The sequence below is a fragment of the Engystomops pustulosus genome, chromosome 5 (genome assembly GCF_040894005.1).
Source record: "Engystomops pustulosus chromosome 5, aEngPut4.maternal, whole genome shotgun sequence".
Lineage (NCBI taxonomy): Eukaryota > Metazoa > Chordata > Amphibia > Anura > Leptodactylidae > Engystomops > Engystomops pustulosus.
This window is the reverse complement of record NC_092415.1, coordinates 33,078,487-33,366,844: the sequence shown is the minus strand read 5'-3', so window position 1 is coordinate 33,366,844 and position 288,358 is coordinate 33,078,487. Positions and strand designations below refer to the sequence as shown.

Genomic DNA, 288,358 nt, shown 5'->3' with positions numbered 1-288,358 from the left:
CATTATCTATTGTCAGTAGTGATGTAATGATGGGTCAGTGTTATCTATATAGAGGTCATTGTACAGGGAGGAGGAGGAGATAAGCTGTGACATCATCTATTGTCAGTAGTGATGTAATGATGGGTCAGTGTTATCTATATAGAGGTCATTGTACAGGGAGGAGGAGGGGATAAGCTGTGACATCATCTATTGTCATTAGTGATGTAATGATGGGTCAGTGTTATCTATATAGAGGTCATTGTACAGGAGGAGAGGAGATAAGCTGTGACATCATCTATTGTCAGTAGTGATGTAATGATGGGTCAGTGTTATCTATATAGAGGTCATTGTACAGGGAGGGGGAGGAGATAAGCTGTGACATCATCTATTGTCAGCAGTGATGTAATGATGGGCCAGTGTTATCTATGTAGAGGTCATTGTACATGGAGGGGGAGGAGATAAGCTGTGACATCATATATTGTCAGCAGTGATGTAATGATGGGCCAGTGTTATCTATATAGATAAGCAAAAATATATATATAGGCAAAACCACTCGGTCCATGGATTAAACAAGATATGTTTCTTCATCAGTGTAGCTACAGCATTCTCAAGGTATGTTTGGTTCACAAAGCATATAAACAAATGGTAGATTTCCTTTAAATAAAAGATTAGGGCAGATCTACTTCTGATGTTAGATTCCTCCTGGTAGGTTTTCTTTAACTTTAAACCCTTGGCATTTGGTGATAGAGTACTAGTCCTTGGTAGTTGAAGGTGATTCCAAGTCATGGACCCTCACTAGTTATTTTTGTCATGTAAAGGATAGCAATAGGCATAAGCTAAGTCTATGATAGAAAAAAACCCTTATGTCCTAGTTGGATTAATTTTCTTTTTTTAAAAACCAGGCATGTTCCATTACGAGGAAGACCCTAATACACTGTATGCATGACCCCAGCGGTCAACACTTTGGTGTGTTCTTTAGCGTCCCGAATTATTTTACCACATATCCTAGAGACATCTTTTCTGCTCTTATCCTAGATAGTCTTGACTAGATCCATAGTTTATGACATAAATCATGGTCCGGCTCAGCCTTACACTGCAGCACATAATTCTATTTAAATGAAATGACACAACATTTTTCTCGTCCTGTCTGAACCTCGATAAATAGATGGAAATTGATGGCGGCGTTACATTTTTTATGCTAATAAAAAAAAAAGTTTTGGGGCTGAAAAAGTCCTTTCTGAAGTAGATCATCAAGTGCGGATTCATCATGTTGTATATCATCTGCAAACTATCATCGTGATGATGTATAATGCTGGGTGTCAAGGCTTAGATGACAGATTACTCATTGCACCATTACCTGGCTGATATGTTCCTGTCTGGGAAAGTCGGCTTGTAAAATACCTTATTAGGATAAGTTGCCTTATATGATTAATTATGAGAGCAATGGTGCATCGGGCTACAAATCACCAGAATAAGGAACAATTTCATCCAATACTATATAACCTCGTACTGTTGGATATTAATTCATATCTGAAAGTGTGCATCCCTAAAGAGTAGAAAGCGCTCATACTTGCCTTTAAGGAGGTAGCCATACAATACAAAGAAAATAGAAATGTTAAAGTGGTCTATAAATCTCTTGTAGTGAAGTGTTTAGTAAAAGGGAGAAGGATTTGATATAGAGCAGTCACTTCCATTAGGTCATTTCTAATGAAATCGTTCAAGCATCCTATAGGAGAGCGTCATATGATTCGTCCTTTGAGAATGACTTTAGCTATTGAAACTTGTCAAGGAACCATAAACCTCCATGTCGCATGGGATCAGGCACTTACAAAATCACCTTGTCTCTGTTCCTCCCATCTCGCTACAATAATGATCCTTATTCACCCCCCCCCCCCCAATCTTTAACACTAAATCTCTAAACCCAAGCACTTACATGCGTCACTAAAGAGATGGTGAACTCTGTCGGACCTGAGCGGGGAAGCGACACATGCAGGATATTGCGCGCATGATCTTAGTGAATCGCGGCACTGTGCATTTTCGTCACACAATGTTACTTTCGGTGAACTCCAGCGGGTGGCTAAGTAAATGTGGCCCAATGTGTCACACCCAATTTAAAACACACAATACATAAAATACACAATACATAAAAACACACAGTATACATAGATTTAAAACATGCATATATATAACATATAGCACATGCAAAAATTGTCTTCCTCACTAAGATTCTGAAATGGATCTTCATCAAATGGAGATTGATTGGCACAAAAGATTTTTTTGTAGCTATCAGTGCCACATTACATCTCAATGAAATGATCACTAAAGCTACGTCTCCTGGATTGTAATAGACTATAGAGTGGATTTGATGGGTTTGTCAACATCCGATTGAATTTCTTACCTATTACCTTTTCTTATCCTATTGTCCATGGTTATGTGCTGTCACACAGGTGCCCCGCTCATTAGAATCACAAAGAGTAATCAGATGTCAAGGTAGAGAACAGGGTGCACTCTAGACTCACCCACAGCACCTGCCATCTATCTAAAAAGCCTTGCAACCCTATTGGTTAGGAACTTCTGATCAACAATCCCTACACTAAGTGCACAGAAATGGTGATCAAACAAAGAAGGACAGACAACAGATAACAGACAGACATGCAGAGTCAGACAAAACCAAGATGGCTGCGAAAGCATAGTGAGAGGTCGATTAAATGTAGAAGAGGCCGGATACACAGAGTAGCAAGTAATAACACAAGATTACAGGTGAGAGGTATGAGGATATTAGTAGATCCAGTAAGAAGTAAAACGACTGGGCATATAAATAAAATAGTTCCTGGACATCACCCACAGCAGGAGACTGGATCTGCCATCTATCACTCCAGTATCAAATGCAAAAAACACAGAAGAGAATAAATACTTTTTGCGGATAGGAGACAATGCTGGCATGGATGCACCTGTGTGATATCACATGACCAGGGACCAATTCTTATCCACAGGAAGTAAACAATTAAACTTCCTGTTGATCGTCAGCAAGCATGGATCTTGAAAACTGTGAGGCATTGATACAGAAAAGTAAATTGGAAAATGTTTATATGTTATTACACAAACCATATAAATTTTTTGCTGAAAGTGGTAAAACGTTAAATGTTACCATCATTTCTAATAAGTTCTTCTATATAGGAGGCAAATATAAAAAATGGACCTGGTTATATTTTATCAAAGAATTTTTATGAAAAAGAGGCTTAGAAGTTTCTCCTTAACAACATTCTTACTGAGGGTTGCTATGGAAGATCAGGTAGTGCCACATCTATAACCACTCACCAGTCAGTTCCCTACACGACAATGGTTTCCAAACAGTGGTGTGTAGAGTTTTTGGAAAAAAATTATTAGTTTGGGTATTAACCCATGTTGCTAAGCTAACTGAAAACCCAGCATTAATTTTCTGAAAGCTGGCATAGTTCCCATCCTAGAATATTTTCTTGCATATTCCTTGATAAGCAAGGTCTGAATTCTGTCTACACATAGTGTGCTATGGGGGTAGGAAAATATACTATTAACCGCAAAAGCAATCACTGTAAGCTTCCTCTGCACTCCCAACATAACTCATTAACACATTATTTGTAAATTTCTTCCCTTGTCCCAGATAATAGCACTTTTCTCTTCCCAACCCTGACCATCAGCTGTGTACTACAGTATCTAATAAGGAACATAAAGGGAACCTGTCATCAGCAATTGGTCTAATAAACCACTACCAGTATATTGTCAAGCAATGTGACACCTTCTAGTTTTTATTTCTTTCATAGACCATGGTAGTGACATCATCCAGAAAATCAGCTTTGAAGTGAGATGTAAATTGGTTGTATAAAGTCAAGGAGGAGGAGAGTTTAACACTGAAGTCAAGGTGGGGAGCTCCGAATGCCTCCTCCACTGTGATTGACATCATGCATCAGAGTTCAGGAGATCTGGTTAGTGATGTCTTTGAATGCAGGACCACTAATTATAATAAAGGGAGCTGTCTGAGGCAGGGAGAGCTTGACTTCAGCATGAAAATCTCTGACTCCTTGACTTTACAACACTAATTTACATCTATCTTCAAAGTTGGTTTTCTGGATCGTGCCACCACACTGGAAGGTGTTAATCCGCTTCACATTATACTGGTTTATTAGGTCAATTTCTGCTGACAAATTCCATTTAAGGCTCTGTTTTTAACCCCTTAAGGACGGAGGGTTTTTCGGCTAATTTCTCGCTCTCCAACTTCAAAAATCCATAACTTTTTCATTTTTATGTGTACAGACCTGTGTGAGGGCTTATTTTGTGCGTAACAAATTTTACTTTCCCGTAATGTTATTTATTTTAACATGCCGTGTACTGCGAAGCTGAAAAAAAATTCCAAATGTGGAAAAATAAAAAAAAAACGCACGTGCTTTACGTTCTTGTGGGCTCAGTTTTTACGACTTTCACTCTTCGCTCCAAATAACACGCCTACTTTATTCTTTGGTTCGGTGCGATCGCGGTGATACCAAATTTATACAGGTTTTATTGTGTTTTAATACATTTTCAAAAATTAAATGAATGTGTACAAAAAAGAAAAAAAAATTTTTGCCATCTTCTGACGCTAATAACTTTTTCATACTTTGGCGCACAGAAATGTGTGAGGGGTCATTTTTTGCAAAATGAGGCGACGTTTTCATTGCTACCATTTTGAGGTCTGTTCGACATTTTGATCGTTATTTATTTCATTTTTTATGTTATGTAAAAAGGTGTAAAAGTCGCATTTCGGACATTTGGGCGCCATTTCCCGCCTCGGAGGTCACCGCCGGCCGTAACCGTTTTTATATTTTGATAGATCGGGCATTTTGGGACGCGGCGATACCTAATATGTCTGTGATTTTTACTGTTTGTTATGTTTTATATCCGTTCTAGGGAAAGGGGGGTGATTTGAACTTTTAATATTTTATTAATTTTTTTTATTTTTTAAACTTTTTTTTTTCTTTTTTTTTTCACTATTTTTTAGAACATCTAGGGTACATTAACCCTAGATGGTCAGATCGCTCCTACCATATACTGCAATACTACAGTATTGCAATATATGGCATTTTTGCAGGTCATACATTGCAATGAGCCACTGGCTCATTGTAACGAACCTGCATAAACCATGTAGCCTCGTGTCAAAAGAAGACCCGAGGCTACCATGGTAACCGATCGCCGCCCCCCGATGACGTTCGGGGGCGTGGCGATCGAAAAAAAGATGGCGGCGCCCGTGTAGAGGGTTAATAGCCGCGATCGGTGCAAGCACCGACCGCGGTTATTAGCGGTGGGGGTTTTGTGCAAAATGCAAAAACCCCCACCTCTGTATGAAGAGGACTCAGCCCGTGAGCCCTCTTCATACATCCCTTATACCTCTGCGCCGTAGAGCTACGGCGCAGAGCGTTAAGGGGTTAATAAAGGGAAAATAATTAATTTATAAAATGTATTAAAAATCACCCAATTAATACCTAAATAAATTATTTGAAGCAACATTTACAATTTAATGCATCAAATATTGGTTGTTGAAATTCTTTCCGCAATATCTCCTACAGGAAAAAAATATATGGATAATGTAAATTGTAATTCACTATTGCCCGCTTATTCTTTTTATAATTTTTTTGACTTTTATAAAAATTAAGCTGTATTATGCTTCAATATAATTGTTTGCTTCCTCATCCTTTGTCCTAGCCCTAATCACTATGTTTTTCTATTACTAAAAGCCATTATGGTCGGAGATTATGCATTTGTTTATTTCCCAATTTTATGTCACAATTCCAAACAGCCATTAAGCATCAATTATTCATTTGTGCCTGAAATCAAAATTAGTCTTGTTTTACAATAAAGCATAAAAAGATAAATCCATCAGATCAAATTAGATAAAATAAAATCTCTTTAAAACTAAATAAATTCAAAATGGCAGCAAATCTCCATCCTTTAAAACTTAACTGATAAGTAACTTTTCAACAAACTTTTACAAATATGTAAATGATACAAGTAAAGGGAGATATGTATCCCGATATATCTCATCAGCAAAGTGCTTCCTTCTCCACTTAATTTTGCTTTCATCATCGTCATCCTCCTCCTTAATAATTTACTTTTCACTCCAGAATCTCGGCTGAATTCGGTCTTGCTAGAAAAATGGACAGAAGCTCCCTAAATTGTTAGATTGCATAGAAGATCTATGCAGGTAGAAGGAAGCCATAGCAACTTTAGAACCTATACTCTCTGCTGCCTGAGGCAAGCTATAGAATGGCGCCCCCACAACCCAATCCACTAGTTATATATTAAGTAATTCAAGTAGTAATATATCAGGTTAAGTGGGTTCTTCATGCCATGTCTGACACCCATGCTGACATTAGGTGTTGGGAGACACTACCTCCGACTCTAATGCTGCCCTCAATCTTATAAATAAAGGAATTATTATTGCCAAAGTGATGCTGCCTGAGGCAAGAGGCTCACCTCACCTCATGGCTGGTGCCTAGTCACCTTTGAGACAACTGTTAAGAGACACTACTCTGTGTCAGGTCCTTAATTGAAGTAAGTGACTGCACCTCTAATGCTGTCCCCCATCTTATCAAAAGTGGTGCTGCCTGAGGCAGGAGGCTCACCTCGCCTCATGGCTGGTGTACCCCAGGTTACAACTAGTCAGCTGTGAGACAGCTGAAAAGGTTAGAGTTGTGTCAGGATCTGAGGTAGTGGATCCTCTTGTACCAACACAAGCAATGATGTAAGCCGACACCTGAGAGCTGAATATAAGTGGCACCTGGTTTTTACCAGAGCCCGCCACAAAGCGGGATGGACTTGCTGTGGCAGGGTACCACCAGGTAGCTCCCAAGGCGTGACTTTGCGGTGGTGGCCAAGGCGTGGTACAAAGTTGTGAGGCAGAATCGTGGTCGGGGACAAAGCAGGAGGTCAGGACAGGCAGCACAGGATCAATGTCAGGGACAGAACCGGGGTTATTTGTTACAAATCTTGAAATACTGATAGCATATTGACAGGATCTAACACACAACACGAAAAATATGAATACCAGTAGGCAATGAAATTTTATTAAAAATCTGTATGTCCCAACTTGTACAAAAACATTGTATATGAAGCTCCGTCCCCTCTAATATAAATGTACAGTTTGTTGTGAAAGAAAAAACAATAAAGATGCAAAAAAAACCTTCTATCTTTGAAAGATTAAGTAGGTGATATATAATCTATTACACATCGCACTTGTAACAATGAAATATGTCAAAAGGGTACACATCCCCCAGAGGGTTTCCAGCCAGTGAGAAATAAAGAATCATTAAATTAGTGACATTTCCGAGCAGTACAATGTGCGCTCAGCATCCTGTCAACATGAATTACCAATCATTTCTCTCTTTTCCAAGAAAGCAACAGACACAAATGAGTTGGGAACAGTGAAACATATTCCCCCCCCAGTTTTGTTTCGACAGTGACCTATGGCCTATGGTTAATAAAGAACATGACACAAATTGGTGTCCCTTAGTCCCAGCTTTGTTCTTCTATAGCCCATCATATCTTTTTGTTTTGCACTGATTATACATCAATTTCGTATAAAATTGCCAGGAGGAAAAAAAATACAGTATGTAGCATGTAATTTTTTACTATAAATACCCAACCACAAATAGTCACATATATGTATCAAAAATCGTGTTGAAGTCAGGAATACATGTCCATACAGTAGCAGCCATCAGGCAGCTGCAACATGTTGTAAGGTAATAAGGGCCCCAAAGCAAAATTGAGAAGGTGGCGCCTTAGGTGGGATACTGGTCATGGGCGGCTTGGTGGCTCACTGGTTAGCACTTCTACCTTGCAGTGCTGGGGTCCTGGGTTCGAATCATACCCAGGTCAACATCTGCAAAGAGTTTGTATGTTCTCTACTTGTTTGTGTGGGTGTCCTCCGGTTACCTCCCATACTTCAAACCATACTGGTAGGTTGTTTAGATGGTGAGCCCCATGGGGACAGGGACCAATTTGACAGGCTTTGTACAGCGCTGCGTTATCTGTGTGCACTATATAAATAAAGAATTATTATTATAGGCATCTCAGCCATTCAATGCATTCTCCGGCAACCCAATGGTAGAGTACATCTACAAAAGCAGTCCTAATCAAGGGAGGGCCCATATTCTGCCCTATAATTGATATGTTACTCATCCTGTACTCATCCTAAACTTGAATACCTTGGCATCACCATATGTAGCACCCCAAACAAGTTTAGGTAATTCAGAGTTGAGTCAAAACTAGTATGCAACCTGATCAGCATGATCATTGTAAATGTTCAACATTGGGAGCCCCCACACACTGGTACTAATTATACCCCATGGACCTTGTATAACCACTGCATTTACAGGGTTAAAACACCCAAGATTGGACCATTTCTGATTGTGGGTGTTAGTGCAGGTGATAACACAACAGAGCAGTGGGTCCAGTGTCCTTCCATCTTCTTCTGAAGTGCCGTAAAAGTACCCATAAAAACCCAATTCTGCAGTCATTTAAAGTATTACATTTTGGTAAATTTCAATACTTCTAAAAATTTGCCTTAAGCAACAATGGAATCTTTTTTACTTTATCATGATCTAGTTAAAAGGGGTTATTGTCAACGTTTTTTGGAAATAGAAGTGCTCCATTGGATCTCGGTAGATGCCCCGAATCCTAATGTACTTAAGAAGATTTGGAGTGCTTTATTGATCTTGATTAGACAGCCCTGCCACATACAATCTCTTACAATAAATCTCATCCTATTACCAAAATTGATGGTGTCAGGTTTATCTTACTGCTGCTTAGCCGGACAATGTTTCTCATTCAGAGGAAAACAATGTTGAACACTTTTCCGAAAAATATATACCATGTATACTCGAGTATAAGCCAACACGAGTATAAGCTGAGGCACCTAGTATTTAGTAAGTAGCTCCCTGCCCCCAGTATACAGCCATCAGCCCATGCCCCCCAGTATATAGCCAGCAGCCTCCTAGTTTATAGCCAGCCGCCTGCACCCTAATATATAGCCAGCAGACCCTAGTATATAGCCAGCCCCCTCACCCCTAGTATTTAGCCAGCCCCATGCCCCCTTGTATATAGCCAGTAGCCCCCTAGTATATAACCAGAAGCCCCCTTGTATATAGCCAGTGCCTGCCCCCTTGTATATTGCCAGCAGCCCCCTTGTATGTAGCCAGACCCTGACCCCTTGTTTATAGCCAGCAGCCCCCTGCACCACAGTATATAGCCATCAGCCCCCTTATATAGCCAGTGCCTGCCCCATTGTGTATAATCAGTGCCTGCCCCTTGTGTATAGCAATTGTCTGTCCCCCAGTATATAGCCAGTGCCCCCCCAGCATATAGCCAGTGCAGAAGAAGCTGTAACATAGAGGTTTAAGGGACATCACTTCCTTTAATTGAATGCAACCTCAAAAATGTTTGTACCATTTTTTGTGACACATTGGGCTAGTTAGAAATTAAAGTTAAAAAGAAATTAAGTTAATAAGAAATTAGGTTAAAAAAAATTGTAGAAATATTGTTAAAAAGAGGTCTGTGCGTTCTCTCTAAACTATGCACTTTCGCACCTCTTCACTCAACCGAGCTCTGGAGCATGCGCAGAAGCTCCATAGAAAGCCAGATGCGCGGCTGGTGCTTGTGTACAGCCGACAGCATGAAGACAATGCGCTTGGAGGTGGGACTGCAAAGGATACTGGAGCGTGACATTTTACTTCAGAGTTTTAAGTTTTTAAAACATTGGGTTAGGATTATAAAAATAAAGATTATGGCAGAGGCAAGCAGGAGAAATCTACTTCTGATGGTAGATTCTTCATGGTAGGTTTCCTTCAAAGGTTTTTTATTCCTCATTTTTAGTTTAATTTGTAATTAAAGTTACAAAAACTGGGAAAAAAATCAATTTTATGCAATGTATAGAACATTTTTTTCAAATATGCTTAAATTGACCAATTAATATATTCCCTATTGTGTGACAGTCGTTTTAATATATAATGGGGCTTATTTACTAAGGGTCGCGTTTCAAACTTTCGTCGGATTGTTCACGGTTTTCAGGTTTTGCGCGTCTTTGACAGGTATTTAACAGATGTCAGTGCTGGGATTGTGTCACATGAGATCGGATTGTGGCGCAGCTGCGCTGGTTTACATGTGACAGAAACCGGGAGGTGGGCCATCGGATGATCCAACTCATTTGGACTGAACGCGGGATTTAAGGTTCAAATTGTGTAACAAGACAATGCACTTACATGCACCAGGCAGAAGAAGGTGAACTCCGGTGGACCTGAGCGGGGAACGACAAATGCAGGATATCGAGCGCACAATCTCAGTGAATCACGGCAGATGTCCATGATGACAATGCACTTTCGTGAAATCCGCGGACCGGGTAAGTAAATGTGCTAGAATATGTATAGCCTTGAGTGCACAAGACGACTGTGACAACGATTTTGTACTAGTTTATCAGAAAATATGAAGGTGTATTATTACATATTTTTGTGTATAAGTGTATTTTTTTGTTTATATGTTCCCCAAATTCATTCATGCATTATTCATTTATTTTGATCTTTAAAGGGAACCTGTCACCAGGAGACCCATTTTTAGCACTCCCCCAGACCCCACAGAGCATGGTACATACGCTGCCAAAGTGTTTTTGTATAAAAAATTGGTTTTACAGAAAAAAAGATATGTTATATTGCACCTTTCATAAGCATCGGCTGTGTTGCCCAATAGGACGGTCTGGAAAGGAGCAGTTCCCCCCCCCACCCTTGGGAAACATGTGACCTTTTCAAATATATGAATAACTCCCCACACTCAGGATTGGCTGTAGAGGAGCAGGGGGCGTCGCTAAGCCAAGTGATGGGTGTTTTTATATATTTGAAAAGGTCACATGGAGAAGCTGTTCCCCAAGGGTGGGGGGGGACTGCTCCTTTCCAGCTCCTCCCAAAAGGCAACTGCCTAGTCACACAGCAGATGCAGGAGCCCCAATTACAGAGGGAAACGATTGCTCTAAGGGGGCAGATGTCTTGAGCAGAGCTGTACTGGGTCTGGTCATACAACCAGCACTACTTCATTCACTGATTTTTTTTTCTTAAAGTAGTAGACAAAAAATGTATATAATCATTTTAACCAAAACTATATAAATTTGGTATCTAGAATGTAAAACAAAGAAGCTGCCAAAGGACAAAACATCAGTTTACAACCTACACTCTATTTTTTTTTAATTTACACAAAAAGTTTTTTCTTTGTCTTTTTTATACACTGCCATTGACCTGATTGGATTATGAGCATATTTAAAAAAAAAAGTAAAGTTATTTTACCATAAAAAGAATTCCACTTTTGCTAGTTTCGATACTATTATAATTGAAATTTTATATCCCCACAGCTGGAGTTTTTATATTATCTTAATATTTGTGATTTGCAGTAAAACCGTTCATGTTTTGGAAAATTATACTCCCATTTTATCAGAGCAATCAGCGAAACTGCTGCACAGATATGAATACACAACTATACAACAAAATATAAAAATGACGCTTTTCATAGGTTTATTTCTGCTTTACGCTGATTGTAATATAATAAATATTTTATGTAGAATGATTATTTTGATGAACTTAAAATTAGACTTCATTTGGATTAAGAAGGGTATATAAAACCCCCACAATGTGTTTGTATATGGGAGGATTTATTTCAGGGACTCTGCCAACATTTTATTGACCATTGCCTCGATCCGGTCCTATGATAGTGTTCTGGTCAGTGAGACATAACAGATTTATTTTTAATTTACTGCTGGAGAGGACGGAGAATTATACCTAGAAATGCTTTGTGCAGCATCTATCTAATTGGATTGGAAGTACTGAAAACAGTGTGAAATTAAATGACTTTTACAGACCAATACCCAGTAGCAGCTGTATTGTCATTTTTCTCATTTATGGCTTTATGATTTTTTTTTTTTTGGTGCATAACTGAAGGAATAGGAGTTTTCAGGTCTCCAAAAACAACAGTTGTTATTGAGGAAATCGGGTGGTAATTATTAAAATAGCAAAATATTATTCTTCTCTTCTGCCCCTCCCAAATTCTTCTCTCTAGTATAGTCATTATAAAATATGTGGATGACATTTACAGATATTTTTGAGGATGTTTAACAGCTGATAGACCCCTTATAAAGTATAAACACCAGTGTGTTATAAGCTTTTCTTTTGTTTTTTTCTCCAACTAATTCTAATATTTTATTCATGAAAATTGGTTTCTAAGAGCCCTTGGCTTGTGGTCATGCCTAATGGTGCACCTATTTTCTGCTTCAAAAGGGTGCATTTATCCCTCCAGCCCTTCATATTCCTGTGACTCCTATGGCACAAGATATAACCAGAGGTTTCGACCACTTAATATATCTGGTGGATGGACAATTTTACACCAGGTCCTAACTGACGTTGAATTATGCTATTACCTTTGCCAGTTCCCAGAGCAAGTTATACGTAGCGAGTACGTAGGCACGGGGCAAGAGCATCCGATGATGGCCATCTCTACGACTTAAGGTTCCTCTATTCATGTCCCTCCCTTCCCTCCACTCCCACTTGGTGTGCAGTTTATTTAAGGGGAGAAATAGTTGCAATTCCTGAACCAGCATGAGGAATTATGACTATTTCAAGATTTTATATGTTTTGTATCACTACAAAGCATTCCCCCTTTGCATATTGATAGTGATCTTCCATTAAAAAAAAGGGTGTACAAAAAACAGCAGACACAGCCACAATAACAAAAATCTTATAGTTGGTCCTAACCTTATCTCCAGCATAACGCCTCCCTTTACAGTTTGTATACAGAAGTTCCGCGGTGATGTCAAGACAGCAGCAGACACATGGTACAGCCTATGTTGAATGAGCACTGTTGGCATGTCACCTCAGTGGGCTGATGGTGATGAGAATCACCACACTGGACCCGAGGTAAGGACCGAGGTAAAAATAAGTTGGATGTTATTATTACACCACTTAGGGCCCTAATACATTAATTAATAACATTAAATATCTGATTTCTGACTACCGCATATACTCGAGTATAAGCCGACTCGAGTATAAGCCGAGGCCCCTAATTTTACCACAAAAAAACTGGGAAAACCTATTGACTGGAGTATAAGCCGAGGGTGGGAAATGCATTGGTCACAGCCTCTCCAGTATGTAGCCAGCCCCTGCCCCAGTGTATGTAGCCAGCCAGCCCCTGCCCCAGTGTATATAGCCTGCCAGCCCCTGCCCCTGTGTATATAGCCTGACAGCCCCTGCCCCAGTGTATATAGCCTGCCAACCCCTGCCCCAGTGTATATAGCCTGCCAGACCCTGCCCCAGTGTATATAGCCTGCCAGACCCTGCCCCAGTGTATATAGCCTGCCAGACCCTGCCCCAGTGTATATAGCCTGCCAGACCCTGCCCCAGTGTATATAGCCTGCCAGCCCCTGCCCCAGTGTATATAGCCTGCCAGCCCCTGCCCCAGTGTATATAGCCTGCCAGCCCCTGCCCCAGTGTATATAGCCTGCTGCCACTGCCTCAGTGTATATAGCTTGCCAGCCCCTGCCACAGTGTATATAGTCTGACAGCTCCTGCCCCAGTGTATATAGCCTGCCAGCCCCTGCCCCAGTGTATATAGCCCCCCCCTTCCCCGTCGTGCAGCACAATAATACCGGTAATACCGGATGGATCGCACAGAAGATCTATGGGTGCCGCCAGAAAGGCAAGTTTTGATTTATTTATTTTTTTTACTCGAGTATAAGCCAAGTTTGGGTTTTTCAGCACATTTTTTGTGCTGAAAAACTAGGCTTATACTCGAGTATATAAGGTACCCTTTGGTCCTGAAGTATCTAAATTAAGGCCCAATGTGGATGCCTCATATAGCCAAAAAATCATATACTAAACTTTACTTCAAAGAATACAAACAATAAACACAAAATGTGCACAAATCTTAAAACATCTAAAAACTTACAAAAGTAGTGTCCATGGATTGGGTACAATACAACCCAACCCCAGATGCTCCTCATCTTCCTTAGCATCAAAACATCCAATAATAATATAAACACATATGAACCAATGTGCAAAGATCCATCGCCATGGCAGCCTCGGGTCTTCGAGCTTCGAGTTAACCTCATTAATTACAAGTATAGGATAGGATTAAAGTACCCTAGAGAGTCTGAAAAATAGTAAAAACTAAAAAAATAAAAAGTTAAAAAAAAATTATGATAAAAAACCTAAAAACTCAAATCACCCCCCTTTCCGTTTATTGAAACGTCTGAAAATGCCCCTTTTATCAAAATATAATAACGTTTTTTTGCTTGTTTAACCCCGTGATGGAAAATCACGCCTGAAATCGAAAATGGAACAGTCCTAAAAGTGATAACATTGTAAATGTTATCAAAAGCCACAAAAAAGAACACCTCCCAAAGCTCCATACACCAAAGTATAAAAAAGTTATTAGTGCCAGAAGACGGCAAAATACCCAGAAAAAATTTTGTACAGGAAGTTTTAATTTTTGTAAATGTATGAAAACATTATAAAACCTATACAAACCAAGCCCACAAAAATACCGCACAAATGCGTTTTTTTTTACCAATTTCACTGCATTTGGAATTAACTACAAAGCTACTGAGGAAGAAGCATTGCGCTTCGAAACGCGTCTAGCTACTAGCTACTAGACTCTTACAGAATCGGAACACTCCCATAAAACTGGACTTACCAACACCATCCTCCATACAATACAGGAAGATACTCACTTGCAGGACATCAGCAAGCCGGGGTCCACTATCCAGAATATTAGCGGACACAGCTCTACATGCCAACGAGTACAACATCATCCGCGATACATGGCGATCGCAGGGTCCGTGCTGTGAAAGGGAGAGACCACGTGGAGAAGTAGAGAACGCACGAATCTACACCTCTCGATAGTGTTCCTGGAGGACACACACAGACGCCGCCACACGTGGAAGACACCATCACACGTGGAAAACGGCCAACAAAGAATTTTTATATTATTTGGCGTTTGATCATTCCTGCACAATAAACGCAGCAACACGACTATAAAGACAGCCATATGCGATCAACTAACTGTGAGTGTCCAAACTTTCATATTTTCAAGCATTATTGAAAATGATCTGTAAGAGTCCACACAGGTGTAGGGCCCTACACCTTGTGCAACAATAAAACCTCCTGGATACTAATTTACCCTCTAAATTTTATCTTCTCAACGTATTTTTGATACAGAATTTTACCCTCTATTATTATTTTTTATTTTTCATTTTTATGCATGCAATTTTTCACTTTTTTCATTTTTATTTTTAGCATGTACCCAACAGAGGAACTAAACAATAAGGACTAATCCAGCATCCTTCTGCCTAAAAATTAGATTTGGAACATTATAACGTATAGGTTTCATATAAGTGTACACAGTATATGGTTCCATAAAGAAGGGTACTACATACACATAATAGGATCAACCAAGTCCTTGTACTTTATGATCAAAACACTAAGATATATACAACATCTGTCTGGGGATATTGCTGCATTGTGTGTTATAATTTTATATTAATTGTCTGTTACATTTAAAAGAACTAATTTTCTGTCAGTAGGGCATTCCACATACAGAAAAGGACTGACCAAGTCTCTGTACCCGCACTGGGGTGTATATAATATTCGTATGTGGATGTATCTACGCTGTTTGTTGTAATTGTGTATTTACTGTTTGTCATATTTTAAAAGAACTAACGCTCCATCAGAAATTAAAAATTATATTTTTTTCACTTCTGAAACCGTTTTTTGAGCGTGCCCACACCCACACAAAAAATTGTTTTTTATATAACCATTTGTGAACCATAATGGCCCTGATAGGTGATAGGTCTATGGGTGAAATACTTTTTGGAAGAGAAAGACTAAAGTGGGTCAAGTAGGAAGCAAGATAGCTAAAGGTGTATATACAGTACATACCACTAGATAAGGTAATTATGCAGACATTAAAGGAAATCTATCATCTGATTGATACTTACATATTTTTATACAGTTGAAAAAGACACATGTCCATCAAGTTCAGCCAAGGAGGGAGGGATTGGATGAGGAAGGGAATTAGGGAAAAATTCTATATAATATAGAAGTTGATGTTATTTAGATGTAAAAAGGCATCTAGGTCTTTCTTGAAGCTCTCTGCTGTCCCTGCTGTGACCAGCGCCTGAGGCAGGCTATTCCACAGATTGACAGTTCTCATAGTAAAAAAGCCCTGTCGCCTCAACCTGGAACAACTTACCTCCATATTTTTTATGGACCATTCATATATTTATATAAATTAATCATGTCCCCTCTTAGTCGTCTCTTTTCCAGGCTAAATAAATCTAGTTGTTTTAATGGTTCCTCATAAATGAGACTCTCCATACCCCTTATCATTTTTGGCTCTTCGCTGTGCCCTCATCAGCTCTAGGGCCTCCTTTTTATGGACTGGTGTCCAGAAATGGACAGCATATTCCAGGTGAGGCTGAACCAATGCCTAGTACAGTGGTAATATTACATCCCTATCACAAGAGTCCATGACAAGATCTTGCTGGCTTTAGAGGCAGCTGATTGACATTGCATGCTGTTATTTAATCTATGATCTACTAGTACCCACAGGTCCTTCTCAACGTGGGACTCTCCTATATTTGCTCCCCAAGGACATATGTTGCATGTGGATTATTAGCCCCCATATGCATAACCTAACATTTATCCACATTGAACCTCAACTTTATATAATAGCATCATATTCTACTTTGCACCCTGATACAGGATCTGGTATTGTAGTAGTTTTTTATGGTCTCCCTTTCCTACAAATAATGTTTTAAAAATATGCCGCTGTGCTGCGTAACCCTCCAGGTTGTGGCTTCACAGGACATAACACGCCCACTGGAGCAAAGGAAGGCTACAAGATTTCAGCTCTGAAGCCAGTAAACCCAGGACAAAGTAGGGAAAGTGGTATAATACATTTACAACAGAGCTAATTTTTTTTTTTTTTTTGTAGATAAATTCTATATTACAACTGGAAAATGGTGTTCAAAGGTAATCATGCACCTGAAACGTCTCGTTAAAATACGTTAGCATAAAAATCACTTTTTAGATTTTTTTTTCATTACTTCAAAGCTAAGCATTTTTGTAGGTGAACGCATGTAGAGGACAAGAAATAGTGACCAAACCAAGCTGAGGGCAATGGAAAAAGGGATTAAAGGAAAGGCGTTGAAGTGCGTCTCTCTAAAAAGAACAGTTATCTGAGGCCGGAACAGATGAAAGAAAAGAGATAAATGACTGACTGCTTCTCCTGATAGAAGATGACAGATCCTCACGTTGTTACAATTCACTATCTGTACAATATTTCAATACACGATAAAAGAAGGACCTGTCTATGATAGAGCGGAGGGAGATTTGACTAAGGAGTAGAAAAGATTTCTCACTTCTGTATGACAAGTACAGTCACATATGAGATGTTCCAACTATACAATGAATTTCAGCCATCATTTTACTAAATGTTGCCTTATTTTGCTTGACTGGGGTTACTATAAGGCCACCAGAGATGGTACTAGGGGCAGCAGCAAAAGCAAGTAAAATAACTTACCAGTGATGAGCGGACTCAGTTGTGTTCCGGTTTAGCGGTAACCCAAACTGTAACCCTAACACACCTCTAACAACTGTGAGCAGTGGTACCGATTGCAGGTGTTAACCCTTGAAATCTACCTGCATCTAAATGGGTTTTACTCTCTCTTCAACTGCCTGAGAAACTGGCAGTGTGAGTGGTTATTAACTTTTTAAAAGCCACCGCCTCTGCCAGCATTTAAAGGGTTTGTGGCACAGTTCGTGGATGTCAGCAATGGATATGAAAAGCTGATTGATGGTCCGCTCCGCATCGAATCAATTAGCTTTTCCATGTTGCGTGAAAGCCAAACCCAAAATTTCTGGCTGAAGTCTGAGTACAGGGAACCAAGCTTGTAATTTCGTCAAGGTCCCGAACATTTTGGCTGAGGTTGAGTCATCATCATTATAACCCCCGTGTGCCGCCACATCACCTATTAATTAACATTGCTTCATGAAAACTACTTTAAAGGCTAATAATCGGTAATGCTCAGAATGGGGCATCCAAAATTGGTGGTAGTCTGGTTCTCATCTGTCCCAGAGCAATGGTGTGGGATGAGGCAATACCATGGTGTACCATCACTGCCTATCAAACAGCCAAGGTTAACATGAAAGAGGTCCCCGCACTTTGGATTAGGGCTGCAGTCCCTTCAAAATGCAAACATTTCCAATCTGTTTGCGAAAAGGGGTTCAAAGGTGAGGAGGCATCATAATTGGGTTTATTGTCTCCTTGGTTGTGTTTTGGCTGACCATAATCCCTTATTGCATGTTCATACCTGGGATACCCTTTGAAGTTCTCACTATGCATTAAAACTAAGATGTTATGTTTAGTCATCTAAGGTTTGGCTCTTCCATCCAGAAGCCCCATCATACGTAAAGACTGTCTCTAAAGTGTGCGAGCCCCTGAAAATCTGTCTGGAGATAAATTCCCCATTACGTTTTCTCTGTAAAACGTTGCTGAAACAATTACTGTCGAGCCTGGAATGAACTTATTGTGTTAAGTAGAACTAATGGTATCTCATTATAATCACGGGAAGAGTTATAAGCCTTAGTGACTGGCCAGGTGTTGTGATGTGTCGTTCTCCTGTCAGAATGAATAAATAGAAATTTAGTCACTCGTGAGAACGAAACCTTGATATTTTCCATTAAAGGACATGTGCTCGCAGGTTGAAAGACGTTCTTTCTAATCAAATCCTGGTTTTTAATGTAAGAAAGTAGCAAAAATTTTCTCATGAGAAATCCGATGCAACAATTTACAACAAAATGAAATGTGATAAAATACATTTATTTAGATGAACGTTTCCTACTTGGAATGGTGCCAAAAACAGATGGACTTCATCAAAACAGCACAAGGTAACCAGGGAACTTAGACATAGGTACATCAAAAATAACAGGTCTTATTTATTCTAAACATTCTTTTAAAAAAGTTTTTGGAAGAGTTTTTTATATGACTACCCCTGCGCCAATAATGGGTTATAAAATAGGCAATTTGGGCCGTGGACTGTGGCCTAGACACTCAACAAATTGTATACTGAGAAGGGCCTTCACCCATGAAATCCCAGAACATTTGTTTATGCTCTTATGCATGTACACAAGAGCCATTTCGGGACCCTTGAAGGTTCTCTAAAGGTCATGAAACCGCAGATTGAAAGCAGACAGCAGGGGCGCATCCTCCATTCCCCAAGAAGCTGATTCTAGTATCATATGTAGGAAGTGAGTTCCAGACTTCCAGGGGTTATAATAGTCATACAACCCAGGGCTTAAACCGCCCCTGCCATGTGCACATTCACACTAGCCACTAGAGAGCAGAATAGACTGATATTTGTAACTTTCTACACCTCACCTTTTAGCCTTGCAATTTCGATAAATATGTGTTGGAATCTGACAACTACAGCACCTGCCATGGCATATTATTGCAACATATTTATCATCCATCCATCACTAAGACACCCTGCATCACTAAGACACCTTGCATCACTAAGTCACCTTGCTGATCCTTCAAAAGGGATTTGGGGCTTGGTAAAGGGGTGTGGCTTATGAAGCGCCAAATTCAAACAATTCAGTTTTGATAGAACTACCCCCTTGTGTTCCTCAATCAAGACTGTGTTCTATTCTTGAATGCCTCTGCTTGCATAGGTAGATGCCAGGACTTTGCGTCAGCAAGAGATTTTCTGTAACCAAAAGGCAAGTTTTCTCAAGAAAGCTGTTTCATAAGCACAGGAATGTCATTTTTAGTTGGAGACAGGACCAATAGCCTATGCTATGCTGATTTCAAAAATGCCTTTGTCACCATTCAGAATCATTTCAGTTAAACATAATGGTTTATTCACATTACCTGGCTCCCTGCCAGCAGCATGTGGTGAGTCCCGTTGGAGGGGTTGCTGAAGCCTGTTTGTGCCTGTGTCTCCTTAAGCATTCTTCCTATCCTTTACAACATCCCCCTCCCTCTGCTTCCTGCTCAAAACACATGACAGGGGGGCGTGGTTTGGCCGCGAGTAGTGATGGCCGCGTGAGCGCCGGGCTCCGTCTACCCGACACCTCACGAGCGACACAACGAGCAGCTCCACCGGCGAAAATGCCAAGCAAGGCATCAGGAGGGATGGCGGCACCTCCAGGAAGAAAACGAGGTGCGAAAGACCCCAGTAACAGGCCGATAGGCCAATTTTTCAGCGGCGGCTCGGTCCGCAACAAAGATGGCGCTGGCAGCGTGTCAGGCGCTGCGGCCCTAACAAAGCAGCGGAAGGAGCAGCGCACACCGCCGGGCACCAGAGCTGCAGGACCCCGCAAATCACCCCCTGCATTTGAGGTGCCAAGCAGGTGGAGTACTAACTCCCAGGTATCCTTTACCCCATATGAATCTTCCCCAGCACGTATGGAAGATGATTGCAGCATGCCTCCACTGTGTCTGCAGCAAGGCAGCAGCTCAGAAGCCTCCTCATCACCAACTCCACATATGCCAGGAGACTCCAGCACACCATCAGGCAGCCCAGCCAAACAGAGGCAGAAAAGGCAGGAAGACTTTGCTGAGGTGAGAGCATTTACAGAAAATGGTGACTCACAATCTGCTGAAGCGGACATGTTTGCTTCATACCAGGCATCAGATAAATACGTCTCAGAATGTATGTTAAAATCAATGCTTGAAGCGTTTCGAACCTCCTTGCAAAAGGACTTATCATCTCTGATTAAACCATTACAATCCTCCCTAGATGAGGTGGGGGAAAGAGTCTCTCATGTAGAGAACAAAATGGCGGAATTTGCTAATACATTCAACGAGCTTGCTGACTCCCATAATGCGCTCGAAGATACAGTGTCCCTAATACAAGCGAAGCAAGTCGATTCAGAAGACAGGGATAGGCGAAACAATGTAAAGATAAGAGGAGTTCCAGAAACAGTACCAAACTCTCAACTGAGAGCCTATGTCCAACAAATGACGAAAGCCCTAATCCCAGATCTCGCAGATTACGAACTAAGCATCGACCGGGCTCACCGAGTCCCCAAGCCATCAAACCTGCCAGAGACGGTACCCCGCGACGTATTGGCGAGATTCCCTTTTTTTAACACGAAAGAACAACTGCTAACTTTCTCAAGGAAAACCCACAATCTACCATCCCCATATGAATCTATCAAGTTATTTGTGGATCTATCAGCGGCAACATTACAAGCCAGGAGAAATTTCACGTCCATCACTTCACTTCTGCGAGACAACGACATCCCATACAGATGGGGATTCCCAACTAAAGTATTGGTGAAACGCCAGAACGCCGTCACCGCAATTAAAACAATCGAAGAAGGATTTGAACTACTAGCAACTTGGGGCATCTCTAAAGGAGCTATTGAGAGAGTGAAGAACAAGTCAGCCAGACCATCTAGAATTGATCCAGAATGGCACTCTAGAGGAGCCACTTGAACTTTCAAGCCAAAAGTCCATAACGTGAGGACGGGTAAGAACGCAGCTGGAAAGCTCACGTTTCCACATGTTTTGTTATACCATTATTCCCCCACACTGAGTACCTGTATTCAAAGAATCTGTACCGAACTGTTACGTTAATGTGTTATCCTAAAACGTTTAACACTTTTGTTATGTTAGACCTGACATATGCTCGTGTAGTCACTCTATTATCACAGAAAGGGCCCAGAATACCATGTTACCACTCTCTTGAACCGTTAGTGCCTAAACCCCCCTTAGATATTAAAAATGAGTATCAAACTGATGTCACTTAATGTGAAGGGGCTTAACAGCCCCTTCAAGAGGTCGCTGTTCTGGAGGGAAGCACTTGCTAGTAAGCAGATTTGGTATGCATCCAGGAGACACATGTCTGTCAAAAGAATCCCCCTACTCTATCACACCCGAAATTTCAACAGGTAATTATGTCTTCATACAACCAAAAGAAAAGAGGGGTTCTTATAGCCTTCAAAGACACACTAGCAGTGTCTATCCATCAATGCCATATTGACCCACAAAGTCGTTACATGATAGTACTTTGCACTATAAACAATTTGGAATACACACTTGTAAATCTATATGCCCCGAACAGAAGGCAGAAAGCCTTTCTTAGTAAACTTTTTAGGAAAGTAAAGGAAATTAAAAGGGGGTCTCTACTTATATGTGGAGACTTTAATACTGTAGGCCATAATTCATTTGATACCACATCTCAATCACGCCATAGAAATTTCACACTGAACCCGTTATTATGGGAAAATGACCTCTATGATGTGTGGCGAGTCCAACATACATCAGAGAAGGATTACACCTATTTTTCGGCCAGGCATGGAACGTACTCACGCATAGACATGATTCTTACAGATAGATATACACTGGAAAAGGCAACACAAACTTCCATAGGAAACATTCAGTGGTCAGACCACGCTCCTATTACATTATCGTTCTCAGATACATACTCAAGCAACACAGATTTTATCTGGCGAGCAAATATGACTACTATAGCTTCCAAAAAACACAGCTCTACGATAGAGAACAAACTAAAAGAATATCTCTCTAACAATAATACAACAGACGTCAGCCCATTCTCTCTATGGCTCACACATAAAATGTTTGTGAAAGAGGAATTAACAATCCTTAATAGTAGATTACGTAGAGAAAGGGAAAGAGAAATTACTTCCATACTAATGCACATTCAATTTCTGGAAAGGGAAAATAAAAGGGCATTCTCTCAATCTCTCGTTAAGACTCTTAACGAATTAAGAGACCGGCTTCATACCCTTTTGCTATATAAATACTCCTCAGCTCTACAAAAATTGAAGATTAAATACTATTCGCAGGACCAGAAAGCAGGGTCCCTACTAGCAAGGCGCCTGAAACAGCGCAGCCAGAAATCTAAAATACCATTTTTATATCACCGTACCTCCGGGGTAAAGCTAATGACACCCAGAGAAATAGCCAACGCATTTATGGACTATTACTCCAATTTATACAACCTAACGAAGGATAATGGAGTCTCTTCCCCTTCTGCGGGGATTATAGACTCATTCTTAAAAAGCCTATATCTCCCCAGAGTAACTGATAATCAACTACAAACATTAAATGCCCCATTGACGATAGCCGAAATAGAAGATACAATAAAGTCACTCCCCTCAAATAAATCCCCGGGCCCAGATGGCCTCCCAGGCCTATATTATAAAAAGTTTTCATCAACCCTTTCACCCTACTTATTGAAAGTATACTCCCTGGCAGCTGCCAATGGAGAATTCCCTAAGGAGATGCTAGAGGCAATAATTATCACCCTCCCCAAACCAGAGAAAACTACCGATAGGGCTGCAAACTTTCGCCCAATATCTCTCCTCAATGAGGACGTAAAATTATATGCCAAGATCTTGGCCAATAGACTAAAGACAGTTCTCCCAAACCTGGTAACCCCAGACCAAGCTGGTTTTACACCTGGCAGACAAGCCTCGGACAATACAAGGCGTATCATTAATTTATTACAATTCTGCGAACTGAATAAGATAGAAGCATCCTTTGTCACCGTCGACGCCGAAAAGGCGTTCGACAGAGTTAATTGGGAGTATGCCTTTGCTACTATTAGGGCATTTGGCATAGAAGGACATATGCTTATGGCCATTAAGGCTCTCTACTCCCACCCCTCAGCTACTGTTTTCATAAATGGAGTGCGCTCTCGGGAGTTTCGTTTAACAAATGGGACCAGACAAGGGTGCCCCCTCTCCCCTATAATTTTTGTATTAACTATAGAACCTTTGGCAATTGCCATCAGATCCCACCCAAACATTACAGGAATTAAAGCGGGTGGACGCGACCATCGTATTGCACTATTTGCAGACGACATCATTTTGATGTCCACTAACATTGATACCTCGCTAACTCATATCTTTGATATAATGTCAAAATACAGTGAAGCTTCATTCTATAAAATAAACAACACAAAATCACAGGTGCTTCCTGTGAATATCAATAAGCAACAATTAAACTATCTCAAAGGGAGGTACAAGCTGGATTGGAAAGAGAAATCAGTAGACTATCTAGGCATCAGCATCACATATCCTGTAACTAACCTATTTAAAGCTAACCACGTACCCCTGATAACAAAAATAGATTCCGAGTTAGAAATGTATTCAAAAAGTACTCTAACGTGGTTCGGTAGAATCGCAACATACAAGATGATGACATTACCCAAATACTTCTACCTGTTCCGTACCATGGTCATCCCTCTCCCCAAATCATTCTTTACCAAAATTAAAGCCCAACTTAACAAATTTCTCTGGCAGGGCAAAAAACCGAGAATTTCCTCTAAAATCTTAACTAAACACAGATCGATAGGGGGAGTAGGGGTCCCAGATCTACAAGATTACTACACGGCGGCTATACTAGACCAGTCACAGAATTGGTGGCTTAACTCACCTAATCAAGTATGGAGCTCAATTGAGGAGAGTTATCAGACCAAAGGAACTCTGAGATCTAGAATATTAACCCTCGCAGGGAATATAACACCACCCCAGTCCAAATGTCTCACCATCCGTGCTACTGATGAAGCTTGGCGCAAGCTAAGACTAAGCTATAAGGCCACTACAGCTATACCCCTACAGCAGATTCCACTAGAACTGCTGGAACTAAACATACCGGATTTAAACATCTCCTCCTGGCGATATTTGGGTATCCATTCCTTGGCGGATTTATGGTCCGGGGATGCAATAGCACCATTTCATTTACTTATGAAAAAATACTTTATTCCAGTAAAGGAATTCTACACTTACACACGTGTTCGCCATTTCTTGCAGGAATTGCCTTTTAAGGGTCCCATCTACAATGCCCAAATAGCTAAAATAATACAACAAACCTCAAGCTTTAAAAAGGGGATCTCCCTCTTCTACACCATGTTAGGGGAAAAGAAAACCTTTGCTAAACTCCCCCACATGATACGCTGGGAACAAAATATGAATGCAGTATTCACAGATGACCAGTGGAAGGGGGCACTGCACATAGCGAACACACATCTGAGATGTACATCTCATTTAGAAGCCATCACCAAGACCCATATACGTTGGTATTTTACCCCTTATAGACTTAACAAAATTTTTCCCTCCACATCTAACCTATGCTGGAGAGGGTGCGGACATACAGGTACGCTCCTTCACATCCTTTGGACATGCCCAAACATCCGTAGGCTATGGGAGGCAACAGAGAGAATCATATGTAGAATAACACGGTCTAGTACCATTTTATCCCCAGCCACGGCCTTGCTTTTAATAGATGTTAACAAATTTCCATCATCTAGCAGGAATGTTATCACACATCTATTGATGGCCACTAAGCTCACCATCACTAGACACTGGAAAGAGACAAACGGTCCTAAGATAGAAGAAGTTATCTCCTTGGTCAATACTAGTTGCAGGTATGAAAGAGCCATCTCATTCCAAAATCACACTCATCCAAAATACCTAAAGATCTGGAACGTCTGGATAGGCAGCCCTCACTATACTGAATAAGAGGATAGACTCGAGTGTAGAACAGGTCGTGTTTTTGTTTTTTAAGAATTTGTATGGTTTTTAGAATTTGTACTGTTACACATGTTGTTATGGTTGGAATCCACTCACAAATCCCGACTAAGGATCCTGGGAAAACAGGACAATTTTTGTTCATTTCACATCTAGTTCTACATACTCGGGAATACTACTAGTCGTCAAGACAGCGCCGACTACCTCCGGCAAGAAACACAACTCTGGAGGTTCGCAAAGACCTTACGTAACATCGAGATATGCGATAGAATTATCCATGTTAACATATGTATCATTGTGATCTTGGAATATTGATGTATTTTCCTTGTATGTTTGTTTTTGGAAAATTTAATAAAAATAAAATATAAAAAAAAAAAAAAAAAAAAAACACATGACAGGAGGGAGTAGGATGAGTGTAGAGGAGAGAAGACCGGCACAGGCTGCATCTGACCCCCCATCCATGGGACTCACCACACACTGCTGGCAGGGATCCATGTAATGTAGAATAATCGATTATGAAGTACCAAAATGGCTACAATAGTGGTACTCGCATAGATAAATAATTATTGCCTTAAACATAACCTTATTATGACCATATTTACTTAGACATTGTATTATAAAGTACTGAAATGATTCGAAATGCTGACAAAGGCATTAAAAAACAGCATAGGATAGGCTACTGGAACTTGTCAGCAGCTAAAAATTACTTTTCTGGTGACAGGTTCACTTCAAGTTTGAGTAGGGTTGGGTTCATACCATGTTTCTGCCTTATGAAGGAGGGCAAGATGCGTCCCACTGTATGCTCATACATTGGGTTCCTCCCTCTTACCCCTTGAAAGCAGAAGAAAGCGTGAAAATCATTAACATCTAACGATTAGCTGCTGCGGATATTCAGGGTGTTTTCCAAGTGATGTCATCGTCCTTATGGACAGTGACATGTCTGGGGACCTCCCAGAGTATACGCTCAGCGGGGGGCAGGGAGGGGAATCAATGCTACATGCCACCCATTGAATCAAAGATCCAGGTAAGGACTAACCCCCTTACTAGCAGTATACAAAAGGAAATATGTTATACAGTATGGCTTCCTAAAGTGCAATTTTCAATAAATGTGGTACTTTCCAACTGCTCTATAACACAAAATAAATTGCTATCAAAATGCTATAAACCATATAAAGTTCTAACCTAAACATCCTGTCATTGATGATTTAGTGTTCAGAAACTTTTCTTCCGAGACCTTATAAATCAGCTGTAATACAGAAATGATCACGCTGAGCGGACTATAGGCACAATACACAGCACCTTCAATGTGTTTACACCTCTGATATCTGAAGGGTAAAACAGATTATGTATCTGGCAAAGTGACTTTCTGAAAAAGAATAAATCCATAAGAAACAAAAAAACAGCATTAAATCATGTCAGAACGCTTTACTGTTAATCCTTGTGTTTAGGGGGAAAAAAGCTTTCATCAAGAAACTGTGATGTGATTTAAAGGGTATAAATGGTTAAATATAAAATATCAATTTACCACCTAATATCAATATATCAAAATACCATCTAATATACCATAATTTCTAAATTCAATAGTAAAGAACAGTAATTACCCTAGTGGATGTTCCAGATCTTTGCATCATTTGATTCATTCTTGTGTGGTTGGAATTTGTCTAATTTGCCTACATAGCACCAAAGATCTAAAATAGCATATTAGGCAGTGACACTAAGGGGACTGATTCCTCAGTATTAGGAAGTGACAACTATTAAAGGAAATCTACCATCAAAGTCCATCATGATAAACCAGCGACGCTTACTCATAGATCCAGGCACTGTGATTGTGGTAATCTTCTTATATTTGTTATCCATGGCCTCCTCCACCGAAAATCAACTTTGAAAATTATGCAAAAGAGCCAGAAGGGCTATGGGTGGAGTTACCAGAACCCCTAAGTGCTTTAGCTTCACACTTAGCTCGAGCAGGTCTCACCCTCCCTCTGCTCCTTCAGCACTTCTCCCTCCCTCTGCCTGCAGCAGAGGTGTTACAGCAAGTGCTCCTGCACAGTGTAACAACCTGTGAAGACAGAGCAGCTATGGTAATGCCCCCCATATGACTTCTGATTCATTAGCAAAATTTTAAAAGTTGATCTTAGAAGGAAAGAGGCCATAGACAAATATATAAAATGATTACCACAGTCACAGTGCTTGGATCTATGAGTAAGTGTCTCTGGTTTAACATAGTTGATTTTCATGGTAGATTTACTTTAAATCATGCAGAGTTAGTGTAAGTGTAAAAGCTAGTGCAAGTGTTAGAGTTAGTGTAAGTGTAAGAGTTATAGTAAGTGTAAGAGTTAGAATTAGTGTAAGAGTTAGAGTTCATGAAAGTATAAGAGTTAGAGTTAGTGTAAAAGTTAGTGTAAGAGTTAGTGTAAGTGTTAGAGTTGGTGTAAGAGTTAGACTAAGTGTAAGTATAAGAGTGAGTTAGTGTAAGAGTTAGTGTAAGTGTAAGAGTTAGAACAAGTGTAAGAGTGAGAGTTCGTGAAAGTATAAGAGTTAGTGTAAGTGTAAAAGTTAGTGTAAGTATTAGAGTTGGTGTAAGAGTTAGTGTAAATGTTAGAGTTGGTGTAAGAGTTAGAGTTAGTGTAAGTGTAAGAGTTAGAACAAGTGTAAGAGTTAGAGGTTGTGAAAGTATAAGAGTTTGTGTTAGTATAAGAGTTAGTATAAGTGAGTTGATGTAAGAGTAAGAGTAAGTGTAAGAGTTAGCGTTTGTGATAGTATAAGAGTTTGATTTGGTGTAAGTATAGGAGTTAGTGTAAGAGTTAGAGTAAGTGTAAGAGTTAGAGTTGGTGTAAGAGTCAGTGTAAGTGTAAGAGTTAGAGTTGGTGTAAGAGTCAGAGATAGTGTAAGAGTTAGTGTAAGTGTAAGAGTCAGAGTTAGTGTAAGAGTTAGTGTAAGTCTAAGAGTTAGTGTAAGAGTTAGTGTAAGTGTAAGAGTTGGTGTAAGTGTAAGAGTTTGTGTAAGTATAAGAGTTAGAGTTGGTGTAAGAGTCAGAGTTAGTGTAAGTGTAAAAGTCAGAGTAGTGTAAGACTTAGTGTGAGTGTGAGAGTTAGTGTAAGTATAAGACTTAGTGTAAGAGTTAGTGTAAGTGTGAGTGTTAGAGTTAGTGTAAGTTGTAAAAGGTCCTCTTTAACAGATGTAAAGGATTCTAGTTGCACATTAGATAACTTACACTTTCAGGCCATTCTAAAAGAAATATTAAATAAAAGAACAAGAATGGAATAATAATGTGATGTAAATGGAAAATGATTAATATTTTTTTAAGAGCTGCATCATTTTTCAAAGTCTCTTTTCCTGCAATGGTGAAAGTTGAACAATAACAGTTTTTTTTGCAAAGAATGTAACAAAAAACTGGGAATAATGAAATTGTAATTATCTGCATGGTAATTAAAAATAAGCAGGAAATGTCAGCAGAAAAGGCGTCAAAATAAATAGCTTACACGGTATTTAGAATCCATATTAAGAGTCTAAACTCCTTGCTAAGAGTGGAATTATCTATTTCTTGGAGTTAACCCATTCAGAATTGAAGCTTTCATGTTTTTGCACATCCATTTGCACATCGCATTTGAAAAGCTCTACGTTTTTTCATTTTTTCATTTGCAGAGTCGCATGAAGGCCTGTTATCTGCAGGACACACTGGGGCTTATTTACTAAGGGTCTGCAGATCGCATTTCCGTCGGACTGTTCATGGTATTCGGTATTTGCACCACTGGGACAGGTATTTAGTATGGGATTGTGTGGCACAATTTTAGCACAGCGGCACCGACTTTCGTACGACAGAAATCGGGGGGCGGGCCATCGGTTGATCTGACTGATTCGGAATGAGTGCAAGATTTAAGATTAAAATTGTGAGAAAGGAAAGGATGAGATGGCACTCACCGGTGGTGAAAAAGTCTTCTTTATTGGTGCAGGATAAAATACAGGGAGGCACGCAGTGCCGCTAAGCCGACGGGCCGTTTCGCGCCGCTCGGCGCTTTCTCCAGGCTATGTCAGCGCATGCGCGCCTCTCGCCGGAAATAGGGAGAAGGCGGAAGCCCGCATGCGCTGTCATGGAAACAGCAAAACAATCTGATGATACTGTACACTCCGTATTCGTTCGCAAAAAAGGGAGGACATAAGTACCTCCATCATAATAATTAACAACGATAGGTTGAAAAAATATATATGGGCGAAGAAAACCGCAAGATATAATTAGTAATAAGATCTTAGAGCGGACCAGCGGAATGTACAGTAAACAGTGTGAAATTAAAAATTGCAAAAAGCAATACCAACAGTTTAAAAACACACATTGAGGGACACTCACATGTCATAAAGAGATAAATCAAGCATAGGATATGACTAACTACAGAAAGACCTTCATTTCATTACGATCGTTGAGGCCCAGGGCACCCATAGCTTCAAATTTCATGATGCACCTACTTTCTCGACGTAATAAGTTTAGGGCACGGTCTCCTCCGTCCGGGGTACTTTCTACTCTCTCTATACCAGCGAACCTAAGGACATCTGCATTCCCATTATGTTGTAATCTTACATGTTCAATCAGGCGTGGGCAGCCTACACCAGTAGTAATAGACCTTTTGTGCTCTCTGAAACGGGTGAACATGCTTCTAACCGTTTTGCCGATATAATATCTCTGGCACGGACAAAATACCACGTAGACGACGAAATTCGTCCTACATGTGATGAAGGCCTTAACTTCTTGGGTGACTCCTCCAAAAGAAATATTTTTAACTTGGCTATTAAAGTCACAATATCGACATGTTCCGCATTTAAAGTTCCCCCTAGGGGCACACTGTGAAAGCCAAGTGCTCCGGGGGGAAGAGTATCTACTGCGGACTAACTTGTCACGTAGAGTCGTACACCTTCTAAAGGCTATCATGGGTCTCTGTGTGGTCAGTTGATCCAACTGGGGATCCTGCTTAAGAATATGCCAATGTTTATTTATGGCTGTTTTTATGGCAGTTTCACATGGGCCGTAATCGAAGGTAAACACAAAGCGTCTATTTTTCCCTGCCTCTCTGTTCTTTTGGGCACCTCTATTCCCCCTTAACAAGCTATCTCGTGGTACCTTTTCTACTTTACGTAGTGCCCTATCTATCAATGGTTTGGGGTACCCGCGTTCTGCCAGTCGTGACTTTAACTGCTCCGCCTGCATGTAAAAACCACTATCCTCACTGTTCAATCTCCTGAGCCGCAAAAACTGGCTATATGGTAAGCCTTCCTTGGTATGTTGTGGGTGGTAACTTGTGTAGTGGAGGAGTGAATTTGTGGCTGTAGGTTTTCTGTAAGCTGTGGTAGATAGATAGCCATTTTGAACAGAAACCTTTACATCCAAAAATTCGAGTTCTAAACCGCCGAAAGCTGCCGTAAACCTCATGTTCATCTGATTTATTTGGTTAAGATAGGTTACGAAGTCCAAAAAGGACTGTCTATCACCCTCCCATACGATGAAAACATCGTCCACATATCTGTGGAAAGCCTTTATCTTCGTGGCGTATGGGTTGTCCAAAGTGAATACATAGCGGCCTTCAAAACAGGCCAAAAATATATTGGCGAGGGTACAAGCAACAGGGGTACCCATAGCCGTTCCCGTATTCTGGACAAACCACTTGCCATCGAAGGTAAAGGCGTTGTGTGACAATATTAGGCGGAGTCCCTCACATACAAATTCTATATAAGTATCCTTCTGCCCGGCATTAATCAAAACGTCCCGTACACTCTCCACTCCCAAAAACTGTGGGATGCGGGTGTATAGACTTTCGACATCGATTGATGCCAGTTGATAACCATCTTGCCAGTGTATGTTGCTAACGACTTCTAAGAAGGCGTTGGTATCCTTAAGATAGGAAGGAATGTCAGGAAGGAGAGGGCGTAACAGCCAATCCAAAAATTGGGATAGGGGCTCAAAAAGTGAGCCGATGCCCGCAACTATTGGACGGCCGGGGGGGTTGCTAAGGGTTTTGTGTACCTTCGGGATAAAGTACCAACACGGGTACTTGGGATAAGCAGGAAATAGTTTTTCGGCGGTGGATTCTGACAAAATGTTGTTACTAACACTCCACCTTAAAAAGTTACGCAGTCGTGTTTGGAATCTGAGAGTAGGATTGTGATCGAGAGGGGTATAGGTAGACTTGTCCCCTAACTGCCGCATGGCCTCCCCCACATAATAATCTCTGGTCATCAAGACCACGTTGCCCCCCTTGTCTGCCGGCTTCACTAATATGTCAGTACGAGTTTTTAGCCAGTTAAGGGCGTGCAACTCGCCCTTGGTTATATTTTTGGGAGCCTCAGGATAAACCAGGGATTTTACATCTTTAGTGACCATCTGGCAAAAAGTATCAATCGAAGAACCGGCCGGCAAGGGGGGACTAAACGTGGAATTGATGCCGCCTCTGAAGGCTGTGACCTCTAAAGTAGAATCTACCTCCTCAGAGTGTCGGGACACTCCTTCCTCTAGGTCCAGATCTAACAATAGCTGGACATCTGCGCCTCGTACAGGGGCTGCTGCATTCGGGGGGATAAAGCCTAAGGGGCCCACAGTACAGGGAACCTCCCCTTCACACTGCTTCTGAATAGTAACGGGTTTATCAGAGAAAAATTTATGTAGGCAGAGTTTGCGAACAGCTTTAAACATATCAATTTCGAATTCTACAGGATCAAAAGAATCACTTATGGAAAAACCAAGACCCTTAGACAGCAGGGACAGACAGTCCTTGGTTAGTACCACGCCTGTAAGATTAATCACGTTAGTAGCTGCAACCCCAGTGTCACCGGTGACATTCCAATCACCTGTGTCACTGGTGATGACAGTCTGAACACAGTCCAGGTTAGTGGAGTTAGTAGGATTAGTGTCCAAATGGGCTGGGTATAATGGGAGAGAGGGAGGGTAAGGGCAGGAGGACTGGGGGAAGGAAGGGGGATAGGGTAAGGGCACACTTGTACCTCCTAACGCCAAGACACCTGCTTCCTCTTGTAGCTGGCTGTACGACCTCCTCTTCTTCCTCTGCCCCCCTCTCCCTCTCCTGATCTTACGTCTAAAGGGACAGGTTGCAATGGTGCTGGTGGGGCCGCCCCTTGTGGTGCTCGAGGTTGATCTTGAATGGGATCTTGAGCCTTGCCACCTTGGTCGTCCGATGCACTTGAATCGGACTCTGTGGTCCAAAAGTCCGTTGACTTGACTTTGTTCCTCGCTCCCTGAGGTCTCCTTCGGTTCGGCCTCCTGGTGGATATGGTGTTCCAATCAAAGACGGATCCCGAATCGAAGTCCGCTTTGTCCCTCAAGAACTTATCACGCTTTTTCTCCTTAACTTCTATTTGTGTAAGGGATAAACGCTTCTCTAGTTTCTTGAAGAAGGCTTGACTCTGACTTTCTGTGAGTCTTGTTCTTAACTCTGTTTTAGCTTTACAGAGTTCCATCGTTATTCTAGTATACTCTTCTTCGTTTTGTTTGAGAACTAGACGCATCAGGTTTAAAGAATGCTGGAGATGTAATTCTTTCCACTCCTGCATAAAAGTGGGTACATCTTTATACTGCGCTGGGTTCTTAAATATTCGTAATCCCCGTGGTACGCGATTACTCGCGTTATACGACCTCAGCGAATGGTTGGTCCAAAATAGTCTGACCTCTTTTTCTGCAAGAGACACTATTTTATATTTCAGTGTCTTGGTACTCAACATGTGGATATTGTCCCCCAGGTTGCATTGCTCGAAGAACGCGGTTGCGTTGTCTCTCCCCGTATATAAGGAAAAGTCCTCACCTTCGCCTTCTACCCCCGCTTCTGTGTCCATATTCATCTCTTTTCAATGTGCTGCTGTTATTTTGGTAGTGGTGTACGTTGGCGTGCTCCGCGTTGAAAAGGACAGAAATAGAACGCTAACAACAGCAGAAGGAAGCGCGGGCACCGCACAGACACCTAGTCCAGATAGCACAACGCAGTGGAGTGGACAGGGGGTATATATGCAGGCGGTTGACTATGCCGTGGTGGTGCTCAGTCTCAAAGGCAGCAGTAGTCCAATAATGAGAAAGGAAAGGATGAGATGGCACTCACCGGTGGTGAAAAAGTCTTCTTTATTGGTGCAGGATAAAATACAGGGAGGCACGCAGTGCCGCTAAGCCGACGGGCCGTTTCGCGCCGCTCGGCGCTTTCTCCAGGCTATGTCAGCGCATGCGCGCCTCTCGCCGGAAATAGGGAGAAGGCGGAAGCCCGCATGCGCTGTCATGGAAACAGCAAAACAATCTGATGATACTGTACACTCCGTATTCGTTCGCAAAAAAGGGAGGACATAAGTACCTCCATCATAATAATTAACAACGATAGGTTGAAAAAATATATATGGGCGAAGAAAACCGCAAGATATTAAGATTAAAATTGTGTTGCAACCAATGCACTTACATGCACCGGGAAGAAGATGGTGAACTACGGCATTGTGCAAGTGACACATGCACAATGCACTTTCTGGAACTCCTCCTGACGGGTAAGTAAATGTGCCCTACTGTGCTTCCAAGTGACACCATTTAATATTCTGTGCCATATACTTGGAAGCTGGAAAAAAAAAATCATCATATATTGGCATTGGCAAAAAAACCAACCTTTTGATCACTTATTAAAATTTTTAAGGGTGGCAAATTTACACAGCAGCAATTGGATTTTTCCTGGAATTCACCATACAGGATAATTATTCAATGTTAAAAAAGGATAATTTTTTTATAATTTGATAGATCAGGATTCCTAATATGAACTGGATTTAATTAGTTTAGAAATTAATTCTAGGCAAAGGGTTGTGATAAAACTGTTTTAACGCTTCTTTTTTTAACATATTTTTAGGCCCCCAAGGGTGTCTGAACCCTAAAGGGTCTGATTCATTTTAGAATATATTGTGATAGGCTGATATTGCCAATAATAAAGCTGTAAGCTGCCTTTTATGGAAAAGGCTCAACCTATGATTCTGCTCCATTTTTGTGTACTCTTTTTCAAGGACACTGGAACAATGAAGTGATATAAGACTCATATCACCAAAAAAACTAAATTTAAAAAAACATGCATAACCTCACAAGAAAACTAAATATACTGTAATAAGAAAAATACAATTTCACATTTTTTATGACACCAGAATAAACTTAAGAGAAAAGTGTTGATGACCAGTACACATATGGTAAGCAATCTTCCTTGTTTTTCTCTTCCTTTCTAAGGTCACAGAGCACTTTCTGAAATGCCAAAAACAAATTGAAATATCAAGCCATATACAATATAAATATGTTTTTAATTTACAAATTCAGTACTGATTTCTATACCAAGTTGTCTTATGGAGATAGAGAGGAGCATACCCGTTTGTGTCAAAAATGCCCCCGTGATGTCAACATAGGTCAGAACTTATAATTTTTTTTGTCGACCTCTGTGCTGCATAGTTTTTTTCATACTGCCAGAACTTACTGTGGATGGATTTATTAAAGGGACAGAGGGAACCAAAAAGAAAAGAAAAAGGAATACTTGTTGTATGCTGCTCTCGATTCTAGCATCATGGTGGTCTTCAGGTCAAGCTGTCAGTGTGAGGGGTTATAAGACATGTTTTAGCTTGCTTCCAACACTGGAAGTGGCTTGTGATACAAGGGAAAACAACTTCTTCTGGTCAGAAGAGGCAACTGATTGGTCAACACGGGTCCCATAAGTCTTGCACTACTGGCTGGTGCATCAGCACCGAAAATTAGAAGACCATCTTGGAGCTGGAAACAGTAGGGCAAAAAAGGTACCAATATCCATGGATTTTCTTTACATTATAGCAAGTTAATGTATGTATAGCAATCCAAAAAGTGACGTGTTTCAGTTTGGAAAGGTCCTTCATCAGTAATGAGGGAAAAGAAATTGTCAATAACCCCTAGCAAGGATGTGGAGTAAGTGGTAGGACTGTGTGCACCAGTGCGTTCCTCCCCAACAGTGCACACCACCCTACCTCTCACTCAACATTAGTTATGACTACTTTCTTTGCTCATTCCTTTTGCAATTCATATCTGATGAAGGTCTTCTCCCGACTGAAACATTGCACTTTATGAATTGCCATAACTACAGTATCTATAGCTGTTATAGTAAACAATAATAATTTGCATCAATAAGGAGTGCCAAGTTTTTCGTTATCATTGAAAGAGTTTGTACTCTTTTTGTTCCCAATGGAGTGACGCGTAGGCTGATTCTTCTACATTTCTTGCAGGCTTTACACAGGATTACACTACTAATAAACAAACATTTTGAATTGCTTTTTAAATGTTTTACACCTGTAATAGAAAAAGTTCCCAGAAGACTTCCTTTGAATGGTACAGTAAAATGATTGTATTATAAAAAAAAAACAATATCAATCCTGCAGATTTCTTCTAAGCTCGTCTCAATTTTGTATTCAAATACGTTCTTGATGAGACCTTGACAATAATACTTTACAAGTGTTTTCTGTGATTATTATACAGTAATTCCACTGATTAGTGTTATGTATTCTGCATATGTGCAAATATCTCGATGATAAACCACCTGGAATGTAGAATTAATCAAGTATTTAGAAAATTAATTACATTTTGTGAAATCCTGGATGACTTCCTTTAATACACAATAGCTAGATCTGCATAGAGCACATTAAGATAAATGCTTTTCAGTCATAATATAGTTTTAGATCTTAGTTTTTTTACATATTTTTTTGAAGAAAAATTAGAATGAACTCTAAAAAGAGGAAGGTTTTGGAACCTCATTGTCACATAATGGGTTTGGCTTTGGGCTTCTCCTTCAGGGGATTTATCCAAGTAACCCAATTGTTTTGACCTATAAAGCATTTTACATGGTTTGTGACTACTTTCAAACAAAGGTCGCCTCCTCTGTATAGGTGGCAGATGATTTTGGAGGGTAAAGAGAAACTGGTGCAATGAACTAATGAGTCAGACAGAAAATAGTCAGGAACAAGCCAAATTGCAGGCAGTTCTTCTGGAGTCAAGATATGGGTCAAAGGAAAAGGTAGGAAGCACAGATTCAAGGTCAGGTTAGGTTGGGGTCATCACCAAGGGTATACAACAATGTCTTAAAGAACAAGTGATAGTACTATTTGCAGTTCCAGTGTCATATAGCAATATCTTAAAAGACCAGTTTTACTACTATTTGCATTTTCAGCATGACACAGTGTTAAGTTAAACTACCAGTCTTAGAACTATTTGCATCAATGTTACCATACATTACCAGTTTTAGAAGCATTTGCATCAGTGTTACCTTACACTACTGAACTTAATAGTATTTGTTTCACTGTTACCTAACACTACCAGTGTATGAACTATTTGTATAAGTGTTACCTAACACTACCAGTTTTAGAAGTATTTGCATCAGTGTTACCATAAATTAACAGTTTTACAAGTATTTGTGTCAGTGTTACCTTACACTACCAGTCTCAGAACTGCTTGCATTAATGTTAACCTACATTACCAATTTTTGGAGTATTTGCTTCAGTGTTACCTGATGCTAACAATCTTAGAAGTTTTTTGTGTCAATGTTACCTTACACTAGAAGTCTTAGAACTGTTTGCATCAGTGTTAGCTTACAATACCAGTTTTAGAAGTATATTCATCAGTGTTAACTTACACTACCAATCTTATCCGTAGGTATATTGAGTCAGTGTTACGTTACACTACTAGTCTTTGAAATATTAGCATTAGTGTTACCTTACACTGACATTTTTAGATCTATTTGCATCCATGTTACCTTACACTGCCATTCTTAGAACTATTTGCAATAATGTTACCTCACAATACCAGTTTTTGCATCAGGTTTACCTTACACTGCTAATCTTAAAAGGATTTGTGTCAATGTTTCCTTAGACAATCAGTCTTAGAACTATTTGCATCAGTGTTACCTCACAATGAGCAGTTTTAGAAGTATTTGAATCAGTTGTACCTTACGCTACCGATCTTAGGATTTGTGTCAATGTTACTTTACACGATGATTTGTAAAGCGCTACAGAATTTGATGGTGCTATATAAAGGATTATTATTATATTATTACACTACCAGTATTAGAACAATTTGCTTCAGTGTTACTTTACTTTTCCAGTCTTTGTACAATTTTCATCATACAGTACTACAATGTTAGCCATATCACTAATTTCATTTATATCCTCATACCGTACAACATGGTAGTGCCGTTGTTATTACTTATTTCATCTATATCCTCAAACGGTAGTGCAGTTTAGTTTTTTTAAAAATGAAGAAAACAGGAATTAAGATATGTGGCCATGATGCAGAGCAAGAAAGGAGTAGGATGACTCATTTGCATTTATTTCTAGAATCTTGTTACAACTTAGAGTCATTAGCATAATTTCTCTGCCTCTACCACTTACTACCTCTATGTTAAAGCCACCTTTGGGTATCAAAATTCAGATCCCCATTGACTTGAATTGGTTTCATGTTCTGTTTCAGGTCTGTTTCCTGAATTGAATATTTTCATGATGTTCAGATAAACTTGACAAACCCGAATTTCAACCAACCCACTCATCACTAATCCAGAATCAACTGTTTGCCAGTTGTTTCCCAACCAACCTTTTATTAGTTCATCAATATCATTGGGCTGAAAGTTGACTTTTGGGATCACCAGGTAACAAAAGAGCGAAGGTTTACCTTATATATGACATATGATAAGACAGACTTTATAGTTGTCATCTATTCCTGCCTGTCCTGAGTTATAGCTGTTAATTGTTTTCAGTTCAAGAGCCACAGGTTGGAAGCTACAAGTGAAATCAGTTATTCGTAGCAACATTTTAGCGCCATCTAATGGGCAATAACCACAGGAACTTAGCAATGCTTCATTGTAGCAAAAGTAGGTTGCAAAACTGATGGAATTTTAATTTCCTTTCTATAGCTCAGGCAAATGCTAATAATTAATTATACATTTTCTATTATTTTGTGTCTTCAGGCGGATGCAGAAGCAGCAGGATTAGAACTCACAATGGGGTTTACGTCTTGGTATCCAGTCAGTCAGTAACGCAGATGCTGAGCAGATGTGGTCTCATCTGCCTTGTAAATTCCAACACCATCGCAATAACCTTTTATGATTATAAGCTCTACAGATTTTAATTGCCTGTTAGAGATCAATTTTTGCACAGTTGGTGTTTTTTTTCCTGTAGAAATAAGTATTTCCGGGCATATTTATAAAACACGTCCCGTGTCATCAGCTCCTCTTCCATTATAGGTTTATTTTATCTTATATTTTTGTAAAGGCTTTTAGTAGAGTGTAGATGTGCAGAGCCGCTCACATTCACGCATGGCTTCATCCAATTCAACATTCCCATAGTCATCACAATGCAATTAACTGGCAAATAATGGGATCAACATACATTAGAACAACAAGGAGGAGAGGTAATCCCTATTTTCTAGTTTTCCCTGTGCCTTATGAAACATTTTCATGCACATTGCTTTTAATAGAGTCGTTTGCCAAGTTTGCCCTTGTAGATATCAAGTTGAACCTATAGACCATTTGCTTTATGGTCGGAATCAATTTAATCTTTAAATTTTCCAGTCCACTAACTGCACTTGTCAAATGTTCTTGGAATGTATTTAAAGCTGAAGGATCAATTGACTCGCCGCGGATGGGGATTTTGGTTCCACTAGGAATTAGATGTTTTGCAAAACAATTTACCATATCTTGATTATGGGGTAATAATTTTCTCTCCTTATCCCTGGAGTAGGTCAACAAAAAAAGTGGTGCACTCTGTCGGAGCTGTGCAGGGAGCGCCAAATTCATGAAGAACGTGCACCGGAAATAATGTATGTGGCACAACCTGCACACTACACAGGCAACTGCACATAGTATACACTGCCATTAGTAAATGTACCCCATTGTGTGATAGACCTCGGAGCCTCAAAGAGGCTCTTAGTTGTTATGAAAACTGGTTAGACTGCAACATCTAATATGATAAGTTATGCCATTGGTTCCAGCACCAATCCAGTGTGCTTTCAAATACAAAACATGACAGATTTCCCCTGGCCGTGGATTACCGCTGTTGAACTGACCCTGAGATGTCTTTAGCTCTGTGGAGCACATCTCCACATTGCACCTCAAATTCCTGTTATATCTGCCTAAACGTCGCACTATCCGCAGTTGTTGGAATAGATGGCGTTTATTTGTGTGTGATCTGTGGCTTGCTGCTTGCGTTTGGATTAACTGAGCCACACCCTGCTCCTTGCATTTCAGCCCTGCCCAGCAAGGGTTACTAGCCTGATGGACAATTCCCCCAGTGTGCTGCCGGAGGCGTGTCCGGGATCGACCTTATATACCTGCCCATTTCTATCTTACCTTGCTGGTTATTCATCAAGTCTTACCTGTGTATATACACTTCATCTGAACCTGATCTGTATATACCCGTTTGATCTTGACCTGTCTAAGCTTGTCTATCTGTATCTTGACCTGACCTGTATATAACTCATTTGATCTTGACCTGACCTGTGTATAACCCGCCTGAAGTCCTGTATCTGTTGTTTGTCCCTCAGTATAGTTTACCTCCTAGTCTTATCCCGCTTTCCCTGTCTCAGTCCTGTGTTAGTATTCTGTGCACCAGTGTGAACACTGGTCTATATCTGTATTCCGGTTACCTGTCCGCTCCACCATCCAGCAGCTGCCAGACAAAGTAGGTTTTCCTGTCATCTTGTAGGGTCGCTCAGTTAGGTTCCTGATAGTGGGTTCACCCTTATCAGGACGGTTTATCTACTTTAGGCAGGGCCTTAGCCCGCAGGACGTCACAGGGTGAGTTTGCCACCACTTACCTAGTCTGACAGCTAGCGCCAAGCCTGGTTGTGGTTGCGCATTTGCTGGACAGGTGCTGACAATCTGTGTCTTCCTCAGTTGAGCTAATAGGCTGATAAGGCACTGACTTTTCCTGTGGTTACTTTTGTATGGTAGTGTGAACTATGCTCTAGTGGATTGCTGTGAATTTAATTCACCTCACCTGTCTCTCTGCAGCCACGCTCTGGACCAACAAGAGTTAAAGGACATCTACCACTGGGATGAAGGACTGTATGTACATGAGCCCCTCTGTATACAGTATTTCATCCTGGTGGTACATGTGCTTTACCACCAAGTGACTATAAGTGCTTGCTCCTACCACCTGGGGTAGAGATCCTCCTCATTATAAATACCCTGCACTCAGCTCATTCCCCACTGGTCAAAATCATTTGCTAGTTGTATATCTTCGCTGCTATGGTTCGCTATTCCTGTTTTCTTGGCTATTCGATTCTTGACTTGTCTCTGTGACTATCTTTGGTGTTTGCAATTCTGTTCCTATATGCGGTCACAGTTGTGACCCTGATTATTTGCTATGCCTTATTGTGTTTTTCTGTTTTTTATTGTCCTGATTCATGTTTGCACTGTGATTCAGGGAAGATCTGACCTTTGTGGTTGTCCCATATCATATAGGATACGCAGAGGCACGCAGGGACGACTGTTGGTGGTTGTGAGCTCAGTGTTCACTTCTCCTGTCTGTTGACCCTGATTACAGTATTCCAATTACAGTACAGCAGTCCCTTGCCTTGTAATATTCCCTGGATAACAACTATGTCCATCACTGTGCTTCTAAACATATACATAAACATGACTGACCAAAGCATTTCCCACTCTTGGCTTATACTCGAGTCAATAGGTTTTTCCAGTTTTTGGTGGTAAAATTAGGGGTAAAAATATTGTTATGTGCATGTAGTCTCACTGGTATTGCAGTGTAATATACTGGTGTGCGTTTCCCCATTTAATATAGCATATTTGTCATTGACACATCTGCTGCGACTTTCATATGGAGCTAACTCAATGGGGGTCATTTACTAAGGGCCCGAATCGCGTTTTGCCATCGGGTTATGCAAATCTTTCCATTTTGCGCCGATTTTCCCTTTATTGCCCAGGGATTTTGGCACACATGATCGGATTGTGGCGGAATCGGCGCCGGCAGGCACGCGACGGAAATCGGGGGCGTGGCCAAATGAAAACCCGACGGATTCGGAGAAACCGGCGCATTTTAAAAAAAAATGTGTCGCGGAACACGCGCTTACCTTCACCAAGTATAGGATCGTGAACTCCAGCGGGCCTCGGCGGACTTCAGCGCAGCAGCGACACCTGGTGGACGTCGGAGGAACTGCCTTAGTGAATCGCTGGAAGACCCGAATTCACCGCAGAGAACGCGCCGCTGGATCGTGAATGGACCGGGTAAGTAAATCTGCCCCGTTATGTATAATACAAATTTGCTCAGTATGTGTTTTAATAGAAACTATTACCCCCACCTCAAGTCAGCCCACTCCTCAGTTTTACTTTGATTTTACTTTGCTCTTGACATTGCTCCATTCCAGAATACTCAACCATCTCTCTGAAATCTCTGCTGAATTCTATTTGAGGTGGCCATCATTGACGACCAGTAATGATGCCCTTCCAGTTGTCACGGGTGTAGAAGCATTCAACAACTTCATCGATGTTTTCCAAGCCATTGATCACAATGGAGGGCTGACCCTGTCCACCAATCAATCATCATCAGTGATATGGATGTCCTCTGTAGTTGATGAGAAAAATCCACTGTTTGGAAAACACTTATTCTTAGGTCTTAACATCAGCAAGCGCTCTTCACCCAGCTCAGTACATTGATAGCTTTAGCTAACATGTGCACTGACGTGACTTGAAGGCGCAGATCACACATTGATCCATTGCAGGAATGAACATAGGTTTGGACCTGTGATAGATTTTCTTTACGGTGGAAGTCGTCGTTATTGTCTACAAGAAACATTTTCTTTCTTCAAGCCAAATTATTGGCTTATGAAAATCAAAAAGGCTTATTAAAAATTTGGTAGATCTATATAAGTCGTGGAGAAGAGAATTTTTGCATATAAAAAAGATCAATTTGTTCAATATGTACAATTAAACAATTCATATAATGCTAATGTAATGTAAACAAACAGCTACAATTGACAATGCAATACAATAATCATTAGAGGGTCAAAGCTGCATTTACAATAAGTAAACATCTATTCTAAGACCAACAGGCAGTCAAGTTATAAAACAGAGTAAATGAACAACATAGGCCTCCAAACCTAGTAGATGAGATTCAGGAACAGTAGTCCCAAAAAATTAAACACCGCCAAACTTCAAAAAGTCAGCAGGTGTTCCAAATATATGTTCTTGTTGTAGGTTAAAGGGGTTGTCCACTTTTTTTTACATAAGTTGCACACCTGCCCTTACTGCCTTAATAAAAACCTTTGAATGTTCATCAAGTGATTCAGCTTTCCTGCTACTTGGTCTGATGAATGGGAGGAGCTGCAGCAGGAGATTATGGGGCAGATTTACTTAACCAGCCAATTCGCGATCCAGCGGCACGTTCTCTGCGCTGGATTCGGGTCCGGCCGGGATTTATGATGGTAGTTCCTCCGCCGTCCATCAGGTGGCGCTGCTGCGCTGAAATGCATCTGATCGCGCCGGAATACACCGAGCTGGACCAGGTGAAGGTAAGCGCGTCCCAAGCGACACATTTTCGGTTTTTACATGCAGCGGTTTTTACGAATACGTCGGGTTTTCGTTCGGCCACGCCCCCCGATTTCCATCACGCGCATGTCGGCGCTGATGCGCCACAATCCGATCGCGTGCGCCAAAATCCCGGGGCAATTCAGGTACAATCGGCGCAAATCGGAAATATTCGGGTAACACGTCGGGAAAACGTGAATCGGGCCCTTAGTAAATGACCCCCTATGACTCAACTTGCTCTCTCCCCTTTCCTTGTGACTGTCAGTGAGAACAAACTGTGAGTGATGCCACCATGGCGGACTGAAGGAATAAGAAACTGATAGTTGTGTATTTATGCAGAGGGCAGCATTGTGAGAACAGGGAAAGGCTGAAACTCCCAAAGGAGACAAAGACACAGGTACATGCCCTCACTGCCTTAATAATAACCTCTGAATGTTCATCAAGTGATTCAGCTCTCCTTCTACTTGCTCTGATGAATAGGAGGAGCTGCAGCAGGAGATTATGACTCAACTTGCTCTCTCCCCTCTCCTTGTGACATGTCTAATGGAACTGATTTATACTGGCCAAGCCCTTTAAAAGATCTGGTCATGATAGTGAAGCCGCTTGTTTCCAATGGATAGCCACAAAACATTTGGCCACTGTTACAACATGCAGGAGCAGCTTGACACCAAAAGTCCCTATAGAACACGTTTTGAGGCAAGGTCCCTGTCCCCATGGGGCTCACAATCTAATCAGCCTACCAGTATGCATTGGAGTGTGGGAGGAAGCTGGAGGACCCAGGGGAAACCCACGCAAACACGGGGAGAACATACAAACTCTTTGCAGATGTTGACCTTGGGACTTGAACCAAGGTCCCCAGTGCTGCAAGTGCTAACCACTGAGCCACCGTGCTGCCCCTTTCATTAATGAGTCAATATTTAATGAAACAACCTGATTGACATTCACAAATATTTGAATACTAATATATCTGAAACTATCATTTCCTCTTATCGTAGTTACTTTATCTTCAAAGCTATTAAAGTTTATTCCACTAGGTAGAGGATGGCGCTGAAACCCGAACATGAACAGATATTACACAAAATAATAGAATTTCTTATAGATGGTATATAAATATTTTTTATAAGGAGAGAAAGTTCCTTTGTTTGCCAGAATAAAGAAAAGTATCTTCAGCATATTGAATTTTTGAAGCTTTAACCAGGTCACTTCCAATCTGTTTTTTACCATTTTAAATATGAATGGACGTGGTGTGAAATATTTTTCGAATTTGCAAGCGCTACAGCGAAAGCAAAAAATATCTATTTAGCTTCCATACCAGGAGAAATGCTATTGTTCTGCAAAATATACTTTTATCTCTTCAAAAGAAAATTCTGCAGATTTTAAGGTCAAATACAATATAAAGGGTATTATTATTTGATTTCACATATTTTAATAATGCCTTTCAGAGAGTCATCGGATGTGATCGCTCCCAGACACTGACTGTATTACTAAATAGACAACAGTGGCACTAAATAGGCACAGAGTAAATATAATGCTGTTAAATCAAAATGTAAATGAGAAAATCCTGAAAATAATGTTTATTTTAATGAGATTTTCAACTTTTCACCCGTCTTTATTGTAGAGAATAACACATGTGAATTTTATGAGATAAATTGACTTGTTGTATTTTTCGCAAAGGAGTTTTAAACACTTTTGAATCCCTTGGATTTTCTATAATATCACACAAACTGTTTATTAAATTCAACTATAAACTACTTAAAAGTCAACTAACATATCCGCGGGTAATGGAACTTAACACCTTTATAGAAAGCATCAGTGAAGTATAGCATTGCAATTTTCATTTCAAAAGCTGCAAGATGGTGTACAAAAATGTGTTAAAATTGCCTGAAGGTTGTAAAATAGTTTTTGATTCCTCGGAAAGACAAAAGTACACAAAAACCAAGGAGGAGAAATATTGGAATTACTAAAAGTGACTTTCAAAACCCTATTTCGGTCTAATCTATATGCAAACCATCCTTTGGCTATGGCATGGTCATACATAGATGTATAACCTCCTGAAGAAGACTTCACTTTGAAGTTAAAACACGTTGGGGCTAATTTACTCCGGCGGACCTGATTTGGGTAGCAACACATTCAGGAAATCGCGGCACAATGCATGATTGTCGGACATTCTGGATCGGGGATCGCGACATGGACGGGTAAGTAAATGTGCCCCGTTGTGTTATTTTTCCAATAAAACCTAATTATACAATAGGAAGGTTTTTTTGTTGGTAGGTATTTTTGTGCCTCATGTATGGTCTTTTTTCATGTGTTACATGTTTAGTTTTTCCTGTCATGGCAGGTGCGACTTATTTTTTTTTTAGACTTTTGGGGCGCATTTACTATGGGCCGTGCACCAGTTTTCTGTTGGACATTGAACGTTCTTTTATGAGCAAACTGCTTGCACATGTAGTTAGGAAGTTATTTAAGAAGTGTCCCAAATGCAATATACTTCATGTGACACAAATTTTGTCATTGAAATGGGTGTTCCAATATTTTGGACCAAGTCGAAAAACTTGGTGCACTCTTTGGGATCAGTGCAGGATGCGTAAGATTCATGTAGAACGGGCAACACAATTCCTGAATCTGGCGCCCGCTGCACAGTACACAGGAAAACTGCACATAGTACAGACTGCCCTTTGTGTTGCAAATGTCTGGAATCCACATGGACACGTGTCATGTGAGGGGGGGGGGGGCTTATATACAGGGGTGGACATTACTGTAAATTATTTGACATATGCATTTGAGGCTGTGGTCTACATTTTTAAGAACTCTAGCCACACCCCAGGGAAATGGTGACAAATGAGGGTGCGGTCACACATGTTCTTTTTCTTTTAAACACATTTTACCCTGCAGCTCCTTACACTTCCAGCAATGAAGAAAAACACTTTCTAACCAGCCAATTATCTAATTTACATAAAGAAATGTACTTTGGCCACAAAACAGATAATTTATACGAGCTAAATTCAGTATTCTTCTGTCTAATGTGTACGGTCACCTCAAGGGTGGAATTTTCACAAGGTATAAGACACATAGTAAAACAAAAGAAGTATTGATGTAGGTCTAAATCTTGTTCATTGGTGGAAAGTTAGTTCATGCACTTTCTTTTCCCAATTTTATGAGAATTTAATGTCGCTTTTGGGATAACCTTTACTATGATTTCCTAATGGTTTTAATGCTATTTCCAACTTGGTAAACCTGCCGCAATCAGTATAGAACACACCATGTGAACCTCAGATGTACCAGCTCCAGTTTGCGTTGATCATTACTAGAGATGAGCGAACATACTCGTCCGAGCTTGATGCTCGATCGAGCATTAGCGTACTCGTAACTGCTCGTTGCTCGGACGAGTATTTCGCCCGCTCGAGAAAATGGCAGCTCCCGCCGTTTTGCTTTTTGGCGGCCAGAAACAGAGCCAATCACAAGCCAGGAGACTCTGCACTCCACCCAGCATGACGTGGTACCCTTACACGTAGATAGCAGTGGTTGGCTGGCCAGATCAGGTGACCCTGGGATAGACTAGCCGCTGCCCGCGCTGCTCGGATCATTCTCTGTCTGGATGCCGCTAGGGAGAGAGCTGCTGCTGGTCAGGGAAAGCGTTAGGGTGTTCTATTAGCTTACTGTTAGGCAGGAGTGATTCTAAAAGAACCCAACAGCCCTTCTTAGGGCTACAATAACGTTATAATTTTTTTTTTTTTTTATTTGCAGCTAGTACCATATTGTGAGGAATTTGCAGGGGGACTTGCTACCGTTGTGTTTAGCTCTTAGTGACACACATATCCACCTCAAACACCAAAGTGGGAAAATTTATTAGGGGTTTGAGTAGAATTAGGCACAGTCTGCCAGTTTCTTTTTATTTTACGTTTATTGTTTTAATAACTCAGCGTCATCTCATCTGGCATAGTAGTGTGCTGTAATACTTGGCTAGAAAATAGCCATAGGAGAATACAAACGGCTTAATTACGCCTACAGTAGCGTTATATATATTTGATTTCTGGTTGATCTGCTGGTGGCTGTAGTTGTTGCAGTGCATCTACTAGTAAATTGTGAGCAATTTGGAGTCAGACTTGCGACCACTGTGTTTTAGTGACGCACATATCCATCGCAAAGACCGAAGTGGGAAAATTTATTAGGGCCCGGGGTTGTATTTCAATTAGGCACAGTCTGCCATTTCCTTTTTTATTTTACGTTTATTTTTTTCATAACTCAGCGTCATCTCATCTGGCATAGCAGTGTGCTGTAATACTTGGCTAGAAAATAGCCATAGGAGAATACAAACGGCTTAATTACGCCTACAGTAGCGTTATATATATTTGATTTCTGGTTGATCTGCTGGTGGCTGTAGTTGTTGCAGTGCATCTACTAGCAAATTGTGAGCAATTTGGAGTCAGACTTGCGACCACTGTGTTTTGCGCTTAGTGACGCACATATCCATCGCAAAGACCGAAGTGGGAAAATTTATTAGGGCCCGGGGTTGTATTTCAATTAGGCACAGTCTGCCATTTCCTTTTTTATTTTACGTTTATTTTTTTCATAACTCAGCGTCATCTCATCTGGCATAGTAGTGTGCTGTAATACTTGGCTAGAAAATAGCCATAGGAGAATACAAACGGCTTAATTACGCCTACAGTAGCGTTATATATATTTGATTTCTGGTTGATCTGCTGGTGGCTGTAGTTGTTGCAGTGCATCTACTAGCAAATTGTGAGCAATTTGGAGTCAGACTTGCGACCACTGTGTTTTGCGCTTAGTGACGCACATATCCATCGCAAAGACCGAAGTGGGAAAATTTATTAGGGCCCGGGGTTGTATTTCAATTAGGCACAGTCTGCCATTTCCTTTTTTATTTTACGTTTATTTTTTTCATAACTCAGCGTCATCTCATCTGGCATAGCAGTGTGCTTTCATACTTGGCTATAAAATAGCCATAGCAATAGGATAGCATCGTTTGGTTTTAAAAACTAAAAAACACAAAAAAAAAAAAAAAAAAAAGTTAAAAAAAAAATTCAAGTTATAACTCTCATTTTCAAAATGTTTAACCCGAGGGCTAGGGGTAGAGGACGAGGGCGGGGACGTGGGCGTCCAACTACTGCAGGGGTCAGAGGCCGTGGTCCTGGGCGGGGTGAGACACCACCTGCTTATGAGGGAGCAGGGGAACGCCGCAGAGCTACACTCCCTAGGTTCATGTCTGAAATTACTGGGACTCGTGGTAGAGCACTGTTGAGGCCAGAACAGCGCGAACAGGTGATGTCGTGGATTGCCGACAATGCTTCGAGCAATTTGTCCACCAGTCAGTCTTCCACGCAGTCCACCCATGTCACCGAAATCGGCACTCCTCCAGCTCCTGCACCTCAGCCTCCTCCCCCCCAGTCTGCCCCCTCCCAGCAAAATTTGCCATTTGAACCGGCATACTCTGAGGAACTGTTTTCTGGACCCTTCCCACAGTCACAAACCACTTGTCCGGTTGCTGATGAGCAATTTTCCGATGCCCAGGTTTTCCACCAGTCGCAGTCTGTGGGTGATGATGACCTTGTTGACGTACTGGAAGAAGTATGTAAAGAGGTGTCCGACGATGAGGAGACACGGTTGTCAGACAGTGGGGAAGTTGTTGTCAGGGCAGGAAGTCCGAGGGGGGAGCAGACTGAGGGATCGGAGGATGATGAGGTGACAGACCCAAGCTGGGTTGAGAGGCCGGGTGAACACAGTGCTTCTGAGACGGAGGAGAGTCCTCGACCAGAACAGGTTGGAAGAGGCAGTGGTGGGGCCAGACGGAGAGGCAGGGCCAGAGCAGGTGCATCAGCGCCAAATGTGTCACGTAGTGAAGCTCCCGTGGCGAGGGCTCCTGCGGCGAGGGCTAGATTTTCAGAAGTCTGGAGGTTCTTTAAGGAAACACCGGATGACCGACGGACTGTGGTGTGCCACATTTGCCAAACCAGGATCAGCAGGGGTTCCACCACTAATAGCTTAACTACCACCAGTATGCGCAGGCATATGAATGCTAAACACCCCACTCAGTGGCAACAAGCGCGTTCACCTCCGGCCGTGCACACCACTGCTCCTTCCCCTGTGTCAGCTGATAGTCAGCCCCCTGCCCAGGACCCTGCCACAAAAACCCCATCGTCGCCTCCACGATCCTCCACAGCATCCACCAGCGTTCAGCTCTCCATACCCCAGACGCTGGAGCGGAAACGCAAATATAGTGCAACCCACCCGCACGCCCAAGCCCTTAATGTGCACATCTCCAGATTGCTAAGCCTGGAGATGCTGCCCTATAGGCTAGTAGAGACCGAGGCCTTTCACAGCCTCATGGCGGCGGCCGCCCCTCGGTATTCGGTCCCCAGCCGCCACTACTTTTCCCGATGTGCCGTCCCAGCCCTGCACCAGCACGTGTCAGACAACATAATCCGTGCCCTGACCAACGCCGTTTCTGACAAGGTCCACCTGACCACGGACACGTGGACGAGTGCTGCCGGGCAGGGCCACTATATATCTCTGACGGCACATTGGGTTAACTTGGTGGAGGCTGGGACCGAGTGTGACCCTGCGGCCGGTCATATACTGCCGACGCCGAGGATTGCGGGGCCTACCTCGGTCCAGGTCTTTCAGGCCTACTATGCCTCCTCCTCCTCCCACCCCTCCTCCACCTCCTCCTCCGAACGACCATCCGTGGGCATGGCGCCATCAGTCGGTAGCTCTAGGCACAGCAGCAGTGCCGTCGCTAAGCGACAGCAGGCGGTGCTCAAACTGCTGAGCCTAGGCGATAAAAGGCACACCGCCCAAGAACTATTACAGGGCATCACGGCGCAGACTGATCTGTGGCTGGCACCGCTGAACCTGAAGCCAGGCATGGTTGTGTGTGACAATGGCCGTAACCTGGTGGCGGCTCTGCAACTCGGCAGACTGAGACATGTGCCATGCCTGGCCCATGTGTTAAATCTGATAGTTCAGCGTTTCCTCAAGACATACCCCAATCTGTCTGATTTGCTCACGAAGGTGCGCCGCATCTGTGCGCATTTCAGGAAGTCCAGCACAGATGCTGCCACTCTCAGGGCAGCGCAGCGCCGCCTCCAACTGCCCGCTCACCGACTGTTGTGCGACGTGCCCACGAGGTGGAATTAAACACTGACCATGTTATCCAGAGTTTACCAGCAGCGCCGAGCGATTGTAGACTGCCAGATGTCAACTTCCACCAGAACTGGTAGTCAGGTCAGTCAGCTTCCTCAAGTCTACAATGAGGAGTGGACGTGGATGTCTGATATCTGTCAGGTGCTGAGTAACTTTGAGGAGTCAACACAGATGGTCAGTGGCGATGCCGCCATCATCAGCCTCACCATCCCGCTGCTTGGCCTGTTGAAAAACTCTCTGGTCAGCATGAAGTCGGAAGCTTTGCGCTCCTCACAAGAGACGGGGGAAGAAGATTCCCTTGTTGATAGCCAAAGCACCCTTAGGTCTGTTTCTCAGCGCATATCGGAGGGGGTGGAGGTGGAGGAGGATGAGGAGGAAGAGGAGGAGAATGTTGGCGAGACACAAGAGGGGACCATTGTTGAGTCCTTCACTGTTGAGCGTGTATGGGCAGAAGAAGAGGAATTGGAGGAGTTGGAGGAGGAGGAAATGGACAGTCAGGCCAGTGAGGGGAGCGAATTCTTACGCGTTGGTACTCTGGCGCATATGGCAGATTTCATGCTAGGCTGCCTATCCCGTGACCCTCGCGTTCAAAGAATTTATTCCAGCACCGATTACTGGGTGTTCACTCTCCTGGACCCACGGTACAAGCAAAATATTTCCACTCTCATCCCTGGAGAGGAAAGGAGTGTGAGAATGCATGAATACCAGCAGGCCCTGGTGCACAAGCTGAAACAGTATTTCCCTTCTGACAGCGCTAGCGGCAGAGTGCGTAGTTCTGCGGGACAAGTAGCGAGGGAGAGTAGGCGAGCAGGCAGCTTGTCCAGCACTGGCAAGGGTACGCTTTACAAGGCTTTTGCCAGCTTTATGTCACCCCAGCAAGACACTGTCACCTGTCCCCAGTCTCGGCAGAGTAGGGCTGATCTTTACAGAAAGATGGTGAGGGAGTACGTAGCTGACCATACCATCGTCCTAAATGATCACACAGCTCCCTACAACTACTGGGTTTCAAAGCTGGACATGTGGCACGAACTGGCGCTGTACGCCTTGGAGGTTCTTGCCTGCCCTGCCGCTAGCGTGTTGTCCGAGCGGGTTTTCAGTGCAGATGGTGGCATCATCACCGATAAGCGTACACGCCTGTCGACTGACAGCGCTGACAGGCCGACGCTTATCAAGATGAATAAAGCATGGATTTCTCCTAATTTCCAATCTCCAGCAGGTGAAGGAAGCTCAACCTGAATAATTTATCCACTCCTCCTCCTCCTCCTCATTTTCCTCCTTCTCCTGCTCTTTGTACAGTAAAGCAGAGGAAACTGGCTATTTTTTGACAGGGCCCACTGGCTCTACCTATAGTACTTTATGCATTTAATTTTTCTGGAGGGCCACCGACCCGGTCCTCTGTTTTAAACAATTTTTGGGAGTGCCACATACAGGCACTCAATCTATTCAATTTTTCTGGAGCTCCACCTACCTGCTCCTCTGGTTTGAAAAATTTTTTGGACTGCCACATACAGGCACTCAATCTATTCCATTTTTCTGGAGGGCCACCTACCTGCTCCTCTGGTTTAAAAACTTTTTTGGACTGCCACATACAGGCACTCAATCTATTCCATTTTTCTGGAGGGCCACCTACCTGCTCCTCTGGTTTAAAAACTTTTTTGGACTGCCACATACAGGCACTCAATCTATTCCATTTTTCTGGAGGGCCACCTACCTGCTCCTCTGGTTTAAAAACTTTTTTGGACTGCCACATACAGGCACTCAATCTATTCCATTTTTCTGGAGGGCCACCTACCTGCTCCTCTGGTTTGAAAAATTTTTTGGACTGCCACATACAGGCACTATCCAAATTGAATTGTCTCCATAGCAGCCTCCACACGTTGTCTCCATTGCTACCTCCAAAAGTCGTCCATATAGCTGCCTCCATACATCGTCCCTTTATCAAACGAGGTTTGTCAGGCCGAAATTTGGGTTGTTTTCATGGATTCCACATCAAAGTTGTTAACTTTGTCGCCACCCTGCTGTGTTATCCACAAAATACACTGGCAAACTTTTACCATTTACGGATATTATTTCAGCGCTTCTTGCGCATCTGTTTACATTCCCCTCACCCGCCATATCCCAAACTTATAAGAACGCTACTACACTTGATCTTATACAAAAGGTTCTTAGAAGTGCTGTTTGGGGAGTAGCCTAGAGACAGGGGCTTGGATTGGCGAAAGCTCGCCTGGCAGCGGAGCGCCAGCTCCATGCGCATCATGCGCTTCTTGCGCATCTGTTTACATTCCCCTCACCCGCCATATCCCAAACTTATAAGAACGCTACTACACTTGATCTTATACAAAAGGTTCTTAGAAGTGCTGTTTGGGGAGTAGCCTAGAGACAGGGGCTTGGATTGGCGAAAGCTCGCCTGGCAGCGGAGCGCCAGCTCCATGCCAAGAACCAACTAACATAGTTTTAACTGCAGCACCTTTAATCTACTACTAGTTCACTGCCTCCATACATGCCCGCCTTATCAAACGTGCTGTGTCAGGCAGAATTTTGGGTTGTTTTCATGGCTTCCACAACAAACTTGTTAACTTTGTCGCCACCCTGCTGTGTAATCCACAAAATATACTGGCAAACTTTTACCATTTACGGATATTATTTCAGCGCTTCTTGCGCATCTGTTTACATTCCCCTCACCCGCCATATCCTAAACTTATAAGAACGCTACTACACTTGATCTTATACAAAAGGTTCTTAGAAGTGCTGTTTGGGGAGTAGCCTAGAGACAGGGGCTTGGATTGGCGAAAGCTCGCCTGGCAGCGGAGCGCCAGCTCCATGCCAAGAAACAACTAACATAGTTTTAACTGCAGCACCTTTAATCTACTACTAGTTCAGTGCCTCCATACATGGTCCCCTTATCAAACGAGCTGTGTCAGGCAGAATTTTGGATTGTTTTCATGGCTTCCATGTTAACTTTGTCGCCACCCTGCTGTGTAATCCACAAAATATACTGGCAAACTTTTATCATGTACCGATATTATTTGAGCGCTTCTTGCTCACCTCCTTTGGTTCCTCTCTGCTACCCATTGGTTTGAAGCCTGAGTCCATTTAGGGTATGTCGCCATGCCACTCTCTAGCCTTCCGCTGCTGCCGCTGCCTCTGCATGCCGTCCCCTATAGTGTCAGGGTCAATTATTGGATGTTTTAGATGCTATCTAGCTTCATTCTGTCACTCTGTCATGGCCATGCTGTTGCCCATAATTTTGGCATAATGGTGCATTTAAGCAGCCTCAGAGGCATCCATGCATGCTGCCCCTGCTGTTTCCTGTCCATTTCCGTGGTGTTTCCATCCTTTTCTGAGGTTCCCAGGTGTTTGGCCAAGCTTCCCTGTGCAGAGCCTTGGTCCCCTTGAAAAATGCTCGAGTCTCCCATTGACTTCAATGGGGCTCGTTACTCGAAACGAGCACTCGAGCATCGGGAAAAGTTCGTCTCGAATAACGAGTACCCGAGCTCATCTCTAATCATTACCCATTGTCGGAGCAGAAAATAAATAATTCTTTGTAAAAAAAATATATCTAGAAAGTTGTTTTCCAGAAATGTTACACCTTGCCATGGTGATTATTACTGTTGTTATTATTATTTGATTTTGGCATCTGGCATCTTTCATGCATCATGACATTTTTACTTGATAATATCTTTGGCTGGAGGAGAGAGTTCCAGATGGCAGTAATGTTGAACATGCAAATTTACATTTGTGACTGTAGCTTGACAAACAAATGATGCTTAGTAGTTTCCAAACTGCAGAGTTTTATATTGCAAACTGTAATGGACCATAAAGTAAATTTTATGGTACTTTATGATACTTTAGTATATCTAAGTATGGTATGTGTAGTCATTTGAAATATGTATTTTTTACATTAGGAAAAAGAAGCAAAAGTACTATTCTGATATGTATCAGTCAATATTGCAACGGCTTTTATCAGCTAGAATGGGTGTTACTATCGTAAAGAGGTCACTGGGAGAACCAGACTACGGTACCCCATCTATATTTGACAAATCATGCGGGTCTAAATTGAAACAAGAGTCGGAGCAAGTGCTGTTGCCTACCTTTAAATTGAAGGATCTCGGTGCTAACAAAGGAAATTATTTTGTGGGTCTAACCTTTACAAGGTTTTGGCGGTGTCCACCTCCAGAATTATGGAGGTGGACCAAAAATAATTGTTTGAATCTTTTATTTATTTAATAATCTTTTTCCTTAAATTAAAAAATCAAGTCCCATCAAGGTCAACATCTGCAAAGAGTTTGTATGCTCTCTCCGTGTTTGCGTGGGATTCCTCCGGTTTCCTCCCACACTCCAAAACATACTGGTTGGTTGACTGGTGGATGAGCACCGGCGTATGATAAATAACCCCCATGAAGTCTAACAAAATAAGCTAAGAATATCCATTTTGAAATTGAACAGGGTTCTTAATGAGTTCAGTTGTATCAATGATTGCGTATTTTGGGCTTATTTTTTTGGATTTTATCATTTTTTAAATAAAAAATTCACAGATTATTTATGGCCCCCCTACATTGTTGCTACTTGTCGAGCATTTTTGAATTTTTTAAGAAATACGCTACAAATTGTACTGAAGACTGCCGCTACCCAAGATGGGAGCACTCCCCAATACTAGCCAAAAATGCTTCATGCGTTGTGTAAATCACAACCACATCAGGTAAGCTTCCAACCTATCATGTGACACATTTAAGTATCCTAGAGGATACTATACTATCTGTGCTGTTTGTCTTCTCTTTCACCCTAGTTTTTCTCTTATGATTTCTAAAGAGCTTCAGAATTTGATGGCGCTATGTAAATAAAGATTATTATTATTATTATTATTATTATTATTATTAAGGTTCGAGCAGCTGATCAATTCCCCAGGGGACCCTTTACCTGAAGTATGGAGTAATATCAATATAGCTATTCTATTCAGGGCTTGGTTTTTGCTGGCTTGGAGAAATTATTGAAGGTCTGGCTATATGCATGAAGACTGCTCCATTTCAAGTTATGCAAAGTTTTCCAGGATGGGATAGGGAAAACCCCGCCTCATTTTGCTACCTTGTAAGGGAGCTCCCTTAACATCAAGCATGACCTTTAGGAAGCCTCATGACATGATGCAGGATTAAAACAAAACCAGTATATATATTCCAGAAGGAACAGACTGTTTCAAACAGCGCTGTTTTAACCTTGTTGGGAAAACTTTGCATATTTTCCCAGAATACCCTAGTGTAGCATCTATGGCTATAAGATTCCACTCGGCCTTAATTTGCACTCTCTTAAGGAGAACTCTTACTTCCCGGCCTATTCCAAATTACTCCATCCAGTGCCCTAATAAATTTATCATCACCTACAACTTCATATTTGGCCGGACTGACCATGTTTACAATGGCGGCAGAGAACATCCCCAAATTTCATCCCGTGTTAATGGCTGGAAGGAAAGGAGTAGCCCCAACAGTTTAAAGTGTTTAGATGGCCCTAGCATCTACCACTGGTGTCCCGTCTCCTGATTATGTAGCCCAATATTAGTTTGACTCAGCATGCCGCTAGAAGGGGGTTCATTTTGGGGATGAGGTAAATTGTTCTTACCCCAGCCATGTTTCATATTAGCATCCAATCACTACATGTGAGAAAAATAATCTACGACACATCTCATTAACACTAATGCCTGCTTTATTCCAATTTTCATTAACCAGTGTAGTATCGCTGTCATCTTCGTTGCTTTGGAGCTTGTATGATATCACCGCAGTCATTTAACATGTAACAGCATTGTCTCTGACATCTGTAATTATGTCGGTCAATGCATGAGAAGTTCTTAGTGGAAATTACTGATAAGTCAGGTGTTTTTATTTATTACCTACATGAATAATGCAGGAGTCAGCGGATTGTTCTGTCTCTGTAATCATATAATCTATCAATGTAGCAACCGCTCAAGCTTTTCTACGTCTACTCGAAAACTCAGGCAATGAGTGAACGTCTTAATGAAAAATACTGTCCACTTCAGTAGGAATCAGCGGGAGGAAGTTCTGCTTTACACTCAGAAACTAATAGGACGCAATATGAATTCATTATATGTGGGATAATCACCTTTTCCGATGTAATAAATAAATATGGAAATCCTTAAAGAGAACCCATCACGTCTACCAACTTGTAATCTATATTGTGCCGTTGCTCTCTTATTCTCCTGTTATATTTATGAATACATTGACCAACGTGTATTACTATTCCCTCTATCAATCAATAGGGTGTATCCAATCACAATGTGACATTGGCAGTTATGATTGAACAGTGTTAGAAAGAGTCACGTGGTGCCTTGAAATAAGAGTAATGGTGGTCGTGCGTAATTGGATTGAATGAGCTGATAAATGTCCTGGAGGGTTGCAGCGTACCCTGTGACCGGTACAATGTGAGGGTAAATGTGAAGGTTTAGGTGAAAATGCAGGTTTGTGTGCACGCTGTCCCTATGGCTAAAATAGAAGGGTGGGCTCCAAAGTAAATTTTAAAGTCTTTATTTTCAATAGTGGATGACGCGTTTCAAGGATGTATTATCCTCTTCATCAGGTCCATTAACAGTATACACTAAAAACCATTAGTTAGGACAGAGGAGTGGTGTGAACAGTGTCACGGCCTGTAAGGGATGCCTGGAACTCAAAGGGGCACATGTATCATACGTCTGTCTTTGTCCATCCATATTTTTGCGACTTTTCTTGGCTTTTCTGATGGTCAGATGTATGGTGAAAGTGTTTCCTTATTGATACATGTGGCATCTGGCTTTGATGAAATTTGTGACAGTTTAAAACAAAAGTCGCAAAAAGTCTCTAAAAGTCGCAATCAGTTCCCCAGCTAATTTTTCAAGCCAAAAGTTTGATATATATCCCCCAAAGTGTGAAAACCAAGGGGTTGTTCAGTTTCACCAAATAATTGATATTGTGTAATGAAAAGTTATACAATTTTCTGATTTACTTTCTGTATCAATTCCTCATTGTTTTCTAGATCTCTTCTTGCTTTCCTTCTATAAAAAACTTCTATGTATACTTTCAGTTGATCGAAATCTGTCCATGTTCACGAGCCCTTATCACAGAGCATACTCACAGCCGTGTGACACTAATGGCTTGTGCACTTGTGTGTCCATCATGTGACCTAAGACAGATTTTGGAAGAAGTATTGGAAGTAAACACAGAAACTTTCTAAATTGAATTGAAACAAAAAATATATTGTAAATTGTATAACTTTTCCTTACAAAAACTACATCAATTATTTGATGAAATTGGACAACCCCTTTAAATTTGGTCTTTGATACTGACGATCTATATACAGAATAACAAAGAAAATCTACCACTGCAAAAACATAAAAAAGTAGAAACTTTGCTCCTCTTCATCTTGATCCCGTCGCTGTCCAACGCTAGTCTTGACATTCCGGGATCAACTTGAACACAAGGCGGCACATTTACTTACCCGGTCCAGACGCTATCCAGCGGCAGATTCTCCAACGCTGATTCGGGTCGGGATTAACTAAGGTAGTGCGCCTGATGTCCACTAGGTGTCGCTGCTGCGCTGAAGTCCCCTGGAGTTCGCCGGAGTTCACGATCCTATCTTGGGTGCAGGTAAGCGCGTGTCAAGCGACACACCTTCTTTTTTCACATTCCGCAGTTTTTCCGAATCCGTCGGGTTTTCCGATGGCCACGCCCCGATTTCCGTCGCAGGCATGCCGGCGCCACTGCGCCATAATCCGATCGCATGCACCAAAAATCCGGGTGACCCCTAAGATGTATGGCGCTCTGGGCTGCTAATTATGCATGCCCCCCGTACCTCCCTCTCCCAACATGAATTCACGTCTCTCGTGTGATGTAACCTTGCTCCCGCATGCTCCCAGCATGGGAGAAGGACGTGCGGGGATGTACATAATTAGCAGACCAGAGCGCTGGACATCTTGACCCTGAGCTCCGTGTCAATTTTATGCTGTGAATTCCTATGCTGTCCAAAGCCGAAACTGCAAGAATAACGGAGATTTGGGGATCTTAGTTGAATAATAAGCGCCCATGTGCTGGGACCCTATAATTAACATATGGAGGACGTATATACGGCCGATATACGTCCTCCATAGACGTCAATGGGCGCACGGCGCCCTACGGGAGCGGTACGGTGCTGCACACGTGCGGCACCGTACCGATCCGTACCTGGAAAAAGATAGGACCTGTCCTCTCTTTTACCGTAATACGGCGCCGTGCGCCATTACTTCCTATGGAGAGGGGCGGGGGTGAGCTGCGCTCACCTCCTCCTCCTCTCCCCGTACACTGCCGTTGCCCGCTACGGTACGGTACGGGCGGCAACGGCCGTGTGAATATAGCCTTATACTTGTGGTGCTCTTTGTTTACTACAACATATTTCCAAATTACCAGGTTTCTATTTTTACATGCCTATAGCTTCTTTAATAATGTTGTTTCATATGCGAGTCGAGAGGTTTTCAGAATGAAACCATCTGCTATGTAGCCATCTGTCTTTAACTGTGTCGGCTCATAAAGGATCAGAATCACTAAAGGTTTTTATTTTTATTATGTTGCTGGATTTTTCATTTATTTTATTATGATATTAATCATAGTCAGACATTCCAAATTAATTTCTATCTTCAATCAAGTTGACCCCTCACTTCTCTTGACATTTCTGCTGAATTAAATACTTTTTGATTCACTTATTTCAACTCCTGATGAGTTTTTCTTATAACCCTCTGTTTTTCTGTTAATCCTGGAGATTTATGAATAAACAGATAATTAGTTGTTTACTGGGGGTATGTCCGTACACAGTGTTGACAATACTGTCTTATAATAATAATCTTTATATAATGCGATCATATTCCATAGCCCGCTACAAATCACAGGGGACATAGGTTTAAGTGACCTACACCAATTTTCTGGTATAAGTCTAAGGCCCCTTTCACACTTGCGTTTTTCACGCGCGTTTTCTGCGCATGCTTTTGACGCGCAGAACTTGCATTGCACTCTGATCCATTGTAACCAATGGGTCTTTTCAGACTTGCATTTTTTTTCACGCACACACGCACGTTTTTTTTAACGAGCGTTTAAATCTCAGCATGCTCTACTTTTGCAAGTCACGCGCGTGAAAAATGCACCATACAAGTCTATGGAGATGCATCAAAAACGCATTGCACTCTGAGACACTTGCAAGTGCAATGCAAGTGCAATGCGTTTTTTAACGCATCAATTGCCATAGAAAAGATAGAGCTCAGTCCTGAGTCCTTTTTTCTGCGTGAAAAACTGAGACACTGAACAAACTCTGACTGAAAACTGATTGCACTCTGATGCAAAATGTGCGTTTTTCACTGACCAAACCCTGATCGCACCCTGATCAGACTCTGACGTTATCTGCAACGCAAGTGTGGAAGGGGCCTAAGAGTCCTGGAAAGGGCATTCTTGAAAATTGGTGCAGGTCGGGAGATGTGCGTGAGAGGTTTGAATTAAGGTAGAGATTAATCTGACATCACTGGCAGATGCAAGAGCACAGTTGGACAATAGAGGAGAAAAGAGAGATAGGGAGGTGCAGCATTATGCATCTTTGTGGATTATTATTATTTTAACCTATATTCGTAAGGAGACGGGCAATCAGTGCAGTAACTGCAGCACAAATTGGAGGCATCCGTGTGGTGTTTGGTCTGAAAGACAAGTCGAGAGTGAATCTGAGCAACAATTAGCATTTTAGAGGTTTCAATTGGAAGAAATGGTTGGATTCTGGAGATGTTTTTGAGATGCTTGCGGCAAGAGTGAGCAGGAGATTAAATATATCTAGTGCCAAGGAGAGGTTGGAGTGTGGTGAGAAGTGACTGCTGGGGACAGAGACTGTACTAGATGTGAGGGGATAAGGTCACTGATGCTGGTAGTGGGTCGAGCAGAGGTAAGGAGTTGGAAACTTCTTCCTCTGTGACTGGCTCAAAGAAAGAGAGTGAACATGGTGAGGTACCAGAGGGAAGAGTATTACTGGATTTCCAGGCAAATGCAATCAATTTTATATTTAAAGAGGACCAGTTACTAGGCACTAGGAGCTGCTTACTAAGGGTTCTCTGTGAAGCGGCCTCTGGGAAGGTCGGAGGAGACTCTGGAGCAGCCTCTGGGAATCCCAGAGGAGACTCTGGAGCGGCCTCTGGGAAGCCCAGAGGAGACTCTGGAGCAGCCTCTGGGAAGGCTGGAGGAGTCTCTGGGAATACCGGGGACAAACCGGGCAGGCATGGAAGCCAGACTTGAGGTTGTTCAAAGCTGGACCGGATTTATTCCCTAAACGTACTATAGGCCATGTCTGGATCACCACTATCCCACAAAGGGGTAGCCCAGGCAAGGGCCTCTCCAGAGAGCAAAGAGAAAACAAATGCCAGCTTAGTGCGTTCGGTGGTGAACTGGGAGGACATCAGTTTAATGTGCAGAGAGCACTGGGCAACCAAGCTCCTGCAAAAATTGGGATTGCCATCAAATTTGTTAGGCATAAAAAATTGCGGTCCAGACTCTACTGCCTAGCGGCGGGAGTGCAAGGCCTCGGCAAGCAGCAGGAGCGCGGCCTACAGAGGAAGCCGTTGTGGGACCTGGACAGGACCACCGCGGAATTCGGAGTCAGGAGTGATGAGTATGGGCCCAGGGGGGATAGCGCCACATTGGAGGGGGCATCCGTGACATCTGCTGTGGAGATTTCAATAAAGGGGTGCCAGTAAGGGCTGCGGTGGTGTCGTCTGGCGGAGACGACATAAGGTCTCGAGCATAAGGTTGGTTTGGATGATGGGGGACCCTAGTTATGTGAGCTGCCCAGGTCCATGGGACATTTAATTCACCACTGTTGCTTGGAGAACATCTCTAGGGAGCACCGAACACAAGGCCACTGCATTGAAAGTCTTCGTCCAATGTGGTTCAAGGAGCATCAAAAACTTTTTGTAATGTGGTAAAGAAATTCCATTGGGGCCAAGGGGTTTGCTTGACTGCATCTCCTTAATTGCCAAGTGGAAGTCTAAGTTAGCTTCCAGTGCCTCTGTTTCCTGCTCAGTAAGCGTGAGATGGTCAGATTAGGGGAGATAAAATCTAATCCTGTCTCTCAGACCTGCATGAGCTGACTGTGAAGATGGTCTAACAAGGTTGTACAAGGTCAGATATTAGTTGAAAAACAATGCAGCTGTGACAAAGTTTAAATGTCGGGCGGCACCTGATGGAGTCATCATTTTTGGGATATAAGTTGGAGTTGTAGTGGTCTAGCTAGTGACCTGCCACATTTGTCGCTACCCAGGCAGTTAAAGATGGACCGCTCTGCCCACTGTGATCTCTGGTGAAGCTCTTTGGATGTTACTATAGTCCCAGGCTGCAATGATCAGATGTATGATGTCTGAAATGAAGCTTTATTGATAATCCTTGGTCCCATTACAGCAAAAAATTTAAATACAATTGAATTCAATCAAATCCAATTGTCACTAGGGCAAAAAAAAGTTTATAAAAAAATTATAAAATATACAAAGTAGTCCAAAGAGAAAAAGGTCTGTGGCACATCCGATAAAATTCATAGACTTTTATTCTTCTACATTAAAAAAATACAATGGGGCACATTTACTAAGGGTCCGCAGCCGCGAATCCGTCGGGTTTTTCCCGAATATTTCCGCTTTGCACTGTATTTCACGGGATTGTGGCGCACGCGATCGATTTTTGCCGCAATTGCGCCGACTTTCGCGCGACAGAAATCGGGGGGCGTGGCCACCAGATAACCCGAAGGATTCGGAAAAACCGCAGAATTTAAAAAGCCATTTGTGTCGCAAGATCAAGCACTCACATACACCAGAAAAAAGCTGGTGAACTTCGGCGGACCTCGGCGCAGCAGCGACACCTGGTGAATATCGGCGCACGGACCTTAGTGAATCCCGGCAGAACCCGAATCAGCGCCGGAGAACCCGCCGCTGGATCGCGACTGGACCGGGTAAGTAAATGTGCCCCAATGTGTCATGTAGGTAAGTCACCTACGCGTTTCAGCTTGCAAGGGTATGTGAGACATTTCTTTTTTCTCTATTCTTATATAAAATATACAGTTTAAATTTAACATTAGAACAAACCTTAAAAATCTATAGAGTATGTAACCCTGGATGTCTATGACACTTAACTAAGACCCCTTTGGCCTTGCAGATACACAACGTTTTAAGATATTTAAAGGGGTATTCTCGTTTGGGCATTCAGATTCATTAATCTGCCATATATAAACATTTCTTCAATTAGATTTCGCATAAATGTAGTCATACGGTCCCTTAGAAATAAAACTATGTGCCTGGATACGGCCACCTCTGCTGGAGTGATCGCACAAAGAGACAAAAAGTTTTTGTATAAGAAATGTCTTTGAGTTACTGCAGGTCCCGCAGCCGTCCTGTGGTAATGATTGCTGAAGCCAGGAGGTCAGACAGGACCCAATAGCGCATGTCTGGCTACCGCTGCCAAAATGTCAGATGGTCGTATCCAAGGAAGCTATCTTGTTTCTAAGGAACAACATGGCTACATTTATGAGAAATTATCTTCACACAAGAACATTTTTTTATAACATCCAATTGAAGAAATGTTTACATATGGCAAATGAATTCAATTAAATTGAAATGCCCAGATGGGAATACCCCTTTAAGTGTCTCAGCCAGAGAAATTCAAAGGTTATCTGAGGGGAATGCTTAAGGGATATCTTATGGGGTTGTCCAACGGCACTCCCCCCCAATTTCTGTCGCACGCAAGCTGGCACAGATGCACCACAATCCAATCACGTGCGCCAAAAACCTGGGACAATTTGGCTCAAAAGGAAATATTCGGGAAACCAGACGGAATCGCTGTCCGCGGACCTTAGTAAATGAGCCCTATTATGGTTATGGCCTTCCTATGCAACACACGAACCAACGCCCTCTGATGAGGTCCTAGCAAAATGACTCTGCAGGGATTGCCTAATGAATCTGTGGGGTCAGGTGAATTAATTGTAACAGAAACTAAGAATGATCCGAGGAAGTTATACTGTCATTCATAGCTGTCTGGAGGAGAATCAAGTCCCAATGTCGCAAAAAGAGATAGTTCAATCTTGAATATACATAGTTGCTCATGAAAACCAATCAGAGCACAGCTTTAATTTTATAAACACCTGTGGGAAAATGAAAGCTGAGCTCTGTTTGGTTGCCATGGACAACAAGGACAGTTCTGCTCTAAGATACCTGTGATAAATCACTCCCCATGTGTCTGTCAGTTAGTGCTCTTGAAGCAGTTCCCTCACCCTGCGCAACCTACCCTGTGAGAAGGCTGAGGAGCGGGAAGAGTCTAGAATTGGATCCAGCGCAACATTGAGATTTCCCCCCAAAATTCGGACTCTTTCACAAAACTTGTCAATAAGACCTAAAAAGGTGGCTAGTGCTTGGGCCTGCTTTAAGAACTTATTGTACTGTCATGGCCATAAGTTTTGAGAATGACACAAATATTATCTGTTGCCCTCTGGTTTGTCAGATGTTTTTATCACATACAGAAATACAAGTGCAATCATATTATGAGGAACAAAAGCTTTTATGGACAGTTAGAATGAGTTAATGCAGCAAGTCAGTATTTGCAGTGTTGAGACTTCTTCTTCAGGACCTCTGCAATTCTCCCTGGCAGCTCTCAATCACCTTCTGGACCATATATTGACTGATAGAGGTCCATTCCTGCACAATCACTGCTTGCATTTTGTCACAATTTGTTGGTTTTTGTTGTACACCCGTCTCTTGATGATTGACCACAAGTTCTCAATGTGATTAAGATCTGGGGAGTTTCCAGGTCATTGACCCAAAATCTCTACGTTTTGTTCCCTGAGCCATTTAGTTATCACCTTTGCTTTATGGCAAGGTGCTCCATGCTGGAAAAGGCATTGTTGATCACCAAACTGCTCTTGGACGGTTGGAGAAGTTGCTCTTGGAGGACATTCTGGTCCCATTCTTTATTCATGGATGTGTTTTTAGGCAAGACTGTGAGAAAGCCGATTCTCTTGGCTGAGAAGCCGCCCCACACATGAATGTTTGCAGGATGCTTTACAGTTGGCATGAGACAAGACTGGTGGTATCGCTCACCTTGTCTTCTCCGGACAGGCTGTTTTCTAGATGTTCCAAACAATCGGAAAGGGTATTCATCAGAGAAAATGACTTTCCCCCAGTCCTCAGCAGTCCACTCCCTGTACCTCTTGCAGAATATCAGTCTGTCCCTGATGTTTTTTCTGGAGAGAAGTGGCTTCTTTGCTGCCCTCCTTGACACCAGACCTTGCTCCAAGAGTCTCCGCAGTCTCACAGTGCGTGCAGATACACTCACACCTGCCTGCTGCCATTCCTGAGCAAGCTCTGCACTGCTGGTAGCCCGATCTCGAAGCTGAAACACTTTTAAGAGACGGTCCTGGCGCTTGCTGTTCCTTCTTGGGCGCCCTGGAGCCTTTTTGGCAACAATAGAACCTCTCTCCTCGAATTCCTTGATGATGCGATAGATTGTTGACTGAGGTGCAATCTTTCTAACTGCGATCTCTTCCCTGTTAGGCCAGTTTTGTGCAGTGCAGTGATGACTGCACGTGTTTCTTTAGAGATAACCATGGTTAACAGAAGAGAAACAATGATGCCAAGCACCAGCCTCCTTTTTAAGTGTCCAATAGTGCGATTCTTACTTAATTATGGCAGATTGATCTCCAGCCCTGTCCTCATCAAAAACCACACCTGTGTTATTGGAGCAATCACTGAAATGATGTTAGCTGCTCCTTTTAATGCAGGCCTGCAAGGAAGTTGCAATGTGTTTTAGGGGAAAAAGTTCATTTTCTAGGCAAATATTGACTGCAATTAATTGCTGTTAAGCTGATCACTCCTTATAACATTCTGGAGTATTTGCAAATTGCCATTATAAAACCTGATGCAGTAGACTTTGTAAAAATTAACATTTGTGTCATTCTCGAAACTTTTGGCCATGACTGTATTTCCGGGAGTGTATTGAGTTCTTTGAGGCGGGAAATTTAAGAGAAGTACTATGGCATTAGTTTGCTACACCATCAGAGGCTGGCATCACCTCTCCGTGTAGACATCCGATGATTTTACATGGAAGCTTGATGATCCATTCCTCCTAATATATTCTACTATTCAGTGACTTTATGGCTAAACAATACTCTAAACACATACATCTGAGATAATAATTGACATCGTAAAGAAGAATATTTCTATTATTAATAATACATTGGAACTAATGAAGAAGGACACTAATATAAATGAGTTCAATTATCGCAGTTCCTTGTGCTGAGCACATATTACAAGTGTGTGTTTAAGATCTGATTATAAAACTATCAACATCTATTTTTACCTAATGATAATATATGGAAAGTATGAGGCAACATCTGTTCTTTTATAAGAGAATTATTTTCACTGTACGGATCTTAAAGTAGAAAAACATGTTTTTAAGCAGCTGCTGTATTGCGCAGTGTGACTGAGGCTGCATCTCTATATATATTTGTTCAGCAAAGCATCGTATCTGCTACAATGGCGACATTTGTTCTGCTGTTGTCATGTGACCACATTTTGAAGATGTTAAAAAGTATTAACAATGAAGGATAAATTAGAGGGCTATTCCAGCCCCCTTAAATAACTCTTAATTATTGTATGAAGTTGTGTCATTTTTCTTATACCGGGTGTCTCAAATTCTCAAAAAGTTTTGCCTAACCGGCATTGAGGCTTTCTATGCCAAAAAACTGGCGCTCAAGTCATGATACATTACATATATCATGACTCTCCCTCCTCAGGTGTAGATCTCTGCAGTTCATCCAGAGGCATCATGGGCCTCTTGGCAGCATTTCTGATCAGTCTTCTTCTTGACTTCTCCTTAGAGGGACGGCCGAGTCTTGGTAGATTTGAAGTGGTCTGATACTCGTTCCATTTCAATATGATCCCTTGCACAGGGCTTCTTGGGATGTTTCACGTTTGTGAAATCTTTTTGTATCCACATCCGGCTTTAAACTTCTCCACAACAGTATCAGGGACCTGCCTGGTGTGTTCCTCGCTCTTCATGATGCAGAACCCTGAGACTATCACAGTGCAGGTGGATTTATAAGGAGACCTGATTACACTGGCAGATTATATTCATCACCATCAGTCATTTAGGACAACATTAGATCATCACTGAACTTCTGGAGGGAGTTTGCTGCACTGAAAGTAAAATGGCCGAATAATATTGAACCCCACACTTTTAAGTTTATTATTTTTTACAAAAGTAAAAGTAAAAATATTGAATAAATTGCTTCCTACTTCACAATTGTGTCCCACTTGTTGATTTTTCACAAAGAAAATTACAATTTTATATCTTCATGTTATATGTTATGTGTTAGGCACTGTACATGATATATTTGTGCGATTGGGGCAACAGGTAGAACATGCACTTGGGTCTCAATTCATTCTGAAAATGGTTTCTGCCTTTTGAGGCTGTGATCTGGTGTTGTAATAATTCCCCAGGATAAGAATAATGGCCAAGGGGGTTGGCTTGCTTTTATGAATGGTGTAGACACACTCCTCCTGTCACTGAACAAAATTGCTATCAATTTATTATATCCTCACACATTGGCACAGGCTCACAATCAGAAAACTCTGTCTCCCTGGCCCTCTGTGACTGATGCTATAAATGCTCATGCTACCACAGTCACTTACAGTGTATCAATGAAATTATTTATCACATGCAGCATCCACTTATTAATTAATGTACAGCCCCCTAACATAACACATATGTGTTTGGGATGCATTGGCTGTTGCGTTTGCATTGAAATTTAAAACATAAAGCAAACACATCGGGGCTTATTTACTAAGGGTCGCTGATCGCACTTTCGTCTGACTTTGCCCTTTTTTAGGGAATTGTGCGGCTTGGACAGGTATTTAAAAGGTTTCTTCGCTGGGATTGTGTCGCACGCGATCGGATTTTGGCGCAGCTGCACTGGCTTTCATGCAACATAAATCAGGGGGGGCCATCAGACGATCCGACTGATTCGGACTGAGTGCAGGATTTAACTTTCAAATTGTGTTGCAAGACAATGCACTTACATGCACCAGGAAGAAGAAGGTGAACTCCGGCGGACAGGGCGGGCGCTATGGGTAGGCAAAGTGGGCAATTGCCAGAATCTCTTCTTTCAAATAAATCTTGAATTTTGTTTCTAAGTGCCATGGATCCAGAGATATTCAGGTTTAAAGTGAGAATATCAGGTTCCATTTTAATATATAAAAATCCCTCCCGACGGTAGTTTAACTGTTAATAGCTCAGTTTTCCTGATACTTAGAAACACAAATTTAGACTCTCTTCTTTCAAAGAAAAAAAGAAGTGAGGTTCTATGTGTCGCAGAGCCAGAGATACAGCCCCCTGAAGTGTAGCCCCCTCCAGGTTCTTAGCCATCAGGCTGCAGGGAGAATTTGCTGCACACAGGAGCTGCTGCACCGCACAGATAATGGAAATATTGACTTTATATGTTACTACATTTTGAGAAGGAATAATATCAACTAATATTCATGTTTTTAACCCTTCTCTATGCAGAACTATCTAAGAGCACACTTTCTCTTTTACTGCCTTTTATCTCGTGATCGTTTTTTTTTCCGAAAATTTACTGATACAATGAACATTCGATCCTCTTCCCCTAATGTTGCTATTATATATTAACACCGCGACCCAGAACATGTCCATAAAGCTAAAACACACACATGTGAAATTTTTATTTCACACCATCCTCCATTATCTACACTTATGTTACAAGCGCGGAGGGTTCTGTTATTGTGCGGCTAATACAATGGCGACATCTAAAAGTGACTTTTATTATCTTATTAGCTTTGTTTATGTATATATAGTTATTTTTTTGTGTTACACTGTGTAAGTAAGCATGCAATGATATATATGTGCAATTTTCTGCAAAAGGTGGTTTGGTGTCCCCTGTGGATGTAACGTTCCCTTTGCTGCATATTTTGGTGAATATACACCTGTGGGGTCTGTATGATCTCCTCACATCTTACTGGTTTAGGAAAGTAGATTTTCTTTATATAAGTATCTGGATTTGTACATATAGGAAATTTTGAATGTTAATTGCCAAATGCATCGCCTGGTTGTCTGCTTTCAAAATTCTATAGGTTTTATGGCGCCTTTACTTTTTATTCTGTTTTATTGCTATATTTTGCAGGTTGTGACTGTCTTAAAATTTCTAGCTGAAAAGCAGATATCTAGATATTACAGTTTTAGTAATATTATGTGGGTTTAATTATGTGAACATATCAATATGGGACATTTGTGAACTCTACACATGTCCATCTATTACATTTAGGAGATGTGAAGGTAAATATTTTCTGTTTGGAGCACATTTTTTGCTATCAAAATCACATTTTAAGTATTTTTTAGAAAATGTTTCAGTTTGAATCAAAATTGCATGAAGGCGCCTATGTCTATAAACTCTTTAAAGGGGACCTACCACCACGAATCTACCTATAAAGGTAGATCGGGTGGTAGGTGGATCAATAGGATGTGAGGATAGCCCTTTTAAGGGCTAATCCTCACGTCCCCGCACTGTTTTGTGAACTTATATAAAAGGTTGTTATGCGGCTACTGGGGCACCGCCTGTGCGGTCACTGCTCCAAAACGCGTTGAAGATTTTGGGTAGGAGGGGTAAAGTGGCTACTGGGGCGTGGAGTAGCCGCGCTGTGTAGCCACAGCTGCGGCTACTCCACGCCCCAGTAGCCACATAACAAAATTAGCATAAACCTTTTATATAAGTTCACAAAACAGTGCGGGGACGTGAGGATTAGCCCTTAAAAGGGCTATCCTCACATCCTATTGATCCACCTACCACCCGATCTACCTTTATATGTAGATTTGTGGTGGTAGGTTCCCTTTAATGCAATTTTGAAAATGGGGCAAGTGTCTGCTTTCAGAAAATATGTGGTTTGCTGCAGTTTACTTTAATTCTTTTTGCTGTAATTGTAAGATGCTTATCATCTATCTCCTGTCTATATATCTATCTGTCTAGTTATATATCTCCTGTAATCTGATCATTTATCATCTATCTATCTTCTATAAAATTCTCCCATATCACAGTTTGTTTTACTATACTAAAGGGAGCCTCTTGCTGACTGGCCATAAAATAATTTATTTTGGGGCCCCACTTTTAGTTTTGCCCAGGGCCCCACTTTGTCTAGAACCAGCCCTGCCGGCGGACCTGAGCGGGGAAGCGACACATGTATGATATTGGGCACACGATCTTAGTGAATAGTGGCCCAGTGCATGATCGTCGGACAATGCACTTTGGGTATACTCCTCCGGACGGATAAGTAAATCTCCCCCATCATGTGAGGGCAATCTGAATAATATATAGTGTCCTATAATTATTATACGCCTCCCCCAAGTATATTATATACAGTCCCCACATACAGATGCTCCTCCAAGGAATATTATACACAGCCTCCCCAGGAATATGATATACTGCTACCCCCTCATAATAGTAGGCACAGTCCCATGATCAGATGCCCCCTCCTTCAGTATACCCCCAATGTACATGAAACTTGTGGCCAGTTGTTAAATAATAAAGCCAATACTTACCTGCATTGTTACTTCCCCGGCCACTAATTCACGGCATCCTCCTCAGCGTTCTGCGTGGCGCAGACAAGCTGTGCCCCACTATCAATTGCGTCTGTGTCTTAAAGACACAATTCCAATTTATTTTTATGGTGGATGATTCGAGCAGCTGTGGATATCTGATAACCCACATCATGTCGCCCCCCCCCCCCCGCCCGTATGTATACTGTAACAGAACATAATCTTCACATTTTTCCTACATTTTTGAAGTCATGCTTCTTTATTATTTCTGGTTTTCTTATTTGGCTGCATGGTGAAGGTCCTGTGTCACCGCCACCAAATCTTGCAAGGTTATGCTACTTGTTAGTAAAGTTTTCATTGTTAGTTCTTTTTTTTTACAATTTAGATAGATTCTAAGAGCTAAGAACCCAATCTCAGGGCATTCACAACTACAATTCACCGAAATATTGTTAGTTTGATGTAAATTGTCCTTGAGCCATATGCTGCCATTGAAAGACACGGAACAAAAATGTTCTCAATTGTAACTCACTGGGGATTAATTTGACATTTCTATTTGTTTCTCATGCAGTATTGAATTATCATAAAAATCTGTGAATTAAAGCATTTTTAGAACTTTAAAATCTGCAAACGTCTGTGTCATGTTTTTATTTGTCAAGAGACTTATCGCGGTATAAGGCTTTGTAAAGAGAGAGCAGGTCCATGGGAAATCACATCCACTTTGTACTTCAGATGCATTGCATTAGAATAGATCAGAGGACCAAGAAACCATCATGGTCAGCATAAAGACAGACAGCTGGGGGTTACCTTCACACATCATCCCAGGCGTCTACTGCTGAACTCCTGCAATATGAAAAATACTTTGTGTTATTGCTTCAAAAATGTTCTCCTTGGAAGACTATCAGCAGTTTATGTCGGACAACTACTAGAGAGGTGTTTAGAGGGAATCTATCAGCGGTTTAGCTCGGAGCACTACTAGAGAGGTGTTTAGAGGGAATCTATCAGCGGTTTAGCTCGGAGCACTACTAGAGAGGTGTTTAGAGGGGACCTATCAGTAGTTTAGCTCAGACCACTACTAGAGAGGTGTTTAAAGGGAATCTATCACCAGTTTAGGTCAGAGCACCACTAGAGAGGTGTTTAAAGGGGATCTATCAGTAGTTTAGCTCGGAGCACTACTAGAGTGGTGTTTAGAGGGGATCTATCAGTAGTTTAGCTCGGAGCACTACTAGAGTGGTGTTTAGAGGGGATCTATCAGTAGTTTAGCTCGGAGCACTACTAGAGTGGTGTTTAAAGGGAATCTATCAGCAGTTTAGGTTTGAGCACTACTAGAGTGATGTTTAGAGGGGATCTATCAGCAGTTTAGATCAGAGCACTACTAGAGTTTAGTAGTGCTCAGCAGTTTAGGTCAGGTATAATGGTGCTGGTATTGTCATGCTGGGCCATCTCCCAGGTCACAGAATAATCTGCCATAACTAACTCTGGTGTGCAGAGAATGAGGGTCCCCTCTTTAAAGGAAGGCATTACTGTCATCATCATTTGCCTTGTGAGCCACACCCAGCTGCCTTTCTGTATCCCTGAAAAGCTGGGCAATTAATAATTGAGTTAAGGGATGTATCAGCTGGGGATGAGTGATGCAGGGCCTGGCCAGTCAGCTGCTGGGGGCGGCTTAATGAGGCTGTATATGTGGCTGCTTCTCAGATGTCCTGGGGTGGATTATACTCTTGCCTGTAACCAGACACTATTGAAGTCTGCTTCACCTGTGTCTGCTGGGACTTATATTGGACTTTCTCTGGGAACCTCTGGCTGACCTAGATCTGCTGGCTTGTGGTCAACCTGTCAATGCTAGAACCCTGTTCCCCTTGTTTCTCCCGGTATTGGAATCCTGCCAGAGCCAGTGACCCAGTATGGTCTGGGGCCTATTTTCTCTCCTCCGTCCTACCAGTGTGTCTGGAACCTTACATTCATCCTTCCAGATCCTCTGGGACTTTGTATTCTGCTAGCAGTCCTGGAACCCTGTGTCTTACCACATCCGGGATCCTCAATTCTTCCAGAGCTGGTAACCTAGTGTGTCCTGTTCAACTTTTTTTGCTGTTGCACTTTTTTCCCTTTGTTATGGAAACAAAAATACTTTTTTGTTTATATATAAAAACCCTTACAACATGTGACTATAGGACAATAGAATCCCAGTCTATCTGGATCACTCATCCCTATGGACAGCACTTCCCAACACAAAAAAATTAATTTTTGAAAAAATAACTTTACTGTTCCTGCCATGTACCTTTAGTCAATCATTGGCATTGGCTGAGGACTATCGGAGGAGCACTCATTAGTGACATGCAAGCAAAGTCACAGTGTCCTTGCAGTGATTTGCATGTGGAAACTATTGATCTCAGTGACGTTCGCGCAAAACTATCAAAGAGAGAGTTTTAGTCTGAGTGAGTTAAGGTCCATTTATATGGGATAATTTTTGCTCAAAATGAGCCCCTTTAATCAGCACTTGTTTAACCCTTGAAGGGCCAGATTTATTTGGATGTTAATGACCAAACAATTAACAAAATAAAGTACATTTCCCATCAGCACGGCTGATTTATGGCTTGTATTTTGCTGAATGACCTGTATTTTTCTGATAACATCATTATGGGATAGATATAACTTTATAAAAATTCAATTACCTGTACCTGCACTTCTCCCATTCGCTAAAAATGCTGTAATATTATTAAAAAAATGTAAAAAAACATTTATTACTTCTGCTCCCAAAACTTGTTTGATAAGAATTAGTTGTTTTTACATTCCCTTTTTCTAAAAAAAACCCACTACTGTATGAGGCTGTATGAGGGCTTGATTTTTGCAGAATGAGTTAATGTTTTCAATGCTCCAAATTTTTGATTCTTTTAATGCTTTTAAGGAAGCATTAAGCGTAAAATAAATCATCTTGGCTTTTACATCTCTTATTGCATATTCTATTCTGGTAAAAAGTGGTTGATTAAAACATTGGGTGATTATTGACATAGTAATACAAAATATAAGAATTTTTTCAAACGTTTTTGGATAAGAATTACTAAGAGATACTTTTAGTGTTTTCTCTTTTTTACCTTTTCCACAATGTTTTTCAACATCTTAATAATTTTTTTCTAATAAAATAATTGAAGAGTTTGATATGCAGTCGAAGGAGGTTGCAGGGTGAGCTTCTTGTGATTCCGCTGGAGGGCTGCTTTCATATGGTAAGGTTATTAGTTTCCCGATGCAGAGAAATCCTATGGTCCATGTGATAAAAACACCATAGTAACACAGTACATACAGTATGAACATACCCATAAGCTAACAATACAACTCAAGCAAAAATAACGTCATGTCTTCTTCGATATTTGGTTGCCGCCTGATGACTACTCATTAATGCCACGCAATGGCGTCTCCGATTGTATTTCATCAACAGTTACTACTGATCTGTCAGCCTCGATTACTGTCCACACAAGGCAAACACGCAATTCGCTATCCTGTCTCTATTTTACCAAAAACACGTCTTTCTAAGACATATTCTTAACTGGCCAAGAGCTCCCATTTGCGTCAACAGATTTTGTTGTTTAATTTTTCCTCTTTTTGTTACGCTGCTTGATATTCAGCATTACGTTATTTAGAGCTTATAAGAGATCTTCAACTAATAGATGATATCAACTCGCAATTTTCCATCTGCAGAAGTGACAAGTCACCCAGATGGTACTTTACATTTCTCCTGCTCTTTTAAAACATCTGTCACACCGGGAGACTGAAAACATTTCCTTCTCCGTGAATCATTTTGAGAATTATTTTAATGCTGGAAAAGCTTTTTTGACTCGTTGTGGACAAATAAATAGACACATAAGAGGTTGTAAACACTTAAGGGAATAGTAGAGAATCATACATAAAGGCAAACCTTACAAAATGGTGATGACTTAGATTGTGGATTGTTAAGGCAACAGAATGGAAGACGTAGCATTTCACTTTTTTTTAGCCCCCGGTGTCATGTGGTTTCATTTTTGTGTCATTCTACAAAATTGACCGATTTTCGACGCAGGATCTGTTTACAAAGTGCTTGGCAAAAAGTTTTCAAAGATTTTCCAAAATAACAAATTACTTTTAAAGTAAATAAAGACCTAAAGGTGACTTTTCATAATATGTTTTATCACTATGTGACAGAATAGACTGTAAAACATTTTGAATCCAGAAGCTTTTGTTGTCTTTAGTCTTACAGTATTTTACTCCTGAGAGCAGCTTTTTGTGCTTCAGATTTGCTCTTTCTTAAGTTCAGAAGAGGAAACTAAAACTAGTCAGAGATTTTACAAGTCTGGGGGATTCATTTAAATAGGGGATCATCATTTATGATTAAACACCACCCCTTCCACCATATTTATCAGGAGGTTTAGGGCTCCTGCTAAATACAGCATTCCGGTGCACTTCCCGGGAACCCTTCACCAGGTCCTACCTGGCCTAGAATTGCACTATAACCTAAGCTATAGGTAGAATGCAGATGTGGGGCTGCTGCCCAGCATGAGCCCTTTCTCGCCCCTCCATGCCCATTTGCCATGTGGTAAAATGCACGGCCAGGTAATGCTTCATGGCTTGTATGACAGAAAATTAATGTACCATCCCTGATAAATCTGCCCTTATATTTCTGACTCAAGATGCACGGCCACAATTTTAGGGTCAACAAAAAGTTTATTGAACAGAGCATGAAATGCAAGCATGTACATTATAGTCATAGTGATGCATATATATGCAAGAGCAAACCCATAAGACCAACATTGGTACCAACATAATGATGCATATCGACAAACAGACCAGGCACTTGGTAGCTACAAAATAAATATACCACCTCAATGGATATGAATCCACCATGACTCAAATAGTACGTCAGACAGACAACTCAAGGACAGATACACACAATGGGGAACAGGAGGGGAGAAGAGGAAGGGGAAAGAAAAACCCATCCAAAACAGAAAAGGGAAAAACATTATTATACTGACGATATGCAGGATCGAAAATCCATTGAGTCTCTGAAAGATGACCAAGGGAGCCATTGAGTGTGAAAAGAATAGGACGCATTGAGCCTGTCCCCATCTATGGTAATCATTTTCTCCATCCACTCTATTTGAACAGGGTCCCTTTTATTATATGGGGCGGGCACATCAGCAGTGTGAACACTGGCCCTTGGAATCTCATAGGGAGACTAACGCATGTTCTTTAGGAACCAGGAGCTGGTGGCAGGAGGGCACCACGTTAAACCAGGGCTTAAAAGCTGAGCCAAAGAAGGAGCAGCAGCACGGTGGCACCCACGCCTGGCAGAGAAGGTGACACATACAATACATAATACAATATCATGTCTGGCTTCAAGCCTTCTAATCCATCTATATAAGAAATGCTATGGTATATATAAAAACACATATGTCAGTGACTGATGCAGATCCAGGGTTGGCAGGGTTTCAGTGGAAAGTTTTCACAGAAACAGTTGTTTCATCTCAAGGAACGATTCAATATTTACATGAATCCACAATCTTAAGTAAAGAGGAACCTTGGGCTTGTACGATAGCATTGCCAAAAATATTCTTAAAGGTGCATTTTGTGTGGTGGAATCATAGACAATATTAAGGAGGTATTGTAATTGGTACTCTGGACACAGGGGAAACAGACATAACAGTGAGCCCTAAAACAGAGCCCCCCAAACTGTCCCTTGCCTACTTTGTAGGTCCACTCTAACCACTGGCCAGTAACAGGGTACCCATCCCCCCTTAGATCACTGGTCTCTCCTTAGATCACTTGGCAGATACAAAACAAGGTCAAAGACAAACAGAAAAACAACAAGGGATACTAAATGGTCCAACAAAGACAGCAAACAAGAGCCAAATCACAAATACAGAAGAATAGTCAATAAAACAAAGCCAGAGATCAAGAACCTAGAGAAATGCAGCAATTAACAACAGCAGAAAACAGAGGGTCAGCATTAAACAGAGCAAACGAATTTGACCAGCATTGGGTGAGGTGAGAACCAAATACTTTTGAGAGGAGGAACTCTGCCCCACCTTGTAGTAGCCGGCACCCACAGTTACACGGTGTTAACTCTTACTGGTCATAGCCGACTACAGAGAGAGGTGTTGCAGCATTTCCTTCACCTACAAGTGCGAACCAAGGAAGACTTTTTTGGAAATGAACCTTGATCCCTTGACCGATGAAAAATGGCCTGGCACATTGAAGCTGGTTTCACTGCTACCTCTCAGTAAGGGAAAATGGTTGTCATAGCTGATTCTTATTCCCAAAAGTATAAAAAAAACTCTTACTATTTTAAGTAAACTGGGGATTAGAAAGGACTCCAGGTGACATAAATGGAATACATAGATGGGAATGCCAAACTTTGGAACAGTTTTAGGGAGAGTTCCAGGCCTTTCTAGCGAAGATGTCTCAAATACATCTCCTGACAGACCCTAAGCTGTGTATCCTAGGCAATATCTCAGGTAGTAGACAGGTCCATTGTAATGTGGATATATAATGGGCTTCATTCCAAACCAGACACAGTGTCTGGTGTAGAAGCACTGAAATTATGACAAATTCTTTTGCACTGCAGGAATTTATGATTATTATGGAAACTATGCCACCTCTATACCATGACTTTAAAGGGGTTTTCCCACCAATAAAGTTAGGTCCTATCCCGCGGATAGAGCCTAACTTGCTGCTCGGTCGAGGTTTCAGTGATGAGACCCTCAGAGATCAAGAGAACAACCTCATTGATGGAGATTGCGAAGCCCCAATCTCAGTATCCCTCCAAATCACAAAACTAGGGGCCCTGTTAACACTAATTAAAGATATGGCAGGTCCAGCACTCAATTCTACAAAAGTACTGGAAATTGTAGACAGTACTCAGTTATGATTTTGTGTTCCACAACTTCTGGGACTCCTGTAGACAGCGAATGGAGAGGAAAGACAACCTGCAGCTCCATCAATTGTCATGAGGGGTGGTGGTTCCATGCCTTCAAACCCCCACCAATCAGATTGTACAACCCCTTTAATGTGTCCTTAGACATTCCACAACTGCTTTTTGGGAGTACAAGGGAGTTGGCTGCTGCCATAAACTCAGATGGTAGATTATTTTTGAGGGGGAATAAATTCTGGTTTGATAAAATTGCCCCATTGCTTCTTTCTTCCAACATCATCTGCTGGGAGTCCGGATGTTTTTTTTTATAACTGTATGGTGGTCTTTAGGTTGGTGTCAAATAGTTATAAAAAAAGGAGGGTGCTTCCTCGTGTGAATAATTCAATATTAGTCACACCATATGTGTTGCTTTACCTACTCACCTGGTGTGGTTGTGCTGATGGGCACAACTCCTGTGAGAGCCAAAGGCTTTCTTTTGGTTCTACTGCCTCGTCCAACATCGTATTAATCCCACAAAAATGAGAAAAAAATTTTGTAGAAAAGTGGATGATCTTCAGATAAGGATCCACAATGAATCCATTGACCTCAAAATCTTCGAGATCTTATAAATGATCATTTGTTTCAGAAAATCTTAAAAACCAAACGCGTTTCTCAATTGATGGCTTGGATGATAGACCTAAGCATGAAACCAGGTCATCTGGTTGCTAAGGAGTTGAAAGCTTCCATATCTTACGCTCAGAACTCTGCAAGAACCATTTCGAGGGTCATAAGGCACGTTTTGTAATAGGCTACAAATTTTTGCAGTGGGGCGCCTCGGAAAATTGTGATGTTTTTGCTTGAAATAAAATGTCACCATCCTAGTCCCTCTCTAGATGTGAAGGAGCTGCCCTTCCTTTTATCACTGACCTCCCTCTAAAGTCGTGTTGTCACATTTCCTCTTATAGTCTGTATTTTTTTTTATTTTTATAGACTTTATATTTTTTATGTAAGGGAGAATTTACCATATATCCATACAGTCACTGCTTAGACTAAATATATATCATCCTCCAGCTATTTCCAGCTTGTTGACAACCTTCATGATTTTCCTTCCGAGGAAGACGGTTAACCCTTTGCCTACGTCTCCTCGTTGAAGCGGAAGCCGCTAACAAATATCAATAAAATGGCAATAAAGCGGCTTAAATATTCCCCATAACAGCTGAAAAACTAATGTGTTAATTTTGTGCTCAAATCTTCTTTCTGCCTTGTTTCTTAATTACAGTTCTCCAGGCCAAAATCTGCCAGCTGCCTCCTCTGCCAGGGATAAGCAAATCAACTGTATAAGGCACTTATCAAGATGTATTCAGAGCATTAAATGAACTCTAAAAATAGAAATTGTATTAGGCAGAAAGTTAGTGGCATACTGCTCAGGGAAATTCTGCCTTCACCCTCCATTCATACTGACGCTATTTTGTGCTCATTACACCTTACAGATTGATAGGGCGCCAGTGGTTAGTATTTTCATTCTAATTTATCAGTTCCTGTAATTGGGTTGGAATATGTGGATATTATAGGAGCCAGGACTGAGGCCAGTCAAGTCAATTGAAAGGAAATGATGTACACCTCTGACTGCCATAGCCCAGGCATTATACCCCCGTCACATCTAGCACCACATATCTTAATTGTCAGGAGGGGAGAATTGGAATATTGCAGTTGAAATGATGTCTTTTTTTCTGTTTAATGTGGACCTGGCAGTTCTCATGACATGTCTGCTTTAGTAAATTTTTGTATTTACAGTAATGTAACAAGAGATCTGTGGTGCCATTCCTCTGTGCGTGTTATTAGTAGCAGCAGGACATTGAAAAATGCATTTATATTCCCTGGATTGTAGCTGGACTTCGAAGACTGGTGTATGAGACTAGGCGTCATGCTCTTTATAGTGAAAAGATCTCACATGAGTGTATCTCAGTGCAAGTCCAGCTACAGTGCTGGAATGTAAATGCATTTTTTCACAGTCCAGTTGCTACTAACAATATTACAATAATAAGTACAAGAGTGTCTTTTGTTATTATACACAACGGTATAATTCAGAAATAAAGTTTTTTTTCATTATGATATTATGATTATTCTGAATTGCTGTGATTTATTCATATAGAATTATAGAGGGAGATGTATGATTTGGCAATGTTCCATGCCCGCCCCTTCCCGCGGTGGCCGCGCCCTACTACGTCCCCTCCAAGCCCACATGGCATGGAGAAGGCTTATTCATGATTTGAGCCCAAATTTTTGCACTGCACAAGAATTTGTGATTATTCCGATGTTTTTACGCCAGAAAACTGTCATAGAAGCAGCGATAAATCTCTCCCAAGGTCTTTTGACTTACTGGTACTAGCATATTGAATAAGAGGTGGTTGTTAGCACAGGATTTTTAACGCTCTATATAATCTTAAATGTTTTATCATTCTTTTGTTACTTATCAGTCTGATGCTAAATCTTTTTACCAAATATTGGGGCTCATTTACAAACTTTTGTCGAACTGTTCGCATTTTTCAGGGATTGCACGACTTGGACAGGTACTTAGCGCTGGGATTTTGGCGCACATGTTCAGTTTTTGGCGCAGCTGCACTGACTTCCGTGTGACACAAATTAGAGGGCGTGATGTCAGACCATACAACTGATTCGGACTGAGCGCAGGATTTAACTTTCAAATTGTCCTGCAAGACAATGCACTTACATGCACCAGGAAGATGAAGATGAACTCTGTCGGACCTGAGCGGGGAAGCGACACATGCAGGATATCGGGCGCACGATCTTAGGGAATCGTGGCAGAGTGCATGATCGGCGAACAATGCACTTTCTGTGAACGGGTAAGTAAATGCGCCCCATTATGTTTGTATATCATTTCAGATATACCTTCTTAGAAAAATGTGCAGCTCCTGTTAGTTAACTAAAGATATTTATTGTAAAAACACTCAATACTAGCTTATTATATTGGTTGGGTACTATTTTGTGTTGCTGTATGCATTTTAATTGTTGTTATTTGTTACTCTTTACCATCCTTGTGGTTTGCTTTCAATAAAGAGTATATATATATATATATATATATATATATATAATGTTATTTATTTATTTTTTTCTATTTATAATACACACAAGGTATGGTTACACAGGTCTCAAGGGCTGCTGCCTAATATCTAACACTGTCTGCAGTGGTTTATATGATCAAAACTGCCGGTAGAGTTCCATTAAAGTGTGTCTTGCCTCTAGACAGAAATCAGTAGCCCGGTGTGTGCACATGAGGACTAACACTGTTTATGCTGATTTGACCTTTCCAGCAGCTCCCTAGTCTGTGGTCGGTATCTGTAGTTTGGAGTTCTTTCTGTGCTGGTAGTAATTGTGAGCTACTGCTCCATTCGCCTTTGCAGAGAGCATGTATGTAATCTGACCCATGAATGGTCTTCTATCTATGTTGTCAGCAAGAAAGAATTCAGCAGAGATTTCAGAGTGAAAAGCAGATTAGGAAGAAAGTAGGGATGAATGATAAGAGTCAAAGAAAGTCGACACAGATGTATTCATTAGTACCATAGGCAGTTATCTTTTAAAGGGATATTTCCATCTGGGCATTCCCACTTAATTTAATTCATCTGCCATACATATACATTTCTCCAATTGCAATGTAAAAAATATACAAAATAAGATAATTTCCCAGAAATGTTGCCTGCGGAATATGTTGGCTCTGTATAAATAAAGGAATTATTATTATGTTGTCCCTTAGAAACCAGTTACTTGTCCTTTGATACAACCACCCCAAACTTTGGCAGAGGTGGCTATGTGTACACATACACTTCATGACCACAGGAAGGCTGTGGGACATGTAGTATCTCTCGGAAATTTAGTATACATAAACAATTTGTTTATTTGTCCGATCACATTAGCAGAAGAGGTTGTATCCAAAGACAGCAATCTCATTTCCACAATACAACATGGCTACATTTAAGGGAAATCTTTACACAGGGACTTTTTTTTAAATAACATCTAATTAAAGAGGAATTAAAATAAATGTTAATGGACAGATGAGAATACCCTTTTAAGAGGTTTTTCGAGTATTCAACAAGTTCTATTACTGCAGTTTAACTCTCCCTCATCTGGTACTACACAGAGTTCTTCCAGCTCTGCTCTCTGTATGGCTCCTGACTCCAGATCAGCTTATCCATAGGGATCCAAGGTGTCTGATCCCCATTATCTGATGTTATGGAAACCGGAAAACCAGAGATGAATTATTGTCTGTGCCGTTGCATGGGAAGTTAACTTTGGATTTGCTATAAGGGGCTGACAATTGACGCTAGGTACTTTATGTTCCGGTTAATTAGTGAGGACACAGGAAATAATGGGCCCATTTTGCAGACAATAAGTTACTTGCAATATTGTTCTATATATGATTAATTAAGCTTGGAGGCAGTAAGCCCCCAGACAGCAAAGGTCCATGTTGTAGTAAGGGAAAATGTTATAAATTCTCCCATAACTGCATTATAGTGCGTAATTAAAGCAATCATGTTTCATTAATGTCACATTGTGAGGGGATAATAATATAGTCTAGCCATAAATGATGACAGTGTGAAACAAAATGTACAAAGTACACTGCGGTATAATTCTGAAATAAAGGTGCTGGGTTTTTTCATTATGGTAGACCATTAATCTTGGCTACGCCGTGATTTCTTCATATTGACTTAAAGGTAAATCTAAAAACAAAACAAAATCAAATATATCCAACATTTATAATGCTGCAATATTCAACCACAGGGAGCAAAAGTTATGTTCAGGGACCTCACTAGGTTGGAAACTTAAAAAGGAGGAGTGGGGGCCCTCTTGTTCTTCTAAAATCGGCTGATCTTGCATATTCTATTGATTATAATATTTTTAAAACTACTTATGTACAGCTACATACACTCACCGGCCACTTTATTAGGTACACCATGCTAGTAACGGGTTGGACCCCCTTTTGCCTTCAGAACTGCCTCAATTCTTCGTGGCATAGATTCAACAAGGTGCTGGAAGCATTCCTCAGAGATTTTGGTCCATATTGACATGATGGCATCACACAGTTGCCGCAGATTTGTCGGCTGCACATCCATGATGTGAATCTCCCGTTCCACCACATCCCAAAGATGCTCTATTGGATTGAGATCTGGTGACTGCGGAGGCCATTTGAGTCCAGTGAACTCATTGTCATGTTCAAGAAACCAGTCTGAGATGATTCCAGCTTTATGACATGGCGCATTATCCTGCTGAAAGTAGCCATCAGATGTTGGGTACATTGTGGTCATAAAGGGATGGACATGGTCAGCAACAATACTCAGGTAGGCTGTGGCGTTGCAACGATGCTCAATTGGTACCAAGGGGCCCAAAGAGTGCCAAGAAAATATTCCCCACACCATGACACCACCACCACCAGCCTGAACCGTTGATACAAGGCAGGATGGATCCATGCTTTCATGTTGTTGACGCCAAATTCTGACCCTACCATCCGAATGTCGCAGCAGAAATCGAGACTCATCAGACCAGGCAACGTTTTTCCAATCTTCTACTGTCCAATTTCGATGAGCTTGTGCAAATTGTAGCCTCAGTTTCCTGTTCTTAGCTGAAAGGAGTGGCACCCGGTGTGGTCTTCTGCTGCTGTAGCCCATCTGCCTCAAAGTTCAATGTACTGTGCATTCAGAGAAGCTCTTCTGCCTACCTTGCATGTAACGGGTGGCGATTTGAGTCACTGCTGCCTTTCTATCAGCTCGAACCAGTCTGCCCATTCTCCTCTGACCTCTGGCATCAACAAGGTATTTCCGCCCACAGAACTGCCGCTCACTGGATGTTTTTTCTTTTTCGGACCATTCTCTGTAAACCCTAGAGATGGTTGTGCATGAAAATCCCAGTAGATCAGCAGTTTCTGAAATACTCAGACCAGCCCTTCTGGCACCAACAACCATGCCACGTTCAAAGGCACTCAAATCACCTTTCTTCCCCATACTGATGCTCGGTTTGAACTGCAGGAGATTGTCTTGACCATGTCTACATGCTTAAATGCACTGAGTTGCCTCCATGTGATTGGCTGATTAGAAATTAAGTGTTAACGAGCAGTTGGACAAGTGTACCTAATAAAGTGGCCGGTGAGTGTATATGCCAATTGAAAAGCTGTCTATCAAAATTAGGATGTGGTCTTACTGTGTAATATTGAAAGTTAACATGCCCCCCACTTTGTATAGAAAAATGCTCAATACAAAAAATCAACAGCCTAGTACTACCAGGGTGGGAAAGTCCATCCCGCTGGATTATGATTGCACCAGGCTCAAATCCCATTAGTGGTCGGGCATGATATCTGGAATTTACAATAGTATTAAAGAAAAAAAAAATATTCTCAATATATACTCAACATATTTCTTCGACACTAACATAGTCAGTTATACATACCCTATAATAGTATAAAATATATATGCCATAAACTAGCCTTCTCACAGAACAGTAGATAGACCCATCCTAAAAATGTATTAAAAAGTTATGCATTTTTGGATATGGGATATGATTTCTGGAGTTTATACATCCCGTAGATATTCTGAAATAATAAAGTGCAACTATTACTGTATTGATTTGGAATGGCTATTATAGTACGTTGCTGTGATAACGTTTCTGCAGGGGCGGTTTCACTGTTTCCTGCTGGTCATACCAACAAAATAGAACTCCCCATGTTGGCATAGGAGGGAGGAGACTGCAGGAGGGCAGAACCCCTTGAGACAATGATCAATGTCTAGTTTTGCCAACTTGCTGTCTAGGTAGTGTAGAGATGGTGGTTTATGGTGTTGTGTCCAATAATTGCCTTTTAGACCTAAAACCAACGAGAGAGTCTGATAAGACAGACGGACATCAAACCTGCATTGCAAGCTTACTGAAATGTCTGAGCCAAACGCTCAGAGACCGGAACTAAACTGACATGCTGAGTTCAGTTCCGGTCACTGATTGGATATTCCGGTAGGAACACGATGCAAGTTTGATGCAAGTTAGTCGCATCAGACTTACTCATGGGTTTTTTCCTCTCTCTTTGCCCTCCTATTAACACTATTAAAGGGAACCTGTCCGCAAAGATTGACCTAATAAATCTCAACCAGTATGTTGTCAAGCAGCTGAACACCTTCCAGACCCAGTATGGTGGAATCACTTAGAAGTGAGATGTAAATTAGTTGTTCAAAGTCAAGCTCTCTCTTCCTAAGAAAGTCCTCTTCACTGTAATTGACGGTCCTGCTTCAAGAAACATCCCTAACTAGATCTCCTGAAGTCTGATGCATGATGTCCATCACAGAGGAAGAGAGCTCCCCACCTTGACTTCATCTTTAAACTCTCCTCCTCCTTGACTTTATACAACTGATTTACATCTCACTTCAAATTTGATTTTCTGGATGATGTCACCAAATTGGGCCATGAAATAAGCAACAACTTAAAGCTGTTAGGCTGCTTGACAATATTCTGGTAGTGGTTTATTAGGTCATTTGCTGATGACAGGTTCCCTTTAAATCTGTATTCTCTGTTTGTGATAAAATGCATCTCTGTAGCATGGGCTGAGGTCAAGATTCAGATTTTTTTGCTCAATGGAGTATTTATAACATTTTCATAGATTGTAAGCTCTTGTGATCAAGAACCTCACACCCTATGGCTTGACTATGCTATTACTCTGTAATGTTTTATTTTAGTTGTATATGTCCCCCATGATCTGTACAGCACTATGTATAAAGATTTATTATTATTACTCCATACATTTTTAGTTACAACAAAGAAATGTATACAAGTGTATATGTATATGTTAATATTCAGCATACAATAAACAGTATTCTAAATTCTTTGGTTTTTTTGCATTTATACCTGTTTACTTCAGGCAACAATTATTTAAGGTTCAAGTAATGCATCTGTAATGCAGTTAGCATGGCACCATATACATTTAATAAACAAGCTCTGGTACTATATCATTTAGTAAGCTTCATTTTGGTTTTTCAAGTTTGGTTCTGGTACTGTATCAATGTAGCATTTTGGTATTGTAACTATTTAGTATATTAGTATTTAGCCTGATTCTGGTACTATTTCTATGTAGTAAGTCTAATTTTGGTACTGTATCTCTCTAGTGAGCTTAGTTCTAGTACTGTTTCTATGTAGTTAACCCACTTCTGGTGCTATATCTTTGTAGTATGTTTGATTATGCTAATGTATGTATGTAGTTAGCTTGGTTCTAGTATTGTATTTCTGAAGTAAGCTTGGCTTTGTATTTCCGTAGTAAGCTTGGTTCTGTACTTCCGTAATAAGCTTGGTTCTTTATTTCCGTAGTAAGCTTGGTTCTGGAAATGTATCCATTCAGCAAGTTAAAGTTTTGGTACAGAATCTAATTAGTAATTAATTATTAATTAGCTTAAATTAAGCTTAAATTAATTACAGAATGTAAAATCTATACATTTTATAACATAAGGAACATTGTGCTTTTTTCATTCCCCCCCTCATTAATAATTTCTTTCCATCTCCCAGTATATTATGTTATATAGTAAATGATGCCATTAGAAAGTACCATTTCCCCCACCTTCATATTACAGCATATAAACAGAAATATAAAACAGTTATTTCTTTTGGAAAGAACGGAATAAAACAGAAATATACTTGTGTCAGGAAAGGGTCAAAATCAGATTTACATGACCAAATGTATCTTCACAATTGAATAATGAGTATTATATACTGGGGGAAGCAGGAGCCACAGGAAACACACAATCCTCTGTTTGATGTATTTTGGCTGATAAGTAGGAACGGCTTGGAAATGTCTCTTCTGTGTAATAAATGAAGTACTTTGTTCAGCTTCTGAGAGAGCCAAGCACTCATTTAGGAATAAGCAGCAATAAGATGAGGGTCAGTTTCTATCTAACGTCTATGGGTACAACTTTTATAAGTTTAGTAGTGAGAATTACAGCAGATTGGAGCCAGAAGGAAACTGTACAAATCTATGTCTCTCCTTTTCTCATTGTATTATGAAGAAATTACAATGTACATATCACAGTTTGTTTTCCCTTAGCCCCCCACTCCTTCTACCAGAACTATATATGGTTCCATCTTTTTAGGACAAGTAGAATTTTTTATATTGGGTCTTCTGATGGAAAGGCAAGCAGAATCTACTTCTCATTAATTTCTCCAAACAGAAATACAAGGCCCCATACAGTCTAGTTTTGTGCCCCCCATTCCCAGCAAATGCTACAGTTTACCATTCAACCCCCCTGTAAATAATAATGGGTCCATTAGCAATTCTGAAAAATACATCTAATCATAAAATTATGGACAGCAGTAATAATAACTGGTGACGCCTTTCATTCTGCGAATGGCAGCCTAAATTTAGAAGACAGACTCGGCTCATTAACACAGTGGGGGGATTCCTTAAGACTGATGGTTAAAACAAAAACCCCTAAAGAGTCCCTCCACCACCGGTCCTGAGATCGCATTCACTAAGAGGTTCCATCCTCTATGGGCGCAAACATCTCCAGTTTTGACCTCTAGACCAGATCAGAACCGGCTGAGTTTTTTGCTATAGTCTTTACCAATTTTCCAGCAAAGGAAACTGGCCTGTCTAGTAAACGTGTTGGGCCAGGTGTTCACGTCACGGCCCGTCCTACGTCCCGCTCCACACCCATAGTGGCGTGCAGGTTGGAGAAAGACAAAAAGTGGCCCGAAAAGAGAGATTCATGTGGTTTTCCATCAGTTTTCGGCCATAATGAAGCTCCCCCTTGGTCATTGACCCTAAATATGCTGAGAGTTGTCTCGCACACTAAAAGGTTAGTTAGTGACTACATTGCTGTTCAGATACAGGCAGAAGTAGCATCTAGTAACTTACCAGCAGATACATAAGTTACATGAACTGGCAGTCCCCAATTTAGGAACACCCGACTTACAGATGACCCCAAGTTACAGACGGACCTCTCGGCCAACTGTGACCTCTGTTGAGGCTAGTCCAAGGATGCAAAAATCAACAGTAAGGTGTCTTTTTTTTAATACTTGTCAACCCACAAGTTTTAAAAATCTAATTGTCACAGGACCCAAAAATAATTTTGCTGCAGTTACTCTTACTAAATAGACCTCATCTAACTTACCTACTAATTCAACTTAAGAACAAAACCTAAAGAACCTATCTCGTACGTAACCCGGGGACTTTATCTGAGTCAATTAATAGCTGTAGCAATTACACTATGTTTATTTTATTTACAAAAAAAGTTGGGGTTGATTTATTACTAAAGGAACTGCATCGGTGTAAGAATGAGAAGATTCTGACCTATATCTCCCCATAGGTTTCAGTCATAACCTGCTTAAGTTTTCAGGGTATAGTAAATTTCTCTGGCCAAGATATCTGTGCCCTGCGCCCAACTTGTTTCCTGCCCCGCTAAGCCCTTATCTTTAAAGGGGCAAGCAAGGGGAAAATGGGCAAAAAAGTAGCAATTTCATTGTCAAGCAACAGAATTTGCAACTCTATCATGCCTTGAACAAGACAAAAAGAAGAGGCACATCATCCAGGTTAATCCATTTACCACCTAAAATGTATATATATCTTTATTGGAATACCTTAAAATCAATATCATTGCTATTATGCGAATCAATGAGGTTTAAACTGTAAAGCCTTGTAATCTGCAAAGTTTCTTGACCAGTCATGAAATGTGCAGGTCCTATCAAGATAAAAATGGCTGCTTTAAGTCCTTGTCATGCACATTCAGTAGCCTATACTTAGATCTGTGAAATGAGTCTGAAGTCATGTGTAGCTATTTTTCTAGGCTTATCGGACTAAGCTAAAATGACTCTTGGTGATCAGGAGCACCAGCTGACATGGTACCCAGTTGCAGCTAAGTCTTGGTTCATGCGCAGTATGCACATGACAGACAGTTGCTCCAACTACTGAACAGCCAATGACCAGGGAGCACGTCTTAATTGACAAAAAAAAACCCCTCCAGTTGGGATTACAGTCCATTTCTGCACTTACCCCAGGATAAACCATCCTGTGGTGGGCACTTCTCCATTGGTTGTACATTTACATATCTGGAGCCATGTCAAAATATGTGGGTTTATATACCCATACACAGCATCGGGTCTTCACATATAGCACCCCTGAGGACACCATGTAGCTGGCAAAACATGTTGCCACACTTACTGACTAGCAATTATAATACTAAACAGCATATAGAGCCTGACTACAAATTGACCAAACTGGTTCAAGCTTGTAGCATAGATTGTGACTGCGCTAGTTACTCACAATACGACCACACTCTGCCACTCAGCACCTTGTGGCGCTCGGCAATCTCCGTCAACTCCATAGAGATGAATGTAGCAGAATGGACATGCGCGGCCGTTTGCTCCACTTATCTCGGGGAGCAACGGGGGGCTCTATGGAGGTACCTCAGACCTGTCAGACCCCCCTGTTCTCATGATCTGCAGGTGCCTCATCACTGAGAGCCCCACCAATCAGCAAGTCAGGCCATATCCTGTGGATAGGGCCTAACTTTTTTGGCGGGAAAAGACTGTCCTTTTTTTTGTCTATTTCAAGATTCGTAACTGAATCACATTGGTCCAATAATTTTATTTCTTGCGCAACAGAAAACTGGAATTCAAGAATGATGCAGTTGATCTGTTAGCTTGGACTCAATGTTGGAAAAGAGGCATGGTTACTCAAAATAATGTGGCTTCCTAAAACTCAGTTGCACTAAACTTAGTTATAATTTTCACATATTCTCTTGCCTAAGCTGAACCAACAAATTGTTGAAGTTAAGTTAAAATGCAAAGTCTTAAGTTTAGACTTAGCATTGGGCGCACTAAACATAAACATAGTAAAGAAAGGTCGTGGAAATTAATACATTTATTTAGAATAAAACTAAAAGCACTATATATCAGCCCCAAAATGTTAAAAAATTTCTAAGTCACAGTATTCAATCAGCTTATTGTTATTTAAAATGTAATTTTAAAAAATCTCTTGAGTACATCGTTTGTAAAATATTTTACAGATTGTTTAAAAAAATTTCAAATATGAAATAAAAAAAGTTTGAGTCAGTGTATCTAAAAATGACTCACACAATTTGCTAAATGCCTAACAACCTAACAAGATTCCTTTAACCTTTAACAATGCTCGGATTCTTGACTTCTCTTCTCAATATAGTTTGTCATTGGCTTTAAGGAAAATGTTAAAGAGATTTAAATGTCCATTTCACTTTTAAAGGTCACTCGTCCAAACTGGTATTTGATCGTTTTTTTGTTCAGGAAAATAAAATGTCTGACTTTTCTATAGAGCATTTCACAAACATTTGTTTAGTTTTGCGATCAATCATTTCATACCTTCTGTATTACTGGGTTTTTATGTTTCTAAGAGACAGTTCACATTGTATTATACAGGTTCTTCAATTAAAACTAGATTTCAACAAATACCAGAATCCATATTATCACATGGGATGTAAAGTAGGATACTGATTTTTAGTGTTTTTATAAAACAGAATTTTTTAACAATTTTTTTAATGATACACCACAAACACTTACAATAAGCTGAGTTATGGAGCTACTTGTCAGAAATCTTCCTTAGCAGCAGTGAGGTGCGCAAAGACAAACCTCTTCATGGCTTAGCTCTGGAATTGCGCTCTAAGTGAAGAAAGCAGAACATGGAATATTTATGTTTGGCCTGTCTTAGTTGACTCTTTATATCATTACATTCACCTCTCTGTTTCTGTGTCGATTTAGAAAAATCAGGGACCTCCTGATGAAGGTGTTTGTTCTAAGACACTGCAGACAGGACCTTTTCTTTCCCCTGGATTGATTCTGGTGGAAGTATTGCTGATGCAATTGTTTATTTGGTCGTTACATTATCAACTGCTTTACACTATAGTGTCTATTTAACTACCAGGTAGCACTGAAATACATTGGGAAAGCCTCCAAAATGGAAGGTGTGCTGGACAAACAGGGATCTGTCTGACTATATACCACAGGGGGCTGTCTGGCTATATATCACAGGGGGCTGGTGGGCCATACACCACAGGGGACTGTCTGGCTATATACCACAGGGGGCTGTCTGGCTATATACCACAGGGGGCTGTCTGGCTATATATCACAGGGGGCTGGTGGGCCATACACCACAGGGGACTGTCTGGCTATATACCACAGGGGGCTGTCTGGCTAGGGAACACAGGGGGCTTGCTGGTTATATACTAGGAGGCTGTTACCAATGCATTTCCCAATCTTGGCTTATACTTGAGTCAATATGATTTTTCAGTTTTTGATTTTAAGATTAGGGGCCCCGGCTTATACTCGGGTCAGCTTATACTCAAGTATATACGGTATATACTTTCTGTGAAGCCTGGGCCCTGGCTCACAGGATATAAACCAAGACCAGAATAGGGGTACGGAGCACAGTCTTTGGAGCCTGTATTTAGAGCATCATATTAAAAGAAACTTTTCAATAAAACAGTAGACGAGTCATGTATAATACATAAGTAATAACACAGTTTTATATGCATTGTAATTTTCATTTCTATGGCCTTCTCCATACTTTCTCTGCTAATGAGTGAAGACTTAGCTGCTGTGACTCACTCCTCCTCCCCTAATGCTTCTATGTGATGTAACCACCAGTTGAGCTTTGTATCTGACATGACATAAAAGCATAGAAATGGCCCAACTATTGCCACTGCCTCTGAGGTAGTCTAGGTTGTTGTTCTGACCATTCTTCCGTTGTGCAATCAAATATGTCAAAACATGTGATTCCTGGTGTTATCAAAAACCACACAATAAAAATAGCTTGAACAGCATTTCAAACCCATCAAATATTCCAGACCTTAGACCAGGCTCCAAATCTAGATGTCACGTTAGGCTAAATATTTTTTTAGAGACAAGATCCAATAATTAGCTCTGACACCAGGCTAAATATGACCCAAAAATAAATTCAGATCCCACACTAGACCCCAACCATATCAAACCTAAACTACAAAATAATCAGACTTTCAACAGGCTTCCTACATTTACTTATTCATTTACTTTAATACGGATAGTCACCGGGGTACATACAGAAAAGGTTCTTTAGGTTTGTCTCTTAAGTTTCATTTGTATGTAAGTCGGAACTGTATATTTTAACTATTTTAACTATTGTCCCAGTTGGACAATTGGATTTTATATATATGTGCCGTCATGGGAACAAAATTTATCGACAAAGCTTCATTGCCGACACCTTACAGCTGATCATTGCAGCCTGGGACTAAAGTTACATCCAGAGATCTTCACCAGAGGTTACAGGGGACAGAAAGGTTCGCCTGTAACCAGGGGTTGTCTGTAATTCGAGTGTCCTTAAGTCATGCTGTGTGGGAGTGGGGTAACTGCAACTACTTAAAAGGGTATTCTCATCTGGGCAGTCACATCCAGATTCATTAATTTGCCATATATAAACATTTCTTCTATTAGATGTTGTTAAAAAAAATGTTCCTGTGTGCAGATAATTTCTCATAAATGTAGTGATTTGGTCCCTTAGAAACAAGACTGTGTCCTGGATACGGCCACCTCTGCTGGAGAGATCATACAAATAAACAAAAAGTTTTTAGATATGAAATGTCCGAGAGTTACTGTAAGTCCTACAGCCGTCCTGTGGTAATGATCACTGAATCCAGGAGGTAAGGCAGGACTCGATACTGCATATCTGGCCGCCGATGCCAGAGTGCGAGGTGGTCGTATCCGAGGAAGCTATCTCGTTTCTATGGGACAACATGACCACATTTATGAGAAATTATCTTCACACAGGAACATATTTTTTTAATAACGTCCAATTGAAGAAATGCTTATATATGGCAGATTAATGAAACTGAATGTGAATGCCTAGATGAAAATACCACTTTAAAGTATGAATGAAACGCTCACCATGCTGTAATTTGCTGTTAAGCAATTTTTCTTTATCAAAAATATATCAATTGTTATAAGCATTTTAGGCAAAACATAATTACCCAAGTGTGAAAGTCCATATAATCCAGCGTGAACTTCAGGGAGACGGGCTGAGCACACCATTTAGTTACACCATTAAGGAGGATCTTATTCAGCACATCATGAGACGTTTCGGGGCGTGGCCCCTTCTTCAGACCACGCCCCAAAACGTCACACGATGTGCTGGATGCCGCGGAGTAACTACTAATTATGTTTTGCCTAAAATGCTTGTAACAATTGATATATTTTTGATAAAGAAAAATTGCTAAACAGAAAATAACAGTGTGGTGAGCGTTTCATTCATACTTTAAGGATTACTTAGGGCGTGGAGACCCAAAGAAACGCTCAGGGACTATCCCGACAAGATATTTTTAATGTAACTGCAACTACTGTCACCACAATAGCCACTCCCCTACCCGTTTTCTTACTTTAATGCATCATTTATGTAAATTAACTGTGAATCTAGTGTTGCCAAACACTACTGTATATTTTGGTTACATTTTTGTTTATGGTATTATTCACTCATTGCCATTCACGTATCCAAAAAACATATTAAAATGGGCACTAAAAAAAACCCCAAAAACATACAAACCATTAAATATAAAACTGTAGAGCATTTTTACTGCATCAATAAGTATAAAACTGGAGCATTTATTGGTTTGTGATCTGGAAAATCAGCTCTAAACAGTGTAGATACATTTCTGCTCACAGTTGCCCCTTAGTTCTGACATATTTTAGAAACCAAATTTAGAAAGCCAAAACTTTGCTTAAATCTTTTGTGTGAAATAGTCAGAAATATCTTCAGTGCAGCAAGATGAAAATCTGTCAGCATGAATCACAAATCTATCAATTAGACAGTGAGAAGGCTAATGAAGGAACCTACGCATGTCCCTTCAGGGCTCTGTTTAAAAATAGATGAAAATGTCCTAGTAAAAAGGAGAAACATAATCAATACTGTGATTAATGGCAACGAATTCACACAAACATCTGCGCAATTAAGTTTGCTCTTTAGGATATTTCCATCCCCGCAATTTAGGGGGTTTTGAACTTGCTTTGTAGACTATAATTTTTGTAGAAAAAGTAAAGACTCATCGAAAAGTTTTTGAGTTTCCTGTCTCTTTTTATTGGTGACATTTTTATACAGATGCGAAATTTAAAATACACCAGGAAAATTATCTATAGGTTTTAGCAAAAGATAAGACGATTCCGTCACCAAAGTATTGAGAACCTAATATACAGTACATGGATTTTTGTAGTCATAATTATTTATTTATAGAGAACCATTAATTCCATGGTGATGTACAACGAATAATGGGTTCACATACTTTAAAACAAGAACAAATGCAAGTGTTATGCAGGATCTCGGAATGGACAGACAGAGACAGTGGACCCTGAGACTAAACACCCTTTATAGCTGTCCCTGCCTATTTGTCCAGCCCACCTTAAAGGGGTATTCCCACAAAGACAAGTTTCTTCCATGTACTCAAGATAATAAAATACCAATTCTCTAATTTAATGTTCTTAACAAAAATACAGCATATCACAGATATAAGTCCAACCTGTCTCTATAAGTCCTGGTGTACACAAAAGTTGCCCCTAAACCAGGCCCAGGATCTTCTGAGTTTTAGGGTCGCCAGACATATTGTTCTTCAGTCTGACTCTGCACGAGCTCCTCTCTGCCTTTAGCCCCCACCCTTGCATTCCAGGACGGGCTCACACAGTCACACACTCACATCCTGTCGGCAAACAACACATCACATTGTAAGGAGAGTAAAGCTATATGCTACAGACAGATAAGATCTTTATTTCAGGGGAGGGGGAGGGAGGTATATAGCAGAACTTTGTGTGTTATAGGTGAGTAAGCAGAGCTGGAGTGTCATTGTGTCTAATATGCATATGATGGATCTCATCATCTCTCACGTCTGATCTGTTTCATCTCCTTTTCTATGTGTCAGATACTAGTACAATGTTCATAAGCTAAATGAAAGTGTATATAAACCTGCCAATGAATCCTACTGAGAATGGCCACCACTTATAAGTGCTGGACCCCAGAGTTCTGTGCTTGGCCCACTACTATTTAATATATGTATTAATGATATAGAGGTTGGAATTAATAGCACTGTTTCTATTTTTGCAGATGACACCAAACTGTGTAGTGTAATACAGTCTATGGAGGATGTTCATAGGCTTCAGGGTGACTTGGACAAACAGTGTTTCGTCATCCACTTGGCAAGTGAGGTTCAATGTAGATAAATCTAAGTTTATGCACCTGGGGGCTAATAATCCACAGGCAACATATGTCCTTGGGGGAGTAAATCTGTGAGAGTCCCTTGTTGAGAAGGACCTAGGGATGTACAAGAAACTAATTTCCCAGATAATAGTAGTGTCCTGTTTCTCAGGCATGGTGTGGAGCTGAGGTGCTTCCTGATCTCCCAAACATTGGATGTGTGCATTTAGGCAAAATGGCAGGGTTGATATTAGTACAACAGGCAAAAAGGTTTTTCCAGGATGGGATAAGGAAAACCACGCCTCTTTTTGCTACCTTGTAAGGCAGCTCCCTTGGCATCAAGCATGACCTTCAGGAAGCCTTATGACATGATGTGAGATTAAAACCAAACCAGCATATCTATTCCAAAAGGAACTGATTCCCAACTGTAGACAGCACTGTTTCAACTTGGTTGGATCTCTTCAGCACAGCGTAGGGAAACTGTCAACTAAGGCCACCATGTAGGCGTGTAGAGACTTAAAGCCATTGATGCTCCATTAGGGGATTCTGAGAAAACATGCAAATAAGTTTTCCAGTATGGGATAAGAAAACCACACCTCTATTAGCTCCCCATAAGGCAGTCTCCATGAAGAGAGCTCTTAATTCCTGACCCTAGTCAATAGCCTCTCACAGCCGAACCTGTTCCCTACGCTGTGCTGAGGAGACCTAACCAGGTGGAAACAGTGCTGCCTACAGCTGGGAGTCTGTTTCTTCTGGAATAGATATACTGGTTTGGTTTTACTCCCACATCATGTCAAAAGGCTTCCTGAAGGTAATGATTGATGCCAAGGGAGCTGCATTACAAGGTAGCTAAAAGAGGTATGGTTTTCCTTATCCCATCCTGGACAACTTATTTGCATGTTTTCTCAGAATCCCCTAGTGGAGCCTCAATCGCTATGCACACGCCTACAAAGCTGCTCAGAAGTATTGTAGTTTTGAATCACAACGACGTATCGTTTCCAAATGAGGTCCAGATACCGATATTGCTGGTATATGGGGGTTTTCTGCCTTCATTAACAAGTTCAAATTCATTAGTGGAGAAGGTCTTTCAGCATCGGTGGTCAGGATGACCCTGTGTTTTACAATATAATATATATAAATTGATATTGTATCAATATCCAACTTGATATTGTTCAACTTTCTCCATATGACTACCTTAGGGGGGCACCATCTTGCTCTAATATACAGTATACTGATTCAGTAAAAAGCTGAAGCTCCCTCTAGTGGCCAACAGAAACATAAAACAATTTTATCATTTTTAATGTTTCCTCAAACGTGCAAAACAATAAAGAAAATGTCCCCTAAAATCACTAAGTTTTATCATCGTATAGTAAAAATGCAGGTCAATCAAGTCCAATCCTGCAGAAAAAGAACCTGGGGTGAGAACCAAGGTCCAAAGTGTCAAATAAAACCCAATCCCTGAATCAACGTTTGTTTTTAGAAAATGTTATTTTTTTTTTTTTTTGAGAAAGGCGTCTGGGCTGCTCCGGAACATGTACAATGTGTCAGCCGTATATATGCGCGTCAGTGAAGCAAGGAGCAAACACCGGTCTCATCATTAAATGAATGGTCTTGGGAGAATGAGCACTTTACCCGCTTTATATCTTTTCACTTACACAAAGTAACAATGTACAGACGTCAGTGAGCCTTTTACACGGTCTATTTTTTCATATGTGTCTCGCCGGTCACCGCATAACAAGAATAATGAACCATCAATTATTAATATGTGGTTTACTTATCACTCTGCTGCACACATTATAAGCGAAGGGATTCACAATGGGGATTGGAAATGTGCACTTTACGAACAGAAGTTGTGTGTTGGGGGAGGTAAAAGTCGAGGCTTATTTACAGGTATAATCTATATGAAGAACCAAGCACTTACAGTCATTATCATGTTGTTTTAGATACAGTTAGCGGGAGGAGATTGATCCGAAATGCCTGAGGTAAATCTTTTCTAGATGTCCATGACAACCAATCAGAGCTCAGTTTTCATTTTCCCACAGCTGTTTATAAAATGAAAGCTGAGCTCTGATTGGTTTCCGTAAGCAACTAGAAGAGTTTTCCCTCAGACACTTCTGATAAATCTCCCCTTTATGTCAGTGTTACAGAGTCAGGAAAATATAATGATTTGGGTCTTACAGTTACAAATATATTGGGGTGTTGAAATGCCTGTCACATGTCAGACACCATCTCAGAGCAGTTTATTATGGAGTGTGGAACTGGTTCCTGCTACAGGAAGCCGCAGGGGACTTGTGGGGAGATGATAGAAGTGATATTTACTGCTTCAGTCTGCTCTTCCTGTCATACACATCTTCTGAGCCAGAGGCGTAACTTGAGGGGGTGCAGAGGTTGTGATCGCACCTGGGCCCAAGAGGTTTAGCGGGCCCTTATGGTGTCACTTTCCCATATGAGAAGACTATTACTATAAGCCATACATTATATTCAGGGGCCCGGCACAGACTTTGCACTGGGGCCCATCAGCTTCTAGTTACACCACTGTTCTGAGCGGTTGGTCCGCTACCTCTTTGTACCCCGCCGATCATGTGACTGAACGTGATTGCTGGGATACTGGTCCATAGAGGCTGCTGGATCTGTCTAGACTTAGCACAGTGCACACAGTGACCATTTTCCCTTGTCCCTTGTCATCTGTAACTGGGGCTGCACAAGCAAAGTTACAGTGGAAAAGTAAAATGTATGAAAAAAAAAAAACTGAATGAAAAAATTGTACCAACGGTCTATTCTGACCACTTAGGGTAAAAAAAGTAGAAAAAAAATTAATGTAAAAAAAATTTATATTAATAAATTATTTTTAAAAAATGTGTTCACCCCTCCAGTTACAAATGTCCTGTTATATGACTAGTTACCCTAAAACAGACACGAGACATATCAACATTTGTGGCATAAAGTGCCAATCATTATTTAAATGTTTAACGTCTATATTAGGGAAGCGCTGCATTACAGTAAAAAAATTAGCTTGATTGTAAAAAAATTATAATTTTTTAACATTTTTTCAGCTTTAACCCCTTAAGGATGCAGGGTTTTTCCGCTCATTTCTGGCTCTCCAACTTCAAAAATCCATAACTTTTTCATTTTTATGTGTACAGACCTGTGTGAGGGCTTATTTTGTGCGTAACAAATTTTACTTTCCCGTAATGTTATTTATTTTAACATGCCGTGTACTGCGAAGCTGAAAAAAAATTCCAAATGGGGAAAAATTGAAAAAAAAAACGCACATGCGTCACGTTCTTGTGGGCTCAGTTTTTTCGACTTTGACTGTCCACTCAAAATAACAGCTCAGCTTTATTCTATGGTTCGGTGCGATCACAGTGATACCAAATTTATACAGGTTTTATTGGGTTTTAATACATTTTAAAAAAAATTAAACGAATACAAAAAAGAAAAATTTTTTTTACCATCTTCTGACGCTAATAACTTTTTCATACTTTGGGGTACGGAGATGTGTGAGGTGTCATTTTTTGCGAAATGAGGCGACATTTTCATTGCTACCATTTTGAGGTCTGTGCGACATTTTGATCATTTTTTATTTCATTTTTTATGTGATGTAAAAAGGTGAAAAAGTCGCATTTCGGACATTTGGGCGCCATTTCCCGCCTCGGAGGTCACCGCCGGCCATAACTGTTTTTTTATTTTGATAGATCGGGCATTTTGGGACGCGGCGATACCTAATATGTTTGTGATTTTTACTGTTTATTATGTTTTATATCAGTTCTAGGGAAAGGGGGGTGATTTGAATTTTTAATATTTTATTAATTTTTTTTATTTTTTAAACTTTTTTTTTCTTTTTTTTTCCACTATTTCTTAGACCATCTAGGGTACATTAACCCTAGATGGTCAGATCGCTCCTACCATATACTGCAATACTTCTGTATTGCAATATATGGCATTTTTGCAGGTCATTCATTACAATGAGCCACTGGCTCATTGTAACGAATCTCCAGAAGCCATGTAGCCTCGGGTCAAAAGAAGACCAGAGGCTACCATGGCAACCAATCGCCGCCCCCCGATGACGTTCGGGGGCGCGGCGATCGAAAAAAAGATGGCGGCGCCCACTCGCCGCCGTCTTTTAGACGCCGCCGGCGACTTTGCAAGCACCGACCGCGGTTATTAGCGGTGCGGGTTTTCTGCAAAATGCAAAAACCCCCACCTTTGTATAAAGAGGACTCAGCCCGTGAGCCCTCTTCATACACTCCTTATACCTCTGCGCCGTAGAACTACGGAGCTGAGTGTTAAGGGGTTAAATTTATTTAGTTTAAGGTTATTCAGAACCCAAAAATACCCGACTTACAAATGATCACTAGTTACAAATGGACCTCTGGATGTTGGTAATTTCCTGTACTTTATCCTTAGGCTACAATAATCAGCTGTAACAGTTATCACAGGTGTCTGTAATGAAGCTTTATTGTTAAGTTGACTTGACTTGGGACATTTTCTACACTCAGAGTTACTCTAGGTAGTACAAAGAGCACTGCTATTTTAAGGCGACATATACAGACAGTCCCCTGGTTACGTACCGTACAAGATAGGTTCTGCAGCTTTGTTCTTAAGTCGAATTTGTATGTAAGACCGACCTGTATATTTTATAATTGTAACCCCAGCCAAAAATGTTTTGGTCTTTGTGACAATTAGATTTTAAAACTTTAGGATTGTCATAAGAACCAGTATTAACAATAAATTTTAATTACAGACACCTTTGACAGCTCTTACAGCTGATGATTGTAGCCTTAGACTAGAATTCAGTAAATTACCAACATCCAGAGGTCTGTTTGTAACTAGGGGTCGTCTGTAAGTCGGGTGTTCTTAAGTAGGGGACCGTCTGTACTGGGCTCCCTGGGATTACAGGAGTTAAAAGGTGTGGGCTGAGTTGGATTATCAATTTGTCCTGTAGGGGAGCTACATTAATATTCCAAATTTCTCTTTTCTCTACTATAATAATGTCCTCAGGATGCCAGTAAGATTGAAAGCTGTGACAGAGCAGGGAGTAATAAGTTACTTCTTAAATTGCCGTGTTGGCATTTTGTGATCATTAAGCGGTTTTGTTGTAGTTTTGGCACCAGGTCTCTAAAAGGTTCCCAATCACTGGTCTATGGTGTTCTTCAAATAGCAAAACTCCAACTGCAGACTTATCCCTAAAACTGGGGATTTTCCTAGCCTGAAATAGAGTATATTTTAAGAATGTATCTCACTGTAGAGTAAACTTTAAAAAAAAAATTGCAAATATGAAGAACTTTTCATCCAGAATGAGTTAGAAAATCTGTTTATGATTTTATGGCAACTTCAGACTTCAGGAAGGAAAGATATGTCCTATCTAAATGTGAATGTTCTGCTACTTCATTTATTCCCCAGCAAATACTAATAGCTAAACGTCATCTGAAATATTTACACAGGAAAAATAAATATTAATCCTCTTCCGACTCATTTATGACAAGAAATTCACAGAATTTGGGCAAATTTCATCATTCTGACACATTGCACAGCAAATTCTTCATTGGAAATTGGATGGATGATTATTTACTGAACAGAACCATATATTTTACACAAAAATATAAATATTATTGTATGAGATCTTGTGGTTTTAGGTTATTTTGAGGATACACTTATTGTACAGTGTAGATAATATTTGTTTAATTTCAGAGATAACTGTATGACTATATATATATATATATATATATATATATATATATATATATTTATCCAGAAATGAAAATCTCTTCCAACTGGAATTAAACATAATTCTATATTTCATTGAAAATATTATCTTTTAAAGTTTCCTAGTCAAACTGCTACAGTAGGTGATTTCATTTATTAATTTTACTGTGTCCCATATGAATCAGACACTTACCCGGTCCGGAGGAGATCCTGAAACTGCATTGTCCGATGGAAATGCACTGTGCCGTGATTCAAGAATATTGTGCGCCCAATTTGCAGAATGTGTTGCTTCCCTGATCAGATCTGCCGGAGTTCACCATCTTCCTCTTGTTGCATGTAAGTGCATGGCTTGCGACAATTTTTAAGTTAAATACCGCGGTTTGTCTGAATCTGTTAGACCATCCGACGTCCCGCCCCCCTAATTTGTGTCGCATGAAAGCCTTCACAATTGCAACACAATCTGGTCGCGCGCGGCACAAAAAATGCGGCTGCGGGATCTTTAGTAAATAAGCCCCAATATATAAACCTGTCCCCAGACAGCGCTCCCTTGTCTTTTGATTTGAATTAACATAGAACAACTTTCAACCATATTTTTTGTATGGACCATTCATATAGTTAGAATAAATCTAGTTATTTTAATCTTTTCTGAAAACTGAGACCCTCCACACCCCTTATCATTTTTGTGGCTCTTTACTGTACCATCTCAAGTTCCAGGACATCATTTCAGCCTGGGACTAGAGTAAAGAATTTAGAGAGCTTCATCAGTTAGCAAAGAGGTCCATCTTTAAGTCAGTTGGGGACCACCTGTGCATGCCCAATTCTTTCACCGGGCTGGGTTGGTGATGGAAGAAACTCTCCCCTCTTCTATCTTCAGGTTTAGCATGACCCAGCTCCATGCGCTCTGCCCAAGGGCACACTATGACATCATGAGGCACCGTGAGTGCACAAAGCTGGGTCGTGCTACTGCTAAAGATAGAAGAGTAGAGAAGAGGAGCTGTGGGGAGCGTCAAAAGGTGAGCTACCTTTATACTGGGGGCAGTGTGCTCAATGATTTGTATACAGATGCATCATCACACATATATTAATATATAAAGCTGAGTGTATATGTGTGTGTGCATGTATGTCCACTAAATTAACCTGCACCGTCACGTTTACACCGTCACCAAATTTTGCACAGTCGCTGTCTGTGACTCAGGGAACGTCTAGGACTCAGTTTTGAGCTAAATTTTCACCCTGAGCTTTCCAAAACTCACTTATTAACCACCATATACAGCAACCATTGTCTGCTGCTGCTGTAGTGTAGATTCCATCAGCGCATGAACTCGCACCGATCTGATATTAAAAATGATAGAAAAGATCTCCCAGTGGCTGCACATTTCTCCAGAGAGGACCACACTATGGAAGACTTGCAGATTACTATTTTAATGGGACATTTTAAGACACAGAGGGAAAGGAAAGAATGGGAGTATAAATTAATGCAGAGATTCAACACCTTACAAAGTGGTCTTGACATTCATGCGGCTTCATGACCCTCGACCTCTGACCTGGAGGCCACAAGCAGATAAGAGCCAGGGCTCTCTTGTCTTGCCTCACAGGTTTTTGGTGTGTTTATTGCCGTCCTGTTGTAAATAAGATGTCCCTGTATTTCTCAATAATTTTCGTTTTTTTAATATACTTTGATGATCACTGCCTAGTGTGTATAAAATGCTGTGAATTTTCTGTTTCATGCTAACATCATGTCTGATGAAGAGAACTAGTATTCTTGACAGCTCACCATCAAATATACTCAGTTAGCCTCAAAAAGGTATCACCTGATTTCTTCACTCTTTTGCTGCCGCTGTGGCAGTTGGAAGCTGAGCTATGATTGGTTGCTGTTCTGCCACAGGTCATTACTATGAACTTTGACAGGTTACTATAGTCAAAGAGTATAATACAGCTTTGCTGTGAGGTAAGATGTGAAGTAATATGTGAGGTAATATGATAACCACCATATACAGGAGCCATTGTCTGCTGTGGCAGTAAGCAACCAATCACAGCTCAGCTTCTATTCTGCCACAGGTCATTGATATGAGCTCTGAGCTGTTATTGCTAATGATATATATGGTATAATACAGCTTATCTGTGAGGTAATATGTGAATTAATATGTGAGTTAATATGAGGTATTATGATAACCACCATATAAAGGAGCCATTGTCTGCTGTGGCAGTTGGAAGCTGAGCCGTGATTGGTTGCTGTTCTGCCATAGATCATTAATATGAGCTCTTAGCTTTGATAGGCTACTATATGCAATGAATATAATACAGCTTAGGCATGTGTTAACGTGATGTCAACACATGCATTAACAAAGTTGACATAATGTTGACATCAATGTTATTAGGCAAATCTCCTCTTATCAACTGTTGTGATGCGTTTCAAAACGCATACCTTAACACAAACAAGTGTGTAGTGCAATGTGTGAGGTAAGATGTGAAGTAATATTTTAGGCATATGATGACCACCATATACATGAACCATTGTATGCTGTGGCAATAAGCAACCAATCACAGCTCAGCTTCTATTTTGCCACAGGTCATTAATATGAGCTCAGAGCTTTGATTAGTTACTATAGTCAATGAGTATAACACAGCTTATGTGTGACGTACAGTGAGCGACAGAGAGAAAGCCAGGGAAAGTGATTAACAGAGAGAAAGGGAGAGAGAGAGTAAGACAGGCAGGGAGATTGAGTGAGTGACTGACAGAGAGACAGCCAATGAGTGTGAGTGAGAGACAGATGAGGAGAGTGTGTGACAGAGAGACAGACAGGGAGAGTGAGTGAGAGACAGATGGTGAGAGTAACTTAGAGACAGAGACACACAGGCATAGTGCGTGAGTGACAGAGACAGCCAGTGAGTGTGAGACCGAAGGGGAGAGTTAATGACAGAGAGAGAGAGACGGGGAGAGTGAGAGAGGCGGGGAGAGTTAGTGACAGAGAGCCAGGTGGTGCAAGTGAGTGACTGAGTGAGTGAGAGAAAGGCAGGAAGCATGAGTGAGTGACATAGAGACAGCAAGTGAGTGTGAGTGAGAGACAGCGAGAGTCACTGAGAGGGAGAGATAGATCTATATTATTTTTGTTAACCAATTCTATTTTGTTATAGCTAAGTGCATTTATTTACCTTCCCGGGCAACACAAGGATCTACAGCTAGAATATATATATATATATATATATATATATATATATATATATATATATATATATATAAAGCGAGGATGGTATTTAATAAAGGGGACACAGTATGAATTTAAAGGGGGTACTGCATGTATTCATTCATTACAGGGATACTAAAATCATGTAAATTAAAGGGCTCTGTAAATATGGTAAATCCTTTGGGATACTGTTTATATGTATATAGGGACCAGGACTTGGTCCTGGTGCTGTGTTTCTGTATAAAGCTTGGTTCTAGTACTGTACTTATATATTGAACTCCATACTGGTGCTGTATTTATGTACTAAGCTTTGTTCTGGTCACATATGTATGTAAATTGCTATAATAATGAATGACATGCACAATATAATCATTTTAAAAACCCTGTACCGTTTTTACTTCCGGAACTATTTGTTCTTCCTTACATTTAAATTAAATTTTAAAGGGGTTCTCTAGGATTACATTTTATGGGGTCTAAAATTAACAAGTGTGCCATACTTGCCTCTTACCAGTGCTCTGATTATCGTGCAGTATTTTTACCGCTTCTGCCTAGAAATTTTGCACAGTACTTTATATACAGTATTTTTCAGACTATAAGATGCACCTTACTATAAGATACAACCTAGATTTAGTCATTCAAAAAAAATTTTTTTAATTCCTTGTTGGCCACCCACGGCCCTGCTACACCTATAAACACACACACACAGCTCTACTGCTTCCATGCACACATAGCCCTGCTACAACCATCCACACACACACAGCTCTGCCACAACCATTCACTCACACACAGCTCTGCTAAACCTATACATACATACCTCTACTACATCCATTACCTTACCGCTGCATTCTTTCTCTCACACACAGTTCTGCAACAACCATTCAAGCACACACTGCTCAGCTACATCCATTTACTCACACACGGCTGTACTACAACCATTCACTCACTTAGGTCAGCTACATCCACTCACTCACACATAGCTCAGCTACAATCATTCACATACACACAGTATGCTGCATCCATTCACTCACACACAGCTTGACTACAACCACGTATACAGCTCTGCTACAACTATTGACTCACACACAGCTCGGCTCAGGTCTGCTTAATACATTCACTTACATAAATACACTCATCACTGCCAAAGACACACACACCTCTCCATACACAGTCCTAGCCACGACCGTTTTTCTGGTACTATCCCCTGGCAGCAAGAAAGTATTGAAGGTCCTTGCAGTGATGGTCCTTACTTTAGGTCCTGCAGTAACATCCATGTTGTCGTATGAGTAAGGAGAAGGAGAGGTGCAGAGGTTGAGTAGAGAACTTTGTAAGGTCTTGACCCATTGTACAGGTCATTATTGGATCCTCCTGACCTTCAAACTATAATCAAGAAACAATTTTTAGATTTTTTCTTGCTTATAGTTTGAAAAATAAGGTATAAGTATATGTGTATATTTATATGTTTAAGGCTACATGCACACTGCCGTTTCCTGCCGTACCGCAGCACAGCGGGCACACGGCAGCGCGCGGGGAGAGGCTGCCCCTCTCCATAGGGATGTATGAACTCCCTCGTCCCCCATGCGGCAGTGTGAATGCAGCCTTATCATAATACTGTCTCTTTTGAAGATGTGGAGTGTCTACTATATATCTATGCCACATGGAAGCACACAAATTCTACGCGCTTCCATAAAGTCGGTAAATCACCGGCTTTACCAATTCCATACCAAATGAGCAGTATCCACACAGGAAAGTAATAGTAAAAGCAAGTGCATATAAACGGTATTGTCTGCTATTTATTCGCAGCTTTATTTGTCTTTTAATTACAACACAATAAAACAATGGTAATTACAGAAGATGCAATCGTATAAAAGCCAATGATCCCTTCCCTTAAGACACTTACAGCAGACAACCTGCCCTACCCCCACACAGCCCTCCTTAAGAGAAACATAAAATAAATAGTAATAAATAGAAATGAATCACTGCACAGCCTTTACCACTTTGACTGACATGGAGAACGCTGGTCTGGGAGCACAGAGGCTTGCAATCCGTTTCAGCTGCCTGAAGCCTGCGCCGGCAATTTTCGGAACGATGCAGTCACAGTGATAAAGCTTTGTAAACATCTTTTTTTTTTTTTCTTGGAAAACATAATGTTGCCGTGTTATGGAATACAATACAATAAAATAAAATTAATAATATTAGTAATAAATCAGTTAGTGACCCACGTCTCTTAGACGATGCGATATGGGGCATCACAAAGTTTTTTTTTGTTTCGTTTTAAATAAATTTTAACTTTTATTGTCTGTGCAATGAATTTAGGTATTAAAATATGACTTATGCAAATAACATAGTGTTTATGCATTGATTTCTAATAACCCATGTAAATACTCAGTCTAAGCACTACAGACGGTCTCACAGTCTCCATACACGTAGCACCAGTTATTCGGATTTGCACACAAATGAGCTTTGTGTTTGTCGTTAAAAGCAAAATAAAAAAATTTCATCTATCAGAACGTAGTTAGCAAATCTAATCTGTCGATATTTTATTAGAACATGAATACATTGTGACATTTTCGACCCTGTATTTTCAACTTTTGATGTTATCTTACATATTGATCCTCATGGGAAGTGTCTAATAATCATTTCATTTGTAGGATTAAAAATAGTGAATTTCTACTCGACATGGTATTGTTTTTAATGATATTTTTGGGTCCCAGAGGTCTTTCCATCTAAGACATTTAGTCCACCTCTAGGGCCTGCATCTAAGAATTTGCTGATCTCTTCTGATGGAATAGGTGGTTTATCTTTCTCGAATGACTTTTTCTATGGAGGATAAAAAAATAGGAATGCTTGGCTCTTACCAGAACTGGATAGTAGGGGATGGAGACGTGCATGGATGCCAATCTCCCCTTCCACATGTGATGCAAAGTTTGGGCCGAATTTAACTGGTTTGTTGCCACTGGACTAGGCTCAACCCCCCTGCCCGTAACGCCCATGTTTAGCGTTGACACTGATCGTCGGTATTAACTGGTACTGCCATTTTGGGAAAGATAGTCACCCCCCAATGACAATATCGATTTTAAACATGCTGCAACAATTTATATGCTGACAGCGACTTTGCTGGTGGTATTGAAACAGTTAACACCTGTAAACTGTGCAGGCACTGGTTGCAGGTTTAGCTAGGGGCGTGGTCCCGATCTGGGCCTGCACAGGATTTTGATCCCTACTGCTACTCTTTGGGGGTCCCCAACCTCTATTTTCTAGATCTCTCATTAGGTGCAAGAAACTCACATCTATATCTAAAGAATATGTCATACATCTCTGAGAGGGAAATTTTTTTTTATATTAGATTTGTTAATAAAGATAACTAAAATACATTTTTTAAATGAAATTCATTTACTCCAAAAACTTAAATCACCAAATGTATTTTATATTGTCATAAGGCCTCACTGCTATCAAAACCTTAAACTTCAGGTATGACTGTAGATATCCCTATGTCACATATACAGGGATCTAGCAAGGCTGGGTAAATGTTATAGTAGAGTACTACCTACCTTACTGGGTCCTGTACTTGTGGTTCAGTGGACCTAGCCTTACCTACCCAGCCATGGTTTCTACTGCCTAATACTCTACTTTCCACAGACAACACTTGTTCAGCTAATGGTTGTATAGACACCAGGAACCCAAGAGTCCAGATTGGGTTCATACATGTTAGGTGTATGGGGGAAATACTGTTGTACTGTTTTAGGCTACATTCAGACACACGTGTGCCCGCCGATTCGAAGCACAGCGGGCACGCGTCGGCGCCGGGGAGAGGAGGAGCTGATGAGCGCTGCTCACTCCCGGCCCTCTCCACAGGGATATATGGCGCACGGCGCCGTATGCCGAGAGAAGATAGGAAATGTCCTATCTTTTCACGGCTACGGAACGGTGCGGTGCCACACTTGTGCGGCACAGTACCGCGCACCCATTGCCCCCCCCCCTATATACGTATATCCAACGTATATACTTTGAAGTATATACGTACCCCATACGGCCGTGTGAATAAGGCCTTAGCTATACTTTTCCATCGGGTTACTCAGGCCTTACATAGGTCGAACTAACAGGCATATGTCAACATACTAAAAGAAAGGGTATTGAACAGTGAAGAAGACATTTTCCATGTAATGCTAATATTATCATTCATATATATCCCCAAATAGAACAAAGGTCAGAAACTCAATGTGAACAGGGCTTGTAAACACACGGCTGTGACCCATTCTTCCACAATACATCCTATACCTTCACTACTTTGAATGGAGTTATGCTTTGAGATGAATCTAAAACTATATAAATATTAGAAACTCTAAATGACCTGTCTTGGTGCCAGGCTTCAAACACAGGTAGAACAATGTGTTGTCTGTACTAGAAGATTATAGATAAATGGGCATCTTGGTTTTTAAAAAATAATATTATTTTAGAAGGCAAAATTATGTAATAGGACTCCCTACATAGGGATTACTTTAACAACTATCTGCTTGATATAACTGGTAATACTCATTTTTTTGGACACAGTCCATTCACTTTATTATATATACATCTACCTCTATCATGATAATATTCCAAAATATTTTATCATATACTGTACTTTATTTAATAGTATGTAATAACGTTTGTAATATTTTTTGAAACCATGTACTGTGCAAATCTTTTTTTTTTAAACTTTACTATTATATATCATGGTAATAAGTCATAGCCAACACCGCCAGAAATATTGATGCAAAAGGGGATAGGTGACTTCTCAAGATGCATGGGAATTTAAAGGGGTTCCCCACCACAGACCGTAATTTCATGACAATGGGATAAGAATATTTACCTTGCCACCCTTACCTATTTCTGAACATAACTCCACACCTATCCTAACACTATGTACAATGACAAGATGTTAGGCTCCACAGCACCAAGTCTGGAGCATTGCTTGGTCAGAAACGCCAGGGAGTCACCTCATTGATATCGATATATTATCAATTTTCCATTAATATCTGAGGTTATATCATTTTATTTTGTAGCCTCATTACATAACTACTGTATTGATAAGATAAAGGGGGTTTTAGAGGATTTAAATAGGTTGTAGAGAGGATAGTGAAATTTTTTTCGGCCTCTGGAGTCCAACTCTTGGGACCCTAAGAAATTACAAGAACTGTGGCATGTCATTACTCACAAATACTCCATGGCCATGGCATATCATTACTGGCATGGTATGACAAATAATCAAGACTACAGGGTCAGAGGAGCAGTAATGAGTAATGAGATATTAAATAGTTGGTTTTGTTTAACCTATAGTATTTTATTTTAGGAAAAATTGACTTAAATTGTCTTAAATATAGAACTCCTTTAAAACAATAAATGCTGTTTAAAATTTTAGCTAAATTATTAAATATGCTAAATAGTGACATACTGATACATAAAGAGATGTCACTGTTAATACACTTTGTGGGACCGCAATGGGGTCTTTCAGAACCCCTTATTGAAGAATGTATGCCATGATTGTACTTGGTCTATATATTTGACTATGAAAGGTTCTGTGATGAATTATTACAAAAGTTGGAATGATAAAGTGTGACTTTTATATGGCAACTAAAAAAAATGGCTTCTATTAGCATAAGTTTATCTCCAGTAAGTAACATTGCTGGGGTGATGCAGCGATACAATGTGCTATATACGGTATGCCCACATAGACATTTGTGTGCAAATTATTCCACCTTTTCATATACATATTTTCTTTAAAAATTCAAGTATTCTTGAACAAAAAAAAATATGCTATATTGAAATGCAAGTATATGTGCATACCCTAAATTTACTAGACAAACTTAATTAAAAAATGATCATTCATTTACAACTTGCATTCGCCATACATCTTAAGTATAAGTTTCTCCTGTTTAACATACACTAAAAGGTCAGAGGGCACAAAGAGCAAGAACGGTGCTCTTTTTTACACAGCAAGCTTTCTATAAAACGCCAAAGTCATGACAGTCAACGGGACACAATTTCGGATAAAGGCATACTGTTTCCATAGAACACTTGTTTTCCTACATGCTGACTTTTAAGATGAAGCCAGCTAACCATACTGCAACTGTATTCCCTATACCCTCCATTAAGTGTTTATAACATAGTGCTTGTAAAAGTAGAACACTGCAAAAAGCAGTTGTAAGAACTTCCGTAGAGACGTCACTCACGACTTTACTCTAGGAATGGCAAAATATTAAAATAAAAAATGACCCAATGCTGGAGATCAGATGGAAAGATGAATATAATACGTCTGACAAGAAGAAGATGCTTTAGTGCTCCTCCTACTCCGGTATGTGTCTGCCGAGGAGCCACCACCTCCTTGCCCTTTAAAGACTATAGTTAACATGCAATTCAAAGACAAATTAGTTTTAGGGTCAAAGTATTCAGATGTCCACCTAGTATTGACTCTACCAGTGCCTGGATGAAACCATATTCAAGCTATTATGTTCCATAGCCTTGTGTTTCCTACCGCTGCCTTAAATAGTAATGAACTCCATATCCCTAAACATATCCTTCCTTATATTTCTTCATTAAAATACAATTTTGAATCTGTTGAAAGCTTTATCAAAATACTGACTTCTGTATATCCTTAATCAACTCTAATTCTTGTGAATATTCATTTCATTTTAGTAACCAACAGGCCAAGGCCAATAGAATCTGAGAATTAATACAATAATGCTCAAGAGTCATAATACGTGTCACAATCGCCTTCACTACAGGACGGCCATGTTGTGGCAGCATCGGAGACATTCTTTTTCTCACCAAGGTTCCAAATGATAGGTTCCTGTCAGACCTAATAAGTGCCGTAGGCAGTGGATCAAATATCATGAGGTGAAAAGAAAATTAAAAAAAAAAAGCAAAGAAGTTTTTGTTCAGTATATTAATGACTAAAAATGTGTTCAAAACATTTTGGACAAAGCTCAGAAAAAGTTGTATAAAACACAAAATGAATGTATCATTAAGGCTGTTACTGTATTGCAGATAATTTGGCCCCTTGTTTTGTTGGAAATAAAAAGTCTGTCCAAACAGTCTCAAGGTCCAACATCACGTTGTTCTCCCACAAGGTCAGTTGTGGGCATCTAGCCATAGCAGACAGAGAATCAATCCTCTTTGGAAACAAAGCTGTTTTGGGTCTTCACACTCTTTCGAAGGTTCGTTTTTGGGTGATTCTTCTACTCGATGCTCGCGAATTGCAGCATAAGACTATTCAAAGAGGATCTGCAGTATTTGAAATGAGAAAAATTTGAAAGCAAAATTATTTCAGGAATTTTCCTACCACCGGGTGCCGACGTCTGGACACAAAGTCTGCTTCCAGAGTATAGAGGAACGGCCTTAAATTGAATGACAAAGAAATACAAAAACTGGAGGAACGGCAGAAACTGTATTTCATGGAAGCTCCCCAGATGATTGAATCCCCACTCAGGTGCAGGACACAAAACCTCTTGGATTTTAAAGATCAGCCATATGACCCTGGCCCACAGATGCCTGTGTCTAGCTAGGGAACAGCATAATAGCTCTGATGTTGAATCTCAAGTAACCTCAAATTTCTACAATAAGAATCCCTACATCACACCCACTCTTGCATAGAGCGTTTACAGTACAGTATGTGGCGGGGTGTTCCTTTCCTTTTGAATTGAAAGACGGTGTAAACCAAGACAAGGAGGCACAGGGCCAGGATACAGGGGATTACAATAGCTATGGCTTTCACAGTGCTGGCTGTGTTGTCTAGCTTCATGACAATGTCTACATCATCTTGAGTACTGGTTCGATCTTTGTCTCGGTCAACTGAAGTCTCACATCCCATGTAATCTTTGAGAATTGACCGTGGGTATCCGGGTTCGACTTTCAATCTCTGGTTGTGAAATTTCCAGTATTCTTTGCCTTTATAAAAGTAAGTGAAGCCTAAAAAAAGAGAATAAATTTTACATTTTAGCGTGCGTTCTATTTTTGGTTTCACAAACACTTATTATTACATCAATTTGGGCAAACCAGGACAATGCAATGCAAGATTTGTATTTGTATGACATCCCACAACAAAGGATCTAAAATCAAAATGTACCTCCCTTAGAGGACATTTCAGATCCTCCACCAACTCCAACTTATTCTGTTAACTGTTCTACTTTGTGGCTAAACTGATCCCAGAGCAGATGGAATATTGTTCTAGGCCCATCTATTCTAAAAAATGAATACAGTTAGTTTTGGCCACCAATATGTATTATAGGCTCCATTATCAGTTTGTGGGGGAGGTGGGCTAGACCATAGAGTTTGGAACTGTGAGGTCTAGAGAAATTAATATAACCGGATTATGGTCAATAGACTTTGTGAAACATCCTCTTAAGTTGCAGGATGACCTGAGATTGACTTAGTGGGGGTTATTAATCCATAGTAGTTATAGCGATGTGCCCATGGCAGGCCCATACAACCAATGATGACTGCACAGATCTCTCCGTGCACTGGAAGCCAGCAGGGCACTGGACATCATAGGCCGTTGCGGACTCCTACTGAGAGCGAGACACGTGACCTGCGGCTCCAGCAGACTACAAACAAACTTTACTGTGAGAAATACAATATACTGCAGGTGAATATATTAGGGTCTTATAATTACCCTGGTAGTCTGTTTGCTACAAAATTGTTCCCTATTATTGTTCTTTGTCAAAAAGGCTTTTTTATATTGTGCATTTTATAAAAGAAAAATACATGTCCATTGTGTTCAAATCACAATAAGTATGTAAAAAGGTACATGTTGTTACAAATTTGAGATCCGTAAACAATATTTTTAGAGAACCGTAGAACTGAATAGGCAAAGAAGAACTGTCAAAATGTTTTTGTAGTGAAAGTGAATGGGAAAACTTATGAACATATCCCATAATTTCTTTATTTCATAGTTACTATTTTAGGATTTACAAAGAAAATGTTATATTTTAGCTTCAATTATATTAAAAACATGTGCTCGAACCTTGTACTGGGTATACTCTATAACTTCTATCTCTATCTATCTCTTCTATCTCTGTTCTTAGATAGATCTACCAGTGCCACCATTTTGTTCTTTATATTAAATAGGAGACTGAGGGATGGCAGAAATGCATCAACTTCCTCTCATTCTGTCCCTAGGAGCTCAGTCGTGATGTCTTGTAATGATTGTTCTTAGAGAGGTTGTTCTCTTTCGTCCACTGAATCAATAGAAGTTAGTCATCTTAGTCATTTACATGGATCTGTTCTTGTTAATGTGACTCATTTATGTTTAGCCGCTCCTTCGAGATGTAATAATCAGGTATAAATCATTGAATGCACAATATCCTGTATCTTCAACATACCGTTCTCTTTGTCAACAAAAGCTCCTTCAGGTGATTCTGGTATCCCTTTCCATATCGTAATAGATTTGGGGTAACCGGGGTCCATAACTCTCATTTCTTCGTTATATCTCCAGTACCTGAAATAAAGTAGCTCTGGTTATATCTTAAACTCCATACAGTATCAGTACAGGGTCAAAGGTTTTGCAAAGTTTTGACCTATAACACAACGCTAAACAAACCTTGACATCAATGGACAATGCAAAAATTTAATTAGGTACAGGCAGCCCCCACTTAAGGACACCCGACTTCTCTGCCCAGTATGACCTCTATTTAGCTATCTGGATGTTACTTGAGTCCCAGGCTGCAATGATCAGCTGTAAGGGATCTGTATTGAAGCTTTATTGATAATCCTTGTTCCCATGACAGCAAAAAATGTGGAAAATCCAATTGTCTTTGCAACAAAAAAATCTTTTGTCTGGAGCTACAATTAGAAAATATACAGATCCGACTTGCATACAAATTCAACTTAAGAATAAACCTAACGAACCTAACTTGTAGGTAACTTCTAATCTGTGGTGGTATGTGGTGGGTTTAGGACACCAATTTAATTTTAAGGACCTATTTTATAAATATTGTATCAATATTTTTAGCCTGGAAAAAACCCATTCAACATCTATATATCAGTCATAATGCAACTTACAAGATCCTCGAATTTTCCACCAAGGAGACAACAATTTTAAAAAGTAGTAGTATTGACCATAGTTGAGAAAATGATTGAAAGAATCTTGTTAGTATGGTGATCCTTTCAGATAAGCTCCAATACTGGAAGTAAGCTAAAATCCTGAAAAAGATCCATCATTCCGGCAAGCCGAGACCCTGATGAGTTGAATTGTTGAAGTGTTCTTTGAAGCCTCCTGTGATACCACACACTATTTTTGGAAAGTGTGTGATTGCTGAGTATGATAATTACAACGAAAGAATGATTATCTCCCCCCATAATGACTCTTCAAAACGAATCAACAACTACATAGATAGCTACTTCACATGCCAATAAATGCTCATTACTTCAGATGGAAATTAAATCAAGGCATCTGGGTAATGCATGGAACAACTTGATTTAATGAAGAGATTTAATATTATCTTGTCCCATATGTCTTTCTCAAATTTCTGCATGAAATGCCATACCACACACAGATTACATCGGCCTGGGAATTATCTGTAAATACAGTATTAATGGTCTGTAAACTAGAGAGATATGCGGATAATCATTTACCATATAACACGGATTTTAAGTAAACGACACCACCATATTATAATGATAATCTGGTTATTAAGTCGATGGGACCGTTTCGGTAGTCGTCGTAAAAAAGATATTAACTCGTTTTCAAGTTCTTAAAATTGTTCATCTAAAAAGTTTTTCTATTTGACTTTAGAAGAACATAATCTTCCATGTATATATTTAATTTGGATTACAATATATAGCATTGTTCATAAATAGACTTTTAATGAAATCTATTACCATTGCCATTTCAGATTCCTTGATCAATCTCAATCAAAATCTCAAAATTTGGGTCAAAATCAAGGGTCAAATCACTAAAATATATGGGTTAGGTTATAAAGGGGGTAAAATTTGCTGTTGCACACTTTTTCACAAACCACAAATTACTCGCAAAAAAGGAAGTTTCAAAGCCTCTTCAAATATTTTCAGAGGTATCATCTCTGGATAAGTTGCTTTGGCAACTTTCATGCACAACGACTATGCTTAACCTGTCACGAGGAATGTCATCTTTAGCTGGTGACAGGTTCCAATAGCCTATGCTATGCCGATTTTTAAAGAGGCCCATTTCAGCATTTTCTGAATAATATACTTTATATAAGTTTAAATCTCTTTACCTGGCTCCCAGCCAGCAGCTTGTGGTCCCGGGAGGGAGGGGGAGCTGCAGCCTGTGTTTCCTCATGCATTCCTCCTCTCCTCCACACCATCCCTCTCCCTCCTGCTCAATGCACATGAAAGAAGTGGGGAGGGAGATGGAGCTGCATGAGTGTGGAGGAGACGAGATACAGGCACCCACATTCTGCCGTTGCCCCACCCCTGGGACTCACCACATGCTGCTGGCAGGGAGCCTGGTAATGTGTATTAAACTTTTATAAATTACTGAAATGTCTCAGAATGCTGAGAAAAGCTTTTTTGAAATCAGTATAGCATAGGCTACTGGGACCTGACACAAGCTAAAAATGATATTCCTGGTGACATATCACACAATACACCAACTACCACATCACTAGATGCTAGTCAATGTTTTTCACTACTCTCTTTCTGGCATACCTGAAGAAACTACAATATTATTGGTCATTATGAACACAGCGTTAAATATTTGGCCCTTGAACACAGAGAAAGGATAGAAGTCGTAAGAATGTGTTACAGATGAGCAAGTTTAAGTTTTTTTTGGTGTGATTGGGTGTAGAGTGATAGTGTAAAATTTTATGTCTGTTCCCCAACATATCATTTCCTATACAACCACCCCCAAAAACATTCTTGGCTTGGTCCAGCCAGTGCAGTATGTGTTCTCAATGTGTAGAGAGGAGTAAAAAAATTTGCAATGCTGAATAGCAATATGCCTCATCATCTATTCTCATGGAAGATAAGCCATGGCCCAAAGTGCCTATAGACACTTAGCGCATGCATGTGTATTGTGAGTCCAAATGAATAGCTGTTGAAGAAATGGGTGTACACCTATAGCAACTGAAGGTGTTTGGTCATCTTAAAAGAAATCTACCATTTGTTTTATGCATTATGAACCAAAGATACATCAATAATGTTGTAGCTACACTGATCTTGTTTAATCCCTGAGTGTTTTGGCTTAAAAAACTATTAAAATATTTTGATAATGAGGCTCTGGTGTTCCTGTGGTTGCCCGGGCGCTCTCATCACCCAAATTATGCACTGCTCCAGCCATGTCCTGCCGAGAATAAGCCGAGAATATGTAATTGCAGGCAGAAGTAAACAATCACTGCACTATCCCCCAGCTGCTGTGTATGAGTCATCCAGCGTAGGTTGATTAGTTCTGTCTGGACAGTTCAGGCAGCTCCTGTTTTGTGGAAGTAATATGCTTATGTACGGCAGCCAGTCTGCACACAGCTTTCCCAAGGTCTTGCATTTTATAATTGTTTTTTGAGCAAAACCACCTGGATCAGGGATTAAACAAGATATGTTTCTGCTTTAGTGTTTATAGCATTCTCAAGGTATGTTTGGTTCACAATGCATAAAAACAAATGGTAGATTTCCTTTAAGAACTTTTCACAACTTGAAAAGAGGCGCGTTCTCCGCCGAGGTCCCCCAGAGTTCACCTGCTTCTTCCCGATGCATGTAAGTTCTGATCTTGCGACACAAATTCTTTTTTAAATTCCGCAGTTCTTCTGAATCCGCTGGGTTGTCCGAGGGCCACGCCACCGATTTCTGTCACGTGACATCTGGCGCCGATGCGTCAAAATCCGATCGCGTGCGCCAAAATCCCGGGGCAATTCGGCGCAAATCGGACATCGTCGGGAAACCCAACGAAAGTGTGCAATTCGGACCTTTAGTAAATGCACCCCAATATGTGAATGAGAAACATCTCATTTAAGTTGACTGGATCTACACTTATATTTTGCCAGATCTACCAAAAATTTTCAAGCTCAAGGTTAATTTGGAAATTTAGTTGGCTCTTCTTCATTTTTATAACTAGTTGAATGTATCCCCATAGTGTTACAAAATAAAACTTCCCTTGTTGCTTTTTCAGTTTCTTTAATACCTTTTTCTAACGAAGAACGAGACGTAATTAATTCCCACCATAATTTACGCCGCTCAGTTTTGAAAGGATTGGCAATATGAAAGAACACGGACTATTTTGGAACATAATGAAAAATGTCCCTTGCGGGTGTAAAATAATCACATTGCTGAATAACATTAATGCTTTCCAAATACCAGAATATATTAACGACAGCAAGAATTTGCTGAGCAACATTTTTAAATTCAGCAAGGCCTCACAGTTTTTAATTTTCAATACTTCTTCTCCGAACCAGAGGATGTTGCTCAATATTTTGCAGGATAGAAATTATATAATATTTTATTCTGACATAGTTAATAGATTAAATGTTCAAATTTAGAAAAAAAAAAGTACAAAACTCTCCTGAGCCTGTCAAATTGCCTTCCACTGCGCTCCCTTAATTTAAATCACTTTCTATCAGCAGCTGCCCGCTACCATATAAACTCTATCGCCTCCGGCAAAATACATGACAAATTCTTTTTCCGGCAGTAAAATCTCATTGGTAAAATGTAATGGCTAAAAATATTGCAAGTGGACCCTCTGTCGGTTTCATCAAATGACATAAAACGTAACTATGCTCCAACTTCTTGGCTTGGTTTTATTATTTTAAAAATAAATTCCCTTTTGTTCCACTTTTACATACCTGTCGCCTTTGAAAAAGTAGGTCTTCCCGACATCTTCCCACCAGACAGCGGTGTCTATCCCATGAGGTGGAATACCGTGTCCTAAATGCATCAATTCGTGAGGATAACCAGGCTGCAATGTTGTGTCTTTAAACACCCAATACTTGTTACCTAGAAGATGGAAATGCAAGTTTTAAAAAACTCCATAATTCAATTTATTTTTGTACATTTTTGTAATAAATAATAAAAGTCCCTAAAATGTCCCTTCCGTAAACATACACAATAAAGAATTTTAAAAAAACACAAAAAACTCTGCATATTTGGTTTTGCCGCTCCGTGACTATATGTACAATAAATGGGAAGCATAATTGGTACCTGGACAAAGAACGGTGTAAACAAAAAATTAAAAACTTGCCAACAAAGTTATGGCACATGATGATACAACAGATCTTTAATGGTAGGCAACAGCAGCTATGCTAATCATTACCGAAAACCCCTATGCATTGACCTTTTGCAATGTATGCACCTTTTAGATATACAGACAGTCCCTGGGTTACATACAAGATAGGTAGGTTTGTTCTTAAGCTGAATGTGTATGTAAGTCGGAACTGTATACTTTATAATTGTAAACCCAGCCAAAATTTTTGGTTGTCTGTCACAATTGTATTTTAAAAATGTTGGGTTGTCATAAGAACCAGGATTAACACTGAAGTTTCATTGCAGACATCATAACTATAACTGTTATAGCTGTTTATTGTCTCCTAGGACTAAAGTACAGTAAATTACCAACATCCAGAGGTCCGTTTGTAACTAGGGGTCGTCTGTAAGTCCGGTGTTCTTAAGTAGGGGACCGCCTGTATACTATAAATCCATCACCAGTGATCAAGTTTATTCTGATAGTGTGATCGGGTCAACAGATGTGATCAGACACCTGCACTGATGAGTTGTTCCAGGCAGCCCAATGGCATGGAAACTAAACAGCCCATTGAGCTGAAAGGGAACCTGTCATCAGGAGCCCTTTTTCTAGCTCCCCCATAAAAAATAGTGTGCACGTTGCCAAAGTGTTTTTATAATAAAACTGCCTTTTTCCGATTAAAAAGAAAAGTTAGATGAAAGTTTACCTTTCTCTCTGCAGAGCAGTGTCCCATGGGAGTGGCCAATGAGGAGTCTATTTCAATTAGAGGATGGATGGGCGTGTTTTTAATTTGAAATAGACGCATGATGGAGTAGTTTCCTTAGGGTGGGGACCACTCCTCACTGGCCACTCCCATGAGACACGGGACACCGCTCTGCAGAGAGAAAGATAAACTTTCATCTAACTTTTTATTTTATTGGAAAAAGGCAGTTATATTATAAAAACACTTTGGCACACTGTTCTCTACGGGGACACTGGGGAGCCAGGAAAAGGGATCCTGATGATGGGTTCCCTTTAAATCTTCGCCGATAATATAGGGCTTATGCCAACGTTTTCTCCTTCCAGATCAATCCATTGTATAGTGTAGGTGGATGTCCAACAAAACCTAATCTTTGCATGGTCTAGGTATTGGGGCCACACCAATCTGTAACTGATGACCTAGACCTGAGAAGATCATAAGTATCAAAAAGAAAAAAGTTTAAAAGATGGAAAAGATTCCAGCAAACCTTTCAAAAGTAGGTGGGCGACACAGAGGTTTAGAAATTTCTTTTTATGCAAGTCAAGGGACGAAAATGGGCCAATATAGAAGGACATTTTGTATAACAGGTGCTTTGTTTTTTGCATACAGAGCTAATCGCATCAGGACTATGTGTTGGCTTGGAGAAACATGTGCCACGCAGAATGGCCTTCGTGCCACTACTCTGTACTGTCCCGTCCCCTGCTGCTTTGAAATATGGAAGGTTTTTGGGATACGTAAGTGTCATCTACTTCCTTCTTCATCTACTGAAAAGTAAACCTTATAATCTCATAATTATCTCTTGGTAGTTTTTGCAGACAGCTATATAGACAGTTATCTATCATAAATCCAGTTATATTATAGCAGTGACAAAAGGGAGAAAGATACATTACCAAAAGATTAATGATCACACTAATTAGAAGCCATCATCCATTTGTGGCCAAAACAATGGTTCCAATTTTCCATTTTGTAAGGACAATTTATTTGATTGTCTTTTAGAATACACTATTTTATCCTTACGAATCCGAATAATAATAACCCCTTAACAACTTGGTCATTTTTGACCTTCTTGACAGGGCCCATTTTTCTTCATTTACACGTGTCAATTTATGTGGTTATAACATTGGAACAGTTTAACATATGCAGGAGAATTTGAGATTGTTTTCTCATGACACATTGGGGGTCATTTACTAAGTGCTCGAATCACGTTTTTCCAAAAATTTCTGATTTTCCCTGAATTGCCCCAGAATTTTGGTGCACGCGATCGGATTGTTGCTCCGGCAGGCACGTGACAGAAATCGGGGGGCGTGGTCATACGAAAACCCGACGGATTCAGAAAAACCGCTGCATTAAAAAAAAAAAAGTGTCGCTTGACACGCGCTTACCTGCACCCGGCCAGGCTTGGTGAAGTTCAGTGCAATCCGATGAACTTCACCGCAGCAGCGACACATGGTAGACGTCGGAGGAACTACCTTTGTGAATCGCCGGAAGACCCGAATCCTCCACACAGAACGCACCGCTGGATCGCGAATGTACCAGGTAAGTAAATCTGCTCCATTGTTCTTCATGTAAGTTGAAAAAATGGGTGACATGACTGTCGTTTTTTTATGAAATGTAATAGAAATTTGGCGAAAATTCCTGAAAAATTTTCCATTTTTAAAGTTTAACATTTTTAGACAGGCACACCTCCAAAATTACTTTATAACTAACATTTCACATGTCTTCTTAAAGTTGTTATGGTTTTTTATGTGTCCTCTAATTTTTGTAAGATGTTAGGCTAAGAACTTTAGGTGCGATTTTTCATGTTTTGAGGGCCATGTTAAGATTTCAAGTGACTTTGAGAGGCCTAAATAATAGTGAAACCCCATTAATTACCCAATTATAGAAACTAAACCCCTTAACGTACGTAAAACAACTTATACAATGTTTTGTTAATCCTTTAGGTGGGTTAAAAAATTGAAGGGAAGGAGCACCATTCCGAAGTGATATGCTTTGTCACATTGTACAGGCTATAGTATTATGATTTTTTTGGCAGTTTGGATATATGAGGGTTTATTTTTTGCAGGATGGGATGCATTTTACAGAAAGACTTCATTTTGGGTTGTCCATAAATTGTTGATGAGGCTTTATCAACATTTTCTGTGTAAATGGGATAAAAGAAAATAATTGATTCTTGGTTTGTATTTTTAGCCTATTTTTGGATGCTGTTCACCGTACCGTGAAAATAATATTTAGCAAAGTTCAGAGATTTAAAGAAAGAAGCATGGAGGGTCTGACCACAGTACAGAAGAAAGAAGCAAGAATGCTGAATCACTTGATGAACCTTCTTGGATGATCTACAGGGCAGTAAAGGCTTATGTGCAGCTTATGTAAAAGAATAGCTAGCCCATTCATTACTAATGATAATGATCTTATCCATAAAATAGGTACCATTATATGCTCAAGTATAAGCCGACCCAAGTATAAGCTGAGGCCTCTAATTTTACCATAAAAACCTGGGAAAAGCTATTGACTTGAGTATAAGCCGAGGGTGGGAAATGCATTGGTCACAGCCTCCCCAGTATATAGCCAGCACCTGCCCCATAGTATATAGCCAGCACCTACCCCCAGTATATAGCCTGCCAGCCCATATCCCCCAGTATATAGCCAGCCCCCTGCCCCAGTATACAGCCAGCAGCGGGGAAGCCAGAAAAGTGAGTTTTGATATTTTTTTTACTCGAGTATAAGCCGAGTTTGGCTTTTCAGCACATTTTTTTGTGCTGAAAAACTAGGCTTATACTCAAGTATATTTAGTTTTTGATCATTGAGGGAGCAACCCCCGAATTCAGGCCTATCAGTGCACTGCAGTCAGAGCAGGAATCCGAGAGCTACCTCATTATTGTAATTGCATGTGTTCATCATAGGTTCTCAACACATTTTCTAATGAATCTCCAGCAAACAAAATTATGTTAGAAGGCTTTACATTTTGTAAGGGCATAAAAATGTTTAAAATAATATTGCATCACACCTTACACACCACTAACTCTTGACTACTAGCTTCACTTGACTACGACGACAATCTGTAGCAAAATTTTGAATTTTATCTTTAGTTTCTTACAACCTGGCGCCATCTATAACACACAAGGCATTTCCTTACTTGTCACAGATTATTGCCGTGTAATGAGTCCTAGCAAACACAATATGCCAAGTGTCAGGCTGCGGCATGGCTCCATACATAAACGTGACACATTCGCCTAACTTTTGTATTTCCTTAAAAATAGAAGATAATTTTTTACATAGCCTAAAAAATTGTAATCGCTATGCATTTTCTGCCGGGAATGACAAGCTGCATGATATGTTGTACAATCCTACAATACCTTACCATGGGAGTGACGGGGGAAAATGGAATTCAGACAATTGCCCTGATGACTGAGTTGTTTAAAATTGCAGCTTTCATAGCGCTTTTCCTTTTTGCTTCCGTGCTTAGAGAACAGACTTACACACTGCAGACTTGAAATTTTCCAATTTAACACAATTCGGTTAGCCAATACAGATATCACTAGCAGTTCAATTTTCTCCTTAGATTAGAGGTCTATCGGATGACGGCTGATGTTTTTGTGATACACATTTGCTTCTGGCATTGACTAGATGAAAGAAGGGAGTCTCTAGCTGATGTTTCGGGAGGCAGAAATGTCACTCGAATGTTGGTAATAAATGCAAGCAGCAAAAACATATAAAATCTCCCAATGTGGAACTTTTCTAGTTAGCCATAAGAGGTGAGGCAGGAAAGTCTGATCTATAGAAAATGCGATTATAATGCAATGGGGCGGATCACAAAATTACGTTGTATTGGTTTAAATATAAATAGAGAATCTAGAAGTAACTCATTAAAGGCAATAAAAATACCTAATATAACGAGTCATTAATTAGCTGGAGTCATTATGGCCATTGTCTGGGGAAGGACAGAATAAATATAACTCTATGGCTCAGTAAATACGACCCTTTACTATTTTAAAGACATCAGAGCACTAAAAAATATTATACAGGCAGTCCCCGGGTTACATACAAGATAGGTTCTGTATGTTTATTCTTAAGTTGAATTTGTATGTAAGTCGGAACCGTATATTTTATAATTGGCCAAATTTTTTTGGTCTCTGTGACAATTCGATTTTAAAAATGTTGGATTGTCATAAAAACCAGGATTAACAATAAAGCTTCATTACAGACACCTGTGATAACTGTTATAGATGTTTATTGTAGCCTAAGGCTAAAGTACAGTAAATTACCAATATCCAGAGGTCTGTTTGTAACTAGGGGTCTTCTGTAAGTCAGGTGTTCTTAAGTAGGGGACCGCCTGTAGTTATGTACAGGCAAACGGATATAGCTAAACATACTAACTACAAGTAACAAGAGACAAAGCTGTTAGTATACTAGTATTCTGTATCCCTGTCATAAGGAAATGGTCCTTAACATTGGATCACATTAAAAAAATCCAAATAATACAGAATTAGTAATGGCAGGTCGGGGACAGTACTAGAAATGGTGGCTTGTAACTTGTTGAAATACCTAGAGAATTAACTTGAGGCTGTTGGGTTTCGATGCAGCATCTGTACCAGGCCCAAGGGGTATTCCAGGAATCGGCATATTTCATATACAAATGGGTACTTAAAATATAAGCTAATGTGTAATTAGTTGTTATTTAAAATTTTGCTCCCCTTAGCAGAAATATGCTGATGACATAGACTGTAATGAGGAATTAAAATGCTACTGGCCCATTAATCAGTCCGTTAATTTCCTCCGCACGGTCCGTTGCAGGACAGAAGATGGCTGCTGGCCACATGTCCACATCACATGTCCTGCACCTGCCTGGGCAGGGTCATGTGATCACCACTAGGTTTGGCTGTAGTCGGTTGGTTGCAGTGCATCCAGTATGGCCAGTGTTGTTGTGATGGCAGTTACACATCATTACTATGGTAACAGAGCAAGAAAACCTGTTAGATCATCACTGGGAGCAGAGCATAAGAGGGAGGAGGAGTTACTGAGAACTAAAGGATCATGGAACTTGTAGTTTCCAGTGGCGGCCATCTTAGTGATAACTCCACCTACTTTAGAAAGGCCATACATTTTGTAAATAATAAAATCATATTATTTTAGCTCCGTTTTGTGACTAATGACATTGAGTATTGTTGTATTCATTTATTTATATCATCATGGGTTTTTGTGTCAGACATTCACATTCCCGGAATACCCCTTTAAGGTACAGTTTAGAATACTGGACTTTTTGGATGGGAAAGACACACCCTATGGACCCACAAAGGTATAGTTTGACCACACCCTTCTTACCATCTTAAGAGACCATTCTAGAGAAAGAAAGTTAATGAGTCTATGTTCATGTTCCTTGAAAATAGGATGGCTGGACACAGCTGTGTCTTTTTTCTCAATCTTGAACCAGTGCCGTAACTTCTTCCAGCTAAACTTCTTATGCTGGTGATCACACCAGATACATTCCACCCAATTCAATATAGCTAAATCGTTCCCCCATGAGAACCTCTCTAATGTCCTATCCTCTTCATTCTTCTCCATTTTCACTTTATCTCCTTGCTGTCAGTGTGTGAGGATATTTATATCCAAAATCTTGTCTTGATAATCCAGTTGACTTCTAGCTGGTTCAGTGGTAGTTGCAAACAAAAGCATTTAATTTGTTGAATAGCACAGGATAGGGGATAAAAATCTGATTGGTTGGGTTCCAATGGGGGTCCTGTCCTCACTAATTGATGGTGCGACAGGTAGAACATCCATTCAATACTAAGGGAGTGTAGAAGATTGCAGAGCACAGCATCGGCTATCTCCAGCACTCCCATCTATTGTCTATGAGAGTGTGGAGATACCTGAATGCTGTGCTCTGTAATTTTCAACACTCCCATGTTATTAAATGAAGAAGCATAATACATTCTTGACCCGCAATAAGTGAGAACAGGGACCCCATTCTTGTGATTTGTGGCTAAGAATATTTTAATCTTACAAAACAATTGTTTTTAAAAAATCTACCATTTACCCTAATGCATTATGAGCTGCATTGTTTTGCTGAAATAGCAATTATAAAATTATGATAATGAGGCTCTCTCGCTCTTGTGGCTTGCCCGGCGCTTCTCCCCTTACCCTAATTATGCACTGCTGCAGCCTAGCCCTGCCCAGCATAAGCTGAGAATACATTGTCACTGTGTTGTCCCTGACAGGCAGAAGTAATCAGTCACTGCACCATCCCCCAACCGCTGTTTATGAGTCATCCAGCTCAGGTTGATTAGTCCTGTCTGGACAGTTCAGGCACCCAGCTTTCCCAAGGTCCAGAATCTTTTAAATTGTTTATTGAGAAAAACCACTCAGCTCAGGGATTAAACAAGATATGTATCTGCATCAGTGTAGCTACAGAATTCTCAAGGTATGTTAGGTTGACAATTCATAAAAACAAATGGTAGATTTCCTTAAATGTATAGTTTTTGCCTGTTGAAAACGTTTCCTCATTATCATGCAGCTAATTAACAATGTGAAATGCACCAAAATAGGCTGCCCTATTTAGGGGCCACAAATTATACAGATAGGCCCTATGGGAGTAGAATATATTTAGGGAAATTAATAGTAGTCTTCTATCATACTGAGGGTCACGGTGTGTGTACTTGTATGCACTATAAATTACTGATGATGGAAATAAGGGAAGGGGAAGCGTTCTCCACATTAACGAGTCGGCTGTAATTTTCCTTTGCTGCTATTATCCAAACAACACTCTATTTTGTGCTATTTGGTCTAATAACATAGTTGAACTGCCTCTATAATATGTTGGAGTTAAATAGAGTGCCATTTTTTTAGAGACAAGTCCTGTAGCTGTGTCAGCTGGATATGGGCAGGAAAAGGTTTCAGCCTCTGGAAGTGAATAGGAATATTTCCACTAGGATCCTAAGAAAACAAAAACCCAAATGTATAAGACACTTGCATAAAACCGGAAGCCTCCTTTAAGGAGCCGTCAGCACTATAAGCTTCCCTTATTCTGGTAATGGCAGCGAGTACACAGCTCTGATTCTACAAGGTGCTCGGGCTTAGGCATGTCTGCCCGGAGTCTACTACTGCAAATGTTGTCTCCACCTGCCAAGTACGGCAATATGTAATTTGGAAAGCTGAGCCGAAGAGGAAAAAAATGTTATTTTTATTTCACAAGTGAGTGGATTTAATAAATAGTGCAATCTGCTTTACAAGATTCATTCTGCTTGGTTACAGCTAAGGTGACATAAAGCTCACAAATTCGGAATATATAGAGACATATCTGATCTACATAGAATAATATTACCATAATGTATCTGTTTAGATCAAAGCTATCCAAACATCTCGGGGGTTGACATACACCAATACAAGAAAAGGATTATTTAGTAAGAATGGAAATAATGTCAGAAGTTTAGCACAAAATCAGAACATGGTCACTGAAGTGGAGTAAAAGTTACAAATCCTACATAATGTTAAAGTAACAACAAAACTACTAAAAAGGAGCTGAGTTGTAGTAATCCAGCCATGGATGCAGACATCTACTGACTGCTGGGGGTGTTGGGTGATGTTTATCCACCAATCTTATATTGACTGAGGTCTCTCAAGCTTAAGATCAAAATCAAAGTCCTTTAAAATTAACCAGTCTAGTGATGATTTGGGAAACTATACCATCACCCACAGATAAGAAATAGCCTTGTATTTTTTCCCCCATGCCCAAAACAGGGTTGGTAAATACGTTATATAAGCACCTGTGCACAGAGTCAGAGACAGGGGTAGGTATACAAGTTATATATGGACAGACGCAGAGGGTTCCAGAATGGGGTATATATATACGTCATATATACACAGATGCAGGGGGTTCCAGAATGGGGTAGCTAAATACATTATATATACATACAGGTGCAGAGGGTTCCAGACTGTGGTAAGTACGGTATATATATTTGGTTTTTTAACAATGCACCAAACATGAGTCTGATTTGCCTTTTTTGTTTGGTGGCCACAGGGCAATTTTGGACACTAAACTTCAATCCACAAGAACCTTTAGTTGCTTCATTCCCCGTGATAGGTTCTCTTTAATGCCTGACTGGTGAGAGCCCAACCACATCTGATCTCGAAATTAAAAGCCTATTTTTCCCTGCATAGGACTGGCTTAAATAGTTTCTTTTGGATTTGTTTTTTCTCAGGTTGGATACATCAGTGCTCATTTACTTAGGGTCGCGCTGTGCACTTTTGTTGGACTGTACACCCTTTTTCGGGGCTAAAACAGCTTGCAAAGGTATTTAAGAAGTTTCTGCGCTGGGATTGTGTCGCATGCAAAACTCTTGTGGTGCAGCTGCTCCGTGCAACACGAATCAGGGAGAGTGCCAACTGATTCGGACTGAGCGTGGGATTTAAGTTTTAAATTGTGTTGCAAGCCCTATGTTTAAAATGCACCACAAAAAAGATGGTGAACTCTGTCGGACCTGAGTGGGGAAGCAACACTTTCATGATTTCAGGCGCACAATCTTAGTGAATACCAACACGTAGCATTATAGACGGACAATGCACTTTCTGTGAACTCCAGTGACCGGGTAAGTAAATGTGCCCATTGTGTTTAGTTTAATATTGTAGAAAGTGCCTTCCTTAGATGACAATACAGCTAAACCCGAGCTAAAATGCTTAGCACTGTGGTACCGCTTTGGCTTACTTGGTAGCGAGTCGTAAGATGGTATTGAAAGCGCAATGTCAAAGCGCAAAGATGATCACGTAAAATGCAGAGTTAAAAAGCTAGGAAGCATAGAGCCCTGATTACTTATCAACTCCCTATAATCATTCTTTTAAAGGAGTGTGTTTATCAAGAGTGATTAAAGGGTGATTTTATCAAGTTTCCATTGGATTCAGTATAATTGCTCACTGAGTTAAAGCAAGGCCGGTGGTAAAACCTTATGACACGTGGTCACTTGTCAGTAGAGAACAATAATATTTTCAGATGCCAATAACCTGGAGTCAGAAGAAAGAGGGAAGATCTATATATGGCTGTTTGCCAATTATTAAGCCTGATATAGATAGCCAAGAAATATACCAGATAATCTCCAATACCATAGACTTCCATAATCAATCGCCCCTCCATTCATTGGGTGAAAAAAGACCCTTTTAGGCATAGGATAGGTTCCCAACAATATCACGCGTAGGGATCATTCAGATGTAACCAATCAGGTGGATAGGTGATGAGAATAGATGAGAAACACCTATTAATTTTAACTTTAGAAGAAGATATTCTTTTAATGGCTGCATATTCTTTACATTTAAGACATGGATGAGAGAAATGTGTCTCACCTTTGAAGAAGACAAAACTTCCTTCACTATTTTCATAGACGGCATCAATACTTGGTGGCAGTCCCCTCCAGAAGACACTTATCTGCATAGGATATCCATCCATTACTTTATTTTTTCGAACTCTCCAGAACCATTGATCCTGTAAAATTAGATGCACAGAGGTCAGAAAATATATGAAGCCAGTCAACCTTAACCTAGCTTATATTTTTTTCAAGCATTCAATTTTTCATGAAAGTAATATAATACAATATTAATACATGGCAACAACATTCTTGACAGGTTGGAGATCACAACCAATGAGCGGACGTACATTGACCCCGATTGCATAGACACCTTGTAACATAATCTTACAAAATCATGATGTCTGGAAAAACTAATCATCTCATAATGTAAATATGTGGAAAGCCTGGCAAAAAAGTAAAAGCATAGAAGGACATATGTGTAAATATATTGCATACATAATTACATTGCATAAACTACACATCCAATCCAATAATATAAAAAATGTAGATATTTTATTTATAAGTATGTTGTAAATAAATAATAGGTAGGGGTCCCACCTCTGGGGCCTGCACCTTTCTCAAGAATGTTGGTCTCTGTAATGCTGCTGTAGGGGAATGGTCTGGATGGACTGGAGGGACGGACAAAAACAGTGGGTCCTGAGATTATACTCCCTTCCCAGCAGTCCCTGCCTAATAGCACTAAATACCCTAAGAAGTATGAAACAACCTGTCAAGATTCCCTTCCTGTGCCAAAGTGCATACACAGCAACAAGAAAAAGACAATACAAACAGACAGCGAGAACCAAGAAGACAATGCAGTACAAAATGACTAGGCAAATGGATAGTCAGAGAATAAAACAAAGGGTCAACAACACCAGAATATAGAATGAACACTAGGTAGCTAGATGCAATACTATAGAAAAACAAAGTCACCTAGCCCACAAAACCTTATATGAGATGCCAGAGCCCTGGTCCAGAAGATGATTGGATCAGTTATCTGGCATCAGAAAGGGCATCAATAAAAGAGGGGATACTGTCCATATCAGGGTATTTACTGTTATTGAACCAAAGCAAGATTCACAGGACACAAACGGGTGTTGTGGAAATCATTGACTAGACAAGCAACAACAAAATGGAACACATTTGACATTTGTCAGCACATCCTCAGCCGTACCTTACAGACAGAGGATGGAGCCCAAACAGGCACATATGTTACAGTCCGACTTCCTGAATATAGCGACGGTCAGGTTAGTGAGAGGCACACAGCCTTAGCTATTTTAAGCACTCCCATTGACTTGAATGCTGAAATCTTGGTCTAGTACCCCTTCATTCAAGAAGCAAGACAGAAGAAAATCAATAGGCTTCTTTCCCACCGAGATAGGTATCAATGATACCCGAGATGGGAATATTCCTTTATTGCCAGATGTCAATCAACACTGTCATTGTTTAACTTCCACAATCCTGTAAATTTGATCAGTTACAGAATTTCTTAAGGTCTGAATTACGATATGGAATAGACTAAAATCACACATACAGTATTTCCATGGTTTTATTTTTTCTTAAGATTCAGAAAAACATAGGTATACATAGGTATATGAGTCAATAATTCTGTCACATATTACTGATTATGTGCCTGTGGGGACCACCCACCGAGACGTTTCTAAGATATGGCATTGACATTTGGTTAAAAATGTGGAATTTGCACTGTCTAGTAATATTTTCGTGGAAGTCAAGCAAAATGCTATTGTAAACATATCAGCACCGTATACTGATTCCACAGCATCTTGATTATAATCTATAGCCTGGAGGAAAGGAGCAGAAGGCCACTTTTCCTGTTTTATAAACTACGGGAATGAAAAGGTCATGGATTCAACAATTAAAGGAAATGTTACTTGGAAGGGAGAGACAAAATACCTAATGACATCCTTGGTTTGGATACGAGGTTTATATGTGATAGGTTGCTAAATGAAGAGGGAGCTGAGCTGTAGATCCCACTTACCTCATTGTATAATAGGGTCGAAAAACTATAAGGTCAAAAAGGGCAAATCTAAGGGTGACAACGTGAAGAAAGTGTTTGCATCCTACCTAATTATTTTTTCCACATAAATGCGAAATGACTGCAACCGCAACATGATAGGGTCAGGTCAGGGTTAGACTGGAAAGTCCATGAGATTTCCTATTTTTCCCATATCTTAGGCAAACTAGGCAATAACATGTACGCAATTGGTGCAGCATCCTGGCATTGACTACTCTTACTAAGACTATCAACAATATTTATACCCAGATCCTCGACATTATACACTAGGCATAAACTAACCCTTCATCTAGTACTTGCCCAGTAATGATTCATTCACGGTATAGATTAACATAAGACAGAAATATTTTTGATCAATGATCCCAAACACTTTTTAGTTCAACACTCAGTGGATCACAGAGAATGCTTATAGGAGTTACGTAAATCATATTCCACTTATATTTGGTGGTGGACTAGGTTTGATCATTAGGTTCTATGAGAGGCAGGACCATAGCCTGCACCTATTTTTTCTTTCTACACTGTATCTTTCTTAGCAAGTAGAGGATGGATGGACCAACAGGCAAAATTCACCAGCAACGAGAAGCTAATTGGCATAAAAATTAAAAGAAAGAACTTTGTTGGAAAAGCTTACAAAGTGTCCTACCCAATGTAGCTTTTACTTGTTGGAGTAAAATGGTCAGGTTCGGGTTTGGGATTTGGATCTAGCCGCCTGACCCAGACATATTGCTGGACTGGCAACTAACCATGACTATGATTGGTTAAGGGGACAGTTGGAATGGACATAAATTAGCGGTTTTAGCTGTTTGGCTGACAATCCGGCAATAGGTCCGGGTCAGCAGCCGGACTGGAATTCTGAACCCGACCATCGGGTCTGCTCATCTCTATATATGGGTTATCCAAAATGTCCAAAAAGTTTGAAAATCCATAACAAAACACCAATATTCAGAATGTCCCATGTAACCTTAAACAAAGGTCCTTTCATCACCTCCCCCAACCTCAACTTTTTACGTCATTGTTGGACAGTTGGAGTCTTCTTTGTAGCTCCTATTGTTCCAGAAGAATCAGAGACAATTTTTTTTTAGCTCCCTTCTGTCAAATGGGTGGAGCCAAAACTAAATGAACACTTTATATGCAAATTAGGTTATCTACCCTTGTGTATCCTTTCCTGGGTCCGCCCATCTGATATTAAGTTTGCTCCTTGATTGCTCGTGAAGGGTGGAGGCTACAAATTCCAATGACGCCAGAATACATGGGGTGGCAACTATAAAAGGATGCAACAAGTGCACACAGATGCCTCACCTGCTAATTTAAAAAAAAGTGCATGACTATAATTATAAAGAATTTCCTAAAATTCCGTTGGTATTTTGGAAGGTTTTGGGGTATGTATGCTTTACTTTTACTAAACTAATCTCCATAGTTCGCTGACCAGAAAGAAGCGCTATAAATAATGTGGGCAGTAAATACACCGATGTGTCAGAGCAATTGCAGTGACATTTGAATGTAGAACAAGCTATTTATGGCCAGTATAAAATGTTATAGCATCCTGCTATGTAATTCCATCGTGATAGATTTTTCCCATTTAGCAATCAGACATCAATTGAATAAGTAACATTCACAGCCATTTCCTTTGGTCCAGGCTATGGAAAACAGCAGCGTATTTTACGGTTAATGTTGAAATGGTCAGTGAACCGAGGACCATAGAAGAAGCCAGGAGCATATTAAGAAGGGTGTTAATCTCCGCTACGGCTTACAGCCATCAATGAGATGGTTTGGATTTTATTTGCTTATTTAACATAAAGTTTTCTTTTTTATGTTTAATGTTGTTTTGATACGTTTAACAAACTGCTATTTGTTTTTTCAGCTAGAAAAACAGCAAATTGGGCTGCAGCGATAAGATCCATTTCCATCCATAGCTGTAACCTAGCGCTGTGTTAGTAAACCTGAAGCTTCAAGATTCTTGTTATGTTCTATTGTAGTTGACATTTAGGTAGAAGTGACAATTTATGTGCCGCCATATAGGTCCCTTTTGCGCTCGGGTCGCAGCGAATGACGAACTGTCACTCTGTTGCTGACAATTTACGCTCAGATGGTGGTATTGTGCTGTCACTTGTGAAAAAACATCAGGCACAACCTTTGTAGTGGGATAAATTGCTCTTTAAAATGACATGGAAATGGCGGGAGCATGCTCCTTATATGCCACAGGGCTCAAATTGTAGGGGGAGAATAAGGGCAAGTTCTAAGGGGCCTCTACATTAAAAGGTTCCCTGAAGACAATAACCTGCAGCAAAACCCTTGTACTTAAAAAGGAACCAGTCACCACATTTTCATATGTACAGTTAGTGACAGGTTCCCATATTAACTAAATGACACCCTTCTTTTGGCTAAAAAATTTCCCCTCGTAATAAAATCAACTTTATCGTATATTCCCTGGCATTAGTGCATGTGTGTCCTGCCTAGCTTGACCCTTCAATCCACTATTCCCCATACCATATGCCTCACCATTCAGCACTTGATATCATGTGATCAGGGTGATCTAAGGTCCTTTACACTATGACATTTGCAAAGTCTACCCCATGTATGTATCTGATCACATGAAATCACAGCAGCTTCCATGGACTGCCACCCCTTCCCATCCTCCATGAAGGCAGCTGTGATTTCATGTGATAAGATACATATATGAGGTAAATGTTACTGGGTGTAGCATATGTTGCTGGGTAAAGGAACTTATAACGTCACATGACATGAAGAGCTCAATGATGTGACAAAGATCTGTCTTAATGTTCCAGCAAGGCTCCATGTAAAACATTTTACACATTTTCTACCTTATTTTATCAGTAAACAGAGCTGTAAATGTCTGTAGTTGAATATTGCCAGATAGAGACCTGTGGATCAGGAACAAGGAGGCAGGGCAAAGCTAAATTTAACATGCAGGACCCAATTAATATCATTGTACTCACCTCAGGTGAGTTGAATATATGTTTACAACATTACCGCCATGGAATGGAACCATTTAGGGCTTTGGATCATAGATTTTTTTCTAAAGTATTTATTTTGGGTGGATTAAAGGGTTTGGCCACTTAAACTCACATTTTTGTAATGTATGTGTAAGTGTGGGGTAGGCTGTTTATCAATCTATTAAAATACATGTATTAAATACATGCATTTTCTTGATATGCAAAGTGAAGCCTTTTACTTCATCAGCCAAACATCCTTAACAGGTAGGTCACATGTCGTTAAGGTGTTAATAACATGGTGCTACACAGACAGTAAGGGGTTCACAAACATCACATTAAGAAAAGAACTAATGCAGGAACAAACACTACAGGGATTTGGAACAAGTGGTGGGAGGACCCTGCCCGTAAAGGCTCACAATCTACATGGGAGGCTAGCTGGAGACACAAGGTGAGGGAGCAGGTGAGGTTATTGTTATTGTAGGTGAGTCTGAAGAGATGGTGTTAGGATTGGTACACAAAAGACAGGGGATAGTGTGCCCTGAGCTTGCCCCAACCTCTGTCCCTTCCTATAGCCCCCCCACGCTAAACCGTGGGGCGACTACTTGAAGACTCGAAATATTCTGGGTAAGTGTGGGAAGGGGAACACAAACAGACTGACAAACATAAAACATAAAAGAATCGTAAACAAGCCGGAGTCACAACTAGAGGGTACGTCAAAAGCAGAATCAGTAAGCAAGAGTCAAAGTCCAAAACTAGCCGAGTTAGCAACAATATAGATACAGATACAGAGCAATACAAACTAGCAGCAACCAGGTGGAGAAAGGGATTTTCAAACACTGGCACAGGTGACTAGTGAAGCTGCAATTTATGCAGCCAGAACTCCACCTCCAGAACCTGATAGGTGCTGGACAGCATCTGGGAATTAACCCCTCATGGTGCAGAAACAACCAAGCACCAAGCAGAGGTTCAAAGTCTCAGCCACTCCTAGACAGCGCGAGATCTTAGCAGCCGCTGCCCAGGACGAGAGGTGGAGTTTGCGCGGATACGCGCCGGGGTTCGGAGAACGCTGCTGGTACCACCAGAAGAACCAGAAGTCCCAGCAATCTCCCTAGCGAACCTGACAGTACCCCCCCCCTGACGGGGGGCCTTCGGACCCCTAGATCTTAAAGATGGCTTCTGAGGGTAGGTCTGATGAAATAACCTGAGTAACCGTGGAGCATGAACATCTCTAGCCGGAACCCAAGACCTATCCTCAGGACCAAAACCTTTCCAATGGACCAGGTACTGCAGGGAGTTACCTACCCATCTGGAATTCACCACCTTTTCCACCTCAAATTCCAGATTCCCCTCCACAATAGATGGAGAAGGAGGGTCAGAAAGAGGCAAAACAGGCTCAACATAGCGCTTCAGAAGACTCTTATGGAAGGTGTTATGGACCCGCCACCCTGCTGGAAGTGTAATCTTGAAGGAAACCGGGTTAACAATATGAGTAACAACAAACGGACCCACAAACCTGGGCGCAAACTTCAAAGAGGGGACCTTCAATTTAAGGTTTTTTGTTGATAACCACACTTTATCCCCCACCACAAACGTATCAGATTTAGTGCGCCTTCTTTCAGTTTGTTGGACCATAGAATTTTGTGCCCTCTGAATATTCTCCCGAACTTGTGACCAGAGCGAGCGCAACTTGGATGTAATGGCTTCCGCTCGAGGAATATTAGAGACAGGCACAGAAGAAAAAGAGAAACGTGGATGAAAACCATAATTGCAGAAAAACGGAGATACCTGTGTGGACGAACTACAGTGGTTATTAATAGCAAATTCTGCCAACGGAAGGAATTTCACCCACTGGTCCTGACTGTCCGAGACAAAGAGTCGCAGATATTGAATCATCTCCTGATTCATTCTCTCGGACTGACCATTAGACTCAGGATGAAACGCTGAGGAGAACGACAGATTAACTTCCAGTCTAGAACAAAATGCTCGCCAAAATTTGGAAACAAATTGTACGCCCCTATCAGACACAATATCATCTGGTATACCATGGAGGCGTACAATGTTCTGTATAAACAAATCAGCCAATTCTTCAGCTGAAGGTAACTTTTTTAATGGAACAAAGTGTCCCATCTTGGAGAAACGGTCCACTACCACCCAAATCACTGTATAGCCTTGAGATGCTGGCAGATCAGTGACAAAATCCATTGACACTTTAGACCATGGCCTGGTGGGAACTGGAAGCGGAAGAAGAGGCCCCTCAGGACGTCTCCTGGGAGTCTTTCCTCGCGCACAGACCTGACAGGCTTGGACAAATGCGTGCACATCATTAGTCATGTGAGGCCACCAGTAACTTCTCTTTAAGAGATCCAAGGTACTCCGCATTCCCGGATGACCTGCCAATACTGAGCAATGCGTCTCCTCCAACACTCTCAAACGACAAGAAAGAGGAACAAATAATTTGCCTTCCGGAAGGTCTTTGGGTGCAGATTTTTGTCCTGCTAAAATTTGAGAGGAGAGGTGGGAGGAGACAGCTGCCAACACAACACCTGGAGACAAAATATTACTGTCCGTAGTCGCTGGAAGCTCAGGAGTCCCGAAGCTACGGGACAAGGCATCAGCCTTCACATTTTTTGACCCAGGTCGGTAGGTGACCACAAAATTAAAGCGAGAGAAAAACAAGGCCCACCTAGCCTGACGTGAGTTCAAACGCTTAGCAGTATCCAAATATACTAAGTTCTTATGATCTGTGAGCACAGTTATCGGATGAAGAGCTCCTTCCAAAAAGTGTCGCCAGACTTCAAATGCCCACTTAATGGCAAGGAGCTCTCGATTACCAATATCATAATTCCTCTCACAAGAGGAAAACTTTCTAGAGAAATATGCACAGGGCCTAAGTCTGGTGAGAGTGGAGGACCCCTGAGACAACACTGCACCTACTCCTACCTCGGAGGCATCAACCTCCACAACAAACGGTAGAGAGAGGTCAGGTTGAACCAAAACTGGGGCTGACGAGAATGCCGCTTTTAAAGTTTCAAACGCTGAGCAAGCGGCAGGGGACCAGTTGTTTGGATCAGCACCCTTACGGGTTAGATCCGTGAGGGGTTTGGCGATCACAGAAAAGTTCTTTATAAAGTTCCGATAATAGTTAGCGAAACCTAAAAATCGTTGTAGGGCCTTAAGATTGGTAGGCCGAACCCAGTCCGTGAGCGCCTGAACCTTACTCGGATCCATCTGTACATCAGAGGGAGTCACAACATAACCTAAGAAGGAAACCTTCTGGACGCAAAAAACACACTTTTCCAGCTTAGCGAAGAGGTGGTTTTTGCGCAACCTGGTAAGTACTTGGCGGAGATGTTGCTGGTGAGAAACCATATCAGGAGAAAAAATCAAAATATCGTCTAGATACACCACCATAAACACACCGATGTAATCATGAAAAATGGAGTTCATAAAGCCTTGAAAAACCGCTGGGGCATTACTCAAACCAAAGGGCATAACCAGGTATTCAAAGTGCCCCAAAGGTGTATTAAATGCGGTTTTCCACTCATCCCCTTCTCGGACCCGAATCAGGTTATAAGCCCCTCTGAGATCTAATTTAGAGAAAACTTGGGCCCCAGAAACCTGATTTAAGAGATCCGGGATCAAGGGGAGGGGACCTGAGTTTTTTACCGTTATCTTATTTAATTCTCGATAGTCAATACACGGCCGTAAACCACCATCTTTTTTCTCAACAAAAAAGAACCCGGCCCCAGTGGGCGACTCAGAGGGACGAATATGTCCGATTGCCAAACTCTCATCAATATAACTCTTCAGTGCCTCCCGTTCTGGTACCGACAAGTTATATATACGACCCTTTGGCAATCTAGCATCAGGAAGAAGGTCAATTTTACAATCAAACTCCCTGTGAGGAGGAAGGACTTGGGACAAGGGTTTTGAAAACACATCTGAGTAGTCCGAGAGAAAACCTGGAAGACCCTGATCTTCCGTCACTACTGTACATAGTGAAACTCTGGTCAGGTGCTCCTTACAGAGAGGACCCCAATGAACCAGCTCCAGAGTTTCCCAATTAATTACCGGATTATGGATCCGGAGCCAGGGTAGACCAAGAATGATATTTTCAGACAGGTTTTCCATAACTAGAAAAGAACACCATTCTTCATGCATAGCTCCTACCATAAGCTTTATCTGCGGGGTTCGGAATTTGATCAACCCTGCCTGTAGAGGGGTCAAATCCGCACCCGACATCTGGATAGGAGTGGACAATGGAATCAATGACATGCAAAACTGAGAGACAAAATTATAATCGATTAAATTAGTCGCAGCACCTGAATCCAAAAAGGCGCGACCAGTGCAGGAAACAGACTGAAACTTAACCGTACAAGGTAAATACATTCTAGACACAATAGGGAGTACCTGAGCTCCTAAGCAGTCCCCCCGACTACTGCTTAGGAGCGGAAGTTTTCCTGCTGCTGCCTCTTGGAACAGGTGTTGATTTGATGATCAGGACTTCCACAGTAGAAACAAAGATGGCGTCTTATTCGATGTTGCTTCCGCTGTGCAGGAGAGATGCTATCCAGCTCCATGGATTCCAATTCTGGACTACCTGGAGACGGACTGGCCGCTGGCTGACAGTCCGAGGACACCCGAGGTGATCGCCTGGATCTTAGGCGACGATCAACTCGGATGACCAGAGTCATAGCATCATCTAATGTCTGAGGCTCGGCATAAGCTAAGACTAAGTCCTGTACTCTGTCTGACAGTCCGGACATAAATTGGTCTTTTAGGGCGCAGTCATTCCATTGAGAGTCAGTCACATACTGTCTGAACTGGGCACAATAATCTTCTGCTGTCCGTTTTCCCTGACACAGAGATCTAAGGTGGGAAACTGCAAGTGCTCGCCGGTCAGGTTCGTCATAAATCTGGCCTAAAGCAGAAAAAAAAACGTCAAGAGAAGAACGGGATGGAGAGTCAGGTGGGAGAGAAAAAGCCCAATTTTGCGGATCCCCACGCAACAGGGAAATTACCACGCCCACCCTTTGAATCTCTGTGCCCGATGAACGAGGGCGTAAAGAAAAGTAAAGTTTACAGCCCTCCCGAAATGAAAAAAATTTCTTACGGTCACCAAAAAACACGTCAGGGAGAGGAACCTTAGGTTCAGGCGTGGGTGGCAGTGGATCCTGCGGTGATGTCTGCCGTGGAACCTGCATAGATTCCTGAATTTGGAGACGGGAAGCTAGATCCTGAACAAGCTGAGTTAGGGTCTGGACCTGAGCGACCACAGCTGACAAAGGCTCCATGGAAGGAGAGAATGTAGCAGGTCGGATACAGGATGCAGACCTATGTGTGGCCAGTGTTTCTGTTAGGATTGGTACACAAAAGACAGGGGATAGTGTGCCCTGAGCTTGCCCCAACCTCTGTCCCTTCCTATAGCCCCCCCACGCTAAACCGTGGGGCGACTACTTGAAGACTCGAAATATTCTGGGTAAGTGTGGGAAGGGGAACACAAACAGACTGACAAACATAAAACATAAAAGAATCGTAAACAAGCCGGAGTCACAACTAGAGGGTACGTCAAAAGCAGAATCAGTAAGCAAGAGTCAAAGTCCAAAACTAGCCGAGTTAGCAACAATATAGATACAGATACAGAGCAATACAAACTAGCAGCAACCAGGTGGAGAAAGGGATTTTCAAACACTGGCACAGGTGACTAGTGAAGCTGCAATTTATGCAGCCAGAACTCCACCTCCAGAACCTGATAGGTGCTGGACAGCATCTGGGAATTAACCCCTCATGGTGCAGAAACAACCAAGCACCAAGCAGAGGTTCAAAGTCTCAGCCACTCCTAGACAGCGCGAGATCTTAGCAGCCGCTGCCCAGGACGAGAGGTGGAGTTTGCGCGGATACGCGCCGGGGTTCGGAGAACGCTGCTGGTACCACCAGAAGAACCAGAAGTCCCAGCAATCTCCCTAGCGAACCTGACAGATGGGTTTTTTTCAGGTTACATTTGAAAATTTGCAATGTGAGTGACAGTCCGACGCTTTTTGAGTCCAGAGTATGGGGGATGAACGGGAGAGGTCCTGGAGACTGCTGTGAGATGCCAATAAAGTAAAGCAGAAGGTTAAAAGAAGAGAAGATCCTGCCAGTGGGGGGACACACCAGTATGTGCTTGATTTACAATCCTTGATCTGGTGATAAATGTCCTTAAAAGTCATGTGTGAAAAACAGTTCCCTCCATGAATCCATAAAGTAATCGTTCTCATTCGACCCCCTCTTCTTTACAAAATAATTCCAATTCATTGAGGTTGTTGGGAATTTGTTCATCCAACATCTGGGTTAAGGGCTGACTCGGTCAGGGCAACACCTAAATTATTTACACCTGATTTTTTTTACTTGGAATTGCCTGAATTCTGAAGATCTAGACATTGTCTAAACTTCTACTTATATAGAGGGGGTCACACTAGCTGATGATCAATTAATGAAGGACATTTCAATTGCAGTAGCTGACTGCTACTTCTATCTTGAGTCCTATCAATTTTTTTTGCATTTTGTCTTATTTTCAATTCGTCTAATTCTAAAATTTTTATGGGCCAGATGTTTATATGCATGGTTACATAAAGCCAAATAATTTAAGTGGGTGTACTTTATTTTTCTCCCCTATCTACTGCATTTAGCTACCTCTGTATTAAACATTCCTTTCAAAAACAGATGATTCCTTAGAAACAGACGGCCCATAAAGCAGCAAGGCTTTTAATGTATATGCTGGGAGAGCTCATCTGCAACCACAAAGTGTGAATTTAAATATATCTACATTTTATTATTTATAAAATAGGACACATTCAGTATCTAGGAACATAAAACGCCACTATGAAAATGAAATGGCCTTCTAAGTAAAGCTTTACTACATTGCAAATTTAGTAGTGAAATTTTAATGCATAGACCCAGAGCTCCACATCAATATTCTTAATTAATGTAAAATATTGCAACCATAAGTAATTGAATATTGATTCGGAAAATGCAGTGTGTTTTATGCACGTAGCGAAAAATCTGGGATGCTTCTCTGCACCAATAAATTCATAGGTAGATATTACTTAAGATCCTGAACTGCTCTGAATTATGACAGGAGTTAAAGGGTTTCAATAACACTGTAATATGTAATAGTGGATTTGTACCTGGATGACACCTCTTATAAATTCTATACTCTTTTTTTCAAAGACTATAAGGCTTCAGGATAGTAAAGTCTATGTAGGCAGATCTGGTATAGAGAAAAAGACTATGAATATGAAGAAGCAAGGCACCATTTTATAGTCAGGTCATTTTGATTGCCCTATCTGAGAGAAGAATATGATGGAGGGTCAATGGAGCTTACCCTTATAGGACTCCTATGAAAACAGAGAGAGTCCTGGTTATTTTATTCACACAATATGATTGGCAGGAAGAGTCCTGATAAACTCGACTTCGTACACAGTGATTGACAGGAAAAGTCCTGATTAGCCCACCAACATACAGTGATTGACAGTGAGAGTTCTGATTAACCCACCCACTCTCCGCGATTGGCAGGAAGAGTCCTGATCACTCGTCCCACACACCTAGTGAGAGTCCTAGTTACCCTGCCCACATACAAAAATTGACAGGTAAAGTCCTGATTACCTCATCCACATACAGTGATTGACAGTAAGAGTTCTGATTGACCTACCCACTCTCAATGATTGACAGTGAAAGTCCTTATTACCCCGCCCATACAAAGTGATTGGCAGGAAGAGTCCCGATTATCCCACCAACACACAGTGAATAAAAGTAAGAGTACTGATTATCGCTCCCACACATAGTGATTTACAGTGAAAGTCCTGATAACCCCACCCACTCTCAGTGATTGGCAGGAAGAGTCCTGATCAATTGGCCCACACACCTGCCCACATACAGAAATTGACAGTGACGGTCCTAATTAAGTATTAATTACCCCGTCCTCATACAATGGTTGACAGTGGAAGTCCTGATAACCCTGCCCACACACAGTGATTGGCAGTGAGAGTCCTGATTAACCAAGTCACACAAAGTGAATGGCAGCCTTCTTTGAAAGCAAACAGATAAAAGGCACGCTATGTCTGTGGGGTATTCAGGACTCTCATTTTCTTCCTTAGGAGTCCTGTCAAAATTAAAGGTGTATAGGGGTTTTCCCATCTGGGCATTTACATTTAATTCAATTCATTTGCCATATGTAAACATTTCTTCAATTGGATGTTATTAAAAAAAAATGTTCCTGTGTGAAGATAATTTCTCATAAATGTAGCCATGTTTTCCCTTAGAAATGAGATGGCTTTCTCGGATACGACCACCTCACATTTTGGCAGTGATGACATCATTGGGGAGGGGCTAATGGTATGTAGGGGATTTTGACTCTTGACTCTCAAAGGAATCAATGTAATACATTTTATACTATTGTGCAATGTATAATATATATAATATGAATGGCTGATATGGAGTCCTTGTATCACAATAAATCGGTGAGAAAAGGGATTTTTTAAAATGAAAAATAACAAACTATTTTATTATGACATATACTTTAGATGAAATGCTGCTCTTGTATTCTATTGCGTTAGCTATAACTAGTTTGGGCTCGGGCTGTGTGCTGCCGCAGCTGCCATACTTTATATATTTTCATCGGAGGGTTGTGGATATTGCTAGCGTTAATTTACTCCCTTAAGGGATGAGCCTCATTGTATGTGGAATCTCACACAGAGCTCTGGATGCCACCGGGAGGAAGCTTATTGCTGAGAACATCATAACGTAAAACAACATCTCCAGAAAAATACCCCCAAGACTGTTTACCCTTCGCAGAAAGACACTTTGTTCCTCCAAAATAAAAACTACTGTCAAAAAAACAAACACACACTAGACGCTGCACAAGAAGCTCTGATAGACTCACATCTACAGTATATATACACATCTATCGTATAAATATGTAGGGTTATAAATATTAGATTGTAAGCTCATATGGTTTTGTCCGCTACTCTACTTGTAGACTTCTCAGAACAAACCAAAGCAAGGTCTGGTGCAAACCTAGGCCCGGCAGGGAATGCTGCAATATTCTATCTTTGATGCCAGGCGAATAGTACATGCAGCTCTGGAGTGTATTACAAGTTATAAACTACATGGAACTGGTGATTTTTTTTTTTTTATAATACTCTTTTCCATTATTTGGATTTTAGTTGTGATGTTTGACAATAGGATTTGCTTCTTGGCCCTGGTCTTATTTGTACGTTCATAGTGTACATTTGAAGAGGAGCGGTTACCAGGGCTACATGGCAGCACGCCTATTAGATTTATCCGTTTTCAGTTGGATTTTTTATATTTTTATTATGTATGTGTGTTATGGTGTTACTGATACATGTCTGTATACTTTGTGATAATTATGAAGGAAGGGAGGGGGTCAGAGGGAAACAAAGGCAAAAAAAGTACTGGTTAAAGGCGATTGTAGCAAATTTTATCTACAGAATCAGAAGTGCCAGAACCCTCTTTTATTTAAGAAAGGAAAGGAGAAATTACAGGCAGTCCCCGGGTTACGTACAAGATAGGGTCCGGAGGTTTGTTCTTAAGTTGAATTTGTATGTAAGTCGAAACTGTATATTTTATAATTGTAGATCCAGACAAAAAAATTTTTGGCCCCAGTGACAATTGGAGTTTAAACATTTTTTGCTGTCATGGGACCAAGGATTATCAATAAAACTTCATTACAGACACTTTACAGCTGATCATTGCAGTCTGGGACTATAGCAAAGCATCCAGAGAGCTTCACCAGAGGTCAGAGGGGTCTGTCTGTAACTATGGGTTGTATGTAAGTTGGATGTCCTTAAGTAGGAAACCGCCTGTACATATCTGAATACCCCAGCAAGCAATGGGTGAGGATGCCCATCTTTAAGGATACTTTATGTCCACAACAAGGCCGCCATCTTGAATCAAGGACAAATTTTTCCGATTGGGAGGTGGTCATATGAAAGAAGACCGGAATTTTCTGAGCAATAACATTTGTAAAGTCCTTTGTGGTTCAAAACTTTTCACAGAACTTTACTAAGTCAGGGTTCTTAAGTTGTTAGCATCTCTCAGCCTGGAGTTTAATCTGGCCCCTACGGCCTTCTACAGATTCCACCAGCAAATCGAAGGGGAATTTCTGAAGCTTCAACATGGTCAGCTTCAACATGGTCAGCTTCAACATGGTCCTCTGCAGACCATTGCATGAACCAAAGGACTCATGAAGCCTACCTCAACTTTATATATGCAAATGGTGGGCACCTTACATTTGCCCTCCGTTAAGAGTTTTATGGTTTGGCAGACGGATATTCCTGGGTTGGATGAGAACCATTACAAAGATCTAGTCTTTAGTTGGCGGTCTATGGTCATCAGTGCCCATGACCATTTAATTTAGGTTAAATGGCTACATCAAGTGTATCTCAACTCCTTGCACCTTCGACAGATGTGTAGACTCCAATCTGATGTGGTTATGCTACAGTTACCTTTTTCCCTATATGTCCGCAATGTCTATTCAGTTTTTTTGGACAGCCATTCACTCCGACATTAATGAGAATCTGGGTTTTTCTTGATGTCTGTTTGCTCAGTTGGAAACCCCCCACCATGGCTGGGGAATTGGCCTGATCAATGCAGATTTTCTTGTTTATAAACATACCTATACTGCTAGAGGCACTGTAGACCGATTTTTGTTGATGTGGGATATATAACTGGCAGCACAGACCACGTTAGGTGTGGGGATGGAATAGCTCTCCCCTGTTGTTGTGACTAAGAGTGTGTGTAAGCTTGTCCTGTGTTGAATGAGGAGGGTTGTGACATTATTATCTCCAACTCTTGTCTCTATGCCTACTTTTTGATTGGGGACTTGTACCCAGAGATCTGTATAGGTTTTGTTTATATATAGTGTTGAATGTCTAAGGTCCTTGTTTTTCTGTGATTTGTTATAATGTTTTTAAAATTCTAAATAAAGTCTTTAAAAGAAAAAATATCACAGAAAATTGCAGTATCAATAGGAACTTTACCAATAATGCAGTAATGATGACCAGTAATGATGTTTTGTCCATGGTCCTTGATCCAATATGATGGCTTTCAAGGTGGCAGCCATGTTCTCAACACAGCATTAAACAAAACCTGAAAACCTATCCATTGTCTCATATAGATTGTGAGCCCTCATGGGCAGGGTCCTCCCTCCTATTTTTCTGGTTCGCAGTGGTTTTCCATCTTCTGCAGCCATCTTGAACGTTGAGCTCCCAGTGAAGTGAAGCTAATCTAATTTGTTCTCCATTCCTTGTGTAGCGGTAAAGATGATGTTGGACTGATATTTAAAACCCATGTTCATAATCAGGGGCAAGGACACTATGGGTATTGTGAATTTAAAAGGTGCAAATACTGAATAGACACTTTTAAGATGGCCATTATTTCAAAAGTGGCATCTTCCGCTTCCAAAATTGGGCACAAATTTTTCACAGTCTAGTCTGTGCTTTACATTAGTATAAATACCCTACATTTTGCTCAGAATATCAAAGATGATGAGAAATGCAGTCAAAAGTGCAATAATGACAGGTTAATTGCATAAGACTTCCCCTTAAACGACGCACATGGCATATAGCTGAGGAGTCACCGCGATTAAGTGATGGGTCACATAACTGTAATTACTAATTATGTGTCAGGAAATAGCTCTGCAGAACAAGATATCACAGCTTGAGGTCAATAGCTCTTACACTTACCTTAAAGACAAACATCTCTCTGCGTAATATAGCCAGGGTGTTAAAATTGCCATCACAGATGTTAGGCTTAACTCCTGGATAAGAAGGCCTGTCTCCTCCATTGGGAGGCCGGGGAGGTCGGGGTTGTCTGTCATTCTTCCGTGGGTCTGCTGGTGGGTTAGGCCGATGTGGTGGCACTGTAGGAAGAGGTTTTGTCGGTGTAGGGATCTTTTCTGGTGGACCTGAGAATAAATACAGGACAAGATACACAAAATTATAAAAACATAGTAAACAACAGCTTCATTTGAACAATTTAGAGAGTCAATGGGAGTCATTTATCTTAGGCTTTTCGCTTTTTTCCTTCTTATATTTGTGCCAAAATTTGCAACTTTTCTACCCGTCTAGCAAAGTTGGATGTGCAAGATTTTTCCAGTGTTGTGCCTGATATATCTTTAAAATCTATATGTGGATACCCATATCCATATGTCACAATTTTGGCGCAAATCGCAGGAAAATGGCGCAAATAAACTCAAGTACCGAGCAGGCACAGGGAAAAGTTTAGAAGACACACATGCCTGTTATATCACCCTCTAAGAGAAATGACAATGAAGTCCGACACCCAGAAAAACAAAAAAAGACTCCTGACTAAAGATAAATGACCTCCAATGAGAGACAAGTGGAGAGGGCCAGTTTACATTGATGTGTCTATAGTAATTTATTAAATTTATATGCAGAGGCGTTACTACAGGGGTAGCAGCTATTGCAGTTGCTATGGGGCCCACAGTGTAAGGGGGCCCAGCATTTGGGCTATTGATTGTGCCTATGCTGGATGTGTGTGTGTGTTTATATGCTATGTATGTCTGTGTATATGATTCATGGGTGTGTATAGTACTTTTTGTGTGTATATGCGGTATGTATATGTATATTAGTATATAATATGTGTATATATAAGTGCAAAAAAATTTGTGTGTATACAAATAAGTATATTTTTTAAGGGTGAAGGGAGGCTCCATTTGGAAGTCTGCTGTGAGGTCCTGCCTCTCCTAGTTAAGTCCCTGTACAGGAAGGGGTCTGGGTGGGATCGCAGACATGGCGTAGAGTTAATATTTGAGCACGTAGTATGTAGGCTGGAGCCTTTTAATATAGTATAAGCGTGCACTGCCAGAGGGAACGTTTCACAACTGGTGTACGATGCAACTTGTCGCAATAAATTTTCCTTATTAAAGCAGGAATTCATCAAGAATCTTGACGCACATCATGTCTAAAATTCTACGAGTCTAAGGTTTCTTGTGTCCATATAAATTATACAACAGCTGCAGTCTGCCTTTGAATTGCATTATAACTTGCCCCAGGAATCTGGCACAGGCTATAGTCCATATACCATGTCCCACTCCCTGCCCATTTGGCATAAATGTGTCCCAAAACATAGTGTCCAAGCCCCAATGGCGTCAGAGTTAAAGGGGCATTCCAACCAGAAGTAGGGTAAAATATGTTATATAGGCAATAGGCAATTTCCCTTTTTTGGATACATCACCCCTTTTATGAGTTTTGGAGAATTACTTGAACATACCTTTGCTTTTTAATAAGATATTTAATAAGATACCATACCTTCCACTCATACATAGGTATTAGCTTAATGTAGTAAGTGGAATTCTGCCAATGGAATACTGCAAGGTTGCCAATTCTAGGTTGGGATTGAGCAGATCTCTAATACTCCCTATTTACTAGGCATAGAAGACAAGGCTATAAAAGTTATACTTGAACTACACCCCCTTCCTCCATTAAAGTGATCAAAATACCCAAACTGTTTTTTCTCCCCCATCAATGGACAAATATGACATTCCTAATATTTCACAGACATTAGAAATCTCCGGATCAGCTCTACGCCTGCCAATGATCCCATCTCCGATACTAATATCAATGCACCATCTCCTGGTCCCTGGAAACTGTACTATATCCTAAGTCACAAGTGACCTGTCAGCAGAAAGAGATGACAGCAGCCATTTTTTCTCCAAGTGTACAGATGCCAACCTTTTAAAAATGACTCTCATGAATGCGAAACTCAAGAAATCGACTCGCTCATCAAAAAAGGGAACGAGAGAGAATGCTGAGTTTTCTACAAAATCCAAGTAAGTTATGATAATGGAGCATATTAATAAGAGCCGAAGTGTTTTCAGCAAATCTTCATCATTCATCCACTAAGAAGAGTACATTTCATTCCTCCAGACGCCCATGGTCAAGGCCAATCTAAATGCACATCCAGCTGTGCCCCAAGAGACGTTACTTCGTCTCTGTAGCTGGTTAGTGTTTCACCTGGAGAACGGTCAACAAACTGTATCAATGACCCTCAGTGGTCCGGTTCTAGGAAGCGCATCATTAACATGAAGCATGGGGGCGACATGTCCCGTATTATACAGTATAACTCTATTTTGTAACAGACCTCAATTTATCAACGCTTATTTTTAGGTTGTGTGTCCGATCAACTTTATTTATACACAGGATACTCAGACCACGGGAAATGTTAAATGTTCTACCGGGAAATAAAGAGTAAGCAAAGTCCCTCTCCCAGAATCTTAGTCTATTTGTGCCAGTTGATATCGACAAACAAGAAAGCCAACAGAAATGGCTCTTGCTTCCTCAAACACCTTCCAAATAAAGCACTCTCTTACAAAGTCTGGAAGAAACTCACATAAACATAGTAAGGCCATAGAGAAGCAGCAGAGATGAAATTGTGATCTAGCTCTTTCTTAAAGCGTAATTCAAATTTCAGCAAGCTTTGGGAATGAAGAGCTCTCCTTATGGAGACTTTGCCAATTAAGGCCAGCCTTACAGGTATGGGTACACTTATATCCATGGATACACCGCTGGGGGGGGGGGGGGGGTATGGAAAATCTGAAAATATGTTTTCCAAGATGGGATAAGAAAAACAATGCCTCTTTTGGTAGCCCCTTTAACATCAAGCATGACTTTCAAGAAACCTAATGACATGATGTGGGATTAAACCAGTATTTCCATTCTATCTATTCTAGACAGTGCTGCTTCAATGTCTTTGCAACTTGTCAGTACAGAGCAGGGAACTGGTCTAGCTGAGTGAGAGGCTTCTGACTTGGGTCAGGAAATAAGAGACTTCCAGGCCTCCGGGAATACAGAACGGCTCACTTCTAATATATATACATGAAAAATAAATACCATATATATGGAAAGAGTCTTTGTAATCATTTTATTTATATTATGTATTATGTCTTTTATTGCTATGTATAATTCCTGTTTTTACCGGTGCCAGTAAAATTCTGAACCGGAAGTTATTCCTGGTTACCGGTAACTGAGCAGTTCCGGTCCTTTGGTATATATATATGTAACATCTAAATAAACTGTACATGAATTGCCTGACGAAGGTCCGAGTACCGGACCGAAACGCGTTGCACTATATTTGTCTTTTAATCAATAAAATCCGATATTAATAATATATATTGGGAGTCCGGAGTATCCTTGAGCGCTCAAAGCCACGTGTATGTGGAGCATCAGTTGGATCTTTACGTTGAAAAACCTTCCCCGGGTGACCCTGGAACACGGAGGACGGGACGTTTACACAAGACGAGCTGCCGGATACCTGTGACTTTATCTTTACATGATGACACTGATCATTGATCAGGTGAGAGTACCATTGGACAAATTTTTTTTGTTTTATTAAGTTTTATTGTGTAAGTTTTATTGTGCGCTCCTTTTCTGTTTTCTCTCTGTCTCTTTGCTATTGCTCTGGAGGGAGATCGCACTACAGTGCATCATCCACTCCACTCCCAGGTTTTTTATATATAAAATTTTTGAGTGTGATTTGAGTGGCTATGGGTCCCCTAGAAAGCTTGGGCCCCAGGCTACTGCCCAAACCACCTATATCATAATCCACTAGTAATAGAATAAACACAATACACAAATTCCCACACTTCATACCAAAAATTCCACAAGCCATCGTTGGATCTACTTATTGTACCAACATCCCAAATATCTCAAATAATCCAGATCCCTCTTTATGAGCAATACTTATAGTTTCCAGTCTTACCATATATTTTCTGGATTCCCTGTAAATCATCATTAGGTAGCTTGAAGTTGTCGGTTTCCATGTACTGGTAAAATGGAGCCATGATTGCAGTGGGGTCATTGGAGTGTTCCAATCCTAGTGCGTGACCCAATTCATGTACTGCGACCAGAAATAGGTCATTTCCTGTGGAACAAAATAAATGAGAACATTTTTGTCGAAGATTGTAATCAATAATGTAATTACACCCTCATAAACAATTCAGATAATCCGTAATTAGCTAAAGAAACTGCGGGAAGGACGTAATTTCTACAGTAATTGTACAAGAGACGAGCAGGTGCTAACGATGGCTTTGTTACATTGTCACTAATTGTTTACATTAACAAGAATCAGACTCACCAAAAGCAGTCACATCTGCCTAGCAACATGTATATTAGACATGTGACACATTAACCAGGATAGTTATTATAGGGCTGAGATGTATGAATAAGGACTAGTTTTAAGTCCAAAACGCATTAATTACCCTGTTGGATTTTAAAAATAAAGAAACATTCATCTTAGGCTAGATTCAGACGAACGCGTTCCCGCCGGCACATGCTGCTCGCCCCCAACCCTCTCCATAGAGATACACGGCGCCGTATTACGAGGAAAGATAGGACATGTACCATGTTTTCCCGGGTACGGAACAGTACGGGTCTATCTTTTCCCAGGTATGGAACATCAGTCAGAGATATCACCAGTTAACGAAAAAAACAGCACTGGATCTCCAGATATATGGGGGTTATCTATATATGGAGGACATCTATCTGAATGACAGACCTGTATTCACTGGACTGAAGAACAAAACTACCATGAAACATAATGTGGCACATTTACTTACCCGGGCCTTGCGCTATCCCCTATCCGGACTATGCAATGAGAATGAAGTCTAGTGCAATTCACCAAGATCGTGCGCCCAATATCCTGCATGTGTCGCTTCCCCGCTCAGGTCCGCTGGAGTTCCCCTTCTTCTTCCCGGTGTATGTGAGTGCATGTCTTGCGACACAATTTGAATTTTAAATCCCGTGCTCAGTCCGAATAAGTCGGGTTGTCCGATGGCCACGCCCCCCCTGATTACTGTCGCATGAAAGCCGGCACCAATGCACCAAAATCTGGTCGCGTGTGCCTAAAACCCCTGTTAAATACGGTGCAAAGTGGAAATAGTCGGGAAACCCGAAGGAAATGCGGTCCGCGGACCCTTAGTCAATGTGCCCCACTGTGGCCATTTAAGAGGCACAATGTCCTTCATGATGCCTGGAACCATTATCCCGATAGACATAAAACAAAGATCAGAAGTATTACAAAGTGTTATATTAGGGATAAGGATCATACATTGTTTAGTCATCTCTTGAGATGTGAAAAAAAATTAAATACATACTATTTTTTTCATATAACAATGTAAAAAATATAAAGAAAATACAATTTATGCAGAAATGCTTGTAAAAACCCGAACTATTACACGATCATATAATTTAGCCCAAAAGGCAAACACCATAAAATATAAAACAGTGGTATTGCTTTGTTTTGCCCATTCTGTCTCCCACAAACCAAAAAGCAATGAAACATCTATAAATAATTTTTAAAAAGTAGCAATAGTAACTTGATCATGTCCAGTAAAAAACACTCCTTTAAACAGTTCACACTGTTAAAACATAAAGCTATTGGGGGTTATTTATGATACACTGCTGCCCATTCGCCATCGTATGATAATGGGGCTCATTTACTAAGGGTCCGCTGACCGCACTATCGGCGGATATTCTGACAATTTCCGATTTGCACCGCATTAAAAGGGGCATTTTGGCGCACATGTTATCAGATTTTGGTGCATCGACTCCGGCTTTCATGCAACACAAATTGGGGGCGTTGGCACGGAATTGAACATTTAAATTGTATCGCAAGACATGCACTTATATATACCGGGAAGAAGATGGTGAATCGCAGCAGCTGGGCATTCTTGTCGGACAACGCACCTCGGGGAACGCACAGGGATGGGTAAGTAAATGTGCCCCAATGTCGCAGCCCTTGCTGCTTGTTCCGATATATCAGGAGGCTCCGGTGTCTTCATGTATTGGGTTGCTAGGCTGCACAGAGATTATTTTTACACCAGGTCCTACCTGACGTAGAAATATTCTGCAGCATGTGAACTTGTGCGCAGACGTGGGGCAGGAACAGCCTGTCCGGTCCACTCATCCACCAGCCGTACCCCCCTTCACGCCACTACAGGCCCATAAATAATGGCAAGTACTAGCAGTTTTCTGGTGCATAAACCCTGAAAAATATCCCCCATAGTTGTCCAATAATACTGGCGTACAATTTTTTTTTGTTAAATGTGCATAAACAGTAAAGCCTATACTACTATATTACAGAAGTAAAAAACCCTACAACACATAGGGGGTCATTTACTAAGGGCCCGATTTGCGGTTTCCCGACGTGTTACCCGAATATTTCCGATTTGCGCCGATTTTCCCTGTATTGCCCCGGGTTTATGGTGCACGCGATTGGATTTTGGCGCATCGGCGCTGGCATGCATGCGACGGAAAGCGGGGGGCGTGGCCGAACGAAAACCCGACGGATTCGGAAAAACCTCCGCATTTAAAAAACCGGAAGTGTCGCGGAGCTTGCACTTACCTTCATCCAGGATAGGCCGGTGTATTTGAGTGCGTTCCGATGCTCTTCAGCGCAGCAGCGCCACCTGGTGGACGTCGGAGGAACTACCTTAATGAATCCCGGGCGGACCCGAATCCAGCGCAGAGAACGCGCCGCTGGATCGCGAATGGACCGGGTAAGTAAATCTGTCCCATAAACTTGGTATTGCTGAAACCATATGAACCAGTCAACTAAAGTTTAGAAATCTTTATACAGCACTATGGACTCTTTATAAACAAAACCCCAAAAACTGTGGAATGTTTATTTTTCTACCTTACGTTCCCCACAATTAGGAACTACAGGCAGTCCCCAAGTTACATTCAATTTAGGTTCCATAGGTTTGTTTTTAAGTTGAATTTGTATGCAAGTCAAAACTGTATATCTTATTATTGTAGCTCCAGAAAAAAAAAAAATTGCCCCAGTGACAATTGGAGTTTAAAATTTTTTTGCTGTAATTGGACCAAGGATTATCAATAAAGCTTCATTACAGAGAGTTTACAGCTGATCATTGCAGTCTGGGACTGTAATAAAGCATCCAGAGAGCTTCACCAGAGGTCACAGGCGGCTGTAAGTCTGGTGTCCTTAAGTAGGGGAATGCCAGTATAAAGAAAAAAACAGCTTATTTAATACACAAAACTCAAAAAAGTTCAAATAATTATTAACCTAAGGCCTAGACCTACTGATTGTTAACACTTCATAAAGTGAGAAAGGCACTGCGCTCCTAAATATATCCCTCCTACCCACGCTGCAATAACTAATGTCTCTGAATCATGCAGAGCACTAATCCTGGGACCAGATCCTGTTTCCTCCAGGTGCTATTGTAGATACACATCATATAAGAAAATAATTGTGGGATTCCTATAGGAAGGAAGTCCTTGCCCAGAATCTTGGAGCAGAGCTGCACTCCTTGGTATTGGTTAGAGAAAACCTATTAATAGCTGCAGTATCTGTAGGCACGCTAATGTTATTGTTATGTGTAAGGATTCAGCGTAGAGATAGGTAAAGTATATCACGTCAATGGAAAACCACTGCTTACAAGAGATCTACAGTGTCTGTCTCATTGCTATGTCTGAAGAAGCTAACAAGACCCAGAAACAGACAACAGAAGCCATTGGAATTTATACATAAACTATACATTACTGATACAATAGGATTTTCATGACCTTAAAAGGCAGAGCCGCCAGCCAGGACCTCTGCAATCACGTCTACCGTAACTGGTGGTAACAAATCATTCATTTATTTTTACAGAATATAATAGATGTGTTTTGGTACCTTACAGGGAAACCTGTTAAACTATAAATGTAGTGTAATCTAAAGGTAGCATGTTATAGAGCAGGAGGGGGTGAGAAGAATGCACAAAATGTTTTATCACAGTGAGCATTTTATAAAGCAGAGCAAACTGTGTACAATGAATAGGCAGCGTGTTATAGAGCAGGAGGAGATGAGCTGAAGGTGGCGTTTGGTAGAGGAGGAGGAGCTGAGCAGATACCACATAGTGTCCTATCTGCAGGCAGCATATTAAATAGCAGGAGGAACTGAACAGATTGGAAATAGGGTCCTATATGCAGGCAACATGTAATAAAGCAGGGGAAGCTGAGAAGACTGTACATAGTGTCCTATCTGCAGACAGCAGGCTATATAGTATTAAGAGTTTAGCAGATTGTACATAGTGTCTGCAGGCAGCATGTTATACAGCAGGAGGAGGCACTTGTACATAGTGTCTTATCTGCACACAATGGGGTACATTTACTTACCTGGTCCATTCGCGCTTCAGTGGCGGCTTCTCGGACGAGCGTTCGGGTCTTCCGGCGATTCATGAAGGTCCTGCGCCCAATGTCCACCAGGTGTCGCTGCTGCGCCGAAGTCCGCCGAGGTGCCCCGGAGTTCATCGTCTTCATGGTGGTGCATGTGAGTATGGCCTGTGCGACCAATTTTTTTTTTAAATGCGGCAGTTTTTTCTAATCCGTCGGGTTACCGCTCGGCCACGCCCCCCGTTGCGTGCATGCCAGCGCCAATGCGCCACAAACCGATGCGCGTGCGCCAAAATCCCGGGGCAATTCAGGGAAAATCGGCGAAAATCGGAAATATTCGGGTAACACGTCGGGAAAACGCGAATCGGGCCCTTAGAAAATGACCCCCAATATATTATATAGCAGGGTAAACTGGACAGATTGTAAATAGTGTCCTATCTGCAGGCATTATGTAATAGAGCAGGAGGAGTTGAGCAGATTGTACATAGTGTCCTATCTGCAGGCAGCATGTTATAGAGCAGGAGGAGTTGAGCAGATTGTACACAGTGTCCTATCTGCAGGCAGCATGATATAGAGCAGGAGGAGGCAACTGTACATAGTGTCCTATCTGCAAGCAACATATTATATAGCAGGGAAAACTGAACAGATTGTAAATAGTGTCCTATCTGCAGGCAGCATGTTATAGAACAGAAAGAGTTGTTGGTCAGACAATTCTAAAGATACTGGCAGCTCAGCTGTCGCCACCATTGCTCAAATATACAGTAGCTTTACCTATCTTTTCTGATAATGAGTACATTTAGTCTGAGAAGAACGACAATAGTGCACATTGTATTATTACCAAACAAAACTTTATGCTCCAAATTAGTCTCAACGAACCCCTTGTCTAACGTGCCTCAAAAATGCACAAAAATGCACAATGTTTTATGCTATAAATTGGGTCAGAATTATGGTGCATGTAGTTCATTTCATCTCCCGGGATGTTCTTTATAACATCTGGAGAAGATCAGATGATACAAATGACTTTGTTCACAGCGTGATGTCTTCTGGATCCCTTTCATTTAAAATTGGTAGTCATGTATTGTGTCCCTTTAAGTCTTCTTTGACCATATGGCACATTCTGGGAATGTTTCGTTCCTCGTCGTTGGAAAATTAACTTTGACGTACTGGGAGAATATAAGCGAAACACAAAATTGGTAGCTGAAGTATAGAGATAGGCACTTATGCCCAGGTGAATGAACTGAAGTGCTTGTAATCAAAAATACTGTCCTCCAAACCTCCGGGTAATTACCAGTTTTCAGATGATTGGCAATCAAGTAATTAAAGCGTACTCGCCATGTTTCATCAACATGAAATGTGTTCGTTGTTAAGGAAAAAATGATTTTGAGTATTCATTCTACTGGGAGCAAAAGTTGTCAGCACATCATAGGAGTGAAGCAATTAAAATGCATTAGACTGTAACCAGCCATGAAACGGTGACATTAAGAGGCAAATATCTCGCTCAAAGTGAGCAATTTACAAAGCTATGGACTTCACAGCCGCCTCTAAATGGGGGGGGGGGGCTTTGTTGTGAAACTGTAGAAAAACATAATGTATAGTAGAAATTATAGAAACAATTCCCCTATGGCCACTAGTTTACAGTTCTTCCATCTCTTCATGGCCTCATGACTTTGTAACATCTATACTAACCATTGATGGGGCAACACACCATCACATCAATTTTAGGTGCTCAAAAAAAATATTTATCACAAAATCATGGATTTTTTTGTTTGTTTTCAAGAGATGTGTTGATTCAAGAGGAAAGGAAAGGAGGAAATAGTTTACAGAGAAATAAGCCCCTAAGGGCTGCATTATGCTTTTCTGACTACTCCTTGGACTACTGATTTGGACTTGGATATCTTCTTGTTGAGTCTTTTGGCAAGGATATCGATTAACTTTGGTTCTTGCAATTTTGTTCTTGATATACAATCCTGGTACTGCCCTTGGCATGCTGGATCTTGTAGTAATCCTTTCCCTTTCCCATGGACTTCTGATTTAGGCTGGGATGTATTCCTGTTGTGACTTTTGAGAGGGATTTGGACTATTTCTTGTCTTTACGATTTTGTTTATGATGTACAATCCTGGCACTGCTCTTGGCATGCTGAATCTTGTAGTAATCCTTTCCCTTTCCCAATGACTTCTGATTTAGGCTGCGACGTATTCTTGTTGTGACCTTTGGTAGGGATTTGGACTATCTCTTGTCTTTGCAATTTTGTTCTTGATCCTGGTACTGATCTTCACATGTTGACTCTTGGAGCAATCCTTTCCCATTCACTTTGCCCAGTATAGGGAATGTTGTCAATTTGGGGAGCAATCATTTAGATAGGCTGTCATGTTGGCAGGGACAGTTTAGGGCTTTCCCTTCCTGTCCTGACACTTGTTGAGGAGAGAATGGTAAGTGGCCTAAAGGATTTAAGATTATGATGTAAGAAGGAAGTAGAGGTCTTGCACAGTTCCACATAATCCTGTAAGATATTAGAAGATGGCCAAAGAGACTCACTCCTCATATGACCTATATGAAGTCTCTGCACGGTGGTTCTGAAAAGGGCTGCAGATATATCCACCCTAACAGAAATTGGTTATGGACTCAAATTTCTGACTCAAGGAAACAATTCCATCAATTGTTACCAAATCCAACTCAAGACCTTGACAAGTTCCAATCTACAACGCAATCACTGAGTTGCACATATCATATTATATATATATAATATATAATGTAATAATATAATATATAATATAATATAAAAACTATATACATATTTTTGAAACAGTTTTTGCAAACATTTCAAGATTTGTTTAAACAAGAGTAAACATTAGGAAGACACATCCGTATTTCCAAAAGTTCTTGGTTGAACTTGACGGACATATGTCTTTTTTCAACCGTAATAACTATTAAACTATAAAAATGTATGACTAGATTTGGGGGTCCCTACACGAGTAACATATCCATAAACAGCTCTCCAGTCAGCTGAACTGTCCTGTCTGCAATAGATCGAGTAGTAGGCTTGAGAAGAAGAGCTGGTGGATGTGATATAATTTGGTAAGAGAGGATACAGGGTGAAGGGGACATGTTTGTATGTAAGGCAATGTAGGGATCAGCATGTATAGTGAACACAAATGTAAAAAGCAAGACAATGGGGCAGATACGGTCCTGTCGCGATCCATTCGCGCATTCTCTGTGGAGGATTCAGGTCTTCCGGTGATTCACTAAGGTAGTGTGCCCGATGTCCACCAGGAGTCGCTGCTGCACTGAAGTCTGTCCAAGTGCACTGAAGTTCACCAAGCCAGGCTGGGCACAGGTAAGCACGTGTCAAGCGACACATTTTTTTTTTAAATGCGGCGTTTTTTCCGAATCCGTCGAGTTTTCTTATGACCACGCCCCCCGATTTCCGTCGCGTGCATGCCGGCGCCGATGCACCACAATCCGATCGCATGCTCCAAAAAACCAGGGGCAATTCAGGGAAAATCGGCGCAAATCGGAAATATTTGGGTAACGCGACGGGAAAATGCGATTCGGGCCCTTAGTAAATGACCCCCAATGTTGGAAAGCAGGGCAAAAACAACTCTAGAGAAACCATTCTGAATACAATCACTAGCATGTAAGCTACAAGCATCTGCTTTTACATTATTTCAGATTTTAGCAAAAATATGTCAATAATAGAAGTGGAAGATTATGCAGCTCCATTACCCGCAGCGCCATCTTCCGAAGTCTTTAACCTAAAATGGCTTATACATAGTATTAAAAAACCCTTTTACTTCTATTGTGAAAACAAACTCTCGAGAGTTTAAAACGGCAACTATTATTCCTGGCTCCGACATCATTTCCTGCACATTTGCTACTATCTATCAAAGGAAGCATTGAAGTAAACATCTTAGATTCAACGCCAAGTATTTTTGCCTGTAGAAATTAGACAAAGAGTCATTTGTGCATGCAAAAAATAGATTTTCCCTTGTCAGCTTTCAAGATCTGTCTGCAGCAAAATATACGCTGGCAAACATTTTTTTAGATCTGTATTGTAAGTTGTTTGTGTAGGTTTTTCATGTATTACATCAGTTCAAGACCAATCAAATGTGCAGAGGCAGTGGGATGAAGAGACAAAGGCAAGCTTCAGATCTACTGAGCACTTTATTCTTACATTAGACCGAGGTAACGGAGAATTAGAAAGATAGCCATAGCCATTTGTAGTGAAATCGCGTCAAGTTCACGTAGAGTTTAAGCTGGTCAAAGACAATTTCACGTCTATGGGAACAGCTCAACTGAAAAAAAGGATAGGACAGCTTTGACTTTGGTTCCTTAGTTTGCAGATTCAGTACAAATCTGCCATTTTTTCAAGCACAAAATCTTATCCGAATCTTTTCTGTTTTTCAGCTAGCGGAAGCTGTCATTCATCCCAGAAGGAGGGCGGACAGGAGAGGGGAAAATGAAAAAGGAAAAATCTGTAAAATTGACAGCAATTAACCTTTTAGGTGCCACAGTCAAACCTGACCACATCATCAAACAATGCTGCCGGTGGGCACCACCATGTTTAAATGCTGAGCAACGCCCCCAATGACATCATAAGTGTGCGCTGATTGGTTGTGGTGCCTGTCATTATGCATTCTATATTACAGTCTATGTATTACAGTCTGTCGAACCAAACTACCTTTTGGACCTTATGGAGGTATTCAAAAACACACTATCATAAGGTCCTAGAAGGAAGATTGGTCATGGACAATAAGAGGTCACATGACCCTTCATTTGTGGCCATTATATGGTCTGGAATGGCTCCTGATGAAGTAAACGGCATTTCTGAACCAGAGGCTTCACTTAATTTCAATAAAGCGGTGCAGAACTAAAAATAGATTGGGAAATTACTGAATATCTTGCCCACCCCCACATTTCGATAAACATGAGGTAAAATGGCCAGCCCTTTTAAGGTTCCCTGGAATGTGCTTGGTGCATAAAACTAAGACTATTTGGTTACTGTATTTTATGGACTGAACACGGAGGATGGTGGTCCATGTGTCATAGATTTCCATGATGGAAGGAGTTCTTGGTTCCCTGTGGGACAACTACACCCTACAGAAAACATGATTACAGTAATGTGCTATACGATGAAGAAGGTGAAGTGTGTAGATCCACTAAAAGCAGAAGAGGGGAGATTCCAGTCTATAGTTACAGAGAATATAAAAAGACAATGAAACTTATGTTTTGATCATGAGTCCATCAAAGAATTAGAACAATGTGACCTAACATGGGGTGTGAGTGACTGCAACAGTGTAGTAAAATAAACCAAAATGCCAGAGAAGAAAATCCCATCTAGAACGCTGTAAGTCTTCATATTATCTCAAACAGTTCTGATGTTGGATGATTTATTAAACAGAAAAGTTCCAATCTAACATATGTCATTTCATCTCAACATGCCGCCTGACAGATGCTTCAGAAAAATGGAAAACAATATTATACCGCGCTCCATTTTTATTTTTTCTCGGAATGAGGAAAATGAAGTGCCATTCTTTCCTGAAGTTCCCTAAGACTGGAAGCAGTCAGGTTTCTTACAATTACATTTACATAGGTTGACACGGTCCAATTGTTTAGAAAAATTACTCTATAACATTATCCTGCAGTGAATGCCAGGAGATACAAGCCATATTGTTATCTATCCTCCTAATAAACCGGGGGAGAGAATAATTTCAACGCTTTTCAGGCAAAAAAAGAAGAAGGTATAGACTTCACAAATTGAAAAAAGTGAAGCATTTTTTTCCTCCCAAAAAGAAGCTGCCTCTAAAGTGCCATTTACATGGAAGTCATGCTTTAAGCCTCCTTCTTACAAGGTGGAATTTGAATTATGCTTAAGACACAGTTTTCTTCCTTCTCGAAAAGAAATATTTATATATTTTCCACTGAGGACATTGCCAATTATTTACACCACTTCTATATCATTCCGTTTTAAGTCTAAGGTTTAAGTCTGGGAACTTGGTACAGTACAGGAATAGGCTGCAAAACAATCAACAGTAGGGTTGAGCGGACCCATTCAGGTTCGATTTTGGTAGAACCTCAAAAGAACCTAAAAAAAACTAACCTGCACAGATTGCAGGTCTTTATCTCATTAAATGCTGCCCGTGGGTAAACACCTGCAACTGATGACAGCACTGATTGCAACATTAACAGCAGGGGTAAGCCTGAACACCAAATCCAAACCTGAACATCTCTACTCAACAGATGTATACCGGGTTTTGTACTTCGTTATAGCTAACAGCAGGTTGTGGACTTCTTTGACTTTGGGTCACCATTAAGCTCAGTTTCGCACCAGTATACATAGATCTGGACATCATCATGTAGGAATCGTAAGACTGCTACCAGTGCTGTGGAGTCCGAATTGTGGAGTGTACGTAAGTCACCATTTTGGTGGAGTCGGTGTTGAAATTATTATAAAATTTAGGAAGTTAGGGAAATTAGGGGAGTCAGAGGTTTGGATTCCAACACCACAGCCCTTGCTGCTGCCTCTTATGGGGGCCCCAGTTGGATAGCAGCTGTCCTAGGTCAGTTAGGGGACACAGGTTCAGAACAGCATGGGGCAGACCAGGCAAAGTCTCGGACAGTCCAGGTATCAGGGCAGGAGGCAATCCAGCAGAATCCAAATAACAAACCAAAGGTCAGGCACAGGCAGCAAACAGATAACATTCAGGGTACATACATATGGATCAGAGTCAGGTCTTCAACAGAGAAAAGTAGGGGCATATGGAACAGAAACTTATTCAGGAAACAAAGCTAGTGTCAAACAAACGGGTCATCGGAGCCCTCGTTTTCATGATCTTTGGGGGTCTCATTACCAAGACCCCCACTGATCAGCAAGTTTGGCCCTATCCTGTGGATAGGGCATAACTTCTGTTCGTGAGAAAGCCCCTTTAAATAAAGACATCCCAGACCCAGTTAAAACATGTATAAGCCATCAAAAGAGATTCCTATATTTACTATATTCTTCATATATTTACTTGTATCTATTCTTACCATCATGATTGGGGTTTCCTAAAGTCCATGGTTCATCTGAATCAAAATGTGTATCTCCTCCAATTCCAGGTCCTGGGAAATAGGCATGGGCCAAAAATCCTCCCTCTCCATCAAACGGTGAGCTATCCCCATGGAAACCTGATGCAAAGATGATGGTAATGTCTACTTCCCGTTTGTTGTTTTCTAACTCATAGTATGGAACTTCTTCAAATGTCAATGGAGTTACATTCTGCCAAACATCAAAGGCACGGCGAATGGCTTTACGTGTTTCTGTGTCTCCCACTTTTGGAGTGACGTTCTTTATACTGCAAAAGAAAGAAAGAATAAGAATTACAAATAGTTACAACTAAAAACCTAGAGGTTGATCATATATTTAGGTCAGCATGGACTTTCCTTTCCTTGTATTTTGTGCTTTATCTATTTTTAGAAGACATTTCAGGTTAGCTGCTGTGTATTACCACAAGTCTTAAAAAAGATTGTTCTTAAAGGGAACCTGTCATACTGATACTGGCCTTATAAACCACTACTAGTATGTTAAACAGCTAAACACCTTCCAGATAATGTTTCTTTCAGGGCCCAGGGTGGTGGCATCATCCACAAAATCAGCTTTGAAGTGAGATGTGAATTAGTTGTATAAAGTCAAGGAGGCGGAGAAATTAGCACTGAAGTCAAGCTGTCACTGATCCCCTCTTTGCTGTAATTGATAGTCCTGCATCCACAGACATCACTAGGCAGATGTCCTGAAGTCCGGTGAAAGATGTCAATCACATGGGAGGATGTGGGGAGAGCTTAACTTCAATGTTAAACTCTCCGCCTCCTCGACTTTATACCAGTTTACATCTCACTTTTCTCTCACAGTTGATTTTCTGCATGATGGATCTATGCTGAGCCATGAAAGAAACATAATCTGGAAGGTATTAAGCTTCTTGAAAACATACTAGTAGTGGTTTATAAGGCCCATTTCTGATGACAGGTTCCCTTTAAAACAAACTACAAACAGCAGTGAGTTGAGTAAAATGATAATAGTCGGCCCAGGAAGCTTCATTAAAGGGCACTTGGAAAAATCAGCTGGAGAAACCAGGTAGACTGATGGTTAATGGCTACTATAATTACACTGTATAGAAAGATGTGGGCCAAAGTGTACCTCTATTTGCTACTTATTTCATAAGCACAAAACCAGTATATACAGAAGTATTCTCCAATAATCAAAAAAACTCAAAATGGTCATAAGGAGCCATAATACAACACATCAAGTCTTTCCTAACTTAGTTTAAAGTATAACTAAACCTTTGAACCGTTCTGTTTATTCCCTCATTCTCCTGTAGTGAGCAGTTTTTCAGAATGCCTTCTCAAATCCGTACACAGCAGATATATAAAGACAGGTAGCTAAAGATCAACTCTTGTAATGCCAGAGCATATCCCACATGATAATCCAGCCTTAAAAGGAGATGAGACTATCCAGGTACTGTCAGTAAAGAGTTCAGTCATCAAACAGTTTCTCTTTATTTCACTTCTGTGACTGGAGAACAGAGCACACATTTGTATTATAGTGGCAGTAGACAAAAGGATACAGGTACATTAATAAGATTGCATTCATCATCTCCACAACTCATTTAGTTAATGTTTAATTATACTTTGGTAAGAGCTCAACATGTTGTATTCCAATTGAGTACATCGTAAAACCTTTTAATCGTTGAAATTTACAATACAACCACTGCATGTCCACACACAGGGACAAATCAGGTATTATACTATTATGCAATGGCGTGAAACAACGTTGTCTTGAAAAGTTACTCATCTTTGTGACACTCATCCTGGAACATGTTCAGTTAAGAATAGGAAGAACAGATGGAGGTACAGAGATGGGAATTGTATAGTATTCAGAAATTATTGCAGCATTCTCTTAATTATGACATATTATCGATGTTTTCTCCACTAGAAGAACTGGTCATAGCAATGAATATCTCTATAATATCATTTGGCCCTATATTGCAGCACCGGGTGTTTCTATGGCATTATATTGCGGATCCATAGGGGCTTTGTATGTGCTATGTGCATAAAAGCTGCAACCCTAACCAACAAATAATATAAAAATAAACCAGACAATATGGAGACATGGTCAAGTGATATTAACCAAGGATGTATTTATGTAAAAATCTTTATACAGTAATTAGAATTTTACATGGTCTGTAATATAGGATCATTGTAATATTGATTTTACATTCATGAAGATTACAATACAGAATCACAATAAGTGCCTTGTTCCGGAGCAGAAATTTTCCTGTGTTTTATACTTAAAAATATTGGATCTTGTTATCTGGCATGATCAATCTCATCAGCCTGACGGAATCAATGACCGGTCTGTCTGACAGTAGTTTGCTCTACCCATCATCTCAACGGATCTCATATCCTTTGTGTGTCATTCCCGGTGAGGGTGAGGGGGCCGCGTCTCCAGTGTAACGCTATGCCTCCGCCTGTCAAACTGGACTCACAGTAAAAAGATATACAAAGAGAATTTATACTTATTAAAATACTGAAAATATGGATTTTGTTCACCTCAGAATATAATCTAAAATCAAAGCAAGACAGTGGATGGCTGATCTGACGGTCAGGAATAAAAGAAATAGTCTGTCGAGGCAGCTTAAAATTATTTTATCGGGCTGGTGCCCATTTCTTAATAATATTGACCTATTTTTAGGATGGAATAGGAGCTGGGATGCTATACAGTGGCTGAATATTTTTCTTAAAGCGGTGTTTCCACAAAGACAAGATTCTTAAATATAACAAAAGAACATATTAAAATACAGCATTTCACATATATAATTCCAACCTGTCTCTATCAGTCCTGATATATACAATTTCAGTTGCCCCGGGATCCAACCATAAATTTTCTGACTTGGGGTCGGGCAGAGCAGATTCTGTAGTCAGTAGGCTAAATCTACAAGCTACTGATAAGATCTTTATAGCAGGGGAAGGAGTAATAGCAAAGCTGACAGTATTTGTTATGGCTCAGATGTAGCAAAGCTGAAGTGTGTCATTGTGTTATATGTATCTCATGGATCTTATCTCTCATCTCTGATCTGTCTCATCTCTCCTTTTCTGTGTGCCAAATACTAGTGTAATGTTCAGAAGCTAAATGAAAGTGTAGATGAGTCCTGCATCCTTATAATCTAAGCACATTATCAGCACACAGCATCTCATAGCAGAGAGGAAGTCTCTTAGAGAGTCCCCACCCACACTCTGGGATATCTTGGACTTCAGATATAACTCTGTATCTCCTGACACCTGCAAAAATTTTCGGATGACTTGGTTATTGTCGGTTGCATTAACGAGGGCAACGATGAGGAGTATAGAAATAGCATCAGCGAGATGGTCATTGACCTAAAGAGGAACAAAACGTCCGTAGTACCAATTAGGATAAATGGGCAAAAAAGATCAAATCAACACCTACAAGTACCTGGGGGTGCACATTCATGACAGGCTTGAATGGAGGACCAATATCGACTGGTTATGCGGAAAGGCCATGACCAGGTTGCACTTGTTGAAGAAGCTTAGTTCATTCCAAATCTCCACCCTAATATTGAAAAAAATGTTACCTAACGATGATGGTGAGCATATTGTTCTATGCAGTTGTTGGGGAGGAGGCTTAAACAGTAGAGAAAAGAACCGACTCAACAAGGTCATCTGAAGAGCCCAGAGCACTTTTGGGGAAACACTGCATCCGCTAGAGGAAGTCTGGCAAACCAGATGCCTTAGGAAATTTGATGCCATTGCAAAAAACGCCACCCACCCACCCACTACACAACACACTACGGCAGCAACGGAGCAACAGAAGTTATTGCTACCGCCAGGTGTATTGCCATACCATGAGGTTCCCCAACTCCTTCATCCCGAGGCAATAGAACTATTCAACCATACAGTGGCTAAAGCAAAGGATTAAGTCACACCCTCATCCCCCCCCCAAACCTCTCCCCACCCCCCAAAATTAAGGTAGTAACTGTAATGTTATTTGTGTTGTTTATTATGTGAAACGCTGGTCATGCCTTGCCTGGAGTAATGATCCACAACTCCTTATATTCAATTCTCACTACATTTGGGGAACTCGAGTGTTATCATTTCCCACTACAGCTGATAAACCAACAGTATTATATTAGTGTCTGCCATGCATGGTACTGAGCAGCTGTATCTAAGCTGCCATGATATTAGTATCATCCTCACATAGGGCTGAACTGCTGTTCCTAAGCTGCTTTTATTTAGGTATCCACTTTACATAGAGCTGAGCTGCTGTATCAAAGCCGCCTTGTCAGAAAAGATGTATTCTTGTTATTCTGTCTCTACGCATTTGTCTTGCTTGACAAAGAACCTAAAGTTCGAAGAGCGTCACAAAGCCGTTTTCTTTTTATTATCCCGTCATGTACCTTAATCGTTGCACCATGACTTTGCGATTTTAAATAAAACTTAATTAAAGTTTGATATGTTTTATATTAGACGCCGGTCTCCCACACTTAAACGGCCAACCATGGATAGATTTTATTAAGGGATGAGGGAAAAAAAACATTTATTTGGGCCTAACTTTTTTAATCCTGTACCATGATGACTGCTTGAATGTGCATAAGGAAAAATCAGAAACCCTCTTTAGGGAAATATTTCTCCTGGATAAGCCCCATTCAGTATGCACTTTTAATATATTTCTTTGGGGGACCATCATTTTTGAGACGGACGAGGCAGGACCTCTATCTATCAATAATCAAACTTAAAGGGGTATTCCCATCTGGGAATTCATATTTAACTTAATTTATTTGCCACATGTAAACATTTATTCAATTGGATGATATTAAAAAAAAATGTTCCTTTGTGAACATAATTTCTCAAAAATGTAGTCATGCTGTCCCTTAGAAACAAGATAGCTTCCTCAGATACGACCACCTCACATTTTGGAAGCAGTGGCCAGACATGCGCTATAGAGTCCTGCCTGACCTCCTGGATTCAGCAGTCATTACCACAGGACAGCTGCGGAACATGCAGTAACTTTCGGACATATCATATACAAAAACTTTTTGTTTCTTTGTGCAATCCCTCCAGCAGAGGTGGTCATATCCAAGGACACAGTCTTGTTTTTAAGGGACCATATGATTACATTTATGAGAAATTATCTTCACACAGGAACAATTTTTTTAATAACATCTAATTGAAGAAATGTTTATATATGGCAGATTAATGAATCTGAATGTAAATGCCCAGACGAGAATACACCTTCAAGCTCAAGCCATGAATAAGATCGAAACGCGTAGGATAGTTTCAGTCTCACACTCTTGCTATTCCTTATCCTTTGCCATGACGTACTTGTATGTTTTAAAAGAAAAATAAAGCTGGAAGTGAAGTATTTTTACGATCCCATTTCGAAGCTGGAGTCCTTTTTCGTTTGTCAATAATTAAACTTAGTTATGAAATGCTATTACACTATTTACTATTTACAGCGTTGACATTTCCATCATGCCTGGTTATAGATGTCTTTACATAATGTGATGTGACCGTCATAATCATCTCAATGAGTCTTCTCCATAACGGTACATAAAGCTGCTCCAGTGAGGGTGATACTTCTCACTTATTTTCACCCAAGCTCTTCCTGATTTGCATTTTTGTCGTATCATGAGACGTCGGAGCGGGTATTGTAATTCCTCATAGTAAATATTTCTAGTAAAGAAGTCTCAGTGTCTACTTGAAATTCACAGTGACAACATTTGTGTGTCATCCATTCACGACAGAGAGAAGAGCAGCCTGGAGATAAAGCCGTGGTGTGGATATACATGGATGTACTGAGGAACAGTTCAAGGCTCTGCAGCTGAAACACATTAAGGGCCTCTCCCCGTAAATACGAGGCTTCCTAATCAGTTAATTGGGGTATACTACATAATTCGTCAGGGTCTCATAAAAATAAAAGGCTTACAATTCTCTGTGATTTGTTACACCTGAATCTTCTCATTCCTGCTGGCATCAATCAAAGCTTAGCTAGAAGAAGGGCTTTTCGCTGGGGTTTTCTGGCTTAGTGAAATAAATGAATTACGCCTAGTCAAACATAGATTTCATTTTCTGCTTCTCTTTTTTTCGGCAGATACTTCCCATTGGATCATTACATTCATCTTTTTTCAGTTTGTGTGCTTTCCACATGTGACTTGTTAATCTATAACCTACAGGTACAAGAGAAATTGCCCATCAACCCATGAACTTCTAAAGCCATGCAATTGTATAGGTAACTGAGGGACTGTGCTGTGTCAGACTGAACTGTTGGCTGTGAGATGGGAAGCATGGCTTAGGGTTGGATACAGCAGGATTGTGCTCTACCAAACTGAGCCGTCTGCTGTGAGATAGTAGGGGCATTCCAGGGGGTGGGGAGTAGTAGGACTCTCTGTAGCATGTACTTAGGTTTGTAAATAAAGGAAGAGAGGATGTTGACATTCAAAGATAGATTTTAGCAATAGACAAATTGGGAAGCTGTGATCTAAACAGCAATACAAACAAATTGCCTGCCACAAGGGCTGTTGGTAAAGGTGAACATAGCTTCAAAGGGTGGTCCAGTGTGAGAAAAACATGTCTGCTTTTTCAAAAACACCACCATACCTATGTATAGATTGCTTGTAGAATTCAATACCATTGACCAATGAAGCTAAACTCCAATACAGACACAACCCATGGACCAGCAGGATGGTGTTTATTAAAGAAAGAAGCCATACAGGCAGTCCCCGGGTTACATACAAGATAGGGTCTGTAGGTTTGTTCTTGAATTTGTATGTAAGTCGGAACTGTATATTTTATCATTGTAATCCCAGCCAGAACTTTTTTGGTCTCTGTGACAATTGGATTTTAAAAATGTTGGGTTGTCATAGGAACCAGGATGAACACTAAAGCTTCATTACAGACACCTGTGATAACTGTTACAGCTGTTTATTGTAGCTTGGGGCTAAAGTACAGTAAATGACCAACATCCAGAGGTCCGTTTGGAACTAGGGGTCGTATGTAAGTTGAGTGTTCTTAAGTAGGGAACCACCTGTATTGTGTAATCCTGAACAGAGTACCCACTATACCCTCTCACCCAACTTACAGACTTAAAGGTTAATTTTAGTAGAGAAAACCAATCATTCCCAACCCTAAAAATCCATGAACCCTTCTAGTAGAAATACTAACAGAGGGATATAACCTTATAAAGGCCCTCATCACCACAGTGGGAAGCTGTTACATATGGCATCTCTGGAGGACAAGTGTGGCATTGCAAAAATGACTATAGGTTTTAATGTAAACTTTCTGATATTCCCAGCACAGATTGCCAAAGACTGGTATACCAGAGGTATACTTTTCAGCTTATTGTCAGTAAACCCTTCCAACATGCAAAGAATCCATTTACACAGTTTCATGTCAAGGACATTCCTCATACATCCAAGCGGGAAATCACTTCGATAGCCAAAGGCAATTTAATGTCCCTGTACTAAGGACTTTTGCTCAGGTCAGATTGGTCTTGCTCTACAAGAACGTTTTGTTATACAGGAGGATGCAGGGGTTGTGCGCAGACGAAAGAGTAGGGTGTATGATTCTCCTTCTGTCCTTGTATGGTTTCTTGGGATCTAAGAGTAAGATACAGGTCCATCAGATTCAACCTGTAATCCTACTGAGAACGGCCCCCCAAAAAACTTCCTGTATCCAAATATAGTCAATACAACAACGTAGTGATTTCCATGATTACAGTAACAAATCTTTACTTCCTTTCATGTCTTGTCAAGTTGAGATATGAACACAAATTAATAGATATCTTTGAATGAATTAAATGTTATATTCTATATGGATTGCTAAGTGTGTTCTTCAAAAATGTAAATTACGTCTAGAAAGAATAGTTTGGAGTGTGCACTATGGAGAATACACACATTTTCACTCATTACTCATAAAATGAGTACCCTATTTTCTTTATATGTTCTATTTATGATTCACAGAGGCAAACTTACCAATAATGCAACCCATGCAAAGGTTTGGGATGCTGGAAATGGCAGGGAGGACACACAGTGATGCAATGCAGCTAACCTGTCCCCAGGAATGTCATTTTTAGTGGGTAAAAAGTTTTGCTGACATTAAAAATGCCTTTGTTAGAATTCTGAATACTACAACTACTTTACAAAACTTTATTTTACATTACCTGGCTCCCAGCCAGCAACGTATGGTAAGTCCCAATAGAGGGCAGCTCCAGCATGTGTGTGTGGCTGTGTCTCAGTCTCCTCCACACTCATTCAGCTCCCTCCTCCTTCCCACTTCCTTTCATGTGCATTGAGCAGGCAAAGGAGGAAGGGGTGTGATGTGGATTAGAGGAAAAAATACATGAGGAGACTGACACACAGCCCCTTCCCCTGGACTCATAACATGCTGCTGGCAGGGAGGCAGGTAATGTAAATGAAACTTATATAAAGTACTGTAATGATACAGAATGACATTCCTGGTGACAGGTTCCCTTTAAAGCTATTGTGGAACAAGGAGCAATAGACTCCCTGCTCTGACAAACTTAGGGAGTGGACAGACAGAATTTAGCTTGGGGCACTGGAAATGCAGAATTTACCCCTTATAGTCCAGAAACCCAGTGGAAAGGTGGAAATAGCCCCTTAAAGAGCTTTTTACTTCTGGTAAAGTATTTCCTAAATCTCAATAATCTTCCTAATATTCATTGCAGTAATTGTTATTGTTCGTGATTATTAATTATTCACTTGAAAAACTGACAGCTGATGGGTTTTTGTATCATCTGTCACAAATAGCTTCCAAAATAGTGCTGTAAATTGTCATGGAGACGTTGCTTGAAAATGTCATATCCAGGCACTGAGCCTACGTGCGTATTCCTCGGTGGGATGTCTCCGCGGATAGACGTGTAATCGGTACATCAGCTGTAACACATGCTCTTTAAGATGATAAGTAAATGGTATTTATTCTAATCTCCGCGGAAAACAAGTCTCTGCTGACAGGACCGGGACCACATGAAACGTGTGCAATACTAGATACATAATAAATCCTGCCTTATTAACCTATATTACAGGCTTTTACCAGATTATCAGTCACTCCAAACATAGTTTCCATTATCTTCCGTTTCCCAGGCTTGGAAATTTCTGCTACTTATGTTCATCATAGAGTCAGAATCTTATAATCCCTTAGGCCCAAAGAGGTGAGAAGGCGTAAAAAACATCATTTTTATCACTACTGAGAATGATCTTTTTTCATGTAGTATTGGACTTCTTTTGGAAACTGGCTAAAGTCATTTCAGGGGCCAACCATCCATCAACCCTTAGTAAACAGGTCCAGGTAACCTATAAATCAGGCTTTTTTCTTTCCAAATTGGGAAACCACTATTATTATAAGGACATGGGTACATTGTTGGATGCAATGGTATTCTGAGAGGCAACTCCAGATTTGTTTAAATGTTCACGCATCCTTCCATATGAATTTTCTAATACAGGCGTTCCGCTTATTAAGGACACCCGACTTACAGATGGCCCCTAGTTAAAAAAGAACCCCTCTGCCCACTGTGACCTCTGGTGAAGCTCTCTGGATACATTACTTAAGTCTGAGGCTGCATTGATCAGCTGTAAGGGGTCTGTAATTATTTTATTTATATTTACGTATTTATTTATTGAAAATCCTTGATCCCAATACAGCTAAGAATTTTAAAACTCGGATTGTCACCGGGGCAAAACATTTTGTTTTTATCTGGATCTACAATTATAAAATAATAAATAATATAATATATTAATAATTATTAAAAATTTCGACTTGCATACAAATTCAACTTAAGAACAAACCTATGGACCCTATCTTGTATGTAACCCGGGTACTGCCTGTACAGCCGCGCCTTCCTGCTCAACTATTCCTGCAAGTCCTATTAAAGTAAATAGAGATTCCACATGATGCTGGTCAGTGGATAATGGTTCTTTATGAGTTATGTTAATTTCAGATGAAGGGAGGGGGGGGAATTTTGTAAACATTTTTCTAATATACTTCAATAAGAAATTCGTAATTTGTAAATTTAGTTAGTTACAATGTTGCTTCTTTGTTTATATGGTAAATCTGTCTACAGGCTTGATTGACCCTTCCTCTCTCCCTGGCTGTTGTATGCTATAAGCACTATAGTCAAACATCAACCTGAAAATGAAGTAGTTAATCCTCCCTTCTCAGAGCTGTTTAAACACACACAGGGAGATTAGATGTGAGCTCATGCAGCCTCCATAGCCACACATGGGGAGATTTATCATAAGTCTCTTTGAGCAGAACTGTTCTAGTTGCCCATTGGTAACGTGTTGGTAAATCTCCAAAAAGTTCAGGCTGGAATGTGCATCTCTATGGGAGGGAGTAGGTTGATTTTTTTTTTTTACAAAACTAAGCAGAATTTGTTAATGAAGTATATCACACACAATATTAAAAAATATTTCAAATGATGGCCACGCTTTAAGACACGTGCAGTGGAGGTCATCATAAACTATACACTCCATGCGTTGAGAAAAGCTGAAAATTAGGGAAGGACATAAACATATCTCTCTTTATATTTTTCATATCTTATTTCAATTCCAAGGATCTGGCTGAGCTCCTGCCTTACCAGACAATTATTCTGAGCGATACAAAGCTCCATCCTCATGAGCTTATCATCCGAGAACAGCCAAACAATTGCCTCTCCGATAACTCTTCCCTATGAAATGTCTATGTCGCTTTAGTTAACTCCGTGTAATTAACTTGAAAGCTTCAATCAATTTTTTAAAGACCCCGACTTTATCAAGTTCACAGCCGAGCTATAAAATTCTCATTACAGTAATCTGTAAATGAGAATGACAGAAGGTAAAACATACATTTTAAGCCTGCAAGCAAATTCCAAAATAACAATCAACATTTCTAAGATGTTCCTTTAAAATGCTACTTTAGGAAATGACATGGAAGACTATGCTTTACTTTACTCAGACTTATTATTTGTTTCAACAGAATAACGGCAAACTAAAAATGTTTAAGTTTTTACGCTTAAGATAGCTGATTGGCTAGGGGTCTACAAACGACCCCCGCACTGGTCAGCTGTCACGCACCGTGTAAACACCCAGCCCCGAAAGCAATCAGCTCTCCTGCGCCACTTTAACATCCAACCCCTGCAATGAACTGTATTGGACCATGCAAACACCCAACACTTGCACATCTCAGCTGTATTACACCATGTAAACATACGAGCCTTGCACGGAACAGCTGTCCTATGCCATGTAAACCCCCCATCAGCTGTCCACGGCAAACCACAGCACATGAACATCCAGCCCCCACACCAATCAGCTGTTCGGTGTCATGTAAACACAAGGACACAAAGGCACAAAGGCCAAACTGCCAGGTAGGGCCGGTTTTAGACAAAGTGGGGCCCTGGGCAAAACTAAAAGTGGGGCCCCAGAATAAATCTATTTTATGAAGCGTCACAGTCAGTAAGAGGCTCCTTTGTAGGAGGATTTTTATAGGAGATAGACGGATGATAGGGAGATTAATGATAGTGAAAGATGATATAGATTTATGAACAGATGATAGATTTATAGATTCAGAAATATAAAGTAGATTTTATACAGATAGATGATAGATATGAGAGATAGATACCGTAGAACAGAGATAGAAGATTGATTGATAGAGGGATAGATAATAGATTGGAGATAGATAGATAAAAAGCTAGATAAATAAATGGTTAGATAGACAGATATGTAGATAGGAAATAGACAAATTATAGGAGATAGATAACTAGACAAATAGATGATATATATACATAGACAGGAGATAAGAATCTTCACCCAGGCATTCAACCAATGGGTATTAAAAAGCAATAGGGCCCTTTTAGGACAGGGGGCCCTGGGAAAATGCCCAGTCCCCCCCCCCCCCTTAACACCGGCCCTGCTGCCAATTATAACTGGCCAGACCCTAACAATTAACAAATATTCCCTAACATCTTTTATCCCACCCAAAAATTTTCTGCATTTGATTATCATTGTTTAGTAGAGATGAAAGCTTTAACTAAATTCCATCTAGTCATAAATGTATAAATTATCAAGGCTCCATAAATTTGAGCTATATTTATAAATTGTAAATTATAGCAATTCAGAATGGTTTTGGAAGCTATTAATCTCGATAGTGCAAAGGAAGGTCTGGTGTGCAAAAAACCTGCTCATAAGCCATAAATAGCAAATTTGTTTTGCCAATTTTTTTGGCTAAACATATAAACGTATAGGGGCACATTTACTTACCCAGCCACAGAAGTTCCAGAGTGTCCAATGATCATGCGATTCACAAAGATCGTACGCCTAATTTCATGCGTGTGCCGCTTCCCCGCTCAGGTCCCCTGGAGTTTTTCGGATGCATGTAAGTGCTTGGATTGCGATTTAAGTTAAATCCCGCGGTTTGTCCGAATCCGTCGGGTTGTCCCACGGCCCGCCGCCTGATTTGTGTCACATGAAAGCCGGAGCAATTGCGTCAAAATCCGATCGCATGCAACACAATGCCCTTCTAAATCCCTGCCCCGGCGGCGCGATCCCCGAAAAGTCGGAAAACCCGACGGAAATGCGGCCACGGGACCCTTAGTAAATAAGCCCCATAGTATATTGGTTGAACTTGATTCAAACATAACAACTATGTAACTATACGACTAGTGGTCATCTGGAGGACCCCTATCACAAAGTACTGACCTGCTCATGTATTTCCTTTCATTTGGAGTCAAGTTTATGTTACTTTACAAATTTGCGGTTACTGATTTTTGAAAAAAATTTTGACAGTTAGATGCACTTTAAAAATGATACCGATCACATCCTCTTTACCTGTATGTGATATGCTTGTGATTCCACTTCTGCCCAGTTAAGGCATAACGTTTCCGGCGGACACTAAATCTGGAAATACCGTTTTTCTGGTCAGGCACTCCACATCGTGGTTTCTTCATCCAGCTGTAACAAATGAATATAAATGTTATAGGAGTTCAGTTATAACAGATATAGAGGACAACAGGTATCCATAAACAAATCTAAGACAAGAAGTAGCTATAAATTATATGTGTATAACAGCAGAACAGATATTCTATGGTAAGTACACAGCTTGTAAGTCTGACCAAATACACAGAGGTGCACATATAACAAATTCATATTAAGATCGAATCCACTTCAATATGAACATTTTGTAAAACTACATTACAAATTATATCTGATACCCCCAACCCACAATTACAAGGCTACAGGAGACAGAAATTTATGTTCCCAACTGACAATATAGACAAAAAGTGTCAAAATAGAAAATAAACCGTAACCAGTTATATAAGGAGTGGGGCTTGAACATGTTAGTGTTGGCCTGTCTCCCCAACTATAACCTTCCAATGAAGCAGGGCATAAGGGGTCCCCAAATCTATAGTCCTTAATTTTAGATCACGATTTTTGCAATACCATTAACACAATAAACTTAGAATAACAAGAACCCATTTTGTAGCCAGATCCAAACTTCAGTAGCTAAAGCTTATGCAATATCCTAGAAGTCTATACCGATTTTATTTAGATCCTGCCTAAAAGATCTCCCCCTTTGTGCACTTACAACTTAAAGAATTTGTCAAGCCAGTAAACTTTATCAGAGAAAATGGCATAAAACAGCACAAAAAGAAAATTAGTCAATCGCCGGTCACAGAGGTAACATAATTCAAAGAGTGAACTATGAAGTCTTTTCTGGCATCAAGATGTAAGTAGAGAACAGCAGGAAGCCAAAAAAGACTAAAACAGGGGAACAAGGGATCGGTGAGGGGATTAGGACTTGTTTGTTTAGTTTGTTATATTCCGACTTTATATTAAAACCATAACTTTAAGGTCTGATTCAGGCCCCTGGAACACTAAAGTGTGTTCCTCCATGCTGTGACCCGGACGAGCATGTGGCTGAATGGAGGAGGGAGAAGGGGTAAGCCCTCCTCACCCGTCCCCTCTCCGCACAGTGAACGGGTTCCATAGACCTCTATGGAGACCGTGATATGGCCGCACATTGTGTGGCCGTATCACAACCCCCTTTAAGGTCATGTGCATGAAGGAAATTGGTACTGTACATGTTTGACAGTAATTTTATATAAAAATTAAGTTGAAATAGAAGAAACATTAGATTTGTCAATTATAGTGGCCAACATCAACACTTAGCGTGGCAGTGCTGTTAAAACTAGATGTAGACGGCGTGAAATCTACGAATGACAAGATGTCGCCTTATATTTATGAGTTCTGATGAGTCACTTTGTAAAAAGGGAATGAAACACATTGAGAATGGAGATAAGAGGTAATTTCAGTAATCAAAAGGATTTCATCTAATAAAAATTAATGGGCAAATACAACTTTATTTAACATTAAAAACAAGACATAAGATCCACTAGTCTGTGTACCTGGTGTCCTCTGTTCTCCTTGGATACTTGTTTAATTACTCATTTTACCCATTGGGTCTCATGTAAACTTGTCGCTGATATGGAAGCGTGTATTTAAGTCACAACACACCTCCACTGCCCTAAACTGAGTTAAAGGTACACTACATACATATTCCATACTAATTCATTGAATAATGCATGGCGTAGGGCCTGAGCAGGACTCATTTTCATTGTATTCCTAGAACCTTGCTAAAACGGAGTCATGCTCCTCCCTTCAGGCATTGCACGAATCAACTTGGACTGGAGTGTTCCATTAATGGAAAGGGGGTGTTGATGTGACATAGAGATATCTTCCTTGTAAAAGTTAGCGCCCGTTTTACACAAGATCTGATTGGGAAGGTGAATAAATAATTGAATGCACCTTGAGCAGAAAAAACAGGGGCACCAGGTTTAAGAATTCAGAAGGCTGTAGTTCTTTTGTATCTTGAATTTAACTTTTTCTCATACCATCAGGGTGCGATAGAATAATCAATGTACAATAATGTATCATGTGGATGGTAATGTACAGTATAAGGAATTCTCACCTCATTGTAATTTGACTACATCAAAGGATGGAAGCAGAGGGAAAAAAACAAAATAAAACTATTACGCTCCATTATTATAGCATCTACTAATATATTACAGTGCTTAACACAAGGAACACATTCAGCATGCAGGTAGCAGAGGTACATACAATCGCCATAGGAAGACTGTATTACTATGTAGTTATATCAGTTATTATGACTGAAAAGCATTAGAGTTTTTAATATACAACTACAGGCGGTCCCCTACTTAAGGACACCCGACTTACAGACAACCCATAGTTACAGACGGACCCCTCTGCCCACTGTGACCTCTGGTGAAGCTCTCTGGAGGCTTTAAAATAGTCCCAGATTGCAATAATCATCTTAAAATTGTCTGCAATGAAGCTTTATTGATAATTCTTGGTCCTATTACAGCAAAAAAATTTGAAACTCCAATTGTCACTGGGGCAAAAAAAAAAAATTGTCGGGAACTACAATGATAAAATATACAGTTTCGACTTACATACAAATTCAACTTAAGAACAAACCTACAGTCCCTATCTTGTATGTAACCCGGGGACTGCCTGTATTGCATGAAAAGAGTCACATCTGCATTCATACTGCCCTATTGACTCTAGTAAAATGACTCCTCCATGATATCATACAAGCTTAGGCTACATTCACACTACCGTATGGAGGACGTATATTTGGCCGATATACGTCCCCCATTGACGGCAATGGGCACCGTACCGCTCCGTACCCGGGAAAAAGATAAGACATGTCCTATCTTTACCTGTAATACGGCGCCGTGCGCCATGTATCCCTATGGAGAGGGGCGGGGGTGAGCTGCGCTCACCTCCTCCTCCCCTCCCCGTGCAGTGCCGTTGCCCGCTACGGTACCGGCCGGCAACGGCAGTGTGAATGTAGCCTTGGTGGACACTACTATGTTGAGCTTTCTGACACAGATTATGGCTAATGTAGCAGAAATATATGTACACGCTGCTCAGTTTTCATCAAAAGGTTGTTTTATTTTTCAAGAATGTAGACACATGGACAACGTGTTTTGGGGGGCAGGACCAGTGAAACAATTGTACTAGAACAGATTAAAAAAAAATACATGTATATAAAACATTTGGTAGATGTTTCTAAAAAATATATAATCTGGTTATTAAAACAGCCAACAAAGGAGGAAGTACTGTTAACTTAAATGAAACTGACTTTGTGAAAGAAAGCTCTCACAATCTTTCTGATGAGGAATATTACATGAAACTTGAAGACAATCCGAGCTTGGAACACAAGGATGCCCTGAAGATTATGGTGTTAAAAACTTATGAATCAGGAATTCTCACAAAACAAGAATGAGATTTCATCATTCCAGTCAACCAGCTTTGTTCTATTATCTTCCAAAGATAAATGAAGATCTGGTTCATCCACCAGGAGGACCAATCTGTGTCATAGATGTACCTATCCCTGTCGGGAAGCTGCAAGAAGGAGAGGCCGCAGCCCCGGGGAGAAGAGGCAAGTAGAGTTTATTATTTTTAAGGGGGCTCTGCTGGACATTTTATTAATGAGGGGAGGCTACTGGACATTTTATTAAATTGTAGAAGCTGCGTTTCCCACCATAGGCCTATACTCGAGTATACAGCTTTTTTTTAGGATATTGGTCAACTACTGTTTCACAGGCCATGTTTATACCTGCATCAGACACTAATCTAGATTCTAGATTGTGCTCTGCTAGTTCTAGATTCTGTCACATTTGGCAGAAACAATAGGGCAGAATGGAGGACTGTTCTATACATCAAAGCTATGGGCACACTGATGGTAAGTGAATCTTTTAAGAAGTCAAACAAATATCACAGACAAAATGACAGATAAATACCAGGTACTCAACTGACCCCCATTATGGTTAATATGCATTATAATAGGTTATATCAGAATTGTGTCATATGTTGTATCCATACTCATCCGTGAGTAAATACTGACCTTGTAAATCTCTACAAATAGGTTGTCAATTAGCTTGACACTTTCCAGATCATGTGTCTTTCGTGGCCTCGTAAGGTAACATCCCCTAGAAAATGAGCTTTGAAGTAAAATGTAATGTTCGGTAAAAAGTCAAGGAGGTAGAGGGGTTAGCAATGAAGTCAAGCTCTCCCCACGGCAGAATGTTCCCTCTGCTGTGATTGTCATCATCCACCAGACTCTGGGAGAGCACAATTACTCATGTTCATGGACAAAGGGCCAACAATCATAGCAGAGGAGTTGTTCACAGGTGCAGAAAGCTTGACTTCAGTGCTGAACTCTCCACCCATATGTCTGTATACAAACAGTCCACATCTCACATTACAATGGATTTTCTAGATGATGTCACCACCCTGGGCCATGAAAAGAACATGATCAGGAAGGTGTTGAGATACAACATAGTGGTAGTGGTTTCCTTCCATTACCTGTCAGTTTCTGCAAAGATGTGAACTCAGCCTTTCTTTGCCATCAACGAAAGAGAAAACTTTTACTTGTAACATGCAGAGTCCTTAAATCCTGTAAGTACCAGATTGATCGGTGTCCGACTAAAGGAACCATTGGTGACACAGAGAATGGAGGAGCGAAAGTTCTCTGATTTTCCCCATAGCCCATGCACTCAATTTGTGCTCAAATCCATCATATAAGACTTTTGGAACATATTGCATAAGTCCCAAAGAAGTTAATATAACATAAGTCAAACGCACATGTGTTACATTCAGGGATCATTGTGAAGATCCCTTTAAACCATACTCTACAATGGAAGATTCATACATAAAACTGAATATAATGAGAGCACATAGACATCAAGCTTATTAGCATGGATACATAATTACAGTGTCCCGCGGGGTCTAAGTATTTCAGATAAATAAATCTAGCCATGTCATTTGTCTTTGGATTTTAACTTATGACAATGTAACATGACAATTATCACTTACGACGCATTGTCTTGCACATAATGCGTCTCTCTGCAGAGTCTGACAGTTATCTACGACTTCCTGACAGACTGTGAAATCTGCCGCAATCTCTTCATTAATCAAGCTTCTCATTTTTTTTTTATCCAACGTGTCTAATCTGGGCTATTTTTATGGGAAGCGAAAATGTTAAAATTGTAGGAAAAATTTCCTTTTTCAAAAATAAGACAAATTTCATACTGATTTCACTAAGTGGGGGGCTACATTCTCAAAACAGGCCTTGGGGGACGGAGCCTTGCATCTACATCTAATTCTTGAGGGTTGCAATACCTGGTGGTTTGGGGATTCTCTACACAATTTTATTTTCTTAACTTAGCACAGATCAATATATGGAAATTCTTCTCCTTTAGTACCTGCTTCCAATGGACTTAGAACCAAAAGTAGGGAATATAACCCTCAAAATGTTTGATTCGCACTTTTGTAAACTTAGTCCAGTATGTACAAAATGGAAAATTTGGGGTATAAGTTTTGAAAACTGAGTCAATAATAATAATAATTCCTTTATTTATATAGTGCACACAGATTACGCAGAGCTGCACAAAGCTGCCAAATCAGTTCCCAATGGGGCTCACAATCTAATAAACCTACCAGTACATTTTGGAGTGTGGGAGGAAACCGGAGGACCTGGAGGAAACCCACGTAAACACAGAGAGAACATACAAACTCTTTGCAGATGTTGATCTTGGACTTGAGCCCAGGGCCCAAGCGCTGCAGGGCTATAATGCTAACCATTAAGCAACCGTTCTGCCCCCAAAGTGGGCTTTGTCCTACATACCATTCAGTCTACTGTATGTGAAATGTACTTACTCAATTGTATACTTGTCCACTGTTTTGGTGACATTAATGCCATAGAATTGCTGCATAGCAGCTATAGCTGATTGCATGGCTTCTGCAGAACGCAATACCGACATTCTGGGGTCTGTTAGTGGAAGGTAACCGTATTTTTGTAGCCAACCCTAGAAAAAAATAATATGAAGATCTGTTAACAGATTGAAAATAGCAAACATAATAATAATATAATTAAAAGTGAACTCTTCAATAATTAATAGGAACAAAGTATGGCGTAACCCTCTTGGTAGGTGCCCCACACTCAGAATGACAATGTCCTGCACTCCCTTTACATCTAGGTAAAAGAACAACAGACCTCAAACCCATGCTCCACTTAAAGAAAAGCCATCATGATAAACCAGGGATACTTACTCTTCTTATAACTATTATCTATGGTCTCCTTCCTTCTAAAATCAACTTTTAAAATGATGCTAATGAGCCAGAAGTGCTCTGGGGGCATTACCAAAGCCACTCCATAATGTAGTTTCACAGGCTGTTACAATGTGCAGGAGCATGTCTCCTCCTCCCTACTCTCCCCTTTCTATAATCTCACACAGTGGGAGGGGGAAGTGTTCCTGCACAGTGTCCTTGCTTTATTTTGGTGGTAGATTTCCTTTAAATGTTAATTTGCATATAAATAAAAATTTAGATTTTCCCAGTATTCAAGCCATGCATTTCCTCAAGAAAGACGTGGTTATGATGTATAACTATTCATCTACATGGTCATATGCTTAAAATCACATGTATGTTGGCCGGTTCGCTTTAATTACGCGACTGCCAGATGTATTTGTTCTCTTCTATTTCTACAAATATTGCCAGATTTAGCATCAATGTCCAGCGTTATGGATGTCAGCACTCTGGAGTTTTTGAGGCGGTCACGTTTTTGTTTCTAATGTCAGCGGTCTCATTAAAATGTGTAATGTCCTATAAGTTAGAACATGCATCATTCTGACAAGCAACTGAGCAGGCAAGTTGTGTCGATCCAGAATCGGGTCTCTATGCAAAAAATAGGTTACACTTAAAGGAACCAAAAATAATAGCTTTTTGCAGATATGCATGTTCTTGTCTGCTATGATCATGTTATTTCTATTTAATATATATAATCCATCCCGCCTTAAAGGGGTTTTCCCACAAAGTAACGTTAGGCCCTATCCACAGCATAGGGCCTAACTTGCTGATCAGTGGGGGTCTCTGTGCTGAGACCCCCACTGATTCCGAAAACGAGAGGTCCGACGGACCCCTCATTGCTCTGTCAGACTTCTGGAGCAGACGGCCACGCATGACCATTCTGCTCCATTAAAGAGGACCTGTCACCTATAAAAATGGCACTAAAGTAAAGAGCTCCTAGTGTTACAAAAGTACGAGCAGTGTAACACTGCTAGCGTTATCGGAAACAGCACCGAGACCCCCACTGATCAGAAAGTCAGGCACTATCCCATGGATAGGATCTAACTTTCCTTAAAAGGAAAACCCCTTTGAGGCCCCCTGCACTTATGATTTTGGAAGCGTTGTAGACGTTGCTTCTACAGCTGACACAAGTTCCCATCCACTTCTACGGGCTCATGCAGACGGCCATGGATTCCACGGGTCTCGTGCATGAGCCGACTCCCCAGGCCACCAAAGATACAGCAGGTCCTATTCCTGCCCGAGTTTGCACCTCATGTAGTACTGTTCTTTTGTCATCGCTCATTGTGGTGCTCACTCACCACTGAAACATGGGATGCAAACAACGTTCCACAGGATTATAATTTGTGTTCCATGCTGTCGTGTGCAGGAAGACTTAGGAAGGGGAATGGAAATTGTCTGAGGACCTCCACCAACACAAAGCTTCATCACCCAAGCCCCTTCCTCTCTATTGTATCGGAAGAGATCGGTATTAATTATATTTATTACTGAAGTTTGCATTTGTATAAAGCTTCATACCCCATTTGATACTTATCATTTACTCAACATTCCCGTTTATTATATCGTCTATTTAAAATATAAACATTAATAATAGATACAACATAATCACAGCCATATACAACCCTTCCCAGTAGTCACCAGAAGGTATATCTACTTCATAGAAGGCTGTGGCAATAAGCTTCCCTCTAGTAGTCACAGAAGAATTACCTCCATCTGAACAGGTTTTAAAAATGTAAAGACAGCAGGTCTATCTGACTCTTGGTCTATGGTTCAACAATAGGCTTCACCCCAGTGGTCACAGGAGGTTATAACATTACACTTCTTACCATCCACCTACCAAACTTTTTATCATAACTTACATCAAACCAAAACTAATTGGTAAAATCCGGGCAAAGAGCTAGGTACACCCACTTTTGAGTGTTGCCTACACCAACAATATCCCTTATTTGGAGGATGGCTCTAAAATGCTAAATATGCTGTGATTGCTTGTCAAAATTCCAGAACATCTTGCAAGTATAGAACATACAGAACATAAAATGATGTAACCTTCATCATATGTTTCAGCTAATGAAGATAGATGTAGGACAGTGATGGCAAACCTTTTAGACACTAAGTTAAGCAGTAACTTATTACTCCTTGCTCTTTCACAGGTTTGAATTGTATAGGCATCTGAGGACACCAATACAGTACAAAGAAGGAGAAGTTTGGATTATCATTGTAGCTTTCTTCTAGGGCCCTGGGCTGCAAAAGGCCGTAAGTCCTGTCTGACGAACACTACGCTGGGGTGATGGCAAGGTGCCCATAGAGATGGTTCTTAGTGCCACCTCTGGCACCCATGCCATAGGTTCACCACCACGGATGTAGGAGGTCCACATACCATATCCCTACTGCTCGAGGTTTCTCTAAGGCTCTAGGGCTGCATACAATAAGAATGTGGGTCATGATGACAATATACGGCAGTATAGGATTAGAACTTGTTCTGAGTTTAGCGTCTCCAGCAGTTGGCTCATGTACATGGCCATGGAACCCGCTTCCGTGTGTATAAGACCATAGAAATACACCATGTGCAAAACTGAAAAAAAACATGGTCTATATCCTTTTGTGTGCGTCATGCGGTGCTTCTATATTATTACTGACTCAATTTTGCAGATAAACTTTAAAGACAGCAGAGATTATGAATATCCTGACAGGTTTGGTTGCCCAATATATATCACTAAAATATCACTGAGTATTAGGCAAGAGCACGTAAAGGGCAGTATCTCTCCTCTGCTGGCTGCCTGTCGGCTTCTGACTATTATAAATGAGTCTGGTAATTTACAGACTGATTCGTAGCCTTGGAACAAAAAAAAAAAAAAAAAAAAAGCAGCCTTGAACAATACAATAGGAGGTCCAATAAATCTTATTTAGCACTTCCGCTTCTCCACCGCACTGACCCAACAACTCTGTTATTTCTGGAGGCTCTGCTCAGTTTGGTAACTATTATTTATGACTCTTATTTAACTGATCACTTGAAATTCTACCCAAAAGGAACATTTACATTTGTACAAACCATAATGGATGTTTCAGAGAAAGCAATTACTCTTCACGTAACGTTGAAATGATTTTAAAGGACGTCTCTGCAAAATTGATGCCACAGGGGAGAATTGTTAGTAGTGTATTAGAGTTAGGGTAAGACTACACGAGACGGGTACAAACTGGAGCAATACTGATTAATAATTGTCCTTCATTGCATTATGTTTATTGTGGGTCATGGTCGCGAGCACATTCTAGTGTTGCCCAACCCCTTGGTGCTGGGGTAGTTAGCATCCGTACTTTCCAAATACCGAAACCCTTAGACTTTTAATTTAAAAGAGATTTATTTAAAAAGCTGTGGTTTTTGGTACCATTCTTGGTGAACAATAAGCCTAAAGAAAATCTATAGTGAATTATGATACTTTAGGAATCAATGAGATCTCAAAGTGAGGCTTTCTTACAATTTACAGACAATTTACAGTTCTCGGGCTGCAAACAATCTGGCTAAAGTTCCTGGGTTTGCAGCCCAACTGTTCACTCATGACCACAACAAAAAAGACTGCTGGAGCCACAAACGTAGACAGGAGCACCACTCATATGCTGATAACAATAGAAAAGGACTCCATATTTTGCGGACCAGCCTGTTTGCATGAGGCCATAGAAGCATTGATTACGTCCCATGTCACATTGGTGAGTGAGCTCCACTCTCGTCCCATGTCAAATTGGTGAGTGAGCTCCACTCATGTCCCCTGTTTCATTGGTGAGTGAGCTCCACTCATGTGCTGAGGACAATAGAACAGGACTCCTATTTTTATGGACTGGGCACTGTGCATGAAGCAAATGGGGACAAGTCTAGCTTTGAAATCAACAGCTGGTACACGACTGATTAAAAATTCCTGTAAATGAGGCCTTACTGTGCTTCCTCACAGAAACTGTCATCAACATTTTCATCCAAATTTCCCTATATATTGGAAGATGAGTGGGATATTAGTCAGGTTAGTGTTGTGCTGTAGGGCAAACTGAATATAAAATTGGTACGGCCATACTTTAAGCAAAATCCTTGGTAATTGCGTTTGAAATAAAGGGCATTTTGGTCAAAATTTACACTGGAAAGCCTGACCATTATGTTATCCAGAACTCACCTTTTACTGAGGACAGGAAGTTGCAAAATGAAGTCAACCATTTTGAACCTTGTGCCTATGTGTCTATTTTTCATATATATATAACTATGCTGATGCCACGTTTTCCTCATACATCCATTGTATACATACAGCTTTCTCATGGGTACGGTGCGCTAATAAAATCTGCATTTAATTAATGTGACCTTGGCTGTTCTCAGGATTAGACAATTCCTGCAAAATTCAATTATTCTTATCGGTTGCATATTGCAGAGTTAACAAGATGTTAAAAGCATAAGATTGTTTCCTGCCAAAAATGTATTGGGCTAAGCACATAACTAGCAAATCCCAAACATGTACATTCATTTGCTGTATGATTTATTTTCCATGTCTTATAAAACTGCAAAATTCCCAGAGCACTAATAGGAATAATCTACAGCCATGATGATTTGAGAGTCCTTCAAGCAGTGGTTGAGCTAAATGTTTTTCTTGGACACCTCCATGAGGCCGGCTAATAATATCTGCTTCGCCTTTGGATGGGGAACCTTCCAATTTAGGTTTGGTTTTCCACAGTTTTGGCATTGTCATACCCAACATGTACATCATTACATTTAATAGACAAGTCTCAGTGCCTCCACAAATGCAAATCAAAGTCACACCATAGAGTTCCCTAAATAATATAAACCCATAGTAACCGAAATAATTAAAAAAGCAATACTTAAAAGGAATACTATACACCACATTTTCATAAATACAGCTATTTACAGGTTTCCATAGAGCCCAATTAACTGACAGCCTTCTTTAGCTAAAAATTGTTTCACTTACATCCCCATAAATCAACTTTATCTTATATTACCCGCCAATAGAGGGGACGTGTCCTGCTCAGCGAGCCTCTGACATCTACTCCTCCCCATGTTCCAGGCCTCTTCTCAGCAAATCATGTGACCAGGGCCACGTCATCTAAGGGCCTGTTACATTTGCAACATCTACCCCACGTGTGTATCTGATCACATGAAATCACAGCATGCCTCCGTGGACTTCTACTCCTCCCCATTCTCCATAGACCTCTACTCCTCCCCATCCTCCATGGAGGCTTTCATGTGATCATATACATACATGGGGTAAACATTTGCAAATGTAATCTGGTCACATGACATGTAGTGCCCAATGATGTAAAAGAGCTCTCTCTTAATGTTCCATGCAGCAGCATGTTCTGTAGCCATGAGACCTGTTAATCAGGAACAATGGGGCAGGGCAATGCATTGACCACTGAATATGAAGGGCCTCATTGGACTCACTTAGCATCATTGGACTTACATCTCATGATTATCATATTAGTTTACAAACTGATTTTTTTTTTATTAGAAACCGAGTACTTATTCTGAGTGAGTTAATTGCATGGCAGGTTTTCTTTAAATAATACTGCTGAATAATTTCTATTAAAATGCAGGGTAGTTCCAAGCCTTGGGTTCTAGGAGATCTCAGACACTTTTGAGATAAGACACATCTACATTCTTAAAAAATTATGTCATACGATAAAACCGATCCCAAACCTAAACTATAACAAATGCTTCTTAAGGCTGAAGATGGATGACTTCCCACAGTGCTGCCCCCTACCAATAGGTCTTCCGCCATAATCTTTTAGTAATTTGGTTTCACAATGCAGGGTTGTCATTCATTATGTTTCGCCCCCTCAAATGCGAAGTGTTGAACTTAAAATTTCTCCAACACTTATGGATCAGCCTCTGACTTACACACAGATTTGAAAAGTTTTTGTACACTTTCTACCATGATCCATTAGTGTGATGGAGGGTATAAATTCCAAGGTATCAATCACTTCACTAGACCAACAAGGATCCAAAACCCTAAAACCATTTACTACACTAGATTAAAAAGGATATTACTATCCTAGACCCCAATGGATATCTTTGATTACGATTTGACAACCACAGACTACTCGGTATGTTATAACTACCAATTATTTAGCAGGGAAAAATTGTGTGTGACCTAAGGAGAACTCTTACTCCTTGACCTGAAGATAGTTAGAGGACATCAATATTTTAACCTAGAAAAACCCTATAAAATTGGACTGTTGGCAAGTAATAAACCATAATGATCCAATAATACAAGAATTCTGACTTTGGTTAATGGATTCAGCAGATTTTCATTTACTCTGGGAATCCTTGTAGTTTTAATTTTTTCTTCTCGATATTCGAATATTTGGCCAACAGAGAACCAAGTCAAAGCGTGTTCTTCATATTCCCATGAAATTAACACATCTGACAGAAAGAAATCCTGCTGAAGAGCTACAAACCCAAGCCGAGATTGAAAACACAAACAAGTTATTAGGTGAAATATGAGCGCGCTCCACTATAAACATCAGCTCCGCAAAAAGAAAAAAAAGAACGCCAGATGTCACGATTAAAAAGAAAACTTCAGCGTTTTGACGTGTGTAACGCAATTCCTATCCAACTCGGAACTGCATTGTCTGCCAATGTAAATGATTCCCTGACTCAACAAACAGTTAGTTAATCTCTAAAATAATACAGTGCAGATTTCTGACTCGCGTATTCTTAGGTGTACGATGATAAAGTGTCTCATCGAGAGATCCAGTTTATTCAATTGAGTGCATGGCATATTTATAAAGATAAATGACTCTCGCATGTTATTTATTTATGCCAGACAGACCGTTTTTCTAGGTTATTCCAGGACAACGTTAAGGAAAGAAAAAAAAAATGAAATTCATATGGGAAAAAGGAGTGGGAAATGGAGTGGATGTTTTCTAATGCAGTAACATATTGTAGGCCTACACGGCAGCCCTGGTAACTTGATCACACCGCCTACACTAAATCTAGGCTAATCTAGGAGGGTTTGTGACAGAGGACTCTTACGGCATGTCAATGGATTTGCAGAAAGAGAGATTAGTAGGGGTTCAGGTACTGGCGCCCTCTATTGATCTAGAGACTACAGATATCTGGTCTCCATTCTTAAAGGAGAAGAAACACTGATGCAACTGGGATACACATTTAGCTTAAATATGCTGAAACGCGTAGGTCTTATGGCTTTTTGTATGTGACCAGTTTTTTTAAAGCCTCAATTCACAGTCAGACGGACCACAGAGTTGAGTGGTGAGCCATTTCACTCTTCAACAAGATGAAGGTGCTCAAACAGTGACCGTTTCCATCATGGTCACAAGAGATACAGTAATATCCACAGAAGCTTCTACATTGGAAACAGCCCACCCATTTTTAGGACCAAAGGGAACTTACTGATGCTTTTGGTAATGGAGAACATTGACATTATTTTTTAGACTAAAAAATTCAAGATGATGCCACCAAACATAGGAATCTAAGACTCTGATTACATTGAACATAGATATAATGGATTAATGAAGACTATCCATATAAGCATAGGTCCTTGGTCCACAACCTCATACATGGTCCTTCTCCCTTACATCATATTATCTATAGAACAACCTCCAATTGGAAATTCTTAGGACCACTGGAGATCCAATAACTGTGAGCTGTACCAAAGTCATGATGGCTTTAATGGAATATTCACTTTATATGTGAGACAAGTCTGACTATGTCTGGTCACCATTCTAGGACTCAATGGTGTTGATACAATGTTACCCTCCATTAAGGACTATTAAAGATACAAAACCTTCTACATTGGGGAATGAGCACGTTGTACAGAGAACCAATAGGGGAACCTACTTCAATAATGATCCCACCATGACAATGAGCCAAAGATCTTGATGATCTTTATCTCTTAAATATGTCATAAAAGTTTTGTCTGCTAGTTGGATCAATCATGAATATCACTGCATTAGAAAAATGGAAATAACCTTGTGCTTTTATGTATTATTTGTAACTGAACTATTTGAAACGTATCCGTTTAGGGCTACTAACCAGATCGGAAGAGTAGAGGATCTTGTGACCACTGCGACCACTCATGAGCAGTCACGAGTTCAAGAATGGTTACTGCTGAAAATTGTTGTTTTTGCATCTATGACTGATGAGGCCAGTGATATAGGAATATTATAGTCAGGATGTTCCATACATGAACAAAAACATAAGTTTTATGTTTCATTTGTAACTATGTATAATACATATTATGATATATATAGAATAACTCTAACCCATTGTGACATTGTAACTAATGAGACGTCATCATTTCCCTACTGTCCCCATGACAATGCCTTCTTTGAATTTACTCCTTGCTAATTTTCACTTTCACAGTTTTTAATCAAATTTGTGTACTTATAGAAAAGTAATTTAGGACGTACAATATTGTCAGGATATTGTCACTGCTGCTTCAATTAAGGGTCAAGAAAAGTAGATGTTGGAAAAAAAAAAAAACACATTGAACTTTAGACTTTAAACTATGGAATTACAATGAATGTAGCCAGGAGCTGCAGATGACTAATAAACTGAACCTTTTCATTGTAAATGTTATTTTAATCTATATACCAAATAAATGTCAGTTAGGACAGCTTTTAATAAAAGATTTTTTTACAGAAGTGTCCACCTACGCCCAAGTTTGGTTTTTAAATCTAAACTCTCTCGAAGCCAATTTAATTCAATATCGTGACAACTTTATCGCACATCACAAAACATTGTTGTCTTCAAAAGCCAATCATCTCTTACAAGAAAGATAAGCAGGGACATCTGTATTCTAAGGTCAGGAAAAAAAAAAAGAGGGGTTATCCATTTTCAATAAATAATTGATACTGTTTGTGTAATGAAAAGCTATACTATTTTTTAATATACTTTCTGTATCAATTATTCACGGTTTTTAAGATCTCTTCTTGCTTACATTCAACAGGAAGCTTCATTGTTTACTTCCTGTGGATAAAAACGGATCCCAGGTCATGTGATGTCACACAGGTGCTCAGCTTGTTATTTCCCTGGTCATGTGGTATCACACAGGTGCACTGATCATTATATAACAGAGAGTAATCAGAGCTGTGTGTTATATAGAGCCGTGTGTGTGACCTGTGGGGACAATTTATTTGTCTATGGGAAGTACACATAGAAGCTTTCTATAGAATGACAGCAAGTAGAGATCTAGAAAAAAGGTAGGAAATGACAAAGAAAGTATATTGGAAAAATGTATAACTTTTCATTACAAAAACAGTGTCAGTTACTTGTTAAAAGTTGGCATCCCCTTTAAGACAATGCATATACCAGAAAACTAAGCGACCCAAAAACATTGGAACACAATTATCAATTGCAACAATTAAAGTTAATTAACTTTTCTGAGATTATGAAGCACTCTCCCAGAGTAAGGTGTTGGAGAGTTACAGAACAGCCTACCTTGAATGTACCAATAGTACAGGTTTTAGCATTTATAGAATTCCACAGATGGAGCATTGATCTAGAGATTTATTTTGATATACTGTGTACTATGTCTTAGCTCTATGCACTGAGCTCATAGCTTCTGCTTGTTTTAGTATTGAACTAGCAGCTTAGTGCAGCTTTTACTCAGAGTAGAGGATAGGGGATGTGGAGCAGCTGGGTGCTATGAACACTAGTGTGAAGAATAGATCATGTTAACCTTTAAAAGTAACACACAAAAGTAGGTTTACACAGATATCCAGGGACAAGACCTAAAACTGTCTGAAGCATTATGTCAAACCAGCTGATTCCCTTTGAAGGACATCTACCACCAGGATTAAGTATTGTAAACCAAGCACACAGACATATTGGTGTTTGCCCTCTCTGGCAGGATCTGCTCTACTTTAAGCTTCATATACCCTGTTTTTTTGTTTAAAAAAAAAAGCTTTTAAAATTATGCAAATGAGCCTGAGGGCTCCGGGCTACATAGGTGTTAATGGAGTCTGAAGCCCATCAAGCTCATTTACACGATTTTTAAAGCATTTGTTTCTTAAAAACAAGGTCATAAGCAACCTTAAAAAAGAGCAGATCCTGCCAGAGGGGGCACACACCAGTTTGTCAGTGTGCTTGGGTTACAATCCTTAATCCTGCTTGTAGATTTCCCTTAAATCAATGTCCATGTTGAAGATCTATAGATCTGTATCAGCTCTGTCTGCTATAAAGGTATATTTAAAAAAAACTAATGACTCACATTTATTATGAATCAACTAGTATTGCCTTCTTCAGGAACGTATACTGTAATTTAGTTAATACATATCATTTTGTATCTTGAAATCCTGAGCAGACAAGTGAAATAATGACCAGGTGTCCACCCGGCATCATGTCCTATGTTATAATTGCAGTGTTACATAAGTATGGAGTAAGGGATGCCATGCTACATCTGCAGACCTCACATCCAGCTGTTTTTATGTGTAATAACAATGCTATGTTATTTCTTCCATTACACCCGGCCCTGCTGAAATGTATCCCGAGGACCAGGACTTGTCAGCTGTCAGCAGTGCTCCTCTAATCTACAGGCTGTGTTCATAGTAAACTGTGATTACTAGTGGCAGCTGTAATAACTGCGATTTTACCAGGGTCAGCACTACAGACAAACCACACTACTTACTATAATCTGGGTCATAGTTGTCTAAGCAATGAGATGTCCCGGAGAGAAAACTAGATAAAATCAATATTCCTTTCAAAAATGGAAAACATCCCATTGGTCCATCTCCATCCCCATTAAAGGGGTTTTCCCACGAACAAAAGTTAGGCCCTATCCACGGAATCACGTAAACGAGGGGTCCAATGGGGTCCCACGTCTCTCAGTCAGATAATGGAGCAGATGGCCGTTCATGACCGTTCTGCTCCATTAATCTCCATAAGGCTGATGGAGATCGGTGAGTGCGGCGCTCGGCGTTTTCCGTCAGCTCCATAGAGATTAATGGAGCAGAACGGTCATTTGCGGCCGTCTGTTCCATTATTTTGACTGAGCGACAAGGTTTCTGATGGAGAAACATGGGACCCCATCGGACCCCTTGTTTTTGTGATCATTGGGGGTCTCATCACTGAGACCCCCACTGATAAGCAAGTTAGGCCCTATCATGTGGATAGAGCCTAACTTTTGTTCGTGGGAGAGCCCCTTTAATGCACACAACAGGTTAATCCAACTAATACTCTTCCTTATCCAAGTGGTTATTTGGGCTCACAATAATCAATGAACACCTAGAAAACATATTCTAGTGCCCTCCAAGTATAGTTGTCTTCTCCATTGTTGGGTAACAGTCTTGGATATTCTGGTGGATCTTCAGAGATCTTTTGATTCTCTGGTGGCTCAGTTCAACTCTGTCTAGATACAATTTATCATAGTCTATTATTTGTGCAGGACCAGAATGTGTAAGAAATAGCAACACCCAGTTGTCAATTTATTCATATATTTCTTGTGTAAAGGAACTGTAGATCAGAACAATATATTAAAGAGTTATAATAAAAAAATATTCCAAAATAATCTTTTCTCCTTTCTAGAAGGTATGGAAAGGGTAAACGAGGGTCGACCAAAAAAGCGATGGACCAAAAGTATCTGATGTCAATAATGTAGGGGATAAATGTCACTCAGGAAACACTTAAATAAGTTTTCCTACAATTGTTAGACATCATATATATCAACACAAATTTCTGTGGTAGGTCTTTTTTATGATGGTCAGGCCTTGTTCAAATAAAGTGGTAAAGTAGTCTGGGGGCTACACAGCAATTTTGGCAACAACTCCATTTGTGCGGCCAAGGTTTGGATTGTCAGAGTTTGGGTTTAAGCACACAATCTTTTATTCACCCAGGGTGAGCACAACCCTCTCTTCTCCATAGAAAGCTGAGTGGCCTGCTAAGTCATGGTGTGCTCACCGCATCGTAATCGAGTGCCATTGACCCCTATGGAGGCCTTGATACCACCAAAAATTGCCATATCATGGGCCACCATGTGGTCAGCGTTAGGCTGTAACACAGTAATCCTTAGGTTGCGGTAACTAATAAGGATTTTTTTTTGCTCCATGTGACCCCCATATATTTACATTACTGTAATGTTCTTTAGAAATCTCTGGTCATGAGGAGGTCAGAATAACAGTGAATCTCCAGCCTGACTTTTGTGGCTCCTTGCACTGGATCGGTTGAATTCTTGCATCATTGGCTGTCTGTCATCTCAGTTCTGTGCCGGCGCTATTAGTAACATTGGTTTTGAGACTCTTTTTCCAGCCAAGCCTCATTAGCGTTTCTTTTGGATGTGAAAGAAAACGGCGAGCAAGCACTTCTCAAACAGAATAAAGAAATGTTCAAGACGACGTGAGCGGCAAATTCCCCTCTCAGGTGGTAAAGATCTTCTTTAAACAAGAACAGGTGGCTACAGTGAAGGATTTTTTGCAGTCTCATTTGGAATATATTAATATGAAAAGGCTTTTTTTCTTTTCTTTCTCCAAGATGAGAGCAGAATTTGAGCTTTTTATAGAAGTACACAGGGATTCCACAATACATAAATCCTGTCTGCAGTATAAGGGACTTCGCACTATACTACGGACAGCATGTGATAATATAGGCAATGCTTGTGTATGGGGACTCTTCTGTGTACATGTAAGCAAATTACAAAACCACTTCCCCCATGCAGCGATATGCCAACCAAAAATATGAAGCACCCTGCAGCTTTACCCTGGATATGCTGCTCAAGGGGTATTCCCATCTCAACTTACCGGGACCCCAATAGGAATACTCAGCCTCTCTTCCAATGCACCAGGTTGGGAGTTGCAGAAACAGCCAAAGCCTGATCCCCTACTCCAGTCGTGGCGAAGCTATGGCATGGGTGACAGAGGTGGCACTTGAAGCCCCCTCTGTGGGCACCCAGGCCTTCACTCCAGCACTACACTCCAGTTCACTCCAGCGTTCACCAGACAGAACTCAGGGACCTCCTCCTGTAGTCCCAGGCAGGCCAGGACTTGCCACACTCGGCACCATTTCAAAGGAAAACATCCTTGGCTGCCTTGTACTACAGGCAGAGTTTGGAGGTGTAGACAGAGCTAGATTATCATTAGAGATCCTGCTCCGGACCCCACTATTCTTTATGTTCAGGGGACCATGGATGGACAGTACAATCCTTCATTCTACTGTATTTATTGTCCTTGGGAGGGCCGATACGATTGAAAACTGTAACAGAGCAATAAGCGATAAGTTACTTCTTAAATTGTCATGTTGGCACTTTGCAATATATAAGTTGGTTTTGGTTGTTGTCTCAGTCTCTAAAAGGTTGGCCACCACAATCTGGTTGTTTCCACGACTTCCGATCACCTCTTAAAGATCAGGATAGTACATTTCTTATCTCATGAGATGAGAATAACCCTATAAATAGAATTTTCCTCTCCCTGGCCCATGATTTCCATTAAAATGTAGCTCCTTACAAACAGTTTTATATTTGGAGTGAACACAGGAAGACCAGGTAGTGCACTTCAGCCAATAGCTGCGGGCTACTTCACCAATCCCCCATGCAGCCATGCAGCATAAGATTAGAAAGTGAGGAATGAATGAAAGCCTAAAATCTATTACACCATACAGTTATTCCCTGAGAAAATACAACTCAAAGTGCCATCTTCTCTATTTGCATCTAAACCGTCAGAAAACGGTTAAACCTAAGCTTTCTTACGATCGGTAGTGGGAATGCAGGAGGTGGGCAGAGAAGGAAGTCTTTGTGGTATAACTTCAGACAATAGCTGTAGAGCACAATATGATATCAGAAAATGGGGAACTTCTGTACAGTATGGTAACGACAATGAGGCTCTGACTGGCCCACATGTGTACAGGTGGACTCACCGGGGGGCCCTTTAATTAGGTGGTCTTCCTGTTCCTGCATTAATTTATTTATGACCCCTACTATGACGGTCAGAATAAATCCCTACACAGTATAGAATCCTCTTCTATGGACATTGTAGAATCACCTCTCCTCTAAGAGTAGAGGATGCCCCCTTGTCCTCGTCACAGGCCTAGGTATAAAAAGATATTTGGAGAGATCCTTGTACTGTCCGTTCATGTATTTGTACATTGTAATGAGGTCTCCCCTCAGTCGTCTTTTTTTCTAAGCTGAAGTTTAGTATCTATCACTGTATTCTAGTCCCCCCATTCCCCTAATAATCTTGGTTGCTCTCCTCTGCTTCCATTCTAGTTGTACTATGTTCTTTTTATACACTGGTGCCCAACACTGTACACAATATTCCATGTGTGGTCTGACCTCTGATTGGTATAAGAGCAAAACTATGTCCTTATCATGAGAATCTATTCCTCTAATACATCCCATAATTTTATTTGCTTTAGCAGCAGACATCTGGCACTGATGACTAAAATTGAGTTTACTATCCACCAATAGAACCAAGTCTTTTTCTCCATCAGTTTTACCAATAAATGTATAATTTAACACATAATTATAATTTTCATTTTCTCAACCCAAGTGCATAATGTTACATTTATCTACATAAAACCTCATTGACATCCCATTCCTGCATTGTTCAAAAATCCGTCTGTAACGTTATACTATCCTCCTCTGTATTAATTACATTACAGAGCTTCGTATCATCTGCAAATATTGAAACTCTACTTTGTAAACCCTCTATGAGGTCATTCATAAAAATATTAAAAATAAATGGCCACAATAGTGACCCCCGGTGGCACCCCACTGGTAACTTCAACCCAATCTATCCATTTGCTTACCCAAATACACAGATTTTCACCTAGTCCCAGCAGTCTCATTTTATGTACAAGCCTGTTGGACTGTGTCAAATGCCTTGGAAAAGTTCAGATACACAACATTCCCCGCCTACCCCAGGTCCAGTCTAGAACACCCCTCCTAGTAGAAGTTGATCAGATTAGTCTGACAGAACCAATCCCTCATAAAACCCATGCTGATGCTTGGTTATAAGGTTATGCACAGTGAGAATCTCCAGGATAGCATCTCTAATAAACCCCTAAAATATTTTCCCAAAAACTTTTGATCCAATGTTGTGGAACAGAACCAGTCCTTAATAATTCTTCAAATATTATAATTAATGGTCTATCACAGTGCATAATTCATGCAGTACCTGGGTTAGGCGGCTAACATTTAATGGAGGTTTTACATCATTCCTCATCATTTCTTCCACCATGGGACTTTCATGGGTAAAGACAGTGGGGAAAAGCAACATTCAACAAATTGGCCTTTTACTCATCCTCCTCCACCATGACCCCTAAGTTATTCCTCAGCTGGCGCCGATGCGACACAATCCGATCGCGTGCGCCAAAATCCCGGGGCAATTCAGCACAAATCGGAAATATTATGGAAACCCAAAGAAAGTGTGGCGTTCGGACCCTTAGTAAATGAGTACCAATATCTTAGCAAATCTGCCCATTCCCTGCCCATTCATTCTTAATAAACAATAACTGTTTAAAGGAAATTTACCATCAAAATCCATCATGATAAAGCAGGGACACTTACTAATTAATAGCTCCATTTAGCGTTCTGTGGTCATCTTCTTATATTGTTATCCATGGCCTCCTTCCTTCTAAACTCAACTTTTACACTTATGCTAATGAGCCAGAAGCTCTTTGGGAGGGGGTGTTACCAGAGCCCCTCCCTGCTGTAGTTTCACACACACACACACACACACACTTCACTCTTCCATCTGCCTGATGTAATCTCACTCAGAGGGAGGGGAGAAGTGCTGAGGGAGCAGGAGAAGTGCTGAGGGAGCAGAGGAAGTGTGACATAGTACAATAGCATGTGAAGCTGCATAATTTAATAATAGCATAATTTAAACAATAATTTAAAAAATAGATTTTTGTTAAACAAATATAAAAAGATAACCACAGTTACGGTGCCTGGATCTATGAGTAAGTGCCCCTTGTTTATTATGCTTGATTTTGATGATAGATTTCCTTTAATTGTTTTATTCAGTAGTTCAATAAATGTAAATATATTGTAATCACCAGGTTCAAGAAAATTGCTGTAATGCAGCTAGGTTATAAACCAAGAAACATAATAGTAATCACTATCAATTAAAAATAATTAACAATAGCTCTATTGGGAGTAATCATTTGGTAATACAAGAAAATTAAACACATATAAATAACGAGGCCATTTACAGAATTTAGTTCCTTCTCACTAATTCTAATGTATATACACCTGGATTGATGGGCGATAGGTGATTGGTAGATAGATAATTAGATAGAGTACATCCTTAAATCTCTACATCGAGAGACAAGGACTTGGTTACAAAAACCCGTTGCTGGGACTTCCTGCTGAGAGAGTGGGAGTTAAGAGCTGAAACTATTAATTTTCTTTCTAAGAGCATATGGAGGTTTATAACAAAAATGAGATATGGTGACAGAGGAGAAATGGTGGGGCCATCAGCCGGATTTAGGATCTTTCACAGTAAAAGTTTGGATGGAAATCTCACAGTTACCTCTAGTCTCTAGCCTCCCTTAACATAAATTAGGTGCAGGCTAGCTGGGGCAAGGGGGTATTTAAACTGGAGAGAAAAACGCCACACTTTATACATGCCACCACCCTCATGTATAAGCTCATTTATGGTCATTATAGCTATTACAATTATGGTGTCCAAAAAGTTTGATCATTGTATTGCGAACTCGTTCAAACTAAAAAGTGAAGATGTGTGATCACAATCCCTTTAAGAACTATTTTATACTGAACTTAAAGGGGTTGGCCACTTTACCTCATGTATTTAGTAACATGTGTGTGAATGTGGGGGGAGGAAATTAGGTAATTTACGAATATACATCTATTACAAGTCCTACACTATGTAACGCGAAGCCTCCTGTCATTTACCTCATCAGCCTGACCATAAAATGGCTGCAGATGGATGGTCATGTGATCTCTAAGTGTCCATGAACAATTGCCCTAGCAAGACCTTATGACAGTATTTGGGGATATATAATTAAGGTCCCTTCAGGGCGATTGTTCATGGACAGTTAGAGATCACATGACCCTCCATCTGCGGCCATTTTATGTACAGGAATCTCTGAATGATGAGGTAAAAGACATATTAACATATCAAGAAAGCGGAGCAGAACCTTTAACTCTTATACTCGAGTATAAGCCTAGTTTTTCAGCACAAAAAAATGTGCTGAAAACCCATACTCGGCTTATACTCGAGTAAAAATATATATCATAAGTCACCTTTCTGGCTTCCCCCGCTGCTGGCTATATACTATGGGGCAGGGTCCGTCAGGCTATTTAATGGGGAGTCTGTGACCAGTGCATTTCCCACCCTCGGCTTATACTCGAGTCAATATGTTTTCACAGGTTTTTGTGGTAAAATTAGGGGCTTCGGCTTATACTTGGGACGGCTTATACTCGAGTATATACGGTAGGTAAATTACCTGATATTTTGTCCCCCCACATACATATTACAAAAAAATCCTGAGGTAAAGTGGCCAATAAATCACATTATAGACTAACCAATCACAATGAACCGTCTTCAAAACTGAGGTTATGTGTGGAAAAATGAGATTTTTTTAAAAATAAAAAGTATGGAAAAAATAAGAATAAGAAAAAATTAGCTACAAATACTGATAATTGTTAGAAGCGCTTGATATTCGTGGCTTGATTTGGGCTATTATTTCTCAGCCGCATTCATTTGGAAACCATTGTTACCAATGAGAAGCGCAACGCTTGCTTATTATAACCCAAGACAAGTCAAGATGTCGGCCGACAGGAACTAAGGAGCTGATTATAGGTCAAAAGCCTGGGATGTGGACGCCCCAAGACGTCTCATCTAATGATGATTACAGAGTGGAGCATTCACCTGATTATAGTCCGGGAAGGTCATCTATAGTCTCCATGTCGGAGCTCTGCTACCACCCATTTGTTAAGATAATGAAGCAGAAGAACAGGCACATTTTAATGATGTGCAGAGGCTAATGTTAGCAGTCATAAAACACGCCAGTCCCAGTGACACCAGGCACTTCACTAAATAGAGCACTTACCCAGAGATCCTATGGGTTATATAAAGCATGGGACACTCATTATACACTTATTATATCTACATGCTCATTTATGAAGAATATCCCAAGTTATTAATATCTTAGGCCTCATGCACGTGATAGCAACTCTGAACCCCTATTGTGTCATAGTCATAATCCCTCCATATGGCGCCATCACATGGAGGTCATCTCCTCATGTTTAACAAGTGTTCCCCAGAGCTGAAGGTTACACCTCTGTTTCATCTTATCCTATTCATACAAGTAAAAGTGAAGGACTCGTCATACAAATCAAGCTTCTAAATAGTCATCAAACGATCATGAAAAAGAGATTTTGAGGGAAATCTACCATCAAAATCCATCATGATAACCCAGGGACACTTACTCATAGATTCAGGCATTGTAACTGTGGTAATCTTCTTATCCATGGCCTCCTTCCTTCTAAAATCAACTTTTAAAATGATGCTAATAAGCATGAGGGAACCTCTGTGATCTTGCTTTACAGACTGTTACACTGTCTAACCGTCCCCCTGCTCCCTCAGCACTGAGAATACAGAAGGAAGTGCTCACCACACAAGAAATGTCCTTAGCTTTCAGCAAAGAAAGAGATATCCCAGTAAACTACCAGCACCTTCAGAAAGGAAATGCAATATCCCTTCTAGTTTCCTTTCTAATTAAATCCCATCCATTAACCAATAAAAAATTGTCATGTGCAAATAATTTGTATTAATAAATAATTTTAGAGCCTCTAAAATTGGGCTTCATAGTACCCAGAACTTGTGTATCATCCTAAAATTCAAAAAAAATCATCTTTCAAATGACATCTACCTGTGAGCTACATAATTGGAGATACAAAAAAATAGTCCTGATGCAAATTGAACGATGAGATTCTTATCTTTAATAAAGTACCAAACCATTCAGCCTCTAAAAGTGACTTATCTCAGATAACTCTCAGCTCATTTGCATTGGGAATTCTAGGGAGTTCTTTAAAGGACATTTCATACCCTACCTGAGGGGGCTGGTATTACTGTGGAGTAAAAGCTAAGGACAGTTCAGTTTCCCATTGAGGTGATGAGCAAAGGTCCGTTTGCCACATAAGAACACAACAGTTTTATAACCTTTGCATGGTGGGTTGTGAGTCCAGAATACACTTTATGCCTAAGAATAGCAGCTCAACCATATTTGAGTATACAGGAATGTTATACTACCAAAAGCATCCTATAATTTGTGATGTTGAAAACTAAACAACCAAGATGGCTGCCATTCCATCGCCCATGGCTGTTTCCAGTTATCTCATGCCAGTTCATGTACAGATATGGTCTTATTCAATAATGTTATATCTACAGCACCTTTCAGTTCAGATTTCTAACCATGATTGACATCCGTCAGCACAACCTTGGATTTCTGCTGCGCATCCCAGGGCCTTTATTACTCCTAATAAAGTATATATTCAAGTATAAGCCGAGGCACTTAATTTTGCCACAAAGAAAAATGGAAACATGTATTGATTCGATTATAAGCCTGGGGTGAGAAAAGCACTGGTCACAGCCCCCCTCACTAAAACACACTCAAATGAAAGGCACTGCTAAGGACTTTCTTTTCCTTTTTGTAAGCATCCCCTCACTAATGAAATGCCCAGCAGCTTCCCACATTCATGCCCAGCAGCATCCACGACTTATGCCCAGCAGCCTGCCCAAGTAATAAAATGTCCAGCAGCCTCCACCACTAATCTAATGCCCAGCATCCTACCCCAGTGATAAAATGTCCAGCAGCCTCCACCACTAATCTAATGCCCAGCAGCCTGCCCCAGTGATAAAATGTCCAGCAACCTCCACCACTAATCCAATGCCCAGCAGCCTGCCCCAGTAATAAAATGTCCAGCAGCCGCCTCCAGTAATGTTATACCTAGGATCCCCCCCCCAATTCATAAAATACCCAGCAGCCACCCCCAGAAATGTAATGCCCAGCAATCACCCCCAATAATCAAACACCCAGCAGTTCCCCCCCCAGTAATAAAATGCCCAGCAACCCCCCACACTAATGTAATACCTAGAAGCCACCCCCAGCAATATAATGCCAGCAGCCTCCTCCTGTATTGAAATGCCCAGCAGCCTCCCCCACTTATGAAATGCCCAGCAGCAGCCCCTTGTTTTATAAAAAAAAATAAACGTAGTACTTACCTCCATCTTCCCCCTAGATCTCTTCTCACTTAGGGTTCCGGTGTAAAAGCTCAAGTATAGATTGGTACATGTGCTCTGCCCGTGCAGACACTATGATGTCATCATTGTGCAACACTAACGCCATAGTGTTTGCATGGGCAGAGCCATGGACCCATCTCTACTTGTGCTATTACACAGGAAGCCGAGAAGCAAGAGGAGCTGCGGGGACCACCGGTGGAAAGTACTAAGTTTATTTTTTTCATATACTTGAGTATAAGCCAATGGTGCTGAAAAACTTGGCTTATAATCCAAGTATACATTAATATATAGAGAATTATTTCTAACAATCTCTAATCCTGGGTCTCTGAAAATAATACTAGGAGGATGGCCCTGATATATTTCACGTTCTTCTTTCCTGTTTATTTCCAGAGCTACTGGTGAATAACATAAGGAACACTTCCTTCCATCATGCCCTGACAGGCCGCATTATATAACAGTGGAGAAGCAGAGATATCGTTTGACGGATAGATCCTGTTTTCCCTAATTAGTTTATTTTGGGCTGAGCTTCCTCTCGGATCTTGATCAAGGAATGGCGGGGGTGATGACACAGTCAGAAAGCGATGCTGTATTACTAAGCAGTAGAGTAATTAAAGGGAGATCATTAATTTGTAGTGACCAGAGTCAATGAACGGGATCGATATTTAGGTTTAAGTGCACTCTTATATTCCTAAAAGCAATTCTTAATTGGGAATCGCTTTTAATATCGCCGACAGTGCTTAACTGATAGATTGTCTGCTGTATACAGGCAAAATCAGGAAGGATTATAGACCAAGAAAGTGGTTCCTCAGCTTATCCATGAACAATGCACCTCACCCGAGACCATACAGTGATAAGTAGTATTTATATATTCCCGATATATGGGACACATACTACATGGTTAGGATATGGGGTTAACATCGTTGAAAACCACAGATCTTCAATTTCAGTGGAGGTCAATGAATGGACCCTATTGATATCATCTTCAGGCTTGCCTCTAAGATCCGGAGATACGACTATAGAACATTACCTCAAATGCGTTTCTACAGGACATTCATTCAGGTGAAAGTGATTCCTCCTGACCCCCCACCGCCTCAGGATAAATACATATTTGTATACTCATGCATTTATACACTTATGCGCACACATTTATGCAGTTATATACACATTTATATACTTACACAGATCTGTCCCAGTATCTGCTGACCAAATGGGGGAAGTACACATCAGGAATAAGAGAAGAGAGATCCCTAGTCCTGTCCTAAGGCTGACCCCTCTCATTCCCCTGATATTTCTTATCTGAGCTGCCGATTCATGCTGTGCAGTGTGGAAGATGTGCGCTGTTCTATGCATTTTATGCTGTACAATGTGCCAGATAATATGTATATAATGGTGCACCTTGTCCATCCCTTATTTTGTTAGATGTGATGTCGGTGCCCCCTGACACTGCAGGCCCCTTTGTGGTCTATATGGCCGCTTCCACTGTAGTTACGTCCCTGGGCACAGATGCATCCAAACCTCCTGGGATATGCCGCACCTAATCCATCCCAAGCATTCAGGATTTTACTCTTTCCTTCTAGCTCTCATTAAAGATACTTTATGCATCAGAAAAATTTACCACTAAAATCTAAAGGGTCATTGTATATAAAAAGTGTCGATAGCCAATCCCTGGATTATTAAAGGCAAATTCCGCAAACAAAAGGTGTTTTATTCAAAGGATTGAATATACTAAGAAGGATGATCCTCTTCTGTCAGGCTTGTGAACCTCACCCAGCTTCCCTTCATCTCAGGAAAGCTGGGTTGCTGGTAATTAGGCGCAGGGCTGTTATGCTGTGGTGGGCGTTACACTAGGACTGCATATAATCCTGCCTCACAAGTACCTCAGGGTGGATTGTACTGACTGACTTATACCTGACTCAGAGGCTTGGCTGTCTTATCTTGGGAACTTAGCCTGCATGGACTTCTGTGTCTCCTGCCAAGCCTGCCTTGGACCACCATGTATACTGCAATGCCTGCCTTGGACTACCGTGTATCCTTCCAAGCCTGCTTTAGACCACCATGAATCCTCCCAAGCCTGCCTTGGACCACCGTATAACCTGCCAAGCCTTTCATACCTGCTTTGGACTTATTTTTGCCATGCCTGTCTTGGAACCCTGTATCTCGCCATACTTGCCTGTCTTAGACTCTGCACCCCGTCTGTCTGCTTTGTAATTTACTTTTGGTTTCTTGTTCCTTGTTTTCCCACTTGTTTTGTTAACAAATGAGTTTCTTATAAAAACTTTACATCCCATATGAACTCTACTCCCTAGAATTATGCTTTAGCTTGAAACCTTATTTTGTAATAGTAAATAGTAAATGCACCTGTCCTGAGGGTCCCTGCCTTGCTCTCGACCCCGTCACTCCCACTTGGCACAGAGATGGTGTAAGCAGGTAAAAAGCGCACGCCCAGGAATTGTAACTTTTTCATCCCTTGTATGCCTGAAAAATAATGATATATGCCCCCATCTGGGTCAGATGCCCCCTATAATTCTAAGAGGTAGTGCCCTGCTGATCCTGTATCGGTCAAAAAAAAAAAAAGATCCCATGCAAGGGTAAAAGGATGAAAACTTAACTGGTCTCTTAGACAATGCCCTTGGAAGTCTCTCAAGGTCGTACAGTGGGTCCATCATCATGCCCCTTACCTCGTAGGGAACAAAGAGTGAAGTAAAGACCTACAATCCCAGTGCACCGCTGAAGAATATACTGGGAGAATATTCTTAAAAGTAAATAAATGATATTATATTTGTGTAATAAATATTCGGAAACTATACAATTGTGCAACTTTCATCTTCATCTAGTTCAGGCCGTTAGATAAGACTTATGACCAAATTTACCCCAAATCGACATCTCCATCTAGTAGTAATATGAAATAATCTGGAATAGGCGAATCTTGTAGCCTCCAGTTATTGTATTTCACGTTTTCCAAGAGTAAACACTTTAGTGTTTTTTTGAGAGCAGCTCGTATACCGCAATGTTATTGATGCTGTCAAACCTGCTTTAAACCGCGCTCATCTGAGAGAATATAATCAATAGTTGTCCCATCTAGGATGCGCCTTGTCATTACAAATGTCTATCCCATTCTTATCCCAATAAGTCTTTACAACAGTTTGCTGGAGCGTCTAATATTGCAAATGAAAACACAATAAAACACTCCGCAGATTGCAGTACAGAATACGGCTGTTTTTATGTCTTCGGATGTGATAACAACCTCCTAATCACTTCTTGCGTTGACTGCCGACAACATTCGGCACTGCCGCCTATGAATGTATACAGGTTCATGTCGCACGGATGATTCTTGTGCAGTTTTTACAATCGACAGAGTTCAACAAGTCAACTTTAAATAGCGATACCAATCTTGTATAGCCGTGCTGCTTATTGATGGTTACGTGGTTTATGTTCAGTTTTCTTCTCTATCCAAATTTTCTTTCACCATCTACTCTATAGCAATGTGCATCCTAATCCTTCTGGTGAACTACTGGGTGTAGTGTCCACAAACGCAAGATTGTGAATGTTAGTAGCTATTGCAGGCACCACAGTATTATTCATAATTAGTGATGAGTGGACCGCTCAAAATTCGGGGTCTGGACAGGTTTGGCTGTTTTTAAACCATTTTCGGGTCTGGGTGTTAAAGGGGTATTCCAGGAATAATTAATAGATAAATTGATGATTAAAATATAAGCTAATATGCAATTACTTACTTTATCCACTTAGCAGAAAAATGTTGTGGACATACAGTATGATGGAGAATTAAAGTGCTCCTGGCCCTTTAATCAGTGCTGTGACTTTGGTCATATGTCCACATCACATGTCCTGCACCTGCCTGGGCAAGTCATGTGATCAGCACTAAGTTTGGCTACAGTCGGTTGGTTGCAGTGCATCCAGTATGGCCGGTGTTGTGGCGAGACCTCATCTCAGTGCCGCAATGTGCAGTGATGGCAGTTACACATCATTACTACGGTAACAGAGCAGGACAGTCTGTCATTACTGGGAGCAGAGCATAAGAGGGAGGATCAGTTACTGAGAACTGAGAGATCATGGGACTTGTAGTTTTAGATGGCTGTCATCTTGGAGATAACTCCGATTACTTTAGAAAGCCTATAACATTTTGTGAATCATAAAAGCAAATTATTTATGCTCCATTTTGCGATTAATGACATATAACATTTTGGGTTTTTGTATCCGACGTTCATATTCCCGGAATACCCCTTTAAGCTCAGCTGCAATACCAGAAACAACCCACGGACATGTGTGGGGCTGTCTCTGGGAGAAGGCCTTTTTTAATATCCTATTTAATTTTTATCCACAGGAAGTAAACCACGAAGCTTCCTATCGAAGGACAGCAAGCAGAGATCTAGAAAACTGTGAGGAGCTGAAAGTATTTTGGAACACTGTATCACTTTTAATATTGAAAATAATAACATTTACTTGCAAAAACTGGATTTGTGGAAAGCTAAAGAATGACCCTATGGGCATTAAATTGGCACCCACTGTTACACACGCAGGAGACAAGATAATTTTCAACAAGATCCAATATAGCACAACCCAGGCAAATGTGAGAATAAGGGCAGTACACTTGACATACACTGCACAGCTGCCGTCTTAAGAACACGTCTCAACAAGCTTCTACAACATTAAAGTTAATTAGCATTTTATCTAATTAGGGCCTGTAGCTCTCCCCTCCTGGAGCAGACACATGGTACTGTCTACTACACGCCATCTTTTCGGTCCATACGTCTACCTCTCCATAGCGGTGTGTGGGGGGAGGGGGAATATTTATTGAATTACAGATCGTTCACCAGACAAGGTAAAAGCTACAGGTGACAGAAAGATTAACAGGCGATGGAAATACATGTGAATATGACATAGCGTAATCGGATATTGACTACATCATAAACCCCGTAAACTCCAACAACAAATCCATAAATAAAAATAATGACACATTTCCGTCTGTCCAATACATTATAATATAATGCAGTCAGCCGGCTCAGGACTGGATTTATGCAGGGAGGGAAAATAAAATCTAAGCAAAGGATTATGATAATGTAATGTATGAGAGAATAAATACTTTATAAGAATACAGGCAGTCCCCAGGTTACGTACAAGATAGGTTCTTTAGGTTTGTTCTTAAGCTGAATTTGTATGTAAGTCGGAACTGTATATTTTATAATTGTAATCCCAGTGAAAATATTTTTTGGTCTCTGTGACAATTGGATTTTAAAAATGTTGGATTGTCATAAGGATTAACAATAAATCTTCATTGCAGACACATTTACTAACTGTTATAGCTATTTATTGTAGCGTGGAGTTAAAGTACAGTAAATTACCAACATCTAGGAGGTCCGTTTGTAGAATAAAAATACTGAATGACCTTCCTCATTTATGGCCATGTGATCACTCATTCCCATCGTGGCTGCCTGTAATGCTTACGCTGATCAGGCGACTGGTGATCCCCACTGGTTGATGTGAAACTGCCCTATTGTGATGACATCATATACATCCATGTGAAAGCAGCCAATCAGTGGCCTTAGGATGAAACATCACTAATGAGGCCAGTTATTTTCTGGAGTAGCCCCATGCATATATAGCAGTCATCAAATCAGTTATTGGCGGGACAGTGCATTTACTGTACATCATGCAGGGAGCAATGACTTAAAATTAAAGTAAAAATTTTCCAATATACTTTCAGTTTCAATTCCCCACGGTTTTCTAGATCTCTGCTTGCTGTAATTCTGTAGGAAGCTAAATTGTTTACTTCCTGTGGATACAAATTTAATAGGATATAAAAAGAAGGCTTAGAGATAGCACCACACATGCCCATGGGTTGGGTCTGGTATTGCAGATGAGCTTAAAGGGGTATTCCGGAAATCCGCTTTATCGTTTACTTTAAGTCCCTGGTCATGTGATGTCACACAGGTGCACAGCTCATTAGATCTCACAACTCTGATTACTCTCTGTGATACAACAAGCCGTGGGACTGATTTTTATCCACAGGAAGTAAACAATAAAACTTTCTGTTGAATGACAGCAAGCAGAGATCTACAGTGGTAATTATTAATTTCTCCATTCATTGTTTCCGACCTTTGAATGGAAAGCTGAATGAAGGTGTAAATAAGTAGCAGACGACTGAGCCAGAATGAGATCCTGTGATGTAGATAGGAGCCCCTGAGGCCGATTTGCATATTTTCTCAAAAACTAAGAAGCAGATAGAAGAACAGATCCTGTCTGAGTAGGCACACACCAACTTGGTTTAGGAGCACGGCATCCATTTGGAATATTTCCTATAAGACTCCTTTTGCAATGGTGGATAACCTATGGTACGGGTGCCAGAGATGGTACTCAATGGCACATAGGTCTTCACCCCAGCACAGAGTTTGCTAGACAGGATGAGTGACTCATGGTATCCTCTCGATGTCCTGGGTAGCCCAGCATTCAGCGCTATTTTAAAGCAACAGAAGCAAGAAGGTAAGTACAGGGCTGGATTATCATTGGTGCTCCTGCCCTGATTCTTCCTGTTGAGGGGGATCATGGGGGGAAGCTACAATAATAATCCCAATTTCCCTTCATTATTTTAACTGTATTTGTGTATTCAAGACGCCAATAAGATTGAAAGTTGTGGCAGAGCAGAGACAATTAAGTTGCTGTATCTGAACTCTATGATAAATAAGATGGTTTTTAGTTGTTGTTTAGGTACTTGGCCTCTAGAATGTTTACCATCACTGCCATGTAGCTTTTCACTGCCTGATCTCATTTATACAAAATATATTAAAAATGAATCATCACAAGTGTAGAGAAAATAGTTTTTCCAATTTGTAAGGTCCTTATAAAATCTATACCTCAGTAATATAAAGCAACAATGGTAAGTGTGTGATACCGCTGGAAAAACCATTGCCACTCTATAGAATCTGCAGAACTAGGAGTCGGAGTGGCATATGTTGGGCCTACCAGAGGGGGTGATCTTGAGGGCACACCCTTCAGCCACAAAAACACCATTAAAAGTAATTTCATGTAGGATGTATCATCAACAAGAACTAATAATTTATAATATTGAAATCATTCTATGTGAAATGGATAATAAAATCAAATTAATACTCCATACATTTCCAAATGAAGATCTTTGGGGCCCATCATAAAGTGTGGGAACGCTCCTGTGTACACTGCCAAATTTATTTCTTTGTATTGGTTTCTATACTGATGTTACCTCCACTGTTATATGGATGTATCGTTTACTGTTAAATTTCTTCTGTAGTATGTATGTTTGTGTCAATAAACTAATTCAACATAAAGTGTTAGAACCTGGGGCACACCGGAGGATTCTCCGATGCTCTGGTGGGCCAGTCCCACACTGACTAAGATAATGATCACAGGGAATTATTGTAGGATCCATTGTACCTACCTGGCAGCTGAGTAGCCCCAGTTTAACTGTTTACAGTAATAGTAACTAATACTGTCATATGCAAAATAACATTTCCCAGGCTTTATTGAGTCATCTGTAAGCCTTAATAGACACACTGGGATATTTAGCCTGTGTTGAAACAGTACAACCTGCACTAATTTCATTAATCATTTCTTAATACAGAATAGTCACCGGCACAAAGACCTTTAAAATCTCATTTCGTTGCTGTGAATATCGTTTTTTAAATTTTAAAATGGCAACTACTAGTTATTAGATTAAGATGACAGTTTATAATGTGCGGGCACAACGGGTCCCCGCTGGCACTTTAATATGTCATTTACAAAGAATGCCTATTCCTTTATTCATGATAAGTAGTGTTCTCTGCCTTCTACACTTGTTCCATTTAATAAAGAGAATTTCATGCCTTCCACTCGCGACCTGAGCAAGATTTAAAATGTTCATTTATAATAATCTTACTTAGTTAATTATTCATATAGAGCAAAAATTCCGAATATAAGGTGAAGCTCAGCCACACCATGATTTTTCTATGTAACTGAGGTCTACGAGACGACGGCTAGTATTCATCAGGAAAAACTAGGCTGTGACAAGTTTGCTGCAAATGACTTAGTGCCAGGTCACTGACGTCACGCGGCCACCCTGCTCAGTTACTCTCCTGGAGCCTGTTGCTATATTCTTCTTAACTGCTCCTAAATAATTCATGAGGGCACAGCGTTTAGTGAACAGCCCAAGCAGCAGGCGCTGGGCCAAAACCAAGGTCGCTATGGAGATTTACGTGCATCTTGAGACTTCATCCTCCTGACTTGGATAAACAATATCAAGCAATGGTGTTTCAGCCAATATAAAAATAGATATGCCATAGCCAGAAAATACACAAATCAGACCGGTGATATGCTGTACGTAGATGAGATAGATCTACAGGAGACCTACATCCAACGTGTACAGCAGTGATGGCGAACCTTTTAGAGCCTGAGCGCCCAAACTTCAACCAAAAGCCACTTATTTATTTCAAAGTGCCAGCGCCGCATTTTAAGCAGTAATTTATTTCTCCTTGTTCTTTGACAACTTTCAATCGTTCAGCCTCCTAAGGACACCAACGCAGTTGAGGAGGGCAAATTCATCTATCATTGTAGGAAGATTCTGTAGGAAGGTTCTTTGAGTCCTTTCTGGTGAACTTCATTCTGGGGTGAAGGCTTGGGTGCCCACAGAGAGGGCTCCGAGTGCTGCCTCTGGCACCAGTGCCATAGGTTCGCCACCACTGGCCTATAGAATGGAGGCACATAAAAAGTTAGTAAAAAGATGTTGTATTACTAATCCTGTAGAGCCAGGTACTAGAAGTAATATAGCCCAGTTCCGCTTTTACATATTCCTTTATTCTAGGGTATGCCATCACCTTCATGAACTTATGGAGTCTTTCCGTATTGATGTTGAGAATGATAACATTTCTATGATCCTGGTCATCTCCATTCAATGCAAAGCTGATAGCACAGGCATAATTTTGCATGGAAAGACTGTGGTCCAACCATGTTGGACCCACATTGCAGCTTGGAAACTTAGCCCAGACATCCTCCAGAAGTTCAGGTTCCTGCTCGGAATTTGGGGCTTAACACCCAACAGTAACCATTGAAATGCTGCCAGCAAAGCGCTACCATTTTCTGTAGGATTGTTGCTTCCCGCAGGGTCACGGGCAGAGAATGCTGGAAAATGTTGGAAAATGCTGGAAACAATGCCAGCACCAATCATGGGTGTTACCGGTGGGTTTCACTTCGGAGACCAGAACGAACTTTCATTCAAGGTTTGTACAAACTCAATGAACCCCAACCGGAATAAATCAGTAACCCTGACTGATTCTAAGTACTGAAACAGCATTGTGGTCACTTCATACTTAGGATCGGTAGAGTTCCCAGCAGTCACAAAGTGACTAACAATCTAACAATCTGATTTCTCCAGCACCACAATAGCAAGATATAAATCCATTCATTCCGTTGAGGTTTCTTCTAATATTAAAATGACATTTTTTAAAATATTATGTTATACATATTTTTATCACTACCCATTCAAACTTTCTTTCCTGACTCTTAGGGGGCAACAATTGTGGTAAATATAAAGTTAAAGGGGTTGTTCACTTTAAGAATATAATTGATATGGTTTGTGTAATGAAAAGTTCTACAATTTTCCAATATACTTTCTGTATCAATTCCTCATGGTTTTCTAGATCTCTGCTTGCTGTCCTGTTATAGAAAGCTTTTATGTTTGTTCCAGTGAATAGAAATCTGTCCAGGGTCTTCTGATGGAGACACAGATACACAAGCCATTATTATGACATGTCTGATTACTCTGTGTGATAATAACAGCTTGTGCCCCTGTGTGACCATCAGAACACCCTGGACTGATTTCTAGGCACTGGAAGGATAAATCTAGAAAACTGTGACGAATTGATACAGAAAGTATATTGGAAATTTGTATAACTTTTCCTTATAGAAACAATATGAAATATTTTCTGTGGAGAACCCCTTTAAGACAATACCTTTAAGCCAACCTTAACCTAAAAAAAACATCAAATTCTCCTTTCCCTGACTTGTTTGTTTTAGTAAATAATTTCCCATAAAATATGGAATATATCATGGATCTTGTTTTTTTTTTAGAACTTACATTGTGCTGTAAACCTCCTTTTCCATGTCAAAGGAATATCCAAGGACAAGTTTCACCTAGTTTTCAACTAATATCACAAAACAGAGTTTTTAGGAAAAATGGAAGCTCCTTTTATGTCCTATAGTCTTGTTTGTCCAACAAATTATTCAGGCATCTGAACATTTAACCCCATTGCTTATAGGAGCTGAAGTGATGACTCAACTCAGCCCAACAGTCTGACAGAAGAAGACATTCTGACCCAAACATACCTTTACATAGGGGTAGGTAAGCTGTTGCTGGAGGTTGTCTTGTTTAGGCACAGAAATAAGCTGTTTCGTCCAAAAATCTATACAATAGGCGAATAACCCATTTGTCGGTCCTGTGCCCCGAGGGTGAGGGGAGAACTTTCAAGCATGCAGGATGCGTGCATAGTTACGCTAGTGACTAACCCTATGTAAAGGTATGTTTGGGTCAGAATGACCATTTTCAAATAATAGATTTCTTTTAAAAACTAAAAGAAGGAGGCAACTCAGAAACATAAATTAACCAGTAGTGTTGCAGAAAATGCTCTATATTTTTGCCCCAAAAAATCCAGCTAATACGAAGAAGGGAAAAGTTTCCTAAACAGAACGAGGCTAAATATGTTGGAGAATTTCACAGAGATATAGTTAGTGGTTGAGTATGGCTTTAGTCCAAACACTAATAACCCCTGATGTAAGAGGACATAACCAGCCAGGTGTTTCCCAAACCAAAAATACCATGTTCCTCTAGGAATGGGCTTGTCTCCACATATACTCATCTATCCTCATTGCTACACTCCAATCCGACTGCCAGCAGGACTAAGCAGATAAAATCCTAGTCACCCATGCTCCATTTCCTGCAGGAGCTCTGGCCTGAATATATCATCTAACAAATCAGTTTATTATGTAAGAAATCAGATAACACTGTGCATTAAATATTGATTTCCCCATCCCGAGCCGGGCACGTTGGGGGACATTGCATGATTACATTATGGAGCAGAAGGAATAGAAATTGATTGCAGTAGACCATGAATGTTATTGCATTCCATAAAACATGCTGGGAAAATGATAAAGGTTAAACAACTGTTAGGAAGACTGAATTAGTCAACATTTAATATTACCGGTAATGGATCATGGCTTTCATTCTGTTTTAGTTTTAAGTATATGAACAAATATCTCAGAAAAGTTAAAAGATGGACAAACATTTTTACCCCTAATACATCTAGACTTCTTAAGATTAGTTAAGATTTCTGAAAGAAATTTCCCACAATCAAAATGTCTCACTTATCTTTATATGCTAAATAATATCTAATTGTCATCATTGCTGGGACCTCCACAATGACTGTGAATGAAGTGTGGATTTGTTGACCGTTGCCATGTTGCGGGAAGTCACTTCCCGACATACAGTAGTACTATGTACAATGTTAGAAAAGGGTCACAGGGCTGGACCGATTTGATCGTTAGAGATCTGTTTGGTGGGGGTCTGATTGGTAGTCCCCTAACGATCACAATAATCGGGTCACATTCTCACAAATGTATGGATCGGCAGGTCCAGAATGTGTCCTGCTGCTCCCGGTTGTTTCCAAGCAAATGCTTGGGTGGCTACGACACTCCCATTCACTAAAACTTCTGCTCCATCAATCAGTGAGAGTGGGACCCCAGTTCTCTTGAACGGTGAAGGTCCCAGATCTGGACAATAAGATTGCGAAGGGTTGGAGATACGCAAATATATTTTCCAAGGTGTTAAATGGAAAACAATGCCTCCTTTTGCTACCTTGAAAGGCAGCCCTCTTAACACCAATTATGATCTACAAGAAGTCTAAAAACATAATGTGGGACTAAGGCGGCCTGCCATCAGGCTGTTCAACAAACAAGGCCCAAACAGAAGTAACCTGCGCCCCCCACCTAACCAGTCCCTGCAGGTCCCATCCACAGACTGAACATCAAACTGCCGATCATTGCTTGTCTCTTTTTTATCTTTTTATACCCCTTTTCTTTTTGTTCATTTATCCCTAATATTATAGTTGTCATAGTTTGTACTTCACTCTCTGTACCCTCTCTGCTGCTGTAACGCTATGAATTTCCCCACTGTGGGACTAATAAAGGATTATCTTATCTTATCTTAATTGGCAACTTCTCCATAAGGAGAACTCTTAACTTCTGACCCTAGTCAATAGCCTCTAACACAGCCAAACCAGTTCCCTACACTGTACTGAGGAGACCCAACTAGGTTGAAACAGCGCCGACTACAGTTGGAAGTCTGATACTTCTGGAATAGATATACTGGTTTGGCTTAATCCCACATCATGTTTTTAGACTTCTTGTCGGTCATACTTGGTGTTAAAGGGAGCTGCCTTTCAAGGTAGCAAAAGGAGGCATTGTTTTCCATTTATCACCTTAAAAAAACATATTTGCATACTTCCCAGAATTCCATAGGGGAGCATCTATGGCTTTATGTCTCCACACACCTATAAGGCGGCCTTAATTAGCAACCTCTCCATAAGGAGAACTCTTACCTTCTGACCCAAAGGTTGTAAATAACAACCGAACTTGGTACAACCCATGTAAACCTAAGGCTAAATGCTTTCAACAATCTTTGATTCTACTCATCCAAGTTCAAGTTACCTCAAAAATCTTGAGTTTAATTATCTCCAACCTTGAATCAGAGAAAAATACTAGTGTCCTCAACACCTACCTCCTAGACTACAGAAAAAGTATATGTCGATCTACTGAGCTCCACCTGCCCTATATCATGCAGCTGGTAGCTTGGACTACCTTGTTATACTGACAGCTTCCTTTTAACAAAATATTCAGCAGAATTCCCCGGGGACCAGCTAGGATGGATTAAGGTCGAAAATGATAACTAGAAAACAAAATTTATAGATTGAACCTTTTACCCTCTATTGATTCCCTTTATCCTATGTCATCATTCACATGCCAATTTTTAAACATAAGGAGAAAAATCAACCATGACTTGCCTATGAATGCTCAAGTGTCAAGATGAAGATGCTATTCTTGGATTCACAACTGTAAAAGATGCAGAACCTTCTCGCAATTATGTGAACGCAAAACGTCAAGTAAATGACCCCATTGCACTTCAGAGTAATATTCAATTTGGGAATTTAGCAATTATGTGGAGCATTTCCAGCATAACTATGCTCTAAAATGGGGTAATCAGTCCTAATATGTGCGGTACTCAGTGCCTAGAATGAATGCTGCTTACCGGGGGACTGTAAAGTATGGAGTAGTGATAGAAAGCCACTGCCGACGTCTATGCCACCCTGTGGAAAACCATGTCTGGGAATGAAGCCGAGCAGAAATCTCATCATCATAAATATCTCATTGTTTCCTTCTCTGGGATGAATTCTAGGTGATTATTTTATCTATACAACATTAGTATCACCGGAAAAACAGCTCATTGCAATTTATTGTTAAATACTGTAAAGTAATAATCGCCTCTGGCCTGCAATATTTTAGGAGAATCCGACCCATTGCACTAAAGTTTCATTGCACAGATAAAATGAGGTTTGTGAAACGCAAGAATGTGGATCCATCATCTACGCCGTAGGGGTGGCAGCAAGTTCTACAGCTTACTCTTCCGATAATACAGCTCGAAAATTCACCAATCAAGTTCTGGAATATAATATGCAGTCATGAAAAGTGGAGGAACCAGCTCACCTCGCTTCCTGAGTGTTGAGTGAGGCACGGGCCACCCTTCTGCTAGGGTATACAAGTACTTGTAGCACCAACACGCTCCAAACACTTTGAAATATTTTGGTATTTCAATAGCTATGACTAAGGACAGTACACCTGTCCGAAACGCGTAAGCTGTGATGTGTCTGTCACAAGTGGATTTCCTGTATCACTATTTAATGCTTCAATAAAGAACCAAAATATTTCAAAGTGTTTGGAGCGTGGCTGGACCTCGAATTTTTGGTGCTACAAATATAATAAGCAGCAAGTGAAAAGTCTGTCAAGTGAAGTTGATGTGATGGTAGCCTAGTCACAAAAGTGGTTAAAATGTGCTCAAGGCTGGTCATGGGTGCTCAAAGCTCGTTGGTATGTATAGAAAGCCAATTCCAACCCATACAGTCCATTCCTAAATTAACAACTTCAAGACTGCCATACGACTATATATGTCCTATATGCACAATCCCCTGCAGAAAGGTGACCCTAGGGAATAGGGGGAGATGCGGTTTATTACCACTTCTCCATTCTCCACAGGCGGAAACTTGTAAAAGAAAGAAAAAAAATTCAAATAAAAATTTTTTTGAGCCCCAAAGGGACAGGAAACAATTTGACATGCTTTGTGCAGCACTGCATCTATAGGTGGGTGCTATATAAATAAAGAATTTTTGTTATCATTGTGCGCGTCTTGCGGGCATTCTTGGAGCTTGGGGCATATTTGGGGCTGTCTGGCTATATACAGGGGCTGGTTGGCTATTTACTGGAGAAGGGGCTGGGTGACTATATGCTGGGGGCATGGACTGGTTGGCTATATACTGGGGCAGAGGCTGGGTGGCTATATACTGGGGCAGGGGCTGGGTGGCTATATACTGGGGGGCATGGGCTGGTTGGCTATTTCCTGGGACAGGGGTTAATAAGTCCTTTATTTATATAGTGCCAGCAGATGCCACAGCGTTGCAAAGAGCTTGCAAGATCAATCTCTGTCCACATGGGGCTCACAATCTAATCAGCCTACCAGTATGAGGAGTGTGGGAGGAAACCGGGGGACCCGGCGGAAACCTACACAAACACAGAGAGAGCATACAAACTGTAGATAGATAGATAAAACCATAACCCATTGCATTATGATAAACGTCTATGGCTCCACAATACATGTGTAAATCTTAAGTATAAAGTAAATGCTCGGTCATTTCCTAGTAATAATAATACAATCCACTCTAAGAAATGGAAGGCTTTCTCCTATGACCTCTTCTATTTTGAAGGGTATGTTTAATTTTCATTCACTGGAGCCAATATTTATCCCATTGCGTTGATTCACTGGAGTGGAGAAAGGGTGTATATGTCAATTTTATTATGCCTTGGTGACAACCTGGTCTATTTCACAACACACTTTACTGCCCAGGCGTACCGGGACTGAATACTGAATGGATAACTCACCAAGGTGGAACATAAGGCACCCGTTCATTACTTAGCCGTGAGCGTATGTGTATATCTTATTGATAATACAATTCCTATTAATTTCTAATTACACATGAGCAGAGCGGAGTTTTCCTCTGGCTAAAGCAGATGTTATATGGTGGTATAATCATTTACTACTATCCATTATATAGTGATAAAATCATCTAAAACATCCATCGAAGAGAAAATATGATATGATATGTTATTGGAAAACCTTAAAAAAAGTTTAACTGAGGTTATTTTGTATGATTGTACTGCACACGATTTCCCTAAACCTATAGTTTCTCAAACTGAGTTCAAGAATGTTAAGGCTTCCGCCAAAAAGGGTCTCAGGAGTTCGAGGAACTTCATTGGAAACAGCACAGAAAGCGGAACTAGAAAAAAAGCTTTGTTAATTCACATTGGCTCCAATTCTCTTGAATAAGAGTTGATCAGCAGTTACCTGGCTCAGCCACTACAGAGAATGCCGAGGTGTTCTTTCTGCTCCATTCGTTGTGCTGGTTCCCATACTATCGGCAGCCAAAATCAGCTGATTGGGAGACTGGACTACCAGAGTACCAGCAGATGCTTTAGAAGGCCCATGCTCTGCTATAAGACGACCCTACAATTTATCATAAGGGTCAATTTACAGTATTAGGTATTAATTCACGGTTGGCCGCCTCCTGACCCTATGAAGAGTTTAGCAAATATTATCAATGTGTGAGGATAGGATCAGGATGTATTGACTAGTTGGACATGGAGAAAGCCAGGATGGAAGCAGCTGAGGTTTGGTCAAGTGTGAATTAGTTTTATTTTGCTTTTACCAACTCAAAAGTCTCAAATTCCCATGCAGGTTAGAGATGACAACTGGTGGGACAGCTGGCTTTCTCAAAAGCCTAAAGGGACCCCACACTTTAGACCAGGACTACAGGGGTCAAGTATCACACAACAAAAAAGATTGCAATGTCATAGTATGATATTGCATCTCATGATTGTCGATTTTGTTGCTTTGCTATTCACAAGAACCCAAACCCTATGTGGTCGCCATTTTCATGTTACACACAATTTTACCATCATGGACTGCTAGATAGCAGTAGTTGAGATTTGGTCGGATGAGAATTGTTTCTTTTATTTTGTTTTTACCACCTCAAAGTCTTTTGCACCATTTCTTTCCCACTGGGCAACCCTCTAACCTTTTGTTTCATCAGTCTTGCTGCCTTGTGTATATTCACTTTAAGATTGTAAAATGTAATAGTGGCTGTCTGGTGGCGTTCTGCCTGCCGAGGCGCATTTGTGATGAGTTACTGAACCTTTTCCCAGCTTGGCATCTGACACTCAGATCTCTCTTGAAGGGAACATCAAACTGACTGAAGAAGCTGGCTGCCTTTTTCTTTCCCTTAACTGCTCGGATCAAGGTTGCTGAACTCCTAACATCTTCCTCCCGTCATTCGGCTATCAAGTGGAAATCAAATAACGATACAGCTGCCTCTCTTCCTTAAGCCGAGCCATTGTCTTCAGTAGATTCATTAAGTAATATAAGATTGTGTTGAGTAACGTCTTAGCTCGTCAGAGCAATCTGTCAGCGCCATGAATGTCACATTTCTTTTACATGGAAATAATAAATAAAATTCACACTAATTACAACTTAACATTGACTTCAGATAATTATTGTAATTTACTGTATTTCAAGTTCTATTCTGTTCAGAAACTAAACTCGAAAGCCTAAGGTGCCCCTTTACTTGACAACCTGTAGTCCTTGTCTAAAGTATCACACAACATAAAGAAGGCAACATATTTCATGCATCTCATGATTGTCTAATGGATCGCATTGCAAGACGCAAAAACCCAAATCTATTGGACCTTAGGTCGCGTGTTTCACACAAGCTTATGATCATGGACTACTTTCACGTCCCGTTCAGTTGTTATTTAACTGCAATGAGTGTTTTTTCAGCCAAATTAAGTAGTAGAAATCTCACACTAAGGTTTTGGGTTGCGGGACTAAAATTACTATAAACTATCAATTTTGATTCCCCAATAGTTCACTGTTATCCCAACTAATTCTCAATTGTATAGTGTTAGGACAGCTGAGGAACACATTAGGTAGCAGGGCTATGGAGTCAGTAAGACAAACCTCCGAATCCTCAATTTCCCAAACTAAGCCTCCAACTTCCACATACCGTATTTTTCGGCTGATTGGGCGCACCGGAGTATAAGGCGCAGTGAGAATAAACGGCAGCTAAGACGTGCTGGTGCATACATAAGGCGCACCGGATTATTAGGCGCAGGCGGCCGCTTGAGATAGAACAGGGTCCGGGGGCGTGGTTTAGATGCAGAGCAGAGAGGCATAGAGGCGACTCAGCAGCGCCACAGCAGTGACCCGCCTACTGTCAGCATGCCTACGACGGGGGACATGACGAAGAAAGAACGCCCCAGGCCCCCGCAAACTCCAGAACTTGGCGCCGATCGCCGGTCCACATGAGCAGCAAGCCCACAGAGAACATCCACGGAACGTGAGCAACCCCCGCAACAAGGACACAGGAAGCAGAGGTAAGCGGGTTAGGCAGCTATGAAGAAGCGCTGTGGCTATTTGGCCCGGAGCTCTTCCCGATTCATACATTAGGCGCATCGGACTATAAGGCGCACTTTTGATTTCTAAGAAAATCATAGGTTTTTTAGTGCGCCTTATAGTCCGAAAAATACGGACATGGCGCAGGTTTAAGTGATAAATTTACAGTAATAACCAAGTTATTTAGGCAAATAATTAAAATATTTATTGGAATACAACCTTAGAACTATAACTTTAATCAATTGAAATTATGCAAAATAGTATGTGAAAAAAATGTACTGAATAATATGGTGGTTTAGTGGTTACCCTAAAAACAGGAACTGAGAGGAAAAGCAAGCTAAAACATAAATCAGTATACAGAGAGAACAAACACAGGACAATCCTGCCTTAATCCATGTTTTGTTATCACTGTAGCAGTTCTAAGATAAGTGCAGACATTTCTTACCCTCCGATCTGTTGGGGAGAAGCTTCACCACTGAGCACGAGCAAAAAAAGCATCCACATTCATCTCAACTAAAAGCATCAGGAATAGAACAGACATTTATAGGACTTTCCATAATTTCCCCAAGTTCTGATGAAAAAAAATATTCAGCACGTACTGCAGTAAACTAATTAAAACAATTTTATTATGTATTTTTTGAGTCGGAGTTGGTCCATTTTTTTTCAACTCTGGCTTCTCCAAAATGCTCTACAACTCCAACTCCCCAGCCCTGCCACGCGGCTCTGATATCATGAATCTGGGCAACAATAATAGTACTGTAGACAATAAAAAAATCCACCCAGCTCAACCTATGTGAGGTTCTGCCTCCTATGCTGGCATGAGCCCATAGAATGAAACACAAAGTCCCTCCTTCCTGGAGCCATTCAGTTACCACATTCTGAAGGTTTAAAGAAAACTAATTTTCCTTTAAAATATATATTTATACAGTAGAAGACATGTTTGATTTCTTATGTTAGATGGCTACTGGTATCACCTGTGGAAGCACTTGCTTACTTACAGTATGGAGGTCTCTAAAACGGTGAAAAGGAGACTATTCATGAGTGAGCCTTTAACCCCTTAACGACTTGGCCTTTTTTAGTTTTTTCACTTCCATTTTTCACACCCCACCTTCAAAAATCTATAACTTTTTTATTTTTCCACATAAAGAACTGTGTTATGGCTTATTTTCTGCGTAACAAATTGCACTTCGTAGTGACGGTATTCAATATTCCATGGCGCGTACTGGGAAGCGGGAAAAAAATTCCAAATGCAGTGAAAATGGTGAAAAAACACATTTGCGACGTTTTCTTGTGGGCTTGGATTTTACAGCTTTCACTGTGTGCCCCAAATGACAGGTCTACTTTATTCTTTGGGTTGCTACGATCACAGGGATACCACATTTGTACAGGTTTTATAATGTTTTCATACATTTAAAAAAATTAAAACCTCCTGTACAAAAATTTTTTTTTAGATTTTGCCATCTTCTGGCACTAATAACTTTTTCATACTTTGGTGTACGGAGCTGTGGGTGGTGTCATTTTTTGCGACTTTTGATGGCGTTTTCATTGCTATCATTGTTAGGACTGTGCTACCTTTTGATCACTTTTTATTAATTTTTTTATATTTTCCAAAATGGCAAAAAAATGTCATTTTTTACTTTGGACGCTATTTTCCGTTACGGGGTTAAACGCAGTGAAAAACCGTTATTATATTTTGATAGATCGGACATTTTCGGACGCGGTGATACCTAATGTGTTTATGATTTTTACTGTTTATTAATATTAATATCAGTTCTAGGGAAAGGGGGGTGATTTGAATTTTTAGGTTTTTTTAATATAATTTTTTTTTTTAAACTTTTTTTTACTTTTACTTTAACTATTTTTCAGACTCCCTAGGGTACTTTAACCCTAGGTTGTCTGATCGATATTACCATATACTGCCATACTGCAATATGGCAGTATATGGGGATTTTACTCCTCAATCATTACAATGTGCTGATAGCACATTGTAATGAATGGGTTAAAACGAGACCGCTTCGGGCCTTCGTGAGGCCCGATGCTGTCATGGCAACGGATCACCGCTCCCCGTGACGTCATCGGGGAGCGAAGATCCGCGCCCATGCGGCGCCATCTTTTTGAAGCCTCCGGCAGCATTGCCGGCGGCGATCGCCGTGAAAGCACCCGCGATATGCAGCAAAGACTTACCGGCTATGGAGAGGGCTCGGCCCGCGAGCCCTCTCCATGCACCGGGACCCGGCGCGCGCCGTACTTGTACGGCGCGCGTCGGGAAGGGGTTAAAGGGAACCAGTCACCACATTTTTCACAAATACAGCTTGTGGCACATTCCCATAAAGCCGTATTAACTACCTGACACCCTTCTTTTAGCTAAATTTTTTCCCTCAGATCCCCATATAACCAAGTTTATAATTGTGTCTGGTATCCGGGGATATCTATAGCGAGTCGTGGGGGGCATTGTCTCCTCAGGCTGAATCCAGCAACTCATTCCAATGCTTTCTCAGCATGTAGCAGTAATATCATGAGACCAGGGTCACATCATCTCAGGTCCTTTAGTATCCTAACATTAGCAAACTGTACACCATGCATACATCTGATCACATGATATCACAGCATGCATTCCTTGGACTTCTACTCCTCTCCATGCCTCCCTGCAGACATGCTGTGATATCATGTGACCAGATATATGCATGGTGTACAGTTTGCTAATGTTAGGAGGCTAAAGGACCTGAGATAATGTCACCCTGGCCACATTACTACACTATACTGAGAAATAATGGGTAGGAGTTGCTGGATTTAGCTTGAGTAGGTGATGCCCCCCTCAACTCGCTATAGTTATTCCTGGATACCAGGTAAAAGAAAGCCAAAGGGTGTCAGTTAGTTAAGGGTGTCAGTTACTCTATGGAAACCTGCCACGAGCTGTATTTTTTAAAAAAAAATGTGGTAACAGGTTCCCTTTAACCATTCACTTTTATGGTAGTCTATAATGATGAGAAATCGCCTTTAACAATGCAATTGTGGCTTTTACCACTAACAATAAAAACTTTTATAGAATAAAATAAGTACTTCAACAGATCCACCAAGACTAGAACAAACTAGCCAAGGGTTTGTTCTCATATAAAACATCATAATGAAATACTATAGGTCACATTTGCTTCTTCTGCTCTGCTTCATCTCAAAGGGTCCTACGGAGAACTAGATAACACATGGTGATATCATAATGAATCATGCCAAATGTTAACGTCATCCCTGCTGTACTCACTCCGTTCTCTCCACCCCAAGGAATAGAATACTCTGTTCTTCTGCCACGGCTCATATTGCGCCCAGCGGTATAGTTTTCCCATCTAATTAGTATTACAAAGACTATTCCCATGTTTTGATCTTCTGCGGACATATGGCGAATTTTACCATCTTGGGTTACAAACCTTTGACTTCTGTAATCAGCTCTGTGGTGCTAGAACTGAGACAAACTACAAGATCCCACAATACTCTATGTACATAAACAAAATTAAAACACATGGAGATATGTTACAATATATAAAGGGTGAGACAAAAGGGTCGGCACGGTGGTATTTCTTGTAAAATACACATCAGATTGAAAAACTAAAAATATAAAATTGTCAAATATATTTTCAAAAATCTATCCAATGATACCAATCTCCACCCCGGGGGTGGGTGGGGCTGGTGAATGTTAAAAACCCTGATTTTCAATTGGAGATTTGAATACCCCAGGAAAAAATTACGATTCAAGTCATTTTCATCTACGATTCAAGTCATTTTCATGATAGTTGGCGCTGTGATTGGCGAAAATAAAAATTGATAAAAAATTTTCTCAAAAGAGGATATTTCGGGAAATACACATCGGATCAAATATTTCTTAAGAATCTATCCATTGATACAAAAAAGTTGACTCAGTATAGAAACTACATTCAGCGTAACCCAGCGTAGTAGTTTTCTGTTCTATTTGGGGGCTGGTGTAATGTGAATTCACACCTCTGGCGTGACATTGCCTCCCTCTCTCATGCTCCCAGGTGGCAAGGGGGTGCAAAGTTAGCAGACCGGAGAGCCGGACATCTTGTCCCTGTGCTGCTTTTTATGAATTTGTTTTCTAGGTGATCCAGGCGTTATAAATTATAATGCAGGTTTTGTTTCATGAATAAAGATAAAGTTTTTATTGGGAATTTTGGTAAAAGTTTCATGTCTCTTTTTTGGTGCATTTACAAGCTTCACTATGCTTCAAGATAACAATGCTACCGATACCCCTCAGAGTAGACCTGTTACAGTTGACCTGGGCGGGTGGAGAGAGGTGAACACTACGGGGGAAATGTTGCATTACATGGCCCATTCACATAATGAAGGATGTGCCCAAAAGAACATTATCTACTCTAACTTTGTGGCTTATAACATGGTTTGAAATGGGGGCATCATCATTAAGATATCAAAATGGGATAATGGGATAGTGCCTTATATACTATATTACTTAGATGATAGCTATTACATTTACTGATTGTAGGGCCACTTTTCATTTTGGAGTCCAGGATGCTGATTTACCCCTCATTCTGTCAGTAGATTCCCTTTAAGGTCATCCTACTTAAAGGCTCTTCAGGTTCATTACCATAATTTAGCAAGTTGATTTAAAGGAAGGAGGCCATGGATAACAGCCATAAGAAGATTACCGCAGTCACGGTGCCTAGATCTATGAGTAAGTGTCCCTGGTTCATCATGATGGATTTTGATGGGAGATTTCCTTAAAAGACTACAAACTGAGCATTTGAATGCCACTACAAAATTTCACAGGCGTCATTGCCCCAAATAGACATTTCTGACCACATTTGCATTCTGCAATATTGCACATCCACACATATCTTCTGCCCGTGCATTTTCCAGTGATCTGGCTTTTTTCGGAGCGAGTCTGCTGAGTGCGCACAATGGCAGAATCTTGCATTTGTCAAGCAGCAGGCAGTCTGTAATTCATCCAGAATGTTCCACTCAGAAAATAAAGCAGACGATACTCTGAAGGTTACAGAGAATACAAACACCTTGTTTTGGCTTTTAAAGACGCTCTGTAGGATACTTTACTTTCTGTAGGCCTCTTCTCTCAGCACCTTCTACTGTTCTCACTCATCGCCCGCTATCTGTGCCACGTCTCCCGCTGGATAGATATCAGATAAGAGGTATTACTAGCTGGACTGAGAGGTTCAAAGCAAAATGAAGATTAGTCCTATCACGGGGCTACGCTGAAATAACCTGGACTTCGCGTAAGGAGCTATATGAGGCCACAGAGAACATGGAAACTGTTACAGTAGATGAGAGTGGTGAATAAGTCCAAAACAAAAAGCCAAAAACAATCATGAGGCCTAGTGTATATTTGGGGGAAAATTCAGCTTTTTATATTTAATCTTTGGATCAATGTCACATTTATTTATAAAATATAAAGATCTTCTACGTCATTGTAACATAATCTTTATATAGCCTGTTCCCCCTAGTGGCGCACTCGTTTTCAAAACTTCATAAATTTCCTAGATTATTACAACAAAGCCAAATGCACAGTAACTGCACTAGGGAGGCTATGGAGACATAGTGGCACATTTACTAAGTGTCCGAACACCGCATTTTGTGTGGACGTCGAACAACCCGACTGATTCGGACAAACCGCGGAATTTAAAAACCAAATTTTGTCGCAAGATCAGCACTCACATGCACCGGGAAGAAGAAGGTCAACTCCGGCGGACCTCAGCGGGGGAAGCGACACATGCAATATTAGTGAATCGCAGCAGCTCCGAATCCTCGTCGGACATTTCGGATCGGCAGCGTCAACGGGACGGGTAAGTAAATGAGCCCCATAGGCTCAACTAGTTAGGCTGGGTTAAATAAAGTTTTTTTGTCATGTTTTAAGGACACGCCGGAAAGATTTGAACGTGTCTTCACAATGTATAGCACAGACGTATCCCACTGTATGGCTATTTAGTGGGATACGTCGCCTAGGGATGTCCTAATATGAACAGTGACATCACTGGGTCCCCCCTCCTGCCAAGCAACCTATGCACTTGGCAGGGCTGTGGGGAAAGATGTAATACACTGCATCAACTCCGCATTGCCGTCCTTTGCCTCTGCCAAGCGCATACGTCGCTCAAGCGGAGGATGCAGGATGAAAAGACGTTGCTTGCTATGTCTTTCCATCCTGCTTTTTTTGGCGGACAGAATGGTTAGTGGTCAGGCGGAGACAAGAACTATCCCTCCGTCTGCCACCATTTGTCAATGTTCTGTATACGCAAAGTAGATACGTTGGGAACTTTCCCAACTTATACGCTTAGCCTATACAAAAAACGTTATGTGAACCCAGCCTAAGCCTGTAACAGTAAAGTCCACATCCCAATTAGTGGTTAAAGGTTATTACCGATGGGGCCACTAGTAGGTAGCAGACCCAAGGCCAAACCAGTTGGGTGATACAGTGGGTTCCCAACCAATCTCATGTTACATATAGTATGAACATGGAATACATTAGAATATACGTCATCCTCCTTAACGCACAGCAATGGTCACAAGTTGCTAAGCCCAAGTAGTAGTGTTAGTGCTAGGACCTAGGACTAGGGACTACACCTGTGAGCAAGGAAATTGAATACGAGGAAGTGTGGAGCTCCGGCAGACTGGGCAGCACTGATAAAGCAGGCGAGGATATGGGAGGTGAATAATGATTTCTTTCATTGGACAACCCCTATATGCAATAAGCCAAACATACAAGACATTTTTTCATTTGGTCAACAAACCTGCATTATAATACTCTGAAACTACTGGAATGACTGAAGAACAGACCATCTACATCTGCCCACACATTCTGTGTAACTGGGTTGTTTCACCCTGTCTCCTGCCACGTTACCTGTGCTAACATTCATCTCAATACTGCAGGCAGCTGTAACCGATAGTCGGCACACAAAAGGCATTAACGTGAACCTAATGGATTAGGTTTCTTTTGATAAATTATGTATTTCTGGTTCACATTTAGAAGTCATTGTGACTCAAATTAAAACCACATGATTCAAAGAACGTTCAGCCGTGTGTGGGAGAATTCCCTCTTCTTGGTAGAAGGGATATTCTCAATATACACCCCTAGGTATCGTACAGAATTTTTTTGCTCTATAAGAATACGTTCTCAATGTAATTCAGCCACTTTTTCTGTACAAAAATGTCTCTGTTCCAATATAATTGACTTCATTGAATTGAATTCTTGCAGAGAATAAAGAACTAAGAAGTTCTCTCTTTGTTTCAGCAATGTTTTTGGTCTGAAATTGGGCCATGTCAGGAGACTACACACCGATAAGCTCCAGTACACGGACACACAGATGAATGTGCCAGAACCAGGGTTATCGATGAAGAGCGACAAGGACTTGGTCCCAGTGCATTTGACATCAGACTCATCCAATGTGAAGCAGCAGTGGTCAGGCAGAGAACCATCAGACACAGTCCAAGCTCGAGGCAGAAGGTCAACCTGACAGAACCCTACAATACAGGCCATAGGTCACGGCAGGTAGATACAGATTGGATTCAGATCAATCCGTGCTCCTCATCTGGGTAAAACACAGCATCATAATCATAGTCTGGAATGGAATGAGTCACAACAACAAAGTCCAGATAACAGTAGAACCACACACCTTGACAGGACACAAAGAACCCTAATGCTCAGGCACCATGCTTTGGATGGAGGTGGATTTGGATATAATTTCCAATGCCCCAAAAAGTGGAGGTCAAACATGGGTCCGGCCGCTCCATGAACAAGACCCCACCAATATGATTCCTATCCCCTATCATGTGGATAAGGCATAACAATCAAACCTGGTACAAGTAGTAATTCCTGGCCAACCCCTTTAAGATTAGGAGTGTTTACAATGGCCTTTTCACCTGCTGGAACAAGGCGAGTAGATCTCACAATTGGTTCCCCAGATTGCTAGGAATGTCACAGGTAAAGTAGTCTTTGCTGTGTATGGTGAGGTTTTCTACACACGGTATATACTGCGTTCTACAAGCTTTTGCAGCCGTCTCATCAGATAAATGAAGATTACTTGAATTAGGATTTATGACAGGCTAGGCATGATTAAATTCCTTGGGTCATCTGTTCGGACAGCTATTTGTCAGCCTTGACAGCGATTAAATCCCATTATTTCAATATAGTTCTAAAACACTTACATAAATGGCCTCCATAATTACAGTCCTGTCAAGTGTGGGCACCCTACACATGTATGCCAGGGGGAAGCCGTGGCATAGGACAATAATACTAGCCATGGAGCAAAGACATACACAGGGCAATTGTAGAAGAACTAATACTGGATTCATACATTCTGTATTGGGGTAGTTCTCTTCCATTCTTTCCTTATAGACAGCAAGCTCTTGTGGGCAGGGCTCTCATTCCAACAGACTATATTATTGCTCGTATATGATTGTTTGTATATGTTCCCCATGTTCTGTTATGTGCTATTGAAATAAAGATATTATTATTATTATCACATTATTATTTGTATATATTATTATCTTCATCTATTCCCAGCATATCCATAGACAGTCAATGCGGCAGCAGTTTGCCAATCGAATTCAGATCTCTGTTCTATTCCCTGTGAACGCGACCACACAGCCCCCGCTGGTGTAGTTGCTTTCACAGTCTCGTCAGTCATTGGGGAGTTCTGCGCATGCGCAGAAGTTCCGGGTCGCCTTCCAGCTGCATTGGGCCACTAACTCACCATGAGTTATGTCCAGAGTAGTCCGCTTCTGTAGAGGCAACTCTTAGCCCTGGGTGTACTTATGATAGAGAGCCTCACAATTTAGAAGCCCCGCCGACCTACGCAAGATGGCATCTTTATGCTAATAATACTAATATTAATACTCTCTAAGTACTGGCACTAACTCAAATTCTTCACTGCCAACACCTATACTTTTCTTATTCACGTATAATAAGAAAGTTAATAGCCGCCTGTCTACATAAATCCCTCAACAATTAAGAAACTCAAATTACAGGTAAGTCAATTAGCTATACAATTCATTAAAATCAATATATTTTCAGAAATTACTATTAGGCTACAAGCAGAGACCTATTAAGTTTAAAATATTTAATACACAGATGTGCAGCGCATACATAAAAACATTCAGTTGTCAGAAATGGTTACATGAACATACATAGAATACAATACATACATAAACCGTAATAAAAATGGGATAAAAATTACTTCCCAAGACTGACCATATGGGTCTCTTGCGTTCCCCAATTTAAACCCATTAAGTTTTTGCTCCCACCCTCTGACTGTGATGTCACTGAAAGGAGGATGTTCACCTGCTATACCTCAGTGAGTTATCTTTTTGCAGAAGTTAAACTCCATAACTCTTGATAGGGGGATGACATAATTGCGCACTTGCCTCCAATCAACTAGGCACCTCGTTACCTCTTACCCCATACCAGACAGGAGGGGTGTATTTCCAGGAATAGGGGTTTTGGAGGCCTACCTACTCAAAATTTGCTAGGATGATAGAGTTAACTCCCCTGACTCTATCCTGTTAGCGGACTCTCAAAACTATGGGTTATGTCCAAGTTATTCAGAAATGTATCATTTCTTTTGTCTCAAGTTAAACCCAGCTCTCCACTTTGCTAATGAGACCTTCCTTTTGACCCTATGCAAAGGACAGAATGGCCTGAAAGTTGACAACTGCTACACTTTCTGCATAGACAAACTCTTCCTTAGAACTCCGTAGCCCTTGTGGTCACCCCGTACCAGACCAATTTTTTTTTTGGAAGATCAAGTGTGTAATTAGGATTTACCAAACTAGGAAAATGTGGTTTATGGCTGTTGCCGATTCTAAATGTAATTACCAGAGACTTCAAACCTTAAATTATGGCCATATATTTACTATTGCAACAACCGAATTATTTTTTTATTAGTTTTTCATGCAAAAAATGTAATACCCCTTTAAAATGTTAGACTCTCACGACGCAATGTTAACCTGTACTCACAGCATGTATAAGTAGCCGTCACTGCGCATTTTACTGAGATTTTTAATGGCACAGTAGAACATTATTAGTATTCAATACATTTGTCACAGGGGCTGCTACATATAACGCTGGCGGTAAGAACCTGAAAATATATTAAAAGCATCGATTTTGTCCATATGGCAAACAGGAGTCCTCTCATAACATAAATTCTCAGCTGCAGATTTTAATCTCATCAGCAATGCAGTAAAAAAGAATATGGCATGGGATCATTGCTGTAAAGCTTTGTATTAAACCATTATTCCTGATACCTTGTGAGAGGTCCAGGACTTGGTACTTTTATGAGAACAATATTAGAAATGGAGAACATTTGTTCTAAACTGCACATTCTCCATTCTGCCAGTCAGGCATGAAATATGTCATCGAAACAGGCAGCCAAATCTACTAATAATGCGAAAGAGGGGGGAACATATACAGAGACCTACAGGCAAGGGCTAAATCTACTGTAATTTCTCATTATACTTAAAGGGAACCTGTCACCACATTTTTCACTATTCCAACTGCTGACAGGTTCCCATCACACACTTTAAATTAATGGCCACACTTTTTCATTTTACCTTATAGCCTGCCAGAAGGAGAAGCCAGTCAGAGTGGGTGTATAATTTCATCCAAGTCCAACCACCCCTCCCATCATCACTCCCGACTCCCCCCCCCCCCTCCATCCTCCAACGCCATCAACCTTGCCTGATAAATTACTGTGCGTTTACAATGCTAATCATTTACGTATGACTTATCCCTTTGGTTTAGGCAGTGAGAGAGGTACAAAACTCCCTACGGAGCGCATCACGGGCTGGTGCCTCACTGTCTAGCAACGCAAGGGGAGAAGCCACGCATGCGCAGAGAGGTGGCGAAGGACGTTACACCCACTCTGGCGCCCTCTGCGCATGACAAGTGCCATCATAGCAGTGCACAGGGGTGGGAATTCATGGGGAGGGGAAGAGTAGATGGTAGTGATGCTCGGAGCCAAAAAAAGAAAGCCCTCCCCCCCAGATAGCATGTTCTGGCATTCTGGCGAGGTAAAATTTAAAAGTTTAATAGGAATTGAAAGGACTGCTTTTTTTTACCTAAAAAATGTGCCCCTTAGTTAAAACAGTTCTATGGGAACCTGTCAATAGTTGGAATAGTGAAAATGCGGTGATAGGTTCCTTTTAATATATCATTTATTGCACTAAATGTTTTTATACATTTGTTCTCATACCCTAAGGAACATAAGTTGGAACATACCCCTCACCACCCAGGGCAGCAGGACAGCACTCAAAATCCCCTACTTTCTGGAAAGGTCTTTGTGTTCAGAGAGAGAAGTTGTTGGGTCCAGAGCTAGTGCGGGGTAAGCTGACCATCACCCGCGGGAAGGGAATAGCTTGGCCTAAGAGTAAGGGACAGTTTTCCCTTCCCCGTTTCCCTAGTTCTTGCTGCTCTCTCTACACGGTTTCCTGCATCTGTGTTAACCGTGACAGCTCTGTCCCATTGAATCTCAGTGGGTTGGCAAATAGGATTTACATGTAAATAGGAAACTGAACAAAACAAAAATACTTAAAGCAAAACTGATGTGTTGCCTGTCTTTTTCTTTCTGGAGTTATTGCATTTTGTGTTCTGTAACTGCTTGTGAAAAAAATCACAGCAGCAATGAAGTGGAGATTAACCTCTTCCTGTATCTGAGTCAAATTAAGGCTACCCACAGTTGCCATGATGCCTTGTGTTTTCTTATAAGTAATTCAGCAGTAAATGCAGTAAGTTTCCTACAAATAACTCAAATGAACACTGCATAGTGTACATACAGGATCTCTATATTGACTAGACTCACATCTTCCATCCCAAGGAGAAGCATGCAACATGTAATAAGTAGTAGACACCAGCAGCAAAACTTTTAAATGAAGTCTACAGCAATAGCTTTTCTGATGTGTAGAAAGTGCCAGGAAAGTGGAATGTGTAGGAGGGGGCCACAGAAGAAAGCCTGACACAGCTTAAAGGGGTGTCCGATATCTTTAAAAAAAGCTAAAAGTGGCCGGGACAGGGCTGCTTAAAAAAAAATAAAGATGTACTTACCTCCCGGTGCCCTCCCGTATCCAGCGCTGCTGTCGCTATCCGTCCCTATACACAGCATTGTGTATGGGGGCCGGAAGGTTGTCGGGTCCGGCCGGAACTGAGTCCAGCGCTGCTCCGGCGGACATGTTTGTTTACATGGCGCCCGGACCGGAGCGACACCAGCGCTGGATACGGGAGGGCACCGGGAGGTAAGTACATCTTTATTTTTTTTAAGCAGCCCTGTCCCGGCCACTTTTAGCTTTTTTTAAAGAACTCGGACAACCCCTTTAAGTTGCAGACTGGAATGGAGGGATTTATTGTGAAGAGGGTGACGTTTTACCATTCTGTTCAAGAGACTTCTGCATCAAAAGCCTTGAACACACTCAGTTACAAACAGAGGTCACGTGACCTCCCTCTCCTCCCTCCTGTGTGAGAAGGGAGCAGGTACCCCTCATCTTTGTGCCACTGTTTCTATAAACAACTGCACAGAAACACAGGAGAAATCAGCTCAGCCAAAAGACACAGCTACTGCAGAGCCAGGCTAGACTGAGGAAAACAGCAAAGAAACTGCTGCCCATAGGTAATCAAGATAATAGGCAAAGTTGTTATACATCCCAAGAACTATTATTTTGTGGAAAAAAAATCTGAGTTGCACCTTACATTATGTGTGTTGTGAATTATAATATCTAGAATAGAGTAAAAATTATTTGCAAAGGTAGAGATGTAATAGGGCATTTAAGCCAAACAAAACCTTAGACCCATCAAATATACTTGTGTCTATATCTCTACTGCGTGGCTTTTTGTCTACTAGCTCAAAGACAATCAACAGTGTAGTCTTTTACTTCGTATGACCATTAAAAAGAAGCAGGGGACCTATGTAAGGGTAAACTATAGAAGATTCAGACCGCAAAATATTGGTTTGTGGTCTGTTACCATGGAAATACCCCAGGCTCACGAACCCCAAAATATGCAAAAATTTTAAGCAAGATTATATAAAGAAAATTAGAGCAATAATAAAAATCTAGAGAAAGGCTGCACAAAGGCTATAGACACTTGTGCCGTTTCAACAGCATAGGGGTTAGGTGTTTGATCTCTGGGGATCTCTGGAGAACTGTAGGTCATCTTGAATGCCCCATGTAACATGCCTGACCTGCATCATATTAACTTATATGGGAATAACGGAATTAATATATCTCACAGCCCATAAAAGTATATAAAACACAGGCTGGACTTGTGCACCAGTGCTCCATCCACTCCGAGGTTTATCCCAAAGGCAAATCTATTGTAATAGAACGAATCCTCTACCTATGACAATAGGAATATAAAAAGGCTTAAGATTTATAAATTGGAAGTTCTTTAAATGTGTTGTCTGGGATTATGAGTTTTGTTTAGTAAGTAGGGGGGCGATTTAAACAAAATAAGTTATATTAACCTCCTTCTTCTCCTATGGTCAAACATGGGGCCTAGAGTATAACTTGTCTTGTTATTTGCCATCAGCCACCGATAATGAACCAAAAAAAAATCGGAATCCTTGACAACCCCTTTAAGAGTAACAGATGATAAAAAAGTTATGATATGCCCACTTGTCTCCAGAACAACTCCATTTATTGTCTGGTTAATTAGCAAAGAGCAAATAACTTGCACGCCATGTACAAACAGAGTAGTCAGCACATAAACCCTCTACTCTTTCCATGGCCGATCCTCCCATTATACCGTGTCATCTATATTCAGAGCGCATGCAAACTCTTCCATGACTAGATTCACCTTGCTTCACTGCTCTGTCACCAGACAGCAATAGATGTAGCTCAGAAATAACACACGGAGTAAGTCTGTGAAGTGCCAGGCACAGCAAGGTGCCACAAGCAGTAGATTGGCACCTTGGCAGAAATAATTCTGTCAAGATATTTAAAAAAAAAAAATAGGAGTGAAAAAGTAAAAGTAGAAGTTGTCTGAGGATGGAAAAAGAACAACATGGTAAAATCAGGAGAACATTGTGTATTGCACCCCCACTAACATCAATTAAAGGTCTCCCAAACATAAAGGGATTGACCACTTTATCTCATGTATTTTGTATTGTGTGTGTAAGTGTCTTATTGTCCGATTGGTAATAAAATTCTGGATTCGGGCTGGGGAGGGATTTTTAAAGAAATCAAACCTATACTCACCTTCTCCTTCACTCCCCGCGTCTTGCCGAATTATGCACCTTTTTGGTTACAGCGGCATGGAAGCTCCGTTGAGTTCAGCTTCCGGTTGGCAGAGGCGGCCGGCCAGAAACCAAACTCAGCGGAGCTTCCATGCCCTGTAACCAAACAGGGGGCATGAACCGGCAAGACGCAGGGAGTGACGGAGGAGGTGAGTACAGGTTTGTTTTTAAAAAAATCCCTCCCCAGCCCGGCTCCTAAATTTTAAATACAATCGGTAAACCCCATTAATGAATTAAGAACTAAAAATGAAAGATACCTGCAGATGTTTCACATATGGCAGAATACATGATGTGTAAGTGTGTTCAGAGCCTCTAGGCACATAGATCACATATTGCCATTACATGTACAGGGTAGATATAGTATTTTATATTATACATCACAGGGTTCACAGAAAGTGGTCTTCACCTGAGGACCTTCCTCTAAAAGATTTATGCTCCCTTTAGGCTATATGCACACAGCGTAATCATCAGAAAATGTATTTTATACAGAAGGGGGTGAAACAACGAGTATTCGGAACAGGGTTATATAAAACTATCACCCCATAATGATGCGAGGGATACAGTAATATCAGCCCCATAATATCCATCTAACATTTCTCTTGTGCAGAGAGATTAATAAGTAATAAAGTTGACAGTTATATAGAGAAACCAGATAGCGGCTTTCACCGTCTGGTAACCTATATTTTACTGACGCTCATGTGTAGGACTTTTATTACACTGATCAAGTGCTAGACTGCGGCTGGAAAAGGACGACCACTCGTCACAAGAGTTTACAAGACCGTCCACGTATTACTCAGCCGCTGTAAATTACAGGTCTTCACGTTCAGTGGAAATGACTGTGTCCGCCGTAAAGCTTGTAACACTCGCAATGGGGATGGACCTTGCCATTTGTTTTGCCAAATTTACTTGCAAGAATATAGGGAAATAAGTAAAGGCACACCCCAGGGATGTCCAGGATACTCTCTTGGGGGAGTAAGGAGGGTTTTTTTACGGAGCAACCACCCACCACATACATCTGGAGGCCAGAACCTCCATCGCCAGTATATGATAAATAACCCCCACGGCTTTCAATAGGTTCGGAGTCCCTAAACCACCAACAGGACTTCACGCATCTGTGGTTTAGGGTTCCAAGAGACCCTAAGGGTTTTCCTTACCTATGGGGCCATATTCCTGAGATCCAGGTGGCAAAGGTGGTGAGGGTCTAAGTCCCAATGGGCAGGATGAAGTGAGGTGTACTTACCTCGGCTTCACTTTGCACAGTGCACACTCACCCAGGTGTCCGTAACAGACTCAAGTCCTGGAATCTAGGGAACACGTTTGATGACACATTTAATGAGAAAAGGATTGGGACCCTGAACCCAATGCTGGCATGCTGCCGTTTTAGGGGCCACAAACCGAGGCCTACACAAAGTAAAGGTCAACATTATGAGATTGATAAGGGGGATCAAAAATCTGACTGGTTGTTCTCAGAAGCTAATAAATAGGGACTGCAATATATCTGTAATCTGTCAGGTAACAGAGACACTGGCGCTTATGTCTCATTCTTATGAATGGAGCTGATTTGTGGTAACCTGGTCTGACCACTACATAGATAATGGCGCTGTCTGCTTTCTGTTCCCTTCCCTAATTATCCGCTGCTGAGAGCATCTGATCTGTGGGGGTGCTGGGTGCTGGACCCACAGAAAGTGCAGACCTATTCTATTGATATGTCACAATTATTCAACTATCAATTACTGGGCTTCAGTTTACATTAGATTAAAGTAGTTTATTAAAGAAAACAATTAAATAAAGTCCCCACCTTTTACATCACTAAACTACCAGCTTCCCCAAGAAGGGTATGAAATATTTTTTTATAGAATTCCTTCTTTTATGTTAAAGCTTGGTTAATAAAAAAAAAATTCCCTCCCATAGCAAAGAAACTGAGAAGAGTCATCTTTTTGCCTCACACGAGTCACTTTTAAAAGGCTGGAAGATGTGCACCTCTTCAGACACCTAAACCTTGGGCTCTATAGCACCTAGAACCATGCATATCATATTAAAGATAGGAATCTCATCTTTCTAATCACATCTTGTGATGCGGTGAGCTACAGAAGCAGAGGTAAAAGTAGTTAGAAACAAAGGTGAGCCGCAGATAAAGATCCAATTCTTGTTGTGGTCTTTCTTTGCATGTTGATACAGTGAGCTACCAGTGGGAGCTACTATATGGGAGCCCCCAGTTCTGTAGCTCCCATATAGATTGTGAGCCCTCACGGGCAGGGTTTTCTTCCCACTTGTAACAGATCACTTGTTCGGATTCATTTATACTTGTCTTTATGTAATGTTGGTGAACCCCTTATTGATTGTACAGCACAAATGAATTAAAGGGAAATCTACCATTTTAAATAACTACAGGTACTCACCTACGTTCCTCTTCATCTCGATGCTGTTGTCCGTCACTGCATGCTTCTGGGCATGGCACCTCCTGATACAGCACTGGGACATAGAGACAAGTGGCAGTAGCAGGCAGCGTTGTCGGAGCAGAGGTGCCATTCCCCTGTAAACAAACAGGGACACGGAAGCGACGGACGACGGTGCGGTACAGTGGACGCACTGAGGGAGGTATATATAGGTTTATTTTTTCACAGCCCCCCTGCTCACCCGTAAAGATTTTCACTAATGTCAGACAACCCCTTTAACATAATTCAAAACTAGTGGTACCAGGTACTATAGAGTCCGAGAAAGGGGAGTTTTAACTGATGCTCCTCTTCCAACCTCTAAAAACATTTTTTCGGCTAATCTGCATATGAGTTTGGAAGTGAATTTATATATATATAAAATATATGGGTGAGATTTTACATAAAACAGGGATTTCCAGAAAGGACACTTCACCCCTCTACCTGATGGAGCTGCTAGTTCAACAGACATTCCCAAAGTTGAATTGGAAGGTGGGGGGCATAGGACATACAGTAGTTACATTACAGATTATTATCCTTAGGGAGGTAAGCCACTGCCAGAGTTGTCAATGCACGACATATATATGTTCTGCTGTATAAAGCATGGATTTGGAAGATTCGGATGACGTTGGAAGAGATGAGCATTCGGCTACTGAAGCTGTATGGGCAGCTAAGCTGCTGGCACATGATGGATTGCTGCGGTTTCAGTAGACATTTGCATGTTTAATCAGTGTAATTCCAGACCAGTCGATTTCCTACGTTCATACTAGTAACCGTTGGCTGCACATAAGCTCGTATTTTCCTCCAGCTTGCAGCAAACAATGAGGCTTCTTTGCCGGCCATACATAACCTTATCATTTCTGTCTTGTAAATCTGTCACAAATATTTTGGGGCAACTTTCCAGGCGGCATTCTTTCCAAAATATATGTTTTCCTGCTTAAATAAACATCCAATCAAAAATAAATATAGTCTTAGAGAGTCCAAATTTGAAAGTCTCCAAGTCAACGCACTCCTGAAACCCCCCGGGGAACGACTGCGAGACGAAGAGAGAATCAGCTTCATTCAGACGTCAGCACCAAACCACCAAGGGCCCGTAATCTCTAACAAAAGAGCATTTACATCTCCATTAAATGGTCCGACTGTCAGCTACTTAAGAGCAACTGAAACAGTAGTCAATATTTAGCTGGAATTTGTAAAAAAAAAAAAATTCCAAATTGAAGTAAAACGTTAAAGGGGCGAGGAAGGTGGAAAAAATATCATAGGTTCATTATAGGCCTAAGAAAAAGGAATATTATAGGAACGACATCAACGGATAGGATTCATGCAAAAATGTAACCTCGGGGCGTTCTAAAAATTCTGCCCTCAATAACATCTTTCATGGGTAATCCGTACCCAAGATGCATTGCGGCAGAGCACCATGGGCAGACGTCAAGGAAATCTACCATTCAGAATCTGCTTTCTGATAAAGTTCCCGAGGTAGATTCCCCCCCCCCCCCTGCACCATCCCCAAACAGTTTTTAGCTAAAACTTTATTTCTGCAGCGCCAGTAGACGCAGAAAATAATTTGCATTATGGTAAAATAAAGAATTAGTTCCTAAAGGCAAAATAAAAGTTTAAGCTAAGAACGGTTTGGGTATGGTGCAGGAAGAGTGATTCTACGGTGGCTTAGTGGTTAGCACTACAGCCTTGCAGCGCTGGGTACCTAGGTTCAAGTCCCAGGGTCAACATCTGCAAAGAGTTTGTATGTTCTTTCTGTGTTTGCTTGGGTTTCCTCCGGGTCCTCCGATTTCCTCCCACACTCCAAAACATACGGGTAGGTTGATTAGATTGTGAGCCCCATGGGGACAGGGACTGATTGGCAAGCTTTGTGCAGCGCTGCGTAATCTTGGGGAGTTTTTCATATATTGTCATACTTGGGGAGTTTTTCATATATTGTTATGTTTTACAGCCAAAGCCAGCAAAACAATGGTCTGAAATCACAGAAACGTCAGACTCGGTATTAGAGAAGAGCGACTTGCAGATCTGTTTGTCCTCCTCAAGGCACAATGATCTGCAAACAGCTGCTGCTGGGAAATCAGACGGAGCGTTCTCTCCCCTGCAGCCACTTGTCCTTTCTACTATTCCCTGTGAGACGGGATAAATACAATGCCTGCACCCTGACGGAACAAGATCTCCACAGAACAGGACACGGGTTATAAGGGGAGACGTCCTGCCACGTGCCTCACAAATACCACTGCATGTGCTACAGGGAAGAAGCACTTGTGAAGATACTCTACAAAATTCTATGATGAGTTGCTTGAAAGCTTTGTTGGCGGTTGGGAGGTTGCCATAGAGCAAGTAATGGTCCAAATAGAATAGAGCTTTTACTGAACCACCAAGGTTATGTTTCCACAACTTTTGTTTTCCGTTCTCAGGATTTTGACCAAAATGCTCCATATTCTAGATGTTGTCTACGCCAGTCTCCTCTTGCTCTATAATGACACTATAAAAAATCTGCCCAACTTTCCCTTCACTATATTATACTACCTGTAGATAGGACTCAAGTACAATCTACTCAGCTCCTCCTGCTCTATAACATGCTGCCTGCAGATAGGAAGCCATGTACAATCTACTCAGCTCCTCCTGCTCTATAACATGCTGCCTGCAGATAGGAAGCCATGTACAATCTGCTCAGCTCCTCCTGCTCTATGACATTATGCCTACAGATATGACACTGTATTCAATCTTCTCAGCTATTCCTGCTCTGCCACATGCTGCCTGTAGATAGAACATTACGTAAAATCCACTTAGCTGTTCCTGCTCTATAACATGCTGTCTGCAGATAGGACACTATGTACAATCTGCCCAGCTCTTCCTGCTCTATAATATGCTGTCTGCAGATAGGACACTATGTACAATCTGCCCAGCTCCTCCTGCTCTATAACATGCTGTCTGCAGATAGGACACCATGTACAATCTGTTTAGCTCCTCCTGCTCTATAATATGCTGTCTGCAGATAGGACACTATGAACAATTGGCTCAGCTCTTCCTGCTCCATAACATGCTGCCTGCAGATAGTACACTTTATACAATCTACTCAGTTCCTCATACTCTGTAACATGCTTCTTACATATTTGATGCTATGTACAATTGTCCCAGTGCCTCCTGCTCTATAACATCCTGCCTGCAGATTCCATGTTTCCATTGCAACAGGGTCACGCTAAATACCTTAAAATGACATTCTTCTTTTGCACTTTGTACACAGTTTAGGCTAAACAAGTGTGAGCCTCCTCTCTGAACACCCCGTGCACATTTCATTTAACATAGGCTCGGAGATCTGTTTGGCTTGTGAATTATACATCATTTTGTCCATGTTCAGTTTCTGATCTGCTGAGTGGAAGAAATGTTATTTTTCTCTCTATATTTATGAGCTAGGAGCGCAGCCTCCTGCTGTGTTATTGGAGATAATAAAAGACATGTTACATAACTTCTCTCAGATTAGAAATCTGCCTTTTCCCCGGGAGGATTCACCAGTGAGAGATATGGAGAGGTTACCGTATCCGAGTCATAGGCTCCACTTCTGCCGAGGATTATTGGTAAACTGTTGTGACACTTCTTCACCACACAGGGTAATGTCACGCTAAGCGCGCTCGTCTCTGCTCATTTATACCGCTGCCTTTCTTCCTATTATTCTCTAAGTACAGCAGAAAAAAACAATCTGAAGGAGCCGGAAAAAAAATCCTCAGGTGCCTCTTTATTTACAACTGCAAAGAGGCAGAATTATTTATTGCAATTTTTGCCCAAAAACTTGAGACTTGGAGAGTGCTTAGCGTGATGGATTTGGCCTACTAATGCCTAAAACATTTATAACAATTTACTCCAAACTTACTAAGTCAAAAATTGTGCTTGGCAATAAAAATTTTGCTCAATTTAGAATTTTTAAAGGAAATCAACCACTCGGATGAAGTGCTTCTAAACCAAGCACACTTACTTACATGTTGGCATATGCCTCCTAAAACAGCATCCATTCTTCTCTTTGTTTCTAATAGATTACCTCTTGTGAACTGCCTTCAAAATTATGCAAATGAGCCTCAGGGACTCCTCCCTACATCACAGAAGCCCCCTTTGCCTCCATCATCTGCTAATTATTCACAGCTCCATTTAGGGTTTGTACCCGCCTCCTCCCTCCACAGCCACAGAGCCAAATGGAGGCGTGACTAATTTAGAAGGCAATGGAGCCAGGAGCCCCTGAGGATAATTTGCATAATTTTTAAAAGACTTCCCGAAAACTAATGGTAGAACACGCCAGCATGTAAGTGTTCTTGGTTTAGATGCACTGGTTGTGGTAAACTTGCTAAGCGGATGTCTTGCTGATTAACATAAGAAACTAAATGAACTGATGCAAAAAGTATCTTGGAAAATTGTATAACTTTTCATTATACATACAATAACATTAATTTGCTGAACCTGGACAACCCCTTAAGTTGTGCTTTGTTTTTGGTGTCATGGAATTCCTTCAGTATACTCTGCAGAGATTACGGACCAGTATGGAGAACAATCCTTCGCTGTACGTTCCTCCACCGCCTGCCAGTTGTCTCGCTGTCTGCAGTGGTCTCTGGCTCGGGGCCAACAGCGAGGTGAAATGGTTGCTGTTTCCTGATAGAAAAGCAGTAGGATATATAAATCTCTCATGTGATGTACAGAATATTCTTGTATTTCCGGAGGCCAGAAAAAGCGGATTTCTATGTCATATGTAGTGACCAATATCTAAGCTTAAAAAAAAATCTCTATTTTTCTATTTAGGATTTATACATGTCAGATAAGGAAGTCCACCACTTAGGACATGCTGAAGAAGGGCACCGGTCTATGTATTACATACCGGTAGTCGTCCATTCAACTGAATGGCCACCATGTAATACTAAGACTAGAAGGGAAATATCTGTAGTAAACATTTCTATTGTGACTCCTGGTTCTAATTTGAATGTTGTCTCAAATACTGCAGGTGATTTATGAAGCTATTTTCAAGAAAAATCGTCCCCGTTGAGCATGGCAACTGATTGCACCTCAGATTTACCGTAATTTCTTAGGCCTTTTTCATGTGAATGTTAAAATTCCCTTGTGAATTCGTCATAGGTTTGTCATAGGGTAATCAATACCGGCGCCGATCACTGGTGTTGACCTGACAATGCCGCCAGCATTAAAAAATAGATCTTCAGCAAATCGACCATTTACTGAAATACTACTGTATTGCTCTATACGGTAGGAACGAAAAGACCCCCTAGGGTTAAATTACCCTAGGGGTCTGCAAATACATTAATATGAAAATAAGAAAAACCTTAAAATTTAAATCATCCCCCTATTCCCTAGAACGGATATTAAAATAAAGTAAATTATAAGCATGTTGGGTATCGCCACCTTGCCGCCTTTGCTAAAAAGTCTCGCCGCCTTTGCTAAAAGTCTCAAATTAGCAAAATATTAAAACGGTAATTTCTGCCGGTGAACCCTCTATTGAAATTAAAACGTCATCATATCACCTTTTAAATCCTATATAAATTTGGCATCCCCCGTGATTGTACCAACCCAGAGGGAAAAAAGGGGAGGTGTCATGTAGAGTGCCCAAGAAACTGGCACATATGTGTTTTCCCATCAATTTTACCGCATTTGGAATTTTTTTCCCGTTTCCCAGTACACAACATGGAATATTAAATACTGTCACACCAGAAAGTATAATTTGTTCCGCAGAAAACAGGGCATTGGTGGGAAGGGGTTAAAACATGGCTATAGTGTATTGGATACATGAAAGACGGAGAACCCATGAATGCATATAAAACAGATAATATATATACATATTGTACATATCCATGATGTATGGATCTGACGGGAACGTAAATAAAAATTTAATGAGGTGACCCTTTTAGTAGGACCACTTACTCATGAATAAAAGAAGATGAAAACAGGAGCATGGTTAGTGCTTCCATAGACACACTGGGGGGCATTTATTATTGGCTTTCCAGCTTTTTGGTGTTTTTTTTTGTCGCCACTACAATACTTGTCCTTTTCCGACAGTCACTGTTTTTTTATTGGTCGTTCAATTTGGGATCAGCTTTGTAATTCTGCCACTTTTCCAGCTCTTCTTTAGGCTCCAGGTACTTTTTTAGAGGAAATTTGTGGCGCACAAATAGACGAGCTAAAAGCCGGTCTACCAAGTTCTATTTCGCCTTCATGAAAGTCGAGACAGTTCAGAACTTTTTCAGTCACGCGCCAATTTATTAAGCACTTGCGTCACAATCTAAAATTCCATACTAATAAAGCACACAGTTTGGCCACCAAAAAAACGGATCATGTAACAAAATGAATGATTACCCCCTCTGGAGCTATGAGCTAGAGTAAGCCATCTTCTCAAGTCTGCAGTGGACCCTAATATACAGAACTGCTTCAATGAACTCCGAATCTACAATAAAAAGACAGATGTGCGGAGCGAGGCGACCATCCATCTATTCCTACAACGTAACATACCGCGCTCTCCTATAGGCTATACTCCAGGGCGCTGTCTAGATATTGATCTGCTTCATGCTTCTCATTTCTCCTCATAATCACATTATCAACATTTCTGCTTTCCAGTACATTTTTTAAAAAACGGTCCAAATGTTCTAGAATTTATGACTATTCAGTGTCCTGAAGTAATCCGATGGCCGCCTCTCCATAAATTCGGTGCATCTTTTGCCTGTCCAAGTGGTGGAAAAAAGAATCTATCCCAACTATGAGCTGCTATACATTTGCACTATGGTTTCTGGAGTAATTTTTTGTTAATTAGGAAGTCTCTGACTTCTTTTGCTAAGCTGGACACAATTTTTGACAATTTTGTGAGCAATTTTGCACAAAATTTGTCATCCTAATTTTTTTCAACACTGGAATATTCCCAGATATCAGATACCATTATCTACATAGAAGTACCATATATACTCGAGTATAAGCCTAGTTTTTCAGCACAAAAAATGTGCTGAAAACCCAAACTAGGCTTATACTCGAGTAAAAAAAATATATCAAAATTCACCTTTGCAGCTATCCCAACTGCTGGCTATATACTGAGGTAGGGGGCTGGCTATATACTGGGGGATATGGGCTAGCAGTCTATATACTGGGGGGCAGGTGCAGGCTATATACTATGGGGCAGGGTCCGGCAGCCTATATACTGGGGAGGCTGTGAGAATGCATTTCCCACCCTCGGCTTATACTCAAGTCAATAGGTTTTCCCAGGTTTTTATGGTAAAAATAGGGGCCTCGGCTTATAATTGGGTCGGCTTAAACTCGAGTATATACGGTACATTGTATCAAGTTTTTTTTCCCCGAGATCAGGGTTTTAATCATGACGCTTGATCTCCACATCGCTAGCTCAGGTTTCTGAATATTGTTATTCAAGGCTCGATACAATGTAGCTTCAAAGGATATACCATGTTCCATACCTGATATAAATAACTAAGCAGATGACTGACAAATGTGACATCCTAGAATATTACGCCTATAGATCACCATCAATATTCTCCGGAGCAGCTCCCAGGTGAGGGAGGTCTGATAAATAATGAATATCCCGCAGGTTTCCATATTCACACAGAGGTGACATCTGAAATACAACCTGAAGTCAGCATGGGAGAAGCAGTTCTCGCAGAGGGGACTATTAAAGTACTTAGGTCTTCTTAAAGGGAAACTATTTCCATTTAAGTCGCTGATTGCAGAATCGCCATTGACTGATTTCCGTAATTTCTGTCTTTCCAGAATGTATGTTATTGGCACCATGACTACGTCTTATAGAGACTGAGGCTAAAAATAAGACCAAGTCTGGACCAAAGTGCTGTTACCCATCCGCAATTTATATACAGTCTCTCACACCTGTTCTACGAGTTCCACTTGATTTGTAATAATCTGTGTAATATTGACCTGGAAACTACAGAAAAGAGCTACATAGAGCAAAACAGCTAGAAAAGGAAGAACGTAGACATAATAATGTCTATATATCTCATGCTGAGACAATGGACTACTGCATTACCTCATGGATTAAGTATTGTACACCAAGGACCCTAAAACACAATCCATTCTTCTTTTATCTTCTAATGGACTAATTTAGGAGAAAAATTATGAAATTGAGCCTCAGGGGCTCCTGACTATGTCACAGAAGCTCCACCTACTAATTATTCACGCCTCTGTTTGGCATTTCTGCCCACCTTCTTCTTCCCCACCCCAGCAGAGAGCAACTTATGTCGGCCATTGTGAATAATTAGCAAAAGATGGAGCCAAAAGGGGTTTCTGTGATGTAGACAAAAGCCCATGAGGCTAATTTGCATAATTTTAAAAGCAGTTTTCTCCTAAACTAGGCCATAAGAAGAGTAAGGAAGAACGGATCCTTCCTTCCTATCAGGGAAAACACACCAGCGTGAAAGTGTGCTTGGTGTACACTACTGCACCATGTACAGGCGGTCCCCTACTTAAGAACACTCGACTTACATACAACCCCTAGTTATAAACGGACCTCTGGATATTAGTAATTTATTGTACTTTAGTCCTAGGATACAATAAACAGCTGTAACAGTTATCACAGGTGTCTGTAATGAAGCTTTATTGTTAATATTGATTCTTATGACAACCCAACATTTTTAAAATCCAATTGTCACAGAGACCAAAAAAGTTCTGGCTGGAATTACAATGATAAAATATACAGTTCCGACTTACATACAAATTCAACTTAAGAACAATCCTACAGACCCTATCTTGTATGTAACCTGGGGAATGCCTGTAGTTTAAAGTTTGATGAAAGGTTTGGTATGTTTAAAGGACATCGTCCACCAGGATCAAGGATTGTAAACCAAGCACACTGACATACTGGTGTGTGCTCCCTCACTCAGAATATTCTCTTCTTTTAGCTTCTTATGCCCTGGTTTTTACAAAAAAAGTTTTTTAAAATTATGCAAACAAGCCTGTTGGTCTCTGGACTCCATTGGTGTTAATGGAGCCTGGAGCCCCTCAAATTCATTTGCATAATCTTTAAAGCCTTTTTTTCTCAAAAAACCAGGGCACAAAAGCTAAAAGAAGCGTGTATCCTGCCAGAGGGGTCACACAGTATGTCAGTGTGCTTGGTTGATCCTGGTGGTGGATATCCTTTAACATACACTAATTTTGCCATGTATAACATTAATACCTATTCACAGATGGTCCCGGAGGATAACAGAATATTCATGGATACATGGAATATCATAGAGATCCACAGATTTTATAGGCATCTTCTAGATAATGGTTCAATGAAATTGCTGTATACACACAAGTAACAGCTACCGGTAATAATCTGCATGGACAAGGGGGGGGGGGGGGGTACAAAATATAATATCTACTACTGCAGGTTTGTATATTGGGTTAATATCATATGTGCTTCTGTTGCTTTTCTAGCTCCACTGTACACAAGTTTTGGTCAAGTGTTGATTCTGGGGGTCCCAGTCCCTAACAAACCATAGGAAACAGATTCTACATTGTCCAGAATTTGGACAGAGTGACTTTATCCATTTCAATGAACCCTTCAGCAGTTCAGGTTTCTCTGTTCAGCACCATCATCAACACCTCAACAAGTTCTGACTCTGTTCAGCATCAAAGATGTAGTATCAGGATACCTGAGCCTGACAACCCCCCTATTCATCACACCCCCAATACAAAAAGGAGCTCTATGTCACTGTCTCAGAACCAGATGTTCAGATCACAAGTCTTGATATGAAATTAGGTCATTTATTTCCCTCTAATTCCCTTAAGAGGTTACAGAAGTGGAGTCCATCTTTCAGCTAAATGGAAGTCATATGGTTAGTGCCATCTAGTGGCAGCAACAGGAAGAGAGAATTTTATCATTTATGATTATGCAAAGGACAGACAAAAACTTAGTGAAGACAGGGATATATTAAGATCATTATTTACTCAACTTCTCCCATTACAGAGGATGTCTATGAACAATTCCTAATTAGAAGGGTCCCAAAATGTCTTGAAAATCAAGTGATCTAGATATACGCAGTTCAGCTCCAATATCTCTGTAGTGGCCAGTGCCGGAATTGCAGCTCAGCTGCCGCTGCCCTGTCTGGCCACTAAGCAGAGCACGGAGCTAGACTTGGGGCTCTATTCTAGGGTAAGCTGATTATCGGTAGCCAGGAGAATCAGACACCCACTTATATCTTATTGATAACCTATTCTAAAGAAAAGGTCATCAATATCATTATCCTGGAAAATACTTAAACATTAAGCTGATTACAAAGATCCTCCATGCTGGGGACCCAATCAGCTGCTCTCTCCAGGGAGCCTTGGCTGCAAAGAATTTCCCTACAGCGCCACCACAGGACAAATTAGGCACTACATGGAATCCAATCTAGTATAAGAGAATAATGTTTGTATTTCTGGTGAGACATAAGAAAACTTCAGAAATTTAGTATGTTATAATAATAATCTTTATTTATTTATGATATTATAAGTTCTTCTATGGCATATAGTGTTGCATTACCTGAGCGGATCCCTTCGGCTACACAGCAGGAGCCATCAGATGAATTTAAGCAGGCTATATGACACAATGTGAAACTAGAACATATGATAATACTATCCATAATGTATCGCTTTTTATTACCGCTGCAGCAACACTAGGAGCCCCCCAGAGGCAGAGACATCATAGCTCCAGACACAAAGAAAGTGTGATAGTGGAAAGTGTTAAAAAGCTCCCCTCCCCCACACATGAGGTGTAAAACTGGCACCTACCAACAGTAAAAAGCACAAAAAAAAAACATTACACCAATCAAATACAAGAAAAAAAAAATCCCCAAGTCTACAGAGTCTAAGTATAGCAACGTCTAGAACACAAGGATGAATACATCTAAATAAATATTGTCAATCTGTTATTTTCTTCTCTTTTCCACGGTGATGCAGCTGGCGGCCCACTAAACAGATGTGCCGCTATTTTATATGGAAAATGTTCCAGATATATTTACACCTTTAATATCCATTTATAATACGGCTCCCCCTCCCCCCCTTGTGAGTGTATTATAAATGACAGCCACTGACACTGCAGGCGAATACAAGGAAGGAGGCTCCAAAAGATGAGAAGTAACTATGTAACTTATAAGCAGAGAAGTTTATACAATGTATATGTGAACCATGAATAGAACAGAACATATCCCCCATATATAGGAGACACTTGGATCTCCAGCCCCATGGGAACTACAGTAAGTTGTCATACAGACATTATGGATGCATGAAGCAATTATCTCTCCTTACTTCAGTGACATTGCCATTATGTGTGAGTAACAAGCAGGATGTAGGCTACGCAACATAACTACAGATACCAGCATACCCTCCATTGTGCCATAGGTTGTCCTGGTTCCCACAGTGTAAGAAGTGGAAATAGAAAAAGCTATGTGTGCGGTGCTGTTATGTGATAGGTAGATGGGAAATAGATTATATTATTAAGAGATCGAGGGAAAAAAAGCAGTATGAAAAAGATGGAGAAAGAAAAGAAAAGAAAGAAAATAGATAACTGCTGGACAAGTAAATATATAGAAAGAAGATAAATAATTACAATATAAATAGTTACATAGCTAGATACTGTAGAATGATAGATAGGGAACATAGATGAGTAAAAGATAGGCAATTAATAGATAAACAGATAGAGACAGATAACAGACACAGGGATAGATAGATAGATAATATCGATAGATGATTGATAAAGTACATAGATGATAGATCAAGATACAGTTTATAGATTTTAGATAGATATGAGCTACGAAGATAGAGGTTAGATAGATATGGGATAGATAGAGTAGATAGATCATATATAGATAGATATTAAATATATAAACACATGAGATACAGTAGATAGATCAATTTTACATTATATGTAGATAGGTTATTAATATATATTGATACAGTGGGTAGATAGATAGATAGATAGATAGATAGATAGATAGATAGATACAGCAGATAGCTAGTAGTTAGATATGGAATAGATAGATGATGATATATAGATAGGTATGAGATATATTTATACAGTAGATATTATAAACAGTTAGATAAAGTAGATAAAGAAGACAAACAGATGATTGATGAATAAAGTATAACACACAGAGATGATAGATCAATAGATAGAATAGACAGAGGTTGCTGATGGATAGAGGATTACTCTAGACATTTCAGCTTCTGTGGAGTGAGAATGTGCAGCTACTCTTTGCCCTCTCCCCCTGTGCCCTGTCTGCCACCTCACAAACTCCTGCATCTCATAAACCCCAAAGCCACAAACAGTTTGCAGGACACAAAGAGCCATGTGCTGTGCTCCTGTGGTGGGCACAGAGAGGCTGCTGTACTGGAGCCACACACAGGACCCTGCCAGGATAAAGCCCCTGGTGGCAGAGGGCAGTGCCCCTCCAGCCTGGGGCAGCACATGCATCCAGGAGACTCTTACCTCTACATTGAAATACTGCTGCTCTGCAGACACCGCACATACAATCCAAAGCAGGGGTTGCCAAAAAAGCACCAATGAATGCAAGAAATCCAGCGCCCTCCTAGAGCCGGAGGTGATCCAGACCATGGTGAGCTGCGCCTTCAAGAGTCCTTCTCCTCTTCCTTCTCTAAGTCCCCAGTGTGGGTGCTGAGCCCTGCACTAGTAACACCCTGGCATGAGAGATGCTCTGCTGTGATGGGCACACAATCCACAGGGGCGCAGGGGCACTGGATCTGATTCATAACCAGCTGCCAGGCGTGCCAGTGCTCATGTGGAAGCAGCCCCTGGTCTCCCCTGTGCGCACAGAGGCCTGTGTGCCCAGCCTGCCTCAGTCTCCTCTACGGGAATGTCCATCCTTCATCAGCATAACCCCTCCTCTGGAGCTGCCTTAAAGGAGACAAGCTGGAAACATCAAGGAAGGAAGGAAATCAGCCCCCAGCCCCCTCCTCCTCATTCATGTCCTCTCCAGAGCTGGGTGTTGGCTTATCCCACTCCCAGAAGCCAAGTAGCAGGGTTATTATCATGATGCTGCATGATAAAGGGCTAAAAAAAAAACACACAAATAGGATGGGAATGCAAGATACTGATACTGTACATGTATAAAGGAGGCTGCAAATCCATGAAATATCACATCCCTGCAGGAAAGGGACCATTCCCACATTATTTCCTCCTATATGGATTCATGGAATCTGATTGTGCGGGAATAAAACAAGTGAATATTAATAAATCTTTACATAATAGAACCATCATGATCCACAGCGATGTACAAAAAGGGAAAATTATACAAATAAATCAGAAAAACAATAGGAATAAGAGTCCTGCTCACAAGAGCTTACAATCTATGGCTCAGGGTGGAAAATATTGCTCATTTTATATAAGATCATGTAAAATTTTTACATGTTACTTGATAATGAAGCAGAGCTGAATGTTACTTTTTACTCCTTTGTGCTGAAATGGTAATTTCTGGTATTATAGGGTTTATCTGTAAATAGACTGTAAGCTCATAAGAGCACATTTTTAACAAAGGGATAGAATGGGTTAAAAAAATAAATAATGTAGTTAATATTTCCCTCTCTTACTTCTTTATTGTGTGGATCCATAGTTCTTGATCCAGTTTTTGTGTGATAAATATTTGGGTATATGATCAAAGCAGACCGCGCCATGCTCCTGTGTAGTCAAAGAAGATTATTGTACTTCACATCACATGTCAATGAAAACTCATCTGCAGTAACCAGGTCTGACCACTAGGTTTAGGCAATGGGCATCTAAAAGATTCTGTACTGCTCTTGGCTATACTCGGGCACTGACATTCATTACCTCCCACCTAAATATCGTACAGGCCAAGTACAACCCATCATTGTAACGCTATTCCCTTATGTCAGCAGATAGTATCTGTGGAATTTGCTGAAAATTAAGAACCATCCATAAAAGCGCAACTTTTAGAACCCAACTTATTTCTGGAATTATTAGTAAGAGTCTACTATTACTTTCTGATTTTAAAGGGGTTATTCCGTGTAAGAAAGTTCTCAAATCTGAATCCCCTACTGAGGTTTACACAATAACCATCATTTTAACTTTGCTGTTTTAGCTCCTATAACTCAGTGATGGTCAGTGTGGAGCTAAGAGTGGGCGGAGACTCTCTAAGCAAACACTTCATGATTCCTCTGCGCTGTGAGATGCTGTGTGCGGACAATGTGCTTAGATTATCAGGGTACATGGTTTATATACACTTTCATTTAGCCTCTGAACATTCTACTAGTATCTGTAACGTCCGTGCCTAAACGTCGTTCTATCCGCAGTTTGTAGAATAGATGGCATTTATTTGTGTGTGAACTGTGGCTTACTGCTTGTGTTTGGATTAACTGAACCACACCCTGCTCCTCGTTTTTCAGTCCTGCCCACCAAGGGTTAATAGCCTGATGGACGGTTTCCCCAGTGTGTTGCTGGAAGCGTGTTCGGGAACGGCCTTATATACCTGCCTATTCCCATCATACCTTGCTGGTTATTCTTCAAGTCTTACCTGTGTATCTAGTGTTCTTGCTATTTTGCTTGGTATTCTTTGTTTTGTCTTCCTGTATCTGTTGTTTGTCCCTGTCTGTGTTAGTATTCTGTGCACCAGTGTGAACACTGGTCTGTATCTGGTATCAGGTTACCTGTCCGCTCCACCATCCATCAGCTGCCAGACAAAGTAAGTTTCCCTGTCATCTTGTAGGGTCGCTCAGGGACCGTCAGTTAGGTTCCTAATAGTGTGTTCGTCCTTATCAGGGTGGTCTATCTGCTTTAGGCAGGGCCTTAGCCCGCAGGGACGTTGCAGGGTGAGTTCGCCACCACTTACTTAGTCTGGTTGTGGTTGCGCGTTTTGCTGGACAGGTGCTGACAGTATCTGACTAGAAAAAGAGAGATGAGACAGACCAGAGATGAGATGCATATAACAAACAAGACACTCCAGCTCTGCTATATCTCTTCTTTATATTAGCTATAACACACAGTCAGTACTGCTATAACTCATTACCCTGCTATAAAGATCTTATCTGTAGCTTGTAGAGTTAATCTTCTTACACTGCTGCTTGCCAACAGGAAGTGCCTGTGTCTGAGCCGCACAGTGTGCAAACAACAGAAGCTATTCCTGAGAAGAATCTGCCCTGCCCGACCATCACATCAGAAGATTAATGGTCAGATCCAAGGGGTAACCTAAATTGTATTCACCAGAACTGATAGAGACAGGTTGGAATTATATAAGTGAAATGCTGTATATTTGTTAAAAACAGTGAAATGGAGAATGCGTAATTTTGTTATCCTGAGTATATTTAAGAATCTTGTGTGTGAATACCCCTTTAAGAAAGTATTGTGGATTCCATGGCTCAAAAATAGTTTAAATGATGTTGAGTGGAACCCACACAATAAATGTATAATATATACAATATAACAATATATGTATAAGTATAGGAAAACCCTTTAAAGACAACCTGTGACCAGGAATGTGATTTTTAGCTGGTGACAGGTTCCAATAGCCTTTGCTAAGCTGATTTTAAAATGCCTTTTTCAGCAATCTGAATCATTGCAGTACTTTATGTAAATTCTGATTATCTGGCTCCATGCCAGCAGCATGTGGTGATCTCCCAGAGAAGGTGCAGCTGCACCCTGTGTGCTCCTGCTTCAGTCTTCTCTCCTCCACATGCTAGTGATGTGTCGTGTGTTCATGAACGAGCCGACACTCTAATAACGACGTGAGCCGGCTCACTGATGGCTCACTTAACCCCGCACCTTACCGACTCACCACGCCCTCTTTAACCCTATACAATCCGGTTAAAAGTGGAGTGCCGTTGGGTGATTGACTGGCCTGTGGCTCCCTACTATATATTTAAAAGGGAGCCGTTCAGGAGCCAGAAGAGCCGGCTCTTCTTAACGAGTGGAGCCTAATGAGCCAGCTTTCTAAGAAGAGCCGTAATTCCCATCACTAATAGATGCAGCTCCCACTTCCTGTCAGGGGAGGAGCGTGATGGTGTGGAGCAGAATAAGAATACATGAGGGGACACAGGCCCACAGACTGCATTTGTCCCCCATTCTCCCCAGGACTTACCAGATGCTGCAGGCAGGAAGCCAAGTAATGTGAAATAATGTTTTATAAAGTAGTGGCAATATTCACAATGCTGACAAAGGCATTTATAAAATCAGCATAGCAAAGACTATTGGAACCTGTCACCAGCTACAAATGGCATTCCTGGTGACAGGTTCACCTTAATCGGATCAAATCCGTCTCCAGTTAATGTTCTACTATTTATGATAGAAATGCAATATTCTGTATAAAGTAAGGAAATTTCAAAATTACTTAAAAGAAGAAACCTGCGTGTAAGTCAACAGGTGCTTATAATGGGCGATGCACCTAGGCCCCTGTGCCCCTCGGCCGGTCATCTATCATGGTCAGCCAGCCGGTCAGATCTTTGCCAACATCTGTTGTTTGTTCAGTTGGAAAGTTATAGCAACTTCCCAATGTTTGTGCCTCCCCATTGTTTGTCAGCAGTAAGAAATCATTAGTCAGTCACTTTCTCTCTGTCCCCTCTATCAGGGAGACTTTTTACATGACAAATGGGAACATTGCTTTGCTTTCTTGAGTCATTTTTTAACTGTTTGCTTATAGCAATTTATCAAGTAAAACCCTAAAAGATCGGTCTATTTGATTCTTCTGAAAGGCACAGGGGATCATAAAATGGAAAAAGCCATTGGTTCGGTAATACGTTGTAATTATATGTAATTATATAGGTGCACGGTTTCCTAAGCTTTTAGAAATACTCACTTTTTCATGTGAATATATGGTTACAATAAAAAAAATGGCAATTTCTTAATATATTATTATGACAGGATTTCAATAGCCGCTAGTGGAATACAACAATAAGGGCTCATGCACATGAATGTAAAATGCAGACAGGTGCTAGATGTTTTAATACGGCACACATCCCGATTTAGTTCTGTGGCTGATGTCACAATGAGGTGCTGTGATGTCACAATGAGGTGTTGTGATGTCATAATGAGGTGTTGTGATGTCACAATGGTGTCATGTGATGTCACAATGAGGTGTGATGTTACAATGGTGTCATGTGATGTCACAATGCTGTGATGGGATGTCCTAATGAGGTGTTGTGATGTCACAACGGGGTGATGTTACAATGAAGTGATGTGATGTCACAATGAGGTGTTTCACAATGATACATTTTGAGGTCAATAGGGTATTGTAAAAAAAAAATATTTTCACAATAAGTCATTGTGATGTCATAATGGGGCATTTTCTCAACGGTCACTAAAGAGAATAATCACTATGGGGCATTGTCACAGTAACGCGTTGTAATGTCAAAATGGGCAGTCACTATATTGCGTGGTAATTTTGGGGCCATGTGACATTGTAATTCCAAAGAGTGGGGCATTGTCTAATAGGTTATTAGGGCAAGTTAAGCATGGGCATTAACCTTGAGGGGTGGAGTGGTGGAAGTTCACTTGAATCTGAACTTTTAATGAGATCAGCTTCTGGGGAGTCGAACCGGCAAATTTCAGTAGGAACCCAAACTTTGCAGTTCACTCCGCTCAACAACAGGATTTGGTTCAATATGTTCTACTGCAAAAATAAGGTATTCCATTGTACCTGTTAAAAATACAAGGCTGTGTGAAGCTTTGTTGTTGTTACCTGTCCCCAGGATAAATCAATTGGCGAGGGTCTGACCACTGGGACCCTCAGGGATAACTAAAACAGGGGTCTTGTTCATCCTGGAGTACCAGGCAGAGTATGCCGTTTCTAAGGACTCCATCAATTAAGAGAAATGAGGCCCACTTACTAAGGAATGTTGGGGGTCCCAGTGGTCCCCCACTGATCATATTGTTATGCTCTGTCCTGTGTCTCTTTAAAAGTGAAAACTTCATTCAAAATCTGCCCTGGTACATGATGCCTGTAACACCACGTGAAGTTTATCATTTTATCATATTTTCATCTTTCAGAGACAAGATATTTAGTGTGAATATGTAAAACCCAATGCACCTGCCCAATGTGTTCAGCACAGATGTCTAATCTGCAGCACAGACTGATTTTAGATGATTTTTTTTCTTCTGTGCCTGACACACTGTATTGCTGTATAGAATCAAAATACATTGAGACCTTAGACCACAAAAAAAATAAATGTAATTATCAGACTAGATGTCAAGATGTATTTAGATTCCAGACCAGGCAAAAAAAGTAATTCAGATAAATTAATATATACCAAACTCCAAAAAGACTGATTCAGTCAAAAGACACAGACCCACATTTATTAAAGGGAACCTGTCAGCGGAAAGTGACCTAATAAACCACTAGCAGTAAGTTGTCACACAACTAAACACCTTCCAGATCGTGTTTCGTTCATGACCCAGTGTGGTGGCATCATCCAGGAAATCAACTTTAAAGTGAGATATAAAGTCAAGGAAGCGGAGATTTGAACACTGAAGTCAAGCTCTCTCAGAAAGCCCCTTCACTGTAATTAATGATCCTGTATCCAGAGACATCATTATCCAGATCTCCTGAAGTCTCCTGATTACAGGAGAGGAGGCGTTCAGAGCTCCCCACCTTGACTTTAGTGTTAAACTCTCCTCCTCCTTGTCTTTATACATCCAATTTACAGCTCACTTCAAAGATGATTTCCTTGATGAGGCCACCACCATGGGCCGTGAAAGAAACAAAAACTAGATGGTGTTACACTGCTTGACTTTGCACATTGCTTTCAATGCAAACTGCTCTCACGTGTATTCCGGGCATCCTTTTTTTCCATCCATGTGACATCTTGTATCAAATGTCATGAAATATAACTAAAGGGGTGGTTTTGGGTGATATTTTGTCCCCAACAACTATAACACAAAGTCACATGGTCCGCCAGCGCAGAAGACATTGTCTTGTACCCTGTTTTCTTTGTTTTCTTAGATCCAAAGTGTCTGTTAGGGTTCGAGGCTCCGATGCGTCCCTCGTGACCGGATTGGCTGTTCAGCCTACAATCCGGCAATATGTTCGAACCCAAAACAGAAACTTTGGGTCTGCTCATCCGTAGCCTCTACAAATTATTTATTATATAATAATAATATTAACCCCTTAATGCTCTGCGCCCAAATGGCGAAATGTCCGCCCAAATGGAAATGGCGCCCAAACTAAATGGCGCCCAAATGTCCGAAATGCGACTTTTACACCTTTTTACATAACATAAAAAATAAAATAAAAAATGATCAAAATGTCGCACAGACCTCAAAATGGTAGCAATGAAAACATCACCTCATTTCGCAAAAAATGACCCCTCACACATCTCCACGCGCCAAAGTATGAAAAAGTTATTAGCGTCAGAAGATGGCAAAAAATTTTTTTTCTTTTTTGTACACATTCGTTTAATTTTTGAAAATTTATTAAAACACAATAAAACCTATATAAATTTGGTATCACCGCGATCGCACCGAACCAAAGAATAAAGTAGGTATGTTATTTGGAGCGAAGAGTGAAATTCGTAAAAACTGAGCCCACAAGAACGTGACGCACGTGCGTTTTTTAAAAAATTTTTCCACATTTGGAATTTTTTTTCAGCTTCGCAGTACACGGCATGTTATAATAAATAACATAACGGGAAAGTAAAATTTGTTACGCACAAAATAAGCCCTCACACAGGTCTGTACACGTAAAAATGAAAAAGTTATGGATTTTTGAAGTTGGAGAGCGAGAAATCAGCCGAAAAACCCTGCGTCCTTAAGTGGTTAAGGATAAGTCACCCAGTAAGGTTCTATACTGTTTCCTGTAACCAAACCCGAAACACTCCCCCCACCGGTAACATGATTGGTGCTGGCATGCATGCTACCATTTTCCAGTGGATCACTGCTCCATAATGATGTCATTGGGGAGCGACGATACTTGGGAAAATGGCGGCACACACTTAAATGCTGCTGGCATAAGGGATGTTAGCTGAACGCCCAACCGAAATCCGAACTGGCACCGACCAGCAACAATCATGATCCGCGCCGCCATCTATACTGGGATCTTTGCTCCCCAATGATGTCATTTAAATGGTAACACCCCTAATTGGTGCCAGCCAGTTATTGAAAGGGGTCCGCTCATCCCTGGAACACAACCGTGGTCCATTAAACAGAAAATAGAACATTAAAAATCAGTACCAGGAGTCATCTCCAGTATGGAGATAGAAATATCTCGAAATCTCCTCTTCATTATTAGATTATGTTGTAATGCACATTAGTAATTCATATTTCAGGACAAGCATTGAAGAGCTTGGCAGTTGACAATATGTTCTCTAAGCTACAGCTGGTATTAAAAGACATCTTCCATCTGCCCAGGATTTGTTTTATTTTTTATTTTTTGCTTTGTTGGATATGGAAATAAAAAGTATTAAATATTGAAATCAGGGATGTTTCTTACTAACCAGTGAAGATAAAACATACACATACAGTAGGTGTAAGTGCACTTCAGTGATTACACAGTATTCCCGGGGCACCATAGTGCATTATATAGTCAGTAAAGGATGAACAGGGCCTATGTGTATACATTAGTTGGCAGTGCTGGATTTAGATTGTGGAGGACCTTCAGATGGGTGATGGGTCCTTACAGTTTGTGAAGCAGATTCAGGTTGTCTTTGTCAGTTGTCAGCAGCCAGGGAGCATTTGATACGTATGGCAAGTACCTGCAGCAGCTTGCTTCTTAAAGAGGGCGGAGGTGACTGGCTAGCTTTCAAGGCACGGCAGCTAATGGGTTAATCCCACCACTCCATGTAGTCTGGTGGCTTCTGTAAGATTCATTTTAGTGAAAGGGGGGATGTTGGGTTGTGTAACTAATTGGGCAAACACTGTGCTTGTGTGTGATTTCCTTATGGAAGAGAATACATGTCACTCCAACAGAAGCGTGGGTGCACAGAATAGGTTGGTAAAGTCTTCACTCAAAAGAGAGTAGATTAGGGATAGGGAACCTATGGCTCGGGAGCCAGATGTGGCTCTTTTGTTGGCTGCATCAGGCTCTCAGACAGATCTTTAATAAATGGTGGTGGCTGCTGTGTGTCTTACACTGATCACTGGACACAGGCAGCGATGTTACGGCTGCCTACGTCCTTTCGCCACCATTGTATAAGCCTGGGTCAAAGAGAAGAGCGTGGGAGCGATGAGAAGCTGGCTGCAGGGAGTGCAGGTAGGTGAATATTCTTTTTTCTTTTGCTTTGACTAGCTATCTACTGGGGGGCATGTGCTGTGGCTAGCTATCTACTGGGGGGCATGTGCTGTGGCTAGCTATCTACTGGGGGGGCATGTGCTGTGGCTAGCTATCTACTGGGGGGCTTGTGCTGTGGCTAGCTATCTACTGGGGGGGGGCATGTGCTGTGGCTAGCTGTCTACTGGCGGGCTTGTGCTGTGGCTAGCTATCTACTGGGGGGCATGTGCTGTGGCTAGCTATCTACTGGGGGGCTTGTGCTGTGGCTAGCTATCTACTGGGGGGCATGTGCTGTGGCTAGCTATCTACTGGGGGGCATGTGCTGTGGCTAGCTATCTACTGGGGGGCTTGTGCTGTGGCTAGCTATCTACTGGGGGGGGCATGTGCTGTGGCTAGCTGTCTACTGGCGGGCTTGTGCTGTGGCTAGCTATCTACTGGGGGCATGTGCTGTGGCTACCTATCTACTGGGGGGCTTGTGCTGTGTCTAGCTATCTACTGGGGAGCATGTGCTGTGGCTAGCTATCTACTGGGGGACATGTGCTGTGGCTACCTATCTACTCGGGGGCTTGTGCTGTGGCTAGCTATCTACTGGGGGGCCTGTGCTGTGGCTAGCTATCTACTGGGGGACATGTGCTGTGGCTAGCTATCTACTCGGGGGCTTGTGCTGTGGCTACCTATCTACTGGGGGGCCTGTGCTGTGGCTAGCTATCTACTGGGGGTATGTTCTGTGATACATATCTACTGTGCATATATGTATGTGCATATTGTAAGGCTCTTACGAAATAACATTTTAAAATATGTGTTGTTCATGGCTCTCTCAGCCAAAAAGGTTCCTGACCTCTGGAGTAGAGGAAAGTTGGTCCTCAATAGCCTTGCTGTTATGATCCTCTATTTTAATATCGGCTTTCCCGCGCATTTACTCGACCCATACTCTTACTCCAACATGCGCGGCCCGCCATTACACTACACCTTCCAGGACCCGATACCAGAAGCTATACACTCTCTACAACTTCCAGTATCTCGCAAATATAACTGCAGCTGTCACAGATGATGGCCAGCACCTTTCCATGTGCGGTTTTTCCTCCCTGCACCATAGCGGTACTTCCGTTTACCTGCAGACTACTTTTATCCTCGCAATCCAGTAGGTACGACGAGCCACCAATGTTGTACACATGCCAAATGCTTGCTACTAATGTTGTCTACATGTATGCTACCCCTAGGACTAAGTCCCTACCTGGTCCACACCTGCTATGATATTGTTATTCTATTCATACCATGGTTGTTTTACACATATGGGTCATTTTTCATGTGCCATACGTCTATTGCATGCACTTATTTATTCCCAAGCTTATCTATATATCTACTCGTATGGTTTATATTCTTTTGTCTAAGAGACAATCCCTGATGCAACCTTATGGATAACCTGTGAACCCTTATCTTCTGTTTATGTATTTACACAGGGCTCATTTAAGCTCCTTAGTCTGCTACTGTATATTTGCCTCCACATGTACTTTGTTGTTTTGTTATTGCACATACCAAGATTTAGTTGTATGATGTTATATGTTGACGTAACAAGCAGTTTATTTATGTATTTGTTTGTGTATGTCCATTCTCTGCATTGCAAGTTTGATGAAGATCCCTTTGTGGATCGAAACGTTACACTATTGGGTTGTTTTCGTATCATGAATAAAATTTTAGCAAAAATCGAAGTGCCGAATCTTTACTTTAATGTGTGTGATTTCCTGGACCTCAGGAAAAAGGCCTGGGATCCCACTGGACAACAGGAATCTTTGCAAAACCCAGAGTTTCTTTAATGGGCATAGTCCAGGACATCAGCAGGTAACAGGCTGTAAACGGGTGGTGGATTAGATGGCTGTGGGGATGACTACATTGTAGAGCAATTTAGTAGTACATCAGCCTTGATGCAGCAGCCAGAAGGCTTGCGCCAGGAGCCAGGTTGGCTCTGCTGCTTCTGCAGCAGGCTGTGTGCAGAGATGTATCTCTCTGGAGCAATCTCAAGAGTGAGACTGATCCAGAGCCCCAGACAGAGCCTAAATTTATAGACTTACTCTGTCTAGACAGTTCTGGAATATTCTGAACCAAGCACAAGCCTAGGATTCAGCAGAAAAGTTACATTCATTTAAGACATAATATAAATACTAGCCCAAAGCTGACACACTGGAAATACACATACGGATGCCGAACCATTCCACTGTGACTGTGGTAGTGTGCCTTCTATTGTCTCTTCGATTGTCTCTCTAGGTCTGTTGCCTTTTCTCTAGGCCCTCCTGGCCTAGAATATCTGCAACCCCTCTGGCTTCACCTAAGTCCCTTATCTGTAGGCCACTACTGACATCTATGCTGGGACTTCTACCCATTGCTCTTGGGAACAGTGTGACTGACTTGTGGATACTTGATTCTTCACCTTGTGGAGGTGGTGATCAAACCACAAATTATTGTGGTTTTGCTCTAGATGTTGCATCTCCCTACCAACCTTAATTGGGAGTGGGAGATTCCCGGATTTTGAGGATTGCCCGTTTTGTCGCTGGCCACTGGAGGTATGTCCTGGGCTTCAACTCTTTCTGCATAGCGGAGAGGACCTGCCCCAGGTTTTTAGCCCTTACATATGGAAGCATAAATGACTGAATCGCTTAAAGTCTCAGGATCTGACTAGGAAGGTAAGTGTATGTTTGGTAGGATGACATTAAAGAAAAAGGATTTGATGATAAACCAAGATTTTTTAGATTAATTCAGTATGAAAAAGAACTAAAATGTCTGTAAATCAAGCTTGTAAAAAACTAATGAATGAGGGTAAAGGGAGTAATATCTTAGTATTTACTTCATTGTGATGTGCTCCTGAATGAAGGGAAGTTCATGGTTATGAATAAATCCGGATCTATTATTATTTTCTACATTATGTAAACTGGCACAGTAGGTGAATATGGAAAGAGTCCAAGATCCAAGTAGCTAGAGTTGTAAGAATATAAATTACACATTTCTGGCCACAGTCGCCTAAAACTTTTTAAACATGTCTTAAAAATGTCAAACTGGTGCTGCAGGTTAGAAACAATTCCATGACAACCACAAAAGCAAAGACTTGGGAACTAAAAAATATGTCACCATAAAAATGAATGGACTTATAAGCTATTGTAGAATCGGTCTGATAATGGCTGAACAATTACAAGTGAACTCTAGAAACCATCACAGTAATTTATATGTGGTGAAAGGAGATGCATAACAATAAAAGACAGTTCTCTGCATGTACATGTACCTGTGTCTTTGCCTCCTTTAAAAGCTGCATCATTTCGCTGTTCTAACTATGCTGCCCTCTGCATATACACAGATCTGCCATCTCTCTCTGTTTCCATGACGTACATGTGATCTTACCATGCGCTCTCTCATCACAGTCCAACCATACTGACAGAGACTGTGAGTCATACCTTGCTGCTGCAGCTCCTCCTATTCAGCAAAGCTCATAAATGAAAAAAAAAGAAGCATGGAGGGTCTGCACACAGAACTGAAGTAATTTCCAGGACTGCTTAATCACTGCTGATCCCTGATCATTCAGGGATTATCTACAAGGCAATAAATGCAAATGGGCAATTTATGTAAAGGAGTGGCCAACCCCTTTTAATTATTGTGGTGAATCTAAAAGTTCTAAACAACATAGTGCAGAGCTTCTTTTATTTCTCAGGAGACCCTGCGCTCAAATGGTCGCACAAGGTCATTGGCCCAATGATTGTGAGTTACCATTTATTAAGTTGTGGTTGAAGCGAATGTAGCCCGGACAAGATTTATCTTTCTCTCCTTCCTTATGTAAATGTTAAATAACTTTTAAGTGGGGCAAAGTTTAACTGGGGATCCTCATACTAACCATCCATCATCAGGAGCCTCAGTAATATTTGCTTTATGGAATTCAGTGGAAGAGTGAAAAATATTATTTGCAGAAAAAACTCTTTAAGGCTTTGTAAGTTGAATTTCTTTTGATTATACACAAGTTTGTAAGTTCATTTGCCTTTAATAATCAACAATAATTAAAACATATACAGCTCAATCCTTATTTGCATATGCAAATAGCCTTTCGGAAATTCACAATCTGAGAATGCCTGATTGCGTATCGTACAGATGAATAAACGTTTACTTGTTTACGGCAGGGTTTCCTGTGACGGTCTAGCGCAACACAAATAGGAATTCTCTTTATTATTTGTATTTTTTCTAATAGCAAATAGGACAGTTTTTCATTTTACTTTTCTCTGTAGGATCCGTTCCCAGCTTTGGTTTACAAATATTTGTAAAACAATGTCATGTGAAACTGTCCTAAGGTTGGGGGACACCTTGTAGGCCTTTTTCTCTGAAGTCTGGAATACAGTGAAAATTACTCTAGAACTACTAATTCAGTTATTGATAGTCCCTAGCCCAAAATCCACTGTTTATAAGAGGAGCACAGTTTTATTAAGTATCATGTTATCATAGTATAAAAGGCTGGAAAAAGTCCAACAACTTTGAATGTTTTTTCCCCATAATGATATTTTTTTTTTCCAGAAAGTCATCCAGGCCTCTCTTGAACATGTACATAGAGTCGGCCATAACAACCTCCTGCGGCAGAGAGTTCCATAGTCTCACTGCTCTTACAGTAAAGAACCTTTGTCTATGTTGGTGGTAGAATCGCCTCTCCTGTAGGCGTAGAGGATGCCCCCTTGTCCTGGTCACAGGCCGAGGTATAAAAAGATCTTTGGAGAGATCCTTGTACTGTCCGTTCAGATATTTGTACATTGTAATGAGGTCTCCCCTCAGTCGTCTTTTTTCTGAACTAAATAATGCCAAATTTTATGATTGTATTCCCCTGATAATCTTGGTTGCTCCTCTGCAGCCGGTCCAGTTCTACTATGTCCTATTTATACACTTGTGCCCAAAACTGTACACAATGGGGCACATTTTACTTAGGGTCCGAATCACGTTTTTCCACTGAGTTTTTCGGATTTTACCATTTTGTGGCGAATTGTCCTGGGTTTTTGGCGCATGTGATCGGATTGTGTCGCATCAGCGCCGGCTTGCATGCAACAAAAACAGGGGGCATGGCCATCGGAAAACCCGGCGAATTCGAAAAAATTGTGCTATTTTTTTTTTTTTTTTAAATGTCGCTTGACCCACACTTACATGCACCAGGAAGAGGATGGTGAACTCCGGCGGACCTCGGCGCAGCAGCGACACCTAGTGGATATCGGGTGCAGGACCTTAGTGAATCTCCGTAAGACCCGAATCCTCGTCGGAGAACGCTGCTGGATTGCAACAGGACCAGTGAAGTAAATGTGCCCCAATATTCTATGTGTGGTCTGACCAGGGATTTGTATAAGGGCAAAACTATGTCTTTATCATGAGAATCTATTCCTCTCTTGATACATCCCATGATTTTATTTGCTTTAGCAGCAGCTGCCTGGCTCTAAAATTAAGTTTACCATCCACCAATAACCCCAAGTCCTTTTCAGCTCGTTTTACCTAGTAATTAACATAATTGTCCTTTTTTTCCCCATGCCCAAGTGCATAACCTTACTTTTATCTACATTTAACCTCATCAAAATTTTTCCGTCCACTTCTCCAGCTTCCAAAATGTAATATTATACTATTGGCCTCAGTATTAATTACTTTACAGAGCTTAGTATCATCTGCAAATATTAAACCTTGACTGTGGATACCCACTACAAGGTCATTAATAAAAATATTAAAAAGAAGTGGCCCCAATACTGACCCCTGTGGCACCCACTGGTAACGTCAACCCAATCTGAGAATGTGCCATTAATGACCACCCTCTGTTTTCTATCACTAAGACAATTACTTACCCAAATACACAGATTTCCCCCTAGTTCAGCAGTCTCATTTTATATACCAACCTTTTATGTGCCACTTTATAAAATGCCATGGAAAAGTCCAGATATGCAACATCCACAGCCTCCCCGAGGTCCAGTCTGGAACAAACCACCTCATAGAAGCCAATCAGATTATTCTGACAGAACAGATCCCTCATAAACCCAATGCTGATGCTGTGTTATAAGGTTATAATAATTCCTTTATTTATATAGCGCACACAGATTACGCAGCGCTGCACAAAGCATGGCAAATTGGTCCCTGTTCCCATAGGGCTCACATTCTAAACAACCTAACAGTATGTTTTGGAGTGTGGGAGGAAACCGGAGGACCCGGAGGAAACCCACACAAACACTGAGAGAACATACAAACTCTTTGCAGATGTGGGATTCAAACCAAGGACCCCAGCGCTGCAAAGAAGAAGTGCTACTCACTCCACCATGTGGTTGATAACCTAGTGGGAGATAACACAGGACAAAACATTCACAATAGGTTCCCACCACTTTCTTCTTCCTTCTCCCTACAATAGATGGAATGCTACATGTTTCCCCATCACCAATTCAGAGTACATCCCCTTCCTTGCTTCTTAGGAACACATAGGGGAAGGGGAGCATCTGTAGCGGGGAACCTAATGCTAGGCTATCCATATGCCCTATATCCATAAATTATAGATATGTTTTGCAAGTGTAACCGGATGTGACTCTGTCAATGAAGCGTTAAGTAAATCCCCCCAAAAAAAATTTAAATCGTAGCATTCCCACGTGTCTTGTGCACAGAAAAAGATGAATAATTTATAAGGTAACAATAAACTTTAAAAATACCTTTCTTAAAATATGTAAAAAAAATATTAATCCAAAGAGCTGGAAATATTAATCCGTGCTGTAGGTGATCAATGCATTACATACGGTAATTTATAGAAGCTGCTCTTCAGCCTGGAAATCTTCATGACTTACTAAGTTACTGCCCTTGTTCCCTTTAGTCATGCTTTGGTCTCTCTTACAGTAGAGAAGCCTTTCCAACACTCAGTACAGACACGACGTTTGGAAACTAAAGTAGCCTTTCCACCACTGATTACAGATACAGAGACACAGCTCTTGATGCCTTTTCACCACTGAATACATACAGAAAGCTCTTACAGTAGAGAAGCCTTTCCACTGCTTAATACATATACAAAGCTTGTAAACTAAAGTAGCCTTTCCACCATTGATTACAGATGCAGACCACAGTTCTTACACTAATGATGCCTTTCCACCACTGAATACATACACAAAGCTCTAACAGTAGAGAAGCCTTTCCACCACTTACGACAGATGCAAAGCTCATAAACTAAAGTAGCCTTTCCATTATTGATTATAGATACAGATGCACAGCTCTTACACTAATGATGCCTTTTCACCACTGAATAAATACAGAAAGCTCTTACAGTAGAGAAGCCTTTCCACTGCTTAATAGATACACAAATATCTAACAGTAGAGAGGCCTTTCCACTGCTTAATACATACACAAAGCTCTAACAGTAGAGAAGCCTTTCCACCACTGATTTCAAGGAATAACGGCACCCAAATCTTACATTAATGAAGCCTTTCCACCACTCAGTACAGACACAAAGTTTGTAAACTAAAGCAGCCTTTCCACCATTGATTACAGATACATACACACAGCTCTTACACTAATGCTACCTTTTTGCCACTGAATACATACACTAAGCTCTTACAGTACAGAAGCCTTTCCACTGCTCAATACATACACAAAGCTCTGACAGTAGAGAGGCCTTTCCACTGCTTAATAGATACACATAGCTCTAACAGTAGAGAAGCCTTTCTACCACTGTTTTCAGGGAATAACGGCATGCAAATCTTACATTAATGATGCCTTTTCACCACTAAATACATACACAAAGCTCTTACAGTAAAGAAGCCTTTCTACCACTGAATACAGATATAAACCTTCTAAACTAAAGTAGCCTTTGCACCATTGATTACAGATACAGACACATAGCTCTTACACTAATGATACCTTTACACCAGTAAATACATACACAAAGCTCTTACAGTAGAGAAGCCTTTCCACTACTTAATACATACACAAAACTCTAACAGTAGAGAAGCCTTTCTACCACTGATTTCAGGGAATAACGGCACACAAATCTTACGTTAATGATGCCTTTCCACCACTAAATACATACACAAAGCTCTTACAGTAGAGAAGCCTTTCCACCACTGAATACAGATACAAACATTGTAAACTAAAGTAGCTTTTGCACCATTGATTACGGATACAGATACCCAGCTCTTACACTAATGATGCCTTTTCCCCACTGAATACATACACAAAGCTCTTACCATAGAGAAGCCTTTTCACTGCTTAATACGTACACAAAGCTCTTACAGTAGAGAGGCCTTTCCACTGCTTAATACATACACAAAGCTCTAACAGTAGAGAAGCCTTTCCACCACTGATTTCAGGGAATAACAGCACACAAATATTACGTTAATGATGCCTTTCCACCACTAAATACATACACAAAGCTCTTGCAGTAGAGAAGCCTTTCCAAATCTGTGCACAGACACAAAGAATCTAATGTAAATAAGCCTTTATGCTGCAGAATACAGACCAAAAGCTCGTAAACTAACATGTTCTGCATGAATCTGGTGCCCTCTGCACTGCTCCGACAGATTGCACACCTTTTTTTGGTACACTTTTAACATATTTCTATCGGACTTTGCATGTTAAATCTGTTGCACAGCCCTTAGTAAATGTGCCCCAAAGCTTCTAAATTAAAGAAGCCTAACCAACACTAAACCTAGAGAATACAAGCAAAATGCTACTAAATTCAGCTGAGCATGCATGTGTAGGGTATGTTGTAGGGATTAGCTAGCTTTAAGGACAACATAAAAAAATATTTTTTACCCTTGTAGTGAAAAGTTGCTTGCAGTCATTTTGTATTGTGCACCTATATAGTAACAGTCTACAGGTTGATGCTGATCTGCCTTTAACAGCTCCTAAAAAAGAGAAATGTTTTTAATCTTTTAATTGCCTCGAGGAACCGGTGCCGAGAACTGAACTGTCCATTCTAGATAAGGCTGCACTATGTAGAGTATTTCATCTTTTTGGTCTTATTAACTATTTAATACAGAATCAAATGCTGTTGCCCTTACAACTAGCTGTATGCATGTTATAATTATCTAGTACAATAGCTCAGAAGTACCAGCAACACTATGTGGCCTCCAAAATATACCTTAAAATATAACTAAACCTTTGAAGCATTTCTTATATTATTTTATGAGTATAGAGTGCAGGTGATAATAGTCAGCTATACTGTAACATGCTTTAGTATGTAAAGCAGCTTCCCTGAGTTTTTTTTCTGCTTCTTTCTCCTGCAGTGAGCAGTGTATTTGAAAGCCTTCTGATGTCCGTCTACTTCAGACAGATAAGGAGGCTAATGGATTCCAGAGAATACAGGCGGACCCCTACTTAAGAACACCTGACTTACGGACGACCCCTAGTTACAAACTGACGTCTGGTAATTGTTAACTTACTGTACTTTAGTCCTACAGTCAACAGCTATAACAGTTACTAAAGGTGTCTGTAATGAAACTTTATCGTTAATCCTGGCAACCCAACCCAACATTTTTAAAATCCAGTTGTCACAGAGACCAAAAAAATTTTGACTGGGGTTACAATAATAAAGTATACAGTTTGTTACATACAAACTCAACTTAAGAACAAACCCACAGAACCTATCTTGTACGTAACCCGGGGACTGCCTGTATATCCATTGATAATTCATCTCTCTGAAGAGATTAGACTCTCCAGGGACTGTGTGTAAGGAGTTAAGTCATTAGACACTTTATTAGGCTCCTTTATGAACAGTAATATTTGCGCTTTAATAAAATGTGTTACAAAGTTTACTATTACTGTACTATTCATTTATACAATTTTGTCCAAAATTTAGTTTAGTTATATATGCTTAATAGCATTAGTAACTTATAGTACAAATACTATGGGGCACATTTACTTTTTTTAGTTTTCTGGTGCACTTTGCACATTCTACACACGACACATGTTTGTAGAGCCCCTGGGGCTACATTCACATTTGAAACACAATCCAAAAGGCCCCACCTGCGATCGCACGTTGAGGTAAGATTGCATTTACTTTGCATTTAGTTAATGTGTTGGAAACACAATGGAGCACATTTAAAAAGCGTCCGAACGCCGCACTTTCGTCGGGTTGCGCGGTTATTTCCGTTTTGCGCCAAATTGCCCTGGGTTTTTGCCGCACGCAATTGGATTGTGGCACATCGGCGCCGGCTTGAATGCGGCAGAAATTGGGGGACATGGCCGTCGGACAAACTGCGGAATTTAAAAAAGGAATTGTGTCGCAAGACACACATGTAGGAACTCGGGCGCACAATCTTAGTGAAACGCGCCGGACCCGAATCCTCGCCAGACAAAGCACCGCGTGATCCCGACAGGACCGGGTAAGTAAATCTGCCCCAATGTTACCAGGAATGGAGCCTTTGGATTGCGCTTCCAAGCTTAACCAAAATGCCACGTGTGAACGTGGCCTCAGGTACCACAAACCTTTATAGCAGAGAATTTGTAAACTTGTTATCATGTGGTATCAGGGGCATACCCTTCACTAGGAAGTGCAATTTGTTACACAGAAAACACAAAAAACAAGCCCTCATACAGTTGTATACAGAGAAAACTTATGGAATTTCGAAAGCAGGGAATGAAAAATGGAAATGTAAAAACAAAAAAGGGCTGTGTCTTTAAGGGTTCAAAGCTGAGCCCCATATTATGTTTTCTCTTATAGTTACAACAAGATATTTAGAACTCACCCAATTAGCTTTCCTGGTATGAGGACAAGCGTTCATGCGACTTTAACCTACCACCTACACTAATGTCTGTGGAAGGAACAGATAACTTGTTAGTTCCTGCGGATGAGAATCTCAGGGTCAAAGAGGAGGACGATTACTCAAAGAGCGATAGTTCAGAGGAAACATAAATAACAGAAATGTCACAGATGAAAAACTTTGTAAACATTTTTTATTTTAACCAAAATTATACAATATGATGTCCATACTGATCAGTACCCTGGATAACATAATAATAATCATAATCCAGTGCAGAGCAGCTCCACTAAAAATGCTCCATCAAAATATAATTCCCGCTTCCTTCTCGTGTGGAGTGATGAATCCCAAATCAGGCAAAAGTGCAACACTACATGTTTATTTAATACTTGCCAGGGAGCAGGATGTAACAAGCAATTTCATCCCAAAAGTCTGTTTCCGGATTTTTTTCCCCCTTTCGTGAAGAACCTTTTTCCGTACTCAGGTGTTTTGTTGCCATGGTTACCATTTTCCCAATCTACTCAAAACATAAAGGTTTATCCTTAAATAAGCATGAAACCTGGAGCCTTCGCAGGTCACACAGGTCTGATATCACGTTTTAGTTCACGTTTTCTCTCTAAATATTATGATGTCACCATAGTCACCAACAGAGTGGAGACAATGGACAAACTACTGTTGCTTCTCTATATTCCGAATATCACTGGTCTCATGAACCAGATCAGATTGTAAGAAAGACACATATTGGGGCTTATTTGCTAAGGGTCCGCATGCATACTTTCGTCTGATTTTCCAAGGTTTTCGGGTTTTGCACGGCTGTGACAGGTATGTAACAGGTGTCTCTGTTGGCATTGTGTCGCACGTGATCGGATTTTGGCTCAGCTGCGGCAGATGCAGCACAAATTAGACGTGCCGGACGATCCGAGTGATTCTGACTGATCGCGGGATTTAATTTTCAAATTGTGTCACAAGAACAAGCACTTACATGCACCAGGAAGAAGAAGGTGAACTCTGTCGGACCTGAGCGGGGAAGCGACACATGCAGGACATCAGGCGCATGATCTTAGTGAATTGCGGCACAGTGCATTATCGGAGGACAATGCACTTTCTGTGAACTCTGCGAACGGGTAAGTAAATGTGCCGCATTGTATATTTTACTACGATGTAACAAATCAATACTTCATATTCTTAGAATATTTTTTGTTCCATCCATAAAGAGACTGTATTTAGAAAAAGGCTGCAGATGTTTACAAGTAATTTAGAGGATTCAGGAGGTTCATATAGTAAATGCCTAACATTCATCACATTGGGGCACATTTACTTACCCGGTCCTGTCGCAATCCCCGATCCGGACGCTCCGAAGAAGATGAAGTCCGGCGCGCTTCACCAAGATCATGCGCCCGTGTCCCTTCCCCGCTCAGGTTCGCCGGAGTTCACCTTCTCCTTCCTGGTGCATGTAAGTGCATTGTCTTGCAACACAATTTAAATGTTAAATCCCGCTCTCAGTCAGAATCCGTCTGATCGTCCGGCGGGCACGCTCCCCGATTTTTGTCGCATGAAAGCTGGTGCCAATGCGGCAAAATCCGATCTTGTGCGGCACAAAATGGTAATCGTCGGAATATCAAACATTTGTGCGGTCGTGCACCCTTAGGCTAAATTCACACTGCCGTGAGCCCGCCGCACCGTAGTACGGCGGGCTCACGGCAGCGCGGGGAGAGGAGGAGGAGGTGAGCGCAGCTCACCCCCGCCCCTCTCCATAGAAACTAATGGCGCACGGCGCCGTAATACGGGGAAAGATAGGACAGGTCCTATCTTTCCCCGGGCTACGGAGCGGTACGGTGCCGCACGTGTGCTGCACCGTACCGCTCCCGTACAGGGCCGTGAGCCCATAGGAGTGTATGGGGGACGTATATCGGCCGCATATACGTCGGCCGTATATACGTCCCCCATACTGTAGTGTGAATGTAGCCTTAGTATATGAGCCCCAATATAGAGCAGATTGTGTATAGAGCAAGTGTCCTATCTGCAGACAGCATATCATAGAGCAGGCAGAGCTGAGAAGATTGTACAGTCTTGTTTCTGTAAACAGCAGGAGGAGCTGATTAAATTGTATATAACCAGTGGGCCAGATTTATCAAAAGTCATGTAAACTGTACTAGGTGCAGTTTGCCTTTCAAGTCTGCAGGGTGTGCCAGATTATTGAATACTGGGGCATGATCCTCATTAATATGGTGCACCCGACTTTTGTTTAGCTGCACCTTTAATATACAATCTGCAACACAATTCTGTCACGTCGCTGTAACAAATGTGGTGCACGGTGAAAATCGCCACCGGAACGCTGTATTAGGTGAAAGCCCAGAGTGCTCCACTTTTTTTTGGTGCACCTTTAACATAGAGCGTGAAACACAATTCTGTCTGACTTTGCATGTTAAACACCCCCTAATTTGTATCGCATGATGCCAAGTGCAGCTGCTCCACAAAAGGGTCCCTTGCGACACATTGGTGGTGCAGACACTATACCTGTGCAAGCAGTTTCTACCAAAAAGAACGGCCTGTCTGCACGATGCGTGCTAGAGGAGCTGCGCAGATTGTACATAGTGTCCTATCTGCAGGCAGCATAATATAGAGCAGGTGGAGCTGAGCAAATTGTACATAGGGGCACATTTTCTAAGGGTCCGCAAACTGCATTTTTGTCTGGTTTTTCTGACTTCTGGTTTTTGGCGCGCGGGATTGGATTTTGGCGCAATAACGCCAACTTTCATGCGACAAATTGGGGGGCATGGCCGTCATACAACCTGACTGATTTGGACAAACCGCGGAATTTAACATTTAAACTGTGCCGCAAGACATGAACTTACATACATCAGGAAGAAGAAGGTGAACTCCGGAGGACCTCAGCGGGGAAGCGATAGAGGCAGGTTCTCGGGCGCACAATCTTAGTGACGCGCCGGACTTCATCCTCGTTGGGGAATGCACAGCGGGAATTGCGACAGGACTGAGTAAATAAATGTGCCCCATCGTGTCCTATTTGCTGGCAGCATGTTATAGAGCAGGAGGTACTGAGCAGATTGTATACAGTGTCCTATCTGCAGGCAGCATGTTATAGAGAAGGTGTCGCTGAGCAGATTATACAAAGTGTCCTATCTGCAGGCAGCATGTTATAGAGCAGGAGGAGCTGAGCAGATTGTACATGGTGTCCCATCTACAGGCAGCATGTTATAGAGAAGGTGTAGCTGAGCAGATTATACAGTGTCATACATGTAGTCAGTGGTAAATACCACGTGACGCTTCTCAGTATATCTGTAAAGAAGAAACACATCTTGATTCCGTAGATTCAATATTCCAACAAAATGGATACGATAAATCCTGCATTATTGATACCAGGGGTTGTGTTACTATATTACATTTTATTAAATACATTTTCCTTTGAATTACTTATGTGTGGTCCTAAATCTCTTTGTGAATCCATTTTACCACTGAGCATCTGCAAGACATGAGTGTACAGATACCAAGGGACTCACCGACCTAAATATCATCGCTTATAATTAATAATAGTAATAACAGGGGGGAAGGGGCAGCAGGAAGCAAACAACTGCTATCTAGTAAATGGAGGTCATATGTCCGTTAAGGAACGGTTTTCCTAAGGTGTAACAGGCACAGTTTGTGATTTTCAATAAATCCGAGGGCTAGAATGTGTCTGGGTGTGAATAGTTGTGTATCGCAGCCCCACATTCCAAAATGATGGTATAAAAAGTCACCAGTACGGAAGAGCAGACCCAAGCTCTAAGTTCTGGTCCAGGGTGAGGACGCGTCCTGTGTGAACCAGACATAATGTCGGACTGACGGCCAAACAGCCAATCCAGTAAATTGACCCCCTGTGCGGTGCTGCAAGTGGAGTGGCTTGCGGTAATTGACTGGCCTGTGGCTCCCTGTTATATAATTAATAGGGAGCCGTTCAGGAGCCAGAAGACCCATCTCTTCTTAGTAAACGGAGGCTAATGAGCCAGCTCACAAAGAAGAGCCGGAATTCCCATCAGCTAGATTTGTTCTCAATGAGGCTTATCGGACCCACAGTTGAGCTGGCTCCTCCTCTGGCGTCGGCTCCTCCTATTGCTATGTTTTACCGAACCAAAGGTGAGTGTAACCTTTCTTTTAATGTGCCCCAAACAGAGTGTATATAGGCCAATTTGAGATACTAAACCACAAGTCCATAAGAACCTGTAGTTGGTTTATTGTCTCAATTTGAGCTGACATGTCCACTTTAAGAAACTGAGCATCAAAATGTCATCAAATACTGGGAAGAATGACTGCACCTTCCATCCCATATGAAAAATAGTAAATGTATTATACATATAAATATTGTGCCTTTCCCGATTGTGCCATATGACTACAGCGCGGCATATGAATAAATGAGTAAACAGTGTAGTCATTTTTATGAAAGTGGAGCTGGATCATTGTGTTACCTGTATATTGCTCGATGTCAACAATATTGAGCTCATATATACAGAATAGGGTTACTGCATTCTCGGTGTCCTCTCTCAGTAAGTCATCGATCAATATCTGCGGGCACCGGCTATTAAACCAAAGAAGAAGAGCTTATTATGTTATCCTATTCCTCGTACATTACGCATCATATCTGATGTCACAGGTTATGATATTCCCTAATCAACTTCTGTTCATTAGAAATGACTTTTATACCGCGAGCGTCTCAATTAGAAGCTCCACATCTCACTCCGTCGTGAGAAATGTTCAGGTTTTGGGTTACATTATCCGGCAGTGGAGCTCGGATCATAGAAAAATATTCTGGGAAACCCTGTATATTGCCGATTCACCCAGGACCCCTGGGGAAAAAAGTGGTAAGGGCAGTGGGAAAAACTCAATTTGTGCATGAAAGCTGAAGCAAATGTAAACTTCAAAGATTGCAAACCCTGGTTTTGTGTGTAACTTGGAAATTTGGCACAAAGCAAACACAAAACAAAGAAAGCTGGATAAAGAAAGAAGCACGTAAAACATTGGCAACTAAATCCCTACTAAAATTGGGGCCAAAATGTTAAATTTGTTGAAATTTTGTCAAAATGACAAAATTGGTAGGTTAACCTCTTTGATGCCGCGGTTAAACATGAACGTAAACATTGGAATCTTGGCTTTGATGACTCTCCCCAAACTTATTCCTCCGATGAGAACTGGTTACAATATCAAAATATACTGCAATACTGTCGCTATATATAATAAAGTATATAGTATGAGGAATCAGACCCATAAGAATAAATAATACATAAAAATAAAAACATTAAAAAGTAAATGCATATATAAATAGCCAAAAATAGACATACACATATCAGCTATCCCTACCCTATCTTTTGAAAGGATACAATAATAACCCAATATGTTGAACACTGGGAAAAAAAATCTTAATGTCTTAATCCCAGCTTTTTGTCCTTTATGCTAATGAGCCAGAGAGGCTCTAGTGGGCGTTACCAGAACCTCTCCGTTCTGCAACTTCGCAGGTTGTCTTCCAATTCCCCCGCTGCCTCAGCATTTCCCCTCTACCTCTGCCTGCTATAATCTCACACAGTGGGAGGGTGAAGTGTTCCTGCACAGTGTAACAGCCTGTGAAGCTACAGCACGGAGGGTGCTCAGGTGATCAGGTGCAGGTTCCAGATCAGCAAGCTTCACACAGGCAGGTGCTGCAGCAGGAACCCTCACCAAATTTAGCCTCAGGCAGCAAAAAAGGCTAGAATCGGCCCTGGGGGGGGTTACTATCATGTACTACAGACCCTGTTACTGTCACAAAGCTATATAAGCAAGACAGGCTTATACCTATTGTCTCGTAGATGCTCCCAGGGCAGGAATAAATTAATTTTACACAGTCTCCTGTCCAAGCAGAAATGGTAATTTCTCTAGCTGCCCATGTGATGTTGTGTTGAGACATGATGGGATTGATAACAGAGCATGGAGAAAGAGAAAAAATGAAAACCAAGGTTATTTCTGATCAGGAAATGAGCAGAATCTACACCGAAGGGATATCTTTGTAGAACATAAAAGATGGTGGAGTGCTTCTTTAGAGTAAAAAAATTGTTCTTAAACCAACAATTCTGAAGTTTGCCGGCTGTAGATCCATTATTAATAAAGTCAGGGCTGACTGATGTCAGAAATCAAGAGGGTTTTCTAGTCTTGGATAGTAAAAAAAAAATACACTGCAATTTTCATCACTTTATTGTGGGTCCATTTTATCATTCTCGGGACTGGTGGGGGTCCTGGGAATCCCAAAATTCAGGCTGGCCCTTCTTATATGACATCACTTTATGACAGGACTACCTCTTTCTCCAACAAATTGTTAAGGTAAAACCTCCAATAGAGAATGATCAGGGGCAGAGAAATGTGACCCGATGACATCCCAAGCCTTTCCAGCAACAACAGTTTATGAGCTTATGTCCTGCCCCCACTTCACGTACCCCCGGGGTCTATGCGGAGCTCGACAGGCAGTTAAACGCCTTCCTACAGTTCAACAAATGAGACTGGTTGAAAGTCCGTAGCTTTATTAAACTGATGTAGGATTAGGGTGAAACTGAAGAAAAACAGGAATGTACAATCTATTAGAATAGTACAATAATATAACAGGAGCATGTTACATACATTACATTAGCATATAACAAGAAACAAGCTGATACATATACAGTCTGGGACCAAACATGGCGGACCATGAGGTTGGGCCTATCTGTGCAATTACAGTGCAATTACAGATCTATACATTACATCATATAAGAGACTTTATACATAGTGGTCCTATAACTGCTAGTAGCTAGAGATTCCTATAGACAGTCTCCTTACCGGCTATACTACAACAAGGGTTAAGATGGTTGAATATAGGTCTTCTCTCTGTGTAGACATGAAGGGAACTGCCCTTCTCCTACCCACAATCCTTTGTATCTGCTAGTGGGTGGGGAAAACAGAATGTAAGTAGTTATTAACTTTGGCCATTAGATGGCGCCTGCAAACAAACATCTGTTACATAATGGACAAATTAAGAACATCATTTAACCTGCATAACATTTGCCAGTGGGCAGCACACTCCCCGCCTGGCGTCAAACGATGCCACCATAAGAGTCCTCAGATGACAGCAATAACATTAGTTCAGTTACTGGTCTGAAGAACATTTTGCAGAGGTGCCAGCCTTTACACTCCTTAACATTAGCAAGCTTGGTATTTTTGAAAGAACGAGCTATGTGGGTTAAGAAAGTGATGGCACGAACAAGTGATTTCCAGGTTGAGAACCTGCTGAATCGGTGAGACTTAAGGTAATTGTCTGAAGTCACTGTGTGTAGTGTCGATACCTTGGGACGGATTTCTGCATCCTTGTCAGCATCCACAAGTTCAAATGTTTTAAGATCCGTAGTGCCGTGTTCTGAGCTGTATAGAAAGGCAGGACCTGTAAACCATGTAGTGTCTTTAAGGCGGTTGGCAGCAACAGATCTAGTTGCTTGGTCTGCAGGATTTTGATCAGTAGGAACAAAATTCCACTGTTTTGGCAAAGTTGACCTCCTGATTCGTAGAACCCTGTTGTTGACATACACGTAGAAGCGTCGGCTTTCGTTGTAGATATATCCCAAGACTACCTTGCTGTCTGTGTAAAACACAGCATCTTTGATCTCCAAATGCATCTCTGTTGCGATCATCTCAGCAAGCTCAACTGCTAATACTGCAGCACAAAGTTCTAGTCTCGGTATAGTGTGCTCAGGGAGTGGTGCAAGTTTTGCTTTGCCCATGACGAATCCTATATGACATTGTCCTTTAATGTCTACTGTTTTAAGATAGGCCACAGCAGCAATGGCTTTGATAGAAGCATCAGAAAACACATAAAGTCTTTGTAGCTGAACCTCTGTAGATGGCACAGGGGCATATGAGCGTGCAACATGTAGATGAGAGAGATTTGTTAGAGAATCCTTCCACTCTACCCACAGTGCTTTCTTTTCATTGGGAAGTTGTTCATCCCAGTCAGAGGCATCATGAGTCAAATCTCTAAGTATTGCTTTACCTTGGATGGTAACAGGAGCTGCAAACCCTAAAGGATCATACAAGCTGTTTATAGCAGATAGTACTCCTCTCCGAGTAAAGGGTTTCTCTTCCTCGCTGACTTGGAAGGTAAAGGTGTCAGACTTTAAGTCCCAGAGCAGTCCAAGACTACGTTGCATTGGAAAAGTGTCAGTACTTAAGTCCTTTAAGTCATTGCTGTAATCATGAGAGGGAAATGCTTCCATCAATTTTTTGCTGTTGGAGGCAATTTTATGGAGTCTCAGGTTTGAATTAGCAAGCATTTCTTGAGCTCTCTTAAGAAGACTGATTGCAGACTCATTTGTAGGTAGCGATTTTAAACAGTCATCCACATAAAAGTCCTTTTTGACAAACTGTGTAACATCTGAACCATATTCTTTTTCACCCTCCCTGGCTGAATGTTTAAGTCCATATATAGCCACTGATGGGGAAGGGCTGTTACCAAAGATGTGCACACGCATGCGATACTCGATGGGTTCTTCCAAGGGGTTGTTGTCCTTGAACCAAAAGAACCTAAGGAAATTTCGGTGTTCCTCTTTAACAAGAAAGCAGTGGAACATTTGTTGGATGTCAGCCATAAATGCAACAGTGTCTCTGCGAAATCTGAGAAGCACTCCAAGGAGTCGGTTGTTGAGGTCTGGACCTGGCAGTAGGACATCATTTAAGGAAACACCCTCAAATTTGGCACTAGAGTCGAATACTACTCTTATCTGTCCTGGTTTCTTTGGGTGGTAAACTCCAAATATAGGTAGATACCAGCATTCCTCTGAATCCTTTAAGGTTGGAGCTATCTCTGCATGGGAGTTCTCAAACACTCTTTCCATAAATTTAAAGAAGTGGTCTTTCATATCAGGCTTTTTCTGAAGATTCCTTCTAAGGGAAGCAAAGCGTTTACAAACTTGTTCTCGATTGTTAGGCAAACACTGCCTTTTGGGTCTGAAGGGAAGAGGTGCTATCCAACTATTTGATTCATCTTTAACTATTCCTTGCTCCATTATTTCTAAGAACAGTCTATCCTCAAAGGACATTGCCAGTTGATTGTCTTCCTTTGTTCTCTGGAAGACTGTGCATCCTAAGTGGTCATGGTCACTAGTACAAGTATGGTTGTCACAAAGGTTGCTAGTGATATGACAGGGTAGAGGAATGCTGTGTGGAAGCTCTTTTATGAAGATGTTACTGTAACATGGTTGAAAGAGAGAAGGGCGTCCATTCTCTAATGTGCTGGTAAGCATGTTGTTCACCGAAGTGGGTCTGTGCACACCACCTATACAAACATCACCTACAATCACCCACCCTAGGTCAAGTTTCTGGGCAAATGGAGCATTGTGAGGACCATTAATTTGATGTCTAGGCTTGTGAACTTGCAAGATATCTCTTCCAAGGAGCAGAATTATCTGAGCTTGAGGATCTAACTTGGGTATGAGATGAGCTATATGCTTCAAATGGGGTTGGTGTTTTGCAACATCTGGTGTAGGGATTTCAGACCTGTTATCAGGGATCTGGTTACACTCGATTATGGTTGGTAGAGTCAGGCAGGTGCGACCATCTATAGACTCTATTGTGTACCCAGTAGCTCTTCTCCCCGCCGTCTCAACAGTGCCTGCACAAGTCTTTAGGGAGTAGGGAGAGCTGGGTCCCTTAATGTTGAAAATGTCAAAGAAAGTAGATCTAGCCAGAGATTTATTACTTTGGTCATCAAGAATGGCATATACTTTGAAGGCTTTGTCTTTGCAGCCCGTTGGGTAAACTCTGACAAGACAGATTTTTGAGCAGGACCTGCCACCTACAAGTCCTTTGCAGACCTCAGTGCATTGAGAAGTAACATCTGGTGTCTCTGTTTCAGTATTTCCCTCCTCTCCACCTTGTTCCTGGCCACTTTCTATATGAGACAAGGCCCAGGGTGGTGGCCCAGGGTGTAAAGCTGAGTTGTGATCTGTGCTGTCACATTCTGTACATTTAACACTGACCTTACAGTCCTTTGCGAAGTGTGATGTTGCTAAGCAGCACTTGTAGCAGATTTTGTTGTCCCTGAGGAAAGCTTTGCGGTCCTCCATGGACTTCTCTCTGAAGCCTCTGCATTTCAGTAGGGAATGTGGCTTCTTGTGCAGGGGACACTGCTTACTTGGGTCCATGGATCTTCCATCCTGGTGAGAGGAGCTTGAAGGCCTGTCAGAATTACTTTTAGAAGAAACATTAGTTTTGTGAACTGCTACCGGAGTTTTATGTTGTTTAAGACCAGATGGAGTGGCACAGGATAGAGTAAAATCGAAACTGGGATCATTTCTGATTTTTGCCTGCTGAGTAATAAATTCCACAAATACACTGAAGGGTGGAAACTGTACATCATGGATTTCCTTGTACTTAAAACCATGATTGACCCACTTCTCTTGTAGGTTGTGAGGAAGTTTTTGCACTATAGGGTTGACACCTCTGGCTGTGTCAAGAAATGCAAGTCCCTTTAAATCTCCTTCTGCTTTGGCAACCTGTAGTTCAGTTAACAGATCACTTAGTTCCCTAAGTTTTTGGTAGCCCTTGCTAGCTATTCTAGGGAAGTCATCAATTCTTTTGAATAATGAATTTTCTATAACCTCTGCTGAGCCATAACACTCATCGAGTCTATCCCATATCATCTTTAAGCCTGTTTCTGGATAGTTTATGTTAATGGCTCTGATCCTCTTAGCATGCTCAGCAGATTCATCTCCAAGCCATTTCACCAGTAGATCTAGCTCTTCCCTAGAAGACAAGTCTAAGTCTCTTATAAGACTCTGGAATGAGGATCGCCAAGCCCTATAGTTCTCAGGGCGATCATTGAACTTTACAAGTCCTTTGGTGACAAGCTCACGTCGAGCAAAGAACTTAGCAAAGTCTATTGTGGCTTGGTTTGTGCTGAGACAGGTTGGCAAATGGTTGCCTTGGTGAGAGTGTGATGTGTAGCCATACCTGTCAGAAGTCTCTTCTTTGGGTTTCACAGTGCCACACTGTCTGGGAGTGTAGTAACTTCCTGGATGCTGGGGTGAAGCTTGGGTTCTCTGGTAGGCAGGGAAGTTGACTTGAGCTGTGTCATTCTCTTGCTTGCAGAACTGTGGCCTGAGGTCCGCTTCTTGACATAAAATATGATGCCTTGGACTTGACTCGCAGTTGGTAACCTTTGTTTCATGTTTAGTCTGAGGACTACATGCAGGATGTTGAAGGACATATTCTGAAGTGCGTTTTAGTGTATCCTGGGGTTCTTGTTCCAGATCAGGCATGCTACTGTGTCTGCTGGGCTCGCTGTGAGAGAACGCGGCTGCCTCTAAGACTTCTGCTTCCGCCATGGCAGCTGCGGCTTCCCTCTCAATTGTCAGCTTCTCGAGTGTTGCTTCCAGGCGTGCTCTTTCTAAGTCTAGAGAAGCCTGTTCTGCTTCTAAGGAAGCCTGTTGTCGTGCCCTCTCTGCTTCTAAGGAGGCTTGTTGTAATTTCAACTGCATCTCTTGTTCAGCAAAGGTAGCCCGTGTCCTCGCTGCTTCCGCTTTTGCGCGGGCGATGGCGGCTGCATTGCTAGTGGTAGATGCTTTTGAGGAACTGGCCCGTGATCTTGTCTTGATAGAAGACACTTGGCTTTGTGACATGCTTTGACCGGTTAGAGATTGCTGTGTTGCCTGTTTGCAGGTGACTGCGTAGACAGTAGCAGACCTCTGTGTAGTCTAAATCTTTCCCGCTTGTTTCCAGCAGCCGTTTCACTGTCCTGCCCCCACTTCACGTACCCCCGGGGTCTATGCGGAGCTCGACAGGCAGTTAAACGCCTTCCTACAGTTCAACAAATGAGACTGGTTGAAAGTCCGTAGCTTTATTAAACTGATGTAGGATTAGGGTGAAACTGAAGAAAAACAGGAATGTACAATCTATTAGAATAGTACAATAATATAACAGGAGCATGTTACATACATTACATTAGCATATAACAAGAAACAAGCTGATACATATACAGTCTGGGACCAAACATGGCGGACCATGAGGTTGGGCCTATCTGTGCAATTACAGTGCAATTACAGATCTATACATTACATCATATAAGAGACTTTATACATAGTGGTCCTATAACTGCTAGTAGCTAGAGATTCCTATAGACAGTCTCCTTACCGGCTATACTACAACAAGGGTTAAGATGGTTGAATATAGGTCTTCTCTCTGTGTAGACATGAAGGGAACTGCCCTTCTCCTACCCACAATCCTTTGTATCTGCTAGTGGGTGGGGAAAACAGAATGTAAGTAGTTATTAACTTTGGCCATTAGATGGCGCCTGCAAACAAACATCTGTTACATAATGGACAAATTAAGAACATCATTTAACCTGCATAACATTTGCCAGTGGGCAGCACAGCTTATTACGCGGGAAGTATTGATTGGGAAACAACCCGTGCAAAACGAGAACATCATACGGCATCGATACACGATGACAAGCAAGATAAGTGACGACTCATGTAGTACAATTACTGTTGTATAAAGGGTTAGTCAGAGGACCAGGAACCAAGAACATCAAGGTCATGTGACACAGCAAAGGATGCTAGAAATGCAACACAGGGGTTACAGGAATCAGCTTTCACCTAATACATGCTTTGTTTTTTTTATAAAAGTCATTTTTGGAAAAATACAATTATTATTTGGACTTCTGATGAGAAAATTGCAAGTAATTGGGTTAAAATGAGCAACCAATAAACAGCATCTGAGGAGTATTAACGTGGATCCACATGATAGTTATGGGGTAAGTTGCTAAAAATTGTTTCCCTCACATACCCAAAAATCAGAGTTATAAACTTTCCTGGGATCTAGGGAACTATAGAGCGAATGTTGTGGGGGGGGGGGGGGGGGTCTAATGTCATGTGATGTGACCAGGGTGACATCATGACAGGTCCTTTAACTGCTTAACATTAGCAAACTGTTTCCCATGCACATATACGGCCGCATAAAAAATTACAGCATCCCTGCATGGACTTCTACTCCTCTCCATGCAGGCTGCTGTGATTTCATGACATATGCTGTGATTTCCTGACATATATGCTTGGTGTACAGTTTGCTAATGTTAGGAGGCTAAAGGACCTGTGATGACCTCACTCTGGTCACATGACATTACTGATGCATGCAGAGAAAGCATGAGGAGGAGCTTCTGGATTCGGACCGAGGAAGCCACGCCCACCTCAACTCGCTATAGACATCCTTGGATACCAGATAAAATTATAAAGTTAAATATTTGGGAATCTGAGGGGAACAATTTTTAGCTAAAAGAAGGGTGTCAGTTAGTTACTAGGGCTCTATGGAAACCTGTCACTAGCTGTATTTGTGAAAAAGATGGAAAAATCTGTTTTCAGAACAGATATAAAAGCAAGTCTTTAGGATGCTATGGGAGGAGCTTGCATATTACCTAGCATGGAAATTGCATGGATTTACCTTTTCAGTAGAGATGAGTGGACCCAAACTTTGGTTTCTGCGCCCTCCATTCAGCAGCTCCGCCAAACAGAGCTTGATAGGCTGCAGACCATCGAATCAGGCATCTCTATGCTCTTAGCAACTAGGCATGGCTGTGATTGGCTAGTTGGATACCTGGTGGACACACCTGGCCAATCACAGCCATGCATATTTGATAGGTGCATAAAGCTGCCTGATTTGCTGCTCAGCCGCACGTCAAGCAACATGTCCACTTAAGGCTGAGCTGTCGAACGAAGGATGCTGAACCTAAAGTTTGGATCCACTCATCTCTAGTCATCAGCTACCATTCCTGTCCATAAAATTGTATGATTGTAGTTTTCATATATAATATCGGGTAAATGAGGTGAAGTTAGTGCGGAAGAGGGAATTTTTTCAATAAATAGAGAGTATTTATAAATACAGGCAGTCCCCTACTTCAGAACACTCGACTTACATACGACCCCTAGTTACAAACGGACCTCTGGATGTTGGTTATTTATTGTGCTTTAGTCCTAGGCTACAATAATCAGCTATAACAGTTATCACAGGCATCTGTAATGAAGCTTTAGTGTTCATCCTGGTTCTTATGACAATCCAACATTTTTAACCCCTTAAGGACGCAGCCATTTTACAGCTTAAGGCTCAGCCCGATTTTTTGGATTCTGACTTGCTTCGCTTTATATGGTTATAACTTTTGAACACTGTTACTTATCAAAACGATTCTGAGATTGTTTTTTCCCCACATGTTGTACTTCATTTTAGTGGTAAATTCTGGCAGATAAGTTTTGCGTTTATTTACAAAAAAATGAAAATATGATAAATTTTTTGAAAAATTTGCCATTTTCGAAATTCTAAATCATTGCGTTTTCAGGCAGATAGATTTACCACCTAAATAAGTTGCTGAATAACATTTCCCATTTGTCTACTTTACATTTTCATAATTTCTGAAATGTCTGGATAATTTATTTTGATGTCACGCGGCTTACAAATAGAATATCGCTTTTCCGGATTTTCAGAATTGACTATTTTGGGGATAAATACAGTTTTGAATGAAATTTTACATATTTAGCATCAAAACCCCCTATATAATCTACCCATTTTCAAATCTGCACCCCTCAAGCTATCAGAAACAGCTTTTACGAAGATTGTTAACCCCTTGAGATCTTCATAGTAATTGAATCAAAATGGAGGTGAAATTTAGAATGGTCATACTGTTCCCTTATACGTTCATTTAGCACTAAAATTTACACATTTCCAAAATATAAAAAGAGAAAACTCTCCATACAATTTGTTCTGCAATTTCTCCTGAGTACAAAGACCCCCCACATGTGGCTGTGACTTGTTTTATGGGCGCACAGCAAGGCGCAGAAGGGAAGGAGGGCGCTGCAGCTGCCAGGATTTTAGTTTCCTCATTGGCCCCTTTTGAAGGCTATAAAATTTTCGCTTTTTTGTTATTGGGGCCATGTGACGGCATTTTTTTTGCGGGATGAGATGCTTTTTCCATTGTTACCATTTTGGGGTTGGTATCACCTATTGTTGAAAATTTAGGAACTTTTTTTGAGGGCAGGAGTAGAAAAGCATCAATTCTGTACTGGATTTTTGACTTTTTTTTTTTTGGTGTTCACCGTATAGACTAATAATCATGTTATCTTTATTCTATGGGTTGATACGATTACGGGGATACCAGACATGAATATATTTTCTTACGTTTTACTAAATTTGTCAAACAAAACCCTAATGTGGGGAAAAATCTATAATTTTTGTATTGCCATCTTCCAAGTGGCATAACTTTGTTACATTTTTGGCTACGGAGCTGGTTGATGGCTTGTTTTTTGCGGGACATGTTGTACTTTGCACCAGTATCATGTCTGAGTACATATGGTTTTTTGGTCGCATTTTATAGCATTTTTTGTGGGATTGAATAGGTAAAAATCATAATTTTTGGAGGGTTTATAACAGTTTTTTTTTACGGCGTTTATCGTGGGGGTTCAATAATGATTTACTTTTATTCTACGGGTTGTTACGGACGCGGTGATACTATATATGTGGGGTTTGTGTTATGATTTAGACTTTTTTTTTGAGTTATATGTCTCTTTATATGTTTTGGGGGTTTGGGGCATTTTTAGTGATTTATGACTTTATTTTTTTATTGAATAACTTTTTTTTTTACTTTTTTACTTTTATACCATGGGATATGAACAAGCAATCATCTGATTGCTTGTTCATGATAATATTCTGCAATACTCATGTATTGCAGAGTATTATCAGTGTCAGCCTATGCACTTGCATAGGCTGGCACTTTGCCAGTAAGATGACGTCACAGACGCCATCTTACTGGCAATTCTTGCTAGTAACTCTGGGGTCCAGATCGGACCCCAGAGTTACTATAGCAACGATCGGCGCCCCCCGAAAACGGTTCGGGGGGGCCGATCGTGGGGGAAAGACACCCCAGATACTTGTTAGATGCCGCGGTCGCGCTGACCGCGGCATCTAAAGGGTTAAGCACCCGCGATCGGAGACAACTCCGATCGCGGGTGTTACACTGGGGTGCCGGCTATTAGTTACAGCCGGCACCCCGTGTTTCCCGATGCCGGTTCGGCTCTGATCCAGAGCCGAGCCGGCATAAGCGCCGTGGCGGATATATCCGCCACTGAGCGCTAAGTCACTGCGCTCCGTGGCGGATATATCCGCCGCGGAGCGTGAAGGGGTTAAAATCCAATTGTCACAGAGACCAAAAGAGTTCTAGCTGGGATTACAATGATAAAATATACAGTTTCGACTTACATACAAATTCAACTTAAGAACAAACCTACAGACCCTATCTTGTATGTAACCCAGGGACTGCCTATATATGTATATATTAGTACTTTCGGTGTTTTCAACTTCATATGTCCCCCATGATGCCATATGTCATATAGTCTTCCACTATAATTGGAACCACAGGTACAGGAATAAACAACCCCCTGTGGGGGCAGATGTATTAGGCAGGGCTGTACTGGGTATGATCAGATCCAGCAGCTCCTCTTAGGCCCCTTCCACACTTACGTTTTTCACGCGCGTGTCCTGCGCATGCACAGAACTTGCATTGCACTCTGACCCATTGTAATCAATGGGCTTTTTTAGACTTGCATTTTTTTCACACACACACGCGCATTTTTTTAACTCACGTTTAAATCTCGACATGTTTTATTTTGCAAGTCACGTGCGGGAAAAAAACGCACCATACAAGTCTATAGAGATGTATCAAAAACGCATTGCACTCTAAGACACGCAAGTGCAATACGTTTTTCACGCATCAATTGCCATAGAAAAGATAGAGCTCAGTCCTGAGTCCTTTTCACGTGCATTATCTGCGCATGAAAAACGCATTGAAATTGCATTGAAAATGCATTAAAAAGCGCAATGAAACTGATTGCACTCTGATGAAAAATGTCAGTTTTTCACTGACCAAACCCTGATCGCACCGTCAATAATACACCACTTCTGCAACTTGAACAAATTAGGGCACATTTACTAAGGGGCGTACGCTGTACTTTTGTTGGACTGTGCGCATTCTTCATGGCTGCGCTGCGCTTCAAGTGTCTGCGCTGCTATTGTGCCGCACGCGACCCTTTTGTGGCGCAGCCGCACTGGCTTCTAAGCGACATGAATTAGGGGGCGTACCGACGGACGGACTGATTTAACTTTCAAATTGTGTCTCGCGTCCTATGTTAAAGGAGCACCACAAAAAAGATGGTGAACTCTGTCGGACCAGTGCCGGGAAGTGACACATTCATGATATCTGCCGTACGATCTTAGTGAATCGCCGCACCCAGCATTGGAGACGGACAATGCACTTTTAGTGAACTCCAGGGACTTTGTAAGTAAATGTGCCCCATTGTGTTCCCTTAGTCATCACCTACTCACCAAAAAAACTCACTGCAGACTAGGGAACTGCACAACCCATTGTCTAGTCCGTGCGCAGTCGTAATTGTGTTAACCAAGTATAAAGCTTCCATTCTGCCTGGGATTTTTCTGCCACCTTCTGCATTTGGTCAGTTCCAGCTCCTCTAGGCCCCTGACACATGATGACATCATACTGTGTGCGCAGGCAGAACGCATGTCTATACCGGAGGTAAGTACTCAGTGGGAGGATGCAGGGTATTTCATTAGTTAGGTGGAGGCTGATGGGCCTTTCATTAGTGAGGGGAGGCTGATGGGCATTTCATTAGTGAGGGGAGGCTGATGGGCATTTCATTAGTGAGGGGGGGGGGCTGATGGGCATTTCATTAGTGAGGGGGGGCTGATGGGCATTTCATTAGTGAGGGGGGGCTGATGGGCATTTCATTAGTGAGGGGAGGTTGCAGAGCATTGAATGAGTGGGGGGAGGCTGCAGGGCTTTTCGCTAGTGGGGGAGGCTGATGGGCATTTCATTAGTGAGGGGGGGGGGGGGGGGCTGATGGGCATTTCATTATTGAGGGGACGCTCCAACCAATGCATTTCCCACCCTAGGCTTATACTAGAGCTGATAAGTTTTCCTATTTTTTTGTGTTAAAATTTGGTGCTTTGGCTTATACTTGATAATACACATTTATCAAAATAAAAATTACTTAAATTATGTATAATTAAAGGATTATAGAAAATGGGGAACTTAAAATGACTACTCAGAATCTATGGTACACACATCTCACACTGAAGACACTGGGCTGAGGATTTCTGAATGTTCTAAATGCAAGAAAATAAAGGACTAGGCGTGAATTTTTATAATCACAAATTTTGAAACTTTTAGTTCTAAGAAGTAATTAAAGTATTGAGCTATTTCCGAGAACGATGGCAGCGAGAACGCAGCTTGAAGGGCCATTGTGAGTCACACAACTACAGTAAGTGCAGTAATGCAAAAGATAAAAATCAATCAAATCACAAGTACAATCATGTAAAGATTGTTCCAGTCCTGCTCATTCCCTGCTCTCACAATGACTCACAGGCAGCTGAATAGCGGATGCAACAATTAGCAATAGGATTTCCAAGGCATCTTCAGCATTTTTCGGAAAACAGAGGCGAAAGGTTGTAACTATTTTTTTTAGGGCTTTGTGTACTGGTAATACAGTAGCTAAGTTATTACACAAAACCCCTCATGAGTTCCAGTACAATCTCAATTTTATTCATGTGATATAAGTTTCCAATTTTTTTCAAAAGGAAACCTACAGTACAATCAAAAGCCTGCATAATTAACCAGGGACACTTACCCATAGATCCAGGTACCGTGACTGTGGTAATCTACTTATATTTGTTATCCATGGCCTCCTTCCTTCTAAAATCATCTTTCAAAATAATGCTAACAGGCCTGAAGATCTCCAGGGGATGTTAGCAGAGAACCTACCTATGTGCTGTAGCTTCATAGGCTATTACACTGTCTCCGGCTCCCTCAGCATTTCCCCCCTCCCTCTGCGATATGCTATAATCGCTATTATGCTATAATTCACACAGTGGGAGGGAGGGGCTTTGGTAAAGAATCCACAGATGTTCTGGTTAATTAGCATAATTGTAAAAGTTGATTTTAGAAGCAAGGAGGCCATGGATAACAAATATCACTGTGCCGGGTCAATGAGTAAATGTCATCCTGATGGATTTTAATGGTAAAATGTGGCAAAAATGTGGCAAGTAAGGAGCAAACAATAAAAGAAGGTATAATAGCAAGAGGAACTGCTGAGGGAGCATATCTGAAGGGTGAGACATTATAACAGCCTGTAAAGCTACAGCACTGGAGGGGTTTGGTAAAGCCTCCAGAGCCCGTCTGGATCTATGAGTAAATGTCCCTGTTTTATCATGCTTGTTTTTGATGGTAGATTTCCTATAAGTTTTTGTTAGAGCAGCAGTGATGACATAATTGTGCTTGCTGGCTTCAGAGACACGTAACAAAATGTCAGAGAAGAGGAGGACTGCTGCAGGGGAACAGAGAAAGGTGAGTATCTGATTTTACTTTTTAATTCAATATGGCAAGAGTGGGAACCAGAATAAGGATTGGGTGCAGAAAAGGGAAATAAGATGTGGGAATTTCCAAAAGGGAAGTGTTACGTAGGGCTACAGAATTGGAACATAAATTGGGGGGTTACAGAAAGAAGGAATTTTAAGTGGAGGCCAACAGATAGGGGAAATTTAATGTCATTTATAGTGGATGAAACCATGTTAACTGTGAAATAATCTGATGCTTAAATTCTATTACTAGGATTTCCTGCGTTTATTGGCAGAGCACAACCGGACCGAACCCTCGGGTCATCGAAGAGTGCAGCAGAGAATATTACATGGTCTGACTGGAAAGCACTACTAGTTATGTATTTTTCAGATGTGCAATGAGGAAGTCTAAGAATAATAGGTTAGATGTTACTGCAGCTTAAAGGAAATAGTTTTTTCCACTTGGATCAGGGATTAAACAAGACATGTTTCTGCATCAGTGTCGCAGCAACATTCTTGTTAAGATGTTGCCCCTTTTGATTCATTAGATAGAAATTAGGTCTAAAATATATAATTATTTGGGGAAATCATGAATTGTAAGAATATGAGGATCAGGTAATATTGGTGCCTCTATGTTACCTGTTTCATTATTTTCGTGTTGTTGCTGTGTGCGCTATATAGGGTTGCAGCACATTAGTCTCAGTACACGGGTCATTAAAGAGAACAGGAATATTGTACAGATAATGGGAAGGGGCTTTTCCTGGAAAGTGGAAGGTTTCATGGTAATGAGCTGATTGGTTGTTAATAAGAAATTGTACAATTAACTTCCTATAGTAAACACTCGCTATCAGCATTACTGACCAACTGTGCGTATCACTATCAATCACGGGATCTTTGTGCGGCTCATTCAGACTGCGCCTGGTGAATGAAACCCTGCAGTTTTATAAGGCTTCTGCTTCTGTTTTATAAAGGATACAATAAAGAACATATAAAAAATTTAATATTAGCCGTGAAGGGTTTTTCTCAGTTCTCACCTGGCTCTCAAGTTTCCTCCCTCCGAGTTGTATTATCTGCTTGTAAGTAGGAAGGCCTGCCGTGATCAGAGGATGAGCTGCATTTAAAGGAATCTTCCAGTTATATTGGAAAACAACAGGATATGACAAATGGGGGCAAGTACAAAAAGTGAATAGCACTTTACATCCTTCCATTCCCTTGCCTACTTTTCCACCTAGGGATCTAGTGCCGGCAAGTGTTGCCGCCAGTCAATGGCCTCAGCGATTACAGAATGGAGAATAGTGTGATACAGCAATGCAATGTACAATCTGCAACTTTCTACTTCTCCGTAGTTTCTATTTGGGTTTGTTGTAAGGCAGAGGAGCTGAACAATCTAAATAACCTATAAAACAGACCCCAACATCGCTAAAAAGACTTACCTATAATATGGGCCATTGGGCTTCTGTTGTGGTTTCCATTATGTTACTGGATGAAGAACTGTTGTGTAACGGCATTTCTTCTGTGAATTTGTATGTATACATACTACACACACACATATATATATATATACTTCAGGAACAGGCAGCACTCCAAAATAGTGTAAAAAAAGAAGGGGTGTCTTTATTCCATGTGCGATGTTTCAGCTCACAAGGAGTCTTTCTCAAGCATATATTTATATATCTTTAAATGCAAAAATAGGTATCACAAGTCAGTTCAGACAGCGATAGAGATGTGAACTATGGCTTAAAGTTTTTGTTTTTTCGAGTCCAAAATGATTGATGACCTGTTCTACGATAAGATATTTATGGGATACCGATAGATCCATACAGATTAGCTACAGAAAGAGCAGAACAGGAAGCTGTTCAGATTTGTCTTTTGAGTTCTACCTTTTTAACTCATCTCAGTTAAAGGCAATCTACCACCAGGATGAAGAATTGTAAACCAAGCACACTCACATGCTGGTGAATGCCCCAGCTGGCAGCATCTGCTCTTCTGAGGGGCTCCAGGCTCCTTTAACACCTATAGAGCTTGGAGACCCTCAGACTAATTTACAATAAGTTATAGTCTTTTTTTTGTACAAACCAGGGCATAAGAAGCTAAATGTCACAGGTGGTCTCGCGACCCATATCGCGGGTCGCGGGCTCACCAGTGCCGCTCCCTCCCCACCGAAGCAGTGCCAGCACCACATACCTGTCCCCACTCCCGAGTCCCGGCCTCACTCCGGCAGCCTCAGAAAATTTAAAGGGACAGCGCACCATTAATGGGCGCTGGCCATTTTCCCATAAGGCTATTTAAACCTGCCTCTCCCATCACACCCTACCGGATCTTTGTGCCTCACAGCCTGAGAGAAAGCTCTATTGCAATTTTCCTGCATTCCGGTGTCTCCTGCATTCCAGTGCCCCTCCGTGTTCCTGTTTCTACTTGAGTGCCACCGTTTTCCTGTTTACCAGTGTTCCTCCGTGCTGCTGTTCCTGTGTACCAGTGTTCCCCCGTGCTGCTGTTCCTGTGTACCAGTGTTCCCCCGTGCTGCTGTTCCTGTGTACCAGTGTTCCCCCGTGCTGCTGTTCCTGTGTACCAGTGTTCCCCCGTGCTGCTGTTCCTGTGTACCAGTGTTCCCCCGTGCTGCTGTTCCTGTGTACCAGTGTTCCTCCGTGCTGATGTCCTGTTTGCTGTGTTCCCATACACATCTGCTTGGACCTCCTGTTGCTAACTCCGGATTGGACTCTGACGTCGCATCCCTCCCACCTGCCCTGACCTTGTGCCTGGACTGTGACCTCGAGTTTGTCTGCTGTTTCTGTACCTCAACCTTGGCCGCCACTGCAGACAAGTCACGGAACGACCTGGTGGTACCATGCCGAAGCTTGTCCAACCCGCTTTGCAGCATGCTCTGATTAAACCAAGTACCACTTAGACTCCGGTCCCAGGTAGTGGCTTGTGTCATCGTCTTCAGTGGTCCAGAGGATCCACAACCCTCAAGCCTGACACTAAAATAGGGAAGCTCCTGCCAGGGAAGGGGGTACACATCAGTATGTAAGTGTGCTTGGTTTACAACCCTGGATCCTGATGGTTGATATGATCCTTTATGATCTTTAGTGGATTTTGATCAAAAATTGCAAAAAAATAAAAAATAAAAACACCATAAATTGCAAACAGCTTTCTTAAACCTGGCAAAAGCAGGTATGGATTTGTGACTTTTTGGGGGTTTTTATGCAATTTTTTATAAAAAGTCATCAGGTGATAACACTGCAGAAAACTAGGTCATGGCAAACTTTTAGGGGAGACTGTCTTAGGTGCAAAAAAAGTTGCAAAACTGCACGTGCCACAAAAAGGAATGGGAATCCCCATATTTTATTCCAGTTTCGTATTTTACCTGAAAAAATACATTGATTTGACAAATCAAATAAATATTTGTCACATATTTTTTGTGTATTTCCCAAGATGTTTAAACATTTTTTTTTTTACTTATTCTGATTTTCTGCGACAATGAAAATAACTTTAATTGTAGATTTAATTCATGTATTTTTTTCTTGCGGAATACGCATCTGCAATAAAATATGGGGGTTTTCATTTAAGATTTTAGTTAAGTACTATTGAAAAGGATATATTTTTTGTTTTTTCATCTCCAACCCTTTCCATCCATTGATTCCGGTTGTTCCTGAGTAACTAGGAGCATAGCTGGTCCAGGGCTGGAACAGACAACCTGGCACCACCTACTTGAAAGTAGAGAGCCTAATTAGTAAATCAGGAGCCTATGACAATGATCAGGGCCGGCGCCAGCACTGGGCATACCTGGGCAAGTTCTGGGGCCCAGGGCTCTTGGGGGGGCCCACATAAGGCTGTACATAAGGAATCCATGAGGGTGAAAGGGCT

The 288,358-nt window shown here is 40.9% G+C and overlaps 2 protein-coding genes and 2 long non-coding RNA genes across 5 annotated transcripts; all 4 read right to left on the bottom strand.

Annotated features, from left to right (window-relative positions):
• Positions 1 to 70,259: 70,259 nt before the first annotated feature.
• On the bottom strand, positions 70,260 to 95,981 carry LOC140133972 (uncharacterized). Its single transcript, XR_011855996.1, has 3 exons — positions 95,899 to 95,981; positions 89,336 to 89,434; positions 70,260 to 70,734 (listed from the first exon to the last, which is right to left on the bottom strand). It is a non-coding gene; the product is annotated as an uncharacterized lncRNA (long non-coding RNA).
• Positions 95,982 to 104,648: 8,667 nt separating this feature from the next.
• Positions 104,649 to 246,064, bottom strand: MMP16 (matrix metallopeptidase 16). Of its 2 annotated transcripts, XM_072151580.1 has the most exons (11): positions 245,618 to 246,064; positions 178,073 to 178,221; positions 174,297 to 174,311; positions 172,157 to 172,279; positions 159,321 to 159,625; positions 147,882 to 148,043; positions 143,846 to 144,066; positions 127,111 to 127,249; positions 116,653 to 116,803; positions 112,225 to 112,340; positions 104,649 to 110,812 (listed from the first exon to the last, which is right to left on the bottom strand). In XM_072151580.1, exons 1-11 carry the CDS (start codon positions 245,741 to 245,743, stop codon positions 110,478 to 110,480), a joined length of 1,842 nt encoding a protein of 613 aa, XP_072007681.1. In that variant the 5' UTR covers positions 245,744 to 246,064; the 3' UTR covers positions 104,649 to 110,477. The 2 variants fall into 2 exon arrangements, with proteins under 2 accessions (XP_072007681.1, XP_072007682.1); XM_072151581.1 differs by lacking the exon at positions 174,297 to 174,311 and having other exon boundaries at positions 245,618 to 246,063.
• A 25,527-nt stretch (positions 246,065 to 271,591) lies between these two features.
• LOC140134103 (uncharacterized) lies at positions 271,592 to 276,729 on the bottom strand. The gene is made up of 2 exons (XM_072154735.1): positions 271,901 to 276,729; positions 271,592 to 271,637 (listed from the first exon to the last, which is right to left on the bottom strand). Exon 1 carries the CDS (start codon positions 276,727 to 276,729, stop codon positions 272,155 to 272,157), a length of 4,575 nt encoding a protein of 1,524 aa, XP_072010836.1. The 3' UTR covers positions 271,592 to 271,637; positions 271,901 to 272,154.
• Positions 276,730 to 276,931: 202 nt separating this feature from the next.
• Positions 276,932 to 277,467, bottom strand: LOC140133971 (uncharacterized). The gene is made up of 2 exons (XR_011855995.1): positions 277,241 to 277,467; positions 276,932 to 276,977 (listed from the first exon to the last, which is right to left on the bottom strand). It is a non-coding gene; the product is annotated as an uncharacterized lncRNA (long non-coding RNA).
• Between the last annotated feature and the right edge of the window lie 10,891 nt (positions 277,468 to 288,358).

Bases quoted from the DNA above. Each gene is read 5' to 3' on its own strand.
- MMP16 (XM_072151580.1), bottom strand. From the start codon at position 245,743: ATGGTCTGGATCACCTCCGGCTCTAGGAGGGCGCTGGATTTCTTGCAT. The intron at 116,804-127,110 runs GTGAGACACATT...TCCATCTTCTAG, and splicing joins AAGTTTTGTCTTCTTCAAAG to GTAACAAGTATTGGGTGTTT. The intron at 112,341-116,652 runs GTATGTAAAAGT...ACTTTATTTCAG, and splicing joins TACTTTTTCAAAGGCGACAG to GTACTGGAGATATAACGAAG.
- LOC140134103 (XM_072154735.1), bottom strand. From the start codon at position 276,729: ATGTCACAAAGCCAAGTGTCTTCTATCAAGACAAGATCACGGGCCAGT.